Below are 288,358 nucleotides of genomic sequence, written 5' to 3' on the forward strand. Positions count from 1 at the left end.
GTTCTTTTTTGGCCCTCCTATACTTCTTCTCCCATGAGCGCCTTTCTCCAGATTTCACACCAGTTTACAAAACAGGGTGAAAAAAAAAAGACAATATCGTGTGGTGAAAAAAAATAAGGAAGAAACAAAAATGACCGAGTGCAGGTGTGGAGGAGGCTGGTGAAAAATAAAAATCTGGAGGAGAGGAAAGTGGGATGAAGGAGAAAGTGAAGAGAAAGGAGGTCGAGGAGCAACAGGAAGTACAGAAACAAGAAAGAGACCCTGCCAAACTTGGCGATGAGCGATGGATTGGGGGGTAATCTGATCAAATATTTATGTTGCAATGCTTGCTGGGAGGTTTGACTGGTGGTCAGAGCCAGTGCCGTGTATGTGTACCTTTGTGTGTGTGTGTGTGTGTGTAATTTGGTGATGTGGCTCAAAATGAGAACAAGGTTAAATAAATGGCACAGATAGGCTATTATTCTGATGGATTAAATCAGATTATTGCAGCACTCACTCACACAGCAGCTGCCACAATGAACATATATGGATACAGGGTTCTCCCTAAAGGACTGAGGTTCCTCCTAGAGCTATTTGCTTCCAAAGAATCCTTTTTTGAGGAATGGGGTTCAGGGGTTCTCTGTTCTTTTAAGAACCTTTTTCATTCAAAGAACCCCTGTTGGAAGAAAGAGTTCTTCGAGGACTGTTGAAATGCTTGAAGATGTCCTTTCTGTTGAGGGCTCTCTGTACAATAATATAAAGGGATTTTCAGTAGAACCCTGGAACATTAAAGTGGTTCTTTGTAGAAACCACAGGGTGGGTTCTAGATATAAAACCCTTGGATTATAAAAAGGTACTCAGTGGAACCCCCTGGGTGGGTTCTTGTTAGCTCCTTTAGAAGGTGGAAAGATTCATGATAATGACACTTTCTAATTTTGTATCTACTATTGCTGTTCTTTTCTTGCCTTAATCTTTATTTATATTTTTAGTACTTGGTTCTTATGCACCACAGCAAATTCTTTGTATGTGAAAACCTACCTGGTTCCATGGGGACAAGCCATAGAATCCTTTATGGGTCTAGATAGCACATTTATTTCTAAGAGTGTGCCATCTCCAGTGTCCATTCAGTGGTGAGCATTATGTCCAACATGTGAAGGGCCAAAGCTTCATTTTGTTCCCGTTTATGCCTCTCAATGGGAGTAGTTGCATAAATTTGAGTGCGTGAACTCATTCACCTCCATGCATCCATCCATCCACCCGTCGTATGATATAATACCAGCATTTGCCTGCTGCCAGTGCTCCCTGTTCTCCTGGCAGATCCAGTTAAACAAATACAGCATCATCCCAAACAAACACAACCAGTGACATATTGGTTTTCATTTTTTTTTTTTTTTTTAGAAAATGTCTCATTTATTCCTCCTGGCTGTCTTCTCTCCATCTTTCAGTCATGTTCTGTGCTGATGTCTGCAGTGCTGCCTGTCTCTGAGTAGTTAAACTCTGCCCCCTGCTGGCTGCAACAAAGAACTGCACAAATAGTGTGTGTGTGTGTGTGTGTGTGTGTGTGTGTGTGTGTGTGTGTGTGTGTGTGTGAGAGAGAGAGAGCTGGATGCTAACAAGAAGACAGATTTCCTCCAGATGTGCATATTTTCACAGTAACACAATGAACACATTCAGTTGCACTTGAAATAGTTGGTTGACATGGTGCCAGCAGGTACATTGAGTTCATCCGTAACTTACTGGCCTCTATATTGAAGCAATTAAACATGATCAGAAGTGGTGGAAAGTAACTAAGTATTAACATTCACTCAAATACTCAAGTATTCACATTTTATCCTACTTCATACTTCTCCACTACATTTTGGAATGAAATGTGGTTCTTTTTACTGCTCTACATTTGATTAACATAGGTGCAAAGTACACATTAACTACAAATTATGATATATTTTTCTAAATTAAGCCACCCTACACTAATACAAAGCAATTAAAATAAGCCCCACCTGTGCTGGCTGCAATATTAAAGTGATATACACATGAATGCAGTAATAATTGTTATAAAATTCTGAAATTGACCACTCTAATTTTTATAGTAATACTTTTGTACTATACTCAAGGGATATTTTTGTACACAGGACTTTTATTAGTAGCAAAATATTTGCAAACTGTAGTATTGCTGCTCATTGTGAAATAAAAGTTTTCAATACTTCCTCCACCAGTGATTAATGGTGATAAAGCACAGTGATTATGCATTCAGGTGTTTGTAGGGCTGGTGATCAATACCAGTAATGTAGCTCTGCCCTCTGCTGAAATATTCATATGCTCAAACACATGACAACATTACGAGCAGAACAAAAGGAGAATAGGTGTTTTTGTGCATCATGATGCAGGATGTTACATCTTTCCTTTCCATTCATGACACATTTGTGGGTTTGGCTGGAAGGGCTGAGTAGAGTGATACAGGCAGCAGAGGGAGACGAGCAGAATGTTTTTCATTGTATGTTCAATTGTTGCTGACTGTGGCTTTAATATTAAGAATGCGGGAAATACCTCGCCTCAATGTGAAGACCTCAGGAAGTTACTGTTCCCAGCCAAAAAGAAGTCTGGCTCATATAACGGCTGTAAAACATCACCATCATTACACAAATGAGATTTTATGAACAGAGCTAGGCTAGTCGTTTCCCTGTTTCTACTCTTTGCACTAAGCCAAGTTCAACATCCATAGTCAAATATGTACCGGACAGGTACGAGTGTGGCATTGATCTTTTTCATCTAACTGTCTGATGGGGTAACAAGATCCCAACAAACCAGATGTGGAACAAAAGTGTGTTTGTGTGGGATAGTGTGGGACAGCGTGGGACAATGTGGGACAATGTGGGACAATGTGGGACACGTTACCCATGTTGAGACGTAGTCTAAAATTTTGATATTAAAAAAAATTTAAAAATCTACTCTGTCTTTGAGGTTGTAACATTTGCTGTCTGGTTGATTCAGTAGCACAGGATAAACAATAGGTAAGTGGTTTCCCAGACTTTGTTCTTTGTGGTAGTTTCCTTGGTGACTCGCAGTTCTTCCTGCTGGGCAGAGGCAGTTAAGACAGTGACAAGTTAACCTGCACTTATGCGCAGTATGATTGACACTATATAACAACCCTCTCTCCTCAATGCCATTAGATAAAAGCCAGCTTTTAGAGAAGTGTCTGTCCTGCAGTGGTTTGACTTCTGAAAACTAGAACCAATAAGAATGTGGGACATCATCTCAATATGTGGGATGTGGGACAAGGGATAAAAATGCTGTACAGACCCACATAAAGTGGGACACCTGGTCACCCTAAATCTCGACAAGAAAGAAAACAACCATATTTCCAAAAATGTCAAACTATTCCTTGCATCCTGAATACAGACATGTTGCTTGAAGACAGTAGTTTGTGGTCATCATGCTGACAAAAAATACTCCTTGCTACCTGCGGCACAATATGTACTTTCCATCACTTTATCTAAGTGTCTGAGTTCAAAGTGTATGTTTTTGCACTTCGCAGTGCCCTCAGAAAACCCTTAAGTGGAACAGCAACAAACTGTAGTGCTCACAGTCAGTACACTACTTTGTGCAATAAATACTGCAGTGCAGTGCGTCAATCACAGGTAGGAGACAGTACACCTGTCTGCAAAACCACAAAATGATGACGTTTCATACGTATCTGCCTCAATTCAGTGCTCACTTGAGTATGTATGATTTTGGGATAGTGGTGTAAGTGAATACCATCCTTTATAATTCAGTAATATCAGAGCAGTCCCTATCATAACAAGGCATGCAGGTGCATGAATTAAGATATAAGAGACTAGCAAATGTAGTGCCACTTTCAAATAAGGCACCCTTTATGACTAGTTTTAAGATGTTACAACTTACTTAATTAAAGCCAGTAAATCAAATTATTTAGAGATTATTTATACATCATTAATTACAAGAAAAAAATGATTCTGGGTGGTGTTTGTCCTCCTCCAGCACAACACCTGGTTTATCTTTGTAGCTTACAAAAAATAAGTTTTTTTCAATCAGCTCATGAAAGTCTATAGACCTTTTTCACAGCAGCCATCTTGATATCAAATAGTAGATTAAACACAGGTGTTACCAGTGACATTAATTAATGCTCTGTTCCATTCAGGTCCAGAAGAGTCAGGGTGCTGCTAATGTGTATGTTGCCTCACTGGAAAAGCTCTGCTACACTAAATGGGACAAGACCTTAATCAATATAATTGGTAACACCTGTGTTTACACTGCTATTTCATATCAACATGGCTGCTGTGAAGAAGGTTATAGTTTGGCCAGACAGGTGATTTCACTTACTTGATAAAACCTTGTCTAAGGAGGTACGCCTGCGGTGCCTGAGTAGTTGGATTTTCAACCTCCGGGAATAAGCCATGAGTTTGGCAAATGCAGTAGTGCAAATATGTAAATGTGTAAATATGATCACAATATTTATAACCAGATATCGTTGTTGCAACATCATCATATAGTATACTTTCACAAAATATTAGTACAATTAGATTTTTTATAAATAATCAGCAGTAATGTAGATATAATAACATAATGGAAAAAGGCAAATGATAACATGAAATGTTACCACTGATTGATTAAAGCTACTACTATGAGTATTTAACCGGTAAAGAAAATATTCCCATTAATTTTTTTTGTGCCACATTTTGTGGTTATGGATAGTAAACACTGCCACATTTCACCACAGGAGCCTCCAAAGTCAATAAAATATGAAAGTTCCTATTAGGAGCTTAAAGGAAAGTGCTCACAAATAGCTCTCTGTAACTAAAGAAAATGACATAACTTTACTGTAATTCAGTAATTGCTTTAAACCCAAAACCAGACACTTATGCCACAGTTGATAGTTGCAGATCCTCAATCTAAGACAACATCTGTTCTCACAGTATTGATATAATATTGACATATCACCCAGCCATAATTAGAGGTATGAAATTTCTGTTATAACTAAATCAGACCCCAGGGGAGCATGGCATACTGTCAGTGTGTTCAGATCCATTAATTTAAATTACTATGATAAAAATATTATTTTTTAGCAATTTAAATTCAAATTTATCTTCTTCTTATTTATTTATTTATGCATTTATTTATGGAAAGGCTTCATTGTAGCCTGGAGTTATTTTATTATTAGACTCTTAGCAATCATTACCTTTTTCCTTTCCACAAACATTTTTATATAGGCCTATCATGTTCAATTCCCAGGCTAGGCCTATTACTGTGTTTATTAGGCTTATTTTATATTTTATATTATGTATAGTTTCTATTTCTATTTTATATTATTTAAAATAATCTGAATCTGCATTTTATTTTAATGCATCCACAAAGAATGAAACACTCTTTTGTGCTATGTGTGTTATGAGTATTCTGTGTTGATATAGTACACATATTCTAATACATGTAAAATGTTTTTTTTTTAAGAAAAAAAACATTTCTCTTGTGCTTTTATTTCACATAACTAAATAGAAGTGTTAAAAAAATAGGCTACTCATTCCAGGGGACACATATGAGGGGATCCTGGTATATTTTTTTCTTGTAAGGGGTCCTCGGCTGAGAAAAAAAATAGAACCTCTGATACAAATAATCAGTGAATGATAAAATAACATAAAGATCTAAAAAGGATATCTGATTGTTATTGTTCTCGTTAGCATAACTGTAATTGCAGATATCTTTAAGTATTAACCCTCATTTCATATAATATAATTATGAGTATTTACCTTTGTATTTGAATTTGTAGCTAATTAAAATAGAAGTGATCAAGTGAAATACATCGCATGGTAAAACAGCTTGTCCCAGTCGCGTAATACAGACGAGATCTCGTATCTTCCAGCGGACCTCTTCTCGCCGCAGCACCAACTTGTCACCAAAGATGGCGATTTGCTGAGTGCTCATGGATACACACATTTCTCGGCTAGTTGTTATCTTACCAGAAACGCCAACTTTAGAAACAATCTAAGTGCTTTAGCGAGCAACTATTTCTTCATTTGAAGCACACCTGACGCACCGTCAGCCACCGCTACCATGCAGATCACACTTAAAACACTGCAGCAGCAGACTATTCAGATTGAGATAGACCCCGAACAAACGGTGAGTGGCTATTAGCTAACTTGCTAACTTTAGCTAACAGTACTAGCTGCGGGACATATGTTTTAACTTTACGCATAGACGTAACAGTTTTATTTCGTATTTCCACTGAAGGAACGAGTTATGTAGCTTCGGCAGCGTGTGCTCATTAACAAGCACACGTTACCAGTTTGTAAACCCACACGAAACGGGAGCTAAACAACGTGAAACCTCACTAGCAAACGTTAGCCAGTTAGCTAACGTTAGCTGAATAGCCCGTCAACAAAGTAATCGCGACGCAACCGCAAACTAATTTCTCATCATCTGAACTTTGTGTCGTCGTTACTTTGATGCTACCGCTTTTACGTAGTACTCGATGTGATCCAGTATGTAATAATATAACTTCTGTGATGAGCCCAGGCTGACCACTGGGCTATGATTGCTAATGCTAACGCTTATGACACTGCCAATTAGCCTTATTGGTAACGTTGTAAGAAGCTGCTTGCTAAGTTTGTTAGCATGTTAACATTTTTAACATGCACTGAGCAAGGTCAGCATTGAGAAAACAGGAGATTGTGTTACTCAGTTTGCTTTGGTATAATACTTAGATTATTCATAGTTGATATGATTCGGATAACTTTTCCCTATTATGTTATTTTTAGTAAGCACTGTCATGCACTGAATCTGAATGAAACCCCTGCATATACACTCTTCTAACTGTTGTAAGTCAACTGTAATGCTTCCCTGCCTGGTAATGATATTATCATTGTGGTATATTTAAATATTTTAATTAAGGTACTAGGTGCTTGGTAGAATATCTAGGTCCTGTGACTTGAAGGTCAAAGGTTAAAGCGGTGACTTCGATCTAATTGTGTAGAAATAAAAGCATTAGGAGACCATTAGGAAGTGCTTGTATGTCTAGTTATGAGCTATGATACTTCTCTGTTTTGTTTCAGGTGAAGGCCTTGAAAGAGAAGATAGAAGCAGAAAGAGGAAAAGACAACTTTCCTGTATCTGGGCAGAAGCTGATATATGCTGGAAAAATCCTGCAAGATGACACGCCTATCAAGGATTACAAAATTGATGAGAAGAATTTCGTTGTAGTGATGGTGTCCAAGGTGAGACCTTGCAATACTGACAGATGGCTTTTGGTTTTCTAGTGTTGTGTGTTTAAATGTACATTTCTTAGCTAATCTATTGTCAACAATTAGGCTAGTTGATTTTAATGTTTCACTGTTAAGTCGCTAGTCTAACAGCACCCTCTTTTGAACTGATAAAAGGCTAAGCCCGCAGCTGCCGCCTCGCCTCCAGCCTCAGAAGCCCCCAAACCCCCTGTACAGGACTCTGGCTCCACGTCAACAGCTGTCCCAGCTACAACCCCAGCTTCAGCCCCAGCCTCAACCCCAGCAGCTGCCCCTATTCCCTCTGAGGAGGCCAAAGAGGAGCCAAGTGCCGCAGCGACAGAACCGCAACAGCCAGCCAGGTAGAACCCATCTATTATATTGTTATTAAAACAATTTCTGATTCATTATTGTGGCAGACATCCCCTAAAAAACATAATATGTCCTGTCACTTATTTTCTTCCTAAGTTGTAATAAATTAATTTTAATTTGGTAACCTATCCAAATTACATAATAAAATTGTAGGCTGTTATTTGATAAGTATTTATTGCAAGCTGGCACCTTAACACTAGAAAGTCTACTGTGTGTGGTGTTTACATTTAAAAAGATGGTGTGGATGAGTGGATTGTGACTTTTTTGACAGTCAAAAACACAAACAGTGTGATAAGTCTGTCTGTAGGTAAACGATCCATTACTCATGTAATTTTTAAACCTCTTGTTGAAAGGGACTTTTTAAAAGTTTGTCATTAACATGAGTGAAAAACTGCATAGTAGTTGATACTAAATATTTGCCATTGTTTGTTTTGCTTGAGGAAACTCTTATTTCCACATTGACAAAACCACAATTCCCTTATTATGCTTTTATTGAGTCAATTTTGTTGTTATTGTTTTGGAAACCTGTCTTTAAGAACAGAAACTCTCTGAATCAAATTGTTAAATGGTCTAGAAGGCTGACTGGTGAGTCACAGCTTAACCCAGATTCCCTGTACACCAGACGGTTACAGCAAATGGATAACCAGCTCTACTTTTAAATGACAACTCCCATCCTTTGCACAGTGAATTTCAGCTTCTTCTATCTGGATGGAGGTTTGTAGTCCCAAGGTGCAGAACAAAGCGGTATAAAAATAGCTTTGTTCCAGCGGCCATTGCTCGGAGTACCGGTGTAGGAAGCTAAACAATGTGCTGCTGTGGACAGGGTCTGGGGTTGGGTACCGTTCCCACACAGCCAATACCTACTGGACCAAATGGCAACACAGATTATAGTGCCTCATTTTGGGTGCTGTTAACCTGAAATGTCTAAATAGCTGCTTTTTGGTGCGGGCATTACAGAAACATCACCAAATGTGCCTTGTTAACTTTACAGCAACACTCTTTCTACATGGCTCTGGTAGCAGGTAGCATTGTAGTAGTAGTAGTAGTAGTAGTAGTAGCAGTAGCAGTAGCAGCAGCAGCCGTGGTAAACATGGTCAACATGCTGATATAAACGGTCACCTGCATCTTTATTTTACTCTAAACTATTCCAACACTAGTCGAGATGTCAAACAAACAAAAACAGAACAGGAGAAGCATCTGGTGACAAATGAGATGCATTTTTTCCTAGGATGGTGAGGTCATGACCTGCAGGACATGACTTTGCCTTCCTGGGAAAACAAATTGTGCATGGGACACAGTTGTGAGCAGGGAGATGTAGAGCATTGATATAAAACACTACATCGGATTTGCAATGAAAAATAATGTTCCTTCATGTCACTGGCTGTAGAGGGTGACATGGGAGTGGATTTTCACACCTGTCCCATCCCACTCCCACAAAAATACCCCCTTTCCCTCCCAGTCCCATGAGAGAGTAAACAAAAAATTCTTATCCTATCCCAGTCTAAGAAGAATGTCTCCTATACCATCCCACTCCCACCCACACACATCATTATACACTTTTCTTTATATATTATAAAAACTGACCTATTGTTGTTATCAATTACGCTCCTGCCTGCAACTGTTGACTTTTTTCCTTGTCCTGTCCCAGTCACGTGATGAATTATGAAATTGGCTCCCTTTTTCTGGAGGGAACCACATATTGCATACTCCTTTGACAAAATCAGTGATTATACCTCACAGATCACATGAGTTGCTGGTCTACTGCTGCCTCAATCGCTTAGGTTTGTTTGTTTTATTGTTTGACACGTCGTGTTTAAAGGGTTAGTTCAGATTCTCAGAAGTCACATAAGTCAAACAGACTAACTGATCGAGGCAACGGTAGACTAGCAGCTCTCATATTGTTCAAAGTAAAATGTTTTTGCCAAAGAGTTTGGTGGGTTTGGAGAGAGGGATATTTGGATATAACAGCCATTTCCCATCCGATAGGATTGAGTTCCATGTAAAGTATTGATAAAGTACTTGTCAGTGGCACAGGTAAGACCTGGTCAAGTAAAGGGTTGCACTTTTCTGTACTTTGCACTTATGTGACTGAGAAATTCACATTTCTTAAATGTATTTGAAACAGTAGTCTAAAATGTACAGTGTCCATTCTCATATCATTTTATATGATCCTGTAGCACTAAACAGGTGTACAGTATTGTAAATTTTTTGTTCTAATGGAGAGTGGAACAACAACATAAAAAAAATGAATCTGTAGACCTACCTAGTGACCTACCTAACATGAGTTAATCAGTGCCAGTGGTTTGGAGTCGATGAAAGTATCAATTTTCTTTCATATTAAGGACAAGTATTTTCATGTCGACACAGTAAGAAATCTGCAATGTAGTATATTTATTTGATTGCAGGGAATGGACGGAGAATTTCTAAACTTGGTTGTGAACATCATCTGCTGCTTTTGTTTTTTTACTTTGCAATCATAGAAATGTTGAGTAGGTTGACTGATTTTCCTCTTCACCTTTTTGTTTTGCAGCTCTAGTGGTGGGGGTCAGGGCTTGGATGCCTCCTCAGCGCTGGGTAGGTAACAGATGGCTTCATGCCAGACTTGCATGATACGCAGTACAAAAGTAGCTGGAGCCTTGGCTGCTGCAAATGTCTAAATGTAGTAGTTTGGGTATTTATTGACTTTTAAAAGAAAGTTGTACAACTTCAGACAATAAACAATGTTATTAGTAGGCTAATACCACAGCGGTGCATTTCGTGTATAACATGGGTTATACTTGTGGTTAGTGCTGTAAGGCAGGGACTTTACAGGCTGCAGTGCAGTACATACTGCTCCTATATTTAGGCTGTGACAAAAGTAAGCCATCCTTTATTGTGGTACCACAGAGAGTGATGGGAATTCCCATTTGGTCATCTCATAGATCGTCTACATACTGATAGAGAATTTAAGAGTAGGAGTCATACTGCTATTAAAACTCATATTGCCCATGTGTTGTATGAAGTATGTTTGATTTAAATGTTTAGATTCAGTTTTTCTATATTGGCTATTGATCTCTTGAATAGAAAGAGTTGCACCTCATTCTGGATTTAAGTCTGTTTTATTTCTATAGTTAAATAAACCTTGAAATGAAAACTAAGGAGTTGTCTTTGCATGATTAAAGGAATGCTGCCCTAAAAATCAATATTTTGAGTATTAAATTATGTAGAACAACTTGGTCATCTGTGTGCTTGTGTGTGTGTGTGTGTGTGTGTGTGTGTGTTTTTTTTTTTTTTTCCTTTCCAGTGACTGGAGCAGAATATGAGGCCATGCTGACAGAGATCATGTCTATGGGCTATGAAAGGGAGAGAGTGGTGGCTGCACTACGGGCCAGTTTCAACAACCCCCACAGAGCTGTGGAGTACCTCCTCACTGTGAGTCACACACACACACGCACGCACGCACGCGCACACACACACACACACACACACACACACACACACAATGATATCATTCTCGCTATCTGAAAAGCACCTCTGCTCTAAAAAAAAGTAAAGTCAAGTCAAGTATTCATTTTTTACCTAAAATGTGCACGTGGTCTGATCATCATTTGTCCATTATTGACGTCAGACTAACAGGTCTTTCCCTTTTCGGCTTTTTAAGATAGAAATTAGACTCGCATCACTTCATCAAGTACCGGTAGCCAATCATCATTGGTTATTTACAGACACACACGTACTGATGCTGTTAACTCAACATAGGCAGCCAGTGTTGGCTCAGTGACTCACAGGGGAAACTGAAGGAGCATGACAGCTGACTAATCAGTAGAGCTACAACGAATAATTGATCAACTGATTATTAATCAGTTATTAAATTAATCACCAACTATGCTGATAAACAATTAATTGGTATGTTTTTTTAAGAAAAGAAGTCAGAATTCTCTGAGTCCCACTTCTTAAATGTGACTTTTCTGGTTTCTTTACTCCTCTATATGATTCCTGAACTTGGGAAACAACACACACTCAGGCGCTCTGCTTTGGGCTTGAGAAACTGTAGCCTTTATTCACAAACTCAAACCTAAATTATACATTTACTGCCAGACTTAACTGCTCACCTTTCTCTCTGCAGAGCAAGCATTCACCGTCACTCCCTGCCACCATAGACAGTAATTAGATTTCAATACATCTTCTCAATACAGCTGCCCCAATCAGTTTAATAGAATGAGGAGCGTCTATTTATGACGGTATTGAAAATCAGACCGTCTTGATTTCTTAATACCCTGGTATACCGTCACACCTTTATACCGCCTGTAAACTTATCAAAATTCTGATCCAAACATGCATCAAAATAAATTGATATCTACAGGATCATCAGTTTTCTATCCTCTTGAAGGCGACGTGGCTATGACGTCTCATGATGCGAATCAGTGTGAGCCACTCTGCTTCCTGATTTAGTTTTAGTGTAATTAATCATTGGTGACACATGCAGCGTGTGATCTGACATCAGCACAGCCCATTCTACCTGCTGACAAAAGCTTTGCTCTGCACACTGTGTGAAATTCATATCAGGTTTTTCTGATAGTTTAATCTACCCTCACGGATAATAAATTGGGTGGACAAAATATTACACACTTATACAAATATACAGTTATTGATTTGTATTGCACTGCAAACAGCAGCCTCTAAAACGACTCATAAAGGTAACTGAACACTTTCCTAAAAAACAAAAACTGGTAATTTGAACCATTATGAAGGCCTGTTCTATTAACCTGCTTTAGTTTTGCCTTTTTGCATCTAATAGGTAGGCAGCTTGAGTCTATGTTGAGAATTGCCCTTTACCATTCATTATAATGGACAACTAAAATGATACAAATAAAATATATAAGCATATTTTATAGTAAATGTATTGCACTGTAATTATCAGTTGCTAATTACCAAATGATACCTAACTACAATGGTTCTCACACTGTTTTGATCTCTCCATGTTCTTTGGCAGCATGCAAAGAGTGTGTTTGTGTTTGCGTGATTGACAGCTGCATTGTTGTGTTTCCAGGGTATTCCCAGCAGCCCAGTCCAGGAGAGTAATCCCCCAGCGCAGGCCCCTGCATCTGGACCCACAGAATCCCCGGCATCTCTAGCAGAGGGTGAGGCACGCAGTTTATTTTGGTCCAAAAATACAGGCAGTCAACATTTGTGTATCTTCTTGCTGTGTAAGAGATTAAAAAAACAGGACTGGTGCAGTATTAATCATTGTGGATTTTTAAACTGTTTTTAAAAAAATCTTCCATCTGTGTCCATGCGAATAGAGACATTAATTAAAGAACTCAAGACTTCAACTAATATTCATCCATCAAAATAAACACTGGAAAGTGACTCATACTACCTTTGTCAAAGATCTCAGCTGTCCCTTCAGACTATTCCACACAAGATTCAATAAATAAATGCTGTAACTTCACTGGCAGGCAGTGACTCATATATGACTCATTTCTCACCAAGTGTTTTTCTACCATGGCCATGTGTAAACTGTTGTTAGACTCGTTATGCCTCATTTCCACTGCATGATGCGGCTCAACTCAAATCAACTCACTCTTTTCTTGTAGTTCTGTTCTATATGGTTTGTAAGTTGTCTGTAGAACCTGGTTCTTTGATATCAATTTGGTCGAGTCTCCATGCCAGTTGAGCTGACTCTAAAAGGTGGAGTGAAAAGAGCTGGGATGATCCTTATATCCTGATTCAATACTATCATCATACTTGGGTGCTGATGCAATCTGTATTGCAACTCTGCAACTATTGAGATTTGATAGTTTTATATTTATTGCGATTATTGCTTGCTTTTTTAACATCAAGTATAAGTAATAGTTGAAAGTTAAGGCACACAGATGTGAAAATAATCTGCACGTGAGTTGCAGCTCTTATTAGAACCTGCGGTCTGATAATCAAGGACAACCTGGTTGCACATGTATTTACAAGAAATATTTGTTATGTAGTGCATAATCTCTATAAATGAGGGAAATGTTTTAATATCTTGTTTTGGATAAAAGAGACACTCACTAGTATTTAAAAATTTACATCTAAGTGTCCATGTCAGTGGACCATTAGATGAATGTATTTGCTTCAGGGAAATTGGCAGAGAGTGACTGAACTTACACACTGAGGAGGTACGCCATCCCTGCTGACGGTATTTGCTGGTCCGTGATGCCACTGTAAACACAGGCTGTCTGTAATATTTGTATACATATCGCCTGTAAATTTCGGCATGGTATTTTTAGCTATTTTGAGCTTGCTGCTTTGTCTGCTACAGCTGTGGCAGTCAGTTCTGAGAAAGGCATTACAATGTCATTACCTTTACACAAACAAGTAGTGTGAATGATTACCTTTACAAATACCTTTACAAACTTCATTTTGGATGATGGGTAGAGTTTTCTTGAAGAATTTATTTTTAATCCTTCACTGGTCACATTCATGGTTACAAGCTAGAAGACTACTTCTTCCCTGCCTTTGCTGGTGTTTTTGTGCTTGTAGGAGAAACCACGGGCACGACGGTATCGCATCACCAGTGTGCATGTGTTCTCTTGTGTTTGCACAAGACATGCAAAAAGGGGACCCACTCATAAAAAAAACTGTGCCAGTAGGGCTCAAAATCTCCACAGGGAACCTTTGAACTAAATGTCTTATTTTCTACATGTGTAAAATACAGAAGATGAGATGTGTGGGTGAAAAGTTGGACTAAGTAATGTAGCAAGTTATGTAACTACCTACTTGTGCTGTTCCAGTAATGAAGGGTTTGAGGGTATGTTTTTTTTGGGTAAGTTGTCATACATATCACTATTCCAATAACAAGTTAGTCTAGGATGAAGATGAAACACACATTTAGCTCAGCTGGGTCGTGATCCTTAAGCATGACAGAAAATAAGTTTAAGGAAGACATAAAGGCATGACAAAGTATTGATAGTTGAGATATGGTTAAATCGTCTCATTTCATGCTAATGGTTATTACTGTTGTATGTCACTAGGAGAGAACCCACTTGCATTCCTGCGGACCCAGCCCCAGTTTCTGCACATGAGACAGGCCATCCAGCAGAACCCTGCTCTGCTACCAGCTCTCCTCCAGCAACTAGGCAGGGAGAACCCTCAACTTCTACAGGTAACTTTGTCTGTACTCATACGCTGAAACCTATGGAGGCCGCATGAGGGAAAAAAAGTCACAGATGAGTTTTAGTGTTTAATGTTCACTGACAGTCCAACTCTGTTTAATGTCTTTGTAGCCATAAGCTGAGCTGGGCTGCATTTTGGTTTAGTCTTGTTTGCGAGTCTTGTTTTTTCACTGAGACCATTCATTTGGTGGATTTCAGCATTGTTACACACTTACGATCATAAACATGACCTCTTCGTTCATGTGTCTCTTCCCTCAGCAAATCAGTCAGCATCAGGAGCTGTTCATCCAGATGTTGAACGAGCCGGTGGGAGAGGGGGGAGAGGCGCCAGAGGTCGGAGAGATGGGGGCAGCAGGGGACGAGGGCGCACCTGTCAACTACATCCAGGTTACACCTCAGGAGAAGGAAGCCATTGAAAGGGTGAGTGATGAAGAGTCGGGTTGGGGTTTGTTTTTTATGGATGCCCTCATCAGTCAGACGCAGATCATTTTCAGCCTATATTCAGTAAAAATATTTGATTGGGATAAATGCTGTCTAATCACAGACTGTGAAAAATGATAGATGATGCAAAAAAACTTGAGCCAGTTCTCAGCAGAGTTGGTGTCACTGTTGCATGATAACTTACCAAAAGGAGCACTTCATCCCCAACATGATTTGTATATCAGTTACCCACCCCTTGTTACCTCCACATGAACATAGAATGAACCCAACACACACAACCTAGACTTGCTAAAATTAATGTAGCTCATTTTTTTTAAATGGCAAAACTATATCAAAACATGTTTAAAAACTCTTACACACCTTCCACAGTATAATTCAACCTACATTCATCTAGTTGTGTTCAATACTTCCAACAAACCTTGCTAATGAAATCATTTTAGGCAGAAAGCCCTGAAGAAAAGTCAGACTTGCAACTCTTCTCTCAGCCATGGCCTCGTTATGTTTCACTCACGAGTGGCTGAGTCACCAGAAACACTTAGCCGTAAAATTTTGTATTACCTGTCAGGTTTGGCTTAATATCAAACAGACCTACAATACTGCTACACCAGCTGGAACAACTTTTAACTTTTACTCCCTACATTTTAATACAAATATCTGTACTTTCTGCTCTTTAAATTTTCAAAACAGATTTGTTACTTTGTTACTGTTACTGCTACTCTTTAATGCATTTGAGGGGAATTATTGATTATTTTTATTGTGCATCATTATGTGCAGCCTTGCCATGTTACACATGTAACTAGATGAAAACAACGTAAAAGATGTAACAAGACAAAACTGGCGAAAAATGTAATGAAAGACATAAAAAGACAAAACAGACTTAACAAGCCAAAAATGATATAGGTCTATTTTTTTTTACGTTTCATTAGCTTTGCACACAAACAGCTGGCAGTACACTTTTTCACTTAAACTTGACTAAAGAAGTTGAATCAGTACTTTTACTTTTACTTACTTTTACTTTACTTTTTTTTTTTTTTTACACAAGTATGTGATGAGTATGTGATCGGGAGCGGTGGCAAAAAACATGTTTGGGGCATCCCCATGTTTTTTCTGTTGTTAAACTGTTAAGATATAGATCCTGTTGTTTCTAAAGCCTCCTTTTCTATTTCCTTACTCCCTTTTTCTCCCTCCTTTTCATTAATTTGTCTTCACAGTTAAAAGCGTTGGGTTTTCCTGAGGCTCTGGTGATCCAGGCCTACTTTGCCTGCGAGAAGAACGAGAACCTGGCGGCCAACTTTCTCCTCAACCAGGGACTGGAAGATGACTGAACGGCAGAGATCATTGCCTTCCTGCTCCTCCCTCCCACCCCTCCTCTCTTCAGCTCAGCATAAAAGACTGCACCCCCGATTTACTGTACAGTTACCAACCTCAGCTCAACCTGGCAAGAGGGGAGGAGGAGAGGGGAGAGCCAGCAGGGGGGTGCAGGCGGGGGTGGGGGTGGGATTGGGAAAGGGAGACAGGGTGGGTTAGGTTATGGCGGGGTTACACGCTTAAAGTACACAAAGTGGAGGTTGTGTGCAGGAAGGTCAGACTTGGGTTATTGGAGGTCGGTTAGGTGAAAAAGTGTGGAGGAATGATAAAATCCACGTGAATTCCAATGGAATGTGTGGGGTTTGTCTAGGGGAGATCTATAATTGATGATTTTAGACGCGCTTTGTGAACATTAGGGAGGGGGGCAGGGGGGGAGTGGGGACGAAGGGTTTGCGATGAGAGTGAGTGCTTGTGTGTGAGTACATGTCAGTGTGCCTGTGCAGATGAATGCGATACAGTTAAGCTGAAAAAGTAATCAATTTGCATTCTCTAAGTTTGTTAATGCTGTAGCGGGATTGTTTGGAAGCACATTCTCCTCACTGCACTTCAACAACATTATCAGTGTGTGTGTAACTGCTTGTATGTACCTCTGTAAGCCTCATGTACGTACGTCCAAGAACGACATTGGCAGAGATAGACTGGACCATGCTGCCCTTTGTATGTGTCTGACATGATGTTGCCGGGGGTATATAAGTCTGTCTGGGGGGGAAAAAATGGGAACTAAACTGACAAATAAGAACCTGGTTATTCTGTTCACTGTGTATTGCCCTCATCTGTCCTTCGATGATGACTGCACAGACTGCAGCCAATCAAGAGTCCCTGCAAATGCCGTGCCTGCCTGTTTTAAGTTACTCAAATGTGGAACTATTATGTCTATGCTGATGGCTTCTGGTGCTAATTAACACTACCCATGAAAATCTACTGTGCAGCTTCACAAAAACACTTTTTAAAGATCTACGGTTATGATTTAAAAACCAATAGAGGGAGAAACTGGAGCAACTGGTCACTAAGTAGTTTTACAGTCTCATCTAATTCCAATTGTTAGTAGTGGCAACTGATCAGCATGTGCAAGAAAAGGGGATCTTTTTGACCCACAGTATGTGGGAGGACACATTTTACATTCTTTATATACATAACCAAAATGATCCAATGGCCTCATTCTTTCATTCTTAGGTGTTATATGCAAACATATTTGCACATAAATCTGTGTACTGCTGGGAGAGGTTGATACCACCTGCATGAGGTTTTAACAGTGTCACGTGATTCAGTCTTCGGGACCATTTAACAAATTATTCTTCTTTCTTAAGGTCAGTTCTTAACAGCCTCCAGAAGATGTGTTAAGGATAAACAACTTTTTACAGTGAAATGGTTACTACCATCATACGTTGTACTAACATGTCCAGGATGTGTAGAAAAGCCTTTTTTTTGCCTTCTGACAGCTGTCAGACATTCAAAAAACTTCAGGGGAAGAACTGGGAAATGGATCCATCTACATTTTCTTTTAGTGTGAAGATGCAGTTCTTTTATCTTCCCAACCTGGGGAACTCTTAAACCATTCAATTTGATTGAATCTGAGTTCTATTAAAGCTTAGATTAAATTCTGAATAAAAGAAAATTACACTAAATTAACTTCCCTGTTTAAATCTTCTGGCACTCTGTGCTGGCCTGCATTACATGGCCAACGTTACCAGTTAGGCTCAACTTAAAGCTACTAGAAGGAGTTTTTAACTGGTTTCAAAACAGTCTCACTTTAATAGTGGTGCCTCCATATGACCTGTTATTCAAGAAAAGTTTGGCTATTTTTATATAGATTTTCTTAATGTCTGTCCTCGAGTTGGAGATTTTAATTTAGATAATTGTTAATTGTTTTGTGTTTATTATGATGGAAACACTACCACTTTTGTCCATAAGGGCCTCCAAAGTCATCAGAATATAAAAGTTCTTTGTAGTAGCTTTAAAAAGTAACTTACTACACAGGCTGCTATATACAGCAGTCAGGAGGAGTGAGGTATTTGACTTAGTATCATTGATGGATTAATATTTAGGCCCCTGGACCAGAGCCTCCGTATGAAGTAACCGTTAACATATCTTGTTGGAAACTTTTGAACAACTACAAAGGGACACAACACAACACAGATGCTTAACAAGTTGAAAACAGCCTCATAAAGTATCACACATACACAAAATGACCAGTAAGACTAGCAAATCAGCGACATAGAGATGCAAAGTGATGTGGCTGCCTTGTGGTAGTTTTTAAAGGGGCTTTTACAGAGGGGCCTGTAACTTGTAGTTACACATATTTGGAACATATCCTCCAAGTGGACTGAACACATCCATTTGGGAGTATTTTCCAGCCCTAACAATGTTACTATTAATAATGTATGCTCAGTTATTGCCAAGAACCAGAGTTTTTAAACCAGTCCCTGACTGCAAGACCAGCATTTGAATCTTTTAATTACAATAAATACAGGGGAACACACATCATAATGCACGTTAAAGCTTCATTATGCACATCAAGGCTCAACTACACACAGCAGCTAATGAGAAGTTGTGTGTGGAGCAGATGTAATCTATCAACACCATCAGACTGTACGTGCAGATGGGCTGATTGTCCACTACAGATTACTGTATTATGAAGCTTATGATGATGATTGCTGGTCTGGTTGTGGTGTGTGAAGTGGGGATGTGTGTGTGTGTGTATGTGTGGCAATTGTTTTGACTGCAGAGATTCTCAGCTCAGTGTGAGTCAATGAACTGACATCAACTGTAAAAGAAAAAAAAAACAAAATGTCTCCAGTCTCGTTCTGTTTGTGTGAAGGCAGTTTTCACTGATAACTGTCCTACAGCATCAACATGATCTTAGACTATGCTGTGCTATATTAAATATCAACTGTCTTTCAGGCCTTTGACTCTTTGTCCATCATTAGCAGCATCGTGCATCTCACTCCGTTTAAATCTCACTGGCTCAACAGGGGCCCTCTAGTGGATTAATCCAGCCTTGATATTCCACTGTGTAATGAATAAGAAGCAGGTAACACTTCCATCAATCACAAATACATATATATTTTTGGGTGGGGGATCTGTTAATACAATGTATATGTATATAACAATAACTTGAGATGTTCTATGAATAATTGTCTTTCTAATATACATTATGCCACATATCTCTCTTCTTGTCCTACTAATATGTGCAAACCACAGAGTTTAGGTCCAGATTAAGAACTATTAGACTAATTCTGTACATAAAATAGTCAAAACTGGCTACAACTCAACTATAGCAGTAGAATACCAATTGATCCATCAGTATTACCAAGCCAGTCACATAAAATGTTAGCCACAGGGACCGGTTTTCCGTGTTACTTTAGCACTTTAGGTACTTAAAGCTATCTTATGCAACATTTTCTTAAAAAACAATGTATAGACTCATACATCCTGTTCAATCATCAGTTATGACCCACTAGAAGTGTGTGGTGGTGTCTGTATCTGCAGGACGCTGTACCTTCCCAAAACATTGATATCTGACATCCTGGAAATGACACAACAATCCTACCAATTTTGCCTTTAAATGTTTGCACTAATTTTGCTAGACTGGACTGGTAGCTCGGTTGGTAGAGTGCGAGTCTTTGGCAGATTCCGAACAATGGCCCTTTGTGGTGTGCTGTTTTTCTCACCAACTGTAACAGATCACATTTATTTTCTAACTTAATTAAATGGAACTAGTTACTCCCCAACACTGCTAGCAGGAAAGCCTTGTTTCAGCCAAGCAGTTGATGACTTGCAGCCCCTACTGGCTGTTTAAGAGGAGTGAGGGGTTAACAGTCTGTATAGGTTTTACATAGGGTTTTCAAAAATTGTGTAGCACAGCCACCATTAGAGCTCCTTTAGCATATAGTCAACAATGATTGATGGCCCCCAGCGGCAAGTTAACAGTGAGAAGTCAGCTGTCAGTGGCTGTATAAAACAGAGCAGTTGTATGTCTCTACCAACCAGTCAAGTTGTAGTTTACATCCACGTCTCTCCAGATTAAATAATGTATGTAGTGAAAACTGAAGCAGGTTAATATGGAACTTACCACTATATTGATCTGTAACTTTGGATCAGTGAAATAAAAGCGAGAGAGGAGTTGAATGTCACTGAAATTGAACTTTGACCTTTTGGATATAAAATGTCACTACCCCATTTTATCTCATTAGACATTTGTGTGTTATTTTGTCTTAATTAACATATGCATTCTTGAATTATTGCTGAAAATTTGTTCAGCGAGGTCACTGTGACCTTGAGTTTTGACTACTTAAGTCAAGTAGTAGTAGTCTAGTTCATCTTGAGGCATGGCCACAACTACCAGCCACACCACCAACCATGCACACTAAAAGTTTTCACTTCTTTTTGTTCAACATCAAAAAGTTGCGAAAGGACTCCCACACACTGTCTAACTTGCAATATATCATTTATTTGCGACATTTCTGTACTAGACCTTCATCTAGACCTTGCCTGATAAAGGTCTAGTACCGAAACATAGCTAAAACATAGATATATTGCAAGTTAGGCAGTGTGTGGGAGTCCTTTTGCAACTTCTTGGTCTACTTGCCTCTCTCCAACACAGCTGTGTTATCTAACAGATGTGCAAAGTGTTATCTTTTTTATTCAACATCAAAACGCAGGGTACACAGGCACCTTTTACAGGCCCACTTTAGTTTTCTACATTGCGTGCACACAGTCAAGTAAAATTATGTGTTAATGCAAAGTGCTAACAACTTCCCTGTCAGCGTTCTGTTGCCAACCACCCTCCTAGCAATCTGGCAAAAGACTGAGCTGCTGCATCACACCAGCATAAGTAGAGCTGGCTAATTGGACTGTGCCATTCTGCTGCATCCATAGGGGTGTTCTCAAGAGCCACTTAATCAACACCACACATGCTTAAGAAGAGGAATGTCTTCTCTCCCCTGCTTGTTACTATAGACTGGTGAACATAGATGATATAATGCTGGCGTTAGGAGTTGTAGGCTGTGTCTCTTGGTCAAAGGAGCATTCAACATGGTGTTTTAATATTTAGTTAATCTAAGTTTAGACTCTGGATAAGTTCAGTTAAACTGTATACTTATTTTGCTGTAACTTTTGCTTGTTTTTATAAATACTTTGGGTGACTAAAACCCTTATTTTTTCACCTTTGCTTGCTCTCCCAGTTTTTGCTTACTCTGGTCCTTCACGCAACAAGTTTGACAAAGTTCTTGAGATATGTTCACAAGAATGGGATGTCCTGAAAACATAATCCATTGATTACTCAAACATGCACGCAGGCACACATGCAAGCACACGATCTCCACCAGGCTTACGTCTGGCAGAGATAATAATCACAAACAAGATGGGCAGGATACAGTCAAGAACATCCTTTTATTCAATCAAGTAAAGGGGTTGCTCTTTTCAAACTGTTTTTTATTATTATTATGGAAAAGAAACTGTAATTAACACATGCATTTCACCATGGGCTCTGGGGAGTGTGTCTGAGGATGGGACGCTGCTCTGAGGGAGGAGGAGGAGGAGAAGCACTCGTAGCGGGAGGTGTGTGACAGGCCAGAGGCAGGGGGGTTAGGCCGGCCAGGGGGCTCAGTCTACACGTCACTAAACACGGCCCAGCATCCTACAAAACGTGTTAAAAACAAACAAAGGAAAATAAAAAAAAATAATAATAATGGGCGGACGGTCCAGCCACAGAGTCCGACTAGGCTCTTGGAACAGTGCAGGGGCAGACACTGTACACCCTCGCTCAACAATCACACACACAGAAGTACACACACACACACACACACACACACACACACACACACACACACTCTGCTCCCTGCAACCTGTTCTTCTCTGATATGGCTTCTCAACTGTGGCGCTTTCACTTGTCAAGGCTTGGTTGATAATACTGCTGCTGGCTTCATTTGCTTGATGAAGAAAAATAAAAACTTGCATATATGTAAATTTTTTTTCTCTTTTTTTGCAGGACAAAAATCTGTAATCGCTGTTTTTTTTTTTTTTATTTTGCTGGTGGAATTTAAAGGTGCTGCCTCTGAGAGTCACCCAAGTATTCTAGTTTTTGTACAGCTTTTGGAACCATATCACTTTGGTCAACGTGTCGTCTATCAAACGCTGTGATTTAGAATGGTGGTGAATCAATATTGTGAAACAATAATGTGTAACATCTCTTTATGATTGTGCTAAATCTGAGCCGTTCAGTCACCGTGCTGTGGAACCAGTCCGCTTATAAGGTGCTTCGAGTCATTTTCAGTTTCATTTTTTAATTTTTTCCGTTTTTTTTTTTTTAAATAGCTGGTCTCATTCAACCACTAGAAAGGTGCATAATTGAAGTCTCAATGCAGCATCTTCCTGCTGCCTAAGATACGCAGTAACAATGACAAAAGAATCAAAAAGCAAATCCAAATTCAATTATAAAAAAATAAATAGATAGAAACAAGGATTACAAACAAACCTGCCTACACTAGCAGTCCTACTGGTCATCTCCCTCGCCTCAGCCCAAAATCAAAAAAGTTCCCGCGAGTGCTTTTCTCCCTCCACCAGGGGGATTGATTTGTCGCTGACTTCTCCCAAAAGAAGAAGACGAATTTTTTGTCCGCGCCCTGACCCGCCGGCCCCTGTCCTCAGCACAGCCCAGAGCCACGTGGTGTAACTTGTTCACTTACATTAGCTGTTGAATGGAGAAGCTGAAGAAGATGGGTATGGTAATACAATGTGAAGCGTACAGACAAGAATAACATGTGAGCTAACTGCATTCTGCTCAGACAAAAAAATCTTTGCGTATTCTTTTTTTTTTTTTTTTTTTTTTTTTTTTTTTTGAAACCCCGCCGTTCAGAGAAAGGGAGAAAGGAGAAAAGGAGGTGGGTGGGTGGGGAGGGAGGAGGAGGGGAGGAGGAGAAGGAGGAGAGGGTTACGCGGCTACAGACTACTCCAGTGTCCAAGATAGACAGAAGACAAGATACAGAGGAAGAGAAGCAAGACAGAAAATATCTTTTTTTTTTTTTTTTGGGCTTTTTTTATGCTTTTCTTAATTATTCAACAATAAAAAGAGGAACTAAATCACACCAATTTCCTTTAGTACTATGTATACTGCTTTAAAAAGCTCGAAGAAGAGGAAGAGAAAGATATAGAAGTATGAAGGAGGGGACTTTTTTTCTTTTGAGATGGGCACTCAGGATTACAAGATGGAATCTGTGAACAAAAGGCACTTTTTAGGGACAACCTTTAAGATGCTCTGAGTCTATAACACTACATCACCAAACAAATATTTATAATCATTTACAGTGGGAGATGGGGGTATTCGGGTGGGGGGGAGGGAGGGAGGAGGGGGGGTTCACTTGAATTGATGACAGCAGACCAGCTGAGCAGACAGAGGCCACTAATTCCCTCTCGCTGAACCGACTAGACATTTAGACCAAATCAAAATCATCACTCGTGGTTCTTTTTTTTTTTTTTTTTTTTTTTTTTCGCTCTTTGAAAGGGGAATCCATACTTGTGCATCTCCCAAATTGGGGAAGATCTTGTCTTTGTCCCACATTAGGATCACTTGTGTTGGATACAAGATGATACAGTCTGGAAAAGCATGTTTTTTTTAATTTTTTTTTTGTCCTACAACTGTTCCTCCACTATGGTGTAAAGGTTGGGGGGGAAAAATGCCTTTTGTCACGACAACCTTTTCATACAATGAACCCCTCCCCCCTTGGTAAATACAAAAAGAGAAATAGAATAATGCATGTTTTCCTAAAATTTGCTTTTTATGATAACACTTAATTTCGTTTATTATTATTTATGTATAATAGAGATTGAATGTACTTTATTCTTTACGAAAGCACCAGTTTTCATAGTGATATATATTTTATGAGTTGCAAAATTGTTCCTTCAGCCCTCCCACATTCTGAAAACAAATGGTTAGAAATGACTTTTTTTTTTCTTAAAAAAGTGATAAAAGGAAAAAAAAAAACAAAAACAAAAGAAAATTAAAAACAATTTCCCCAAACTTACTTACAAAGACTGGGACTTTTTTTTATCGCCGCCCTCGTGTTTAGAGTCCCAGAGCATGTGGACTTGAAAAAACAAAACAAAAAAAAAAACTTAGAGGGTTTTCCCTCTTTTCTCGTGACACCCTCAAACAATCGCTAACAAACAAACACAATTCCTCTACCAAGGCATTGCACATGGCTCAATCAACATACATCATTTAGTTTCAAGAACAATACTTCCCATCAAAACAAGAAAGAAAACAACAAAACCTAATCTGTTCTTTTTGTTTTTATCCTCAACTACATTATCATCACTGTCTATGTATCTATTGTTGTTTGCCATGGATTTTCTTTAATGTCATTATTTAATGCGAGAGTGGGTTTTAGAGACTGGTACTTTAGCTCCAATCAGCGGTTTTTGAGATGCATCCTATGACTGTGCGATGTACGCCATGCTTCAAAAAATAACTAGACTGCCACAGAGCTTATCTTGCAAATAAAAAAAAATGTATATATCTATAAATATATATGTGTATTATATATAAAGATGCTTGCGATTATCTAGTGAGCTGTCACCGTTTTTTTTTCCTCTCCTGACATAAATTTTTTCACCATTCACTATAGCTTATATGTGAGAAAAAGAACCTGAATTCATGTTTGACAAATTGCATAATGGGAATACAGAGGCACTTCCATAGATTAGAAAAGAAATCACCTTAGCCATCGTTAACGTCTTACTCAGCAGAGCTAGTTTCTCTCTACGAAGCTGATGAGATGGTCGCCAGTCGGTTGGCCAACTATGTTGTGTTTCCCTGCAGTGAAGAACGTGGCCAGGCAGTCCAGTTATTTTGTGAGGTTGGATGGGTGGATTGAATTTTAATAAAAGGAAATAACTGTCAGAATATGCATGGGCTAATGATAGAAAATGATTAAAAGCATAAAGGCCTCCTCAGATTGTCTATTTTTTAAGACTTCCCTTTGAATTCAGTCTGGCACAGGGGATGTGTTTGCGTTAATAGTGAGTCTGTGTGTTTAAGAAGTGGCGATCTGTGCTCTACAAGTGTCTTTCCATCCCAGTGATAACATCCACTGATTTGAAACATGAAGTGGTGGTCGATCTACTGTAACTCTTATCAAAAAGAAACACTCAAGGTTGGCTGGCAGGATTGTTTTAGTGCAGTTTTGTTCATTAAGGGCTCATCGATTCACAATACGTAGAGGGGAGTGCTGGTGTGTGTGTGTGTGTGTGTTGGGGTGGGGGGTGGGGTGTTACCATAGCGACCGATATCCTTTACCTGATCCTGTGCACCAAAGGAAAACTGGGCACATGGGTGATCCTCCTACTGCTGGCCTTGGAGGCCCTCGTTCGCTGTCCGAAACCAGCCGATATGTCACATATTCATTTTGCTCCACAGTGTGGCTCCCTCTGCTCTTGGAGCAGCGGCCCGTCTGGGAGTGTAAACAACAGGGTAAACTTTAGGGAGACAGAAACAAGAGCTACTCTCTCTTTAACTCTGGGTCCCATCTTCAGCAACCTTTCCTCCTTGGTTCTGTTTTGCTATCGCGCATTTATCAACACCAGTCACCAGCTGTACCCGGGTCAAATAGCATATGCGGCTAGTTTTTGTTAGCTTTTTGTTGACCTTTATGGTTCAGCAGGTAAATTCCCAGAAAACAAGCTTCCTGTGATTGTCAAAGTCCTGCATTGTGTGGCGTTTAAGTACAAGTTTGATATTTTGGAAAATACGGAAATAATTTGCTTCCTAGCTGAGAGTTAGAAAAGAAGATTGATCCCACTCTCATGTCTGTACAGTAAATATGGAGCTACAGCCAGCAGCCAATTACTTTAGCTTAGCAAAAAAACAGAAAACAAGGGGGAACAGCTAGCCTGGCTTTGTCAAAAGGTAACAAAACCCCACTCTACCATAGTACAAAAATGTAGCCACTTGTGTTGCTTTAACACAGGGTTGATTTTGGTGTGAACACCAGCTACGCTCACTAATGAACACTTTATTTAATTTGTACAAAAACTAAATAATTAAATAATTCTTGGCAATTTGTCTTTTTTTTTTTCATTTTATTTTTTGTACATATCAAACAAGCAGGATGTAACGTGATTAACATGAGCTTTAGAGGCGCTCGTTTGCAAACTGTGCTACTTTGGACAAACCAGGCAAGTTGTTTCACCTTTTCCGGCCTTTATGCTAAGCTAAGCTAACTGGCTGCTTGTGGTAGCTTAATATTTAAAAGTGCGGTAAATGTTTCTGAAGAAAGATAGTTGATTGTTGAGTCTTGTTCCCAGGTCATTAACTTACTGACATTAAACTAAAATGTTATTATGGAACTTTTGCCCAGTGACACCAAATATAATCTGTCTACCCCAGCTTTAAAGACATATTACATGGCTTTGTTAAATATTCGATTCTGATTGGTCAATTACAACATTCTAAGGTCTATTATTTCTGTATAGCAGCGAGTGGCTATGAAGGACAGACTGCTGCTATGGACGCACTTCTGATCACTGACTCATAAAATAATTTTAAATCCATAAACTCATTTAAATATCAGTACTTTGTGTCAAATTGTTGCTATTTTTTGGTAAGTAACCATGTAATAAGTAGGATAATGTACAGTGAGGACGTCATTATTGTGAAATAAACCCCTTCAGGATGATTCAAGAGTCCTGAAGAAGATCACACTGGGGTCTCTTTCGCAGTAATCACCTGCTCACTGTGCATTATCCCCCACATGTGCATCATTTTCCTTAAAAAACAATGTACAGACTCATAAACATAATGTCTCATCATGACCCAAAAGAAGTGTGGTGTCCAGCTGCTTGTATCAGTCTGTATTTTCTCATTATTTTGCTGCTTGGGATGCTTTAACAACCCAATATGTCTGTATTTAACATCTTGGGAATGAGACTCAGCAATCAACTATCTTTCTAGTGCGTTTAAGAACAGCTTGGACAAATTCTTCTGATTCTGCCTTTAACATACAGACATGAGATTGGTATCTCTCGCTAAGAAAGAAAATAAGCGTCTTTTCCAAAAACGTCAAACTCTTTCTTGAAGTTTTGGCATGTACTATTTGATCCCGGGCAGCTAACCACCCTGTCTACGTCGCTTCGACGTCCCACTTCTTACTGTGTTTCTCTATAAGGTGCTGTCATTCAAATACAAAACAATTATAAAATAGTACAAATCCAAAAGGAATAAATTCAAATAAGAGAACACACAAGAGATAACAAAATCATTCATCTACATTACAAGAGGGCAAAGGGGGGAACCAATAGCTGCTATCTATAGTCATGAAAACCGTGAGTGATGATGTACGCACACACTGTGCGAGTGTGTGTGATGTCTGGATGTCTAATTCAAATAGGTTCACTGGGCTTACTGTGTGCATATAAAATAAAAATATGATAACACAACACCACCACCTATGAATACTACAATCTAAAAGGTCTGACTGGGCAGCTGTGTGTGTTTTCAATCGTACAAACGTGCTGTGGTCATGGCACAGATTGTGTGTGTTGTGCGGGGAGATGTGAGAATGAGCGGAGGCCAATGATTTGTCAAACTGAATGATGGGGGTCGAGGACACATGGAGGCTTCTTGTACCTTGGTTTTTCCTCTTTAAAACTCTTAATAGGCAAGTCTGGTTTACCTCCCATGCCTTGTAGGTAAATAGTGCACATCGTTAAGATTAGTGTTAATTGATTCAGCTTCTAGTGCAACCCTTAATCAAGATATGTTTTGGCATGGTCTCTCTCTAGTTAGTAGTAGGGTAAAAAGGGACTTTATAGAGTCAATGGTCACTCAGAGGGAGAGAAACATTGGTCAATTTGATTCTGTTTTGGGTGACGACAGACACCACAGGAGCATGGACTGCAGCTTTCATTGGAAATCAAGACGGCGTCTTTGCTTTGATCAGGCTGTGGATTCGTTGCGGGTGGAGATTTTGTAGCTAAAATGTTAAATCTGCGTTGTGGAAACCTGATTTTGTTGTTGGACAGTTGATTTTCTTAGCCATTCGTTACACAATGCGTCCTCACGTAATAGGAGAAGTTGACCGCTTTTTCTTCCCCAGGTTCCTCTTGCGTTGCTGCTTTGTTTGTGCTGGTTCGGTGGTTTCAGGAGAGATGCCTGCTCGCTGCTGCTTGTCCCCTCACCCCCCTTCTTTCTCTATCCTGGCATCCTCTTGTCCATCCATTCATCCTTCCATCTATCCATCTTTGCTCAAAAACGGGTCCTCCCTCTGACTGGGTAAATGAGTCCAGAGTTCCTCTAAAAGCATAATGCTGCTGTAATTTCCTGCGTTGCTTGCTTGCTTGGTTATATTTTGTTTCAGGTGAGACATACTGTCAGGGCCGGTCGGTGGGTTGGTTGGAGGACAGTTAATATCCTGCGGGCTGTTTCTCTGTTTTTCTATTTCCGATTGTAAAGAAAGAATTCTAGTTGCTGGTTTGTACACAGATCTTGTCAGAGGAACCAAGACTGTAAAAGAAGAAAGGGAGAAAAGGGGTCAGGGAGGAGATCATGTTAGTGTCAAAACCAGAAATATGTGCAAAAATGTACGTACACAAGCAGTGAACAAAATAACAACAATACAACAAAAACAACACAATTTGTAGTGAAATAATCCCTTACATATATACATACAGTATATATATTCTTATTTTCTATTTACTTTTATGTGGCTAAGTGGAGTGGATTGCTGCCAAACCAAATTTCATTGCGTTCAAAATGACAATAAAAGCATCCATCCGTCCATCCATCATTTGGGCCACCAGCCCAGCTATTACAATCAATTCTGTCCATTTTTGGATTCAAGTACGGTATGTCTTGAATTTGGCCGGGCAGTCAGTGGCTACTAATGGCCAAGCAAGCAGCAGGGGGATAGCAGTCTGGCGCTCCCTGTCACTTACACCATCTTCACGTCGGGTTTCTCCCACTCAGCGTGAGCAGGGAGCAGAAATGGGTCACCGTCGCTGTTGTTGGCTGCCCTGCTTGGCCTGTAGGATCTGGCGCTGCGGGCTAGTGCGCCAACATTCTAGAAGTCAAGCCTTGGAAACTACTCTCAGCCTCCAGGGAAGCAGCCTTTTGTTTTGTTTGACTCTAACAGGTCGCATGAATACCCCCCTCCTGCCCCCTGCACTTCTCAGCTACCCTACTCCCCTGGGCACTGTCCCAGCAGGCCTTGGGCATTGTGACTTCTCCCTTCTTAGTTACTCTCCCTCTCTCTCCTTCTGTGTATGCTCTTACAAACACACACACACACACACACACACAATCCATCTATCTCCCGCGTACCCTCCCACTAAATCCTTGGCAGCAGACAGTGACCACCCTCTTTTCTTTCCTGCCCCCCAAACTCACCCCCTCTCAAGCAACCCCTTCTCAAATTCAAGATCAACTGGCTATGACATCATGTCTGGTTGCCGGGGGTAACGAGACGGCCGGGACGTGACTTCTATAAGGTTCGCTCCGTTCACTCCATCTCCCCTCTTTTCCTGCCCCGTTGGTATCTTGTTTCCCTTCTCCCCTGGCTGCAGTGTCCCAGGTTGGCCACTAGAGGGCACATGGAGCCCACTGATGTCAGCCGGTCCCGCAGTCACTGCATACAAACCTCTTACGTGTTCTTTGTCTTGCAATCTACAGTTTTTTTTAAGCTGATCATTAATCTTTGTGTGTCATTTTCTGAGAGGCAGACGCAAGCAGTTAATGCCGTGTGTTTTGGTTCTGCTGTGAAAAGTAAAACCATACGTCCCACGCAATGAGCTGTTTAAGAAATACATAATGAAGACACACTACTTGGCCAAAAGTATGTAGCTACTTTTGACCATATAGTTTTATTACTTTTTGCGCAGGGCATTCACGGTTTAGTCGAGGCCACTGCGCTTAATCTTAATGCTGCAGCATTCAATGATATTTTAGATGATGACGCGCTTTACACCTATCTCATCTCAGTGTAGGATGACATTAAGGATTTTTGGTATTACAGAAACATGTTTCTTAACTGCATATAGGGGGGAAAAAAGTCATGTCTTGTCTTGATAGGAATTTAGCAATTTCCTAACTTAAGAATTTCCCAAATTAGGAATCCTAATCAAGACGATGACAATGAAGATGAGGAACAACATGAACATCGAAATATTATGAATGAAAATCTACTCAAAATGAATGATGACACTTTAAAGTTCTTGGATCGTGTGTTAATGGGTGTATATCAACTGCCAAGTTGATAATTCTGAATTTGATCAACATGCTGCATCTATTAAAACCTTTATCTTGGGCTGATAATTGCCATGAAAACTTCCCAAAAAGGTGGGGGTTCCTCTCCTCCACGGTAAAATGAAGTCCTCATCAATACTAAAATTGAATGCCGTTCTTTTCTTGTCCATTATAGCAAGCTAGCTAGCCAGTGACAAGTGAAGTGAGACTGCCATCGTCGAGGATACAGGTAGTCTTGTGTACATAGTCAGGCCTTATTGCCTGACCTCACTACAATGCTCCTGTGGCTGAATGGAAGCAAATACCTGCAGCCAGATTCAGAAATCTGATGGAAAGCCAAAAACTATTAATATTATTACTACTTGTTTTGCTTTCTATATTGTCATGTTAAGGAGAGGAATATCAGTATTACAATTAGAGGCTTTACTATAAGCCCCCTGAGTTTCTTACCTCTTCTCCGCAATCCCTGCTATGTTTGTTTTACATACTTTTTGTCACTTCTTGTGTACTAATAAATCCAAATTCAAGTTCAAACCAGAAGAGTGAAGACATGGCCACGACTTTGGAACGAAATGTTCAGCAATCACATATGGATGTAATGTTTGGATGTCCACATACTTTTGGGCACATAGTGTCTTAATTTGTGTAGAACATAGAAGGGTGAAAAGAATAATAATTCAAAGGTTACTCAGAGTAAAGGTAAATAAAATAAGTAACAGAAGGAATTCAGATAAGCTAAAAAAAAAAGACAGATTGGAGTGAGAGAGAGGAATAAGGAGTCGCGTATAATGAGTGGAGAGGCAGAAAGGATCAGGAATGGATGGGGGAAATGGAAAGGGAGGAAAAGTGAGAGAACGGAGGGCAGAGAAACAAGGGAGGGGATCAGCCGAGCAGTTTCAGATGGTTTCCATGTGTTGAGGAGCAGAGCTGAGCTGGCTCCAGGTGGGTGTGGTTGGACACTAATGAGAAAAGTACTGTGGTAATGGAGGAGGCATATGAATGAGGCGCAGAGTGGTGAAGGGAAGGAACGAAGAAGGTGAAAGAGGGAGAAAGTACGAGGCAGAGACAGAGAAAATGAATACGAGGGAGGGAGGAGAGTGAAGTGGGACAAAGCTAAAAAAAAAAAGGGAGAAAGCGAAGCAGAGACGGGGGGTTCAGGGGGTTTTCGGCAAGAAGCGGGAGAGGAGAGGTAGCAAGGAGAGGGAGTGAAAAAGGCAGCGAGGGAGAAGGCCTGCTGCCTGAAGGGTCGGCTCCATATGTGCCAAATAAACAGTTGAGCACATATGGTAAACCACACACGTACTGTAAAATACAGATATACAAATGCACACTGTGGGATGGTGTGAGAGGAAACCCAGCAGCAGCAGGTTTCAGGGAATGAGGGAGTAAGAAATATTTTGGCGTACATCCACACAGTTAATACGTTTCCTGAGTTTGACCGGTAATCACAGTCAAAACAGACGTGTTTCCTCCACAGAAAAACTGTCAGTATGTCCCAGACTCCTACCTGTGTCTGCTGCGGGATGTTCAGAAAGTTGTTGTCCCGTGATCCGATGCCGACAAACCTGTTGGGAGCTGTGGCGCCTGGCGTGGAGTATGCTAAAGAAACAGAAGAAGAACAAAGGGAGACATCAGTGCATGCACAAAGACAGCCGGCACGTCAACATCTTAAAGCAATAGTTACATTCTGTGAAACTTCTTTACCTAAAGTTAGAGTTAAAGTTTGGTACCACCTTCATGTCTTTACAGTAATTATGAGGCTACGACGGGCAGCCTGTTAGTTTAGCTCTGTTCAAAGGTTAAAAAACACCTCAAAAGCTCACTGATTAACCAGTTATATCTTGTTTGTTTTCTAATTTGTACAAAAAATAACAATGAGAACATCAGGGCTTGGGAGAGAGAAAAAAAGGTGATTTTTGGGACCATTTTTGTTAGAATAAGGCTGATGAAAAAACAATACTTTGCTATATCAGAAGGGAAAGAAATTCAGGTTAACGAAATATTAGATTTTGTTTGTTTTTAAAGCTATGTTAAGGCAACTAGTGAGGCAATAATGTTACACTGACATTGTGTGGATCATTCAACCTGTGTTTTTCAGCAGATAACAATAAGATGAACCTTTTCATACCAAAAACGTTTGGAAAATCACCAGCCTAAAAATAGACTAAAATAAGTGTTGTTAGGTGGTTTTTGTTACCTTTGAACAGTGGCAGGCTAGCTGCTCCCAGTCTTTATGCTAAGCTATGCTAGCGGGCTGTTGGTGGTAGCTTCATATTTATCACATACATGAGGCTGGTAACTCTCACCAGGAAAGTAAATAAATGTATTTACAAAAATGTCAAGGTATCTGTATACACATTTTTCATTTCAAAATTCCAAACTTTTCCACCTCAGTAGATTTTTGACATCTGAATACAAATAGCTCTAAGTTTATTATGTAATTAGATGGATTTAAAACCCAGCTGTTAGCATATATGTTACATTCTGTATGGATGTTATTATTATCACTCCTACGCAGACAGTTGGACGTTTCACTGTCAAACATTTCTGCCCTAAGAGAAATAAACTAACCAATGCTCTCTATACTTGTATTACTGTCCCTTAACGTATTAATTTTCCAGTTTCTTTCATAATTAAGCACTGCAAATGAGTTGACAGAAGTTGAATAATCTAATTTTCATGGCATCTGTGCAGCCCATTTAATGTGTCCATGGAAACAACGATGAAAACAGGCAAAAAGAGAGGCTGTTCACTTTTCAAAATTTATGATTCCTTGTATTTGTGCAATTTAAACATATTGTTGCATTCTTGTATTCGGTGCATTTATAAGGCACTTGAGGCAGAGCTGCTTTGCAGGCTGTGATGTACAGGCATAGAGCCATGCATAGGAGTGTGTGTTCAGTCGCATGCCATGCTTTCCACAACATCAAGCTCGCTCTGGCCCGCGCTCTTTCACACAGTGGTAAACATTTTGGCCGTGATGACTTTCCACTCCAAACGGCACAAAAAATACTCTGCTCATATGATCAGTTTAGAAATTCTGAATTTTATATTTTACAAAACAGAATAGGGACGGTAGTGTGGAAAGACAAATATTTTACAATTTGTTAGACCTGGGAATTACTAAAATCAAATTCCATACTTTTCCATACTGTGTGGCAACCATACCATAAACCTACTGGATCACTGGTCTTAAATAACAAAAAAACAAATCAGATAAACTCACTTACTACCACAGAAAGTACTGCTTTAATTCATTGAGGTCACTTAAACTCCACAGAGACATTTTCAAAAATCTGGTATGCAAACTTAGATCTCCCGAGTGATTTAATCACGTTGATAACCTCAGTTGGAAGTGATTGAGCACACCAGAATCCTGACATCGAGGATCAGTCGGGGACAGCTAAAACCCACTGGCATCAAAGTCTCTGACAAATTTAGGGCAGTTTGAGGTACCCTACGGACTCCAGCATTTGAATCTCACTGAGGGATTCAGGATGCAATGTACAGACTTATGTGCGTATGTGAGTGTGTTTGTATGCAGGAGAGGGAGGAAGGACAAGAAGGAGAGAGACAGAGAGGAAGAAAATTTGAAGGTTTATGTGTATGGACATATACAGAATACATCCACGTGTTTCTAAGAATTGGAATAACATACATAAGACATAAAAGACTTTGAGACGCTGACTGGGGGGTAAACGGAAACACTAAATTTGAAGGAAAGCTAAAAAACAAAAACAAAAAAAATTAAAGTGCTCCATCCAGTGCCCCTCCTATCACAGGTGAGGAAGACAAATGTTTTGTGAGAACGGTTGGACTGACATCACCCCTTCACCTTAAAAACACACCCTATTCTGCTTAACAATCGCCAAACAAAAAAAAGTCCCACCAAGAAGCATGAGTTAATTTTTTCCACCAATGTCCCAATTTCTATTGGTTTTGGAGTCCATATAAATTAACTGCCCTAAATTTGTGCTCTTCAAAAGTAAGAATCAATTAATGATCAAAATCTTCTCTCTCTCTCTCTCTTTTTTTTTTTTTTTTTTTGCTAATGAGTCCAGCAGGGAAAGGAAGGAGGATTTAGAAGGAGAAGAACTGGGTTGGTGATGCCGCTTCCACACCAGACAACGCAGAATGGGCTCAACATGTAAAGCACTCAAACTGATGGGGGCCTAATACAGAACCCTGATGAACACCACTGTCCATTCTCACCAGACCTCTGGCGATCTACTCTACTGAGCTCCACAGCACATCCTGCGCTTGCTTCCACAGCCTTCCAAGGAATAAGGGAGGTGAGATGTTGGATACACAGGAACAATGATGGCACGAAGTTGGAAGAAGAACAATGGCAGGGGGGTCTTTTCACTGGAGAGGGTTGGGGTTTTCAGATTTTTTTTGTTGTTGTTGTTGGTTTGGTTTTTTGAGAACGGTCTCTGCGGGGTCACTTACACGGAGATGCGGGCGAGGAGAGTCCGCCGTCAGGGGGCGTGCTGTTGGGTTTAGAGTCGGGCATAGGGAGGGGCACTGGGCGGGCCACTGGGGGAGGTGGAGGCAGCAAGAAGGAGCCTGGCATTTTGCTCTGGCCGCTCCCGTTTGGCTGCAGACAACACAAATAGGGTCAGGAGGGCGACATGCGACAATCCGCAGACACGGAATGAAAAGAGGACGCAGCTCGGGAGGCCAGGTCCAAAAAAATATCCATGACGGAGTGGGGGAGGCGATGGTGGAAGGAGGGAGAGGAGGTGGTGGGAAACAACAACCAAAGGAATGATGTATGTGGACGGCATCTTTTATGGAGGTGTGAAAAATAATAATCACCACAGGGTTTGAGAGGAGTGGGAGCTGGAGCTTGAGGTGAGAGGTTCCACAGGGGTGGTCCGTGGTGGGTGGAGGAGGTGTGGAGGAGGGGAGTGAGCAAATTATTGACTGGGTTCGTCCAGAAGATGGCAAGAAATCAAAAACCATGGGAGAATACTCGTCTACACAAGCACAACACCACCAACGATACCAGCACCAAACAACCAAACTCCAACTAAAATCGTAACAGCTAGAGATGAAAACAGAAACACGATGATACAACACAGGACGGGTATGCTTGACTGAAGTGTGCCGTGACTGATTCACCCTCGTGCTGATGGTTGTAATTTCTGAGGGGTTGGGTGGAGCAAAAAAAGAAAAATAAAGGGGGAGGAGTGGGAACATCAGGGTCTGAAACAGGAAACGGCAAAATGACATTGACAAGACAATACAAAGATTTGTAGACCGACTGAATAAACGAATGTCTAGTGTGTTTACTTGTGTTGCTGTGGTGTGTCCTTCTGTGTGTTTCTCTATGTCATAAAATAAGCATAAAATAACCGTGTACTGTCCAGTCAAAGTAACAACAGTCATATGATTACAAAATATTGCATTGTAGAGCAATGCAAACATGCTCAATAAAGAGCTGGCTTGGCTAATTTTGAAATGTAAGTGTCTAAAGCATTTATACATTTTATTATACTTATTTTTTTTATATATATAAATCCCATCTGTCGGACTTTATGTGTTTTGAATCCCCTTCTTTTAAAATTTCAAAAGGTAATTTTATGTTGTACAAAATGTACAAAAATATCTAAAAAATTTCTTTCAAGTTTTTTTTTTTATAAATTCAGAAAAATAATTACTGAAGTTGCTAAAATTCAAGGGAAGACTATTAAGTTAAAGTCAAAATGTTGGGAATAAAGTTGAAATACCATTTAAAATTTCAACTGCAAATGTACTTTATTCTTATTGTGCAAAAGAAAAATCTTTTTTTCTCACATTTGGCACTAATACTGAAAGGTCAACTTTATTCTCGACATTCTGAATAAAAATTAAATAAAAAAATGTTCCTTTTTCCTTTAATTTGGCTTTACTCCTTCCTCTTATGACTAGAAATTCAATTAAGTCAAATTCAGTTCTGAAAATTCAAACCAGGTCAAAAAAAATCAAGTAGCTTTAAATTAGATTGGTTACATTCACATACCAAAATTTAATTTGGGGATCAATCAAGGAATCGATCAGACTTGGCTGTCGTATGAGGTTACGCCTTATCAAGTCACATAATACAAAAAAAAAACAAAAAACAAAAAAAAAAACAAAAGATGAGTGACCGGAAGGCTGAAAACTTTAAAGAGAAAATCTAACCACATGAAGAGAGACAGATGGATTTCAAAATAAAGTATTTCAATTCTAAATTAACTGGTATTTTAATATCAATATTAAGGTATATAGTTGCATATGAAAAATATTTGTGGCCTTTTCCCACAAATATAGGTCTTTATTTTTCTGTTGTAATTACTAACACTTGATACACTGCTACTACAACAAGAATCTGTCTAACATCTGCAATACTAAAGCAAGCTAGGTGCCAGATGTGGCACACCTGCGGTTTCAGGACGAACGGCACGTTTTTAAGGTAACAGTGTCCTCTCCTCTCTGGCGGCAATCCTTACCTGTCCGGCGGCCTGCCCCGAGCCATCAGCACAGACAAACTGCACAAATTCCTTCAGGGGGTCCTGTCCAGGGTGGTGGTGGTAGCGGATGGTTGGGTGGGTGAAGTAGGGGCTAGACTGCTGGATGATGGAGGGAGACGGGAAGTGCAGGGCCGAGGCTGAAGCACGGGGACTCCCTGCCAACAGAGACATTTATATTAGAGGAGCGCAGGTGGAGACAGACGCAGAAAGCGAGAGGAAGACATGAACCGTAGAGTTCTTACACATTCTTACAGATGGGAGAGATGTGCTGAATGAGTAATGAATGATAGCAAGAGAATCACATCACAACTGGAAACAATAAAGTTGTAATCTGGTTTTAAAATGTAGAACATGAAAGGAATTGTTGTTTCCCAAGAAAAGCTGATTTCGAGTTAATAGCCATTATGGGCATTGCTCATAATGTTTTATGGTCACTCCAGTAAATCTATACAGCTTTATGGAGGAGATTTACACAAACATTGCATTCACATGTGCACGCTCGCATACAGACCACATTTAAGTCAACACCATTTAGTCTTGGAGACAGGCGAACACTGCACACACCTGAGTGCGCACAAATTCAATATATGCAAGCGCTACATTCTCAAAATCAGATCCAACAAGCTTGTAAAAAGAAAAAGCACAAAGAGATCATTGAGTACTGTCTTAAATTAGCCGGTTCTAATGCCTGCACGCCTGTGTGCTGTTTTGAGGGTGTGATTCATTGGCGTTGATGCAATTTGGCATCCACTGACGGCAAAGCTGTTTTTTATCTGACTCATTTTGTTTCTATGACAGACCTAATCTGTACGTTCACACTGTATGTCTAAGTTGATGTTTTTCTGTTAATGGGCTTTGGAGCCTCATATCTGAAAATGTGTGTGTGTGTATGACAGGTGTGGGGATGCAAAATATATCAGCATTCGGCTGCTAATAAGCTTTTAAAAAAAGCATTCCTGTTTTTGTTTTACAAGAGAGGAAAGGAGAGAAACTTGCACCAGAGTTGAATATATGTGAGAATGTATGTGAAAGGGGAGCAGTTGGTTGAGCTGTACCATCGAACACAAAGCCCTCTCTGTCAGACCTATATCCATTACTAAATCTCCTTGATTTGTATTAAAAGCCTGTTCTCCTCTTAGCTGTGCCAGTCTGACACCCACCCCATCCCATCCAGGCCCCCCAGCTGCCCATGTTGGGCTGCCAACACTCTTTGGTGCTTGCATCTTATACATTGTGTGTGTGAGTGTAGTGCATGAGTGTGCCAAACCCGCTGCATTACCCCCCAGACAGGGGCCTATGCCTCTGAGCCCAGCAACACCTTGCTCCCATGCCAGGCTGCCTGCTCCCCAGTGGAGCTGTCTCCCTGCTTCTATTAGTCCCCTACTAATCCCATTAGAGACTGGGTGAAGGCCAAACACTCTGGGGGTATGAAGGCGGATTGGGGTTGGGGATGGGATGGGGTGGGGTAGTGGTGATGGTGGGGGGGGAGACAGAATCAGAGGGAATCCCTACACCCCTTCCCTCTGCCTCTAGAGCAGTGTTTCCCAACCGTTTTTGTCTAAGCATCCTCACAACCCTGTCAAATAAACTCAACTATCTCCTTTATTTCAAATATTATTTCTAAATCACCAACCATATTTCATGTATTTCTTTTAATTGACTTTTTTTTTCAATTGTATGTATGCTTAGGTCAAATTTTAAGGTCTATTTAAACCCTTTTGCCATTACTTGAAGTTAACAATTTCTACCATTTATCCATTACATTTAGCTATTTCAACAACTTCAACCACTTATAAACTGGTTTTAGTTAACCATTTCAACCATTTATCCATTATACTTTTAGCTAACCATTTAAGTCACTTGTCAGTTACTTTTAGCTGTCTATTTAAATTTTTATCCATCTCTTTTAACTGTCAATCATTTATCCATTACATTTACTTATCTCTTCCAGACATTTATCTAAAATATTTACCTAGATGTTTAGACTTCTCTTATGTCTGCCAACTAGTTTTCACACATTTTCAATCACATAAACAAAGTGTCCAGCTGTTATAGCTGACTCACTATCTGTATGTATTTTTCTAATCAAATTGTGATTTCTGGGTGGCAGGTAATAAAAACACTGGCTTCTCCAACAACAACACCACAGCCAGCATGTTCCCCTTTGAAATTTCCATTCCAGTCCAGACTGACTGTTATGATTTGCCTGTTTCATGTTTATTAGAGTTAAAATATATACCAAATGTTCACCAAATTACTAAGTGACTAATCATGAGTTGTAGGAAATCTTTTATCACAAGGGTGCGGATGTTTTTAAGAAGGAAAAGTAGTAAGGCAGTAAGTCACTGAACTCCACCTCCAGAGTGCATATGGTTGGAGCAATGGGCTTTTGTTTTCAGGATATCTGACTTAGCTTTACATCACCAGACAAGTGAGAGCTGTAAACAGCTTTCAGTGTAGGCTTTTTGTCATTGCTTGTCATTGTCAAAGTATAATGTGTATAATGTTGCACTCATCTTGTACTCATGTTCAGTGTCCCTACAGCCTGAAGTCAGCCTGCCTGAACTTTGTGTCTGGGGAGGAGGGGGTGGGAGGGCAACTCATTTCAACCATAGATCGTATATTTAATTGAAATTCAACCTATTTAATATACCATTTATGACTCCATTGCACTATTTGGATTGCAGTACTCATTTTTGAACGTCAGGGTCTTTCATATGCATATGTGGGGTCAGTAGGATCAGCTCCAGCCCCCTGCAACCCTCCAAAGCGTATGCAGGTATAGTGAATGGATGGATGGATGGATGGAAATCGTGTCTTTCCTTTTCTTTTTCAAATTAGTTGCGATACTCCACAATCTTTCATGAAGTTCCCCCTGGCAACTGCAGAAGAACCTGAGGAGGCATGAGTACCTCTGTTTGGGAATCACCACTCTGGAGGGGGGGATGGCTGAATGGGTCAGACCGTACCAAAACCACGACCACTGCACGCGGCTAGCCCTAGAAAGTTTCTCAATCCAACTTCTCCAACCCCTAAATCCCCTTGGATCTTGTCTTCCACACAGAAAAACAACAATGCTGATGATGTGGTAAGTACTTTCACGCCAGGATGGGACCAGCTCCAGCTTGCACATTGTAAGAGTTTGTATAAAAAGAAACAAATCACAACTGTATAAATCACAACTGCTGGCCACAACAAGGATGGGAAATTGTGTACGTGTGCTCATGTTAGCGTGAACATGTATATGTGTGTGTGGGTAGACTGGATTTGCTGTAGCTACATCACAACAGGCATAGGGCTGTCAACGACCACGGAGGAGGGTTTAATGACACAGCGGTCAACCTCACTGCTTCACATCTGCTTGGTGGCTTAAAAAGCCTTTGATGTAGCCTAGCTACAGAAGTAAAGCACATGGGTAATTATCTCCAGTGAGCTCCTTCACTGGGTGAATTCACAGACATGCACTTTCCAAAAAGAAGAGGAAGTCTCTTTTTCAATCTGTGCCATACTGATAAAATTAAGAGACCAGTGATTTATTGTCGGAGCCCCTTTGGCATTGTTTGATATCTGATGTTATCATGAGTTGCTTGTTACAGCTCGGTGGAGGATCAGCTGGTTCATACAGCGACTCCCAGCCTTACTTTCAGCCCTCACCAGTATGAATAAAGCCATGTGCTCACCAACACTGAGATCAATTTGTGGAGTTCCCACACTGTCAAAAAAACGCAATAAGAATTTGGAAGAAGTCAAAAATGACACAGAAGCGTGAAATGGAAAGATCCATTCTGGATCAGCCTGCTGTGGTGTCATGGGGCAAAAATCTTCCCACTCTCTGTGCGATGTATACAGTATTCCCATTCTGGAATATTACAAGGCTCTAGGTTTACTGCATGGTTATTTGATTAAACACACATGAATTTGTGAATATGCAGCATATAAGGATGGTATCAGTATCACCTTAAAACAAGAGTCCCCCTTAAAGATCCTCGAGGCCCATTTTAAGGTCTTGATCATGTCAGTTCATATTGTGCTTCAGTGTTGCACAGTCACATACAAAACTATAAATCTGCCCGATTTGCCTGGTTGGTAATCCAGCCTCATAACAACCAGGGCTGAATGATAAAAAGTATACACATAATTACGATTATTTTGACTGATATTACAATTGTGATATAATTTGCGATATTAGAGGGAGTGATCATTTTGCATAATTATTCTCATTTTAATTTAAAATGATTATGGTGTGATTTTTGCAGAGATCTGTACCAAACAAAGATGTATCTTAATTCTATGGAATAAGGTGGTTCTGATAAAATTTCAGTCAATTGTTCAGCCCTAATAACAACCCATGCCAAGATTTAGTATTTTGTATTTAGTAAAGTATTGTTCTTCTATGAAGATGGGGGATTCACAAGAGAATGATTAAAGAAACTGTCAAATTGAAGCAGCAGAAGCTGCAATATGTTGACTTTTATTCTCTACTTATGGGCCTAGATGGAGATGGATCCTACATTTCCCATAATGCAACTCAGCATTTTTTATTAATCTCCCCCCATCTCCTAAATGCCCACCTTTTTCGATCCTGCTCCTTCAGTTTCTAACACAAGGTTAAGGTTTAAATGTTCAAGTCTCAAGCCCAACCGAGAAAACCCTTTTGACATCTGTATATTCATCGTCAGGGTTATTTTATTCACACTGGAAAGCTCTCCTCGGAGCCACAAAATACATGATAAAGCTGTTTAAACAGACCTTAATTTTGTAAAAAAAAAAACTGAACTTCATGTGTAAAATTGGTGCCCATTTAATTGTAGGTGTTGAGCATTTAAGTCATGTAATTTACATCAGTTGAAATTTGTCCAATTAAAAAATCCACCATAATTATTAATGTAATGATGCTGTTCAGTCATCAATTATTAATCTTTTATCTATGATAAAACAAATATTTACAATCTAATGAAATAAAAAAATACACACTATAACTACTTCTTTCTGATTATAAATGTTGCATCTGAAGGTTGTTTTGTTGCATTTCAGACACTTAATACATGTCTACTTATTTATTTAGTCTCTTATTACCTTATTAGGTCATTTTTGCAAACTTTTTCAGATGTGACAAACTTTCTAAAAAAATGTTAAGTGTAATAAAACATAACAACACACCAGTCAATGATCAAATGACACTTGAGTGTCATTTACATCAATAAAGGTCATTTACATCAAAACCAAAAATATGTGTTTTTCCTCTTAACTGTAGCGCTATTTATCCATGTGGATTTTTTTGGTGTGAGTCACAGATATCGGCCACAGAGATGTCTGCCTTCTCTCCAATATAATGGGGACTAAATGGCACTGGGCCTGTGGTGCTCAAAGTGCCAAAAAACACAACTGAAAAATTGGACAGCAACGTCTCTTTCCATAAATCATGACCCGGTTACTCAAGATAATCCACAGACCTTGTTGTGAGCGTCGTGATTTTCTCTCTATGGTAGAATCTAACTGAACAACTTTGTTTTTACTAGAAAGAAATTTCCCTCATGAAATTGTCCCATCAATGTCTGTGGATCTTCTTGAATAACTGGGTCAAAATTTCTGGAAATAGACATTAGCATCAAATTTTTCAAATGCACTTTTTTTTGCCACCTTGAGCACTACAAGCCGAGTGCCGTTTAGTCCAATTATACTGGAAAGGAGGCAGTCATCTCTAGAGCCAATATCTCTCCAACTCACACCAAAACAATCTTGATGGATAAGTAGCATTAGGTGCAAGAGGAAAAATATTTATTTTTGTCCCTTTAAGAACAAATGCCAAAATAAGAGTATGTAAGCCTTACAATCAAGTGCAAAGATGTGACAGGATAGGCAAGCGGAACCCCCTAGTCTTGCTCTTCCACTCTGAGAAGAAGACAGTGGTCTATACAGATAATATCTAGAGATGTACAACCACCAACCATCCACCAGACAGACCCAGAAAACCACACCACACCCAGACTCCCAAGAAGCTCCATCACCAGACCTGCACCCTACAAGGCCAGAGGAGGAGGCAGAGGTGCCTGCCAGCTTTTAGTTCCCAGCCACTCTCATGTCCCAAAGACAGTGCTCCCAACTGTGTGCCAGAGGGGAAGGGGTGGGGCCCTGAAGAAGTGGGGGGGGGTGGGTGGGTAGGAGGAGATGGTGAGGGGGGGTAGAGGAAGGGGTGGGGGCGATCAGGGGGATCGGGAGCTGTCTCACCTGGTCTCACTCCCGCCAGCATTGGCAGTGGGTGGTGGGTGAACGCCATGCGGGGGGACCTCGTCTGGGAGGACAGGGCGCTGAAATCGAATTTCCCCGGCTTCTTAAGAGAACTAGGCGATGAGAGTCCTGGCAAAAAGGGGATCAACAGAATGGCAGAACAGAGACGAGGTTTTAATCAAACATGGCTGCTTTTTCTTACTTCGATTCTACTCAAAAAAAAAAAAAAGAAACTTATCACTTTTTAATTTGATTACAAGAATCGAATGATTATGATTGACTGAAATCAATGGACTGATCGATTGATTCATTCATTGATTTGTTGATTGGTTTAACATACAGATGGGTTCTCACAATCTGTCTGTCCAGTACTCTATGTTTGTGTACAGTCAGCGGGCTGTACCATGTCGGTCAGATTGAGGGTGGGGGTGGGGGGTTGAGGGCAGGGTCCGGTGAGAGGCCATGTTTTGAAGCAGAAGGGGTTCAGAGCGAAGGGAGGTGACGGGAGAAAGGGGGGTAGTGGTAGGGGAGGTCGGGAGGCTAGGGAGCTAGTGTCAGGAGAGAGGAGAGCTGGGAAATGCAATGGCGGTCCAACTACGGTCACCACTTGAGTGATTGAACAACACGGCAAAGTCCTACTGACTGGTTTTACTCACAGGACGTACCACTGAAATCAATTCATAGATCTAACTGGTCCCAAACCACTGTAATCTCACACCGTGAGTCTGGTGTGGCTACAGTCAACAAAACACGCCAACCAACCTACTTGCTGCACTTGTCAGGATGCCTCTTTAGAATGAATGGGTTCTTGGATGGCCTCATATCTGTGCTTTTCAAGCTAAAGCCAGCATGAGCTGTGCGGCTGCATATAGCTGCAGAAGAGCATGCCAAAACATACATCAAGGGATCCTCTGATGTAGTGCCCTTCTGCATATCTGACGGCCAGGTATTTTATGTTACTGCCTTAAGACGTACAGTATTTCATAAAGAAGTGCTTTCTGAACTCTCTCTCTCTCTCTCTCTCACGCACACACACACACACACACACACACACACACACACACACACACACACACACTCACACATATACACAAGCTGTTCAGGCTGGGTGGCGAGCACCGGGCAATCTGCCAGTGAGAACTGGATGGGAGAGCGGCAGAAAGATGGAAGGAGTTAAGCAGGAGAGAAGCGGTGACGGCATGGCCGACACACATAGACAAACATATTAAAGTGTCCCCCTCTGTCTATAAATGTCGGTTGAGGCTAAAGGCCTGCATGAAATATCCCTCAGTTTGGTAAAAACGGGCACACTAAGTATAGGCCAGGCTCACCAGTGGACCAGAAACATGGCCAAAAGTGTGAGAGCTACAGATAAAAGAGGCTCTCTTCTGTGATCAAGGCCTCGTGTGGTGGGTGCAGAGGGAATTTATTTTGATGTATGGTAATCCAAAGGCACAATTTAGACTTTCAGGGTTTGAGGACGTGCGCCAAATGGTGTATTTGACCTCTGACGGGAACCGCAATGTTGAATATATACTGAAATTAAACTCTGGAAAGAACAATCCATAAAACAGAGAATAATGAGGAAGTAAAAGTATAGAAAAGTACATCAGCGTGGACACACAGACCTCATTACTTTTCTCTGGAACATTCTGGACTTATGTTTTGTTTGTTCCAGATTCGGTTGAGAGAATACAGTGATAAACAATCTTGGCTGAGCAAGAGCCCCATAAACTACTAAACGACACAATATTCACACATATAAAACAAATACACTCAAATAAAGACGTGGGTAATTTCAACATGGCCCAAAGAGATGTGGAAATAGATTTTATGAGCTAAGCATATAAAGTCTAACAGAGCAGATTTCTGAAAAGCTTTTTTTTTTTTTTAATGCTACACTGGGAAATGTTTTATCACTATTTACCCACAATGCTCATAGGCAGCATGGGCACAGCTGTGCTTGTGTGGGCACTGATAAGTATAGAAAAAGGTGGGCGCCGGCACTTATGTTCAGCACGGCACATCATGTGACACATGTAGGTGGGAGGAGCGGATACAATAAGCAGGGTGAGATGAATTTTATTTACTGGTAGAATAATGAAAAAAAAAAAGGCTAAACACAAACATTTTTATTTTATTTTCTTACAACCATTGAGGCCAGTAAGTACACAGAGGTGTGAAGCCAAAAGGGCACAAGATGTTTTTAATTTTATGGAGATAGATGATAATATTGCTTATTTTTGTTGTACAAATGCCTTTACTTTTATGTGTATCTAATAAAGAAAATAACAAGATAATCCTTTTGGCTGTTTGTGTGTTTTCAGGGAAAAAATTATACAATGAGACCAAATTCTTTTCCCAGGGATCCAGAAAAAAGAAAGACAGAGTAAGAAAAGGAGCTGACTATGTATTATTTATGTAATTAAATATATTAATTAAATCTGGAGCACAGAATGGCTAAAATACCAGTGATGTAGCATGGCAGGTCACTGATTTAGAATCATGTTTGGCCAATCATTGAGTAAAAGCCTAGTCAACAAAGAAATAAAAGTGAGTGAAAGCACAGCTGAACACTCTAAAACAAAAAATTTCAAGAAGATAAAAAGTATAAACCATTTGCAGCAGTCAGCAGATGATTATAGTGTAAGCTAGTCATCCATCTGGCACTGATATTTTACTTCCGATGGTGTGTTTGGAATACTGTTTGGTAATATATTACAACCAGTTTAATTTATTGCATAGGGAGTACACCTGCTGCTGCAAAGCTACTAGAGGTGGACGACCTACTCAGATCCTTAACTTAAAGCTGTTACAACCAGTGGATCACATTACTTGTATATGAACAGGCTTGATGGTAGTGATCAACCCACAGATAATTATCACCTGACTCTGGAGTTCCCCTTCGCTCTACAGAGCTTTATAGCTGCGTTTAACTTGTTTTGGTTTTCCGGCCTGTAACTTAACTGTTTTGGTTCACTCTCACTGCGTCATTTCCAGCCACAGGAGGCAGCTGTTTCCGCCGAAAAAAACCTCTAAAAAGGCACTGGATGCTTCCTGTTCTGCACCAAACTGCAGCCAGGCACAATTAGCAGCTAGCTGGTGAACAAATTGGAGTGTTCAGCAGCTTAAGAGCACGATATTTTTTCTCAGACGTTTGTAGAAACCAAAATTAGAGCTAAAAGGAGATGGAATATTGGATATTGATAATAGGTCAGTGTTGTGCTCACAGCTTGTTTCTGCTGCCCCCAAGTGGCAAAAAACAACCTGATATACAGGTGTATATGTTTGGTGTGAACCTCCTCCTAATCAGGATTATAATACATGAAATGATATTGTAGGTTTAAGTAAATGGTAGTAGAGTAATGCCACATTGTAACATACTCAAAAAGTACTGCATTCAAATTTTTACTTAAGTCAAAGTACAACTGGGCAGCTTGCTGGCTCGTTAGCACTGCCATCTCACAGCAAGAAGGTCCTGGGAAATTCAGGGCCTTTCTCTGTGGAGTGTGCAGGTTTTCCCTGCCATGACACAAACATGGACGGTTAGCAAATTCTCCTGTCAGTGCCCTTAAGGCCTTGAACTGGAGTTGGTCCCTGGGTGCTGCACAGTGGCTGCCCACTGCTTCTAACACTTAAGATGAGTTAAATTCATTGAATGAACATTTGGGGATCGACAAAGGATAATTTGTTTTTATGGCTTTGTTGCTAAAACACATATCACTTTTGACAGAAATACACTTGTAGGTGCTGCAAAATGAAGCCTGGGGTTTGGATTAAAAAGTGGCAGACCCTGAGAGGATAAACAATGCAGTTGGCATCTTTCAAACATGCAGTCAGATCAGCTGGACGCACCACCTTGGAGCACCCCAGGAGGAGTGGAGGTGAGCAGGGATAAGAGCCACGCTACAGGAGGGACTTACAGCTGCCCCTGGAAAATGTCCAGTCAGGAAAATGAGATGGATGAAGTAGGACTGAGACTGGCCAAGAAACGAGACATCAGAGGCTGTTTGTGACCACACAGAGAGACCTGCTTCACAAAATCAAGCTATTGGGCAGACTGCACTCTGAGCTGACAGAAAGCAACACACAAGGCTTCAGCAGGACAAGGGGAGGCGGACCCAGTGTTTTTACACTGATGATGCTTCGTGCTCAAACACAGTCACAGTTGACAGCAATGTTTCCCAGATGTTGAACTTTTTAAATGATAATGTTGACCTTATTATCATCACTAAAAACTGCACTACAGAATTATTTCCTGTGTGTATATATTTTTTATTTTATTTAATATTTTATCCTGTTCCATTCTGAATGTTATTAATTATCTGTATATATGTTGTACTTTATGTGTAGCATGAAGAAACTATGATTCAATTTCACTGTACAACCCTGTGTTTTATAATGACAATAAATGACCTTGATTGATAATTTACGTTAAGAATATTATTTGCACTTTCCCAGTATGATATAATATTATTGTATTATAACTGTTGATGCATTTCAAGTTTTATTGTAATGTATGTAATGCATTCTTCTTCTTCCACTTCTACTCCATGTAAAACTTTAAGTACAATATTTTCCTTTGAAATACAGTGTACAAATATAAAGTAGCATTAAATAGAAATACTCAAGAAAAGTACCACACAGCTGTGCTACAATGGGCTACTTGAGTAAATGTACTGTTCACAACTGCAACAGGTGAGTCAGAATCTCAGTCATGAAGCACGTAGTAACAAAACCTGTGATTCATTCGGAAAAACTAACACAATAACCACGTTATGAACTTTAAGAAATCTGTTAAATCTGAGTGAGTCAGGGTAAAATATATTATTTCCACTAGCATTTCGGTTCCTTACTCACACTGTTAAAATCAGACAAATTGAGCTCAAATGTGTTGTGGATTCAATGCATCCCTGCAATAAAGCCTGTTGTGCTCCAGTTCCCCTGTGGTATGTATAGAGATGATTGCGTGCCACTGCAGTACAAGTTCAATTATAACCAGCTTATTATGCATAAACAGCCTTAAATTATACATATTGTTTTTAGTCTCTGTGATATTCCCTAATTAGTCGGTATCTTGCTGAAATATCTGGTACGACGAGGCTTTTCAGTGAGGAGCAGCAAATGAGGCCCAGATGCCCAATGAAAGCTTTGTCTGATAAAGCTAACAGAAGTTACTCTGATCTCTCTCTTAATCTGTGTGTGTGTGTGTGTGTGTGTGTGTGTGTGTGTGTGTGTGTGTGTGTGTGTGTGTGTGTGCAGACTCACACACACACACACAGTTGTTTGTTCTACATTATTTCTGTGTCCTGCTCCTGGCACACTACGCAAGCAGACTGGCAGCCAATTGCTCCCATGACCCTCTAGTCTTGCCACGCTAACAAGCTGGCGACCACACAAACCCCCTAACTGTCAGAGAACTGGTCCACTAGCATGTGCACAAAAAAAATACAGACACAAACATACACACACAAAAGCTCACGCACTCATCATTCAGGTAAGCAAGAAACAATATGCATTAACAGAGTTGTGTCCCTCATTAACTGACGACCTCGCACATCATTAGCACTCATAAACACTGAGGTAATGTGCTTCAGGCAAAGCAAGGACACCTTAACAGCACCACAACCGCATACACATCACAGTTTTAAGCCCATAACACCGCAAAAATAGGTGGAATTCTCTGTCAATATCACAAATACTTGGGAACCCCCCTTTACTGAAGAGTTGGTAGTGGGATTTCCCACCACTGAGCAGCAGGAGCAAGCAGGCAGAAGGAGAGAACGGAGCAGAGCAGAGCGGGAGACAGCAGACTTAATGATGAATTACATGATCACCTGCTATGCCTCAGAGCTTTTCATTCAGGTAGAGGATCACCTCCAGAGCGGGCAGAGGCGGAGGCCCTCCCCTTCCCTCTTCCTCTCTCCTCCTCCGCCCCTCCTCATCTCTCACTCCCAACACCACCACCACCATCACCAGAACAGATGTCTGCTGTAACCCAGTAGCTCCCTTCGCTGTAGACACATGGAGGCGCCATCTGGACCGGAACGCTGCTCCTCTCCAGATTGGGGAGTGCGTGCGTGTGTGTTTATGTGTGTGTGTGTGTGAATGTAAATCAGAGAAAGAGCTTAAATTTAGTTGCGTGTGCGTGTGTGTGTGTGTGGTTTGTAAATGTGCGTGTTAGTGAGTAAGCATGTCTCGGAGACAGAAGGTGCCTTGTGCATTGATGACACACCTGAGTGCCTTTAGTCGTGTTTGTTTGGGTCGTATGTTGTTTTTCCTGCGCCGTCTTTCAGAGACGGTTGAGTCAGGCCTACGGCAGGTGGGACACCACTCAACAGCTCTGTCTAAACAACCGGCTGGATGAAGCGGCTAAGGCTAGCTGCTACTCGACAAACCCTCATTCACACGCACACGCACACACACAAAAACACACACACACACGCACACACCCTCCTCCTCCTCCTCCTCCTCTGTGTCTTTCAACGCTTTCTCTCTCGGGGCTTGACAACAAAATTACAACACCCAAAGCACTTAGCTGGATGTTGCTGACAAATTCACACACTGCCTCGGAAACTCTGTTTGTATGCATGTAGCGTGTCACAACAATGTGGTTCTTGGATATAATAATGTACATAATTACACATTTAAAGGGACAATCCACCCAAAAATCCAAAAATACATATTTTTCCTCTGGCCTATAGTGCTATTTACCCATGTAGATTTTTGGTAGTATTGGTCATTGCGATGTCTGCCCTTTCTTAAATATAATGAGACTAAATGAGACTCGGCTTGTGGTTGTCAAAGCAGCAAAAAATAAATTTGGAAAACTCAGCAGTAGTGTGTCTTTCCAGAAATCATGACCCGGTTACTCAAGATAATCCACAGACTATGTTGTGAGCAGTAGTACACACATACTTTACTCAAGTAAACGCACAGGTACTTGTGTAAAAAAACACTCTGGTATAAGAGAAAGTACTGATTCAACGTCTTTACCCTTGTAGAAGCGAAAAAATGCTGTCTCTGAGATTACTAAAAGTATAAAAGTAAAAATTCACTTTCTGTGGGACGTTTCTAATGGATGTTTGTGTGCAAACCTAACTGCACCTCTCTCTGCAGTTGAGTCTCCCCCTCTGTTTATTTTTTTTTTTTTTTTTTATGTTGTTGTCATCTTGTTATGTTTGCTGTGTGTGATATGCACTGATGGATACACTAATATATAATTTCCCACGAATACGTTAAAACTAAAGTAATGAGCCTGAAAATATACGAGGTAGAAAATATGGATGTTTGTGTTCAAATGTAGAGTGTTAAAGTAAAAAGTTGTCAGAAAAATAAATATTCAGGTAAATTAAAAATTGTGCAGCAACGACTTAGTTACTTCCCATCTGTGGAAAGTAGTTCCTACATGAAACTGCTTTCAATAAGGCCTGTGGATTATCTTGAGTAATCGGGTCATGATTTCTGTTGAGTTTTTCAAATGTAGTTTTTGGTGTTTTGAGCACCACCATCAGTGGAAAGAAAACAACAAATAAATAATAAAATTAAAAATATGTATTTTTGCTTTTGGATTGACCTGTCCCTTTAAAATACAGTGGATTGTTTGTCAGACAGTGTATGTCAGGATAACAGTAATTTGTGTTTTTCAATGCACCAGGGATGTCTTTATTCTCCTAGATGCTGATTTACAACAACATCTTTGAAGCAGACAGGCGGTGGATGTTATGGAGCTACTGGGCTACCAAAAGGCTTTGGTAAACCCCACAATGGACAACAGCAGACATCTGGTAGAAACACAACCCCACCCAGCGGCAGCATAGCCAGAGAACAAGACACAAGAGAGGGATGAAGAGAAGAGAGGAGAGGAGAAGAGGACGAATGGAAAATGCAGAACAGCTCGGAGAGATCACAAGAAGTGCAAACAGACTTGAAAAAAGGACAGAGAGATGTGTATACAAGTTGAGGGTGGTGTGAGCTGAAGGAGAGCATGTATACATGTACACAGTATAATGTTTAATGTTGTTCTAACCATGGTAAGGAAACTGCACTCCATCGCTCTCATGCTTAATCTTCCTCTCCTGCACACTGGCCAAATGGTGCTGCACTGAAAGGCCAAACAGGGGAGAAGGGAAGAGTTAACAATGGAAGAGGGGAGGAGAGAAAAAGACAGAGACAGAGAGAGGTATGGAAAGAATGAGACAGAGAGAGAGAAAGAGGGGTGGTTAAATAATGGGCAACAGGGGATTTTAATGTTATAGAGTGCAGCAAGTGTCTATAAAATAGTTACATCATTACTGCTGGCGGTATTAAAATGGCAGCATGTGAGTGGGAGTGACGGTTATAAATTGGAGAATACATGAAAATTTAGCAATTTAGCAGAATCCCCAAAGCCAAATGCTAAACCCAAGAGATATACATTAAGTCTATTGTAAATGCATTTGACATGGTCCCCATCATGATGGTTAAAAATGCTGTAAGCCAAAGGGTGAGTGGTTATGATTCAAGAGGTAAATGGGTGGTTATACTGGTGCTGCTCTGCTGCAATACTCGAGAAGACGACACACAGGGATTTGGATGGTAAAACTCAGAGGGTGTCTGGGAAATAATGTGAAAGGAATAGTTCAGACATTTTGGGAAGTAAGTCACTTGCTTTCTTGCTGAGAGTTCGCTGAAAAGATTGATACCACTGACTGTATAGTAACGTAATCGTGAAGGTGCAGCCAGCATCATCTACATCTAGTTCAAACCTTACAAAAACTCCAGCATGACGACAGTTACCTGTTTTATGGCTTAAGCTGTTTAGCTTAGCTTAGCACAAAGACAGGAAATGTGGAACCAGCTAGTCTGGCTGTTTCCCAATGTTTCTAAAGCTCACTCATCAAAATGTTACATCTTCTTGTTTTACAAAAATGGCAGCCTAAAAACAACATGCAGGCTAGTTGGTTCTCCTTTCCCAGCCCTGATTATTTATCTGCACTCAACCAAAGCCTGTTCAAACATGATTGGTCAGTACTACTCCAACCTGAGACCAGAACCGATATGCATGTCTTGTTGTCCATTCCTATAGCCTTGCATACTTATATGCAGGTTTCTGCAACTTCATATTTACTGTCAATCTTCTTGTCTAACTCTCAGCAAGGAGGCCAGTAAGTATATTTCCCAAAATGTCTAATTGTATGATACATTCAAGGTGTCAGTACACTAGATTGTTACATTTTTTTTAATGGCCTTACTTAGAAAGTCTTATGAACAAAATAAAACATAAAAGAGACATTTGTGCCAACGAAAGTCTATATGGCTTTGGGAAGTTATTTCTGTTATATCTAATGTAGTGGCTCTGACCAGGGCTGTGACGATAACCACATTACTGGAATACTGCAGTCGTGAGATGCCTACTGAAGGGTTGAACTCATTACTGTCAACACTCAAATTTTACTTTGAAGAGTCACTCTCATGCTATTCCATTGTGTGATGTGTCTGAGAGTAGCGCACTGATCTATTAATACATCTTTGGTTTGGGCATCATGGGATTGCCAGTGGATTTATGGATTCTCCAAAAAGACCCTGCAGTTAAAGGCTGGATTATAAAGCTTCTGACAGGTATATGATCGTACCGGAGCTGGTTCTGTAGAAGTACAATGCTAGCATTAACATTAGCTTTACGTTAACCTTTCCCGCTCAGCTTACTTTGAGGCTAGCACCCGTCACTTTTTCAGCACTTGGAAAACAACAAATGAGACTTTTCTTGGTCTTGAAGCTTTACTGACACACTGTGACCTGTACTGTACGATTACTGCAAGCTTACTGCTAAGTTTAAGCTTCTCCTCTGCTCTGGGCAGAGCATGTCACATGTCTTTTAACCTTCAATAAAGTCCAATAAAAGCTAATTATTTGGGCAGTTGCGGTAAACCACCATCCTGCTAGAATATGTCGCCTTTTCACCTCGGTCAGGAGAAATCCATACCGTCACAGCCCTAGCTCTGACAATCTTGGACATCAAACTCTCACTCTCTCACACACACAATCCAGAAGTTGAACTCAATGGATGTTAGTGCTTACGCCATAAGAACTGAGCGAAATACATCCATCTCTGCCACTCGTCTCACTGACAACTGACAAATAGGTCATTGTGCTCAAGTTTGTGGTCTGAAGGGTCAGTTCAGCCAAAGCCAAAATATACACATATTTTCACTCTTTCGGGGCATAAAGGCAGTTTTTGGTTTTATTTGGAGAGGTTTGGAGATATCTGTAAATGAGACTACTGCCTCCACCCCATCACAAGAGAGGTGCGGTGCTCGTGTAAAAAGTTATACTGGAAAAACTTGACAGTAACGTGTCACTTTACAGACCTCACTAGCACGGAGTTTAGAATATTTTTTTGGGAGGGGTTTGAAAATGGTCCCCAGTGAAAAGTATTCTCAGTTACTGGGACACTGTCTTCAAAAAAGAGTGAGTTTTTCAGATGTCATACACTCAATTCCATGGAACAAGGGTGGTGGCTTCAGCAGAAATCTCAAAACCTCTGCAACAGCTGAAACCATCTGCATGTTGTAACCGCTAGGAGTAACAGAGAAAATATGTTTTTGTTTATTTTGGGTAAACTGGCCCTTTGTGTCCCTGCAGCATGTGAGAAAGCACACTGTAACCTGGCCGCGGCATAATGACGATCTCTCTAACTCAAACGGGCCTGTTCTGCTCAGTGGGGGCGGGGGTTTAGGTTGTAAGTGGAGTAGAAGTTGTGAATGGAAGAGGGTGAGTAAGAGAGTCGGGATGGTGAGGGCGTCAGGTGATGGAGAGAGGGGTCAACACAGTACAGATGCAAAGGTGTGTGTCGGTGGAAGGAGGTGGAAGGAGCTGTGGCTTCTGGTCCATTTCAAATCAGTTAGAAACTGATACCTGAAAATATTTGGATTAAAGCCCCTGAAAACACATTTTCTCCATCATCATTTTACTTTGAGTGATGGACTTTTTTCTCTGGCTCGATTCGCTGCTAAAATAAATAGAATAATCTTTTCTTTTTTTTAATTAAAGACCTGCACACAGTGCTGGTACAGAAAAAGTCACTTAACGCTGTCTTGTTTTGCTGCAAGCCAAACGTCAGTCAAAGACTGAACTGAACTGATGTCAGCCATGAAAAAAAGATCAATGAAAAGTATAATTAATGGATATTGTCTCATTCTAAAATTGGAAAAAGTATCAAAGTCAAGTATCAATCAATACGTTTGACAACCTTACACACCTTTGACACACTTCCGTGCACTTATTGGGATTTGCAATACTACTACTACTATTACTACTACTACTACTACTACTACTACTACTAATAATAATAATAATAATAATAATAATAATAATAATAATAATGATAATAATGATAATAATGATGATGTTTTTCTTGAACTTTAACTGTTGATTATTTAGTTAAGAATATTTAAAGGAATAGACTTTTACTTTTACATAGACTTTTACATTTTCTTGCTGAGAATTACATGAGAAGATTAATACCACTCCGATGTCTCTACAGTAAATATAAAGCTAATACCAGCAGCTGATTAGCTTAGCTTAGCATAAAGACTGGAAACAGCTAGCCTGGCTCTGTCCAAAGGTAACAAAGCCCACATGCCAGCACCCCTAGAGCTCACTAATTAACATGTTATACCTTGTTTGTTTAAGTCATACAAAAACCGAGGAAGTTACTATCCTCAGCCAAGAAATACTCTGGCACATCACCCTTCTCTGAAACCACAATGTATCATTTTACACTTTGTACAGATTAAACACACAAGACATGTAAATTAGTGAGCTTTAGTGATGCTGGTACATGAATTTTTTTCATCTTTCGACAGAGCCATTCTAGATGTTTCTGCCTGTTTCCTTTTTTTTTTTGCTTAATTAAGCTAATCAGCTGCTGGACAGTAGCTTGACAGCGGTATATATATTCTCATTAAACTCTCAGCAAGAAAACAAATAAGTGTATTTCCCAAAATATCAAACTACTCCCTTAATGTCAGAGAGAAAAAAAGTTTCAGGGGCTTTAAAAATGTAACAGCCAGTGCCTTAAGGACAAAATTTGAGGAGCCTTCATTGAAAGCATTATCCATCAAAGTATTATGTTCCTTTATGGGTAACATAAAAATCATTTAGCAGATTTTGTGTCTGAATTGATGTGGACCTCAGCCCAGCTCCGTGACAATCTGATGGGAAGGTTTTAGCGGGACTACCTGCATCCACATCATTAGGCCAACCGCTGGACTGAGAGCTGCTGCCGGCCGCCGGGGAGCGGCCTGAGTAGAAGACATCGTCCACCGGGCTCTCCATCTCACTGTCGTCAATGGATTTGCGCTTGTTGGAGCTGAGAGAAAAAGAAGAGAGGAGGGCGTTATGTCATTGTTGAGGAACGAGAAGAGGAAGGAGTCAGAAGGATGTCTTTTTATTCAGAGAGTTTGTTTTTTTGTTTTTGTTTAACTTGCATGTTAGCCTGGATTCTCTGCCACAACTAATGGATAATTGGAGCTCTAATGAATGCACACATATCATCTGTGGGACATTTGAGGACAAATATAAGTGCTTATTTATGCTGGAGTCAGGCATGTGTCTGCATGGAATCAAGAGTTATAAAAATTCTGAATGTCAAGGTTTCCTTCAATGTTTTGTTTTCTTATTATGTTTTAGCCCGGGGGGGACAATGCAACACAACTGGAGACAGCGAGACAAACATGAGGCCAGAATTTATTCAACATGCTGTATCCATACTGGCCCGAAGCAGCCTCACGCTAGAGATTGAGCGCAGAAAGTGTGCATGGTGATGCTGGAATGCCTGTATGTGTGTTTGCAGATTCTTATAGGCTCATACATCTGTGACCAATAAAATAAAGGGGGTTGTGAACGTACAGTGTTTCACTGCTGGTCCAAAATGTTTAAATATGTGTGCGCTCAAGTGCGTATCTATGTGACAGCATGCGTGTGTGGCTTTTGTGCGAGTGTGATGCAGGGGTCTGTGTTACATTAGTATCAAGGGAGATATTCTGTAATGAGTGTAACTACCTCCGTGGGAGACTTGCATAAAGCTCCATTTCAGTCCTGCAGCGTAAGATGAGCGAGAAGAGGACGACAGAGGGAGCAAGGGGAAATAACGGAGACAAAAGACAAAAACACAGACAGGGTGACGGACAGATCGGTGGGAAAAATGAGAGGGAATGAGAAGGATTAGAAGTGAAGAAGGAAAAAGGGGGGGGGAGAAAGGGGAAAGAAAGACCACAATCAAAAAGCAGAGTAAGCTAAGCATAAAGATACAGCAGCGTTAAGAGGTTATAGAAATAAGAAATGAGGAATATTAGTACAGAAAAAGAACATCTGGAGCATCTGTGTTGGTGTGTGTACCTGGTGGAGGGGGTGGAGGTGATGGAGCGCCGTCCCAGGGTCACCTGGTTGATGTTGTAGTAGCCGGGGCTGTCCAGGTCTGCCAGGGAGAAGTTGGGGCCAGTCGCTGTAGCAACAGGGGCTGAGGAATTCACAAACACACAGAGACACAAACACACAGATAACACAGGAGAATAATATCAGAACATTTGTAAACATGTATTGTAAATAATCATGACTTTATTTTCTAAAAAGATAAGGCTGGTGTTGTTCTATTATGTAATATTTTGCTCTCAGAATGGCAGTATCAGTCTGGTGATCCCCCGACTCTTTGTCTGGCACCGCCATCAGATCAAAAAGTTCGCTTATTCTGGGAAATATCTACTTGATGGCTTCGCATAACATTTAGTACAGACTTTCATTGGGCCTCATGCAAGAATCACTTGTACAAACAGTTTTGTTCCTAAGTGGTGTCACTTGTCATATTCACCATTTTTCTCATATTTTGGTTGTATTTTGAGTGGTCGAGACATGCTATATTAGTATGCTGTTATCTAAACCAAAGTATTTCACTAATGACAGCATATTTCATTGGTTTGAAAACATTCTGAGTTTGGGTATAGTTAAAAAATGATCAATACCGGTATTTGTACATTTTTCAATGCCTGTTTTATAAGATCCATTGAAAGCAAATCTTTAGTTAAATTTTTCAGCTCATATTTAAACACTCAAAGCAGTTTCATACCAGAAAAAGGTAAATTTACCACAACATGGTTAACCTTAAGGTTAGATTTACTCATAAGATATTGAAATTTGGTATTGAATATCAAGGCATTTTTTTGATGCTTGATAGAATTAAAGCAATTCGGTTGGTATCGAAGTATCAATAGTTCCCTATAGAGGAATAAGATATATCCAGCTTTGGTCATACAGATAATAACAATATGAAAAACATCATATCAACCTTGTCCTTTAAACAGTGATCTATCTCTTAAAATCAAATTCTCCCAACAAAAAACGTTGGCTATGAAGTGTGTGAGGGATGCTGTTATGTGTACAGTGTTACAACAAAGAGACTGTATTATAAGTGTCCCACGACTGACAGGGAGTGTGTCGTCTACTGAGAGATTGACAGGGGAAATTATAGCTGTGACTCACTCTGCGACACGCGGACCAGCTCGGCTACGTTCCACACCCCTGAAGTCACAAAGCAGTCCTGAAAACTCAAGTGGCCTGGGTAAAAAAGACAGGAAAAAAGAGTGTGTGTGAGAGCTGACTGCATACACCAAACATGCATAAAATTACACACACACACATTCACAAGACAGACAGACCAGTATGCGCACACACATGCAGAGAGAGCTGAAAAACACATGTATGGAAAAGCTCGACATGCTGCCGGTGTCATCCAGTGAGACCATGTGTTTTCTATAAGATACAACAGGCCTGTTGGTTTGGACATGTTCATTTTTTTTGACTGTTGACAGTCCAACACACACAACCAATCAGCTCCAACAAGTGAGTATAATTTCCACACAGACAGCTGCATAATGCATTGTGTATTATGATATCCATGTATATATCATGCACATGCATATGAAAGCTATATATATATGTTGGGGGTACAATGATGCATAGTAATTGATATTTGAGCAGTAATACAGACACACACACACACACACACACACACACACACACACACACACACACACACACACACACACACTACGGTACTTCTATCCTTTGAGAACCTACCTGTGTTTATTATGGGTCTATTTATATTGTAACCTAACACTTAAAAGTAAAATTCTGGTTTGGGTTTTAATCTCACCTCTTTGGTCAATGACTCTATCAGTTATGACTACATTGTAGGGATGTAACAATATACAGAATATCACGATATCGTAGTAAAAAAAAGTCTCAATACTGTACCAAACTGTACCAGAACATATAGAATATTTTTATTGTATTTTATTAAATTGTAGTATTATTGTCTGGAGAGCTTTTGGTATCATTACATCCCTAATTATGTTGTGTTAATCGAAGTCATTGATGAGATCTGGGAATACAAAGACATGACTACAACAAAGTCATTGTGTTCAGGACGAGAAACATGCATGGTCCAACATTCAAACAGGTTGTAAAGCAAATAGTTGAGCCAGATTATCTAAACTGCTTTTTTTTTTTTTTTTAGAGTTAAACCCAGAGTGAGTGTACCTGAAATGTTGGTTAACAGCATTTATATATACGTGTAGGTCTATAGCTATGGCAAGCAGGATATGTGAAAATTAAGGTTGTAATGATCCAAATTCATGATTTGATTTGATTTGTCATAATTTAATTAAATTCAAACTTTTTTTTTTTTTGGCCAGTGACGGTTTTGCAGATCCTCAGTTTTATACCGTGGCAACTGTCATTTACATTTTCAAATTCTTCTTTAAAAGAGTCTATATGGTCTCAAGTGTGATATAATGACTGGTAAGCAACACTGTGTTATCTGTGAAGTGTTGTTTTTTATTTACAGATACACACCGGATGCTGCAAGAAGGCGGACGTGGAAAGAAAAATATATACTGTTAGAGCTTACAATTTTGTCTTTGATATTGATGATTGAAACTGAAAGCTCTTTTCAAATGATTTTCGATTGAATATTGATTAAACCTATGTGGAAGTCCAATATTTTTCAGTGAAAAATTTGCTAGCGAACTAAAATTTCCCAAAACAAAACATTGTCAGAGTTACCCAGGGTTACCTACGTCTCATCACTGACAGGGTTCTTTGAGCATGTTTGTGCTCCTCCATGACATTTTGTGTATATGCCGCTCTGAAGTTTTGTGTGTCGAGTGTGTGACATTCTGCTCTGTAATGTACAGGTCTATGTGGTCTGTGTATAAAGGACACCCAAAGATCCACACCCTTTCTCCCTTCTTCACTTCTTCCATCTCTCCATCTGTCCATCCATCTTTCCTCCCTGTTCTCTTCACCCCCTCACCTCTCATTTTCTTTTACCCCCCCTTTCACTTTTTTCTCTCGCTCTCCATCTCTCTCGTTCGTTCCATCCCTGTCCGGGGTTAACCACAGCGGGGACAGCGCATGAGGTCAGTGCTCAGCTCGGCAGCGGCCATGTGGTTCCCATCTTCCAATAACGTCAGTGTGATTTATGAGTGGCCCACCACAATCCCAGCACAGCCCCCACAGTACAGTACAGTACCATCAGCTCTCCTTACCATAATAAACTTAGACCCAACTCTGCCGGGACACACACACACACACACACACACACACACACACACACACACACACACACACACACACACACACATACAGAGGCCTGTATGTAGGGACAGTGTGTGCATACAGTACACTCTTAGAAATAAAGGGGCTAACTAGAACAATAAAGGGTTCTTCAGCTTGTCGCCATAGGAGAATTATTTTTGGCTCCTAGTAGATCCTTTTATAAAAGGTTCCACTTGGATCCCTTGCAGAGGGTTCTACCAAGAACCCAACATACAGGGTTATACCCAGAATCATCTGTGAAAGGTTTCACACCAAACCCACTGTGAGAGGTTCTGAAGGAGAACCCATCTATGGTGTAATGGTTCCACACAGAACACTCTCTGGGGGTTCTATCCAGAATCATTCCACCTTCTAAGGGTGCTAACAAGAACCCATGCTGGGGTTCTACTGAGAACTCCTTTATATTATAGTACAAACAACTCTTTACGAAAGAGTTCTTCGAGGATTTCAACAACCCTCCATAAGGGGGTTCTCTTTTATATTACAGCACACAGAACCCTAAGTATAACTCGTTCCTCCAAAAAGGGTTCTTTGGATGTTAAGGGTTCTTCATGGAAACTTTATTCTTATAAGTAACCTTTGATGAATGCTTTGTTCAAAAAAGAATTCCTCAGAAGCAAATGGGTCTGGGTAGAACCTCTGCCCTTCACTAAGAACCCTTTTGGAACCTTTATTTCTAAGAGTGTATGTGCATGTATGTCAGTGTGATTGTAGGTACGTCCAACATTTTTATGCATGCACGAGTGTGTGTGTGTGTGTGTGTGTGTGTGTGTGTGTGTGTGTGTGTGTGTGTGTGTGTGTGTGTGTGTGTGTGTGTGCAAACTGAACGTGCTTGTAAACGTACCATTTGGTGGGGGCTTGACGTCTGTGTCTCCTTGCTGGTTTGAGTTGTCTGATTGTCCTGATTGTTCTGAAAGAAAAAAAGAGAGAGAAAGAGAGACGGTTGGTCAGGTGGACAGATGTCTGGACACTACCCAAGGTGAGGGGGCAGGACAGCATCAGAGGGAAACTCGTCAGAGAGTTGATGGGAAATGGCGCCTTTTTTCATTCTTTCCACTGAAGAGAGACAGACACGGGGCTGAGATTAAAGATGGGAGCATATTTCCGCTCAGGTTGAAGCTCAGTTGAAAGTCGTAAAATGAGCAAAATCAGAAGGTTAATATCCTCACTTCTGGAGTCTGTCACTGTGGGAAAATCACTTCTCGAACTTTGTCAAAAAAGCCTCAAAGAACTATTCTGTTTGGAGTGTCTTAGGAGTACTTGTTCTTTTTGGCATAAAACCCACTTTTCTCTCTTACTATACATCTCTTTCAGGGACTCCCACCCACTCAAATGTACACACAGACTATTTTATTTAAGTCCTTAGACAGAATAGGTTGGGTAAAGTGCTAGAGGTCTTTAGAAATCTCAGCTTTTCAGCCTCTTTCTATACCTTTTTTTTCCGGGGACTTTAAATACACACTGCTTTAGTTAAGGCCTTGTTGGGTAAAGTGTTAAAAGTCCCTAGAAACCTCAGCTTCTCCTCTGCTGAATTGTAACTTAAGGGGTACTTGTAAAAAGTCCACTTTTGGATTCTAGGTATTGTTTGGATTGCATCTCCTATGTGTGTTTACATTAACATCTATAGGGTCAGGCAGGCAGAGAGCTGCCTGCTTCAGCTAGTTTTGTTTGGCACGCTGGCTGCCATTCTTCTTCAGATGCGTAATGCAGCCTCGTGGAGTTTTATGGTTGTATCATATATACCATTCAGGCCAATTACCGCAGAGCACTGAAGCTTTAAGGCCGTCCTGGGCCAAGTCTCCCTAGCCAGAACGTGGCCCCCTTGCAGCCAGTACTAGGCCCCCCAATCTCAACATCTTCTAAACTCAAATCAGCGTCCTAATCTTGGGTGGCATTAGTGGACGACGTGCCAGCAAACTGCTGCACTATTCAACCCGTCTGCGCGTTGCCAAAACCGAGAAAACAAAAAGAGACAAACAAAATCACCTCATCACTCTGGGTCAAAAAAGAAGAGGGAAAAGCACAGAGGGATAGAGTTTCTTTTTTCTCGCAACACTCTTCCCTCATTTCGCGAGAGTCCATCTTCACGTCCTTCTCCCTCAATTCCTCTCACACTCGTTCTGTCTCTGCTTCTCTTTCTCTCTCGTGCTGTCGCTCTGTGGAATCCTGGCAGCCATCTTAGCGCTTGGCAGCCATCTTAGCTTTGGCGGTACCCATGCATTCCTGCTAGCTGACGGCACACCCACACACACACACACACACACTCACACACACACAAACAGACACACATGCTTGCAAAGCACACTCTCTCTCTCACACACAGACCCAGTGGTCTTAAAGATAAAAAGACCTACAGAGGATATGCAATTCAAATGGAGTGAGGATAAAACCACTAGGATGTTTGTCTGCAGTTCCTCGAGCGTCGTTCTGCCCGCCCAGTGGCGTGTTACAGAGCGTATGAGTTTAAGAAAAATGAGAGATGACCGCGGATGTCAGACGCTTTCATAAAGTATAAGTAAAGATGGAAACAGGAAAATAAAGGAATCATTCAAGCCAAATAAAGTGATCGCGTACGATGAACCCAGAATGAATGAAGCCCGAGGCCTTTCTTATCGCGGCAGTGCTCAACCCGACAATCCTGATCACGCGTTTCACTTCAACCGTTAAAAACCTTTTAAACCTGTATGCCTCTGAAAAAAAAAAAAAAAAAATCTCTCTTGCACTATGTGACAGTTTCCAAGCCAAAATTCAGTGCCTAGTTGTCATGACAACAGGGATGGCACACCACAGTTGAAGTCCCTAATGATGAGTGGTTGTTGAAGCCTGTGTGTGCATATGTGTCGCTGTTTGGCCTGGCAATTAGTTCGAATGAAGATAATAATATAGCCCACTGGCATGAGCTCAATGTGTTGTTTTGTTTAAGTATTTCTTGGCACCGAATAAACTGGCGGCCACTGTGATACACTACAACGAGGTGGACTTTTTACTATATCGGTCTCTCTGCATTCTAAGGTGTTAAATCCTCTCCAGTTACATTATCAACCACATTTCCTAACTCGGCTTTCATAACTTTTCAGTCTTCTTTGGCAAAATGTGAGCAGACACCCATCTCTACGAGTTGTCGGTGGAATGCTGGATTCCTGTCTACCAAAACGGCAAAAGATGGATATAATGGCATACTACAAGAGGAGAAGGGGCGTGATAAAGCTTAAGAAAGTAGTTCCATTCAATTATATAGATCCTATCCCTCACTACAATCTGCCATTTAATTCAGATGATCTTTGAGTTCAGTTACTGGTTCCCAGTCTTTTAAGGTTGTGGGCCTTTAAATGAGGTAATGTCTACTTGTGACACTTTTTGACCAAAACGACTGTTTCATTTGAAGATTTTTAGAGCTCTAAAACAATGAAAGTATGCTGTATCTCATAAACAAAATCAAAACACTGACCACTGTCACACAATATGAATGGAGACTGGAAACTGTATAGCAAACCTAAAGGGTCAAAGATTATTCATAATAATTATAATAGTCAACTTGATTTTAAAGGCATTATGTTCAGCCTATAGTTGCCTATAACAACCTGTGGACAATTTCTTTATGAAAAAGACTCCATGACCTTTTTTCCAGAAAAATCCAAAGGATGTGACAGTCACACACAATCCAGAGTGCCTCTTATGGTGCCAAAACACTACCAGAAGTTAGCAGTGAAATGGAGTCCACTAGATCATAAATGGCCGGCACTCACCACCACACAGGCCTAACTTTACTTGTGTCATCTGTCTACATGATGCCAGTCAATCATGTTTAGTCTTGCATCTGCCTCGTCACTGTTTTGGTTGATGGAACTCCAATATTCACTCTTCTTGTAGTCCTATATTTTGTCTTTACCAACTTTTGAAGGAAATCATTAAATGCTCCTCTGTGGTCACCAGCTGGTCGTCAAGTGTCAGTGTTCAACAGCCTGCTGCGGCTGAAAACGGTGCTGATGAGAGCTGTGAGGGCGATACAACAACAACAACAGGCACGTTTTCTGGCCCTCAGCAGCAATGTTGAGGGCCAGAAAACCAAAACAATGAAGTGAAAGATGCTAAAATGTTGCATGGAGCTGAAGGGGGTGCGTTTGTCTCTGTGAATGACACCTGTCAAATTACACATAGTCATTTGATCCATTTTTCACGCAAAAATATTTATAAGTGCTGCTTTAAGGTTGTAAAATTCTCTGAATTCAGCATCTTAAATGGAAATATCTTCTGGTTTCTTTACTCTTCTATGACGGTGAACTGAATATCTTCGGGTTTGACAAAACAACACATTTGAGGACGTCGCCTTGGACTTTGGCAAACATTGATCAACATGTTTCACTATTATTTGGCACTTCATAGACCAAAAAAACTAAGCGATTAATCAAGAAAATAATCATCAGATTAATCAACAATAAAAATAATTGTTAGTTGCAGGCCTACAGTGAATCAAAGCAGCAAAAGAAGCAGTGTTGTCTTCTGCTTTTCTGAATGTGCTTGTAACAGTCTTTTACATGTAGGATGACACTGACAGCTCCGTGTTGACTGGAGATGCTACTGTGATTTTTAAAATCTTTCTCTCCATCTACTGGCGTGGAGCGTACACTGACAAAATAATACAAAATGTACTCTTGGTTATGGATGAAACGATTACAGTTTCACAATAAAATTCCTGATGATTTGTGTTGTCGTTTCAAACTTTAATGATCATTAAAATGGTGTCTGATTTCCAAACTAAATTTAGCAGACGTAGGCAACAACAGGGTTTGTTTTGTGTCAATGAAAACAATAACACTGAAAATCCATTTCTAATTGTTGAGAGGTTTTTAATTCAAAACTTGAAATGAGTTCAGCGTGTATTTTAGTACTTTTCAGAAACTTTAAAAACATTTTAACAATACCATGATAATTTTGGTCACTGTTATTGTATTTCTATTATTATTTCATGCTGTTTCATTTCTACACTGGAGAGACAGAAATATGTGAATGTTAATATGGATGATAACGTCCACTCATCCCCTCACCTATAACACACAGACATGACATTGGCTGAGGTATACAGTATGTAACAACATGAGTATTTATTAACATGCTCACTCAAATGCTTGCATGTGCAAGCACCAAACATGGATACACATGCCTCGGAAGCACAAACATGCTCTTGCACACACACAAACACACACACACACGTTTAAACACCGATGAATCACCCTTATCTCCTGCACACAGTCGCCCCAAGGCCCCCTGCACACGCCCCGCCAGAGATAATACAGCATAGACACACACAGACCATCAAATATACCATGCTATCGCTCGAATCACACACACACGCACACACACACAAAAACATGCACACAGTGAGTTCATTTTGTGTCTTGGACAGTATACAGTGAGTGCTGATATACTCCTGTAGTGTATACACAAAAGTTAACACAGGCTATACAATTATCACACTGCAGATGCAGACAGAGGCTACTAACTCACACCCAGGCTAATGTACACACACTGGATATCACACTTACTTAATCACGCTATTCATCATACACAGACACAAAAACAACACACCACCACACATTCACACCCACACATACACATACACACAAGTGGAAATCATTAAGAGACACTTCAATGTAAAATTGCATACACATGCTCACTCGCTCAGAATGCAGGCGGCCATTGCCAACACTAATGGACTCATTTACTGTGCGCACATTCATATACGAGTGCACATTGCTCACACAGGCACTTTTTCTTTTTTTTTTTTTGCTAATTTACAGAACAGCTTAGAGTGTTTGTTTGTGCATCACAAGCACACATGAGCAAACAGGCCCTCTGTAATCTAATGTGCACTAAGTGAAGGGGATTTTTCAGACTGATGACAGACTATAAAATCAACATCACCCGTCCAACACTGGAGATAAAATATAACAGCTCTGGATGTTAAACCTGATGATGGTTGAAAGGAAAGCATCGACATTTTCATAAACATGTTTTCACATATTCAGTGTCAGCATCTGATGATGTATCAAAATTAAATGTGGAACTGATTCTCACAAAAGAGGGAAAAATCTTCAGCAGAAAAGCAGAAACATTTAGTAATATGCACCAACTTCAGCTTCCTTAAATCAGTAACATCACATCCTTTGTTTAGATTTCCCTCTGTGTCTCCCCAGCTCTTGTTCAATCATTAATGCAAAATCTATTAATTTTCAGAATAAAGAACTTTCTCCTAACCACAGTCAGACACGCAGGCTCATACATTCACATACTGGCCATGTATTTTAAGCCCGGATGAAAGGTGAGTAAGATAATTTTTGCATCAAAATTAGCTTGTATATGCAGGCTTTTTTAAACATAAAAAGTAAACCTGCTAGAAATAGCCAATTGACCCTTTTCCCATAGAATAATCACAACTGTGGTGTCCTCCTTAATAAATATACATATTTTGGGCTGTGACTTGTTATAGTGACTTCCCAATTCACATTGATTAGAATTTTCATTCTGTTCATCTCACTTCAGTCATTTTTATTGCAGCAAAATGGGACCCTGAAACAAACAGACTGACCTGATGTCATAAAAACCTAATTTTTGGAACATGACTTATACTTAAGACTAAAAGTCAGGATATACCAGCCTCTGGCTCATCGGTTAAACTATCCTTTTTAAAATCTGTTTCTAGCAAGTCTTCCAACTCTACACAGGTGCAATATTAAATTTGTGTTTGCCTGTTTCATGTTAATCAGAGTTTATCAATTGTGTGAAATAACCAGCAATCGATGTTTACAGTTACAGTTAAACTGAGAAGCTGTGAATGGAGCCTGGCAGGAAGTCACTGAACTCCATGTCCAGAGTGTGCATTTTCAGAGAAGAGGGCTTTTGTTTTCAGGATAACAGGTTTAACTTCACATTGACAGACAACTGACATTATAAACAGCTGATTAAACTCCAGTGTAGGACTCATCGTCGCTTGTTATCGTCAAATTACAACACTGCACTCATCGTGCGCTCCTGCAGTGTCCCTGCAGCCTACCTGAGTTTCTTCAAGGGGAGGAGGGGGCTGGGGGGAAACAACTTCAACCACAGACTGTATATTCATTAGTATTTAAACCTATTTAATATACAGTCTATGGCTCCATCTTGCTATTTGGACTGCAGTACTCCTTTTTGAACATGCAATTGTTACATATTGCTCATTCAAACCCTCAGATCGACAAGGAAAACAATGCTGGGAAAATGTTCAAGTGACTTTGTCTTCTTACTTAAAACCGCTGTTGGCGTGCCCTTTGGGCAAAGTATTTGCGCTCTTACTGCAGTAAGACTAGACTGCTATAAAATGTGAACATGACCCAGGTCATATATAAATACATGCAACTGCTCAGATTTGACAGTCAATATAGCCGCAGCCTACAGCCCATGACCCCTCTGACTCCGCGTCTCTGTCTCCACCCTCTGCGCGCTGTGTCATTTAAGGATAACTCCCCAGACACGGTTCAGTTCACAGTCAAATGATAGGGGCCTCTTCCGTCGACTGCTCCAGAGCTCTGCGGACAAATCTACCACTGTTCTCTCCCTCCTCTGTCCCGCCTCTGCCTCTCTTTTTCACTCTCTCATGCTGTAACTTCTATATGTCCATATGAGTTGTGGAGTATGTGGGTACCAGCAGCAGCTTAGGCTCTGGGTTACTGTGGGAACGCAGCTGTGGTGTTACGTCCATACATCTCTAGATGTGGTGGGGGGGGGGCAGCCCTGATTATACTGTACTCCATACATATGGACACATATATACAGTATACATGGCCTCATGCTGATGGAAGGTGGATGTAAAGCAGGCGGCGAGCAGGCAAACTGCACTGACTGACTTATATATATATACAAGAGTGTAGTTGAGTTTAAGTATGTGTGGCTGCGCAGTCTCATCCCCTCTCCCCACCCCCACCCCCCATCCACCAGCCTCTGGATCAAGAAACCGAACAGCCTCCCCAATTGGGTTTCGCTTAAGAGGTTTATCGGTATGTTGCTAAACATTCTGACCTTTTTTTTTAATCTTTAATGCGCTTAAAATGTTCCAAACCCTCCTAATCCCCACGGCTATCCCACACAGATGTTCACTCGGCTCTTTTATTGGACTTCATTTCAACCTCTTTTTTTTTCGTCTTCTCCTTCTCCTCCTCCTCCAACACCTCCTTCATCCTCCCCACGTCGCTCTTCTCCCCCCACCATCTTCATTCGCAGATTTGTTTCCGGTTTTTTGAAAACTACTCATCGCCCTCTGATCAACTCCCCCTCCCTCCCAGCCCTTTGCTTCAATCTTCTACAACCAAAGCTCATCCTGACCCTGGTTTATAAGCCAGTGGTTCTTATTGGGCGCTAGTTGATGGTACAGTATATCTGCCCCAGGAATGACCCCGGGCGGCTCATTGTGGCCGCCTTTAGGGTCAGCGAAATTAACACAGTTGCGACTGAAAGACACTTTCTGCAAAGATTTGTCTGATTTTTTACTGGGAGTTAGTTTCATTGTGTACAGTCGAGTGTAACAAGATAATAACAGGGGATGTGATCAGATCACACTGTGGTTACACGGTGATCCTGCTGAGCCATTAGGACATCTGGAACAGCTGCTTTTTTGCTGCTACACAACTGAGTTTACCTTTGCATCACCCACTTATTATTCAATTATCTTTGTTTTTGTCACATTTAGGAGATTCTAACTATGGAGATAAAGATAAGGTCGGCGATCCACTGCAAGATGTGTGGCGGACACAACACAGAACAAAAATGTAAATAAAAATGTAAAAATTCAATCTGTATCTTCAGGTTAAGTTACATTTAAATCAGTCTATCATTGTGTTGAAATCGGTTATCTTTCTTTGCATAACAATTGAAAAATAGAACAAATTAAAATGTAAACATCTGTATTGTCCATGCACAAAGTCTACTTAATATCATGTTTAGTTTCCTTGATAGCAGGGTTGCAAATGTTGTGCAGCTGAAGATGCTGACAGTTGATAAATTATTACCATAATAAGACACAGTTGCACTTTTTTCCTTGCTTTTTTTTCTTTTTTCCTTATTTAATTTTAGCTTTCCTTAGTCAACAAATGGTTTTGCCTGCCAAATAAGGTGCAATTATTACCATTTCTACGGTTTATAGACTTGATTCATCGAGTAATTTAGCAATCGATTAATTATCAATTAACACATTTTAATCGGTTAAATTCTTAATGGTGATTTATTGATTAATGATTAATCATTAACAGCCCTACAGAAAATGTCTCTATTTGCATTGCTCTGTATTTAGATTTTTTATTCATGTCATATGCCCTGAAGTGAACATTAACTGTAACTGGGCTAACTCAAAAGATTTTTTTTTTTTTTTGTCTGAAAAACATGCAGAGAAGGTGAAAGTACTTTTTGCGCTCTAGTGAATAGTGTCATTAGGTGTTCCCCTAAAGCTCCATCCAGTGCCAACAAACTCCACCAAAAAGACAGGGCAGACTGCCTGAGAGGCAAAACACAGGGCAATAAATGTCCTCTGTTAAACATATTGCTCTGGCGCATTGTAATAATTGACAGCGACTCACATGACAGGACTCAACAACATGGATTGCCTGCTTGCTCTGGGCAAGTAAAATGGGTTACCAATCTGGCAACTCACTTGGCAACTATTAAACTATTTTGATAATGGATTAGTCAAAGTAATTTTTATGCAAAATGGACATTAAACTGAATATAACTGTGATTTAGACACATAAAATGAAACATTTAAAGACATCACCTTGGACTATTTTCAGTCCTAGATTAAGCATGGCAATCAACTTAAGTCTTTGTTGTTATTTGATAACTGCAAATAAATAAGACAATTTCTGCAGGGTCAAGTAAAAATAGATTTTGGGCAATTAGATTTCTGCCCAACTTGCCTGGTCATGCCAAAAAAAACTATTATCGTTGAAGCCTGGATGAGTCTATCAACATTTTTATCAACTCTTCACCCTGGATTTTGGCAGCCTGAGATTTTAGTGAGTAAATGAACCTGAAACAATAAAAGTGAGGGGGACAAGAACAGGATTTTATGAAGTGAGGTGGACATTCCCCTCCATCCCCTATGGAAATTTCACCCTTGATCTGCTGACCAAAAACAACAGACCCCGACTTTGTTGAGAGACTTATGTCAGCACATGTTGTCAATGTTCAGGTTCATAATGAAAAACAGCAGCCAGTGTTCTGCGACTGGAACGATGGCCCATTAACTGTCAATGGTGCAGCTCATTTTCGCTTACAAATCAAGACCGAGCTTTCAAAGATTGCAGGAATAACACTCTGGGTTTTCTGTTTTAGGATGGATTTTCCCTTCTGCTATTTTTGGCGCTTTCCTGGGAAGTTTATTTGGCTTCCATATCCACACCCTACCTATTAAACCAGCAGCTTCGAATTCTGGCAATTCCTCTAGCACTACGGTGGTGTCAACAAAACAGCAGTCACAGGCTCTGAGACTCGCAAATTCACATCTTTTTGATGCACTAAAACATCAATCCCAGTCCACATAATCCATCTTTGTTCCCACATTCAGTGTAAAAGTGACAATAGTGCATCTCTGTGTAGTTCACTGAATGTCTGGTATGTAACTCCATGTGACAGCACAGCATGGGGCGATGTGATTAATTGTGAAATGTGTTTCTGTGCTGGTAGTGCTGAAGTGTGAATGTGTGGGCGTGAGACTATAAATACATCAGTTGGTGGCTCTGGATGTGTGATTGTGTCTTCTATATGTTTATGATGGTGTATATGTGCAAAAATTTCTGGAGAGCACATGTTGAGGCACAGTTGGAGATAAGCGTGTAAACATCTGTGACTGACAGGCTGAGCAGCGGAGTGTAGGAGGGAGACGGCGTTCTTTTTTAAAAGACACGTAACATGCGTGTGCATCAGCATGTATAGCAGCCCGTGGGAGTATCCGCACGTGCATGCTCCCTGCATGCAACTCTGTGTCTGTCTGTATGTGGGAAAGTTCAATAAATTGAGAGAGATAATTCTGCGTTAGATGCACATCTGTGTTTTTGTGTGTGTGTGTGTGTGTGTGTGTGTGTGTGTGTGTGTGTGTGTGTGTCTGTGTGTTGTGTGCAATGCGTGGCCGCCTGGCCCGAGCCCTGTGCCAGCAAGGAGCAGGTGTGGGGAGGCAGCCCTGCATTGCCCGTTGCCCATCTGCGTGGCCGTCTGTGTGCCGCCTGCGCCCTCTCTGTGCCAACGCCACACAGAGCCGGGGAGCCAGGGGGTGAGAGGGGGGTGAGAAGGGGTGAGAGGGGCCTAAAGGGAATCAACCATGGGAGAGAGAAGAGGGCAGGGGGTAGAAGGATGGAGGGTTGTGGGGGGCGGCTGGCTGGCTGCCCATGTATACCCCCTCCACCCCTCCTCTCTCCCTCTGCCCTGTTTCTTTTATCTTTTATCTGTGCCTATGCTGATGAGCTGTGATGTACAGGGAGGGAGGATGAGGGAGACACAGACAGAGACTTTTACTATCCCGCTTGTTCTCAGGGTAGTAAAGTGTAGAGCTGCAACAATCAGTCAATTAAATGAATGTCAACTATCAAATTAATTGCCAACCATTTTGATAATCGATCAGTCGTTTTGAGTCGTTGTTTAAGAAGAAAAAACATCCAAATTCTCTGATTTCAGCTTCTCAAATGACAGGATTTTCTGGTTCCTTTAGTTCTCTATCACAGTGGAGTCTGGTGACCAAAAGGAGTCCTTGAAGGGTAGGGGGCGCCTGGCAAAAGGAGGAAGATAACATATTCATTTTTTATTACAATTTTAGGAAATTTGAACAAGAAGGGAAAAAATAGGGTTGGCTTAGTGAAGCTTGATCATTTATTTATTTGATATTATTAAGCAGCAATAAATATTTACTTAATTAACTATTTAGACTTTAGGCTGCAGCTAATGATTATTTTTTATTGTCAGTTAATCTCCATGTTATTTTTTCCTATTAACTGATTGACTGTTTAGCAAACAGAATGTCAAAAAATAGTGAAAAAAGCACATCACTATTTCCCAGGGCTCAAAGTGATGTGCTAAAATATTGCTTCTTTTGTCCAACAAACATTTCAAAACAGAACTAATTTACCGTCATAAATGTCAAAGAAAAACAACATGTCCTTACAATTAAGAAGTTGGAACAAGCAAATGTTTGACATTTTTCCTTGAAAAAATATTGAAGCAATTAATCTATTACAAAAATAGTTCGCAATTAATTTACTGTCAACATCCAACTCATAAATTAATGAACTAATTGTTTCAGCTCTAGAAGACTTTATTTTCAAACTTAAAAAACAAACAAACAAAAAAACCTCAGAGAGCATTTTGTAAGACAAAATCGTCTGAAACACGGGGTCCATGGTCTAATGTGCATTTGTTCTGCAGGTTCTTGGCATAAAAAAGTTTGGAACAGTAAACGAAATATCCTTTGTGCTGTGGACAAAACAAGATATTTGAGGAAGCTGTTTTGGGCTTTGGTAAACATGATCAACATTTTTCACCATTTTATGGAACAAACAACTAATCAATTAATCTAGAAAATGACTGACAGATCAATCATTAATGAAATTACTGATAACCGCAGCAGTTGTAGAGTGCTTTCTGTGCAGCAAGTTTGGAAAAATACTCTCCATTAGGGTGACCAGATGTCCTGAAAAATTCATTACAAGCTGATTCCTGTCCTCTTTGTCCAGAAAAATAATTTATAGTAATAGATAATATGAACAACATATGAATTTGTGAAAATATTCTGATCAAATCAGTTATGCAGGCTATAATTCATCCTTTTAGTTATTAAAAAGTGTTGTGTTTGTTTTTTATGTCAGTATTATTTATGTGTCTTCACATGTACTGCACTGATTAGGCATAAATAATAGATTGTTGATGTCATTTGATAAATTTAAACCAGATGATGGAGAGTGAAGCTGCCACTGCAGGAGTTTTGTGAAAAAAAAAATGCGTTTGCAAGCACCTATAGCTTAATGAGCTACTGAGAAGACGTTTAAAATGACTGTAACACACCTGTCACCTGAGCCAGGACACTGTGCTTCATATCATCCTCAGTATCGGTAACTAATCTTTATAATAATAATAATAATAAATTACCACTACTATAAATTATTCTTCTGATTTCACCCATTCTCATTTGGACACCCTGTCTTTCATTAATACAAGGCGGGAGTTCAGACACCCCTGACTCCCCTCCTCATGTCTGTGCTCCAAACCTCTCTCTCCACAACGTTCACATTAAACTGCAACTGCATATGGAGAGGTGTCGTTGCTCCATTTGGCCAGCAGATGTCACTTGTTGGCAGTGGGGGCTCAACGCAGCAACACATGCTAAAGAAATCTGCCTCTCGCAGGGGGAAGAGAGAGCAGTGGGAAAGATTTCAGCAGGGCTGCCACGGCTTTAGCAAGAAGGGAGGGTGGCTGAAAGCTCTCTGGCATATCTCTCCTCAGTCAATATTCCTACCAACATACAAAATATCTGTGGCAACAAAGAATTAACTCAAAATTTCAACAAAAATCCCTCTCATATTGGATATTTCTGATGTCACTTTTGAACATTTCCATCCCAAACGATCACTTTTTTGTGGGTGTTCCTGATCACATCCGTGAAACACGCTTGGTTATATCATAAAGTCACAGCTGGTCTGACGACATGGACAATAAACACAGAGGAAAAACACTCAAAAAGTCCTACCAGACTTGAGATACAGGCAGGCTTGTTTAAACGGCACTGATGATTTGTGTATATTGAGTTTCATACAAACAGAACTGAGTATAAAATGTATAGCACTGAGGTTCACGGCTCTGAGTGAAAGACATGAGCCACCCTGTGCTACTCCCACATTTCCCATGTTGTGATATATATGTGTGTGTGTGTGTGTGTGTGTGTGTGTGTTTCTGTAGCAAGGTCTGGGCACAAGTGGGAAATGGGATCATGTGATGCCAGTCTTTGCCAGGGAATGGGGGGGAGAGGAGAGACAGAGGCAGAGGAGGGGGCAGGGATGTAGGAAGAAAAGGCAAAAAAAAAAGGAAAGAGAGGCAGACAGAGTAGAGAAGTGGAGACAAGAAAAAGACAAAAAAAAGTGAATGAGAGAGAGGAAGACAGGGAGAGAGGGGGGGGAGGGAAAGAGTGATAGACTGAGAGAGAGAGGGGGAGAGAAGAGAGAGGGGGGCTTGAGGGGGGGATTGTGAGAGCTGTGGGAACGTTTTGCCTCGCCAAGAAAGACGTGAGCAGAGAGAATAAAAGAAGGAATGAGAAAGAAAGAGAGACTTGTTGGCAGAGCAGAGGAGGAGAGGAAGGAGGAGAGGCGGGTACGAGGGGGAGTGGAAGCGGCGTACAGTGGGCACCAGCTAGGGAGCAGACGCGATCAAACCCAGCACTACGGGGGAGACGAAGGAAAAGCAAACACACACACACACACACACACACACACACAACACCACAGCCACCACTGAGAGGCAGCGCTGCCACTTTGCAACAAGTCAAATATTCTGAACTCTTCTCACAGTTTCCCCCCCATTAATAAATCTCACGCACATCACCATGAAAGTAAACGATCCAGGCCTATTGTTGACAGATCATGGCGACCTGCCACTCAAACCATGACTCTGTGTGTGTGTGTTTGTGTGTATTGTGGAGACTGTACAAGGCGCTGAGAGCATGACCTTGTGAACTTTTGGCGAGGCGTTTATCACCATTCCCCACTGCGTCAGTTCCCCCTCTGGACAAATTCTCAGCACCAAACTCACAGTGGACAAGTTCATCTAACTCTGAGAGCAAGTGAGGAGGTTTATTACTACAGTCAAACGGTAGGCAGTGCTGATCAACTATATATCAATATTATGTTACTACATTCCCCATTTCTCGATGTTTTCAGAAACATATTTTAGTGACTGTTTAGCTGTAAAACGAGAAGGATTGTAACCAGGTGGTTCTCATGTGTAGAAGTGATCTTGTGAGAGTGATAATTTTAACTCAAACTATGCTCTAATGGGGCTGAATGTTGTATTTAGCACCTGTAACAGTGAATCAAATGATTAGTGCAATATGAAAAGTGTTGCTCATACCCATGGAGAATTATCATCACCTGCCTGCAGTTCCAACCAGCTCTTTTTTCATCCTTTTCTTCCTATTTTTAAAACAGGTTTTTCAGCTTTTTTGGGACATACAAACTGTTGGTGTTAGTTTCTTAGGGGAGAGGCACTTCTTTATACATTATTTTCAGGGGTGGGAGGGACATATGCAAACCTGATGTATTTAATTTTCATAGTGATAGACATTTACTCCGCTCCAAACTAACTGACATGATGTCAAAGTACCAGCACAAATCACTACATTGGCCCCAGCTCAGAGGACAGACGCAGCCGAGTGGACAAAAGATTTTAAGATTTCAAACTTCACGTTGCTTTTTTTGTGGAAATTTGTAATGCAGCACAAGCTGCATAAGCATTAGCTGCGTTACGATACAGAAGATGGTCTCCTGTTCCACTCTATGATTCTCATCTCTGGTGTGTGTTCTGTTTGTGTTGCTGCTGTATGTAAATTTACTTTGACATGCCCTGGGATGGTGAGGATTAATCATTAACTTTAACCAATTAAAAATCTATTAACCAATAATGTATGTTTTGTCTCCAGAGGTCACAGGTTTTCTCACGGTTTGGTTTGGTCTACGTAGTTAGTCTAGAAATTAGAGTAACTGTGCTGCATTTGACATTGTGTTGCTGCAATTTGTTGAATGGACAACAGCAGCCATTTTGAGTGGGAACCTTATATTTTTGTTACTCTGTTCACTGAAATTGTTTTTGTTGGGCTTAACGAGATACTGTTTCACATAACTAATGTGCCACTAGAACTGTTAAATGAAACTTTGTGTGTATGCATCTTATCAATAATTAATTGATTATTAATGTTTGCAACTATCAGTTAAAGAAAATGTCTACTCTGAAAGAATCAGACAGTACATGTGAAGAGAAACTGTTAAACTGCAAGAATTGTGTAACTCTGAGTAGCACCCATTTAGACTTAGACTTTATTGTCCCCAAGGGGAAATTCAGTTTCACCGCAGCGTGCACATCAGTCAACAAACAAACACATAGTAACAACACATATAGACAGCACAATACACTCAGAGAGGCTTTTAAGGTGGCTCAGACTTTTCCCAAAGTGACCACTTCTGCATCCAGTTATCAGTACCTGAGCCCAGAGGGCAGTAAGGATACCAGACAGAGTGCAATCAGTGCGCAGTGGCCAATTTAGTTCATCTAGAGGTAACACACAGATTTCTTTTCCCTATCAACAAAACAGTTGGTTGAAGAGTACGTAGAATTCTGTTAGGTTAGGTGACCTAAAAACTACAGCCTTAATAATAAATAAATATGATTAAAAAGTGGGGGTGTAAGCTTAGCTCTAATGTAATCCATTAATGTTTTCCAAATTCTTAAAGAGAATTCCTAACAATATTGTGTATCTCAATTTCTCAAGTTTTAGATGCTATATCACGTCTGAGTCTAGCTCAGTGGACAAAGGATCAATCTCTGTGTCAACACAGTGACAAATTCTGTTAACCTATCTAGAGTTTGAGCATCTTTTATTTTGGTTTTACAGCCCGAAACTTTACTGTTTTGGTTGACTTTCACAGCTCTCATCAACTTAATTTACAGCAACAGCTGGCAGCTTTCGGTGGAAAAGCTCTACAAATATGCTGTAACCTACCTGTTCAGCACCAAACATCTGAGCAGAGGTAGCAACTAGCTGGTGAACAAAGTGAAGCATTTAGCATTTAAAGAGACAGATGTTTCCCTCAGGATATGTCAAATATATGTCAAAATAGTGGTGACTCATCTTAAACTTGGGGTTGTACACATATGGACAATACTGAGACCAGACTCTTCATACATTTAAATAAAAAACTTAAAGGTTTTAATTACATCTGGCTTTGATTAACAATTTGAGTGACAGAAATGTTATACTCAAATTAGCATTTTGCTGAAAGTCGTAAACTATTATTATTGAGCTGTGCTCCAGCCCTGAATGGTAGTAATGCTGTGCTACACACAAGGAGGTATAAAGCTAAAGTCTTAATGTTGTGTGACGCTCAAAATGAACTGTGCATTTTAACAGCGTGACAGTTGAAGCCAGTGTAAGCAGTGTAAAGGCAATAGTCACATCATAAATGGATGTCATCATGAGGGAGCATTATGTCACTCCTCTCACATTTTAACATGAAGTCAACAAAATATTATTCAAATTACAAGACAACACTGTTTGCATCACACCCTTCAGTCTGACCCAGCCGGGGCCAGAAAACACTAACGATTTATTTTGGGTTTGTGAACTATGCAAATAAATGCTCCCAAATCTATCTGGGGCTTGGAGGACGTGTTTTATGAGGTTGTAAAACTCCACACAAACACATAAAGCAGGCCTGTAAAAATAATGTGTGCTCTGCATAAATGCTCATTTGGACTAATGAATTAGGGGAGCGATGAATGGCTGTGTAAAGCTCCACATCCTCCCTGGGTGATGCCAGTGGAGGCATGATGTATGATGGGAATGATTTGTGAGCAAGTCTGTATGTCAGATTTTCTGCATATGCATACACGTGTTTGCTTTGTTTATATGTGTGTGTGTGTATTTGTATGCATCTCAGCAAGTCCTTCATGTGCATGCTACTCTTCTTTAGACCTTTCAGATCAAATAATGATACTGAGCACAAAAAAAATCAGATCCGTACACACACACAAGCTGGTTTGCACCAACAGGGATTAATTTTTTAAACTTGATTAATTTAAATGATGTTGCCCCAAACTTTAAAAATAAGCTTAAAATTAAAAGTTTAAATTTAACTTCTCGTTCTCAGTTTAGACTTTACTCTAAACCTACAATAAATTTAATTCTGTCGCACCAAAACTTTAAAGTCCAATTTAAAAAGTGATGCAGTATTAACTTTAAATTTACACTTGAGGAGGTTTAACATTTTAGAAAGCTGCCTTTTTAAGACTTTTTAGCTGCCAAACATTTTTTTCTTTTTAAACCAGCTAGGAAAAAATATAACGTAAAAAAAAAAACTTTTTAGGTAGCTAGCAAACAATATAATGTTTTTTTGCTTGTTTTGTTTTTAGTTTTTGCAAACAATTTAACACTTTCTTAAATTGTTTACAATCATGCAAACATGCATGCAATGTTTTGTTAAGGAAAACAGAGCAGGGGAAAATTAACTATTTCCCTCCTGTTTTATACTTAGTAGGTCCCAACAAGATTCAAATTTATATTTTATGTATTTATGTATTTTAAAATGGGTAAGCAAGGCTGTATATACTAACAGAATTTGGATTTTCTAAACTGAGAGTAGTTTTTAATTGTGCAGCAGAGTTCTGCTTCACTTTAAATCTAGATTCACACACTTTAAACCTAGTTAAAACATAGCTAAACTTTGAATATAATCTTAGATTAAATTAGTTTTTGTTGGTGCAACCCAGTGATCTTGTGCTACACACACAGAAACACTAACGGTGGCTAAATGGGAACCGATCTGCATACATCCTCAGAAAGAGTTTCAAAATCACTGTTTCTGAGAAAGGAACAGCTCGATCTGCATACCTACAGTATTAACTTAAGATTTATTCTGTCAGCTGACAGAAAGAGAGAGAAGAGGAGGGAGGAGGAGGAGGAGACAGACGCACGGAGAGAAAGAGATCGAGAGTAGCAGATGAGGCCTGAGAAAAAACAATCAGCCAAATGAGGGCACAGATAGAAAGGCAACCTTTGACCACCAGCTGTCTGGGAGTCACCGCCCAGCCGCATTTGTCAGTCTGTGTCCCCAGATGAACCCGGCCCAAGGGTCAGCGGCTCCGACAACAGCCGTGTGTTTGTGTGGTTTGTTTCCATGTGTGCACACATGCATTAGAGAGTCTTCCAGTGTTTGTGTGTGTGCCCGTGCGTACGAGCTGTCTGCTATCTGTGTCAAAGCTGGCTTTATCTCTCAGGCAGATAAGGTGAGTAAACAACTGCCCTGGCCTTCCTGTGTCTGACAAGCTAGCTGATAAATGCTCCGGCCTCCTGCCTCCACCAGATGTTCCCCAGTGTCAGGCACAGGGTACTGGGACAAACCATTCAGGCAAGTCCCTGGCTAGAGTTGCAGACACAGGCCTGCAAGTGGAAGGAATCCAGTATGCAGTTCTTATCAGTGATTGCCAGTGGAGAGGAGCTTGCTGCTACAGCCTCAAATATGAGTAACATATAGTTTTCATAGGCTGACACAATCAGATTGACAGCATAAGGAATCAAAAGGCATGTCCATACATGTCCGACATACAGGATTAGCCTAGTTTGGACAGCTTATGGCTCCAATCAGGCTCTCCTCTGGTCAAGCTGATAATTGGAGATTTATTCTTACCATCTATCAATCCATCTATTAACTTATTAACCCAGATAAAAGCTTTAAAACCTTCCTTCCTCCCCCCCCATCAGAATCAACACGGCGAAAAGAGATTAGAGTTGTGCCAATCCACTTAGCGAGTTCAAAAAAACATATTCATCAATAAGCATCACTGAACTCAGCCTTATTATCTCTGAACACAGCCTCTGCGTGCTCAAGTGAAGCACTTTAAAATCTGACCTTGTTTGAAAAGCTGACATGCACTGAAAGTAATGGAGAGAAAAGCAGTAAAAATTCAAACAAAGCAGAAAAGATGCAATAAAATATGAATTAGATAAAATGAGCTCACAACTAACTCTCTGTGATCCTCGATACTTAAAAACAGACATTTTCAAATGTAACACTGGGGTGATTATTTTGTGTTTACTAGTGCAAACATGTGATGAACTACAACATTTGCACAACTTTAAGTATCTACAGCAGTAAAATGCAAAACACAATTGAATGCAGCAGTAATATAAATATTTAGATACTTTTAACTAAGTATGATTTAGAATGCAATGAAGTTTTCCTTTAATGGAGTTAGTCCTTTCGCTTGAGTAATGGCCCCAAATATTTCTTTCACCTCTGTCAAGCAGAAACAGCTTAACTGGGCCTGTGTGTGTTTTTTTGTGTTTCATGGCGTTTGCTCTTGTGATTTCCCAATGACTTGTAGGTTTTCAGTCAGGACCAACTCTGCTGTGAGAAGAATACATGAAGACGCCGTAGTAACGTTCATAAAGAGGGACTTAATTTCTTTCAATGACTATTACCCCTACAGATGTGTTTTGTACTCACACACCTCATGCAGCAGAAATGCTCTCATTTTAATCTATCCAGCTGTCTGCACCAGCTCCATCCATCTTGCATCCCAACTGCATCTGTCAGGTGTAAAAGTGACCTGAAGTGTTTATTTGGACTTCAAGTCCATTTTTTTCTGGCAAAAAAGGCCCAGTAAAAAGGCACTGAAAATGTATTTTATCTGTGTTTTGTAACCCAGGTGCAGCAGAGTGTGCTCCTGAGCCAGAGAGCAGCTGACTCTGCTCTGGTCTGTAATCCAACAGACGCTTCACTTTATCTAAGCAGCTCAGAAACAAGACACAGGTGCTTCATGAACTTTTCAGCAAAGTTCATTCATGGGCAAACTGTACATTGACTGCCACAAGACAACTCCACTGCTAAACTTCAATCCCTCTGATCTGATCGACAACAACTGTCTGCTCTGAACACTCTCTTTTTTCTTCTCTCTCTTTTGCTCAACACACCCACTGCAAACACATACACTGGCGTGCTTCTGCATTGTGTAGATGGAAAAATATTTTAGGAACATTCACACATCGAAGGAAATTGAAGTAAAGTTTGCTGGATACTTTCAAATGCTTGGACCATAAGGAACCGATATAGACACCGATAGATGCTTCATAGTAACATGAACACTGGCCTCCTGCGATTGTGATGCTGACAGGACGTTCGCAGTCGTCGTTGACCTGAGCTTATACACATTCTGTGGCTGACTAAAGTAATGTAACTGCCTCTCACCTGCGATCAGCTGAAACACTGAAAACTCAGACATGATGATGATATGGTCATCTGCTATACTGCACATTAATTGACATTCAAATAAAGTTAGTATATATAGTGAGTATTTAACACAACAAAAGTTGCCCAAGGATGCACCATTATCAGCTTATCGTCTAGAAAACATGAGAGTCCATGCTGCTTTGTTTTGAAACGAAGCACAAGCTAGTGCCCTGTGCTTGTGTAAGAGACTGCAAACAGAGCAGATTCAGATTTTCTTAAGCTTTCTTTTATCTTCGAGTTGGCATCTCTGCTGACTTTGCTCCGTGTGCGTGTGTATGTGGAAGTGATGCAGTGTGGTAATAAGTTATACCAAAACATTAAAAGAACTGGTAACGGCGGAGCTTTGCCAGATTTTTATGAGCCAAACTAAAGTAAACAGTGAGAGTTTATGCAGACAGCTTTGGTTTGTGCCACAGTGCACACAGTGAAGAGGAGGAGTTGGTAAAAAGTCCAGTACATCTTCCTTTATATGAACACGGATCCAGTTTTAAAAATCAGACAACGTGCAGAAAACAATAATCTGAAAATCATGTCAGTTGACAGTGGTTACAAACGGTCGTAAGACTTTATATACTTTATAAAGGTTTTTTTTCCAGTCCAGTCCAGTTTTTGCATTAAATGTTCTTAAAATATCCCTGTACTATGCAAAATATGCCCAAGTAAAAAAGTTAAGACAGTTAAGAGATATGAACCGTTACCGTACGTGCTTCAAATTATACTGTGATATAAATTTTAGGCTGTACTGCCCAGCCCTGCTTTCATGTTCTGCATCCCTGCTACTTTCCATAACATATAAGGGAAAAATCACGATCAAGTATTTTAATTTAAATGGGAACCCCTGTCAGCCTGTTCTGCCTCTGTGAAGGAATGAACTGTCATGTGCAATGGCTGCCCTGCTGCCTATGGCTCTGTGGTATTAAATGGAGAGGATGTTCAAGTCGAGGGGCAGACCAGAGGAGCCTGCATCTGTTTGGCACTCGCTCAGAAATGTCTAGCGTTTCACACTACGCCTCTGGGATCGCTGGTGAAGCTCAGCCAAAAGTTTATGAAAAACAGAGGGGAGAGAAGGAACCAGGAAGGAGAGAACAGAGAGGGGGTGAAGTGATGGAGCGCGAAGGAGAAGAGAAGAATGAGCTGGATGACATGAGAAGACAGAAAGAGAGATAGTTGAGAGGAGGAGGTTGGACAGCTGAAATGAGAAAGGGAACCGGTTTAGATGATGATGTGATGTTTTCCATTCTGCCTGCAGTGTGTGTGCGTGTCTGTGTGCATGTGCAGGGGTTCTCCCGAGGCCCCCGAGGAGCCTGAGGGCCCCTGGTGGGGTCTGTGTGTGGATTCAGGTGAGGAACAGGTGTGGCCACACATCAAAACACATGTCCACGACAGTGCTAATTAAACAGTGTAGACAAAAGACAATGGTATTTGTACATACGTCCATGTGCATGTGTGTGTGTGTGATTCACGCAGGATCTTGAGTTTAAACCATGAGTGTGAGGATGCATGACTGTGTGTGTACATTTCATGTACCGTAAGCATACACAAATGCTTGTGTGTTCCTTGGATTAACATGTGACAGGCGGCCCTGCCTTCAGTCAAGCCCAGTTCTCCACAACAAACCCGCTCCCCAGAGCCCGATCTTTGGTTTGGTCTCCGTCTCAGCTGTCACCACGCCTGCACTGTCTGCCTCCTGTCAGCTTCACTGAGAAAATACTCAGCGATTTATAGTCAAAACATAGGGTATGTGCGTGCACACACACATACACACACATCAACACATACAGCTCTCTCTAACAGCCAGACCAGATGAACATGCTTTGAGTTTTATTGTTCATTGAGTGGTTGTTTTGAAAAAGAGAGAGGACTTAAAGGGGGGTTAAGATGTTTTACACACCCATACAGTTTGTTTAAGTTAAGTTGAAGTGCTTTCAATTATTTATGTTTTTATGTGACTGCCTGGTGGAGTAAATACTGACCGTACTACTACTAAATACACTTTTGATACCACAACAAAAAGAAAAAAGGAAATCCTTGGAACACAAAATAAGATTTTTTTTTTTCTTCTTTTAAAAATAGCAACCTGCACACAGTACTGGTACAGAACATATCTCTTAGTAAGCACTGTGTTATAACTTGGCTCAGTTTGAACTTCAGATAAGCTGGAGAAACTGGCTCCAGGCTCATTGTTTAATACCTTTCTAGCAATGTTTCTCACAAGCTAGTTAGCAACTTTGCTCCGCACCACTGTCTGCTCAGCTGTGATGTGTACTCTGATATACATACTGGAGCGATTGCCCAAATTTCCCATGATGCCTAGCAGTGCTGGAACCATTAACATATATAGAAATGGATCACGTAAGAGCTCACCATAAGTAAGGCCAGAGCATCTTGATCGCCCCCTGATGGCTGGTTACAGCATAGGTCATAAATCCTTCCTACCAAATGTTAATCGATAGGACATTGGCCAGACTAAAACATCTAAGCACATGACAAGTAAATTTCTGTCAGTTTAGGAAGTTCTTATCACTCTGATGTTTGTTTAAGTGTTCATTTTTCCAATCAGTTTGGATATAATTCGTTATTTGATGCTATAAATAGGGGGATTCATGCCATGATTGACAGTTGAACCTTGCCAGCAGTAAGTCGTCCAGCTGTATGGGTGGGAACTCGGCAGCACTGCTCCAACGCCGATCACTACTGTACAAACTCTGGCTCCAAATGACATCACCAGCACAAGATGCCGGTGCTCGTATCCGGGATATTTTGGCATTAGTTCTGTACAGTGGGAGGAAGTTGAGCCATGGCATCCATCTTTATTTATATCAATGGCTGGAACAGATAAGCAAACTTAACAAACTACTCAGTATTTTTTTTTTTTTAAGTTTGTTGTTTTGAGCAAATGTGCAAAATACAAATGTTACTAGTGTTTGTTATGTGTCTGTTCAGAGCATTGTGGTTTATGTTGGTAATTGCCATTTTTTCTGGATTATAGTTTTATGCATTTAAGTCCTTTATAAATGAAAAATGATGAGACTTCTTTTTATTTTTTGTTACTTGTCAGAACATTACATTAAAACAAATGCAATTTTAGTCAGTATAAGTTTATCCACCTTATCACACCGGTAGAACCAAAAACCGACCCAACAGTGTAGAAGAACTCAGTCAATAGAATTTGCAGAAATGTATAGTGTATTGTGTTCATGTACAAATATATGAGTATTAGAATCTTTAGAGCATAAACTACAATACCAGCAAGCTTAGACAATCACTGAAAGAATTAAAAATGTAATTTCCTTTACTCTTCCATGACAGTCAACCTTCTTGACCTAAACGGAACGCAATAATCCCCACCCATCTGGTATCTGAGGCAGGTTAAAGCACATTCTCTTTATTTCTATATATTGCTCTCTTCCAGTCTTAAATGGTCTACATATTCCACACAGCTGTGATTGAAAAAAAAAACAACTGTAGGTCCTATGAGCTTGAGGACTTGACCCCAGAGGCTGCCATCTTTCTGCATGTGGCCAATTAGTTCCACTGTTTTGCGGAGGCACGTTCATCCAATAAAACAATCAGGGCAACATATTTATAAGGACTTGTAGAGGCAATATGAGCCAGACCTCTTCCGCTAAGGTTTGGATCCACTGTCAGACCCTCCTCAGTGAGAATGTGCACTAACTCAGGCCTGCAGGAGGGAGGTGGCAGCGTGTTTATTTTACTGTGGGCTGTATCTGGCCATCATTATCTCACACTGCAGAAGGAGAGCTGTAAACAGATGCTTGTGGCCCACTCAGCTGCAATAGTGCGTCTGGCTGTGGCTGCAGCAGGGGCGGGGAAGGGGATCTAAGGATGCTGAGGTCGGAGGCATGAGAGAGGAGACAGACTGTGGCAAAAGTTAGCTGTGCCGGGGCTGAGGTTGAGATTGAATCTACACTCTTCAAAAAAAAGGCGCCAACTAAAATCATAAAGGGTTCTTTGGCTTGTCCCCATAGGAGAACCCTTTTTGGTTCCTGTTAGAACCTTTTACCTTCTTTACCCCTTGTAACGGTGTCAACAAAACCCATACAGAGGGTTCCACTTTATCTAGAATCCCCCTAGGTGGATTCTGGGTAAAAACCTACCGAGAACCCGTTTATGTTGAGATACATAAAAACCCCTTGATGAACACTTAACGAAACTTCTTCAAGTTTTGAATAACTTTTTCTTCTAAAAAAAGGTTCTTAATGGAACCCTTAGTCTTAAAAAGAATAATTTCTCCAAAAAGAGTTTGTCCTCAGCCTCAGCAAGATCCCTTTTGGAACCCTTACTTGTAAGAGTGTAGTGGTTGAGATTGAATCTACGGGATGGAGATGGAGTTGCGTTTGAGGTTACAAGGGAGCGACTATTATTTCTACAGCTGGCACTGGTGATGGCGAAAGGAGCTGGGACCCTGGGACTGAGGCCGGGCCTGGAGCTTTGGCCTCATTGTGGCCTGCAGTATTATCACACCAAAGGAAAGGTTGTTTTGTAATGGTCATAACACAGAGGGAAGCCATATCACTTCAAGATGCTCGTGCCGGAAAGCTCAACAAACACTGGCAGTGAAGTTTTCACAGAGCCGCGTGGCCTAAACAAACTGCTGTGGAAAGAACAGAGAGGGGGAAGAAAGTTAAGAAAAAAGGGGTGAGAGGGGAGGGGGTGAGGAGAGAAAAATGAAATGGCGTCTCTGTTAGTTACAGTTAGGAGAGAGGGAAGGAGCGAGAGTGGGATCTGCTGCTTTTTTGACTTTAATCAAAAGCAGAGACGCTCTTCAGTGGAAAAAGCATGACGAAAAGCAAAGTTCACATGAGCTAAAGGCGGGGTGGGGGGGGGTGGGGGGGGCATGAGGGGGAAGACGGGCAGAGACAAACAAACAGACAACTACTGACGAACAGCTGCACAGAGCACTTTACTGACAGAGAGGGAGAAAGAGAAGGAAGGGGGGAGAAAGAGAAAGAGAGAGCACCCTCGTTACAAAAATGGAAAGTCCACATTTTAGTGCAGTATGGAAATATGGTCCTCATTTCATGATTCAATTCCCGCTCCCTCCCTTTTTCCCTCCCTCTCTAACTACCCCCTTTCCCCACCAAACTCTCTTGCTCTCTTTTGCAGCTGCAGCCGGGTTATAAAAGCCTGTTAAAACACAGGAAGACCAGTAAAATGGATTGAAAAATAGCAGGAGGGAGGTCTTAGGCTGAGCCAGGGAATGGCGCAAGTATGAGGAGTGAAAACTTGATAGAGGAGAGAAAAATGCAAAATGAAAGTCTAAACAGAAAAGTGGTAAAACCTTCAGTCGTTGTAAACTGATTTGGCTGTTTGTGGATTACTTTGCTTCATTCAACTTTTGCTGTAGTGTAAACCCAAAAAGTAGAATAAATCTCACCAAATTTTAGAGGTTATTTAGAAAATTTAATTGTGCATCTTAGATTGTGTTGGTCAAAGTCTCTAAACATTCATGCAGCTGCAAAACCTCCACAGAAGATACTAAAGGGACGGTTCCCTCCAGTTTCATGTACACTCTTGGAGAAAAGGGTTACAAAAGGGTTCTTCCTGAAGGGCGGATATTCTACTCAGAACCATCTGCTTGTGAAAAGCCGTTTTGTGAAGGAACGGTTCATTATATAGTCTTTGTAATACTAAGGGTTATTGGAAGACAGTTTTTCAAGGATTGTTGAAATCCCTAGGTAAAACTCTTGGAACATAAAGGGGCTGTCCGTAGAATCCCCTGGGTGGGTTCTACATAAAACCCTTGGAATATAATAAAAGGTTCTCAGCAGAACCCCCTGGGTGAGGTCTAAGTAAAACGCTTATAACTCTGCACCTTTAGGGGTGCCTGAGAAAGTTCTAGGTAGAAATCTAAAATTTATTTAGTAAGGGTTCCAGCAAGAACTAAAAAGGGACAAGCCAAAGAGTGTAGGAGCTACTTTCTTTCTACTGTGTGTGGATTATCTTGAGTAACCGGGTCACGATTTTTGGATAGAAATATTGCTTTGAGGTTTTCCAGTGTTTTGAGGTTTTTGGGTTTTTTTTGCACTTTGAGCACCACAAGCCAAGAGCCATCTACTTTCATTATATTAGAGAGAAGGCAGACATCTCTATGGCAATAAATAGTACTATAAGTAAGAGGAAAACTATGTTCTTTTTGTTGTGAACTGTCCCTTTAAGTTGAACTGCTGATTCTCCCCGACTCTCTGAATATAAGAACAGTTTTGTACTTTGCCAAAACACCATCAGCCTCTACGTCCATCCCTCACTTTAATCTCCAACTCATCTTCCCTTCATCTTCTCCTCATCCCTTCCTCATCCCTGCATTGCGTGTGCAGTAAGACACATGCAACATTTCAGGGCTGCTGCAAAGCCCCTTGTTGACTGTCTGAAAAGCAACGAGCAACCCGGTCAGCTGCGGTCTCTGCGACCCTGTCGGGGCTCATCCCAGCCTTGTCTCCCGTGTCTTCCCTTCATACAGGCTTAATCCCAGCGGCTTTACATCTTAAAACTTTCCCCCCTCCGGCTCAGGACCTGCGCCAGGGAGAAATTAAAAATTTGCCCTAAGAAGCTGAAGAAGCAGGCTTTTCCATGGAAACTAACATTAACCCCACTGACATTACACATCCTATAACGCCAAGCAGATCCCTGCGTATCAAAGCCACCATCAGCTCTACCTACACATGCTCTGCTGCTTCTTCCCATGCAAAGCCTTGTCCTCAAATCACACTTTCTACCTTCATATGTTTTTTTTTTTTCACTTCACTATCCCTACAAGTTATTTCTTCACTTTAGACTCTCCTACTCCATCAGGTCGTACCCAGTTCTTCTCCACAATTCACTTCCCTCCCTGCTCAAATCACCAAGTTAGGCCAGGCAGTTCATTATTTCAAATTTACGGCCTGTCCGTTTGGCCTGCCTCAAGGAGGAATAAAATCAGGCTTTGGTTGGCGCGATGATCTGGGGCCAAACCCAAAGCCCCTCCTCCTACCCTTTTACTGTTTAATATAAAGTCATATCAAATTAAATTTAACGAATAAAAAAAGTTCTCCTGTGCGCCAAGACCTCTACTTTACAAAAACACACACACATGCACACACCTCAACTCAGTGCACGCACGCACACACACACACACACACACACACACACACACACACACACACACCCACACACACACACACACACACACAGACTTGCAACTCAACACTAAACTGCCCTCTGCCCTCTTTAGGGGAAATAACTCAATTTGGCAAGTGTGAGTGTGTGTGCATGTAAAAACTTGTGTGTGGGGGGTAAAAAGAGACTGAGGATCATTCATGTAGCGGAAAAAAGCATAAATTTGGACACATAAAAATAACGTGTATGCGCGCTCACTTGCGCTATAAACCTAAAATAGACAGTAACATCATGTAGCTGTGTGTGCATGTGGAGGAGTAGCATGAATATGTCAGTCACCGTGTGTGTCTGTGTGTGTGTGTGCGAGTAGTATGCGTGCATATTGACCCACATCTATTAACCCACCGCCAACACTGCCACTGAATAGAATAGAGAGGGCTGTATTTTAAATGGATCAGGCTCCATGGTAATACAAAATAATGATGGTTGGGCTATATCAAGGCCCTCAAAGCCTTCCTATCCCTACATGCTCATAGGCCCTTTGGGGATTTCAGCCATTTGAAAATATTTTAAAGAGGCCCGATTGCCCCCAGCTCAGCGGCTCAGAGAAGCCTTAAAACCCTGCAGCTAAATCCTAGGGTTATGTAAGGTAAAGCCCTAAATCTCACCGCGCCTGATGTTACATATTACTGTAATTGCAAATGAAAAAAAAAAAAAAAAGAAAAACAGGGTGGGGTGTGGGGGGGGGGGTTGAAGAAATGCAAAGACAAGAGACTCTGGGGGCAAAGGGAGGAAGGAGGAGGAAAGGAAAGGAAATGAGGGAGGTGTGAGAGGATGGATGGAGTTGTGGAAAGAGGAAAGATGGAATCAGGAGCTGATCAGGGGAAAGAATGAGAAGAGCACTTCTTTGACACACCGGGTCCCTGATGGACACTCTCTCTTGCTGTCTTTCTCCTCAGTTCTGCTGTTTGTGTGACACTCTTCCCTCTCACCAGACACAGCACGCTCAGAGGGAAAGTCAAGAGCGCTGGCCAAAACCGTGGACTAAAAAGGAAATCCAATAAAACTTAGTCTGCATTTATCATCTGTCCACCTTACATCGTCTGTCATCGTCCAACCCAAACCTCCAGGGGCAGACAGAAACAGGCCTACACATGTAAACACAAACGCAAGCCTGAGAAGACTGCCATTAAAAGAAACTCACCATGTCCCTTTCAACTCCACTAATTTTTAATGTCTGTACGCAGTTTGTTTTGTGTGTGTGTGTGTGTGTGTGTGAGTGTGTGTGTTTTCCGTTGGTGCGTCTCTGCATGTATGAATCTAAAATGTGTGCAGAGGCGGATAAGGCAGTTAACATTATGATCACGGTGCATGATGCAATGCATCGTCTGAAGATGTAAACAGGCTTTAGAGTCACTCACATGAGGAGTTTCTGTAAAAAGGGAGCCTTTTACAGCGTGCAACGCCTAGAGGCAGACAGGGTTTGAGGCACATGACTGTGATAGAAGCAAATGTTAAACATCTTCTTTAAATCTGCCAACGCAAAATGGAGACTTTCACATCTGCAGCTGCAGAAGTGCTGCTAAATCTTTGGCTTTTTCTTACGTAGTCTACATAGGAGCATTGATGAGAAAACTGATCAGAAAGTAAAATATTGTGAATGAACACTTCATTCTTTTGATTGATAACAAGACTGAAAGTCAGTGCTAACACCTGCATGTTAATATGCTCACAATGACAATGCTAAAATGGGGATATTAAGCAGGTATAACACATTGATTCCACTAGCCCGTCTGCACAATGGTTTTGATCTGTTCTCCACAAAGATGCGTATCTCAACAGCAGCATTTTAGAAGCAGAGCATTTTGCCCGCCTGATTATGTTTACTTGTTCAGATTTTGTTGATTTGGTCCTTCTTTGATTTTTCTGCCACTACCAGGCTACGTAGCTTTTTGTTTTTTGTCTGTTTTAATGATTGCAAGTTTGTGTGGGGTGCCATTTCTGTGTCTGACTACCTGCCCGCTCATTCTGCTCTTTGCAGACTGACATGGCATCCATCACAAATAGACTCGGAGGGGAGAGCTGGTTCTGGGACATGCTGCAGTGCTACTGGTGGAGTTGCAAGCATTGTATTGAATGGACACAATCAGCTCTGGAGGATGCAGCACACCTACAACTACAGCTGTAGTGTAAGGCATGTTCACTATCTTAGTTTAGCAAACTAAGTATTTGCTATCATTAGCACTAAAGCACTATTAGCACTAGTACAGTTGAGACTAATTTAATTGGACCTGATAGTGGTGCTAAATGAAAAGTGAAAGGAATCACCAAAGTGATTACAACTCACCCTGAAAGGAACAGGAGTTTGTGTTCAGACATTTCACTTAAAACCACACGTGTAAACCTTGGTTGATTTCTCATTAGGATTTATGTTCTGGAAACCCTGATTGTCTGAACCAGATCTCATGGCAATCCACCCAGTGGCTGTTAAGACATTTCACTAAAAGCCTACAGGAAAAGTCTGGGGATTCGGGTAGGGTAAATCACCTATATGTGCAAATGTTGGTGTAAAAATGGTATGAGATTCTTCCTCTGAGGACCATGAATGTCTATACAAAATTTCAGGGTAATCCATCTGATAAGTTGATGTTAGTTATTGTATCAAAGTGGTGGACTGACAGACAGACTGGCATTGTCATTCTCAGAGCATTGCTGCAAATATTGCTAAAAATGTGATGTGAAGGCTAAGTTCAGGTCCACAGAGAACAAGTAATAGACTTAAAAAATAAAGAAAAGTAATTGTATGAGAATGCAAATGCCTTTGGGAATCATCCCCAAAGCAGGGCCCACACAGCCTTACAGCCATGTAACCCAGTCTGTTGCTATGCCCATTAAACATCATAATGAAATCAAGCCTGAATTACCACTGGCACCGGGGACTGGATTATACCTCACTGTGGATTAGAGGGCCGTCGGCAGCGCAAACTCAAGAAAGGATAGAGAGAATGAATGAAGAAGAAGAAGGTCGAAGGAGGGGTGGCTAAATGCCGCTCATGTAGATCACTCACACTGCCAGTGTCATTGGCTGCCATCCAAGAGAGGGCCAGTCAACAAAGGGACTGTGAAAAGAGGAGAGACTGTAATGTGCACTTGCTGTGTAATGGCTGGGGATGTCAGGTAAAATGAGCTGCTGGGTTGTGTTGCTGCAGTGTAGAAGTCAGGAGATCAATGGAGGTTTGTGTCAGATGGCACAGGACAAACTGACAACAGACGGACTGCAGTGGCCCAATGGAGGGATAAGCTATGAAAGTTGATCATCTAAGGCTTGTTACTGGTTTAAGTCTCCTGCGAGCTCTCTCAACCTTGAGTAAAGGGTTACATAGGCAAACAAACTAAAAAATGTCTGAAAACACACCACAATGTGTCCTTCCACCCCATCCAAAAGCAAAAGTGGTTGAAGCTGGGGCAAAAAGCCTGCTATCACAGCCTCCAACTGGCTTCCTTACAGATCACTCTAAGAATTCTGTCGTTTACACGTATTTGTCATCTAACACTCGCGGATAGTCTACCCTTGGTTGAGAGGAGAGAATGAAAAGTAATATGTGTCTAAATTTAGAAAAAAAAAGAGCTTGAGAAAAAGTTCAAACATCTACACGCCAAACACTACATAAGGTGGGCCTCATTGTTTGATTGTTTCAACAAGCTGCATCATTTGTCGGAAGAAGTCGCCCCATAGATATTTCCGTCAGTACTAGCAGAAGACAAAAACAGAGCTCAAAAGGGCAGCAATCTTGGAACCCATCGGCTATCATCTGATCAGGATTCGTCTAATGAGGATTCGGCCTCTGGGGGCAAACAGTCAATGTTTCAGGGCTTCCAGCGCAGCCAAGGGATATGTGGATAACGGATATCTGTGCTAACCCCTTGATTCAACCAGGTTCATCACATACAACATGGTTCTGATCCTTCCTCCAAACAGCTTCATGCCCTACCAGCTGCATTTCAAAAGCAGAGTGTTTTGCCAACGTGATAATGCTCACTTGCTCAGATTTTGTTGATTTGGTCAGTGAGAAGGTCATGTAGTTATTTTCTGTCTGTTTTTATGATTTTATGATTCCACCTTGCCTTCTCGGATTGTTTATCTGCATGCAATCATAGCCCACTCAAACATGATTGGTCAATACTACCCTGGATTAAGCGGACTATAATTTTAAACCAGACCACATCCAATACCACAATCTTGAACCCTGCCTGCAGATTCTGCATTCATCTCTCTTTATAGAGATTAAAAGCACTGGACGTCCATCCATTAGGTGGCCTCATCTACGACTTTAAATGAATGCTAATGTTGCTCTGTATCCGATGTAAATAAGCTGTTTGCTAACAAAAAAAAGATTTATAGGCACTCCAGCACCCACCTGGTTACACACTGATTGTTATGTTTTGTTCATTTGTCCACATTAACTAAGTGTGGAATAAAGTGATGCAAAGCAACACTGCCGTTTAAATCACAGTGGATGCACACAGCTGCCTATGTTCAATATTTGACTGAAATGTGAACCAATGCTAATAGCCTTGCACTACGTTTCTCTGTGAGATTACTACCATTACCAAATTAATTTTTAGCAGCCTTATCTGCCCTGCTTTGTTTTTCCTCATCTTGTGCATCATCCATGCATCAAACTCGTCTCTTTTTTTTTTCTTCTGCTCTGTCTTTTCCTCCAAAACTGCTGCCAACATGTGATTTCACTTATCTTCTAGTGAAATTAGAGTGGAGAAGAACAGACTAATGGTCATCTCTCTGTCTCTACCTCTTTCCCTCCTCTCTTTCCTCACCGTGGCAGGGCTTGATGAAAGGACCTGTATATTTTGCTTTAGTTTCAAATTCCGCTGCCCGAAAAAACTGCAGATGTGGGCTGCTCGCCACACCTACACAAAAATGCTGGACTGAAAAAAATAAAAACTAGGCAGCGCAGACAAAGAGAAGAGCACAAAGATCCGTAACTCCTTCGCTCTTCCTGTAAACACAAGATGAGCTCTTGTCTGTTGCATGATCTTTTTTTTGGTCTCTTTTGCAGGAAAGACTGTCTGCTGGAGTTGTTCTCTGGCTGGGTACTGAACACAACAGGCATCATGAGCAAGTTTTTTGTCATCCCCATTCACTCAAAGGTTTGTTCCTGTGAGTCTTTTTGAGCTCAAATACTTCCACTAATGCCTCCTGTCTCGTGTTAACACACCGCCCAAGTGAAAACTGAAGTCATTAGAGGTAATCACCACCTCTGTGGCCGGCACAGATATGGTATTCCCAGATGTGCAAACATGCTGAGCCAGCAGACTCAGGTCACCAGTTGAGAGATAACACTAACATGTCAGTCATCTTCGTCTTAACAACCCCCTCCTCTTTTTTCTATTGGTCCCACTGAGGGTCTGCTGCAGTCTTTAAGGCACAGTAATGGTGATCAGAGAATCCCACTGTGTTCTGCGATCTCTCTGTCATCTCTACTCCCCCCTTCCTCTCATCCCTTTTGGGTGTTTATGAGCCATGGAGACACAGTCCTGCATCTGCGACAGCCATCATCTCTCGAGTCAGAGGTCAAATGATCTCAAGAACTTTGGGAACGATCTGCGAAAGGACCGACTGTGATGTGGGATTTACAAATTGAATGTAATACAATCTATTCTCGAGATGGAATTTCACGTAACAAGCGATCACTGGCGTTTGGGCAAAATGTGTTTTTTTTCCAAATGCATTTAAGTCAAGTGAAATATCAGCAGGGAAGATGATTTTGGCTGAAACAATTCATCCCATGAGAGAGGAGACAGAGAGCCAAACAAGACAGCGCCAAAGATCCATTCACTGGAGCCAGGAGAGTTTCCTAGTCTCAAAATGTAAAGAATTTATACACACAAGTGTATAACAAAGCAAACAGACACTTGCTGAATTGTATTTTCCGAATGTTTTCCTGACTATAAATCACTGTTATAGAAATGAACGGGTGTAGGAAGAAAAAATATGTTTAAAAAAAAGAATATTTGGGCCATCTGGACTCTAGTGAAGTAGTGTGCACGGGGCCCTGGTAAGAGTGATAAATCATATATATAATTTGGTAGCTTTCCTAAACAAGAAGTACAAGAAATACATACAACAAATTGGCTTTTCTGGCTAACTAGCATAATACTTCCAGGAATAACCAAGTATTCCATCCAAGAAACCTATCAGTAACGAATGACAATACTTTGTGGGCTTAAATAAAAAAAAATAAATAAATAAAATCACGACTAGCACATCTACTATGTAGTATTTTCCAACAGTATGGAAGTCAGTCCTGGACACTATCAGAGTTTAAAGTCGTATTAGCAGCTATGCTCTACTTTTTTGGATTTGGGGAAGTTTCCACCTCAGCAACCCAAACCAACGCTACATGAGATAACGTCATGTTTGCCAACCACATGAGAAAGCCCTCATCTGAAAAGCCTCTTCTTTTGTAGGGCTAAAGGTGAAAACATACTGTTGAAAAGAAGAATAATTATGCAAGCAGACGAAAGTATTATGTCAGAATGAAAAAAATAGTCTGATCTTACATTTTTATGCCTCCGTGCTGGCAACAGCCATGGCCATGGCTTTGACTGAATTTTCTCTCATTTGGCACAAATGTCCACTTTGACTCAAGAAACTGATCCTTTTGGCGTTCAAAGGTCAAGGTCACTGTCATCTCACCTCTGGTCAAATTCTAGAGAATCCAATATCTTGAGAACACCTCTGTGAAATTTCTTTAAATTTGGTACAGACATACACTTGGACTCAGGGATGAACTGATTGAAATTTTGAGGTCAAAGGTCAAGGTCACCATGACCTGACAAAACATGTTTTTGGGCATATCTCAGGAATTCATACATTAATTAAGATACAAAGACACAAAGGTCAACTGCACTATGACATCATAATGTTAGCTCTCTATCAGTCTTCTGTACTCATTTTGTAAAAGTAGTTTCCAAGTGACTTCTATTTTGCCCAAAACACACGTAATAGCTTTTATTTAATTTTCTTCAAAGTTGGCAAATAGACGATCACTGAGTAGAAATGAGAAGCCTGCTTTTGTCCATCTTTTTCTGAAATCAAGTACCCACTGTTTCAAATTTGCTCAGAATTTCATGTGGCAATCTGCAGCCTTTATCACTGTAAACTGCTTATGTTCTGAATGAGTACAACAATGATTAAGGAGGGCGTGACTTTGTGAGTGGTCAACTGTTTGGTTTGTTACTCAAGTCGGCTGCAAAGAGTCCTTGGATGCTCCAGAGCATTTGAAGAGAGAATACTCGCATGCTGAAGGAAAACTTAGTGCAGGAAGTAACTCACCAATAGTAACCCCACTGGGATCGTAAGATAAAATGGAAAAAAAAAAGTGGGAGGAGAGATGAAGAGCGAAGGACACAGCCAGCGAGGGAAAAAGGGGAAGAGATTGGGGAACGGCTGCTAATGCTTTCTGCAGAAACTGGCTCCTGAATGTTCCTGTAATTGGTGTGATCTGAGAAGTTGGATCTTTCCATTTCAGTCTTTCTTCTCATCCTCTTTTTCTCTTCATCTTTCCTTCTCCTCTTTCACCTCTTCCTCATCCTTTAACCTGCAGGAAGCATGTTGGCAAGGTTCTTTTCAAATTCTGTCTCCTTCATTTAGCAAAGCCAAGTCAAAGAGGAACCACAGAATGGGAATAGTAACATTGAACGAGAGTGCAAAACAACTTTGCCCTCAAAGGAAGGTCCTGATTATTCCAATCAAAATGTCAAGTCAGCACTCTTCTAAATGAGGGCAGAAAAGCCAAGATCAACTTAAGTGAAGAAACACAGGTGGCAATTTCATGATCACTGCCTATGAGATTTTCCACATGGGTTCTACTTTTAAACTTCCTTAATGTGCTGCTTACATAGCCAATAGTCTGTACTGGTGACCCAGCTGCAGTAGACATCCTCACAGGCCTTGAGCCAGGACTGTAGTACTCAAGGCTAGTCTGTCTCTCTGGCCTTGAGACATTTTTTGTTATCTCTTGTCTAGGTCTCTGACCCCAGTCTTGTCAAGTCTCTGGTCTTGGCCGAGTCCAGTTGTTTTTTTTTTTTTTTCTGTCTGTCTCCCTGTGCATCCAAATATCAAATCACTGCTGAACTGAATTGAACTTATAATTGCACAAACTTATTTGCATTTTTCTATCAAATTATGTACCATGTATTTAGATATGTATCAAAGCATGTGAGACATACATATGTTCTTTATCTCTTAACAAGAGATGTACTGAAGACTAACTACAGCCATGAAGTGACACACTGATGGAGAAATACCAACTCCCTTTATTTAATTTTATTTATAATTAACAACAAGGCCTTTAGAGCTGCTGCTCTTGTCTTTCTGGACTTGTCTTGGACTAAGTTAAGTGGACTATAGCCCTGTGCTGAGCTGCCCTAATCTGTGTGTCGTACATGTGCCTCTCTATATAGTTCTCTGAACAGTTTGCCTTTGCAGCCTGGTGCTGATCTTTAGACACTCTGTCCATTTTAGACTTTAAAAAAATGTATTTCAGATAGTTTTCCCATTACATAAGTCCAAGTTTAGTTAACTGTATACAGTTTGTGTTAATGCAACATCCTCCATTCTTTCTCTGGGGTCAGACTGGGAGGGCCTCCCAGGCATGAGCACCTTTAAGACCTATGGATTTACAGCTGAAACAGAGGAGATAAGCTTGCTTAGCCAAGCGTAAAGACTACCTACACACCACTCTGAGGAGAGGACACACAGACTTAGATGGATTATTCACCAGCTATATGATCCATTCATGACTACGCATGTGTGATAAGCCAAGCAACAACAAGCCACGCTTGCCTTCCTGCATTGGCGGAGCTGCACTGAGGGCAAGAGAGCAGAATTTGTGGAGTTTTTCGAATACTGAGTTTGGGTATGTTTTTTACCGTGTTAGAAATCATCTGTACAACAAATTTGGTTGTTGACATACAGTCTAAAATGAGCAAAAGGAAAAAGAATACCTTTTGATTGAGGACAGTTTTGATAATAAGGGTAATAGACATATTTCAGTTAAAATATCAAGACAGTGCATCCTGGTTGGGTTTGAAGACGGGCATCCATCAATTCAATCAATTTCCTCTCTCTTTCATCCTCTTGGAAAATAATTAAAAGAAGACTGATATCTGTGAGAGTTTTCTATCTCTCTCTAAAGTAAATTAAAATTTCATTTAAACATCTAGTCTCCTCCCCTTCCCTTGTGCTTTCACAGCTAATTTTGATTTATTGCGCTGTTTTTCCTTTCTCCAGTTTGGCCAGTACTGGTCTAAAAGCCCAAAGCATCAAGCATTGGGTTGAGATCTCTTTTTGTTGGACCAAGGTTCAGCTGTTGAGATTAGAGATTTCACACCTGTAATTTTGTTTCAGATCAAACTGAAAAGTCTGAAAGTTCAGACCAAACAAAGTAGGTGCCATACTTTACATATTAAAAGTGGCATTTCAACTCAAGATTCAAAACAAAAAAAGAAATGGAGGGGGCGATCTTTGCAGGCTGGTGTTGATGCAGATTTAAGCCCAGCTGTGGCAGGACGCCCCCCTTTCACTACCCTTATTTCCTATCACCTCTCTTCCGTCTGCATTCAAATTAAGACACAACACATCCCCAACAAAAGTATTGACATTTGATATGCAGCCTTACAGAGGGCACAGTCTGGATTGTGTGAAATGCCAGTGGTAATATTTTAGGTTGCATGCCTGCAACTCTAAGTGGATCTCCTCTTTCCATAAAGGATCATCCAATTCCAGACAAGCTAGCCTGACCTCCGGCTCAGATTCTGTCCCCAATCAAAAAAGCACAACCTCGTCTTTTAATCCAGCTCCATAATCACAAATTCTCCCGTTCACATCAGCCTGGCCATGCTGGCCTTTGGGAGCTCTGTACAGAGTGTACAGAGCTGAGCGGGCACCCGCGTATTACAGCAAATGAATATCTCCGCTGATTAAATCATTAAGGAGCTTTTTTTGACTAGCCCCACTAAAACCCTGTCCTCTAAATTTACCGCCGTTCCTCTCTCTCTGCTGTAGATCTGGAGTTAGCGAAGGGACGGGGGTGGAAGGGGGGTGTTAGTGATGGAGGGGGTGGGGATTAACTTGTTTGGGCTGTCCGCAGGCTCAAACACTAAGCGCTCAATCACTCAATCACCGGGATCCACACGCTCACTGGGACTTAGCCTCACAGATCTCACTGACATTGACCGTGGTTGGACTCCCAAGCTGACCCGCACAGCCGCCGATGATCCCGTATCTCTATCTGTATTGCTGTATTGACCAATTTTCCATCACTATCAGCAGCTTGCCATGAATGATGATATCAAACACAGAGAGGGAGGGTGCAGAGAGGTAGAGCAGGTAGGTACAGGATTAGAGGCTGGCTTTGTTTTTCTGCCCTGTACATCTTTAAAAGCACATTTTTCTAGCACTCAAAAGAGACCAGGAAAAGACAGAGGGGATGTTTGATCCAAACTGGCAGACTGTTCGGACTGAAAGAGGCATTTGGGATTCACTGAGGAGTAATTGTGCAGCATGTCCACAGTCCTCCTTTCCACTAAGGAGACCATCAAACTTCTCAGTTAGCGTCCTGCACTTCTAACAAGACTTTTATACCCCCTTTCCTGTCCTCCCAGCATATTCAGAGTGCACTATACTGCCAGGAGCTTACACACTCGTTTCATTAAAAAGAGGGAATAAAAATATAATAACCTCATTGCTGCCTAATTCCCTCGCCTCTAACTCTTTTTTTTTTCTTTTTTCTCTCTGTTATTCTTACGTTCTCTCGCAGGCACCCAACTAAATGGATAGGGCAAAAAGTGCTTTTTAATGAAGATTGGTGTGTGCGTGAGAGGGAGGGATATAAGAGACAGAGACAGAATAGCAGAAAGTCTTGAAGTTCAACTCTGTGTTAACTTCCTGTCCCTCCATTAATATCACTATCATCACCCATAACATCACTCCTCCTCTCACACACCTCATATACCATTTCTTACTGCACTCTGTGGCCTCACTGGGCCTCATGGAAGAAAATATTTATATTCTTATCCTAAAATCTCTAAAAATGAAACTCATCTAACCTAACTTTGCCTCTGCGAGGCTTGCTCATATGAGTGTTCCAAGATGAATTCACAAAACTCTCTTAAATGCACAGGCTCGTCATAAATTGTCATTTTAGCCTGATGAATGCTACCTGTTCATGAGAAGTGTTTGTGAAATGAGACCAGTGGTTAAACTGGACCTTCCAGGTTCTGTTCCAGAAGAAAGAAAGCCCGTTCAAAATCCCACTGACATTTGTAAGTAAATAACGTGCAAATCCAGAGAAACAGAGCTTTCTGACGGCATAGCGTTCTCACGATACCAAAACTTTTTTTTGACTCTGATAACAATGCCAAGTTCAATACAATACAAAACAAACCCGACCAATACTTGAGACTGAAACGATACTGGTTCAATATTCAATATCTAATAGATAAGACACATAATGTCCACAAGGGTTAACCACAGTATGTTGTTGTGACCCCAGGGACTACACATGAAATCTTTATTTCATATTTATTAGGGCCAATTTTTTATCTATGGTTAAATTTATTATTCAGATGTTAATTTAGTATATATTATAGACCTACCTTGCATCATGCCCATTTATTATTCTATAACTACTTCCAAAATGACAAGCCGTGATTCTACCAAAGGCCATTTCCACTCAAACGTTACTCCAGCAACGTAACCAATTTTTTTTTTTTTTTTTTTAGAGTTGAGAGAACAGTGTAGAGGTTTTTAGACAGCCAACGTTGCAGCTACAAAGTTGGAAAAATAACTTGAGATTGTTCGTGGGTATTATGTTTATGGGCAAAACTATGTTGCAATGATGTGGCCCTGTGACCCAGAGGTTAAGGCTCCGACCACGAACCACAACATCCCTGGCTCACTCATTTCCTGTCATCTCTGTCTATAATAAAGGCTTGAAAATGCCAAGAACAAAATCTGAAATACCAGTAGTCATATTGGAACCCAAAATAATTTTAAAAATATAGCTGCCAATATAGTGTCATCAGAATCCACAGTGACTGAAATAAAGAGTGAATGGATTGACATGAAGCTAGATGTTAAAAAACATCTTTAAAAAGCACAGTGATGAAAGTGATGCGGGCAAGAGGATGTGGCGCTCACATAGATAGACAACAATCAGCATGAAGAACCAAAGGCAGCTGTTGAAGTTACTACTGAACTGTGTTAAAGGGGCAATTCACCCCAAAAATCAAAAATGCATATTCATCCATCTTGATTGTTTTGGCCTAAGTTGCAGAGTTTTGGAGATACTGGCCATAAAGATGTCTGCCTTGACTCAGCTTGTGGGGCTAAAAGTGCCAAAAATACATTTGAAACTCAACAGCAATATCTCTATCCATTTCCATTATATTCAAGAGAACACAATAGAGAAAACAATAGAGATGGATAAATAGCACTACAGATAAGAGGAAAAATATGTATTTTGATTTTGGGGTGAACTGCCCCTTTAAGTTGCCATACCAAAACATAACAACAAGATCATATATTTACATTGGAAAATCAACAGAATATTACAGTTATTTATGCACTTATTAGTATATTTTCTTTTTATATTTTCTTAAATTGGTATCATATTCCAACTCTAAATGTTTTTTTTTTCCTTGTCAAGACAGTGAATGTGTCAAATTCTCTTTTGTAGCCAGTATGTGTCACTAAAGTACAAATCTGTTGATACATGTGGTTCTTGCATTGTTTCCATTAACTAGCCTGTTCCACCATGCTCTAACACCAATCCTTTACCAGAGAGCAGATCCCAACCTAACATTGCTGCCGGGTCACTGCACATACACATACCAACACACACACACACACAGAGTATGGGAAACATCAGGCAATGATTAAGTTAATGTAGCTGTCTAACAAACAGAGAAATACTGAAATCCATTCAACTGTGTGACGGGCCTTTTTATTGTCCAAAAGCTGTATTGTCCAAACGCTGAGGAAAAATTGCCTTGATGAGAGCGAACTGTTGATTCAGGGCTCAGGCCAACCACAGGGAGTAATATAGCCAAGCTCTACAAGTCTGCCTTTATTTATTTGGGGTTATTAAATTTTCATTTTATTAACACTGCCTCGGCGCTGCACTCTTTGTCTTTAAATGTGTATTCATTCTTTTATTTATAAGTGTCATTATCTAAACATCTTATCTTTATTAGCCAATAGAGAATTCCCACTGGGCTTACTTCTGCTGCTGTGGAGTGTTTTATGAAATATTTGTTTCTGGGCCTGATTTTTCTTGTGGCTAATGTCCGTCTTTAAACTGTAAATTAAAGACTGAGGGAATCACAGTTTCTATTATACAAAGAGTCATAAGCTTGTTATGTTGCGAGTTGCTGCTCACTTTGAGCAGTGGAAAGTCAAGACAAACAATGTTGAGAGAGGAAAAAAGACAAAAATAAAGGGGGAACCAGTGCGAGAGATGAGATCTTGGAGAAGCAGAGGTGAGAAAAGATCACGTTGGAGGTTTGGAGGAGAAGGAGAGAGATGGAGCGCAAACGAAGCGGTGCTGGTGTCTGTTTTCCCTCTGGCTGGTGGTGGGCGACTGCAGCCAGCATAAACACATGCCTTCATGGCTCACACATTTCCTGCTTCACTCCACATCCCAGCGCTGGGCCACACAGGCTCAGGACACCACAGCGAGTTGTGTGTGTGTGTATTTGCATGTATGCATGTATGGTATGCATGCTCATTGCTCTTGTGGTTAACATGGAATCACACTGTTTGCGAAGATCTTTCTGTTATCATCACAACTGTGTGTCTGTATGGTTGCAGGAACACACACACAAATCACACTTAAAATCACACATCCCAGCTGAATGCAGAGGAAGGTATATTTCATATTAGGCTTTGAGGGAGGAAAGAACGAGGCTTATTCCCATCAGATTCTAACATATGTGGTTTAACAGGCATTAACACTATTCATCTCCTCACTTGTTGGCGTACCTCTCCTCCCACAGGCGAGATATCTTAACGCGTAGTGCTTCATCTCTCTCTTCATGGTACATATGTGTGTGAGACGGCGTGTTGCATCATTCTGTTACTTTAAGGGGGAGTGTAGCGGCAAGGTTGTCTAATGTGTTGATTCTACACAGCTCCTTTCATCTATAGAGAGCCTCTTTTCATCTATAGCAGGAACCTCCTCTATCACCTTTCAGACAAAATCAGGCGGAAAAGAGAGATTTAAGACACAATGACAATGGGCAGAGAAGAGCAGGGGAGTGTGGGAGATTGAGACGGGGGAGAGAGATAGAGTAGAGGAGAAAAGGAACCAGACAGAGTAAAGAAAGCAGACCAGAAAGGTCCGATGCATCATCCTACGAAAGACACTTCCCAAGAAGTCTCTCTATGGTTTGCCTTACCGGTACTGCCTGCGGTTATTTGGAAAAGACGTTGCTACTGCGTCCTCTCCAAAATACACTCTATTCTTACATTCACAATCTTATTTACATACGCTTCATTTTAAGTGTTAATTTGAAAAACAGTGGAGGAGAAGCTCCTCTCGCCATCTATCCCACCAGCAAAGGCTATATAGATTCTGAGCAAAGGGGTCACTGAGGCAAGTCGTCCCCTCTCTTCTTGGTAAATGGGGTGTAAAACAGGCCTGGTGCTGAGAGTGGCTGTAACCCAGAAGGAGATGATTATCTGGGGCTAATTTCACCCACAGTGGGGCTGTAAGTATCCCTTAAGGATCATATACAGACCTTACAAAGACTATATAGCACCGGATGAGGTGTCCCTTATGTGCTCTAAGAAGACGATCATTTGGACATCAGCCTCCCTCAACGGACAACATGATGTTGTCCATTCATAAATTTGGCTGAGGAGGAACAAGAAGGAGGATGACATACACTTGCGATAAAAACAGCACTAGACCTAAGTCAAGTGTCGTAAACACTGAAAAGACAAAAAATACATTTATGATGTATTCGGAAAAGTGGTCTGTGTGCCGTGTGCAGCGTCAACAGTATCTCTAACAGAGCCTGGACTTGAGGGTAATTACATCACGAGGACAGCTGCCCAAAGTTAACCAAAGCTCTTTACAAATTACTAATTTAAAAAGTAATTACATTCACTGAAGAGAAAAAAAGTGAGCTTTCCAGACCTCTGCAGCCCACTCCTCATCTTAGTTTGGGGATTTTCAGCTTGAGGCTACATAGCTGCTACTAGAATAGCACACTCAAATCTATGACCGAACAGTCAGCAGTCAAGTTGCATTAACAAAGAGGAAGAATGCATGGAATAAAAAAAAGATATTTCTGGTTCTGCTGCTTCAATTTTGTACTATTATTTTTAACTGTCCACTGTCCATGTTTAACATGCAGCTGGCTTTGGATTTGGAGGTATTTACTTACTATCACAAGTTATCTTAGCCACAGCGACTTCACGCTACACTCCCTCCCTTCCTCATAGCTGAAGCCAAGAGGTTTTAGAAACTAGACAAAACTATGTGGTGCCTATAGATGAATAATTATTACTACATGCAGGTTTAACCAGTGGCTAACCATCTAAGAAGACTACAAGTAAATAAGTCAACTTTGGAATAACACCTCCAGCCCCTGTGCCAAGCTAACATGTACCAGACCACCATTTAAACTGAGCACACCTAAGCAAAACTGGTATCAAACCTCCATCAAGCTCCCTCGGTTAATACCAGGGTTGAGTACCAAAACACGATGCCTGTATGGCACCGGGTCCTTTATGACTGGCACCTACCAGACCGAAGAGAACGAGAAGAGCGAAAAAGGTGGCCCCCAAAATATTGAAGTGATGGAACATTAGTGAGATTAGTAACTTACTGTGTTTCAAATTATCATTCCTTACATAAGTCTTTACTAAAAAAGTAGTCATGTTATTGTACCATGTTACTGATTTACGTGTTACCACCGAACACTGCTCAACCAGCAGGTCTTGAATAAAAGGAATAAAATGGAGCCGTACACTCACTCTCTGTCTGTGTCAAACACACGAGCACAAAACGGCCCCGTCTCCCAGCCTGTGTAATCATGTGTAACAACATGTGTTAAGTACGTTTGCTAAGGTCATTAGTGTACACAAGATGAAAGCTGATCATCAGCGGGCCTATCAGCTTACATGAAAATTAATATGCGTCACACAAACTCTCTCATGTGACATTTTGTCTTTCTCTACCTCCGACCCCCCCTCTCTCACTCTCTGTCTGCTTTTCATTCTGCCTCCAGCCTTCTCATGGCTCAAGTGAGGTAATTCTTTTTTTGAGAACGTACCCAATAACCCCTCTCAGTGTGTGTGTGTGTGTGTGTGTCTTTGCATATGTATGTATGCGTACTGTATATGTCTGTGCATGCTTAAAAGTGTGTGAATATGTGTGTGTGTATTTCTCCTGAGGGCCCTGCAGAGCGATTCTGTGCTGCTCTGAGCTGAGCAGTGGGCTGTTTCAGGCTGCGGTCTAAGTTCAATAAGCCAGGTTTGACATATGCTAGCATTCTGTACAAACACTGTCCAGTGGTCGGCCCTGCACTCTAACCCTGCTATTATGACTGCTGTGTGTGTGTGTGTGTGTTCCTGTTGCAGAAAGAGCAAAAGCAAGAACAACAGAACAAGAGATGGCAACTAAGAAAAATACAGAAAAACCAGAGTCCAGTGAGGATAGCATGATCGGGTGTGGAGCCAAGACCTAAAAATGTATGAATGTTCTTCAACAACAACTAAATGAGTTTCTGGGGCTAGGATAGGGCAAGGGTAAGACAAGGTAAATATAAATACATGTCAGGGTAAAGCAAAGTACATTAAAAAAGATGGCCCAGTCCCAAACCAGTAGGTGGCCCCAAACATCAACAATGTTATCACAGGTAGAGAGGCAAAGACAGCCACACCTGAGGAGGGCTATACAGGACTAACTTGAGGTTGTGTCCTCACAATACCCCTGCTTTATTTAGTTTGCTCAGAGTGCATCGTGGGTGAAGCCTGCACCAGACAAGACAGATCAATCCGGACACGATTAGTCAAAAAAAAAAAATAACATGACCATCGTGGATTCTTTGCAAACCGCACTTGACCTATTCTCATATGTACATGCCCTGAGATCACAGCCTTATTTGTTGTTATGGAAAACAGCCTGCGATGTTAAACCTTGGATCTTGATATGCTGTGTAATGAAATTCACCAAATGGAAAATGTGATTTGATTTAGTGGTCTGAGAAACCAGCGATGTTGTTAATCCAGAGAATTACCTGTACTTTGCTGAACTGTGCTCTAATCTAATTGACCAGCGAAGGCCATCAGATAAAGAGCCAGTCCTGTGTGCCTTCCACATCCTGTCAGTTAGTGACTCGTCTGCCTAACATCCTACCTGCGCCTGACTAATATCCTGACTGCCTGCCTCTCTATCCACCCACTGAACTAACTTGCTGCCGTCCTACACTCTTAAAAAATAAGGGTTCTTCCCAAAGGGCATAGGTTCTACCCAGAAGTATCTCCCTCTGAAGAATCCTTTTTGGTAGAAAAAGTTCTTCAAGGATTTATGAAAGCATGAAACCATCATTGTTCCAAGATTTTAAATAAAGTTTTTACTCATGAAAATGTTTCCTCAATTTAATCATTGGGAATCATAACATATTGTTAAAATGATGGCAAAATATTCAATATATTGGATTAATTTCTTGCCCTATCTGTAGAATACAATGTGAACCCTCAGGAGACAAGAGAGTTACAGGAGAAACCACTGGAATACAAAAGGGTTATCCGTAGAACCTCCTGGGTGGGTTCTACATACAACACTTGGAATACAAAGGGGCTCTCAGCAGAACCCCCCCGGCTGGGTTCGAGTTGAAACCCTTGGAGTATAAAAGTGTTGTGGGTAGAACTATGTTCTGGTTAGTACCCTTAAAAGGTGAAAAGGTTCTGAATAAACCCCCAAAGTGGATTTTGAGTGGAACCATTCTCGTAGAAGGAGTCTCTGTAGAACTCCTCACATTTTCCACCAACCTTGTTCCAGTTCAAGCACCTCATTTTGAACCGTTCTGAGCACTTCTACCAAAAACAAATTGGTTCAAACCTGAAAAGTTGGTACCCTGTTAAAACCCGAAAACCTCTGCTCTGTTGACGACAGCCTTGATTGCAATGGTTCCACTTAAAACTGGTGGTTCATTAAACAGAACCAAGGTTAAAAGGACCCTGAAAAGAATCGCTTCAGGAACTAAAGGCTCATTTGGTGAAAAAGTGTCTGTGGGACGTTCTGGATGGAACCGTCACACGTGGTTCTAGATCTCACCCTTTTATCCTCTGAAAGGGTTTCAGGTGGAACATTTATAAAAGGTTCTACCAGGAACCAAAATGTTAAGGACAAGCAGAAGAACTGTATATGGGTCTAGTTAACACCTTTACTTCTAAGAGTGTACCTGCCCACTTAACAGACTGTTTGTCTAACAAGCCTCCAGCTTCCTTCCCTACATTACAGCCTGCCTAACTCTCCACTTGTCTCACTTACTGACTACCAGACATCAGCTCCACTCTGTCTTAGCGGTGGTTCTCCCATAAAGAGCTACAGAGTGTCAGCTTGCTCGCCTGCCAGCTTGCTGCTCCCATAAAGACGTAGGAATGAGGGACCAATCTCATTAGGGGAAGATTAGGCCAAATCTGTTTGCTGTCCTGGTGCCACTGCTGCTGCTGCTGCTGCAGCTGTGGAGCTATGATGAGTGGTAATGCCACTGCCAGGGTATTGTACCAACTAACATGAACACAAACACACCCACTTTCCACACAATCTAAGCTGTTATGAGATGCTAATCACCGCTGTCATTGGCTTGGAGTGGGAGAGTTAGCGGTGGCCTGACCAAGTGTGTGTGTGTGTGTGTGTGTGTGTGTGTGTTGTCTTTGTTCTACTCTATGGTCCAAGCCCACAAACAAGTCCCAAAACACCCAAGAGAGATGAGAAACAGGCCCAAAGACAGAACCCAAACAGCTATAATGTTATGAGAGGGAGAGAGAAAAAGCAACAAGTGAGTAAGAGACAGAACGAGGGAAGGATGGAGGGAGAAAAGGAAACACGTGAGGAGGTTAAATGTAACAGAGGGTTTATTGTTTGTGGTTCTTTGGGGAGGGAGCGAAGCGAGCGAAGGAGGGAAAGGCAGCAGAACGAGGGGAGGAGACGAAGAGGAGGGAGACAGTGGGAACAGTCCGTTGGCAGAGGCCAGAACGTCAGGCAGCCCTGCTCAGTCAGCCTGCAGACCGGAGCCTCCCTGCTTCCAAATAAGCAGCACTCTAATCAGACTAATGCTGCTCAGGAGACGGCCAGCACACTGGAAATCAAACAGCTAGATTAAACACTCTGCAATAAGGAGGTCAACTTTCCACACTTGCACGTTTGACGATTTAGTCCCGCCCCTTTTTGCTCTCTGCTTCAAGAACTGCTGAGCAATTCTGGTACCTTGGTCAACTTTCTTCTCTTCCCGTGGAAGCGACATACAGGGTCACATCTCTATGTTAGCTCATGTTAGCAAAATGCTGGCTAAATAGCTAGCTAATGTTAGCAAAATCCTATCTAACTGACCAAGTAATGATTGATGTAGATTAGCTGGCTAGTTAGCTAGCATTATGCTATTATTAGCTAATTTAACGTGAATATATGTCGCTCTTTCAGTTCCCCCGGCAACATAGTTTAACCAAATGTTTAACTATTCCTTTCAAGTGGAACAAAATTGACATGTTTCATGATTTATTATCAGAGACACAGGGGTATCTTTCTCTTCCGTTAAAGTTAATACAAATCACGAGGAGTGGAAAAAAGTAATAAATTCTCTTTGAGATTCTACAATTCCATTAGCTAAAATATAATGGGGATTACAATTCATTCGCTAACGGAGATTAGAATTGTGATTATGGTAGTATTATCTGAAAGGCTAATTCATTTTACTTAAAATTTAACATAAAATGTCATATGTGCTCATAGGCACATAGACATTTTAGACATTTTAGGTATATATTTCCGCTTCCTGCACTATTATAGATGTGAAAGCTATTTCTAACAGCAGCTCTGGTTTGAGTTGGAAATGTGTGCAAAGTATTATTGTTGTATTTTCTCATACAACAAAAACACTTTGCACACATTTCCAAATAATGCAATAAATTTAACTCAAGGTCTCCTTACTAGCATCTTTCAATCAAAAGGTCTTCAAACACTGACATTTCTTCTTGTGTTACATCCACCAAATGTTTTTTTTTTTTCCACCAAGAAGACTGTGTCCAGGGAATTTATATTTTAGGCACTCTTCCCGTAAAAAAAAAATGTATGAACATCTTTGCGGCTGAAATGTCCTCGTTCGGTATGATGGTCCTGGATCGGGGCTTAGACCCTTCTGCCAACAGCTAATTAGGTTTATGCTCTCTGTCAAGCATCCTACTCTGCTGTGACTCAAGGACCAGTATGTACAGTATACATGGAGAGCCACAACACACACATATGCGCACACTTCCTCGTCAGCAGCAGGAAGACAACCAGCAGATAATGATCTGTGTAGGGGCCAAGTGGTCTGTCTTTCTCTCTGTCTCTCCTTCTAACTCTTGCACTTACTCCTTTTCTCTCTCTGTCTTTGACAGATTTTAAGTAAATACCAGCAAACAAGCAATTATTTCTGGCAGACCGGGCCCCTTCTCTCTTCCAAAAGACATGGAGCAGAGGGAGAGGGGGTGGATGAAATCACCCTAACAGATGTGATTTAAATCAATATTACATTATATGTGCCTTTATTTATTTAAAAAAAGTAACACAGGGAACCAAACCAAAAAGGGCTCAGTGATGACTGCTGCCCTTCACTTGACGGAATAATTGCTTTTAATACATCAGGGTTTTTCATATTTTAATTTCCTTTTACCCCCTGCTTGTCCTTCTTCTGTGTTCCTCCAGGTCTGAGCAATCCCCCGATGTTAAAATAATATCAGGGAAGAAAAAAAAAATCAGCCGAGCTGTCAAACGTAGAGTTTTAACACAAACCATCTGGTGGAACGATGGAGGTAAACAGGCGCAAACAGAACTGGGCCGGGAGGAAGAGGAGGGGTAGAAAGGGAGGCAGCCGAGGGAGGAGAAAAGAAGCAGAGCTCTTGAGAGGGGAGATGGGGTGAGATAAGCTGAATGTTACGGAGGAGGAGTTGGAGTAATGGGAGATAGAGCTGGTAGGAAAAAAATAAATGGAGAATTTGGATGCATGAGAGGGGAAAGGTGGAGGATGAAGAGGAGGAGGCGGAGAGACGGATGATTGGGAGGGGAGGGGGGTGGAGAGGGTGACAAAAATGTAGTCTGGGAACAAATTAAGGTGTTGTAGTCGAGACTTGACAGAAGGAGAGGAGGAGTGGGATCCTCAAACACTCTTCTGTGTTGTATCCATTATAACAGAATATGGGACAATAGGAGGGCTTCCTTCCAAAATGCTATAAAACCTTTCTGAATTTAAAAAGTTAGCTTGCGATAATTAGAACATGGTTCTAATTACTAAATACATCTAATTAAAACCTGCAAACTTCAAGCTGCTTTAAGAGAAGTGTAAAACATCGATGTATGGTAACTTTTTCCTATGTCTAACAAAGTGATTTCTTGCTGATTTAAGCTCATTTATAAGTTCAATTAAACATCAGGACATGTGGAGCTTATTTATTGATTTTCATATCATTTACATTTCAAGCATGTGCCTTAATTTCACTGACTAATCAGCAAAACTTCAGCTTATGTTCGAGTTTTTCATCAATCAGTGTCAGTGTTTTAAGATTTAGTCATTACTACAATATCTGCATATGGCAGAGGATGGTTAAGGTTAGGAAAAGGAAATGTCCTTATGGCAAATGAGCTACGATTAAAGGTACCATGTGGAGTTTTTGGCAACAGGTAGCGCTACAGAGCAATGTTTTTACTAGCGGGCCACCGTTTTGTTTGTACCATACAGGCAATGCAATCTACTGTCCTGCCAGCAGTTTCACACCATTCTGCTCATCATTGGTAGCAGGAACACACAAAGAAAGGTAGCATTGTGCCAACAAAGGTAGTGAAAAAGAAGACTGCTAGCTAGCAAGCATGGATGCTTCCAAACAATGTAGGATTTAAAATAATTTAAAAATCAATTTTGCAAATAGTTTAAATGTCCAGTGTATCAGATTTAGGAGAATCTATTGGCAGAATATGTCAGGAATGTGTATAATCACATGAAAATAAGAATCGCTGTGTTTTCATTATTTTTGAATTAGCCCTTCTCTATCAATCTACAGAGGGCGCTGGTTCTCTCCTACAGAGGCTGCCATGTCGCACCACCATGCTGCCCAGAATGGGCAAACCAGTAATTGTTTTTCCCAAGTTTTGCAGCCACTACAGTTTCTCCTACACACTTGGAAGAGGAGAGTGGGATGAGCAGTGTTCAGCTAATTGCAATCTACAACCTCACTGCAAGATGCCACTAAGTCCTATATACCGGACCTTTAAAAGTAGGTATAGTGCTTTGGTGAGTAACACAAAATGTAAGCATGACTTTGTTTACAAAAAAGCTCTTTAGGACAACTTTAAAGTATGGGTTTAGGTAACTAAAATACTTTAGGGTCACATGTGCTATGCATCCATCAACCACCTCAGCGCAACCCCTTATACTGAGCCTTGTTTAATGAAAACCAGCACACACAACAAGCATTGTAGGTTAATTGTGTGCTGCAGAATCACCCAATATAAACTTAATTCCTAAGGATGCTGTGCTGAATTTTAAGGGGTGCCCAGAGCCATGTGTCTGTCTAAGTACAGTGATGTTGAAAAGTGGCAGGAAAATTGTAGAGGGAAATGCTAAGGAAAGGAAAGACTGGAGGTTTTAGATTGAGCAGAGAGGAAGAATATAGGAGAAAGGACATATGGTTCAGAAGGAACACAAGGTTGAGAAATGAGTTTGGAAACACTGATTCGAACACTTATCAGTATCATGGTATCTTACCTTTTGTTGAGATAACAGCAGGGCAGCAGCAGAAACATTGAGGAAGAAAGAAAAAAGATTTTAATTAGCATCATGGTTTCAGTAAACACTTTGGTACACGAAGAAGACTAAATAGATATAACATAACAGACACAACAAAAAAAAAAACAACATAAAAGAAACAGACTATGAAAACGGCAAAAAGCAGCATAAAATACAAAATAACACAAAGAAAGACAAAAGAGGGGAACTCAGTTCAGTTCACTTTGCACAGAAAAAAGTGGCAGAAGTTCCCTTCAGATGGTCACTTTTTAGTTTTATACTCGGAGTACATTTCAGAACCTCTACCTTTTAACTTTTACTTGAGTGAAGAAGTTGAACCAGTACTTCTACTTTAACCACAGTCTGTTTTTACACAAGTATGTACGTACTTCTACCAGAGTAGAGTCATAGGTGTGCACTACACCTCTGGCAGTGCCTGAGAACAGCCTCACAGACACGCTGCCGTGGCTGTTTTGTTTTGTTAAGCTTTTTTTCTGGAGGAAAAACGTTGGCAGGAAATTGATTGACGTTGAGTGTGTCAACATTATCTGTGTTTGTGCTTTTAATAGACTAGAAACAAGACGTCTACTTGATATCAACCTGCTGTTAGCGAGGATAGATCCAGCAGGTAAAGGATTAAATAAGTAGGGGAAATTAATAAATGAAGGCTCCCAGTTTTCCACAGGTACAAAGAATTCCTTAAGGCAGTCACAGCCCAGTAGCATACTCCCTCCTGATGCCAGTGACTCCTCCCCCCCCCCCCCTCTCTCTTTGTGGTGGCATGGCCCCCGTCAGGTGACACAGGAGCTGATGAGGCCTGACAGAGGGTCAGTGACCCCACTTCCTACTCTAATTGGTCCTGGGTGATAAACCGGCCTCCTGGGACTCGGGGAGATGTGGGCTTGGTGGAGCAGGGAGGAGCTAGGAGTAGTGGAGTGGGGTGAGTAACGGGGGTCTAGCGAGGCCTCTTCTAACTCAAGCATTTGGTAATGCGCTAATTAATTTTAAGAGTTCGACATCCCCCTCTCTGGCCCTTACTAGAAACAGATGTTAAGCTGAGAGGGAGGGGAAAGGGGTGGTGGTGGTGGTGGTGGGTGATACGGCAAACGCTGCTGACTGAAACCCAGATACAGATCTCTAGAAGACGAGAGGAAAAGAGAGCGGAGGGTGTCGGAACAACAGAGGAAGAATGTTCCAAAGGATCTGAGTCACTTTGCCGCCCCCCCTCTCTGACAGGTGAAGCGGATGACAGTGCAATTTCACACCTCACTGAGCGAACGACAGATTCTTCTGTGTTAGCGAGGAGGAGAACAAAACATCCTCCTGAGGAGCCGCACACGTGCCCACATACACAACGCGCACACACACACGGAAACAGAATGTAATAGAATGTATTCTGTTAACACTTGTGGGTTACACCCTGAGAAAAACACAATGGCCTATTCATGAGATATGTGTGTGTATACAATGACACGTGTTGCTTTGAAACAGAGGAAGGGGGGAGTGTTTTCAAGAGGCATTTGTAACTTAATAAAGATACAACGAGGATGGTGTGTCTATGAGAGGGGGAGGGTGTGTGTGTCTGTTCTGGGATAGTCGACATACAACATTCAAATGGTAAGTTGTCAGCAGTGAGCGCAGGATAATAAGGAGCAAGAGTTTAGCCTAATGTGTCAGGGGGATCTGGAAGTGATCTGTTGCCCTGACATGAAAACAGGAGGGTGTGTGTGTCTATGTGTGAGTGTGTGAGTGTGTGTGTGTGTGTGTGTGGGGGGGGTGTTTAAGGGGTAAGAAGGGGTGGGGAGGTCCAGGGAGGCCCAGTTGTTGTAACCTCTGACCTTTCGGCACGCTCCAGGGCCTCCCAGAAGCCACTTCAAATGCACCCTGCATGGGAGCCCCCCGTGCCACAGAGAGAAAGAGGGAACGAGAGGGGAGGGCGAGTCTCAGCTGTCATCGCTGTCACAGCGAGAGACGCACGTCCACTAAAACCTACTCAATAAACAAGCACCCTATTTGTTTGCGCTCTTGTTTCTGTGAGTCTGTTAACTTCGGGCCCAGAGTCCCTGTGGACATGTTGCTGCTCCATACATACATCCTCACATTGGTTTGACAGATGTGTCCCATTGAGCACAGGTCCTCAATCTTTTGTAACCTCGGACTGTTAAAAGATTTCCACCTTCCCAGATAAATGGGTTAGCTAGCTAACAGTGGCAAAAAAGTTTAGCTCTGTCTGATGATGTGTCATGATTGCCATAGTGATATTCATATACAACTGGTCGCTGAAATCATACATTTTAATTTGAGGTTTTTAAAAATTATTAATTATTTTAAAATATTTGCTGATGTCACAAAGTCTATCTCGATTCAATTCAATTCAGTTCATGGTTCTGTGATCAATATCAGATATTGTGTCCATTCAACACCATCAATTACATTTATGTCGACTCAGAAAAAGCAACAGAATTATGACTCAAAAATTTAATGACTTAACGCTTCCAGATATTTGTGACACAGGGAATTTCAAAATAAAATTGGATCTTTAAGATGATTATGTAGATTGATATTGTCACTTTGCACTGATCATATTGGATCACTGAACATCTAACTGATATATTGATGCACACTGATGTATCATTATACCCCTACAGTATATGTAATTTCATATCACAGTCACAGGAAATATTATGATACTGTAATTGATAAGTAAATTCAATACAGAAAATTTTAAATAACCATACTTTACTTTTATGTATTTGATTATTTTCTTCTTTTAGTTGTAACTTAAATACAAACAAAAACATCTGCCTCACAAGAGACAAGAATTGAGTTAAAAAGGTCTTAAGGTTCTAAATGAGAACAATAATTTCAAGTGTTACAGGTTTTATGGTTGACAGGTGCAAATAAATATCTGCCCGGTTGGGATCAAGGAAACTAAAAATGTTTTTTGGTTTCCTTGGTTGGGACGCTTCCTGCACTGCAATTTGCTGCGGCTCAATGGTTGAGAATGACTGCCATAGACGCCACACACTGATATTTGTCAGCGCTTTCATCATTTCAACTTTTTACTCCTTTAGCAGCTTAATCAAACAGTTTTAGCTTTGGAAAAATCATCTTATTCCACACTGTATTAGCTTGATCAGCTTGTTCCAGTTCTGAAGTAAAATGAAATAACCCAAGACCGTGTTGTGTTTTTTTAAATGGCTGCACAGCTGCATCAAGAAAAACTCCAGATTAGCATCATTTCCCCAAAAGTCAGCTTGTCAAAAAGTAGAGTCTGCACACCGTTCCTTGCTCCAACAGTGTTTTAAATTCACTGGTGAAACATCTCAACCAATCAGATCTTCTCTGGGCACAAAATTGTGAAACACCTGCACCTCCCACCTGCGGCTCATTTGCTGCGTGTCTCCCCCTCTCTCTACTCCCTTTCCTGACATATCTTAACCTGTCCAATCACAATAAAGGCAAAAGCCCCAAAAATAATCTTAAAAAAAAAAAAAAAGACTTTGGGCAAGTAGATTTCTGACCCACTTGTGTGACCAGGCAAGTGGAAAAAACAAAACACTAATGCTGAACTGGGTACAATTTAAATAAAATATTAAATAAAAAAGGATGAGAAGAAAAGGAGAAGGGAAAAAATGTTAAAATAAAAGGCAAACAATATAAGAGGTATAAAGAAAAAAAAGAAGGGTTAATATTATTGAAAAAAATACAAATTACTCATAATATTCAGATTTTTCATTTTCCCTTCAGGGTTCTATCTAACTGTTTGACATATTGTTTTGGACATCTGTGATCACTAATGTTTGTTTTCTGATATATATATACTGTATGGCTGCCCAGGGCTTCTTGCCAGTTGCTTCTCACTTCAGTCACCTGTTGCAGAGGATTTTTATTAGTGTTGTTCAGTGCCTGATAAAGATCTGACTGATAATATAAAAAAAAATTCAGTGAATTTAAAAAAACAGCATTGTGGGAGCAGAGAAGAGTGTGTGGACTCTGTATCTCGTGTTTGGTCCAGCATCTGTTGAGGGTTTTTTTTTTTTTTCCTCTCCACAGTTGAGCGTGACACATTAGGTATCTTTGGAAAATCTGTGACCTCAACAAGAGACTTAAATTAAGTTCTGTGACTTTGGAATCAAAGTTTGACTGCATGACATAAGTTTGAAGGCCATAAGTGGTTAATTCCACCTGAAACACTGCTGCGTTGCACTTCTAAGATCATAGGCCTAATCAGAGTTTTCTTTGCTTTACCATCTTTCTCTTTCTTCCTCTCCCTCTGAACTTCTTTTTACCCCTTGCTCTTGCTCTTGTAGAACAATCCCACTCACTCAAAACCTCAGCCCAGCTCCCCTCTCCTCCTAGCTGCCCTGCAGAGCATTAGACGTCAAGCAACACACTCCCGTCTCACCGTCTTTCTCCTCTCCGTTTGCTTTAGTGTGTGTGGTCTGATTAGTCAGGCCCCTGCGGTTTAGCTCTGACCCAGGGAGTATGCGGTGCGGTGGGCGAATGGGTGGGGAGGCAGTTCGATTCGGGTGACGTGCCAGCATGAGGAAACACGATATCATCCATGAGCTGTCAACCTCCAGTGAGAAAGAAGACCCAGAGCGCCGTTGTCATGCCAACCCCAGTTGATCCCCCAATTCTTCTCATAGCCACACGGCTATTTCTGACCTATGTAAAAACCACCTGACAGTTGACGGGAATCTATCATCAATCTTCTTGACTGATTGCAAGAGTGTGCATGCATACACACACACACATACACACACCTTGTACAAACATATACAATAAGGTACAGTCAGTGTGCATGATATTGATCCACCGCACATAAGGGAATTCCTCTCCAACTATAGCCTCCTACAACAGTAGCACACACTTCCAAGAGACTGAGGGCGGATTGCTCATTTACTTTGGCTGTGTCAGCAGGCAGCAGCCACCTTGGCCAGACTGACTCTTCCTGGGTCTCCTCTGGCCCAGAGAGCAGTAACAAAGCAGCAGCAGCTACAGAGAGGAGACGGAGAAAGGGGAAACCAGCGGTGGAAAGTAACCAAGTACATTTACTCAAGTACTGTGCTTAAATGCAATTTAGCTTCCAGAGAGATATTTTGAACTTTTTACTCCTTTACATTTACTTGACAGCTATAGTTACAAGTTACATTGCAGATTAAGATGCTTAACTACTGTATTTACAACAGAAATAACATCTGATACAGATTAAACTACCCATTGATATATAAAGTCCAAAATTAGCTCCACCTCCAGCAGCTGCAACATTAAAACACTGCATACAAGTTAATGCATCACTTCAATAATTAGGAGTGTAACTATCCATTGATCTGGATCGATATATGAATTCAATAATCAGCTGTCCATTATCATTAATGCAAAGTGAAAACATCAATCCATATCATCATCTTTAAGATACAGCTTCATTTTGAAATTCCCATGGCTCGTCCATGTCTACAAACCTTGACATTCATCATTAAGCCCAGTTTTATACGTCTGGTAATTATCCTCGTTGTTACGACTCATTTTATGTGTTAGTGGTTAATGGTTAGTATTTCAAGTACATTTTACAGCACTTAATTATTTATGTGTTGTTGTTTTTTTTCTTTCATAACCAAAAGCAGAAAAGAAGCAGTTTCTTCTGTAATTGATTGTGTTAAATGGGCATATGATATATGAAACCTCTATATTAAATCGAGTCATAACAAAGTAGTTTATTTTTTTCTTCTTTCTTCCCCCATTAATTATCTCACGAGCCCTCAGATTTATCTTGTGACCCTTTAGAGAGGGCCTGGACCTTTGTTCTGGTTACATGTTGATGAATCAGGCCTGATGATCAATTTTGCCATAAATAAGTCAGAGGGGACGTTTTACTGAAGAATTAGTACTTTTACTTTTAAAACTTTAAGCATGTTTAGCTGGTAATACTTCTGTGCGTTTACAAGATTTTGAATGCAGGACTATTACTAAGTAATAAGTACAGTGACTTTTTAACATCTTTTCTTTCACATAAGTAATGGAGTATTTATTGCACCACTGAAGAAAACAGATAAAGAGAAGCAGAGACTGAATAATAGAAAGAGAGGCCTTGCTGCCAACCACCTACTGAGCTGTGTCCCTGCTCATAGTTTCTCTGCACAATTTGAAAAGCACCAGTTCTCCAGCCAAAGAGTAAAAACACATGATGCAGATCATTGCTTTGGACTGACTGATAGGAGAGCCGAGCTAGAAAGGGAAAAGAGGGAGGGGATAAAAGTTGTTCTCGACAATATATTATTGAATATATGAGTGTAATGGTGTTATTGCAATGAGGGTCTGTGGCAGATCAAGCTAAAGGGGACGCAGAAAATAAGCAAGAGTTTGGGGTGGGGTGGGGGGGGATTATTAGCTAGTTAGTCCTTCATTTCCTGTGAAGGCACGCTAAAGAAATCAGCTATGTGCTGCAAATGTCGCACAAACAACTGCTGGCCATATTGGTGATCACAACTGGCAACATTCCCCAACTGGGTTGATTTGGGCTCGACACTCAACAGATTGAGCTGTGTGAGTCTCTGTGTGCTCACCATCGCACATGTTCTAACTGTCATACCAGTCATCTGCTCAGAGCGCTCTGCATACACTGGGCGCACACATACACACACAGAGTGAAATATTGACACAAGCTGCTGGAAGCCTGGCTATTTTGTGCAGCAAAATGCAGGAAAGGCCTCGTCTTTCAATCATTCAAATCTTGGCCTCTCTGGTTCTGTTTTGGTTAATGTCTTGCTGCTTTCTCGGGGCCTGAATGCATAACACATGCTAAACGTGTGCACTCATGATAATGCAAGGCAATCTGGATGGAGGCATGTTGTTATGCATGCATTAAGCTCGTAGGGCCTGGGATCTGCTGATGCAGGCTCTGCGAGGTTTAGAGGAAGCAGGTCTTCAGCTACGACCTCCAGATTATCAGTTTCTCTATGAATACGGGCCCTGGAGAATATCCCAGCGACCTATAATGACAGACACCATGAATTCTGGAGTCAATGAGCCTAACAAATGTTAACAATGAAGCCCCTCTCGCCGTCGCCCCCTTTTCAGCCCCCAACCGCCGGGACCATTGTAGCAATTAGTATAATGAATGTGGTTTTGCTGGTAGGTAATCACATACTGTATGGCGCAGCCCCCTCTCCCCACATACAGGCGCTCGGCTATGAATGCTTTGGTTTCATTACAGCCCTCCCCTCCAAAAAAATCCACTCACTCCCACTTGCTTTCCCTCTCTCTTTCTCTTCCTCGCGAGCTCGCCTCCTAACTCCTACACCCTTCCTTTCCGCTCCGTTCAAATCTAAACAAAAGACACATCTGGTCTGTCTCTTACCCCCCTTTTCTCCCCTCTCGCTTTCTTTCTCTTTAACTCCCTCCTTGTTTCTACTCGGAGTCTTTTTCAACTGTTTCTATCAGCATAAGAGCAGCACTTTGTTGGTGGGAAGAGCTGGGTGAAGGAGCTTTGTTAGAGGGTCAACCACTCGACTTAAGACTGTCGCTGGAGTCCAACTCGCTGTGAAAGACGACCACTGTATCCCACAACCTCATGTATACAAACTCCTAACCGACTGTGTATTAATCTGCCTTTGTAGAGTTCTCAAAGCCGTTTATGTATCCGTCATCAGTAAACTACAACAGTGGTTCCCAAATCTTTTTCTCTGATGTACCCGCACAGCCTGTCAGGTGAAATACCACTTGTATTGTTTGTTTGAATGAAATTTATACTGGATGTTGTTTTCAAAGTGGATATTATAAGAATATTTCATACAAAGTGGATGTTTAGGTAGGTTTGGTCTAGTTTGTGCTTGTAGTTCTTCCATTATTGTAGTTTATCCATTATTTTTAGCAAGCTGCTTTGACTCTTTATATTTTAGTTTTAGCTTTAGGGTAATTATTTCAACACTTACCCATTACTTTTAGCTAACCATTTTAACTGTTTTCTACTACTTTTAGCTATTTAAAACATTTATTTACCTCTTAGCTTTTTCACTGTTTATCCATTGCTTTTAATTATAGTTTTAGCTAACCATTTCAGTCATTTATCCATTATGTCTACCTAGTTATTTAAGCTGTTCATTCATGACTTTTGTAGTTAACAATTCCAACTATTTACCCCAAACTTTTAGGATAACTATTTAAACTTGCTGCTAACTAGTTTTCATGCATTTTCAACAGAGGTGCTGAATACATGGATATACCTTTTAAATCAAATAATAACTTCAGTTTTTTCAAATTATCTGAATTCTCTACAGTCTTTCCTCATACCTCCTGGCATCTGCAGAAATATCCCCTGGGGAATCACTAAACTACAGGATTCTCTAATCCTCTCGCTGCTGAAGCAAACAGTGCAGCAGGCATGTGAAAAGTGGAACTTCAACTCTGGCTACATCTGTTTAAACTGTGTCAGAAGCAGAGCTGGGAACATGTTGCTGCTCAAATTTAGAATTATTGATTATCTTCTCAAAAGATAATCTCTCTCATCCGCTGTGCCTAGTCAGAGCCCTCTGGGAGTCTCCCGTCTCCACCAAGTCCACTGACACCGTCACATACACACAAATGGAACTGCAAGTGTGCAGAGCAAGTTAAAAAAAAAGGCTTTTACATCTGTATGTGGCTGATTGTTGTTTGTTCACAGATGTGCATAAACATGTACATTTTTCAGGTTATTCGAATTCTCCGTGTGTGTGTGTGTGTGTGTGTGTGTGTGTGTGTGTGTGTGTGTGTGTGTGTGTGTGTATGTGCATGCCATCCTCAATCCTTCATTCCCGTGATCACAGGCTGAATATCAGACTCACTTCAGGGATGAATTATAAGACTGTCTATCTGTCCTTCAAACAGGGTCAGACGGGTCACCATGACTCACAAACTGCCTCACTTTTGCCCCATGAGCTGTCAAACTACAGCGGGCAGCTTCACATCTGGAACCAAGGTGCTACTGAAGAGCAATTTTCTTCTTCTACCTTTTTTGTTTGTCTCTCACGTTTTTTTTTTTTTATCCTTTTTCTTAACCTTATATCTTTCTTTTTCTCACTCTCCTTCCAGCCCCATTTCTCTCGATTTCTCCCTCCCTCCCTCGGTTTTATATGGAAAAACATTCCTGGTGTTCTACTCGGCTCCAGTGAAACCTGGTGCTTATTTTCAGTGCCCTAAATTGATAGCAAATGTGAGGACAGATCCCTCCTCTCGTTCACTCTTCCCTCCCACCATTCCTCCACCCCCAACCCCCCACCCCTCCCTTTTTGGCATTAGGAGTGAGGATACGTGGAACATTTTCGTGACCATATTGAACCCTGGGGTTTTATGTTTTTGAAGGTGTTCCCCTTTATATTCAACTGCATGTGTTTTTGTTGAATTTCTGGGGAGAGAAAGTCTACAGCCTGAGAGTCTCCTTGAGAGCAGCACTGAGTCATAGACTTTTTGTTTTTCAATAAGCCCCCCACTGCACCGTGGAAACCAAACCTGGTTAGCCTCAGCTGTCTTTACCCATAATTCAACAATCCCTGTGTGTTTGTTTTCTCTTTTTGCCTTTCTCTCCCCCTTTCGCTCTCTTTCTCTGACTCTGTAAGTGAAACCCTAACTGCTCCCTTCATTTTGATGCAGCCAACTGAGTTCTGCTGGACCAAAATGCCCTCTATTGTTATGGATGTGTGCCGGGGAGAGAAACTGAGCCTTGTGGATCGTCCCTCTGTGGGTGAAGCTTATAATGGTTTTGATTAGAAAATGGGGGAAGAAAACCCAGTCAGCTCCTTGTGAAGTCTGTTTTTGTTTCAAAATGCAAACCTTTGGTCTTTGTGGGTGAAGGTGTAGCCTGTAACTTTCATGCGACCATCTTGTAAACTAAACTTTTAAAATGTTACATTTATAAAATGCACAAATCAAGCAACTAGCCACATGGAAGGCAGTGTAACACCCGATTCAGCTGATTTAAATATTTACCAGTCACTCAATCTGTGACAGTATGGATTTTTTCTGACCGCGCTGACAAAGCAACATATTCCCACAGGATGCCGGTTTACCGCAACTGCCCAAATAATTATGTTTTATTGGACTTTATGAAGCATACTGTCATAAGCATTGCATAGATCCTTTACGGAATAGGGCAATGTCTAAGAGTGTGCAGCACGCAAGTGACGGAGAGTGAGCGACATACTGCCGGTGCTGCTCTTAGCAAAGCAGAAGCTTAAACCTAGCGGTAAGTTGTCCGTCTGGCAGTGAATGTACAGCACAGGTTACAGTGTGTCAGTTAATAAACACGGCACGTCTGTTGTTTCCCAACTGCTGGAAAAGTGAAGAGGAAAGGCTAATGTTAAGCTAATGCTAGCGTTGTACCTTTTAGTTCAAATGTTCTGAAAGGGACACGATTGTCAGAAGCTTTGTAATCCAGCTTTGAAGTGCAGTCTCTTTTTTGGAAATGTGGACACTGAATGTCTTCTGTGGTTATTTATCGTTTTTTTTGGTGCTGAAAACAGTTGTTGTTAGCATGTTGTTAACCATCCACTAGCAATTCCAGGATGCCTTGGGTTGAGCCTGTCGACCACTCAGAGGTCGTGTTCCTGACTTGTGTGTCACAACGCTAATCTATAGATGTATTGAAAGATCAATGCACCGATGTCAGCGTGAGAAGAAGAAATTTGTGGTGCTGAAAAAAATGAGCTCACCCCGCTGTAGGCATGACCACAGTACTGCAGTAATGTGGTTATCGTCACAGCCCTACCAGTCACATTAAGTCATCCATTCATTAGCCGTTAATGTGGCTTTACTAACTCGTGCCCCACTTGCTGCACCATGATCAGTTTACAAGCATCAGCCAGCACAACACAGTGAGAATGAGAAAGTGATAGCTCTCATTAATAGCAAAATATCTCTTTTGATAAATTGAAATGTTGGTAATGCAGTTTGTTATTCCACACAAATTAAATAACTGTTGTCACTGAATATGGAGGAGAAAACTGTTAAACTAGGTCTGCTACCAGGTATGTAGCCTAGCAAGGTATCAACTATCATCTCAGCTTCTGAATAAAATTAAATTCATGTGATTTTGTGAGTTTAAGTTACAGTTAAATCACATCTAATAACTGTAAGAAATATTTTTGGCCACTTGGGAGTGGCAGAAACAAGTCAAAAGAACACTAAAACTGTTGTCGAAATCACATACTTTTTCCTTTTACTTTTAGTATGTTCTGCAGCTGCCTTTACAAAGTACAAACTATTTCATGCAGTATGCATACAATTGGGACATACTACATTGTCACAGCAGTGTACCATCACTCTTGCTCACACATCTTTGGCAGTACGTAGTAAGAGGAAAAAGTATGCAGTTAGGACCTCTGTGAGCTGTCATCTGTCTGTGCTCTCTCTGCAGCTCCGTCAATACGACGCCTTTTCCACTGCACAGAAGATTGTAGGTCAGAACAGAAAGCATGCTGGCTTGCATACTGCAAAATCCAACACTTTTTTTTTTTGGCATACTGCATTTGACATACTGTGTGTAGGGGTCATACTAAATCTTTTTCTGCCATATTAAATAGCATGGCAGTATGGGCGCTGGAACATATGACATGACATATCATCGTCCTCTTAGCTGATATGACGAACTTGCGAGCAATTTACACATCGCCCAGTTATGGAGAAACATCATCACTCATCTCGTCTCGTCACCTAGTCAGTGCAAGCCCAACAGTCACTCTGTTGTAGCTCCCACCAGCTCCTGAGGGAAGTATCTGGCTCTTTAGCTGCTAAATGCTCCAATATGTCCACCAGCTAGTCTTTAATTGTGTTGTTCTGTTGTTTAGTGCTAAACAGGTAGTGTGCAGAGGGTTTCTGTGGTTGGCGCTGTGGCTAAAAAATGACGCTAAAGAGCAGTGACAACCAAAACAGTAGTTGTGGCCTATAAAACAAGAGCAACGAGCTGAAAGAAAAATCCCTGAGACCTGAGAGAAACTGCAGAATCAGGTAATAATTCTCCGCAGCTTGATCAATACAAGCAAGAAGTCATGTTCGCTGTTAGCACTTGATAAGATGACAGTTGCCTATTTCAGATCTGTGTTCTTTTTTTTGTTTGTTTGTTTGTTTGGTTTTTAACTTCATGCACCTTTTCGTTGCTTCTGGGCCTAGCAAGAGGACGGTGGGTAGGCTAGCTGGTGGTTGTTGAGCTCTGCACGGATGGAGAGCCAGGCCTGCCTGTTTGTATTGGCCAACTTTCAGCATTCCACATGTCTTTGTGATTTTCAGCTCCCTGACCTCAGGAGACCCTCCAAGCTACTGTAAGTTATACTCACACCAGGAGCACAGATGGATCAGGATGGAACGATGAAATCCTATTGATGCTTGGCTGGTTTCTAAAGGCACATGTAATGAAAAATACAGGCACACTGCAGCTGCCACAGCAAATCAAGTTTAACTGTGATATACGAGTTGATGATTCCTGTAAATTTTCTAAAATGATGATCACAGGCATTTTTCTGAGCTGTAAATGAGTACAGCAGTTCAAATAGTGAGTTAAATAGGTTAAAATCCTATTTAATATACAATCCATCGTTGAAGCGAGTTGCTTCTTTCCACCTCCTCCTCCCCAGACTCAAGGAAGCTCAGACACTCTGGAGCAGGGCTCGAATCAATCTTTTTCCTTAGTGTCCAAATTTACCAAAATTTACTTTGTACTCTCCTACACTTAACAACCGCTGTCCCAAATCTAAGGGTTTTTTCATTCTACATAAAAAATATAGTTTAATCATTTTGTTTATGTAACTTGCATCATAATCATGATCGTAAGCACAAGCATGATGCAGCGTAGAGTTCAGTACCACCTCACACATACATCAAATCTGAACACCTAACAATTTAAATAAATAAATTCTATGATGCATAAATGTAATAATATTTGTAATTATAAGTTTCTCTGCTGTCCAAGAATTGGCCTTGACACTGTTTCTTTGTGTCCTAGGTGTTACTTTTATTGTCCCCGGGGAGGAACAGGACATCCTTAACTTCAAGCACTGTTCTGGAATATGAATTGAGTGACTGCCTGCCTTCTGCCTGCCAGACTCCATTAATCTGAACTCTGATTAACAGGAAACTGGCAAACAATAACTCAAGTTATTGACTAGAATACAAATTTTAAAGGAGGAAACTGTGGCTGTTGCATTGTTCTCAGAGAAGGTAGTATTTGACATTTTAAGAGTATTTTATGATTTATTAGAGTAAATATATACAGATTTCTCCTTTAAGTATAGCCACTAAGGATCAACTGCTTTGTAATATTAATAAATAAAATCCATCATTCATGTCTACAGCTATGCTCAGCTATCTAAGAAATCAGAATGAGTGCAGCTCAGAATAATCTACAGTTATCAATGCTGCGTGTTGAAATTCCCCACCGGTGCTCCAAGTGAAACAGTAAGTCAGGGGCAGAAGGCTACTGTGTGTCACTGTGTGTGAGTCGGCACTGACCCATGTGGGCTGTGTCCTCCGCTCTAACACATTGTTAGCAGGGTTAGTCATGGGGCTTCCAAAGAAAATGAAATTACAAGCTAACAAAGTTAGAGGTGCTAATTGCAGACTCATGCTAAGTGCCCGGTCAGGAGAAGACCCTGATTTCATCTCGCTCCAACCACACCCATATCCATAGTTTATTTATATATCTGTTAATTTAAAGGAGAAATCTGTAATCTATTTACTGTAATACTGTAATGACCATGATATGTCATCAGAGATTAAGGAAACATGCTAAGTTGAAATGTTCAAGTTGTTGTTGCCTATTTCAAGTTATGTAGAGTTCAAATTAATGCCAAATGTTCACAGAATGAATTTGTGTCTTTCGTCTTTTTTTTTTTAGAAGGAGTAGACATTTGTAACAGCTAAATTGAGCAATATGTTATTGGCATCTGGCAGGCAGTCACTGAACTCAAACTCAAAACAAAAACAGTTTATTTTCAAGAGCAGTGGGCTTTTGTTTTTAGGATAACAGGCTCAGCTTTACAGTGACAGTCAACCGACAGTCAAGAACAGATGATCAACCTGCAGTGATTATTTATAAAGTTGCGCTTGTCTTGAGTTCCTGTAGCAGTCCTGCAGCCTACCTGAGCTTCTCAAGTCTACGGAGGATGGGGTGGGGTGACATAACTTGCTTCAACCAAATATGACACCCTGTCCAACAACTGAACACAGTTCATTGACTATACAAGCAGAATGAGTCATTGTATGTATGTTGGCATAACAGTGTCAGTGTCACCTTGCCCTACTGCTCCACATCCCTCACCTTGACTGCTCAGGCGGGCTGTTTAGCAACATGACGGGGAATAGCAAAGCATGCAGGGTGCATCGAACTGTGTGCGCGATAAGCAGAGTTTAAGGTGAGAGGACAAAGATAAAGAGTGAATGTGGCAAGTTAAGATATTAAGAGACGGTGCGTGCACAAGATTAGGAGGAGGTGTGGAGGTGATTAGGGTGAGAGGAGGGAGGGAGGAGGGTGTTCATAGCCAAATTAAAGAACAAGTAGTGCCTTGGGGCTGATCTAAACAGGATTTACCTGTTGCTGTCCCGAGGTGACTCGCTTCACTCATTTACCCAACGCTGCCGCGGGGCTCAAACTCCCAAAGACCTTGTTAATTAAGGTGCCGTCATGCAAAACATTCTGCGTGTGTGTGTGTGTGTGCGTGCACACCGGCATCCTCGCTCTCCTCTCTCCATTTGGGTTCTTTTATTGAGTTATCTGACACTGTCACCTTAAAATGAGTTTCTCACGAACTCCCATAAACACAAAGTTAATGTTTTTAACATTCTCAAATGTACATGTTGGAGCGCTCCACAAACAGAGTGTTCTCTGTCATAGCAACATAAACCCAATCACCCCATATCCACTTGCCTGAGGGGGAGAGCCTGCTATTCACCCAGCCCAGTTTATTCAGCTTCAGTCAGTAGAATAATAAATTATGACCTTTAATAAACAAATCGTGATGTCATAAATCTTCAAAGCAAAATAGTCAGGTGACAGGTGGAGGAACGAAGGCGAAAAGGGGAATTTCTAGCATATGTCACGTCCGCCGCTGGGTAAACTAGTCTTTTTGAATTGACATGTTACAACACAGGCCTCGACATATAAACATACGCAAAGCACACTCATCAGCGGGTCATGCTGGATGTCACCCTGCAGTTACCAAGCCTATTATTCCAAAAACCAAAAACAATAACTGTCAGCCACAATCGACAAAGCTGGGAACAACGCCTGGACCGGCTCCATCTCCCAGTTCATACCTCTGCAAACAGAGACCAAACTGTCTGCTGCCCCCCTCAACCTCCCTCTCTTACCAAAAAACACTCCTATATCCGCCCTTTGCCCCAGGGATGTGTGTCAGGATGGTTTACACACTAAAAACAAACAGGCGTCCCATTGCGACAGCAAGAGAAATGGATGTGGGTTTGGACGAGGTGGGAGACGGAGGGAGAAGGGATGGAATGGAAAGAAGGGGGGATAGAGGCAGGATCAGGGCACACGAGGGAGAGACAGAGGGAGGGAGGGAGTAGCGCAGAGCAAGAGAGTGAAAGTTGTCATAAAATGACAATAATAAGAGGCCTCAGTGCCACCCAGTGACCACATCAAGGCTTCTGTAATGACAGGCTGTGCAGAACACATGTCCGCCTGAATGAGGGAGTGTGTGTGTGTGCTTGTGCGTGACGCGTGTGCGCCCTTCTGTCAGTGCTAAAAAATGGCTTAGTTAACCGAGTAATATTATTCCCAGCATAAACACATGCATGGTACATCATACATGCCACAAAGCAACACTCTATGGGCACATAGTGTGCACACACGCAGACTTAAATTTAAACTATATACCACACTCTCTACTTGCTCAAGCAATGTAGGTACATGTGTACTTAACTGTTTATAGCACAAACTACAAACACACTTACTTATACTGTGTGTTTAACACAGTGGGTCCCAAACTCTCGTGTTCAAAATGAAGCAATGTGTGTTTATGATCTCTCGTGGCAAGTTATGGCTTCAGTGTGAGCAGTTCAATAAAAGACAGATTTTTCCTTGAAGGGATAAAGGTTTCTAGAATTTCAACAAGTAAAGAAAGATAGAAAGTAATAAGAGTAATAAAGTAATATAAAGTATATAAAAAATTACAAATAATTTAGGAAAAATATAACAAACTGGTTAAATGTTCTTTTTTTCTCTATACTGATGCCTCTTGGGATGACTATTCTCATTGTCAATTAATCTTTACATTCTTTTCTCAGTTAACTGATTAGATGTTTGGTCCATAAAATTTCAAAAAAATGTTGATCACTGTTTCCCAAGATGATGTCGCCAAATTTTTTGTATTGCTACCACCCCAAAGAGATTCAGTTTACTGTCATGGAGGAGTAAAGAAACTAGAAAATATTCACATTTGGGAAGCTGAAATTGAGAAAAATGGGTAATTATGACTTTTTTTCTGATAAAATACTCAAACTAATTAATATATTATCAAAATAATTGGCAATTAATTTAATAATCAATTCATAATCAATTATTCAGTTAATCATTGCAGCTCTAGATGCCTCAGATTTTTCATGGTACTCCTAAGACAACACAACAGATACAACACAAACTTAAAGGCTTTCCACAGGTGGGCCTGATATAGCCCTGTTATAACTGCTTTTAACTATGCAAAATTAACGTATCACCTCCACAAAAATGCATTTCATCACTTGATGTCGATGCTGATTGGAATTTTGAAGAGAAATCTTATCACAAAGAGTTCTGTAACCCTCATGAGGAAGATTATGCCATTTCGTTTAGGCCTGATCTGCACCATGTGTGGATATCATTTGTAATCATCTAAGATGCACACACGGTCTACAGGTAACTGTAGGCATGTGTATAATGCTGCTAGTGTAAAATGGTGGTGAAAAGCTCAGTACATGACGAGCCTACCTTCTTCTTAACAAGACATTACAAGATAAATCACATTGGATAAAAAACTGCTGGTGCAATGCTCTCTCTAGGTTGGTGGCTGCTCATTTGTCCATCTTGTCTGCAGGTTTAGTCAGACAGTTTCTAAATATTTGTTCCTTCTCTCATTCACTTTCACTAAAGGTCGGACCCATTACAGCACACCCTGGTTTGATACTGAGTGTGGGGCACTAGACCCTTTTCGTGGCATCAAACTGACTAATATAACCTGACAATATCTATCTAAAGTTTGCTAACATTAGCCACCATTAGCTACTGGTCATTAGAACAAGTACAGGTACAACAGCAAAGTGAGAGGGTGTTTTTATAATGCTCAAGAATTCAACTTTCTATTTATAATGGTAACAGTGTGTTATTTATTACTTCATTAACTACACAGACTGTGTCCAAAATCACACTCTATTTACTAGGGGTGTCACAATTTCAATACACCTCAAAACACTTCAAAGATGATGCAACATAGTTTACGGGCTCTTATGTCAGAATTGACACCATTATAGATCTTTTTAAAGAAGAATTTGAAAATGTAAATGACAGCTGTCAGCGCATTAAACCAATGTTCTGTTGATCTTTACAAATCAAGACTCAAATGCAGGAAAGAAATGGGTTTTTTTAATCCGAAAATTGAATTGTCACTTTAAAATTGAAAGTCAAATTGAATTTGTGGATTTGTGAAAATCATCCCACCTCTATGATTTACTATGTAGTGTACTATTTTTACTGTCTGCCATTTTAATTGAATGTCTGAATGCCGATTGCAGAGATTTATTCACAACGTAGTGCCCTCGAAAATTCCACTATGGAACGAATGAAGTAGTGTCCTTAGCATTCAGCCAACAATCCTGCAATCAACACGCCAGGAACTGCAGATAAGGATAAATCTGACACATTTACATGATGGACTGAAGTGCTCGTGTTAATTAATGTGCATTGTTCTATAAAAATAATGTTAATTTACTGCTCACTACAGAGTATACTATAAAGTGTTTATTATATAGTCTGCAGTGAATGAGCGAATGAGAGGGAGGTTTGAGACAGTCTCACTTTAATACAAAACTGCAGTCACGGCAGGTGTTTTCTATCATCTCTCAAAGGCAAACATCAGCTGTGACATCACTGATTGGGGTGTGACCCGAAGTTAAACACGCGTGAAAGTTTCTGCCAACATGGCGATATTTTTTTTTACTGTGCTATGTAGTGTGAGCTTAATATTTATAGTGTAAATTTCAAGCAAATATATTTTACATTGTTGCGTGCAGAGGCTGACAGGCTTTTATGATGAATGGAGGTAACTTAATTTTGCTGTCCATAGTGTCTTCATACTGAGGTGGGTACATCATGAGGTTAACATGCTAATTGAAGCAACCGTCATAAAAAGACAAGACACTGGCCTTTGAGCAGATGTCATGTCACATGTAAGTTCAGGGCAAGCAGTTCAGCTACATAAACAAAAAAAAAAAAGAAACAGGAGCTCACAATGCAAGAAGCCAAGGAACAGTTGAAATATATTCCAAGAAAAACCTGGGCAGGTCCAAAATAAAATCAGCAAAGTTTCACCCTCGAGTGTGATAAACAGCGTGTGTAGGACACGGCTGTTTACCAGAGCAGACCAGGATAAAAAAAAAAAAAAAAAAAAAAGCCAGACAGGCAGCAGCGGAGCGATGGAGGGACCTGAGCCCAGGAGAGAAAATCCTGTTCTTTTTCACAAACACCTTGTAGGAAAAAAAAAAAAGGTCTGACCACAAAAGAGGCTCTGTGCTTGGGGCTATTTCAGTTAAGAGTTCTAGCCAGGACAGATCCACAGAGAGCACAAGTGAGATGGAAAGAGAGAAAGAGAAAAGGGAGCTTTATTTGGTTAACAACTTCCACGAATCAGTATGGGGGAAGAATGTGTGTAATTTGGCTCTGTTTGTTTTGCATTAGGATATAAAATATGTCGGGATTACTTCATCACACATCTAAAGCCCAATGAAAAGGAGATGGGCGAGAGTCTAGAAGGGGGGAACCACAATTTTTTTGTGAGTTGAGCTTTGGGGAACATATCAAATGTGTCTCACCGGGACAGCAGAAAAAGCGGCAAAGCACAGTGAAAAAAAATCTGAGCCCACCAAAAAATGCTACGGTGCCAAAAAAGACAGCCTCAATCAACATCAATGAGTTCAGTCAAACAGTTGCAGAAAACTATCTGGCAAGCAGATAAAGATGTATAGCAGAGATTCCCACCCTTTTTTGTCAGATAAACCTAAGTACTCCTTCATCAATTTTACCATTTACTTCATCTATTTATCTTTACTTTTAGCTATTCAGTATTTATCTACTCATAGTTGTGGATAAATTGAAGAAAAAGTTTGCTAACCGTTTCAACAATTCATAATTTCACCATTAATTAATTTCTTTTAACTGACTATTGTGTATCCACTACTTTAAGGAAGAGATTTTCAAAGCCAAATTTTTCCCTGGTGGGCGCTCCGAACAGTTTCAGGGGAGGCTCAGTGATTGGAAGTGGAAAAAATATTACATTAATTAACAAAATTTAATTACTTAGAATAGTCAAAATGCATTTGATTTAAGTTGAAGGGAGTGGTTAAAAGATGGATCAGAGATACAGTGTTGGGGAGTTTAGATGTTTTTGCTTATTTATCAACTAGCCTACTTTAAGCTAAGCTATATTTTAGCTGTTTCAACCATTTATTCATTACTCTAGCTAACTACCTATACTGTTTATCATTACTTTTAGCTATTTCAATCTTTTATGCTATCTTTTTAGTTATTCCATGTATCTATTACTTTTACCTAACTTTTTCAACACTTATTAACCAACTTTATGTGAACTGTAATTTAACTGTTTGTCCATTACTTTTAGCTATTTCAATCATTTATCTGTTCCTTTTTAGCCCACACAACATTTTACTACTACTACTTCAGAGTCCTTCCATGTAAGTACCTCCTGGGGTACAAGCACCCTTGGTTGGGAATCACCAATTTACTGATGTGTATCTTAACTTGCATGTATATATAACTAAACTGAAGGCTGTTTTGTGTCTAAAAGTGACGCTGATGTATTGAATATCGGCCATGCAGGGTAAACGCTCAGTATATCCTGAGAAGATTTTATGCATACTGGCCCTGGAGTTTGCTGAAAGACTGTGAAACAGCAGCTCTCTGTGTAAGCCATCTTTAGTTTACTGGGATAATCATGGCTCTTATCATAAGGATTTTCCCTATGTAGCTGCCAGGATTGTGTAGTTTGAATCCATGCCCAAAGACAAAATCTTTCAGTCGATCAGAGGGGGCAAAAAAAAATCTTAGCATGTATCAAAAACAAAAAACTTGGCCTTGGAGTAATCACATTAGCCTGTGTATTTAGGTCTTGGTGGAGGAAAACCACCCTGGATGGAGGTAGTGGGGATAATGGGACCATTCCTGATGCTTTTTAGTGTGAATAGTATCTCGTTAGGGTCCATTTTACAGCCAGGCCAGAGGGGAAAGTAAACTCAGATGAAAAGAACAGAAACAACAATAAAAGAGCAGGCAGAAAAAAAAAGAAAGCAGGGATCAGAGATGCTCTCAGGGCCAAAACCGCAGATAAAAATCTAACCGCAGAATGAAGGCCAGATTGCTCTAATTCACTGTCATCTCAAGTATTTTTTTTTTCCTGCGTGGAGGGAGAGAGTAGGACGGAGAGCGTGGCAGAGAGAACCCCTATCCTCCCTCCCACCCGCCCCGTCCGCCCACACCCACTCCTCTCCTCCATTCAGATTTACAGCTTTTAAATTGTTTGCCCTCTGCTTTTAATGGCCATCTCTAGATCATCAGCTCTTAAAATAAACACCAAGGCTTGGATTACCTTCTCTATCACCGTTCCGCTGAAGCAGAACACACTTGCTGCGACTGTGCGTCTCTTTCGGTCTTTACATTAATTCTGTGTGTGTGCGTGTGTTCCCCTGTATGTTTGGGTTGCTGGAGGAGAGCCCTGCGTTAAGGCTGAGCAGCAGAAGAATGGAAACTCAAGTAGGGCTCAGAAGCAGGGTGGTCTGTGTCTAATAATACACCAATCAAACGTTACCGCACAAAGGGCAAATAAGAGAGTAGATCAGCTCCATTGCTGCTGTTGAGAGGGATATCAAGGAGAGTGAAAATACCTACTAATAAGTGTAATTGTACTAATCAGCCCCTACAACATCCCAATTTCAAATCATTTGCAGATCACCTCTGAAAGTAAAGATCATATGGTTTTACAAGTTTCTACTTTTGTGGTGACAGATTGCACCCAGTCAAGGACCAGTGAGAGGGACCCAGTTGGGCCTGGTTTCCCTCCTCTCTGAGGCCTGCGCACCCCGCAGTCTAATCCCAGTTCCCATGCCTGCCACAGGACAGCTGGGTCACATCAGTGTGTGTACATTTTTTGTGCGTGTTTGCTTGCAAATGTGGCCGCTTCACTTTGTGTGTACATACAAGGCCCACAGGCATCAGGTGTGAAGGGGGGTTCAGGTGCTGGCTGCGTCCAGAGAGGACACTCATATGCTGCGCTGCAGACAGTGTTTGTTGTTGCTCGGTCTGCTTCTATGGCACACATGAGCATATGCATTGAAGCACACATACTCTCTCTTAGAGAACATACACAAACAACACCTAAAAACATACTTCACACACTTCACTCCTATGGACTTAAAGAGAGCCACTGGGGACGTAGGCTTAATCTTTTCAGAGGAAAAACAGATTGCATTTGAAAAATGAAAGGGGAAGGGATGCAGGCTCATGTTTATGAACGATAACAATTCAGTCGAGCAACTCACATACAATGGCTGTATTAATACGCAGATACACAGTATGTATACTGTACTTATCTGTACTTGTTTGGGGTCTATGCTCTAACCTTGTCACGCACTGCCCTGTAATGAGTAAGGGTGGGTATTGAAAAGCTGTGGCAAAATGGCACCAGTTCCTATATGACCAGTAGCTACAGGACTGAATCACAGTGCAGATTACGGTGCCTCATTTCAGTGCCACATGACCGACCTGTCGATTGAAATAGTTGACACCTGGTGCTGACCTTACCAGACACATCAGTTAGTCAAAGTTTGCAGAATACCAAGATCACAACTCACAATTTGCTTAGGTTTCATTTACCATGTGAATTTGTTATCTAAATTTAAGTGTTGATATTTATTTATTTACCTAAGTAGACCTTTAACTGTTAACAATGAACATATTGTTCGATTTCAAGTTCAAATGTTAATTATCAATGAAAAAAGCAGTTCTTAAATGTCATTTTTTAAGGTAATAGTTTTCCAGCACTGTTGAGGCACTAGAACTGTTTCAAAAGTGTTGTTTTTGCACCGGTATGAGAAAAAAATCCAAACAATACCCAGTCCTTGCAATGAAGGTGATGGGGGGGTGACAAATGCTTAACCTCCTCCTAAGAATCAGAGACTACAGGTGGATGCAGGGGTGAGCAGCATCAGACGATAAAGCAGAACGGGGCTAAAATAGACCACCGTTGTGACTCAATTTGCCAATTTGAACCCTTTTATAACTGTCACTTTCACCCTCCTCCGGTTCGTGAAGACTCCAAATCATCTTCAACAGCTCAAAAACAAACTTAACATTGTTTTATCATGACTTTTCCTCATCAAGAATTGCATATGAAAATTATTTTGAAATGACGGCATGTTTGAGAAGTTACAAAAAAAGAAGCTTTACTTCTGTTTGGGGTCTTCAGCTGTTTAATACAATGGACTGCTGCTTTATGTCTGCAATTGGTGCTGACAGGACTTTTTAAGCAGCTCCACCCATCCATGATCCCAAATGAGTGTGTTTGGATCTCTGTTAGTGGAGGGTCTTTAGAAGAGGTCTAACAAGAAGTTTGACCTCTCTGGGGTGTAACTAGACTGTACACTTCTCTAATGACATGAGTCACTTCATGCAGTGCCAATATAACATTAAAGGGACAGTTCATCCCAATATATTTCCTCTTACCTGTAGTGCTATTCATCCATTTAGGTAGATTTGGTGTGAGTTGCCGAGTTCTGAAGACATTGGCAGTAGACATAGCTGCCCGCTCTCAAATATAAATCCACTAGATGGCACACGCTGGCTTGTGGAGCTCAAAGTGCTAAAAATACATCTGAAAACTCAACAGCACTGTTTCCAGAAATCATGAGTCTGTTATTCAAGATAATCCACAAACCTTGTTGTGAGCAGTTTCGTGGAGTTCCCTCTGTTGAACTACACCCACTAACTGCATCACCCTGCAGAAGGAAGTGTGCATCTACTCATGGACGAGAGGCTCGTGCTTGTGACAGTGCTGGATGTAAACATTAAAGGCATCCTTCTCAGCTGAGCTGTAACGTTAGCACCACTGAGCTAGCTAGCACTGTTAAATGGTTGGCAGTTGGCGTTTTGTAGTAACAAAATAGTTCCTACATTTATAAATTCAAGAAAAGGGAGACATCTTTACAGGGAATACCTCGGAAACTTTGCAACTCACACAAAAACAATCTAGATGGATAAATAGCACTTCAGGTAAGAGGTAAATTTGATTTATTTTTGATTTTGTTGTGAACTGTCCCTTTAAACATGAAAGATTTGCTTTTGCACAATGCATCACAGTCATTTCTGTATTTTGTCTCCTTAATTAAATGTGCAAGCTCAGTTTGTGCCAAATGAACTTGTCTCTGTACTGAGTTTTAATAAGGTCTGAAGAAAAGAAAAAAAAATATCCGAAGGCGAAAAAATGGTTGATTTTGCAAATATTATTTTTACACATGCAGCAATGGGAACACAAATAGCAAGTCAATGTGAACAAACACATTGACACAAGGGTTAAAGCCATTTCTTTTCCCTGCACAGGAGTCTTTTATATCACAGGCTCTTCTGCTTTTTAAATTACCAATCATATCTGAGCTTCCATCTCAACCAGTACTTAGAGCTTCTTAGAGGATCAAACTCACATGTAAGCCCCCTGGACTGAACTAAGCCGAACAAAATGTGTGAATAACATTAAGGGAAAAATCTGCTCTAAAATTACAGTTTGACATTTTCATATGTCTCGCTTGGTCCACAGCCAATGACAAGTGTTTTATATATCCAGAAATAGTATATCATAACGCCAAGAAAATCTAATATCCGTCTTTTTCTCAAAGGAGTACAAATCACTCCTTTGAAGCTAAAATCACGCTCTGACTGTAAAAAACGCTAATGTTGACATACAGTTAGTACAAAGCAGCTACCTGTGATGTTACTTTGTTTATGCAGAGCCCCGCTCAGTTGTACTGTATAGGTATCTGCTTATCCATTTGCATAAGTGTGGGGATGCCCTCTATAGAGTGAAAGTGATCCGAGTGGATTCCTCTGGCAGAGCCGCGCGCTCTGGTTGCCCACACTGTGGGCCGGAGTGCCACGGAAACGGCCCAGCACTGCATGGCTACTCACCGTGCCAACCAGGCCAGTCACTGACACTCCTTGGATATCACCCAGGAAAGGTACAGAAAAAAAAAAGCTACGTGTCCATGGCAACTCTATTCATCTGCCTTTCTGGACAGATATCCAATGCACAGATACAGTAAGGCCATTTACACCCTGAAGAATGATAGAGTAGCATTTTTGCTGTAAGATTTAAGCTGACATGCAACTTTTTTTCAAGACATAAACATAAAATGTGTAAAGCTAAACTATAATATTGGACATGTGTTATTCTGATAAATAAATCCAAACAAACAACGCAATTTCATAAACTCCTTCTCCCCTAATCTCTTCCATATTTCTATTGCTCACCAGGGAGAGAGGAAAAAACTGTGTTGTTTTTCTATCTTTTATGAAATTTATGCGTCGAAGCTGCCAATAAGAATTCAAATGAGTCTGAAATTATAGACGAGAGAGTTGAGCGCTGACAGTTGACGGGTATAATGAGAATGTTACCGTCCAGAATTATGCCTGTGAAACGGAGCTGGCCGTCCATATGAAAAGCAAACAGACGGAGAAAGCGAGCGAACGTGTCAGGTGATTTGGTGATTTTTTTGAGCAGGAGCCCAGAGCTGGACAGAGCCTTGCCCTGGAGAGTGTCCTCAGAGGAAGAATGAAGGAGGGAGACCTGAGTGAAGAAGGATAAACTATTAAATATAAATATGATAGTCAGATAAGTGAAGGTATTTTGCTGAAGAAAGTCCAAATTAACCGTGATAGATATGCGAAAAAAACAAAACAAAAATTGCTTTTATCATAGGAGTCAACACTGCTGAATGCTGAATATAAAATTCTGGACTCACATAAAAGACTCATCTGTTATTAGGACAGCTAAAGGAAACTGTTACAGTCATATTATTGTCAATCTTCCTAATCTAAGAGCAGAGCTGTGAACCACAGTTGCTTAAAAGTGATGTGAGGGGGGAAAAAAAAAAATCACGAAACACAGTCTTCTTTATTCTCTCCAACGGCTTGTTCTAAGTGTAAATCCCTCTCTTCATTTCTTTGTCCCCCGCCTGAGCTGCGTATTTGCTGTTCAGCTGCTCAGAGACACTGCGAGTTTATTTATTTATCTATCCATTTCCCATTAATTAGAACATTTGCACTGACAAACACGGAAGTAGTCACATTAGCGCCTAGTTTACACCCACCCTCCCCTGACTATCGACTCTCAGGATGCAGGAGTTGGAGAAAGTGCTGCAATTTCTAAGCTGTGATAACGGAGAAAAGATACAGGTGCACTTATAGACACAAAAAATCACTTTAAACACATCTTGCCAGGATTTCTGAACTCTGTGACACGGACATATTTAAATACACCAGACAGACAAGTTAATTAGACAAATTAGTCTGATTAAAAATTAAGTAAGGAGAGGCAGAAAATCTAAATATGTCATTGAAATAAGCACAAAATAGAGTAAAAATAAAGGATGGCTAAATATGGAGTATACCTTACAGTCACTAGCTTACACCAAGGTGCACTTGCAGACACAAAAAAGCACTCTGAACACACCCTGCCAGCATTTATGAACTCAGTGACACAGACATAAAATAAATACATCAGACAGACAAGTTTTAAAAAGTACTGAGATTCAGAAAAGCTAAATATGCCACGGAAACAAGTAGGAAATAAAGCTAAAGGATGGCTACATATACAATCAGTAGCTTTATCCTATACCGTGCTTAGCTCTGGGAACGGGACCCCCCACCCCTGCGACCCCATATATTCACTCTGTTATTTCAGGGAACAAAAGCGGGGCTCTCAAGGCCATGGGTGGATCCATGAAAGGAAGAAAGGACTCCTGCTCCTGGTCCTGGCTGAATAGAGGCCTTTCACACTTAGAGAGGCCTGTTTACTCTCCCTCAATAATAGCTCTAATTTTCTGATCATTATTGAGTAATTCCATCCACCCCCACACCCAGCATTTAACGCTTTCTCCAATCACTCACGGCACCATGTTCTTGTCTCCGAAGGGCCCCTGTCCCCAAATGATGTACAATGCATCAGTCCTTAATCCTGACTGCCATTTCCTGCTCTCCCTATGAGGACGAGACGCATGAAGACATTTGGCAAAAGTCAAAAATATGCCAAAGCAAAAAATTATATTCACATAAGAGGAGAAGTCTTTCAGCATTGTTCATTTGCCAGTAATGTTTTTTTTCTCCACATTCTCTCTTCTGATTGGATAGCAGCAGCGCTTTATCCTCCATTTTGTTTTGGACCTGAATCCACAGCAGCACCATCACACCGAGTAACAATGTTCGCTCTGCTAAAAGCCGGTGGAAAATGTTTTAGAGGAAAGGAAAAAAAAAAAAAACCTACGATAGCCATTTTATTCTACATGCGCCGACATCTCCACAAAATAAGCCCAAAGTTTACATGTACGGCTCGCTTTTTCTGGCAACCCGCTGTGAAAAAGCAACCATAGGAGTGGTGGTAGGGGCGTAAGGGGACGCACAGAGGGGAAGACGTGTTAAGCAAAAACAAGGATATGGGGGGAAAAATGTTAAAATGAGAGAGAAAGAAAAGGATCAGAAGAAGAGAAGTTGGCAGAGACTGTGTCGGTTTGAAAAGCTGGCACCTTCTAAACAGAGCTGCAGCTTTGGGTGCCAAATGCTGCCAACCAGCCCCACTAGCCTGAATATCTGCCCTCCCTCTCTCTTTGTTTTCAGCATGGCATTTTGCATCATCTTTATTCTACGCTTTTCTTTTTACTTTATATCAGCGCTCAATATCACCCTAACAGCAGTGACTGACATTTATAAGCATTAAATGAGAGAATAAATAAGGCAAAGTAAAAATCAAAGGAAGATATTTATTTATCTATTCATTATTAGTGTTCATTTCAAGGATCTTATTTGGGTTTCTTTATGTAAGAGGATTTTGTTTGCGTATAATTGCTCATTTTTGCATTTGAGACGGCTTTAAAATCAAAACAAAAATCCACACAGAGACGGGGGATCTGTGCTCGGCGGTGTCGTGGTGTTCCGGTCCCGTTTTCCGTATGGAAAGAGCTGTCCCAATTACAGGGCAGTCTCGCCGCGCTCTGCTCCACTGGACCGAGGGAACAAGGCGCGAGGCGGACCGATCAGAATCTGGCTGCTGGGAAGAAGCCCAGAAAAAAAAGACGCTCTTTTTTTTGCTCTCCTTTCTGCTCCTCTGCTGTCTTCACCTCTCCTCTCCTCCTGCTCTTTGCCCCTCGGCTCAAGCAGCTGAGAAGCCAAGCCACCCCTCCTGTGCAGGGATACGTATGTTTTTAGGGGACAGACAGATTTCAGGCCTGGCGCCTGTACAGAGGAAGAGAGGACTGGTCATGCAAATTCACATACTGAAACGAGACAGTGTTAAAATAATACACAAAGAAACTGGGGGAAAATAAGCGGCTATTTTGTGTTTTTAAAAAGGAGAAAATCCATTCAGAAACACAGTAAAATAAACGCAGTAATTGCTCAACAGATAAATAAATATATTTAATTTAATGCATGTGTTTACTATATTCATTAATATTGTTTTAATGCATATTATTATAATAAATAATTTAATTTCTTGAGAAATGAATACATTTCTCTTTGTTAAATGTCAACTATCATTTGCTAAGCTACTATTTAAAAAAGTGAACCAAGCTGAGCTGCTAAATTGCTAAAAGAGACACCATAACATTTATTTATTAACCTTAATTACACAAATAATTAAAAATCACTGTACAGTGAAATTAGGAAATAAAGCTAATCCATGTTGCCCACAATAGGCACTTTCTGCTACAAGGAATTTTTCTATTTGCAAAGCTAAGACCTGACCTTTGTTTCAAAATTAGACTTAATTCAATCATATACTCAGTCTTTTGTGTATCTGTTCCAGTATTATTCACTAAACTGGATAATTACAGTGAATATGAAGCAGGTTGGCCTGCTACCAAACCCGTAGAGCTGCTCAGCAGTCGGACCTATAGAGTGCTGGAAAGTTGTGTGAGATCGGTTAAAGGAGGTCAGAGGACTGGACTGAGCGTCAACGTAACGGTGTGCGTCTTTTTACCGATTTATTTGGAGGGCCGATCATACTGGAATAATCTGTTTACCAGCAATTCCTTACACTCCGCACACTCCACTCTTCTTTTCCTTCCTTCTATGACACACACACACACGCACACACACTGCAAAAAGCAACTGGAAAAACTGGGGGCTCTGAAAATGGGCCAAGCCGGGGCTGTTGGAGGCCCCTATGCCTCAGTGCATATTAAAACACCGCGGTGTCACTGACGCTGTCCCGTCATGAGAGGGGCTCGCCGAAGCTCAAACTTTATTGGGCACATTATTTCAAATGACAACAAAGCGTAAGAAAGTTTCCGTTGAAAGTGTCGGACCAGCAGTGTTTTTCACACCAGATGAATGCGGCTCCCTCGGCGCCGACACTCTCTGTTTCTCTGTCGGCCCGGGTTACGGACCAGTGCCAGAACGCTGGAGCACAATTCTGCTCTCCATCCAGAAATCTCTGCTCTGCACAGCACGCTCAGCCAAGGAAAAGAAGAGACTGAGGGATTTTTTTCTTCTTCTTTTAATCATTATGATTCCCACTTTTCTTCTTCTGCAAACACTCAGCAACTAACAGGACAACATAACCTGACTGTGCTGGAGGTTTACTGCTGCTATAATATTGTACAGCCTCTATAAACTAGCACACACATATATACTGTATATATGTTGGTGTGTAAAAAAACAAAAAGACTGTCCTGTTTGGTCTCTCCTTCATTATGTAACTGCATCTGATAGTGTTACCTCCTTTTGAAGCTCAGGATATTGGGCACAGTAGATAAGATGTGTTTGATGGATTTGCGTGACGTGCAGGCGTTAAGTCTCTCAGTCTGGCTGTCTGTCTCCCTGTTGATTCCTCTCTTTGTTCGCCTCTATTAAAAGACATTCTCCTGGCCATTTGTAATGCCGGGGACTACGCGCGCAGACACATTGATGGGTGAATGAACATCTTAGGAGCACCGTAGCAGCATGGAGATACGGTGCAGTCTGGCACGCACACGCTGGCTTTCGGACCTGGCCCAGGACACCTCTCTGGTCTGTCTGTCTCCAGCGAGGAGAACAGATATGGAGGCTGCACTCGCAGAAACATCTTTTTATCATAACAGCTCGAGTAATGAAAGCTGTATGAGTCGGCTTGGGCTCCAAACATGAGTAATGCTGGAACTGTGCGACTTCGTCAGACTGACAAATATGGAACACGACGCTCGAAAAACATGACCTGATCTGAGGGTCTCTAGGTGGAGAAAGGGCCTCAGCGCCCAACTGGCGAGCCAGACTTTGGTTTCGACAGACATGTGATCAAAGATGAGATCAGATCCCCTCTCTGTCTCACTTCCTCCACATCCCTGAACCATTATTGTTATCATCATCAGATGCAGCAGAATCAGTGAAAAGAACATCAAGCACTTTCGGGTCGACTCTCATCAGCCCACGACAATTATATCATGATCTGTTTGTGTTGTGCGCAGCCAGGTATTTGTCAAAAGGAAAATGATCAGGCTCTTTCTGTGAGTGGAACCTTCCTCTGCAGCTGCGAAGCAGAAGCGCAGATCAGAGTACAGCGGCTGTGATCTGTCCCAGCTCTCACTGCCCCGCCTGGAAGGGCCCAAGTCTATAATTGGACAAAAGCAGAGACACATACAGGACTGTAGGGAAGCAGAAACAGAGGAGGGGGTTAGTGTGTGTATCTCCTGTTCTGTCAATCACACTGCTTGAAAGCAGAGCCCCCCCGTTCTGCAGCTGGCGACAGTGACATCAGTGGGACAGAGAACTGAAACACTGCGGCGGGGACAGGCGGGTGAGACGGCCGCGGTCCAATCATCAGGCCTGGCAACTGATAGCTTCCGCAAGACACAGACACCCTGGAACGAGGGGCTAAGAATAAAACTGTAACGCTGCCACCCCAAAGGTTAGAATGGAGCCACTGTCTGTCTGTCCTCTGTAAACTCTGCTTCACCCCAGTCGGCCTGCTGGAAAACATAGCAATCCGAGCTGATACAAGTGGATGTTTTTGATTTGAGTTGTTTCCTAATGTTTCTCTCTGTTCCACTCGAGTCGCATGCGCAAGGTGCTGTGCAGGCTGCCTTTGAGGCTGCCGTGGAAAAGCTGAGCAGGACCAGAATAAGAAGCCATCTCTGTCCCACATCAGGGGACTTTGTCAGCAGATGCACTTTTTAAAGTGCACTCGGCTTTTTTAGATGCAAGAACAAAAAAAAGTTACACTTTTAAAAAATGCTTATATTTAATTAACAGATTAGTGTGCTCTCTACTGAAAAAAATATACTTGAAACATTTATATAGGAATGCTCATATATGGACAAAAAGAAACACAAATGTGATGCACAAACACACACAAATCAGTAAGATGAAGGCAGATCTTGTGTATGTATGTATGGGGGATGAGCGACTGCTGGATTCTGGCACGGAGTGAAAAAAAAAGGCTTTACTCCGAGGGGCACCAGGCTGCGCTGGGAGCTAATCTGAGCCGCGGTTCGCCACGGCGCATTGTGGAACAGGAAGAGGCGCTCACGGAGGCCCCGCGAACTCAAGCAGAGTTACACACTGGGCTGAAAGGAGCCTGGCAAGGGGTACTCTGTCACAGAGGAACGCTGCCCCTCCCTGCCAAGGAGAAGAATTAAGGTCCTGTAACTGTATGCCAGTCTGTGGTAAGAGACCCGGGATAATAGTAAAGGGCAGAGAAAAGGTCTGTAACTGCGTGTGTGTGTGTGTGATGAGACAGCCGGAGTTTACACCTGATGCAAACACCTGAATCATGACGCAGACAACTGGACTGTAACTGTGAAGTAGCTTATGACGAAAAGGTAAAAGCTTTATTTACATATTATATCAAATTGTAAATTAATTCTGTTAAATCTGGAGTCACAGAAATTATTAATAATTTGTGGTACAGCTGGGCTTCAACAGTTAATCTGACAGTAAATGACAATATTAACTCACATAATAGACACAGCAAATTTCAAGCATCTACAAATACGAGAGCTCCTGTCTGTCTGACACACAGCTCCACCTGCAACAACCCTGATGCATCAATAGCTGTGGGTTTCTTTCCCTGTTTTTATTGGATTTAATTTTTACATGGAATTATGTCATGCACACCTCAAAAAACATTGCGGTTAATGACTGAAATTTGCAATGACAGCGGATTATTTGCAAATGGTGTTTACTGCAGTAATACCTCAGTAATTAATACAATATTTAACAGCTTAAGCTGACTATAGAGAAATATAATTTTCTTGTTTTGTTTTTTCTTTTGCAAATATAATTTAATATTAAGATATTAATTTAGAGTTAACATTTTAGTATTGCTAATTAATAATGCAATGGAATCATCCTTACTAAAATTCAGTTTAAAATTAAATTAAGTACATCTGCTTCAATAACAGAAAAACTGAACAAACTGCATACTCAGACTATTACATCTGACAGTGTCAAATTGCCTTCAGAGAAGAATGCATGCAGGCTTGTCCACACATAACACTAAAATATTTTCACCACCTCTATTTTAACTTTATGGTCACAGCAAGAAACATGTGCATCGAATATGGAAAAATAAAACATGTTATAAACAAACAGAGGCAGAGCCGCGCTGCCACAAACAAAAACATCTCAACTTGAATGTCTGTGATCAGAACATTCAAGACGAGCAGCGAATGGGGCAGCTTGGGTGAGAAGTGTTTTGAGGGATATTCTCCTGTGTGTGTGTCCACTTCAGAATGTGTGTGTGTGTGTGTGTGTGTGTGTGTGTGTGTGTGTGTGTGTGTGTGTGTGTGTGTGTGTGTGTGTGTGTGTGTGTGTGTGTGTGTGTGCTGAGTGGCGTAAGGCTGAGGCGGCTGAGGCAACTGAGGCTGTAGACAGGCTGACTCTGCCTGCCTCCTAAACTACCTGGGACTGGGCCAGCTGTCACTGCACTCTCCAGACCACCACACACACAAAAGAACCCACACACACACGTACACACTGCTACTGATACACACCAATCTCACAATAACATACACATGGATTACAGACACATGACAAACTGCCTCTCACACACACACACACGTATGCACATGCATGCACACACACAGATAAACAGGTTTGCAGATGCTTTTGTTTACAGATGGCACCGGAAAACATGCACATTTGGATTTAGACAAATTTGCACACAAATACTTGAACAAATGTACCAATGCAAACATATCTCTAGGTAAACACAGGTTTTAAGCCTGGCTGTCAAACTCTCAGAATCTCTTTAAACCAGATAGAAACATCTATCTGAAACACGTTTTTTAAAGATTATACCGCGCAGACTGCCCCTTTAAATGTCAAGCTGTGGTCGTTATCTTCATTCTGACTGTGTTTATCGAAACCCGGCACTGGCTCAGCTGGGTACATAGTGCAGGGAAGGGTCTAATCTGTGACTCAAGTGCCAAAGTTTGTGTGACACATGACATACTGACATGTGTGTGTGAGTGTGTGTGTGTGTGTGTGTGACTACAGTAAATCTGCTCACATACCTGGTGTGTGGACGAAGTAGGCCAGGTAGAGGTCCAGCTCCTTGACCGTCACTCCAATGTGGTGTGGCTGGACGCACAGGCCGTGGTTGGAGCACTGCGGCGACTTGACCAGCCGCTCCCCGTCCGTGCTCTCCAGGGGGCTGCCCTTGAACAGGATGACCATCACCAGGTCCAGCCGCCACACCTTGTCGGCCTGGCGGAGGCAGTCGATGCGGCGGATCTTGCCCTTCTGGTCGGGGTTGGACAGCACGCAGCAGGGGGCCTTCTTCCCCGTGATGGTGAGCACAAAGTCCTCACGGAACTCGGGCCGGATGTCCTTGCGTAGCTTGGCCAGCAGGCGCGAGGCCCACTTCTGCTTGATCTCTGGCTTCTCCCCCAGCAGCTCGTCCTTCACTGCGCGTTCTTCGTCCTTGGTCATCCTCTTTTCGTGCTTCTTGAAGTATTTGCGCTTACGGGCCTGCAGGTTGAACCAGGTGTAGGAGAAGGCACGGACATGGGGGAGGAGGGCCTCAATGAAGGGATGAAATTCATCCTGAGGAGAGAGAGAGAAAGAAAAGACATGGTATTAGGAGACTAAAAAGGCTTTTAATTTGAAAGAGAGCATGCAAATCTTCAAAATAAAGCTGTCAAAAAACATTTAGGTAATTTTAAATGAAAAAAGGGCAATAGAGTATTAGTGAAAATGTAATTAAACATAAAATAATATAGTAATTTTATTGATAATGTTATTAAAATCAAATTATAATTAAAAATTAATTTAAAATCTAATTACATAAATATTTAAATTCCTAAAATGCAATTAAAATAAATATTCTGATCTAAAATGTTGATATTTTTTAACATTATTACATCCAGATAAAATACAAATATATATGCAGCAATTAAAAGGAAAATTAATCTTAACTGTAAGATGCAAAGCCTCCTTTTTCATACATAAACATCCAAACATTCATGACAACATGTGCAAAATGCATGAATTCAAATCAAAAAGCAACTGAAAAGCTGAGCCAAGTTGCGCTCCCGGTGTTCTGCTGGAAAAAGAAAAGTTATTCTGCTGTACCATAATACCTTCACTACATATCTCTGGGCAACAAAGCCCAGATCTCGCCACAGCGCTCCTGTGCCAGGGTTGCCACACACCGGTCGCTCACCACCGCCAAGCTTTGCCGCCACAAGACCACTGTTGAAATGTGCTGCTAAAAGATCAGCCATACCATTTCCTATCTCTGCTACCATGCAAGGGAGCTCCAACCAGACTCACATTTCCACAACAAACTGAAAGCAGACAGAAATCACCACAGAAAACCACACTGCTAGAGGAAGACAGACGGCCTGGTAGTTACCATTTTGCACTCTCATCATAAATTTGGCACAGCGTTTAAAGTGAAAAAAAAAAATCTCCTGCACCAGTTTTTTTTCCTCCCGCGCTCCCCAATGTAAAGCAAGTGCTGGTTTGGCAGGGTGTGGAGAATTAGCAGATGAAAAAAAAAAACTTGGGGGTGTTGTTAAAAAAAAATAATTAGTAGAATATGCTGCTCACTAAAGACAGTGGGCCAAAGTTTAAAACCAAAACAAAAAACCCCAAGATTTTAGAATTCACTGCAGTGGGACCACAGCCAGCAGATCTTTAGACAAAAATGACAAAAAAAGACATAAAAACTTGTAGCAAGAAAAATTATCAAGTAAAAATAGTTAACAGTTAAAAAAAATAACTTCAACAACGCAGATAGATGCACTTAAAATAAACAGTCCTTTGTGCATTCCAAAAAATTAAAAAAAAATGAACCTTGAAAAAAAAAAAATCCTTGGCAAAGTGTAATTGGTAGTGGTGTCTGTTCTGATCCCTGGGCCCGGCGCAAGACTCACACACACAACCTCACACACACTCACTCACACTCACACACACACACACACAGATGGGGGGGCCAGGGAGAGCAGAGCACAGAATAGGGAGAAAAAAAAAAATAGAGAGCCGAATCAATGTTGGACGAGCGCATACGACCGCTGGCAAAGCCGAGTGCTGCTTCTTTTTTCCCCTTTTCTCTCCAACTCTCTCTCTTTCCCTTTCTGTTTCCTGCTCGCCGTCTCTCGTCCTCTCCGCGTTCTTTCCCTAACCATTGCTTGAGCCTTTGCCAACACGAGTAGGGCCCACCTATTTGGCAACAAGATGCCTGTAGCCCAGCCAATGCGTTAGCTTCAAGAGCTGAAAGGGAGGGAAAAGAGAAAGAGGAGAGGGTGGGGAGGGGGGAGGTGGAGAGGAGAGGAGAGGGGTGGGGGGGTGGTGTAGTGGCAATGAGAGAGAGAGCGAGAGCGCGCAGGAGAGAGTGAGAGAGAGCAGGAGGGAGCAGGTGGGAGTGTAAGAGAGCGCGCAGCCTCGTCCGACGCTGCACAATTTGCCAAATCGACAAGTTCCACTCTGACACGGAGGCAAAGTTCAGGGGAGCAAGTCTTCTCCTGCACCAATCGCCAACCGCAGCCCTCAGCCCTGCCTCCATCTTTACTATGGCCGCCATCGCCTCGTCTCCCCCCAACACACAAACCCCCGCCCTCCTCTGCGCTCCTCTCTCTACCCTTCTCTCTGCTTGCATAATGCCACCTTGGCAGAGGATGGCAAAGAGAGGACACACAGCTTCAGAATCCCTCCAGACCCCACCGCCGGCAGCTGCTCATGGGTTTACCACAGCAAACAAAGAGGGAGAAACAAACCCAGGCAGCAGCCACACTCCTCTGACTGCACACACAGAAATCAGATGATTTAGAGGCAAAATGCAGGAATGGTTACAGAATTCAAGAAGAAGGGGGGGAGAGGAAACAGAATCAGCCTCGGCTATATTGAGCAGCACTGTAAGCAGCAGATAAATGGTCAGCGAGTGTGTCCCACGAAATCCCCCCAGTCCCAAATTTCCTCCTGAACCTCCCGGGAGGATCTGGCGTTCGGTCTGTGAGCGGCAACGGCTGCCATGTTGCCTCATCGTGAAGCATGTCATTCAGGGTTGCACCTGCTCTGCAGACAGCCAGTCTGAAGGCACAAGTGCTGCTGAATCACAGAGCGGCAGAACGGAGGCTTGTGACTCCAAACAAACAGACAACAAGAGCAGAATTCAGCGAGTACAGATATTATACGATTCTTTAGTTCATGTTCTGTTAACATCACTCATGACTCTGCCAATGCTGGAATCCAAGGCAGCAAAAACCTATCCAATATCACCTAGAGACTTGCTCCACTTTGAATCACACGCTGGCAACAAATGCAGATGCAAAGAACGTGTGTTGAGCCGACACGATTGATTGATCAACAGAAAATGAACCTGCAAATATTCTGGGAGTCGTTTGTCGTTTTTCTAGCTAAAATACTGAACATTTCATGGTTCTAACCTCACAAAAATGAGGATTTGATACTTTCTTTTGTCATGTATAATACGAAATGGAACATCTTTTGAGTTTTGGACTATGGCTGCAACTAATTATTATTTTCATTATTGATCAATTTGTTGATCATTTTCTCAATTCACCGATGAGTTGTTTGGTCCATAAAATGTCTGAAATGGTGACTGTTGATCACTGTTTCCAAAAGCCCAGTGTAGGCTGAAACTAACAATTATTTTCAATATCAATTAATCTACTGACAATTTTCCCAATTAATCGATTAATGGTTTACTCTACGAAAAGTAAAAATTGTGAAAATGCTCATCACAATTTCCCAAAGTGACGTCTTTAAATTGCTTCTTTTGTCCAACCAACAGTCAAACATATGAGGATGGATTTACAACAATAAATAACAAAGAAAAGCAGCAAGTCTTCATATTTAAGAAGCTGGAAACGAGAGATATTTGACATTTTGGCTTCAAAAATGACTGAACCAACTGATCGATTAACAAAAGAATTGGCAACCCATTTTCATTTGATCAACTAACTGATAAATCGACGAACTGTTGTCGTTCTACAAAGATATTCAGTTTACTGACAAAGGGAAGATTTGAGAGGCTGAATCAGAGAATGTGGATATTTTCTGCTTAAAAATGAATTAAAACAATTAATCCATTGTTAAAATAGTTGGCAAATAATTAAATAGTCTACAATTAATCGAATAATCGTTGTAACTCTATTTTGGACTGTTGGGCAGACAAAACAAGACATTCAAAAATGTCAACTTGAGTTTTGGAAAATTATTACAGGCAAATTTCACAGCTTTCTGGCATTTTTAAGATAAAATGATTAATGATGAGAGTAATCAACAGATTAACCGATAATGAAAATAATTGTTATATGCAGCTGTGAACAAGTATCTGAGCTGTTTTCACAAATTATCTCAATTCATAAATTTCTCCCCTTGTTGAGAGAAAACGACTGGGTGCAGCCACTGTGCGCAGAAAAAGAGAGATTAGACTTTTTAAGGAGGAAGTCTAAATGTGAAAATAATGGCTGAGGTTACTGAAATTCTTATTTAACCAAAGAAAAACTGCAGCATACAAACAAAAGTAGAAGCACTCACACACACGCACACACACACACACAGTGTACTCTGTCACCAATAAACATCCCAGCCTCCAGTCTCACTCTCAACAATGCATTTCAGCTTCATCTTCCAGCCATGAACATCAGCCTAATGAACACAGTGAAGGACAACACACCTCCACATTCATCCCCGCTCGCTCGCTCTGTCATTGACCGATGCAGACATTTGATGTATGGTTAGATAAAGCAACAAAGGAAGCCTAGGGACATACACATGTGGTGTGTGTGCATGTGTGCGATAAAGGTAGCATCAGAGTTAAATATATTTCTGTTCCCCACCTGCAGTACAAAAATCAGCAAACTTAACTGGCACTTGAATGCGACTCCCGTGTGTCTGCTTTTCAGTCAGAAATTAAGCGTTCCTGGGTGACCCTGCCAAAATGCAAATAAACCACCATTCACATGTCAGTGGAATTTGACTACAAGGGGGTTTAAGTCATTTTCCTTAGCTATGCTTTTTTCTGCTGCCTTCCACGGGCTGAAAAAAAAGTCACATATTTATTTTCCAGGAATAACTGTTATGCAGATTCTTGCAAAGTGCCAAATCTGGAGGGAGAGAAACCATCATTCAAAGTCTCCGTGGGTGAGCTGCACTCAAGTCTCTGTGCACTATCTGCTGCCTGCACCACACTGAGTTTAGCCTATATGATGCTCTATAGACCTTTTTCACGGCAGCCACATTGACACGAAACAGTAAACAGAGGTGTTAACATTGATACTAATTAAGGTTCCCTTGCATTTAGTGTAGCATAAGGTGACCAGATTTCTGAAATGAAAACCAGAGATATTTCCAGTTCATTAAAATATAGGGCTGGGCAATTACAACTGCAATTAGCCTATTATGAATCCTTTATTAATTTGATTGCCAACTATTATGATATTTGATTCATCAGTTTGAGTTTTTTTTGTTTTTTTTTTAAGAAAGAAAAGTTCTTAGACATAAATAATTTCTGGTCTCTTTACTCCTTTACGTCAGAAAGCTGAATATATTTGGGTCGTGGACAAAATAAGACATTTGAGGGCACCACCTCGCACTTTCATCTACATTTTCACCATTTTCTGACCTTTTAGAGACCAAACAACTAATCAATTAATCAAGAAAATAAGTGACAGATTAATCAATACTGAAAATAATCATTAGTTGTAGCTCTATGGGCAATACAAATATATTGTTATTGATATTGTTATATCATATGGAATAAGTGTTGTCTTACCAGACTGTTGTAGCTGTTCTATTATATTACATTCATTATATCCACATTACTGATGATTATTTATCAAAAACTGTGTTAATATTTTCTGAAAGTAGTCATAGTAAATAGCCGTACAATATTGTCAAGATATCAAAAAATATTAAGAGTGAGGTCAAAGATGATTTTTGATTTTGTCCATATCACCCAGGAAAATCACATTTACATAGTAAATAATACACTATTAGATATAATACTTGATTTACAGTATCCAATAGCATGTCTGGTTTTTGTATTTTATTTAAAAAAAAACATTATTTGGAATAATAATCAATAATAATTGCCCTTTTCTCCTCTATCTTCCTCTACTCTTCCTCCTGTCCAGTCTTCTTTAACACCGTTAACACTCATTTATAGAGCTTTTCCAGTGAGACAACAGACAACAGACTCTGCTTTACCTGAATGTAACGGAACCTTAATTAGTATCATTGGTAACACCTGTGTTTTCTCTACTGTTTCATGTCAAAACGGTGCCGTGGGGTCTATTGAACGCTTATTTAGGTTATCGAAGAGACATAAACACACCACGGAATTAAGTCGTCTCTCGGTTTATCTCCTTACCTGGAAATTAAATTAAAGCCAAATGCGCTTGGCCTTTAATTCGGGCTTCTTATTAATTAGCAGCAAGAGGTGTCGGTGTTTTCTTCCTGATATTTTTTACAAGTTAGTTTCTCTACATTGCCTTCACCTTCAAGGTCCCAGAAAAAGAACATCACATCTGCAGGTGAGGCATTATTATTATATTAGGTCACATTTCAGGCCCGAAAATAATAATAATAAAAAAAATCACAATAAAACAAACTGCTTCTCTGGACTAATATACCGAAAATCACCCATTAAAGTCATAGATTATCTCCCCAGCATGTTTCTCTGGCTTATTCCCTCAAATATCATCAAGACTCCGTTAATAAGACGAAAAACTCAGCCAAAACAATTAAAAATGCACCATCATTGCTTCCTTTCTTCTCTGTCTGCCTGACTCTGTCTTCTCATAGGGCACTTAAAATATGAATACTTCAAAGAGTGAAGACATCATCGATGGAGTCTGCCAGCAGTAACACGGAAATGAAAAAAAAAAAAAACTGGAATACGTCAAAAAAAAAAAAAAAAAAGACGGGCTGGCATTCCCGCAAGCGACACATAATTTGTGCTCCACCGTTACTAAAACCCAGTGTCAATTAATGCGTAAAAGAGTAGAAACACGTGTAAATATGGACTGGAAATGTTCTCTGTGGATGAATGAGGTGCACCTCCCTGTAAGGCCCTGAATGACCCGGAATAAGCCGGAACATGTCAAATTCAATGGATGGAAATAGGTCTGAAAAACCCAGTTTCACCCATTTTGTCATATTCTTTATATACGATTTGTATTTATTTTTGTACCAAATAAATGAATTTAAAATCTTCAAATATGTGTTGTTATGATATTTTGTGTTTTTAATTTAAAAAAAGACCACATTTCAAGCCCCTAAACCCGCGTTTCCACTGCAAAAGCGTCGATTTCAATTTCAGAATTTGCTGCGTGAACCCCTCAGCTGGATTTAAACAGTCTATGACGGGACAAAAGAAATGATTTTGAAGTCCTTTATTTTTCTATTCTCCGCACGTCTGACCGAGACTGTGGAGTTGGCTGCCAACTTCAGATTAACTCTTTCAGTGAGGAGAGAAAAGGCTCTTTAATGTGGAAAAAAAACCCTCAGAGTTTGATTCATTAGTGCGCCTGTGAAACTCTTTGCATTTTCAGCTCCATTTGTCTGAACAGAGGAGGGTCCATCGTTTAAAATAGTTGATTTTCTTATTTATTAATTTACATGAATAGCCTTTAAAAAAATATTGTTTGCTACTAGGCTATTTAATACCTCTGTTATTTACATTTTTTATAGATAAAACTCAGATTAACAATATTATAATTTAATTTAGGTCTATTAGTGTTGATCAGAATTTTATATTTTTTCAGCCACTTCAATGTGGAACACCCCTGCAGGTCTACATGTCAATCATCAGAAAATATGTTATATACTCATACACACACGCATGCACACACACACACACACACACACACACACACACACACACACACACATTTATATATACATACATATATATGATCATAATGTGCAATACTATTTTACATTAATGTTATCATGGACAATATCATGTTTATTATCATGTGCAATATAACTTTTATCACTTCTCCATATCACTGCCAATATTACTTTAAATGTCATTGTCAATACTACTTTTTCTATTTTAGATTACACTTTTGCTTATAACAGGCACTGTTTTTTTGCATTTCTCTTTATATTTAATACTCTATTGTTGTTTTTCTTATGTTACTGTAATTTTTGGACACAAGAACTTCCTTTGTATGTTATTTGAAAATACCGCAGTAAAATTAATAAAATTAATTAATTAAACTAAGCTCACAGGAGGCCACTCTGTCTGATGGAAAAGTAAATCTCTCTTCATAAATGTGTGTTAAATGCAGGCAAATAAAATGCATACGATTGAAATTACAGAGTGATGAGGAGAATCTGTTTAGTTTATATTCAGGAAACCTTGTTTGACGTTCCAAGAAACGAGGGAGGTGAGCTTTGCTGTAAAGTCCAAATCCTCAAGCCAAATAATCAAAACTCTGGCAAAGTGAAATGCATTATTTTTTGTTATGATAAATCCTTGATTTGAATGTTATGTTTTCCAACCAACATTAAAATGTTTCATCGAAATCATTTCAGCCCTCTGAAAGGCCAGAAGTTGAGATTTCTCCATCACTCGTAAATGTCTTTAACTTAACAAAAGCTCAGCAAACTCAGTGATGAAAGTCTCTTCCTCTTTCTGACCCACAATGCCCAGCAGTAGGCCTCTCCGCCCTGCTTTGTCCTGCTCTGTCCTGCGGTACCTGACCTCACTGAGGATGAGCTGCATCTCATTAGACCAATTAAACCGAGGTCTGCGTAACCTGGGGGCCTCGCGGCCGCCTAGCCCTTCATTAGCGCGGCCCTGTGGCTGATGGGGCTCGGCTGCGTCCTCTCCTGCCCAGCTGAGTGTCCCTGACCCCGGATGGAGCCTGACGCTGGCTCCCTGTGACCCCGACTCAGGCCGCTGACACAGAGCCAGAGCAAGGAGGGAGGGAGGTGGCAGAGGATACAGAGTTAGGAGGTTGAGATGGGCTCAGTCATTGGCTTGAGAGTGCAAAGATGCTCATATGGACATAATCCATTTCAGGTATCAGTTATGTCCCACTAGAAGTGTGTGGTGGTGTCTGTAGCTGCAGAGACCCTTGCCCTCTGTCTGTATGTCCTTATTTTCTCTTCATTTTGCTGTGCTCGGGACACTCTACCAACCCAAGACATCAGTATTTGACATCCTGGTATCTTTCTGGTGCATTTATGAATAGCATGGACAAATTCTACTGACTCTACCTTTAAAAATAAAGCATTTGGATTCATCCAGATGTGGATATTTTATCCAAAACTGGTGTCATATAATCCAAAAACTCAATGAAAATTTTTACTACATCATGAAACTTTGTGAAATTGAAATTAGGAGGTTTATATATCACAAGATGGCAGGTGTGTTTCATTCAGAACAATTTCCTGATGCTACAGGGAACAGCAGGTCATCTTTAACTTGCTGTGGTTTTGTACTGTAATCAGAACAAGCTACAGTTCCTGCTGCATGACCCTCCATTGTTATTATCATTCCTGTTAATCATTACTGGGGGGTGGGTGGGGGCACAGGATTAAATTTTAAAGACATTGAGGGGGGTGTTCCTGAGAAGAGCCCACTCTCTCTGTTATACTAAGTGATGCGTAAAGATCCACGGAGCTCAGCGCCCTGCCTCGGTTGCACTTCTCTGAGTTTACAAACCAGCACGTTACTATGTGTGAAAAATCTGCAAGCAATTTGCGGTGGCTGCGTGCTAACGTGCCCGGGGTGGGCCATGTGGGGGTGGGGGGGTGAGGGGGTGGCCAGCCGAGGAAGAGGCACGCACGGCACATTCCAGTCCCACAAAGGGGCTCCGCTGCCTGGCTGCACTGCAAAACCAACTCCGACCTCTGGCTCAGGAGCTGCTGGTTTATCCCCTTGCAACTATCAAACTACCACCAATATCCACTAATATTAGATTCTTTTTCTAACATGGAGGCAGATACTGATCCATCCCGCACCTCAAATCAAACCATGCAACACAGTCATGAATTCACACAAGAAACACTCAGGGGTTGTGTGCGCTGAAACAGAAAAGAACAGAAACACATTATGCTTTAAATGAGATCAAGGTGAACCAGATTACTCAAGGGTATTTTGTTTTTGCGATTCTCTTTAGAGATTTTATAAAATAATATTTGTTCCTGCTTGAGGAGGTACAACACACGTTGAGACGTGCAGATCTTCTTGGATGAAGATGACTGTATTGATGAGCGGGGTGTGGGAGGAGTGGAGGAACACACTGACATATATTCCTCCGTGATAATCGTGCTGTTTGTTGACATGGATCTGCTGATGTCACACTCGTGCATCGCTGGGCTCACCTGTGAAATCGAGGCTGTGTGCCTCCATGCCTCATGACACACATCACTTTTTATATGTCTGCATGCGCACATGCTCAAAAAACCTCTTCCCTCACCCCCTGAGCCGCCCGCCACTGTCTAGAAAGAATGTGCTTTTGGATGAAGGAACCGCCCTGCGTCTCACTAACGTGTGTGTATGAGTGTGTGTGCACGTGAGTGATTGGCCATGCCTGGGCAGGCCGACTCAGCACCACAACAGCCATGACTGAGTGTTTTCTCACTGTGCCAGCCAACAGAGTACTGCTGCTCACACTGCTGCCAGTGCAGACCGAGTAACGGTGATACTATACTGACTGGACCAAGACCTTATGTCCTTTTTTGTTGCCTCGTCTCTTCAGATTGTAACAGACTGATTTAAAGTCATACATCGAAAAAATGCACCACAATTCCATCGACAAAGATCCAAATAATAATCCTGCCAAAGTGGCTGGTAGAGGAGGCAAACTTACAAACCACAGCCAGCTTTTAGCAGCATTTGGCTGGTGGAGGGTGTTAATTTTCTACCCTGGTAAAAACCAGCTCTGTAATCGGTAAACACGGTGCGCCTGGCCTGCAACAAAGAAATGCATTTAGCAAATTCATTCTCTTTGATCCTGCATTCCGATTTTGGTTTGATGGAAGGTGATGCATTTTTGATGAAGACGTCAGAAACATTTTATCATCGTAAAAGTGAGATATCATATCATTATAAGAGTATATGAGCAGCCGGTGCCTGTTGGCCCTCACCACATTATCTTTGATCTACATAGTCTGGTTGACATGCATCACAGAGAATTACAAGCGCATTGATTTATCAATAGGCTCAAAGCAGAGGGATGTTACACCATCAGCCCTCTTATGAAAAGATCCCTTGGAATTAGAAATTTCAACACGGCCTGAAATGAAAAGGATCTTCAGGTTCATGTGTTAACTTGCCGCCTAACAAAGCTGTAGGGCTTTACTTGTCTTTTCAAAGAGATGAGTGTGAAATGCCAAAGACAGCCTTTCACACACTGTTGGAAGAAGAAAGTGAGCTGAAACAACACGATTGTGCTTTCAAACCCGAGACGAGCAGCGCGCTCAAGCAGAACACTGCTGTTTGTTGCCCGTTTGAAGGTAAACCCGACTGCAAACAGTATCATTGTACCAAAGGAGATTTGAAACATCCTCCTGCTGCTCTGAAAGCGACACCGCCATTAATACAAAATTTGACTCAAGTTTGGAAAATGCATACTTGCTCCTGTAAGGGTTGAGCTTTGTGTAGTTAGTGAGTAATGCTGTTTTCTCTCCACCCTCCACTCAACCAGGTGCATGCCATTTGGATTCTGATTTATGACAGAGCACATACACTTTATTAGCACTCCTTATTAGCACACCTTTTGTTATTATAAGGCATTGCAGTACGTCAACCAAAAGTACATTTCTGCGCTTTCTAATTTCACACAACTACTTGATTAATTACCCTCTTAAAATGTACAATTTAATATATATACTGTATTATCTTTGCCCAGCTCTTCATTGGAACTACATGATGGTTACAGTGGGTGAAATAATCAAACCCAACCAGTAGTGGAGAGAAACTAAGTACATTTACTCAAGCATTGTACTTAAAGGAGCAATATGTAGCAATTATGCATCCAAAAATGAGTACTGCAGTCCAAACAGCGAGTTGGAGCCATAGATGGTATATTAAACTAGTTGAAATCCTGTTTATTGGTTGAAGTTTATGGTTGAAGTGAGTTATATCAGCCCCCTCCGCCCCAGATTTGCAGAAGCTCAGGCAGACTGCAGGAAAGCTGCTGGAGTGCATCCTTCTGATCTTATTAATGGTTTCTTCCGACCAATGTGTAATGGGCAAACAATAACACAATTATGGGCCAAAACAGAAATTATAAAGAAGGACACTGCAGCTGTAGTTGTTGTCAGAGAAATGAGTATTTCATCTTAGCATGTTTCCTTAATTTCTGATGACATGTCATGGTTACTTTATGATTTATTACAGTAAATTTATTACAAATTTGTCCTTTAAAGATACTACACAGGCGTGATTAAAAGCTGCATTTACACTGAAGTTTTAACCATAATCCAAAATATAAGATAATCATAAAATAACACTTTTCAGCTACTAACAACTCAATTGCACTGATTACAATACATCACCCGAGGAAGAGCCACATTAAGTAATTTATCCAATCAGCATCGTCTTCTAGTTAGCAAGTTCAGAAACAGTAGGTGATATTAAATACTGTGAACTCTATGATTTGCCTGAATCCAAAATCATCTGATTGGCCACTGCTAACTTGTGTATCAAAAATTCAAGACTTTTTCCTTCTTTCCTCTCCCATTAATCATCTCATGACCCCTCAGATTTACCTGGTGACCCATTGGAAGTGGCCTGAGCTTTAGGTTGAGAACCACTGGTGTACCTAATTGCATTTAAAGTAGTTAAACACAATTCCACTTTTGATCAGCTACAGCATTTAAATGCTGTTGACTGATTGAATCTGATTAAAAATCTAATAAAGTCATTTAGAGTAATATATATCAAACATAGGGGAACTTCTGCTCAAAGTGCTTTTACTTTTATAGTACATTTTTCTGATAAACACTTCATTCATTCATTCGTTTTTTGAGTGCACTTGTAATACACTATTTTTTACATTACTGTATTCGTACTTTCACTTAACTAAAGGATCTAAGTACTTCCTCCACCAATGGAAATACTCTCTATGTTTTGTGCATCATTTTGTACAAAGAATCCCAAAATTTTGTTTATTTTTGGAAATGTTGTGAGGGCTACTAGAACAATGAACATGATTATTATTATATTTTCATTTATGTATCAATTAAAAACACCAAGAATGTGATTTTCGCTGAAACTAACAATTATTTTCATAATCTGTCTTTTATTTTCTTGATTAATCAATTACTTGTTTGGTCTATAAAATGTCAGAAACGGGTGAAAAATGTTGATCACTGTTTTCACAAGCTTAGGATAATGTTCCTAAATGTCTAACTAAATGAACTGATTATTACAATAGTTGGCAATTTATTTAATAATGATTTATCTTTGCAGTTTTAATGTGATAATATTGTTCTCAATTTTATTTTATTATTACTTGAATAGCTTTAGATGTTTCTGATGAATCTGAAAAACTAGGCTCCAAGTTTATAATTGAAACTGTTCAGTGTGCTTTCCATGTGCTAATATCCCTATAGTAGTATACAGAAATTCAACATCACCACTGTTAATTAGCATCCACAGAGCCCTAAATTAAAAGGGTTATCAAGGCTTGTGGTCGCAATGAGTGTGCACACATCACTCTCTTAGTGGTCATAATGACCGCGGGTGGCCGGCGATGTGGAGAGCACAGCGCCCAGACTCTATATGCAGTGCTTATGGACGCAGGGCCAGAAATAACAGGCCCAAGCTAAATAATCGTCCCTTTCACTCCCTACTACCATGACATCACCACAACCACAGCCGGCATGAGGGGAACAGCAGTGTTGTGGCTCTGCAAGACACACACACACACACACACACACACACACACACACACACACACACACACACACACACACTACAGAAGCCACTGGCTGTTGTCTTCAGGCCTGTATTTGTCTGTGTGTCCCTGTGCAAATTGTAAATTGTTAAGATCTGAACATGGTATCAAGCTAAATCAACACCGTCGTTAACCTTAGCTGGATGCTCAGGGATAAAGGGTGGAGACGAACGCCGACTTGATAAAACACACAGGTCAGAAACTTTCCCCGAGCGGCCTGATGTGCTGATTGCACACAATATAAACTCTGAGACATATGTGCAGCGACAATCACAGAGCAGGCCAAGACGGGAAAACTCCCCTCCTGCATAAAGGCTCCAGGAAAGTAAAGCCTACTACTAATGCAGTGTTGAACGCTTTGCAATCAGACAAATAAAGGGGCAATCTAGCACACAATCAAACTAGAGATTTAGCCTGCTCTCCTGCCAACAGCGAGGGACCTCCTCTTTCTGAACAAGGGATGCACTATTGACTATACCCCCCTCTTTCTCTCTGTCTCTCTCTCCAGTCTTCCCTCTCTGCCAGTCTGAAAGGCGTGATGCCAACCTTTTCCACCATTGGGCATGCTGCCCTGCCCTTTATGCAAATGCTTTGCTGCAATCCCTAACTCACAGCCCCCACTGTCTCACCCTCCACGTCTGTGCACCCCCACACCCCCCGTATGGCCTCCTGTCTATATATTCTTTTTTATCTTTATATGTTTCCATTTAAATTAGCCAAGTAACTGAGCTTAAGCCGTAGCCATAAGTTATTAATTAAACCCTGATGATCGGAGGTCCTGCCGCCTGCCTGTATGGATTCTTGAATGAAGCAAAAAGCTCAGCGCGCAGCCCGCAGGCCTGTACTTTGTTTGGTGCCCTCAGTGGGCAAAAAGCACCGACCAGGGGCGAATATTTGACAGAGGTGTGGTTGTATGTGTCTGTGCGAGCCCTGATAAAGAAGGACATCTCCTGGCAAAAAGAATAGAATAAAGACAAAGAACGGGAGGGAGAGCGGGGACGGGGTGAAAGGAAAAGAAAGTCATAATAAAAGAACAGAGGGGGGACTTTCCTGCAATGTTTTTGCTTTTTGCATTACATTTACATTATTAAAAATGTCTTCAGACACAGAGTTAGTGACGTCTGCTCCCTTTAACTAGCAGGGTCACATAATAGCAAAGAGAAGAGGGAAAAGAAAAAGTCAGTCCCTCTAGGATTTTGCAGGCTTTTTTGGGATTGTTGCAGCCTAAAATGTCTGATTTCATGGCAGCTTTTCTCTAACAAAATGTGATGCATGTTGTGATGTTTTTGTATGTATTTTGCAATGAAATTGTAGGACCAAGTAAAACTTGCAAGAAAAAGTTGTCAAATTGCAGTTTTGTGCAGAAAATGTCAGTCCCACCTGGATTTCACAGCCTTTTTTTGGGATTGTTGCAGCCTAAAATGTCTGATTTCATGACAGCTTTTCAAGCTGAGCAAATGAAAATTGTATTAAAAAAGGTGCTTTCGAAGAAAAACACACTCGCAACATAAACATAAGTAACCTTACCAAAAAGGCTCAGAATTACAAAAGCTCTAACTGAGATGCACCTGGGGGGTATTTCACAAATATATATAATAAATAAATTTTTGTGGAGTTCAAGGTCAAGTAAAAGAGCAAACACAAATTATACTATAAATATGTGCACAGAGCATTGATAAATATCAATAGCAATAACAAAGATTGTGTTCTTTACGATACCCATGGAAAAAAAAAAATACAACATAATAGTAAATAATAAAACACTGAGTCATTTTATTAAGAGATACATGTATGATGTTTGGGTGGGGGACTGCTACGATTGGTAGGATTTGTGTAATGCTATGATGATTGGGCAAATTTGCAGAAAGGTTGGGATGATTGAACAAAATTGCAAGGTTGTGCAGAATTCATAGGGATTGGTTGAATTTGCGTTAACTGTTGCAACATAGCAACTTCCTAGAGGGGCTGCAAAGTACACACAAAAAAAGACCCATCTCTTAGGTCTGTGGAGGCACAGAGCTAAGGCATAATGAGGGGTTAATAAACTTACTGCTAGTTTAAATGACAATGAAGGGGTTAATAATGTCAGGGAAAGTCAATCATGGCTGCCACTGACAGGCAGGTTTCACAAGTTGGCATGAGGGCTGAATAAACAGGAGAGGTTCATAAATTAGCCGTAAACAGGGGCAAGAACAGAAGGACCTAAAGAGTTAACAAAGACTGAGAATTTAGGACAGAAAACACAGAGAACATTTTAATCTGCGAACTGCAAACAGAAGATATGGGGGACAGACAATGCAGGGACAGAAAAGTGGAACATGAGGACAGCGATAGGGTTAACACAGCGGGCCCGAGGCTGAAGGAAGAGCCCTGCTAATGCTGTTAAAGCAGAGCTTCCGCTTCTGCCGTAGGGTGAGCGCCGAGCCGCACAAACAGGGTGCAGGGTCCACACAAGCTGGACACGTTCGAGCCCACACACACCACAGGAAAAGGAGCTCGGCCTAAGACAAACACTGCACGACCAGACACACACACAGACACAAACACTGCTATCTCCTTATATGCCCTGAGTACACCAGGACATGTGGTGTGTTACACTTCCACCTCCAAGTGTGGAACACACTGAACAAAAAATGGCCACAAAGTCAAATCGAACCATCTGAAATGACATATAGAAAACACAAATAAATGCTGTTCAGTAATGTAATGTTTTTGTTGTATATGTGAACAGGTCTCCCCCGCAAAAAGATATCTCAGATCTCAGTGGCAACAAATGGAATTTTCTTTTTTGCAGACAAAGACGTCTAAACCCTAACAGTCTAGACCAACAACGTAGCACCGCAACAATCTCCAAATATAAACTTGGAGCTTTATTTCCCAAGCCTGCACACAATGGCTGCTCTAATCTGCCTGAGAGAGGATAGACAAATAAACAAAACCAAACAGGTTGGTTGAGGGAGAATTAAGACTTTAACACCCAGTGCCACTACACACACACATGCATGCACGCACACACACACATCCCTTTCCCCTCTTCCTATGCGGACTTCCTTGTCTGAAGTTACAGTAATAAAGTTTTTAAAGCCTTACACAGTGCCAGTAAGTGACGGCAGGGCAGTGATGACAGATGAGAGGTTAGGCAGGGTGAGAAAGGCAAAACAAAGGATTGACGTGAAGCTATAAAAGCATCATCCACACAGACGTCTTTAAACAAAGTAGACAGTATATTTTAAATGTTTAAAGTCGCTTCCTGATGCTGATGAATGCACCATCAAGAAATAAGAGTGTTTTTCCATTTTCTGTTTCTATGCATAATTAGATAATAAGATGAAGAGAAAAGCACAAGTCGCATTTGCAGTTGTTTGGGTCAACAACTCAACAGTAAAATTAAAAAGAAATTAAATCAGCTGATCAAAATTGACTCATTTCAGGTCAGTGAACTCCTCTGCTAGCTAACACAGTTTCAGAGTTCAGTTGGTGCTTGTTGTGTCTAACACTGAGTCACATTTTAGTTTTGGTAAAAAACCCTACAATAATCTAAGGAAACACACTGACAATGGGTAGAAACTTAAAATTGGAGAACCTTGACCCAGAACCCATCAGTAGAAAACCACCCAAGATAGGGGTGCAACGTTTATTTTCATTATCACTTTAGTCTGTCAGTTGTTTTCTTGAGTAATTAGTTTTTTATCTATAAAATGTTAGAAAATGGGGAAAAACATTGATAAAAACCCAAGGTGATGTCCTCCAGGGCCTTGTTTTGTCCACAAGAGAAAGATATTCGGTTTATTGTCATAGATGAGTAAAGAAACCAGGAAATATTTGCATGTAAGAAGCTGATATCAGAGAATTTGGACTTTTTTCTTTTAAAAATGACTCAAAAAAGATTTGGTCACTTATCAAAATAGCTAGTGATTAATTTAGGTGACACCTGACTAATTGTTGTAGCTCTGGCCCCAATCAATGGGTGTTCAGAGTTAGTTTTATTTTCTTATATTACTGTTGGGTTATTTATGGCTATTAATATTCAATCAATATTTTCATGACATGATATACGATATACATCTCAATTAGGAATATTTTCATTACCAATTCATTGATTAGTTGTTTGATCCATAAAAAGGGTGAAAAATGTTGTTTATTGTTTCCCCAATCCCAAAATGTCATCCTGAAATGTCTTGTTTTGTCCACAAATCAAATATATTCAGTTTACTGTCATGGAAAAGTAAAGAAACCAAAAAATAGGTCAGATAGAATTTGAACATATTTTATAACTTTATTTTATGACTCACAACAAAATAGTTGGCGATGAATTTTATAATCTGTTAATAATCTATTAATCATTGCAGCTCATGCATGATGTTTTGGACCAAATACCAAAAGTGCTTTCACAAAAACATGATAAAACAATATCCAAGAGACGATATCTAGTCTCATATCAGGATATCAATATAATATTGATATATTGTCCATCCCTAGCTCTTTTAAACAAACATATCACTGTTTGTTACTGATTGGTAATAATATGTTTTTCCTGTACAGTTTTTAATGCCATATGCACATCGTTTGATACAACTAACAATAGATTTGTGACATTTTTAAGGTAAAACTTGAGCTTGTGTCAAATAATGGCAACACTAACACTGCTAGCAAAGTAGTCGAGCTAATTTTATGGTTATGTTATACTGCAGGTGGGTTTAATCTAAATCAATATATCATATTCTATAAGATCATGTGTTTGCATCTTTTGAGAAATTACAGTGTGTTATTTTAAAAAAATGTGTACATCAAGATAGTTTAAGTGCTACAGGTTTATTGACCAAAATTCTTTATATTATAATGAAATTCATTCATTATACTTGGGTTTTGGATATAACTATATCATGATAGAGTAGAAACGTTGTGTGGCTGTTCCACCTGTTCTACTATTTGCATTAGTCATTATATCCACATTACTGATGATTATTTGATTAAATATCAGTGTTTAGGTATTTAGTCAAAAATATTGTGTGATTGTGTCCATATCACCCAGTGGTACTACATTTTACTAAGGTTAGTATTGCATTACCGCAGTACTCATTTCACAGTAAAGTTGTCCCTTTCAGTGTTTTACTATTATATATAATGTTTTTGGATTAACATTACTGCTGGATTAATGTGTGTGTAGCATTTTCCTGCTGTAGACAGTTAAGGTCGAGCTAATTTTAACTACTTTATACACTGCTGGGTGGTTTAATCTACATCAATGCATCATATTCCTTAATATCATCATATGTTGGCGCCTTTTGAGCATTTACAATATGTTTTTTTTAGAAAAAATGGGTATGTCATCTATCTCGGTATAGCCGAAAAATAGCAATATTATTTGTAAGCTTTATTGTCCAGCCCTGAAACTGGGTCCATTTTTTCAGTGCATACATGCATGAGTGTTTTTAACACTGAAGTCATGTGAAAATGACATTAGTCAACCTTCAGATGCAATTACGGCCTCAGCATTAATACATTTACAGCAATAATAAAACGTTACGATGACAAGAAAAACAGATAACAAGAGAAATGTCAGGATATATTAGAGCATAATTAGCATCTATCAGACCAAACCCAATCGCAGTGAAAAATAGAAAGTGTGTGTGTGTGAGTGTGTGAGTGTGTGTGTCTGTGCATGCGTGGTGAAGGAGGGAGCGAAATGAATGAGGCCTTTTCTTACAGCAGAGCCCAGATCAGAGCTCCTAACTATGGGATTTGGTGCTGTTGCCTTTCTCCCCCGGGAGGGAGTAATTAGGTTAGGGAGGACAACTGCCGCATTGTTTTAACAGAGGAGGGATTGTGCAGGCCAAGGTCCCACCAGCAACATGCTTCCCTCACAACAAAAATGCCAAACGGATTCTGCGGCGCTTGGACCCACATACACACACACAGAGAAAGAGACAGAGACAGAGAAAGAGAGAAAACTTTTTTGGGGGTTTCCTCCTTTAGGTTTTAGAGAGAAACCTGACTTTTTATGCAGCGCCGGCTTCTTCGGGACAGTGTGTATCCTCTGAAATGTCAAATATAGTCCAACAGTGTCAGATATCCTCTCGTGTTGTTGCAGTTGTGGGATTCTGGCTCTTTGTGGGACTCGGTTCCCTTTAGTGTAACTGCTTCTACTCTCTCCTGTATCCAGAGGCTTGGCAACACGCACCGCTCCTAACTAGTATAATATGGTTATGATGCATTTGCATTCCTTCCAATCCCCTAGGAAATACAATACGCCTATATCGTCTGTTTTAATCACGGTCTGCTTCCAAGGAAAGTAAAAGGAGAATACAAACAGCCACAGCTATAAAGAGGCTTTCTCAAATATACTTCAAGTTCGTTTAAATACATCCTCCGCTGATTGATAGAGAGTAAATCAAACAAATCATGCTGCTAGAAAAAATAAAAGGACATGGAGTGCTCCCCATTCTACTGTATTTACAATACACAGACTATGGCCTCTTTCATTCCCGCCCATTTCCCTCTCTTCTTCCCCATCTCCGTCTTTTTCTTTCTATAATCTTTCTGTCTTTCTGAACCGAACCAAAAGAAGGAAATAATTCTGCTGTTGTTTCACTCCTCTACACCGTTCTCAAGGCCTTCAGCTCCTCCAAGTATTAAAAAAAACAAAAATGCACCCATAATGTGCACCTCTGCATACCCGCCCACACCATCCCTATTCACTTTCATCATAAATCTCCACAGCCTGGCTGCAATATACAGTCAATTTGTGGTCCCCATATGAGTCCTAACTCTAGCTTGGAAATACTTCTATTCAGGTGTGCAGATGGAGAGGAAAAACAAGGCAGGGGGATAAAAAAAAAAATAACACGATGAATAGAATGAATGTGTGTGAATTGATATGTGACGCTAACAGACAGGTCCATAAGGCCTACAAGAGTCTTTTGCTTGCCACAGGTGGCAGAGATGATTGCGCTATATTCCAGATGATGACCATAATGAGCTCGGTTTGAGTTTCACAAGGCTTTTCTCAAGACGTCGTGCACACTGAAGAGACTGACAGCAGCCTGACACGTCAGACAGCCGACCGCTCTCGGGTCCGTTCCCTCCGCGTCCCGTTTTCGACGAGAGCTGCAGCCAGAAATGAGTAGCGGCGCGCGATGTTTCTCCATCACGGTTGCAGGCGATCACATCAAAACAAGGACTCCTATAAGATTGTGACTCAGAAACGAGCAGCTAGACGTCTTAATAACAGGAGAGCAGGGAGTTGAGTGATGGAAGCGAATTTATAAACTGTCATAAAGAGTTTTTGAGGAGCAGAGATTGTCCTGCTCTGTGAACTTGCGGGGTGAAGCTAAATCTGGACCATCTGCGTTTTATATTTTAGCAGTGACATGAAATCCTCATCCTGCACTGAATTTTCCAGTCAAATATACAACTTTCCATGTAACACACACTAATCCTGCAGCTATTTCTCTGAGCCTAAACAGAGCAGAAAGTTTATATCTGAATTCCCTTGCAGAGTACGCTGCAGCTGTAGTCGGGATAGTAATTGCTGGGCCAAAACTAGAAGCCACAGAGTTGTGTTTGAGTCTAACCCTGAGCCCTGCTTGGCCTCGGCCTCCTCCACTCAACTACTCTGATCCTAGCTTTTTATTTCAACAAGGGCCTATTTCACTCTACTGTACTCTGCTCGACTGTCAAGAGGGTCTCAAACAGCCTCGGGCCTGCAGCAGGAGCCAGCAAACACAGCGAAGTCACAAGAAGCATAGAGCGTGCACTCATACACGGACACTTCCACACAAACAGAGTCAGTTAATAACACACAAACTCCCGCCCTCCAGCTCTGTTTGCTCACAGCTGCCAGGCCTCCTCAGAGTTCATCTGAGGTAAAGATATGTTATATTATGCAACCGAGTATAGATTTTCCACCCTTGGCCCTGTGCCAACTTCCTGCTCCAAAGAGCAAGATCTAGCGCTTTGTTCCCCGGGGTGACAGCTATTCCTTGCCGGACAGGGTGGCCGAATTAGATACACAGACAGAAACAGACGGGAAAGGTAATGAAAGGGAACACAAGCAAGTAAGAACGCAAGTGAGAAAAGAAAAAAAAAAAAAAAAAAAAGAAGTGCATGCAGCTTTTGCTGTCCCAGGATGTTGCTGTCTGCGTTTCTTTGTCTGTAACTTAAAGTCCTCCTTTCCCATCTACTCTACATCTTTTTCCCCGGCTCTTGAAATCAGGTCACAACTGTTTTCATTACTGTTTGACTTGCGGGTTCATAAGCCTCCAAGCGTCAACGTTCCTCCACCCACCCCCAAGACAGGAAAAGATTTTTTTCCTCCAACATTAACCCCATAAATGCCTATTAAACCCAATCACAAGCTTTAAAGCTACGTTGCCGGCGAATGAGAATAAAAAGCAGATCTCAAGAGTTGATGCTTAATTTAAGTCATGAATACAATCATAGCTGGGCTCATAATCTTATCTGCTAAATAGCCGGTGTGGATTACACTCCTGCATGGTCACTGTGTTCATCTCCTGTGCAGGATCGACATATCCAGGACTCTACTTGAAACTGTTTTGCCTCTGCTGCAGCATGAGGTAATGTAGCGTGATGATGAAAGAAAGCCTCGGGAAATTTGAGGTACAATCAACGAGCCAATCAATGCCTCTTTATGCCTCCTCTACTTAAAGGAAAGCCAAAGAAGCGGTGAAAAGATAATGAATGCTATAACATCATCGAGTGGCGTCACTGTGTGATGTCATCCCTTGACAACACAACAATTCCGACACCGCCGTCACTTCACAATTAAGTGTGGCTCGATTGAGTCTTTTGACTGTAATTGCTTCTCCAGGCTTCACCAGGAGTGCAGTGATGTTTGTTTGTTTTTTGGTAATTAAAGGATGGATAGATGGATGGAAGACAAGGGGGCCATAGATGGCTAATCTGAAAAAACGCAATTTACAATTTGAAGTTTAAAAAAAATCTACGTTGAGTAAACTAAGTGCTGGAAAATGCATAAATTATTAACTCATTTGCCAAAAGCAGCCCAATGAAATAACAGTTCAAATAAAGCAAACAGGTAAATGTTTGAAATAGTTAGCTGAAAGTATAGTTACATGGCTGAAATAGTTAGCTAAAGATAACTATTCAAATAGTTAACTAAGGTAATGGTTAAAAGGTTGACAAAGTTAGCTAACAGTAATTACTAAACATCTGAAATAGTTAGCTCAAGAAGCCTAATGGTAAAATGACTGAAATAGTTAGGTGAATTAATGATTAAAAAGTTAAAAAATAGCTCACTTAAAGTACTGGCTAAAAGTTTGAAATAGTTAAAGTAGAAATGTTTAAATAGTTAAAAAAAAGTTAGCTTAAGTAATAGTTGGCTAAAACTAATGGTTAAAATAGCTAAATTGTACTAGAAATAGCTAAAAGTAAATCATTCAGTGGTTGAATGGTTGAAACTATCAGCTGAAGCTAATGGTGAAATGGTTAAAATACTTAGCTGAGGTACTAGTTAAATAAACAGTTAACTGAAGTAATGGTTAAATGGTTGAAACAGCTAAAAGAAACGGGTAAATGGCTGAAGTAGTTGGCTGAAGTAGCCTAATGGTTTAATAAATGAAGTAAAAAGGATGGATCAGCATTTCAGTTAGTTAGTTAGCTAAAAGTAATGGATTGGTTGAAACACTCAGAGTGGTAGTAATACAAATGCAAACTTGACCAAACCAGCCTAATCATTAACAGTTCACTTGTATGAAAATAATATTGTAATGATCAACTTTTACAAAATCAATAGTGGTGAGTAACATCCAATTTACAGTCAAGGCAAATGAACTAAATGAATCCATCTGTAAGGGCTGGGTGTGTACATCAAACAAAAAAGAAAAGAAAAAAAAAAACACCATCCTACAACATATATACACTACTGCTACTGTTGTAACACACAGTCATACTGTGTGTGATTTTTTTAAAAGAATGCACACCTGTGCCTCATGTGATTAAGTGCATGCAGGTGTTTTATGTGTAAATCACCGTAAAATATAGCTTGTAGTTAAGCTTGAATTCAAACAGACACACTAAATGTAAAGAGAGTTTGTTTCTGATTGGGTAGACCTATTATGGCTACAGTTTCTGCCTTATTCATAAGATGATAATATGTACACGTGTGCCATGTTTGTGTGAATTCCTGCATCTGCCAGTTTTTCTTTCTTTTGGGATAGTGAGAGCATGTGTGACAGACTGACCGAGGTAGAAAGTTTAGCCTGGGGAAGCTCGTGAAGAGAAGGCTGCAGTCACACAGAGTGAAACGGTGCTCAGATTTCATCCAGATTAATCTGGAAGCTTTGTAATGAGGGGTCTACTGTATATATTTAGCCATTGCAGTGAGATGTAGGTCAGACAGACAGGCAGGACAGGCCAAACAACATGCCCAGATTGCCCACACTGAAGTGACCTTGAGTGGGCCGTCAATGATCCGCAACAACAACTCTCTATCTATTCCTGTTGACCTGTGGCGGGCTGATACAATGGCTTTGCACGTTCCTTGTTTTGCCCGGCCACAAGTTCGAGCCCTCCCGTTTCTCTTTGAGGAACACAACAGATCTTGGGAAGTCAATATCGTGCAGCTTGTCTTTACGGAAACGTTACTTGTTGATTAAAAAGAAAGAACAGAGAATGAATTATTGTCAACGTTCGCTCCGTGTGTTGATACTGGCATTAGTTCAAATTTATTCAATGCAAGAACAAAGCACACTCAGACACATTTCTCAGTCTGTCTTCTGGAGCACTAGACACAGAACAAAATTAACTAAACACTGCGAAATGTACAACAATTATTCACTTTGCAATCCGCAACATGACTTTATTGACTGAAATCCTTTATAGCAATGACAGTTTTGTGCCGCTGGCCTCACACTAGTAGCTTTGGTGCAAATAAATAACGGATTCTCACATTAATTTTGCAACAGATAATATCAGACTGTAGAGCTTCCTCTATGGATCCATTGTTTTATGTCTTTTGTTCGGGGCTGCACGATATGGTAAAACAAAATCATATTGTGATTATTTTGACAGATTTGTGATTGCAATATGATTCAAAATTAGTGGGATTGATCGTTTTTGTGTCACAATTTCATTTTCACTGTTAAATCATAATGATGTGACATTCTTTGGGGTCTATACCAAACATATATGTTTCCTTACATCTAGAGAATAAGACTTGCAGCACTACAGGACTTCATTATGATGCTGTTTTGTCACGTTTTTCTTTAATTAAAAAAAACACTATATGATATTTCAATTAATTATACTACTCTTGTTGTTGCTTTTTATGCCCCTACACCAAAACCATGTTTTGCTTTTTTTCATTTCTGGAGGTTTGACCTTCATCTGCTGCAGGTGGAAAGTTTCCCTGCTCGCCCTGACCACCAGTTTAAAGTGTGTATGTATGAGCAGGACTTTGTGACATCACAATGAGTCTGGGAGCCAATCACTGGGCCTCACGCAGGAGACTTTGCATATTCTCAGCTGAACTTTCTCTTCCTTTTTTTCCATACGGTGAATTCGTATGAACATGCCGTGTCAGACAAAGAGTAAAAAAAGAACTTTACGAGTTTGAAGACTAAAGTTGTACTTTCATAGATTGATAAAGAGAAGTCTAATTTTGACAGTGTTTTAACAATGGAATTAAAAGACCTGCTGAAGCCAAGAAATGGGAATAACTAGTGCTGTTCTTGTGTTCACCTGAGGTTTGCACTGTCACTGAAATAAAGAGGAAATGGTTCGATGTGAAAACATGCCATAATAGGTGATGCTGCTGTCAGGCATTGCAACAGAGGATGTCTCTTTGGATAGTGACTTCATAATCCTACATGTGAAGATCCTAGATGTGAGATCCAATACGCTTGACATTAGTTAATTTAAATGACGAATGATGGCCTTTATGTGTAAGTTTAGAATTATATCCTCATTTGAAATAAATGCTCGTAAACTGTGTTTGTATCTTTGAGAAAATTTAAAGTATGAGAAAACTGAATGTGACAAGTTCACTCGTACAAACCACTTTGTTCATGCGAGCTGTTCTTTCATAAGGCTCAGTGTTGAATATGCAACTTTGGGGGGGAGGGAGTAGATGTCATTAAGAATTTTTAACAATATAATTGATTTTTTTTTGTGGAAGAGAAACATACCAGGCACAAATTATTACTGAAAGCAGAGGAACTGTATATGTCTGGAGGGGGTCTTTAAATTACTCTAATAGAGTCATCAATGCAAAATGATACGCCACTTTGCAGTTCAAAGGTTTTGCCCTTGAAGCCTTCTCCAGTAAAAGCCAAGCGTGACAGAAATGGTGCCTGAAATCTGACATATCGCTGATACTCTCACAGATACAAGATCTATTCAAAACAAACTGAAGCCAAGCGGGAGGGGGAGGAGGGTGAAATAAGAAATATGTGTGTGCCTCATGGTGTATCTGTGTAAACCTAAGGTGCCACACCCTCTCTCATATACAAACACTGTAAATTTCTCCCTTCTCTCGGTGTCTCATTCTTTCACACACACAAGCACCACTTGTGTGTCACCACAGACACCTTATCCTCAATCGCCCCGTCAGATTGGTTGTCACAACGTTCCAAATAGCCGCATAATGGCGGCGCTGTTATTTAGATTTATGACTCAAAATCTGAGGAAAGAACACGCTGTACTGATGTCTAAAGCTCAGCTATGACGAAGCTCTCAAATATTCACTAATGTATTTCTGTTTGCTGCTCAGGCTTCATTCTGGTAAAGGCACACTTTGTCTTGGTGGTTTCTAAATTGAGACCCCCCCCCACCCCCACCACCCCTTCTTACACACTACACTCTGCCCCCCCCGCCCTCTTCCCTTTCTCTGCTTTCATATTGTACACAAGTATTTTGTGTTCCTCTGTATATTCTAGCTCAATTATGTAATTTAGCACCCGTGTGTTTGTGCGAGTGTGTGTGCGAGTGTGTGTGTGTGTGTTCAGTAGTCATGGCAACAGCACAACATATCGGCGACCACAGAACCGCGCTGGGGCCACGGGCACCGCCAGAGTTGTGCCAAAGACTAATCCATGCCAGAGGTGACATGAGCGAAGGAAAAGTGAGGCGGGTGGAGACAACATGACACACACATGCAAAATCACACACACACACACACACACACACACACACAGAGAGAGACACAGACACACCAGCGTATTACTCTCTCCTCTCACTCCTCGCCTTCCTTTTAAAACACAAGCACACACACTGGATATCCTCCCATTCTTCTTGGCTGGAGCCTCCCATGGCAGTAGCAGTAGGAATCCATTCTCCACGGATGCTGGGACAGCTGTGCTGATATTGAATGAGACACAGTTGGTCCTGCCTCTCTCTGCATGCAGCGCGAGATAAAAACTACATGCTACTTAATTCAAATCTATATTGCCTGCTGCCAAATTGCACCCGGCTCATCTTGTCTTTGTCTTTGCCACCAAAGAGAGAGCTCCTGAATGTCTTTTTTGCAAAAAAAAAAAATCTACCGTAAATTCGCTCCTGCTGACGCATGGTGGCCCCCAGTCACCAGCTGACAATACAGGCAGAAAATTTATCACTGACAAAGACATTAATCACAGGAACCTTCATAACCTTCTCAGTTGTATGCTTAGAAATATGGCACGTAAACAGAATGCAGATCATCTGCAACATGCTACCAATTGTGAGGCTGCAAAGATAAGAAAAAGCTCATATTTGAAGTCCTGGGTGTCTAATTCCTTGTTTTAGGAAGGAGGTCTTCAACGTTTTCCCGGCCATGGACCCATTAGCAGATATATTAGCTTGAATAGTTTCGGGTCTTCCTTCGTTTGCACTTCGTTTGCGTTAGGGTTGCCCCCTACTACACTTTCACAGTGGTTTTTGCAGTGGAGTTGTGAAATTACAAAATGATTCACTGTGGCTCACAAGAGTGTCTGTGCACTTGTGATAGTAATACAGCTAACCAATATGTGTCAATAACTCATAGCTAACTAGTCTGAAATACTCACTTCTATGACCACAACACAACAGCCATGGTGTCCTCTGAAATCTCTATTCTGGCCCTTAACTTATGTTATTGTTTGTCCATTTCATGGTCATTAGAATTCAAATTCTGAATGTTTGCCAAATGAGCAAGTGTCCTTATAAGTCCTCATCTTTCAAAAGCAGTAGATGTTTATAATAGTTAAACTGAGAAATATGTTAATGGAGTCTTGCAGGCAGAAAGGAAGTCAGTTACTGAAATCAAACTCAATATTGTGTATTTTTGGTGCAGTGGGCTTTTGTTTTCGAGATAACTAACTTAACTTTACATTGACAGACAACAGACAGTTATAACCAGCTGATCAACTTACAGTGTAGGACTCGTCTCGCTTGTTATTGTCCATTTACAGTGTTGCACTGTCTTGCACTCCTGCAGTGTTCCTGCAGTGTTCCTGCAGCCTGCCTGAGCTTCATTGAGTCTGGGTAGGAGGAAGCATAGGCAACTCGCTTCAACCATAGATTGTATATTTAATAGGGATTCAACCTATTTAATATACAATCTATGGCTCCAACTCACTATCTGGACTGCAGTACTCATTTCTGCACACAAAACTGCTACATAATGCTCTTTTAAATGTTTTGCTTTTTTAAACGAATAGGCAGACTCATCTTTGCTAATAATTAGTTGAATAAATATTAATTAATTACGTATTTTAGCAAAAACAAATGATTAAACAATAACTTGGCAGCCCCTCTGTAATTCTGAGGACCTCCTAGGGGTCACAGAACCCCACAGAACTTTTTGACAATGGCAGGAAGCCTCAAATGCATAAAAAATGCCACACTGGACGAGCCAAACAGTTAGAGAGCGATGCGTAAAACATTTAAGATCTATTAATAATGTGGCTTTTGCAGTAGATCAGCCTGTGACTGGCTGTGTGGTATGAATGAATAAGTAAAAGGAACACGCTGTCCCAGGCAAGCGTCTGGCGTTATGACCTCCTGGTGTCCCGTGATGAGGGGAAAAGATCCGGCGTAGCCTGCACAGCACAAAACAGCAGCACGGCCAATCAGGGACTCCGATTTCACCCCTTCTACTCCCTGCCTGTCTTTCCCCTCTTACACGTGTGCGCACACAACTCAGTTACAAGTGAGCACAATAGATCAGCCCTACCTGTCAATCAAACACACTATGAGTTCATTCTTCTGTCTGCTGGCCAAAAGTGGAGTGCTTTACTGGCTGCCGGGTCACTTCTCTGCACAAATATCCACACAAACTAAACTTCTCTTCACTGTCTGGCATCAGCGAGTTACACTGCAGCTGTATATATAGAGAATTAAGACAATTAAACTTGTGTGCAACTGAACCAAAACCCACAGTGATACCATAATTCAATATACCTATCTGAGAAATGTGATACAGGCAGTGAGACCAATTCTGAACTCCTCGCAATGTGACTTTGGTGCTTGTTTTTCAAATTAAAACTGCAGCGATTGGCTTGAACAAAGGATAAAGGTGAGACACAGTCGCCTGGAAACTGGCAACCCGGTTAATCCAGCAATAACCACTCACGGGCCTAATTGGCATGAAGACATGGCACCAGAGGTTTTAGGTGCATGTTCCACGCATGTCTGTGTGCACGTGTGTGTGTGTGTGTGTCTTTAATTCTGAAAAATCCAACATTTTCTGTTTATTCAGACTGCGGTTCCATCAGATTTTTAATCCTCTGAACAGCTGTTCCAACTCATTCTGCAGGCCTTGGGAAGAGACAGAGAGGAAGCAGAGTGGAAGGGAGGGGAGGAGTGGGAGCAGCGTAAGGGCCACCTCACCAAAATATGTGTAAATGTAAAATTAATGCTTGAAAGCCCGGATATTGATTACACTAATTTAATCAGATTTTTAGATAAAACAAACCAGCTCATGCTTTCCCTCCTCTATATCTTGCTTTGATATTTTCAGTGAAAACACTGCTCTGTGATAAGGAGTGATAAGGGTTAGTGGTGACGTAAGAAAAATATAATACATCCTCTTGGAGCAACATATAGAGCTGATAAAGAAAACCGCTGCTTCAGACTGGGAGGACAAAGCAATGCGTCATACGAGTGGAGACGGTGACCTGAAGGCAGAGGTGATTCCAGAGTATTAGAGACGGACAAAGTAAACAGACAGTGTTGGGAGAGTTACTGTTAAAACGTATTCCACTACAGATTGTCGCACGCATGTCCTGAAATATGATTTGTAACACATCCCATTAGTTCACTCAAGTTAGGGAACATATTCTAATACTTCTGGACTGCTTCAAAATCATCTTGCTGAGCTCATTCGTCTGGGTCATTCTGAATGTAGCTCGCTTTTGGAGATCCATCTACTGTTCTCACTGTGTACGGGTCACACCGAGAAACTCATGCTCGCCACACACGTCCAAATATTAAAACATATATTATGTGTTAAATAAATGTGCCATATTTGTGGCAAATTAGCGATACATATCAGCAGTTTGGCAGACAGAAACAAAGTTATCCATTCAACTAATCTATTTTTAAAGATGTAACTGATTTCAGAATACCACAAATTTAAAATGTAATTGTAATGGAATATAATGACTCATATTTTATGCTTTAAATACTGTATTCTGTTACTTGTATTCCGTTACTCTCCAACCCTGGAAACAGATCACACACAAACATTAGTCATAGTGTTTAGAGCCAGACCAATGTACTGATTGGGCGATATGCAGATTTTTCTTGGTTTTGATTTGTTTTATAGGCAGCATTCCTTTTCTAAATTCAAGTTGTCTGTTTGTGTGGGTTTTTTTTTTTATAATTCTTCATTATTTATAAACATTAAAAATACCAGTAAAGATTTACTGTTTCATTGCGAAAGATGTAATTTGGGATTTTGCATGTGTATAAATAAAGACTAAAAGCCCGACAGATATATACCGGTATCTGCCTTTATGTTTACAGGTATTCATCAATATGAAAACTTTTTTTTAGAGAACATACAATGATTGGAAACTGGTGATTTAGATTTAGCACAGTCTGGGACATTTATGAGGACACAAGAAGCTCCCTGGCAGGTGTAAATACTGAGAGGCTACTTCCTGTTCTACAACCCTCCCCTAATTCACTGACAGTATTAAAATATTCATCAGTTGACTGATACAGAACACTACTGATATTTATTTAGCTATTTATTTATTATTATTTTACTGGAATACATAGATTATTTTTAGAAAACTGCCTTCTGGGTACCTTTACAGATGATACAGGTGCAAATCAGTGTGCAATCCACATAGAAAAGGTGCATTTTGTTCCAGTTCATAAAATCCCTACATCAACCATCATATCAGTAATCTTTGATATACACATATCACAATATTTTGTTTCCTAAATTATTGGTAAAGTACCTAAAGTATTGGCCCAAAAAATCCAGTATTGGTCGGGCTGTTCTAGAGTTCTTTAAAATGATCGGAAAATAAAGCCGATAATCAGCCTACACCCAGGCACAAAGGAACTTGCAGCTGCAGGAGAAAGACGAAAAGCCTGAAGGAAAAGTCTGCATGATGTAATTTCAATTGATATAAAAGGGAAACATTTCCAAATGGAGGCTGGTATACAACTTAAAAAAAAAAAAATCAAATAGGAAAGCATCTCGCTATCTGTGTTCCAAACCTACAATCTGATGTTTTCCTTTTGCACACATAAAAACACAAAGTGGTCGGAGCTGCAGCCAGTTTTTGGTCTGTTTGCACTGCAACGACAAAAAAAAAAAAAAAAAAAAAAAAAAAAAAACACGTGTCGTCCGCTCAGACCATGTTGCCAATAACTGCAAAAGGCTGCAAAAACACACACACAGACACACACACACACGCACACACACACACACACACACACACAGAAAATGCAACTTTTCATGGTGTGTGTGTGTGTGTGTGTGTGTGTGAATTAAGAACTCCAGCTGCAGGTCGGTCAGCGTGAGCGGTCCTGCAGGAGTGTATCACAAAAAAAAAAAGACATGTTCTCAAGATGGAATATATGCAAACACACACACCTAATGCGGAATAAATAGGGACTAAATAATAGGACTTACCACTAAGGCATTGTTTAGAAGGTGAGTAGGGTAATACTTTAGTGTTGAGAGGGTGTTAAGAGGCGAGGAGAGCAGGGGTCAGCGTCCAGGCGGGCAGAGGGGGGCAGAGGGAAGGAATAAGTTAAAATGTCGCACCAGTGAAAACAGTCTGAGATGACAACATTACGAGCTGCAGAACAGTAACCACTGAACACACTGAGAAATGCAATGTAACCAAAAAAGTATGTTCTGAAGTTGTTGTTTTTTTAAGGTGCAGATTTGTGCTGCGTCATTGTGGCCTGAACGGACTCTGAAACAAATAACAGTATCACCAATTTTTAAAAAAAATACAAGAGAAAATCATGTGAAACACAATTTGAGCTTCAATTCGTAATTTTAACTGTAAATTACAGGCTTTCACATGTACTTGAGGAATGAAGAGGGAATTAAAAACTGACGTATAATATCTGTTTTACTTTTTTTTTTAAATCCCTAATTTAAAATGTGATTTTTTTTATCCCTAAATTAAATCAACATGAAAAACACACTAGAAGTTCACACAGAGCACACACACTCTTTCTCCTCTCAGGGCAAGATCTGCCCGTAATTTGCTTCCATTACGCACCGTCCGTCCGTCATGCAGCACGCTGCTTCTCTCCAGCGAGGCTTTTATCATAGTTAATAATTCATTCGATTGTTTACAATTGTTGCCATATCCGAGGTCCAAGCTCGAATTTTTAATTATTAACAGCAATTAAATAAACAAAATGTGCCTTTCCGTCTGCAGACGGGGCTGCAAGGGAATGCTGTGTATGTGTGTGTGTGTGTGAGAGAGAGAGAGTGTGTGTGTGTGAGGGTGTGTGTTTGTGGAGAGAGGGCTGCTGGTGCTGTTTGCACGGAGAGGGAAGTTGTTTCTTCTCAACACACACATATGGGTAGAAAATTTTAATAAAAATGACAAGAAACACAGAGTGTGAGGGGGGTTTTCCCGTGCTGCAGCCAATGACACACTGCAAGTTAGCACTGTGTGCAACATGTGCACTACATTACACTGTATGAGCTTCTGTTGCCAATTAGTGTTGATTAAGGGAAATTTATGTAGCTAAATAAAAGCTTCTTTTGTGTGAGGAGTATCTGCTGTGAAAGAATTTTTATCAATTACAGATAAAGTCATCATTTCTGAAGGCCTGTGTGGAAATGCAGGCCGGACAACAGCAGAGCTGAGAGCCATTAAAAAGTGTGTGCAGGTAAAACATCTCACACACACAGATTATTCTCATCTATAGGCAATATGTTTGATGCTTGTGATGATAGTTTGTTGGCTTTAAAAGGTGAATAATACCAATTTGAAATATGAAAAATATTGAATATTTTAAGGTTTATTGAAAAGCTGAAACCAAACTGAATTGCTGGCTTTAATTTGTGTGACAAAGCAGGTGAAGGAGTATAATTGTAGGAAAAGTGGGTAAGGGTCAAATTAGAATGAATGAGATTTAAATACAACACATTTAAAAAGTCAGATGAAGTCAGTTTCACACAGATATACACAGATTCTATTCTTCTAATTCAGGCAATATGTGTGATGCTCGTGATCACAGTTTGCTGGCTTTAAAAGCTGAATAACACCAATGATGTATGAAAAATGTTTAATACCTTACAGTTTGTCGAAAAGCTGACACCAAACAAGTTGCTGGCTTTAATTTGTATCAACCAGCAGGTGAAGGAGTATAATACTGGCAAGAGTGTGAAGTCGAGTAAAACTCATTTTAAAAAGTTAGATTCAGTCAGTTTCCCCTCTGAAACCATCTCATACACACAGATTATTCTGATCTACTCAATATTTCTTATGCTCATCATAATATGCTGACTTTCAAAGTCGAAAAAATTCCAGTGATGTTTGAAAAATGTTAAATATTTTAAGGTTTGTTGAAAAGCTGACACTAAACCAAAATGCTGGCTTTTTATTTTTATATGAAGCAGGTGAAGGATTATAATAGCTGGAAAAGTGGGAACGGGTCAAATTAGTGTGAATGAGATTTAAAAGGTGAACAAAACTCATAAAAACTTTAAATTAATCAGTGCCACCTTGTGAGTTTTACGTCAACTAATAGTCTAAAAAGGAATAGGAAAGGAAAATAATGATGTTGAATATTTTAAGGTTGTGTTGAAAAGCTGACCTGTATGTATGTTGAAGCAGGTGAAGGAGTATAATAGTTAGAAAAGTGGGAAAGTCTCATAAATAGTACAAATGAGATTTAAAAGTTGAATAAAACTAGAAATTAAAAAAAGACTTAGACTCAGTCTGTCTCACCCTCTAAATCTTAAGTCAACACACTAAAGTGGCCTCTAATAGTTTCCTCAATAAAATGAGGAATTAAGGCAAAATGATAATTTAAAAAAATCTCCTTTTCCCTTTCTGGTGTCAGTGCATTATGGTCGGAGTTGCTAAATGTTTTCTGAAATAGAAAACCAGACATGACATGTGCCCACACGAGAGAGAGAGAGAGAGAGGAGCCGAGAACATCCTCTCTCTCAGCCTCTGGTAGGAAAGTCGTCAGAGGCAGATGATGGGAGGAAAAAGTCTTTTAATAAAACCACTGTAAAAATCAGGAATGAATTACACATCAAACGCGCCCTGGCAGTCCACTGTCAGACGAAGCCAATGAGGGATAAACAAGTCTGCTTTATAAGAGTAAAGACTTCCAGCAGCTGTATAACATGGGCAGGTTGGTTGGCTGAAATGAAGGAAATACCTTCAAAAACCTTATCAAGCTGGAAAAAAAAGCTGCTTTGCCTGCTGGAAGGAAACATTTAAGTTTTTTTTTTTAATTTAGGATTTTATTTTGCTGGTCTTATAGTTCCACTTACAGTTTATGAAATATGTAGCTTAAGACTGTGAAAGAGAAGAAAACTGAACATTTTTATACGGCTGTGGCATTGAAAAAGTTCTGCAAGCAGCCTTTTAGATTATTTCTGTTCACTCTCTCTTGCTGTTGCCAAAGTCGTATTTTTAGGCTGAGATGAATTATTAAAACAACTGAGGTTTTGATATTGTGAATCATTACTAGAAAACAGTTAGAATACGACAGAAAAATAATTAAATATTGGTCAAACGGCGACATTTATTATAAATGCTTCACACCTGAACAGACTCATTTCACCACATTGCATCACACTATAAAAACAAATTCAAACAGCTAGTATGTAATCAGTTTGGAAAATTTCCTGACATTCATCGTTTCCCTGACAACAACAGCAAATAACAATATAAATAACCTTCTTTAAATATGATGTTGCAGCAATACTTTTTTAAAACAAGCAGTGCTTTGTTTTTATCATATGAATAGCGTGGAAAAGAGGAAACCACTGATCAACTAGACACTCGAGAATTTAGAAGAACCGACTTTACGCTAAAAGTTGCTGTGACATGAAAAGCAACTCAGCACACTGCTTCTACACTCAGGAAAACAGGAATATGAGAAGACAGGCTGAGGTATATTATGTGGATTTGGGATGCAGCTAATGATTATTTTCATCATCGATTAATTACTTTTTTGATTAATTGATGTGTTGTTTGGTCTATAAAATGTCAGAAAATAGTGAAAAATGACCAGCATCACATCCTAAAATGTCTTGTTTTATCCACAATCCAAATATATTCAGTTTACTATCACAGAGGAGTAAAGAAACCAGAAAATATTTACATTTGAGAAACTGAAATCAGAGAACTTTGACTTTTTTCTATGAAAAAAAGCACTCTAGCGATTAATCGATTATCAAAATAGTTTGCAATTAATTTGATAATCGATTAATAATCGATTAATTCTTGTAGCTCTAACAGAGATCTAGAAAATCAGTGTAGTTCCTGTTAACCTGCAGCTACACATGTCAGCACGTGTTGCATTCAAGTGCAAAAAAAAACTTGTCAACTAGTCAACTGGTGTAGCAGAGCTCCAGAAAAACACCCATGTCGGAGGATGCAGAACGCTCTTCAAAGTATATCACACACACACACACACACACACACACACACGCACACACACACACACACAAGCTTCTCCCGGTCTCAGCTCCACATGAAAGCAGCCCTAAAGGCGGCGGTGTGCTCTCCCCTCCTGCCTCTCCTGTGCTCTCCTCTCAGCGGCCAAAAACTCTTGCGAGCCTCGACACTTGGAAAAATCTTGCAGCAGTAATATTAAACTCCGCTCCACACACAGCCCGTCTATCTGTCCCTGCGCTCTGCTTTCTCCCCTCCTCCTGCGGGGCTCCCCTCCTTCTTTTTTTTATATGAAATACATTTCAGGAGAAGCGCCATTTTCTCTCCAAAACCATGTGCGATGGAAACGCGCAAGAAAGTTTCCTGCGGCACAGACGCGCTCCGCGGCGGGACGAGAGTCGCGGGACTGAGGCGAAGTTTCAGAGTGAGCCAGAGAGCAGAAAGACGCTCAAACACAACAAACACACACATGTAAAATAACAGACAGAGGCAGCGCAATAAAACACCCGGCGTCCCAACTAACAGCCTACCCCAACAACGAAAGAAGAGAAGATAATTTACCTGTGTCAAGCAGTACGGGGAGTACATGGTTATTTTTAGAGAGGAGAATTGGAGAGCTTATTTAAGTTGGATGGAAGCTCGGTATAGTGCTGCATTGCAATCGCTCGCCGTCCTGTTTCTCTCACTCCATGCTGCTGCAGCTTACAGTAACCCCGCCTAGAAAGTGAAAGCTTGCACAAACTTTCAGGGAAAAAACTTCTGCCTCCCTCCCCTCTCCTCCTGCAGGACTTTTATCGTTCTCCTCTTTGCTACGAATTCTCCCGAAAGGCGGTATTTTTTTTTTTTTTTTTTTCATTTATGCGCAGATTCATCAAGGTGTCGCTGGCAGAACTTTTGACTTTTCAAACGAGATAAATCTTTTGATTCAGCTTTGAAGGCTGCCTGACACGCTGCGCACAGCCTACAGGCGAAATCTTCTTTTACATGGTAATGTTGCGTTTAGTGACCCGTCCATCCCATGTTATGGAAATGCAAATAATAATCAGTCGTTCGGTGTGTGTGTGATGAAATGTCATTTGTAGTTACGCTGTTGTTACATTTTGACTCGAAGGAGCGACGAAAACGCATCATCAGAAGTGATCAGAGTGGTGGAGCCGCTGCAAGGCAAAAAAATGTATTTTGTGCAAACTTTTGCAGCTTCTGTTGTGAGAAACGGTCACATACATCTCTAGAGCAGGGGCTTCCCAAACTTTTTCATGACCAAGACCCCTACAATACATGCACATTAAAACACTGACCCCCAATTTGAGGAGTTTGTCTTAAGGAATCCCCTCTGACTATTTTTTTTTAATTTTACTTTTAGCTAGATAAAAGTCTTCACAGTGAACTGGGGTGTGGAGATGTACTGGTACTGGTGATAATCATGACATTGCAAAAATGAAATATTAATATCATGTTAATAATACAGATATGATAACAAATACAATAACCCTTTGTCAGTTTATCTGGTTGCCTTTTCAGTATCTATCCAGTGAGTGTGACTGCACAGACACTCTCCACCTCCCTACACTTACATTTTTAGTTTAAGTCATTTGCCAAAAAAGAGACATAACACACAATAAACAAAGTTTAAAAAAATAATTCCACAGATAGCATTTTTTCTGACAAATTAATTATCGTTAATTCTTTTGGTCATATAATAATAATAATTGTGTATTTAAAGGAGCAATATGTAACAATTCTGCAAAAGTCAGTACTGCAGTCAAACAGTTAGAGCCACAGACTGTATGTTAAATAAGTTGAAATCCTATTTAATATACAGTCTATGGTTGAAGTGAATTTTTCCCCCTGCCCCCTCTTACCTAGACACAATGAAGCTCAGGCACGCTGCAGGAGCGCAAGACGAGCACAACATTATAACTTGACAATAACAAGCGGCAGCGAGTCCTACACTGTTTGGTGATCAGCTGCTTATCAGTTTTCTGTTCAGGTAAAAGTTAAGCCTGTTATCCTGAAAACAAAACCCCACTGCTCTGAAAATAGACATTCTGCAGTTTAAAATCCATGTCTGCCTACCAGACTTCATTAACATATTAGTCATTTGGCGAATATTTGGCATTAATTTGAACTCTAATAGAAAATTTCATAGAAATTTCGGTGGCTTTTGTGTCGTTGTCAGAGAAGTGAGTATTTCAATTTAGCATCTTTCCATAATCTCTCTAGTATGATATCAGGACAGCCCTTTTGCCAACGATCAATAGCTCTTTAGAGATGACAATCAATCAAAACAGCCAACCGTATTTCTTCCCTGGTTGTTCCAACTTCCAAAAAATGTGATAAGAGTTAATATATTCTTTTCCTCCCTTTGCTGGAGCTCCTCTACAACCTACTCAAGGACCCCTCTTGGTCCCCAGATCCCAGTTTGGAAACCATTGCTGTAGAGAGATGAGCATCTCTGATCTGACTCACAAAAAAAGCTTTGTTAATAATGTATATATAATGTATAAGCCAGGGTTATGAAGCTAAGTACCGCTCATGAATAAAATATTCTGTTACAGCTCCTAATGTGAGGATTTCTGCTCTTAAGTCTCGTGCATTAAAAGCTAAAATTTGCACTGGATTATATACTTAAATTCATTTGCAGGCATTTGAATCAACGCATTATCTCATCAGGGCTGTGAAGTTAAGACTATTTATTTACTGAACCATATTTGACCCAGTCTGGAACCCACAACTGTAGTTTAAAAACCCAGTGAAGTGAGTCCAAGCCAAACAGTCGCTGCAGTATGAAGTAAAAAACTAGCAAACAGTGAAGACAGACATATAATCACAGCCTCTGAGCAGCATCAAAATACTAAATTGTGCTAAATTGGGGTGTGTGAGGAAAGAGAGAGTCTCTGTCACACACACAGACAGTAGTGAGTGATACACATATCACATAAAAGTCATAAAATGAAGTTTCTTGGACCGGGTCCTGAGTGCGGTACAGTGGGAATTTTGGGTGGGAGTGAAGTCATTGTAGAGAAGCGGAGCTGCAACGTTGGGCCTGACACTGGAGTCCCACAGATTTACGAGGCCTACTGCTTGTACATGTCTACCGCAAGCCTCTGCAGGGCGAAAACAAAGAGATCTGGGCTCTGTGTGGCCAATTACTGCACACGGCCAGATACGCGAGCCAGAGACGCAGGCGGGGAGGGAGAAACTGTGTGGTCAGGAGTGTATGTACGCCACAAAACTCTAACCTCCTGTCCTCTCACTGCCACACAGGGTTCGAATACCAGCATTCCTTTCTGTGAATATGATACATGACTAATATGAAACACACACACATATACAGACACGCCCTATAACACACACACACACACACACACACACGTTTTGGTTCCCCTTTAGGCAGGTGTATTGATTTATAAGCAGAGGTAACAAAAGTACACAGACTTGAGTAGAAGCACAAATACTTGTGGAAAAAAGAGACTCCAGTAGAAGCAGAAGAACTAATTTAATTTCTTTACTCAAGTAAAAGCGAAAAATTACACGATCTGAAATGTACTCAAAGTATAAAAATCAAAAGTAGCACATCTCTACCGGCTGTTTCTGTGCAAAGCTAATTGAAACTCTGTGCAGTCGAGTCTCCCTCTCTCTGTTTCATCTCCTTACGTCTTTTATCTCATTCGTCTTTTCACATCGCTTTTGTCATTTACATCTTTTATGTTGTTTTCGGTGTGTTACGTCATTTTTGTCTCGTTTTGTTATCTTTGTCTTGCTGAGTCATTTGCAGCATTTTAATTTTGATATGTCTTGTTAAATCTTGTCACGGCTATTACATTGTCTTTGGCTTGATACCTTGTTTCTGTCTTGTTATATCACTAATTGCGTTTTGCGTCTTGTTGCATCATTTTTATTTTGTTCAGTCATTTTCGTCTTATTAGGTTGTTTACTGCTTTTTCATCTTTTTGTGGCTTTTACATTGTTTTCATCTTGTTATGTCGTTTTTGTCTTGTTGCGTCATTTCCATCATTTTTGTCTCGCTACATCTTGTTACATTTTTGACATTTTTGTTCGTTGTTGTCATCAATCGTCTCGCTATGTTGTTTTTGTCTTAAGTTCTTTACTGTGTTTTTGTCTTTTTACATTACATTTGTCTTGCTACATCTTTAATGTAGTTTTCGTGTTGTTGCTTCATGTACAGCTTTCTTGTTACATATTTGACATTGTTTGTCTTCTTACATCATTTTTGACTTGTTATGTCTGTCGTGTGTGATATGCATTGACTGATGGATGCACCATGGAATCATCTTTTCTATGTGTTAATGTCTTATGTGTTAACGTCTCATCCATTTAGGTTGAATAAATAAATCAGTCTTGGTGTTGGGAGGAGGCGCGCGTTGATATAAAATAAAAAATAATCAACAATTCTGCTCAAATGCATTAAAAGTAAAGTAACAAGCCTGTTTTGAAAATCTAAGAAGTAGAAATGACAGCGATTTGTGTTAAAAATACAAAGTTTCAGAAAATAAATACTCAAGTAAAGCACAGATACCTGAAAACTCTGCTTAAGTACAATAATAAAGTATTTGTACTTAGGTACTTCCCACCTCTGTTCATAAGCTCTGCCTGCTTCGTTTAAAGGATATTCTCTCTTTTTCTACTTTTCTGCAGTGGAGTCATTAAAAGCACCACAAGTGCAAAAGGTTACAGCGAGCGGTTAGATGGGGATCAAACCCCCCCTCTTTATAGAGTCGACTTGCATGCAACACACGCAAACACTCCTCTGCCGAGGCTCCTTAAATGAGCCACACATTTAGTGGTCTGTGTGAGTAAATCTCTCATTAAGTAACACATGGTAGAGCCATATGCTATGGTTGGTGGGTCTGCTGCGGCTCTGCTTTTTCACACGCTTCGAATATACATATTTACCACTGCTCCAGAGTGGCCGGCGCTGTAATGACTTCACCCATCAGCTCAGAGATGGAGATGTAGCACAAGTTGTATTTAAAGAAAAGCCAAGGCGCTCACTAAGAAACAATCAGAGAAACTGATGTGTAATTTATTCCCGTGAGGACGTCTTCAGGGGAACAGGTTGTTCAAGGATGACAGTAACCACAAGTTTGCTTGCAAACGATCACAGCCAGTGATGATACCACACCTGTCTGTCTGTCTGCTGTAAGAGGAGACACAGCACATGGGAGATAAGCAAAAGTGTGGTTATGCTGTTGAGCTCAGCAGATGTCAGCTGTAGTGCGCCACAGTTTACATGCGGTACACATGCAGGAATTAAAGAAGTGCTTCCCACCCTCAGGGGTCAAGACAAAGTGAATTAGACAGGTCACTACAAAAGGCTCCTTCTCACCAAGACATGTAATTTGAGTATTTAAAGTCTTATGTTCTTATGCTCTTTTCCAGTGTGAAACAATTACTTGAAAGTGTTTTCTGGTCACAGCTTCTTGTTTTTTCCTCATTGGTGAATGATTTTTAAGTATTGTGACTTTTCTTTCCATTTTTATACTGACTTCAGTGTATTTTTCTACCTTTTGAAGACTAAAGGTGCCTTAAAAAATGCTAAATGGGACAGATGAAGCATTTTGTGATGTGATCCTTCTTTCGATAATACTAGTAAATTCACAATGTCTGTTTGCAATTGAAAGAACTCAGTATCATGTTTATTTTATATTTAAAGAGCTCATTGACCTTAATAGAGAGCCAAAGTCCCTCCCCCTGCAGTGGCCCACAATGGAACCTAACTTAAGAAAAATTATGAACAGTAGGCAGTGGTGAGAGATAAAACTTTTTTTTATTATTACATTTAAATTGTGCCATGAATTACACATATGATGTGTGTCATTGTAAAAGATACATTTATATTATATTTATCAAAAAACTTGTTGAAGTATGAGACTACACATCCAACTGCCACGTAAGTGATGCCATGACTTTCTCTCTCGTCAGCTGCTGAAGCTACAATGTGTGTTTTTGTACTGGGATGTAGTCACGCAGTAACAGTGTGATTGTAAGGACAGTGACGTTGGTGTTGATGACATATATTGTGCAAGACGAGAGATGTAGTTCTCTGAGTGGTGTCACATTAAAATAAACTACGACAAACCTACCGCAAGATGCGACTTTCTTGACATGTATTCATGACACGGTTCAAACAGAACCAAACATTATATGTCTCTCACTCTTCACTGCATTCATATTTTTTCTGATGTAAGGTCCCATGGGGCACACTGGAAGGGGAGGGACTTCACCCCTCTTGAGGGCTGCATGTGTTATACTCCAGGCCTGCGGGCCGAATCTGGCCTGGTACTGTATTTGCCCGATGGGCTGCACAATGCAGAAGCATATGCGGCAGCTTCAACACCAAAGCTGGCTTCATGTGTAAGTGAGCAGCTCTCATAGGAATGAATGGAGACCTGCCTCCATCCACGAGTGGCAGTGTCAAAAAGGAATAAGATATATACAACATGTATGCAGCACTTAGGGCTCAACACTGAGCTGATAATGCTAACGTTAGCCACCAAGAAAAGGAAAAAAGTAGTGCAAGAATTAAAAGGGCAGCCTGCATTCTCAACAGAATATGTTTGCAAAAATGACTGCGATAGTGATGCGGCACTGAAAGCCAGTTTCACTGTGGCTGAAGAAATCATCTGATTATCAAAGTGTGTTTTAGTACAGTGATTCTCAATCTGGGTGTCGGCATCCCCAATGGGGCTGCAAGAAAATTTCTGGGGGTCCACAGACAGTTGTTGAGAATAAAAACAATATTGTGGCCAGCAGCTGTCAGCGACATCAGCCCCTTAATGACATTCAATATGGACGCATTCAAAAATAGAAGCAGAAACGTAAACGTAGCCACCTCACTAATAGTTAAAACTACAAACCAGCACAAAAATGACAATTACTAACTTAAACCGCCGTGTTCCCAACAGGCACAAACACTAACAAAAAAGTAACAGCAAACTTAACAAACTACGCAATCCAGCACCAAGCATGCTGGGAAATGAGGGCAGTATTTAAGACTGGGGAATGTCTTTTGTAGCTGTGATATAATTTGCGTTCAGATATATTTTATTTATTGTGTTTATGAGAATCCAAGTGTGTGTGCACATGCGGCCTGATTCGTCACACACAAACTCATTTTGGCTCTTTTGTGTCACAGTATCGTGCTTAGCCAAGCAGATATAGCTGGTTTTGGTAGCTATTATACGCAACCAATGCCACAGAACAAACCTGTGCTCCCACCAAGCTTCAGAAATATTACTGTCGCTCTCTGCTGTATGCATTTTTTGTGGGGGCTGATTATTAAATTATTACTAAAACGAGTAATATTTGAATGCAGAGGCAGTGATAACAAGTAGATACAGTTTATCTCATCTTTAATTAATCTAATCTTTGTCTAATCTTACAACTGGCCCTTTAATGCTGATGTGGTCTGGGACGAAACTGAGTTTGACACCCTATAGTAGACAACATGTATGGTGTTTGTCTAACGTTGCCTGGTGAGGATCTGAAGACCAAGACTGAAAAGGCATCCATAAAGTGAGAACAAGTGATGGCACAGTGTGTGGGATTCTTCCTTTTCTCCAAATTTTGAGTATTTTCTAAAATCACACTTCATGTTTCTTTATTCTGGAACAGTGACCTGTCTTATTCTGTCTTGTTTCAAGACACAGACGCTGGATTTCTGACTGGAAACAGATCGAAACTCTCAGCTTTTTTCACTTATTTTAAGAAAATGTGTTTTTAAAGATTCAATTAAAGACATGACTGTATAAAGATGGAGTTTTTTTATATTGTGAAATACTGGCCTCTTTAAATCCTGCTTATTACTTATATTCACACTACAGCCACACACAAGTAGGAATTTATTCTTTTAAAAGGGTCACTGTACAAAAAGTTTGGGGCTCAAAGAACTGAACAATGGCTCTGCAAAACATCATTTAGAATCGTATCGCTTCCAAAACTGCACTGTAAAATAAATTATTTGCTTTAATTTAAAGTTAGTGTCTAGGCTGCCTTAAAATTTTAGGTTGACTGAATGTGAAAAGACAAGCTGAGCTAATTTTGTAGTGATTGAGATCAAATAAACTTGTCTAGTCAAATAAAATTAAAACCAATTCCGTTGTACTTGAGAAAACATATTCACTTAGCTTAAGATATTAAGTTTAACCAACAACCATTCAATCACACTGAAGAACATTACTAACAAATTTGATTTCTCTTTCCTGAAAAGTTGCATGTTGGGAATTTAATGAGTTGATTGAAATCTGTGTAGTACTTTCATTCAACTCATCAATTAAAGTCAAAAGACTTCAAGCTAGAAGAACTCATGTTTTTTGCAGTTTGAAAAAAATAAACACTAGAAATGTATATCTTCAATCAGTCGTAAAATACTTTTTTGAAAGTGACTGCACTTGAAAAAGGAAGAACCCTGCATGAGAGCCAAGAACATACACACAGACACACACACACGCGCACATAAAGACAGAGAAAGAAGGGAGCCGTGATGCACTTCATACAAGACTAAGCCACAACAGCAGACCTCCTGGTGAGAAGTTGGAGGTGGACACCCTCCTGTGGATGTTCTTGAACTCGCTGCCCCTGGAATCCAATACAGCTCCACTGACGCTCCTCCCCCTCTCCAAAACTCTCCTCTAGCAGCCGTGCTACTCAATTACAGCCATAATGGTTCATTTCTGTACCCCGAGACACACGATACACTGTAGCAACCCAGATTCTCCGGGAGACTTGGCGTAAGTCTTAACTCTGGGAAACAAAGACTGTAGCCTAGAAAACTGGCTCCCACCTCATTAACAATCACATTTTCAGTCATCCACAGACCCCCTCACCCCCACACCACTCTCCCCATCCCCACTCCTCTGTTTTTATTACCATTTTATATCACGTCGATCGTTGTAAATCCACTGCGCTCGCTGGGTGGATTTTCATTTTTTTCCTTGCCTTTTTTTTTTTTTTTTTTTTTTTTTAGAAAAGCTGCTCACTTTTCTTTAAACTTTCTATTCCTTTGGTTTTTATACAACTAGGCATGCTGCACATTATCGTCATCATTTTCACTCCCATGAGGCGAGGAGGGTGCTTCGGTGGAGTTGCGAAGGCCCCCTTTTTTCTTAAATGTGCGTGTGGAAATAATGATTGTAATGGTTTGCAGCTGAGTAGAGGGAGCTGTGAATGACATTATGATTGCAGTGCAATTACCAAGAGCATGAAAACAGACTGTCAGTCAGAGTAATGAGTAATGACTTAAATAACACATTTAATACCAACACATGTAATAATAATAATAATAAAAATAATAATAATAATAATAATAATAATAATAATAGATGCATACCCTGTATGAATCTGATACTACAAAGCATTCAGGCATCCCAGGACCTCTGGAGGGTTCTTCGTTCAACAGAAAGGTTTCGGTTGCCTGAAATGTAACACAACAGTCATTTAATAATTAGTTGACACTGTCTTTATGTTCAGGAAATGTCAAAACACACATAAAAAGCTGCCTGAAAAGCTCTAAATGTGGAATCATCTTCTTGCACTGGCCTATTTATTAAATGGATAGCTCTTATCTTTTTTAAGTGGGGTTGTATGAGGTACATACTGAGAGTCTGTATTACTCGCAGTAGACGGTCAACACGACCTCAGTTTGGAGAAGCAGAAAGAGTAGCAGCTAGAAGCTAAGCAATGTGCTACTGAGGACAGGGTGGGCAACAAAATGTATTTTAGCCACCTAACCAAAGTCCTCCTTTAAAAAAAGAAAATCAACATTGGTGTAAGTGTATGCTATATTTACAGTATTTTCTCAGTTTTATCTTGCTGTCAGACAGCCTTTGTGGACAGGAAGCTGCTGTTGTATAAGCCAAATATCACTGTCCATCGCTCAGCCAGACTCCATTGGTGAAATCAGTCATTTTACCTCACAAAACAGAATTCGCAAAAGTTGTCTAACGTTGCCTGAATGGGTTAGTTTGTTTGTATGATTGTATGACTTCAGTGTATCCAAACTATCCTTTCAAAACACCAAAGTCACACAATGTCACAAACAAACTAACCAATCGAGGCAGTGATAGACCAGCAACTCTCATGCTCTGTGAGATAAAACTACCAATTTCACCAACGGGGTTTGGTTGAGTGAGCGATATTTGGCTTATATAACGACTGTTTCCCGTCAGTTTAGCTTCCATACTGCTACTCTTGTCAGCATGTCGACCAGCATCTACTGCAGGTAATACACAGACTATTGATAAGTACCTCATGCAACCCTACTTCAAATAACCCAAACTATCTATTTAATGATCCTCAAGTCCCACCACCAAGATACCTACAAGAGAAACGTCTTTCATCTTTACATTCCCAACACTTGTGTGTGCTGTCTGTCTGAACCCATATGCTGTGCAGGCCTGAGGCCCGGCCCTGCCAGTCACCACCACTTGAATGGGGGAGCAAAGTGTTTAGCTGCCGTTACCCGCACACAATACACCAACACAATGGCATTTCCTGTCCCTGCTGTTTCACCTGCATGGTCACTTTTCAGTCAGTGCGTGCACTGATTCAGCACAAATCATTCACACACACGCCGCGCAGTCACATACTACACACATTTGACACAGACTCGCACATACATACGTCCGCCCACATAAACACATGCACACACATATATACACACAAGCCCTTGGCTGCACAACAGGCCCGACATTGCATTCACTGATAGATGCAGCTAAAGTATTTATTCTGAGTATTTGTTTCTATTCAGCGCAGTTCATTTGTATGCTGTGGGATGCGCCAGCAAAGACTTGGGCTCTGAATGAGCATCCATTGCAGTTCTGCTGTCAATTGAAGCAGCCGGGCCAGACAACACGGATGGGAGGGGAACCACAGACTGAGGATCTGGATCAGGGATGGAGGTTCTGCCTGGTTAGCTAGCCCCGTGGCTATTACTTTTAAGTCCAAAATGGTACAAATTGGTTTTTGCCAGGCTAAATTTGAATGTCTGTTTTGGAAATCAACTAAACCTGTTAGGCGAGGGCTAAAAACGGCAAGGTTATTAAAAATAACTCTGGTTCCGCGAGTTAAGGGAAGGAAGTTTTTTCTCACAATGAAACCAGGAGCTTTAAGTTCAGTTGCTGGATAAGAGGCAAAGAGGGGAAATAATCCTATTTTCCAGAACTTTTACGTTCTCATATCTCAACATACCGTAAGCAGAAACAAACACGGACCCAAAACAGGAACAAACATTGCTTGTAGCCAGTAACAAAATGTAAAGTTATACTATTTAAATTGGCATGTGTGGTAAACAATTTTTTAGGGAATTCAAACAGACATTAGGTTACTTAAGCATTTACATATGCACACAAATACACACACGCACACAGTGACACGGGATTGCACTTGAGCAAATACATGCGCAGACACATGCATAAACACACAGCGCTATAATAAGTCCCAGACTTGGGCTAACCAAGCTGCGGCTGGAGACACAGGCTATTCATATCCTTCAGAATGAGAGGTTACAGCTCGAGTCTTTTCCCTTTCCCTTTTTACTGTAACACAGGAAGGGCATCTGTGTGTGTGTGATTTCACCCCATCGCTGAGGCGAAAGGTCTAGCAAGGCGAGCCGTATTGATTAACATAAGATTAACACGGGTTTTGTTTAGAATATCCATTCTGACTTGCAGTAAGTTTAGCGAGGGCCACGTGAAGCGTTCACTCGGTTAAACAAAGTTGGAATTCAAGTCATCCAAGTGACTAAGAAAACACAACTCGCGGCGTTCAGCCTCAGCATCCAACCTCTGGCCTGTCATCATTAATATGTGGGGAAACACTGGAGGGAAACCATTTGAAACCATTTGTCCCACTAAATGGTGCCCTTGTCAAGCTGCCTGGGCTTTCTGTTAAGCTCTTAAACTGCCCGGACCAGCTGAAGGATATATTTTACTCTGTTGATAATCACAGAGTAGCACAGAACAAGTCGCGCTGGTACTTCTTCTGGTTGCCGCTTTCTGACAGGTTTTAGTCATTTTAAGCTGAAAAATGATTTGTGCTGCACAGATAATGGAGTTCAGGCTCAAGACGGCTAAACAATGATAAATGAAAGGATAAAAACATGGGTCAGTTCATGAATGAAGCATCTATCCGTCATATCTCTCTACCTCTCTCCATCTCCAGCCCTCAGAGACGGGCATCGTTTGTTTGAGACTGATTGTTTGATGTAGCTCCCTGCAGCACTGGCCCCTTTTTCCCCCTTTTTATGGAGCATGGTATCAATTATATATATGTGTTTTTCTATATATATGCAGCATATGCCTAATCCATATGGCCGGCCTAGAGCTAGAATAGATGCAGAGCCTCGTGTAATTAACACTTGAAAAGGTCTAGAAATCATTTGATGTATAGGATGTTGACTTTTTTGGTGACTGAGATGGAGTGTAATACAACACTGAAATGGCTGTCAGATTTTATCGGTAGAGAGAGAAGAAAATGTCTGTATGACTGCAAACCATCACAAAGTGGCCAAGGAACAGGAGAGAACTTTGGTTTTCTTAGTCGATGCACCAGTTCAAGTCTCCATATTATTTGTGTATGATGTCTTATAGAACCAATATGTAACAATGGCACACACAGTCCAAATAGTGAGTTGAATAGGTTGGATTTGTACTTAATATATGTTCTATGATTAAAGCAAGTTGTTTCCCTGCGCCTCCTAACATTACACTTTGACACTGACAAGTGACGACGAGTCCTCCACTGTTAGTTGATCAGCTGTTTATAGCTATTAGTTGTCTGTCAATGTAAAGTTAAGCCTGTTATCCTGAAAACAAAACCTGAAAATACACACCAGAGTCAGAGTTCAGCGACTGCCTGTTTTGCTGCCTGCCAGCCATTAACATACTGTTCAGTTTAACCATTATAAACATCTAGTCGTTCTAAAAGATTATTGATATTATTATTATTATTATTACTATTATCATTTGTTACAGCTCATAAACAGTACTCATACGGTGAACATTCAGCCTTAATTTGAACTCTAATTAAATTGAAACAGGCAAACAAACATCAGACAAAGTTAGCAAGTAGCTGCTGAGTACAGTGGAGCATTTAGCAGCTTAAGAGCCAGATGTTTGCCTCTGGAATTAGCACATTCAGTTACATTGCTGTCAACTCACAAAAAGCAACTAAATTATAATCTGACAATTTATGACTGAACTTCTCCAGACGTTTGTGACACAGACATGTCATGGGAATTTCAAAATAAAGGTGTATCTTAAAGATGATGATACAGATCAATATTTTCACTTTGCATCGATTATATTGGATCGTTATATCCCCCCCATTTCCACTCTTTATGCTAAGCAAGGCTAAGCTCACTCATAGAAATAAAGCAAACATGGGAAAGGGTTAAGATATTTTCTAAACACTGTAGGTTGTTAAACTTACTCAATCGACCGGTGCACTTTCACAGACATGTTAAGACAATACGGCGTGTCAACATGAATCTTGATCTCAGTACCTCAGTTGCACTCTGCCTGCTCTCTCCTCTTCTCTGTACACACAGTAAGTCACATCTGAAGGGGAGTGATTAAAGGTAGAAACAATAGGACATGTCCAAGCTGTTTGCAAACACGCAAGAAATATAGTTTATTGTTTGTGCCAAAATTTGGGGTTGGTAAAGCTTCGCGAGCAGAGCAAAATAATAAGAAATATAGGCGGAGGGCAGGATCTCTGCAGACATGGCCATCACACACGTCTAGTGGGTTATAAGTGACGACTTGATGTGATTATATTTTTGAGTCTATACATTGTTTTTGTGCCTATAAGTTGGCTGTCTTTCATGGCATTGGATTTAACAGAGCACATATACATATGGCCCACCTCCCCTGACTCTCTCATTCTCTTGATCATACACAGACACACACCAGCACAGAAACCACCTGGGTTTCCATATTTATGGATACACAACAATCCACAAGAGGCAGGTATCCTCACAATCACTGATTAACAACCTTCTGATCCTTCCTCCTTCCACTGTACCATCCTAATCATTTGCAGCATTTGAGCTCAACAGTTTTCTGGAGCATCAGAGGCTGCTCTTCTACTGCAAAACACAACCGACATCCTACCCAGTCCCACTTCATTCAGCCTTAATTGTATCCTCATTCTTCACCTGGTAACAAGCTAACAAACCTGTGCAGATGTGGCAAGCACATCAAAGAGAGGGAGGGATGGGAGGGGGAACTTGTTTGTAGAAAAAAATGTGTGGGGGGATATGAAAGGGGAAATTTTTACGTTGTGTGAGTCCAAGCCAGCGCCACCTCAGGGAGAAATGCTGGAAAAATGTGATATTTTACACCTGCATCTCAGGAGGTGAGGAATGAGACAGGGAGCAGGGGAGGCGGTAATTAGAGGAGTGTGCGCGCATGTGTGTGTGTGTGTGTGTGCGTGTGTGTGTGTGTTTATAAAGGATTTTTAGTATGTTTCTGGGGCTTGCCACTGGTTCTTTTTCAGCATTCAATTTGGTACGATGCATTCGATGCCAGATTATTAAAAATGCTAAACCTGGTTACGAATGCTAAAAAAAGTGTTGAAAATTTAAACAAATATGCTAATATTGTTACAGTGATAAATAGCTGGCAAGCTCTGTTTAATGAATAATGCTATTGGCTCTAATTCCTCATTAAGGCCCTAAAGAGGAGAGTGAAGAGAGAAAATACATGTATTGTTGTTGTGATTTTTTTTTTTCCAAATTAAACTCGGAAGGCAGAAGATACCAACACCTTCCCAAATTAAGTAGATTCAAATTACTCGGTTACACAGCTGGTGTGCAGTCTGGGGTGTCTTGTGAAACCAATTAATGTGAGGGTTAAGTCTTGATAAAGTAATTGAGGCAGGGTTAGAAATGAGATGGAAGAGTTAGGAGTGTTATGTGATCAGCCTGAGCTTGATGAGACAAAGTAAGACATCCTTTACACTGCAAAAAAAACATAGCCACATCCAAAGAATTCTTGTTAAAATAAGTTTTACGAAATCTGTCGGTGTTGTCGGACATATCGTAGTGTTTACAAAGCAAAAACGATCCAATTTCATCTGCCATTTTACCTCAAATAATCCTCATACCTCTGTTTTATTTCAAGATTACAAATAAAACTATAAAACTAAACTCACTTAAAGTCATAAAGGCAGGCAGTAAAAGACACCCTGCTTCTTACACCTGGTTCAAAGTGCTCTCTACTAAGTTAATCACAGTACATTTGATATTTTCGAGGAGTAAATGCTCCAAAACAAGAGTTAACATGAACAAAAACAGCTTTGTGCACCTGTGGTAAGGTCTGTTTTAATTGACATGCATGTAAAAATAGACTTAGTGTTATAATACTTTATTACCGCCACCAAGAAGGTTATGTTTTCAGTTCAGTTTGTTTGTTTGTTTGTGTCTTTGTGTGCAGGATTATGGTAAAACTACCGGCCAGACTTTCATGAAACTCCGTGGAAGGGTGAAGCCTGTGCTGAGGGAGAACATTTTTGAAGAAAATTATAGAGCAGATCCAAATCACAGGGCAGGTGCACAAATTATTTTTCACTTTTGTTAACACTGCATGATAGCTTAGTTTTAACACAGATGTTAATCATCATCATGTTCGATATAGCTTTTCATTATCTTTATCATCTCTAATATTATGTTTAATATCGTGCAATTTTTACGTTCATTATCTGGTGCAAAATAACTTTTTATTACTTCTAAGTATCACTGCCAATATTACTTTCTTTCTATTTTATCTCACTTAACTTATCTTACTTCTATTGTTATTCTATTAGGCCCTGATGTATTACATTTACTCCTTATACAATTTATATTTTATTATTCACTTCATATTTAAAACTCTGTTGTTGATATTATCATGTTACTGTAATTTTTGGAGCAATCTGGCACAAGAATTTCCTTCAGGATCAATTAAGTTCTATCTTATCTTATCTTATCTTGCTAGCTTGTTGCACATGTGGGAACCTACTGTAATTAAAATGAACAGTATGTCAAAACTACTAACATACCTCAAACATCATTGTACAAACAAGTGCAGCAGGTTTTTAAGAAGAGAGCAGTGTCTAAATAATCATTTTTTCCAACCAAAATAAAAGGTTATTGTGGGCTAGGATAAACCACATTTTGTTAGAAGACTACACTATCAGCCTTGGCGGAGGTCAGCCCTCCTTGAGTGCCCTTCGAGTTTTACAAATGTGACCCCGAAGAGGGCTGGCCTGTAATATCGACAAATAAAAACCAGACGAGTATTTAGCTGCCAATATACTTAAATGTTTTTGTAGGCCTGTACCTTTGAAATCACCAGTGTTTGTCTTTGTTTTCGGGTGTACTCATTATGATTAAAAAATAGTCATTATAGACACCCTATGCTCTTTAATCTGAAAATTAAAAGGACACTACACTGTTGTTACACATATAGGTAAATTTATCCACCATGGAGAGTAGAGCTGCAATTATCAGTCAATTAGTTGTCCTCTATCAAATTAAACAACTATTTTGATAACCGAGTAATTGTTTTGAGTCTTTTTTTTTTCAGCCTCTCAGATGTGAATATTTTCAGGGTTTTTTAGTCCTCTATGTCAGCAGTTGTTGAAAAATCTGGGTTACAAACTGGGGATATGGAGTGTGAAAGATGAGGCTACTCAACAGCCAGAGAAGGTTTAATGAACAATGCTGCCAAGTTGCATTATGGGAATTGTAGTATCTCGCTTTTGTGAAGCTTGACACGTCAGAGTGGCTGAAAGTCAGGATACCTCTGATATCTCAGCTTCTGCTGCGTCAATTTTGACCATTCTTTTTAAAAATCTCACTCTCATAAGTCCCCTAATTTTATACAAGAAAAAAATAATTCACTAGAGTGCCCCATGAAGGTTTTGTTCTTCTGCTTCTTACAGTTGCTTGGATTTTAAAAAGATACTTTTAAACAATTTAGATCCATGACTCTTTTACTGTCACAGGTAACTCTTCTTTCTTTTTCTTTTGATGAATTAAGTGCAACATGAATGTCACGTCAAAGAACGTGTCACAAGATTACGTCTCGCGTTGTGACCTCGCTAGCCACTCTGCTAAACCCTACTACAACAGTTACAGCAGCTTAAAAACTAATCAACCTGACAAACCCATCTGAGCTCACTCTCCTAATATTTACGCTGTTTGAGCGCATTATCAGAGTTTCCATCTTCAAACTACGGCAAAAGCTTACACGCCACATAAGCTATCATAGCCTGCTCGAAGCCTTATTTATTTTTCCAGGGAAGAGTCGAGGCCAGGACAAACATAATAGCATAATATTCTGTATACAGTGAGGGATGACATCACTGGCAGCAACAGCCAAGAAGGAGATCACACAAGACTGGAAAACCGCTTGTCTGATCATCATGAGGCGGGCTGCTCTCACACACACACACACACACACACACACACACACACACACACACACACATTCACTCAGTGTGTGATACAATTACCCCAACTATTTACACAGCTATTTACACTCCATGATTACTGTATTTGTTTTTTATGCTCCTATACTGCACATCACACATATGCCGACAATGAGAGAGCAGCTGAGACTTTTAATGCACATGACTGATATTGCTTATTATAGAGGTGTAATATCTATATAAACTATCATTTGGAACCAAACATGTGACTTGTTTACAGTTTCATGAGGATGGGTCATATTTCCTTTTTACTTTCCAACTAGATATGGCTCATAGTATCTCAATATTTTTAGGCTGTTCTGGCTATATCTCGACATACATGTCTCTCTAAAATAACATACTGTTAGGGCTAGGTGACATGGACAAAATCAAATGTAACAATATTTTTAAGCAAATACCTGTATCAATGTTTATGAACAAACTATGACTATTGGTGCTTTCACAGAATATTAACACAATGAGATTTTTGATAAATAATCATGAGTAATGTGGATACTGAAATGTAGGTTTTACAACAAGAAAAAAGCCTAAACTTACGCCATATGATGATATGACACCTAAAATCGGAGATGATGTCTCATATCACAAAGTAGATAAAATATCGATATATAGCCCAACCCTTTATCCAACATATCTGGAAAAATCAATAACCTGATACAGATCATCTCTAAAGAAAAGTGGAGTTTAAGTGTGTATGTGTGTGTCAGACACAGAGCATCAGCCTCGGGGGGAAAGTAATGAAATCCTGACACTGATTGACAGATGCCTCCAGTGCACTCTGACTAAACTAACATGCAACTGAAATATTTGGCAGCAATTCACAATATATTTCCTTAAAAAAAAAAAAAGAGGTGTGTTGCTGCTATAAGTAGGAGAATAACAAGTCGAGATAATCCCATGTGAGGCCTGTCCTGAATTCTGTATCATTTTTACTGATGAGCTTCTTGGGCAGCTGCCATGTCAGCTAGGATGCTCGTAAACAAATAATTATTCATACTAATAATCTTCCATATTCATGTGCAAATAAGATCCCCTTCCTGGTATCTAAGCAGCTTCAAGGTTGTATGTGGGAGGTTCCCCTAACTATTGCCTGAGTTGACTCATTTCATGCCAAAAGGAGAATATCTAAGGGGTCAAGGATGTATAAGCTATATATAAGAATTCTGTATAAAACAGACTTTTCATGACTTATTTTAAAATGTATGAGCACTACATTCAAATGCATGTTTTCTCAACCTCACAGGAAATGCATTTGACTATTTAAAGACATATCCTCTTAGGGTCAAATGGGGATAAAACAAGAGTTTTTTGTTTTTTTTTTCAAATAGGCCTACATATTATAAAGAAACCTCAAATAAAACCAGAAATGTTGTATCCTAAAAGAATGCTAAAAGTGAGTTCAAGCTTTACAAACATTTTCTTTGTGATGTCACAGGATTTCTCTGAATTGCACATATAAATCACCTGCGTAAAGCAGGAATTGGTCTAAACCGCTGTGCGTAATTACGCACAAATCAAATAGGCACATAATTGAATGTTGGCGCAAAAAAAGTTCCATCCACTCATGGCCAAATTTCCAAACTCTCTTTAACTGTGCTTTTAGGTGGGACTCGGGCTGTGGGAGCTCCACACATGCCACCATGTCACCTATAACGCCTCTTGATTAGCTACTTACACTGTATGACATGCGATAGTGCGTTATCATATGTGGCTATAAATAGTCTACAGACAGGCCCGCATCAGAGACCACTGCAATGAGAGGAGTCACAAACGGCAGAAGGCGGTGGGCATCGGGCGGTGAACTGAGAGGGCTGGACACTGATTTGGACAGGAGGTTGGAAAGACATTCTGGCAACATGTTGTTAACTTAAAACAAGGTGCATTACGTTTCCCTAACAGTAACATCATTTTAAATCATGCAATATTCTAACAAGGCAGACTCTCCTAGTTTAAAAAAATAACCACCATAATGAGTGGAACTGTGACAGCTAACACACACAGGTAGGTGGAAGGACTTGGCACACTCTTTAGTGACTGTTACCCATTAAAGTAAATAGTAACACACACAAGAATTATAAGTGGGTAACTCAGCCCACTAAACTTTACTTTCAACTTCTCTCTGTGTATCATTAAATCTATGAACAACTACAATGAATCTGACTGCATAAATGAGCAAATTATTGGTTTACATAGCACGTACCATTGTGGTGCAGGGAAATGTGCCAACACTCTCAAAGACCCATTTTCCACTCTGAAAAGTTCGGCTTCCAAAAAAAAGTGTGTGGGAGAGAAAAGTGCTCGGTTTCTTCTTCTGCTGGGCCTTATACCGGAAGCAAAAGAGCCCTAATACACGGCCTGCTGCCCGGTAAACATTTTTTTTTTCCTAATTTTTAGTCAACTCTTCTTAGTCAAGGCAAAGGAGGACAGTGCCGTATAATCCAAGTCGTCTGCTCCCCGATTTCTTCACGCAAGGTGTTTATCGCTTTAAACTCGTGGTATTTCCATGAAAACCGTCCTCTCTCTCTCTCCAGTCTGTCTGTCCGGTACCGTAATGTCCACCGAGTGGCCGCGCTCTGCGCCACCGACACAGTCACCGTGTGAGCCCGAGTGGCAGAGCAGGAGTCTGGCTGTGCACCGACAGTAAGTAGCTTGCACTCTCTGCTTACGCGCTCACCAGATCAGCTGTTGCTCCTGCAGAGGGGACGCCGCCGCGCACTTTCGCTTGTGCATGCTCCTCTCCGGCTTTCCGCTGATGTAAAAAAAAACGTGGAGGTCCGACTCCTCACTCCTGCTCCTCAGTGACCGGAGAAAGTTGCGGAGGAGAGAGCGGCGTCTGAAACCAAACTCACCATGTGGCAGCGCGACATCAGGCTTGATGAGACGAGCGGGACTTGGTGGTGGGCAATGCCAGCCGGGACTGCCTACAGGCTGAACACAGTTAACAAGGAGATGAAATGTGCCTGCGTGAGACACCGAGCCGCCAAAATTAAGTAAACAAACGCTCGAAGTGAAAACACAGCGTGGCTGCACGCACACACGCACCAGTGAGGACGTGTGGACGGTGTCCTGTCCTGTCCTGTCCTGTCCTGCGGCCGCGGCCGGAGAAGCGGAGCGGAGGGCTGGTGAATTATTAATAACCAGAGCGGTTCACAGTCTGTCGTGTTCAGTGAGTAACCAGGGCGGCAGCTGGGGGTTTAGAGGAATTAAATACGGGCTCAGAGTAAACCATGGACGCAGGGGATTAGTAGCTCTCACCGGCAAAAGTGTAGGGGCAGCTCGGGGCCGACAGAGAGGGCGGGAGGGAGCGGAGCGGAGGTTAGGGAGCGGTGGGGGAAGCAGCCGCCGCGGCAGGTTATCATAAACCCAAATATTTTTTTCTCAACGTGCGAAATACACGCTGTAAACATCGATCTGCCAAGTTTACATTTAGTCTAAATCCGTTAAAAGGTTGGTAAAAATGTGACATCTAACCTCTCAACAACAAAAACATTTTTTAAATGGTATTTTATTTTTAAAGAGGTTATATTGATCTTAGGTGTGTAAAAGTTGTGCAACCAAGGGTTGATTTAATTAACTCTCGTGGTAACTTATCCTACTTAACAGATATATAGAATATTATGTCATGGTTGTGGGGGGAATAATATAAATTTCAGGAGTTAATGTGTTCAACTTTATTTTAGACATGTGCAACACCTTTGTATTAGCCATATTTTTCCACATTTTGCTCACGCACACCACTTTCAAGCTGATCTGCAGGCCTTAGAGCTCACAATCAGTCAAGCTATTAACTGTTTTCTTCTGTTCAGGTGACCATCTGTTTATTTTGTCATGCGTTTAGGCAGGTACGTTGCAAAGAGCAGGTGCATGACTCCTGGAAACAATATTTATTCATCATAAATATCAGATTATCGTGGATATCGAGACGCTATTTCAGCAGACACACCTTCAAGAAGAGACTTTAGTCATGAATAAATTAGGAAAGTAGGGTTTTGACCTTTTATGGGAAACGAAGCATCACGGAAGTGCGCAACTGCAGACGTCACGCAATAAAAAGATGAGCACTGTCAAAATGGATCCCACCTGCCACCAATTTAGTCTGTATTGGTTCAACTTTATCACTCTACAAACAGACAAATAAAAGGCTTATGGACTCAGAGTTGGTCCTTACAGAGAGAGAGACATGATGGGATATTTCAGAGAGACAAGCAGCTTGAATCTCTAAATGTTTTAAATAACTGGAGCCTCAGATTTCTCCACCAAGAAGACAAAATAAAGCTTAAAGAAAATCACACGTACATTTAGAGTTAGTAAAAAATAAAACACATCGGATTCAGATTGCAATATTAAAGCGGGATCTACTGATTGAAAACAGGAATATTTCAAGTTGTAATGGCTTAATAATTTTACCAACAGAACGACAAACAGATGCATTTTCCAGGTTTTCCATTTAGCATTTCTTAATTCAGTATATGACCTGAATTTTTAACAGGCAAGTAACTTTATTTTGTGAGTCTGTTGTCAATCAAGTCGTAATGAAATATATCAGAGTTGTCACAGTCTTTTAATTTAACAAATCAGGTTCTATTTTATATTTCATCGTCGTTTCTTTATATTAATTTAAAAGAAACAAAAAAATATGCGACTATTCTTTTTTTAAAAAAACAGTTTACAGAGCACAATAAAACACAAAAACAATTACAGGTCAAATAATTAGTCTAGGCCTCAAATCTTTAATTTGTATCTTAAAATACATTAATTTAAATGTAAAAAAAAAAAAACATTGTGGGGATAAATGTATTGATGCATATTTTTGGGGACTTTAAAGATCTGAAACGAATGTAAAAAGGCTATAAAAGCAGCAGGAAGAAGAAACTGCTAAAATGTTCAATTTATTTGATTTTATTATACTTTTTAGTTACAGCCAATATATTTAAGGGTCAAATTCTATCAGATTTCAGTAAGTGCTCAACTGAAGCGTTTTAAAACAGGTCCGATTATATGAAATTTTAATGTGTGTAAGTGTGTGTGGCCTTTTCAAGCGAGCGGCCTGCAGGAGAGCCACTGAAAGTCTGCACCATAAATTGTCTTTGGGCCTGTATGAGCACAGTTCCTTGTTAAAGTGCGTTTTATTCTTTTTTTTTTTTTTTTTAAATTGTGAGCGTGTTTGCACCATGAACATCAGATTTTTTTTTTTTTTTATTAATACGTAGCTTATTCAACCTGCATCTGCATCGTATAGTAACTGCCGTGCGATTTGTATCTCAACACGAGGGCTGGTTAGGTTGTGTATAGCAAGAAAAAACATTATAATGCGCAATAAAACTTGTGTAACATATACACACGTCCTATGAATTTAATACCAGTTGGTCTCAGACAGTTGGTTCATTTTAGTTTTGATTTGACCTGATATTTGACCTTTTAACTGCATTTATTGGAGTCTCACCTTACTTGGAAAAAACGGCCTGTTTGGGACCTAAATGCATCATTGTAAAAGGGTTCATCTACTTAGAGATATTTAAATGCTCGAAATTTTGATTTCCCTTTATTTTATTGAAAACATGTGAAAAACTTGGATTTATTTTAAAGCTACCACAATCAGTTTCTTTGCTTGTTATGAAACAGTCCCAATTTATTACTGATGCCTCTATATGACCTACGTAACTTAACAAGACTTCCTGCGAGAATAATTGGCTATTCCTACATTGTTGTTGCCTGCCACCGGTCCGATTCTCAGTGAAATCAGATGAAACAAGCCTGTTTTCATTTTTCAAGGCAAAGTTATAGTGAGTCCTATGTTAGAGAGTTAAAATGAAGCAGGAGGAGATTTTCCTTTAGATGCTTTTATTTTTTACGGTATATTTTGGGGGTGTTATGGTGTAAACACTACCGCTTTTGTCAAAAGGGGCCTCCAAAAGCAACAAAATATTAAAGTTCCTAGTAGTAGCTTTAACTTGGGATCAATTTAGACTAAATGTGTCTGACGGAGCAATAATCTTTGTTTGAACAGACGCATTGGATGCAGTGACTGAATGAGGATCAAAGTGTTAAATTACTGACCCGAAACTAGGCCATGGTGTCTAATAGCATCTCCAAAACCTTTAACGCGCTTATGTCGACGGATTCACGGGCACAAGGTGAACAATCACCGGTCAGTGATATAATTAGGCTTTTTATTAGGCTATTAACGGTCACCAAACTGTCAACTGGATTTATATGCTCTTGATGTGTGACTTTATATTTTAAATTGGTAGTGGATTCCAGTCTCGGGACCTCCTCACAGGCTAAAATGTGTCCGTACCTTTCCATACATCCTGCCTGCACCATGCAGTTTATTCTCTCCAGCCTGCGCCCATTCTTTTGGTCTCTCCTCTCCCGCTCCTATATATACCGTCTCTCCCTGGAGGTTTACACAAACTGTGAAACAAAAGTTCCACTAGGCAACGGCCTGTCGAGGAATGCTGACCTTGGCACGGCCAGTGGAACCGGCCCGACTCACGGCCATTCTCTCATTTCTTTTTGGTTTGAATTAAGACGCATTTGACCTGCGCCAACTTCCAAAGAGGAGCCACGGAGGTCGTTAGAGGAGAGCTGGAGCCCTGTACGTAGCTATAGGCTGCTGCTGCTGCTGCTGGCCTGCACTGACTGATTGCAAAGACCTGCTTTAATCCTGACATGAAGTTTAAAACATGGGAAGTTAGAGAAATTGACCAGTTAAGGCTCAGTTTAGGAGATCCTGTTACCAGATGATCCACCTCGTCTCTAGAGTATATGAATGAGTAAAAAACTAAACAGCAAACAAGAAATACCACCCAGTGCATTAAGATTAAGGCTACAACTAACAATTATTTTCATTGTCGATTAATCTTTTGATATTTTCTCCATTAATCATCTAGTTGTTTGGACTATAAAATGTCAGAAAATGTTTTCCAAAGCCTAAGGCAACATCCTCAAATGTCCTGTTTTGTCAACACCCCAAAGTAATTCAGTTTACTGTCATAGAGGAGTAAAGAAACCAGAAAATATTCACATTTAAGAGGCTGGAATCAGAGAATTTTGACTTGAAAATATACTCAAACTCATTAATTGATTATCAAAATACTTAGTGATTAATAATCAGTTCATATTCATTAATCATTGCAAGTCTTATTATGATGAGCATTAACTGCTTTTAGAAAGACTCTACATTCCCCTGATATTGTAGACTATTATAATGATAATTGAGAGGATAAGAATCTAGTTTCAAAAACAGAGATAAAGTAAAATAAGTAGTGATGAAAGAAGTATTGATAAAGTAGCATTACCACACTGTAAAAAATCAGAGAATCACAATTTTACTTGAGTAAAATACAAAAGTAGAAGCAGCAAATTGTATTTGTAGTATCAAAAGTAAAAGTACTCATTATGCAACAGGATGGTCCCTATATCACTTATGACCTTAATCCTACCAACTGGGCTAACTGCAGAGTCCACAGGTACACTCACTGTTAGATCTCACAGACACTTTATTCTATCATTCAAATTTTTCATGACCTTGTCAGTTTGTTTCTAATGACTTCATATCATTGTTTTCTATTTCTGATTTAATTAGTGATTTTTAAAACTAACAATATGTTGGAGTTCTCAATCAAAATCACACAATTCTGCCTGCATTTTGCCTTGTGAAGGAGACAGAAAACCGATGCAGCAGACACAGATTTCAACAAACCTAATATATTTTCATTTTACATAGTATTCACTTTAACTGTAACTTCCCTAAAATTATAATAATCAGTTTTTCCAGGTGGCATTAATTACATAAATAATAATGTTGTGAGAAGAAATAAGTTAACATTTGTTTTGTTGTTTCTTACAGTAGCTTATTCTGAGGTCCCCAAGGACCCCACTCAGCAGTCCTTGTTAAATATATTGTTAGGATGAGGGTTAATAATGCATTATCATGCATTTGAATATTTCTTTTAATATTTTACCTTTAAATACAACTGTAAAAGTACAATATTTACCTGTAAAATACAGTGAAGTAAAAGTATGAAATGGAAGCACAAAGTACCTCAAAATTGCATTAAAGTTCAGTACTTAAATAAACATATTTAGTTACAAATCACCTTTAAAAATGAGGTCAGTATGGACAAAACAAGTTTGCATTACTGCAGAAGTAACATACTGAAATAGTAAGGTAAAAGAGACCACAATACATTTCAGTAACAATCTTTTTTTCCTTTTCTAATTAAATTGATTAGTTGTTTGGTCTATAAAATGTTAAAAAATGTTGATCACTGAAATGACATCCTCACTTTACTGTCATAGAGGACTAAAGAAACCAGAAAACATTCACATGTAAGAACCTGGAATCAGAGAATTTTGACTTTTTTCTTTTAAAAAATTACTCAAACCAATTACTCAATTATTAATATAATTCACAATTAATTCAAGAGCTAACAAGTAATCAATTAATTGTTGCAGCTTTGCACTGCAGTCCTACAGAATTTAACATTGATTTGAGGGATGGTGGGTGGCCCCGCCCGTCACTTCATCACGACACTCACGATGAAAAGAAAAAAAAAAAAAAAAAGGAAAGTCTAGAGAATGAAAGCTTTGAACTGTAGCCTATAAAATTTACAACAGGAACTGCATGATCGGCTTATTTTAACAGACACAATTATTAAAGAAAAAACAAATACACAAAACCTCACAGTAAAATTTCATAAAACAAAATGATTGTTTTTTAATCACAGTCAAAGTCTGTTAAACCTTACAGTATGCAAGACTTGGAGAGAGTCAAATAAGGACATTAACTAGAATCTAGTTCTATATGTTTTATGGTTTGTTGGTTATAGGATCAATTATATATTTAATGATATATTTATCTCACTCTGTCTACATCTGTTTCAGAAAGCTCTGGAGAGAATTTGAGCCTTTCAGATTAAAATAGATCATTCTATAGGCTCCTTTGCCAACCTGACTTTTTAAATCACTTCTGATGTTGAAATGTAGAGTTTCCATATTTCACAGCGTATAGACTGATTCATCTGTGAAAGTAACTGAACCCCAGAGGGCCTTTGAAATACAGGTCGAGTATAGATTAGAAACGCTCCTTAATTACCAAAAGACCCTTGAGAAAGTGTGTCGGCCCTTTGTACATCAAGGTAGGAAAACGCTGTTAAGCAGGATTAGACTTAAAGTCACTTACTTCAAATATAAAGTGTTTTTTTTACTGACTTGAGAACAAAGGTTTTTTTTTTAATTGATTGGGTTTTTGATAATAGATCTTGTAGGTTGGAGGAACAGCCATTTTCTGAATTTCGTCCCTTCACAGCAGATTTTATTTTGTTGTTGGGCAGAAAAAAACTAGATCCTGCTACTCTGATCACTTTTTGATTGCATTAGCATGAGATATAGTCTGGTTGCTAAACACAAACACACAGTAAATACATCCACCTGCAGGCTGAGCGGTGAGATTAACAACACCTGATGGAGAGGGATGATTGGTGGAGCCCCAGGCCTTGCGAACCTGTGATTGGCTCTGCAGAGGACCTGGTTAACTGATGCCGAGCAGAGTGTGTGAGTGTGTGAGTGTGTGTGTGTGTGTGTGTGTGTGTGTGTGTGTGCCTGGATCTCTTAGGGTATCCCACACTCCCCTGCCTTATCAGGCAGCTCCACGGCATCGCTAGAGGAGTGCTGCTCTCAGGAGGGCAGGGCTACCAGCACACCGCTTATCTTCTACCGGCAAGGAGGGTTTATAGGTCTGATTAACTCACTGTTTGTATGTGCTGTGTGTATGAGAAAATAAGAGAGTGTAGTATTGTGTATTGTGTGTGTGTGTGTGTGTGTGTGTGGTGGTGGCTGGGTAAGTGGAATGTGAGAAAGGTGTTTACTCAAGTGCAGTAAGCTCTTGGTGAACCACACAGTGAAGGATGACACACACAATCTCTTGATTCCCTCAGCTCTTCAGAGGCACCCAGGAAGTAGCACAAAGGCTCCGTCGCGAGCCGGTGGTCGAGTGTTGAGCGTAAAAACAACCTTCAAAAGCAAACTCGCTGCTGTCATGCATTACAAAGCTGTAAACTTCCAAAAAACAAACAAAAAAAAACCCTCCGTCCTTTGTAAAATCTATATCAAATTGCACCATTTGTCATCGTGACGACTGCAGCGCACACTCCTCCCATAGCAGAGTGGAGCTCAGTGATATGATTTGCTCTGGTTTGGGTCCAGCCGGTACCACCAGAGAGTGTCATCGTCTGAGGGGGGGGAGGAGGGAAACGAGGGGGAAGAGTATGGTCGCCCACCCCCTTCTCTTCCTCCCCCCCCACAGGAGAAAACAGGGCTGCTATAATCTCTTTTCCTGGCTCTCCATGAAAGCGAGAGGAAGAGCCACCAGAGCCTCGGTCCGCTTAGATCTGCTGCCCCTCACCCCAACTGTCTATCTTCTATCTGCTATCTCCTCTCCGCTCCCCGCTTTTTCTCCTCTGCCTCTCTGTCCCTCTCTTGTTCCTGCTCTTCATCCTTCGCTTTTCTTGCTCATCCAGGATTTCCCTACTGTCACACTTCATCATTCATGCATTTACTTTGTTCATTGTGTCTCATATCTCTCTCCTTCACTATTTGCTTTTCAGATCTACAGTGTGTGACTGCACTTCTCTTTTGTGCTCCTGTCTTTAGTCATTTTTAACCATGATGCTCACAGTGAGGCCCTTGAGATGATGGCAGTGTCTCTCTGTCTGTCTCTGTCTTTTAGTCAGTCCACCGATTGACTGAGATAAGCTTGATAAAGCTCAAGTCAAGCAGCTGTATAATGCTGAAAAGATGTATTTCCTATAAATTTTTCACAATGAAAGTCCTGTGTTATTTCGTTATTCAAAGGCTTTTATTATGAAGCAGTTAAACCAAGAAATGTAATGCTGTCATTAGTGGTAACATGATTCCTATAAAGCTGGAAGTGAACATGAAACAGTAAAATAAAGCAGATACCTGAATGTAAAAACAGTGACGCAAGGGGAGGTTGTCACGGATTGGCTGTGGCAGGCGGGATGTCGCCACAGCCAGCTTGGAGGCGGGTCGGGCTCCCTCTGGCCTGAGAAAGGTCCAACTTGGGCGTGACTCATCTCAGCTCAGTGCCTTAAAAGTTGCAATCGAAATGCAGATTAGCACGGCATGGTTTGGGTTTGCGCAGCCAAAAGTGACAATGGAAAAGACCCACAAGATCGAAAGATCAGGGTTTGGGTTGAATGAAGTTTGTTACACTTGTCATGGGATAGAAGTGATGTTACTCACAAATTTCACCATTTATCATCATGGCATGATGCCTTACAATAAACTTCAATGTGAGCTGTAATAAGTTGCTTGCACCGATGACCTAGGGACTTATTTGGGCTTTTTCTGTGGCACCATAATAAGGTCTTATTTGTGACGTATTTCATCAGTGGTGGATAGTTTTCCATGAAACACACATTCAAACCTCATGCAGGATAAATTTCACCACCTCTGAATAACAGCTGGCTTCTTCTCCAGCACCACCACCAGGTCAAAATTTAAAATTGTAAATTTGTTTTGTGATCAAATACCTGCAAATATGATGACACGTCCATCCGTCTCAGCTGTGTGTTTAAGGATGGGCGAAACTTGGTAGCAATTCCTTTAAAAAATAATTGATAACACAATATAAAGACAAAACATGGATGGCAGCATTACTTTCAAACGCTTTCAGTGCTTATGTATAATGTTTGTGTCAATAAACAGCCCTGACATTTTTACAAAAATAAAAAAGATGCACTATTTGTGACAAGAAAGCGCCACACAGCAGTGACACCAGTAACTTCTTCAAGCATTTAAAAACAACACACCCTGAAAGGAGTAAAGGAGGCTGAACAAATCAAATTTAATTTATCATCTTATCAAAGTATTTATTTAAAATAGATTTTTTTTTTTTACACTTATAAGTACATTTTATATAACTGTACTCATATTTGCTTTTCCAATCTTTTTTTTTTTCTAAAAATATCTGTCATTATTCTAACAAATTACACATCCATTTAAATAATGATCAGTATGGGTGAAATTATGACAAAAAGTAATAAGTAATCAAATTTAAAAAGGTTGTGTGTTGCCCATTCCTAATGTTTATTGCTATTTAGGATGCAAAACTAAGATGGTGAACAACATTATAAGCATTATAGCAGGGGAGACTGGGGACATTTACAACATTTTTGGCATTTCCCTCATTTACTTAGAGACTATTTGGACTAGATCAGTCAAATCTTTGTATATTAAACTTAAATCTGTCTGCTAATTAACATCCTATTTAAATATTATTTCATATGACATGAATGAAAGGAGAAAGATTGTTGCATCTGACCCCAACCCTAGGGGACAGGTGCAACATGGTCAGGGGATGAGTGTACATGTTTAAAATATATAAAATTTCACTTGCTGATGTTTTGTGTCAATAAGCATAGTATTCTAAAAATGTGCTGTTTTACAATGATATTATAGTATTTTTATTTACTAATAATTATCAAATAACAGTTAGAACATAGGCCTTCACTGAGTCAGTGTACAGATGTTACAGTTACTAGTCAATCTCTCTATTTTTAAGCGTGACACAGGAAGAATAGAAGAATTTGTAATGCAACAAACTTTAATTAAATGGACAACATGGACGGTTTGTTGCTAAGGGTCTCGCTCACATTAAAACAATAACAAATAGTTGATGAATTCATGAGGAGGTATGGAATCATTTCTTTTTTTTTCACCTTGTGATGTATTCGCCACAGGAAATGAACCATTGCCTTGAATAAAAATATATTCCATAAGTCTAGTGTTTTTAGACTTCTTAATGTGGAAATGTCACATCAACTTATTTATTGAACAAAACTGCAACTGGTTTAAAAACTGATTTTTGTCACCTGCCAGTGTATGAACTATCCCTACATTTACCTGACAATGACTTCTGTATGTTTAAAAGAGCAATACCCTTCCTGCTAATCATCAGCATGTCAGCACTGTCATGGTGAGTCTGTTACACAAGTTATTCAGGAGACCTATTTCTGCTACTTACATTAAATTAAAACAGAAAATTCTGATTTTGATAAACCTTTCAAGTTTTAAACATTATTTTAATTAATTGTACTGACTTAATATTGGTGTAATATTAGTGTTAATTGATTTAGAACTACATTGACATTGTTGTAACTTAATGAAATTGGCTTGACAACTTATTTTTTTCTCCACCTTGAGTTCAGGATTTCATGGTCTCTCTCTCACTCAATAAGCATGCTTCATACAGTTAAGACTGCATGTTAGAAAACCTGAAGATAATCTAAGTTGAGCAACTTCATTTTTTAAATTGTTGTCAGTTTAAATACTTGTGTTCACAATTATGGTATTTAGGTACACTTTAAATATCCTTTTAAACAGATGGAACTACTTTACAAATTAATCAGCTTAAAAAATAATGTTTATGTTACCAATTATTACGGAAAAAAGCTCAGTGTAGGTCTTTGGTTGAACTTTATTAGAAATTGTCATAATTCAAAATAGATTGATGCAAACTGTTGCATTATTTCTTTCTATTTTATTTTATTTTTTGAGCCAAAACATTTGTTTTTAGATTGCAGTATGTAGCTTAGCCTCACACAGCTGCTAGCATGGCTGTGGACTCTACGTGTTGTTCATCAATAAACTGGCATTGTTCACAAGCCTGTTTCCAGCTTCTTCATTGATATTTAATCACAGCAAGGACAAAATGTTCCCGTCTTGTTTCCTAAATTTCCAGTCCCCGCTCCCATGCCCTCCTCTCTCTGCGCTCCCTCTTTCACACCTCTGAGGGGGGCTATCATTTTATGGATCCCTGCCACTCAGTCTGGTCCCCCCCACCACCCCTCTCTCTCCGTCTGCCTCCACTTCCCATACTCTTCCATCACTTTTCCCTGACTCGCACTATTCTTCCTTCTTGCTGTTTCCTCCTTCCTTTCTTCCTTTCCTCCCTCTATCCATCCTCAACCCCCCCCCCCCCCACCCCCGACCCCTCCTTTTTTTTTTTGGATGGGTGGAGTCTCCTGTGTGGTGCCATTTTCTGTTTGGTAGTACATACAAGAGAACATGAATATTCATGACTAATCCACTCTGCACCCTCCACCCCCAAACCACCACCACCACCACCACCCCCCCAACACGGCCCTGCAGTCGAAGGCAACACTTGGTAGTGGCACATGGTGAGACAGCTGTTGCAAACCAAGCCAGGCATCTGTGCAGTGGGGAGAGTACAAGGAACAGAGAGACCGAGGGAGAAGACAAGCATGAGACACTGTTATACAGAGAACAGATAAAGAGGACAGAGACGAGGAGATGGAGGGGGGACAGAGAGAGAGAGAGGGACAGATATATGTAGGGATAGAGTGGGGATGGTATGGAATGGGCAGTGGTTGGGGGGCATCTGGGTAAAGGAGAGCCAGACAGACAGAAGGAACGGGGCGGTGGCAGGGTCATCTGGGTGAAAAGGAAGGGGACGAGCCAGACGGAGGGAAATGGGCACTGATGGGAGGGTCTGTCTGGGGATGGAGAGGGAGACAGATTGAAAGAGGATGGGAGAGAGGGAGACAGGGAGGGAGGGAGGCAAAAGTGAGCATCTCAACATAAGAGACAAAAACCTGTAAAGAGACGAGAGGATGGAGGGATGTCAAACACCTGACTTTAATGCTTGTGCAGAAAAAAAAAAAGAAGAGATTCTTCCAAACAGGGTCGCAGGCAGGAATTTAGAAATACAGCAACAGTGAGTCCAACATACAACTTACAGATAAAATCTCTGCAGCACTGGACAATAATATATTTGTAATTGACATATTCTTGGATTTACTGAAGCTGTTTGATACTGTAGACCACAAGATTCTCGTATTCAAACTTCACCATAATGACTTTGGAGACATTATCAGTTGTCTTAGTGACTACCTTATCAATATGTATCTATAAATTATTACAAACAGAATTAAACTATACTGCGGAGCGCCACATGGATCTATTCTTGGGCCTCTTTTATTTCTCACCAATATAAATTACTTTGCTTCGCTCATGATACTAACATTGTCATATCACAAGCAAACTCTGGTTCCTTGATCAGAGAAACCAATGATATTCTATCATGTCCTGAAAAGTTGCTCTGAATGAACAAACATTCCCTAAATGTCAAAAAATCAAATTTTCTCATTTTCAGAAATACAAAACTGTCAAACTGTTCAATAATAATATTGAAATCAACCAACTCACTTCTGCAAAATTCTTAGGGATATTAGTAGACGAAAAACTGTCCAGGAAAGACCACACTGAATATGTGTATAAAAAAAAGTTTGTCCCATTTTGTTCACCAGTAAATCCATTCTGTCTTTTAACACTCTTTTATAGTTTTACATATCATGCCGTAACACTGTTTGGACCGGCGCATATCCTTCTTCCTGCAAAAAATATTTTAATCCAAAACAAATTTGTCTGATTGGCCGCTGCATCAAACCACTGTGAATCATCAGCTTCACAGTTAAAAGAATTAAATCTGCTGTCCATTTCCAACATCAACATTTATCAAACATTTATATTTATTTATAAATGTATGTTCCAAAAGCACAGCTTACCAAATGTATTTCATAAATTCTTTTTAATTAACTCTGATGTCCATTCATATTCAACCAGACAAGCAGGATATTCATCTTCCCTACTATCACACAGCTGGACAATATGTCTGAAAATACAAAGGTCCATTACTCTGGAACACTAGTCCCCATTAGCATCTGTCCAACATTATCTGTAATTAAGTCAAATATATATATATATATATATATATATATATATATATAAAAAACACCTGTGCTATAATATGCTCAGTATATGTGTTATGTATAATTACCACATATTTTGTTTTCTATATTGTCATTTAAGGGGAAAATGTCCATAGTTTTAGAATAAATTGTAAATCTTAGAGAGGAGGTTTTACCATAAGCCCTCTTCTGCCCAGTTCTTGTTGTTTGTTTGATGTTATCACTTCTTGTGTGCTAATAAATTCAAATTCATGTATCAAACAACATCCCACCCACCTGAGAAGCTTTTGACAAGCTACTAACCAAACTCAATTCAGTTTTCTAGGTATTTAAACTGTTCACAAAATTCTGTTTATTAATTTAACTACAAGATTTTATTTTCTATAAAACTTTATGTTGCTCTAAATGTTGTTTCAAAGCTTTCTTCACACTGCCAGTTAGAATTTATTGTTGTGTAAAACAGCTAAAGATATTTTGTCTGAAAAAATATCAGAATCGGCTTTAAAAATCGAGACTCCCAGAAATACCACCAAGGACATGACCGCGGCGTCCTCAGCGGCAGCTACAGCACTGCTCACAAGATGATTACAGGGAAGAAAGAAAAAAAACATCTGTTACACAAAATGTCTTCATGTCTTTTTTGACTTTTTTTTTTTTCACTTTTTATCTCGTGAAAAGCCGAATGCTGTCATCTCACCAGGCTTGTTGATCCTTCAAATGAAACAAACTCTTTAGTTCAGCTGCTCACACTCTGTGTTCACCCTATAAGACCTATGATGAGGAGTCACAGGCAGCAGCTGCTGCCAAAAAAATGTGAAAACTGCTGATGTGGAGGAAAATGAACAGAGGCGGGTTCACAGTCACCTCTGTTTGGTGATCATCGTAAGGAAATTATACACCAATACAACTACAACAAAATTAGTTATTCTCAGAAACCGACATTAATACATATTCATTTTCATCGGCATCTGCACCTTAAAGGGGCACTCCACCAATTTTACACATGCAGTTCAGATTAGCCTTCTTCTTACTAACCCTGATGATGTCATAATGTCATCATGGTTATCTCAGCTTTTTTTTTTTTGGACTTCAACATTTTAACAGAAAGTCTACATTATAAACCAGAGGTGTGGGATGTGAAAGAAGTGAACATTTAGGAAGCAGTAATGGTTGAATCGAACACTATGTGGTGATGTGGGAGAGACTGAAATCATACCAGAGACTTAAAGGACCAGTTTGGATTTTTTGAGGTGAGTCTTACTTCTTCCTAGTCATGGTCAATGCATTACCTATGGCGGTTGGCACATCCCCAATTTGTGACTTAATACTAACTAATAACACTAACTAACTGTTCTGAGAGGTAAAATGACTGATTTTGCCAAAGAAGCCTGCTGGCTTTGGATTGAACAATATTTGTCTTATATAACTGCATTTCCCATTGGAAACTTCTGTCTGGTGGCAAGGTGAAAGAGTGAAAATATTCTAAATTTATACTGATTTTTTTTAAGTGGCTAAAATACATTTTGCTGCTGACCCTGTCCATGGCAGCACATTGCTGAGCTAAACTGGTACTCCTGCTGCTGCTGCTTCTCCAAACTGAGGGCGTGTTGACCGCCATCCACTGTATGTAATACACTGACTATAAGTATCTACAACCTAAATTCATGAAATCCAAACTATCCCTTTAAACTCTGGACATCTGGACCTCTGCTGCCTCAATTTTAACTATTCTTTATCCAACTTATGGAACAGAAAGCTCTTATTGTCATTGTACAGAATACAAAGAAATTAGGAGCACTGCTCCTGTTGTGCAATAAAAAGGACACATACAAAAATACACAGGAATGAAAACTGCAGTAAGCAAACAACCCAGATGAATAATATGTTAAGAAAACCCTAGAATAATAACATAGAATAACAGATAGAATACTAGAGTAAAGCTTGTAATCTAGAATAGAAGAATAAATAATAAGTAAAATGAAATATGCATTAGAATATTGCACAAGAACAGTTGCAGTGGTAGTGGTATGGATGTAATATTGCACAGTATGAATGTAATTATTGCAACAGAATACCTGAATTATTGCACAAAAATAAAAGTAAAGTAATGAAAATGCAATGCTTAACTGCAGGAGAGACCCTTTAAATCTTGGCAACCTTAAAATACAGATAATCTCAACTATACAACCAGATTAAATGAGTCCCACTTCATCCTTGCCTTTGTCTCAGAACAAATTCAAGAATAAAAAAGGAATATCTTCATAAATTTAATGAACTGTATGTCTCTAAAACTAAAATTCTGAAAATAATAATCCCATTGAACACCTCCCGGCTTTGCATCACAGAACTGAGACTCTGCATGTCCACAGACGGAGGGAATGCTCCTTTGCCAGCCATGCCCAGCCTGTGCCCCCTGTAGCACCCTATAACCCCTCCACCCCCTCCTCCCTGCTCTCCATCTCCTGCATCCCTACATGGGGCCCCAATGCTGGCTGCCATCCCTCCGTTTCCTCCCCCATCCCTCTATCTCTCTTCCTCCCCCACCACCACCACCACCACCACCATCCACCCCCCCCCCATTCCCACCCAGGCAGAGGGTCTAGCTCTGCCCTACATAGCAGTGAGGAGCGCAGCAGGCTGGCGCTGAGAGGAACCCTCGGGTTTACAAACTGTGTCAGGCCTCGAGACACCTCTGTGATCAACACCAACCGCCACATGAGGGGAAATAATAACGCAACTGCTACCAAGAGATCGGAGTGATTGATGTTGTCAATATGTGAAATCTGGAATAAATTATCTCTCTGATCTGATCCAAACTGTGGATGTTTGTATCGCAGAAAAGCTGAAGGTCAAAAGAGCAGAAGACAGCAGCGACAGAAACAATTAAAACAACTTGAACTCAGATTGATTCATTTACAGTTATACTTTAAATTCAAGTCAAAAAGCCATTGCAATATAAGTCTTATAAAAATGTATTAAAAATGACAACAATGTCCACACAGCAGGTAAGGATCCATAGTAGAAAAACACAAGGTTTAAAATAGTGCTGGTCATGTGGAAAAAACTCAGAAATGTATCATGGCCTTAATAAAATTCTGAATCATTTCCTCTGGTGGCAAAAACAGGTTTTAATTAAAAGCCTCTATCCATTGGGATAAGCCCCAGATATCTTTGATGGAGTCAATCACCCAAATTAACTTGTAATTAGAATTTAGGAAGAAAACTAAATACATTTCTGCACTATAGAGAGGCAAAAGTCCCTCCCCTTCCTGTGGACCACCGTGGGACCCTAAAAATATGAACTGCAGTTGACAGCAAGAGACAAATAATTTTTTGATCCCGTTTGATTTGTGCCACAAACTGCACATATGATGTTTGCCAAGGTGAAAAATAATTTTACAAGTCAATAAAGTTACAATGTGTTGTGACACTGTTGAAGTTTAAGACTGTAAGGATACGTAATTAGAAAGAATACACATCCAAGGGTCGTGTAAGTGACGTCATGACTGTCTCTCTCCACAAGCTAACATTAACTGCTGAAGATGATGAGTGTTTTTGGGATGTAGTCACACGATAATGTGGGCAATATTCTAGTCAAATGTTATGTAGGCTATAATTACTGCTTTTAGTTCTTAAAAATGACTGGTTTGCTTTTGTTAAATATGTCAGAGTATTATTGATGTTCATTTGCCCATTGCAGTGATTAGGCATAAATAACGGATTGTTGATATCATTTGACCTGTTTTAAGCAGATGACGGAGAGCGCAGCTGCCACCGTGGGAGGAAATGTGATAAAAATATCTTTTTAAAAATGTGTTTTTAAGCTCATACAGCTTAATGACAATCTTATCTACTGAAAAGACATTTAATATGACTGTAATGTAATGTGTCATGGCACGTGTGACAGGTGTGTGGCTTCAAATCATCCTCAGAATCTATAACTGATCTTCATAATATTAATAACAACAAATGACACGACACACCCACTCACAACATCCTGTCCTGAAATTCACTCACTCTCATCTGGTCACCCTAATGGTGGACATTGTGCCAGATGAGAGATGTAGTTCACAGAGTGGTTTCACATGAAACTAAACTACAACCAGTTGTTAAATTGACAGACCTCAGATGAATTTATCATGTAATTCAAACAGAGTAAAAACAATTATTTGTCTCTTGCTATTGCCTGCCATTCATAATTTTTCCAAAGTAAGTTCCCATGAGGCACACCGGAAGAGGAGGGACTCTCTCATACAGCTTGAAGGAATATGACAGACAGACAAATATTTTGTAATATATATCACCATCATCATTTCATTCAGATTTAGAGCAACTGACAAGGCATGTGGACAATATGATCTCAACAAGGAGGCTTAACTACCTCTTCTAATAAAAGCAGACAGCTGACTGTTGGCCTTCCCTTGGCCTCAAGCACCAAACACCTTGTACACACACTTAGCAAGTGACTGAACGCAGTCATTTCAGATGCACAGTGTGGAAAACATGCAGCGTGCACAACATGTCAACATTATGTCACATTCTGCAGCAGAGGGATATTTCACCCAAAACAAGATGGGGGTGTAAAGTGAGTGCAAACGAGAGCAGGAGAATGGAACAAAAACAGAACAGAGACAGACGGACGGACGGATCGATTGATACAGAATGAGGGAGCGACAGGGAGCATCCATCCTACCATCCACCATGACCTGGCAGAGAAGTCATAACACAGCTGCCACCTGAGCCCGGGGTCACTCTGCCTCTCCCACGCCATTCCACACACTGCCACGCCGCCTCTCCCACGCCAGAATCCTCTTCCTGGGACTGCTGATAAATATATAAATATATAAAACAACAGTCAATGAGGGGAGAAACACGGATGGAGTCACCAATCAGGAGCTATCTGTTACCAGGATGCTGCTCCGGTGTGAGTGATGGAGAGGGTGTGTGTATGTGTGGGTATATACTGTATGTATGCTCTGGTGTGTGTGTGTGTGTGTGTGTGTGTTTGGAGGGAAAGGGGACACAGACACAGAAATGCCATGGAGCCCTCTCCAAGCAGCTGTGCCTCTCGCTTCGCCAGTCCAACTGCTCCTGCTGCCATGTGCAGGCTTACCGAGCCACCAACTCTGCACCAAAGACTGAGGTACATGTGAGCGTTCGCACACATGTAGTGGCTTTGCTCACGGGCTGGTGTGGGCATATCCTCTCAGTATGTATGTACTTTCTAACAACTTAATGAGTTGCAATGTCAATCAAAAACAAATCATTTTGGTCAGCTGTGCTTTGTGCTGATATACATTCTCCAGGAGGCCCCGGGCCAAGCTCAGATGTCTGAGCCAGGTTAGTGAAGAGCTTCCATTGGACGCTCGACACGGCAAACTGAAAACAAAGCCGGTTATGCGTACCCTTTTATCAACCTATCATTGATAGTACTCAGTTACAACACTTCAATCCAATAACCTTTCGATGCATAAGTCACTGGAGCCTGCACTCTTCCATAAATGGGTCGAAAATGACCACATTAGAATCAGTAGTTTTTTTCTTCATAATTTTTTAACACATTAAGTTGAATTCTACACTATAATCTAGGAAGCCAATTACCTGAAAGGGATATTTCAAATTATCTGAGGCGGGGCTGCATGAGCTACTCAGCAATGGTCAGTTTATTACCTACAGTAGATCCTGGTCGATAGTCTGGAAAAGTAGTTTGTGAGCTAAGATCATCACAAAAAGTCACTCCACTTCTCAGATCTTTACAATGGCTTGCTGTTTGTCAGAGAACTGACTTTATAATACCACTGTTGTTGGTTAATAAAGCTCTGAATGGTTTTGATCCTCTGCTCTGTTATGAAGCGTCCAGACGTCTAAGATGATCTGTTACAGGTCTGCTGTGCTTACCGTCCCCAGAGTCAAAGCTAAAAACGGAGAAACAGCGTTCAGTTTTTAGGCTTCATATATCTGGAAAAAAACTCTTGAGGTCTGCTCCAACTCTGTTTGAATCAAACCTTAAGACTTATTGGATTTGGCCACAAGAGGCTCAATTTTATCTCTACCACAATGTTTAAATAGGAGCATCAAGGTTCATGTTTTACTCCAGATGATTCTGGATTTCTCCATGCTCTCTAAACACAAGCTACAGCAAGTTATGTACATTACTGTCATGTCATTTTTAGGCCGACAATTTTTGGTGCTGATTAAAATTTCTAGCTAAAAGAAATACGCTTCAGCATCTTGTGGCCAAAATGAGTATTACAACAACACTTAAAAAAAATTTCATCACCATCACCAAATTTTTTCCCCACCTGAAAACAACACTGGGTAACTTAGAAAGATTGTCCAAAACATTTTTTTTTCACGAGTTCACTAAAACTCAGTTTATCCACCTCTTTGAAATGGGGCTGAGAGCTTACTCATCTACTGTCAGATCAACTGTATCAATCAATGAAGGTAAACAACAACAACAACAACAACAACAACAACAACAACAACAACAACAACAACAACAAATGAAAAAGTTGTGAAATCACAAAAAAATTCACAAAAATCAACTTTAACAGATTCTGGAGTTTTGAGTCAACTCGATATTCAATTAAGTTTCACCAACTAACAATGTTTTGTTGAGATAATTTACTTTTCCTCTTTGGATAAAATTAAATCTTTGAGTTTTAGAAACTCCAGAAATTTGCTTTCAAAAATTGACTAACCTCATTGAAGTGAAAGTGAATAATGATTTCTAATTTAATATTTTCAGCTGCAACCATTTAATTTTCCAGCGCCCAAATAATGACGAATCAGATTCAGAACTCAGTGTGAACCGTTTTAAAATATCAACATTTTGGATTTCCACAACTTAAGGATTAAAGTTTATCTAAAGAAGAAGAAGTAAATTATCTCAACAATAGATTATAGGTTGACAAAACCTGTTTTATTTATTTTTTTTTTTTACTTATTAGTTTGAATCAAGATTCTAAAATTGCTTTTTTTTTTTTTTTTTTTACAGTGAAGCAGGGTTAAGTACAGTACTACCTCTGTATTTCACAACTACAGCAGAATGATGTTAGTTAGCAAAGGGCTAACATGACTACAATGATACTAAGACCACCTGTGTTAAAAATGGACTGTTTACACTGAGTTTGATAAAAAAAAAAAATAAAAAAAAAAAACCCTCTACCAAATAGTTTTCAGTGCCGCTCACGTCACTGGGTACCATGTTTCTTTTCTGCTTATTGTGTGCATGCAAACCAGAGGGAAATCTGTTGCTGATGAACATAATAAAAACAAACGAAAGTCATTTTCTTCTGTGGTATAAACAGTTAGTCATTTCACATGAGGACAGCATTATTGTGGATTTTATTTAGTCATGCTTATTATAGAAAATAAAAAGAAACGTCTGAGAGGAAGATTGAGTTTGCCCTTTTGTTTGAGTTCTGTGCTCAATCCAATGGAACGGCACATTTTATCTGATGCATTGTATCTATTTGATCAGCCCGCCTGTCTCTGTCTGTCCACTCGCCAACACATGATGCTGTCTTTATTTATCTGTCTCCCTGCTTTTATTTCCCTCTCTCTCTGACTGTCTGTCTGCACACACGTCCTCACTGTCTGTCTACCTGCCAGCCTGCAGACAGACAACACAGACCTGTATGTTTATGTATGGGTTCATTAACAGGCATTGACAGCTTGTGAAGGAGAGTACCATTAACATCGCATGTATTCCCAAGTGGCGATCCTGCCGTGAGTGTTGCGCTCTGTCTCTGTGTTTTACATGCGTAGTGGGTGACCGTAGTGAAGGAGGAGCTGGGGGGGGGGAGGTGTGGGACGAGTGGCAATTACAGGGCCAGTTATAGTGTGTTAGCCTGCTCGACGGGCCATGCTTGGCATGGATCCCTATTTTAAGGGAATTTAAAAGCACTAGACTCGACTCTATTGTGTGACCCCATCTCTCTGTCTCCTCCTCCTCCATCCATCGCTACCTTCCAGTCATGATTCAGTCCTGTTTTTAATCTCACCAGGCCTCAGTGGGGCCTGAAAGCACAGGGACTGGGCATCATGCCTAGATGACCCTAGGTAATATGGAAATGGATAGAGCAAGCCCACTCACAGCCCCTCACGGACCCACTCAGTCACATACACCGAGGTGCCCGCCGTATAGCTTGCATTTGCAGACCGTTGACTCTTAACTTTCCATCAGAGCCGTTTCACCTGAAATATTGTTTTTTGCCAAAAGAGCAACATTCTCCCCTCTTCGGAGCCCTTTTGTCCCCTGCTCCCTCTACCTCTGCAGAAAGGCCGGTGTTATGTAACTGCACCAGATTCCCTCCCGCGTGCTCACACCACAGGTCAGAGAGCTCACACTGAAGAGCCGCTGATCGCGTCGAGTGAAGTGCGCCACTTAGAAAAGTTTCTGATAGGAGAGTCTGGTCGGTGCATCGCACAGAGGTGGCAAAAGTACACACAGTCTTTACTCAAGTAGATGTGCAAATACGTGTGTCTGGTAAAAGTACTTGTTCAACTTCTTTACTGAGGTAAAAGTGAAAAAGTACAGACTCTAAAATGTAAAATAAAGTCACCCTCTGAAGGACATTTTTATCCTCTGTCTGTTTCGTCCTGTTACTTCTTTTATGTCATGTTACACCTTGTTACATCTTTTTCCGTCTTGTTCCGTCTTTTATGTCTTCTTACATCTTGTTATTCCTACGTCTTGTTGAATCTTTTACGTCTTTAATGTTGTTTTTTGTCTCATGTCTTCCTTGTCTTATTCCATATTTTTGTCTCATGTCACATCCTATTATGTCTTTTACAATTTTCTAGGTCTTTTATGTCTTGTTATGTCCAGTGCATTTTTTGTCTTGTTACATCTTTTACAACTTTTTACATCTTTTGTGCATCTTTTATGTCTTGTTATGACTTTTTTCTTTTAAGGCCTACACCTTGTTACATCTTCTACACCTTTTTACATCTTGTTACTTCTTTTGTTATAATTGTTCTTCATTCTGTTACGTTTTTTGTCTTGTTACGTCATGTTACGTCTTCCTACGTCTTTCATGTCTTGTTACGACTTCTTTGTCTTGTAAGGCCTAAATTATCAATGTTTCCCTTCAAATGCATTAAAACTTAAGTAACAAGCCTGTTTTGAAAATGTAGGGAGCAAAAGTTAAGTGTTGTCAGAAAAAGAATTGCTCAATTAAAGTAAAGATACCTGAAGAGTTTGCTTAGTACAGTAACAAAGTATTTGTACTTTGTTACTTCACAGCTCTGGCATCACACCTATACACACTCCCAGTTTTTACGCTCTAGTTCTGTTGTAGTGAAGTTATGTGGCCTTCTGGAGTCAGAGCCTGCTGTGTATTTCTCATCACCCAGCATCATTTTTCCACTCAAGAATAAATTTATGCTTGAGAGACAGGATACACTAAAACTCCAAAGTTGACCCTCTCCCCCGCTCTCCCTCACACACTCCCGTCGTAATTTGTCTGCCCACTGGTTTCACTTATTAAGTTTCAAAAGGTTTCTGGGCAACGTGGTTTGAGAAAGGGAAAAAAAGGAACCATGGCATTTTTTTGGCACACCACTCTGCCCGTCTTGCCCAGAACGAGGAGGTTACCATGGCATCAGTGGGCACCTCATAAAGCAGACCATTGTTGGTGCTTGTGTGTGTGTGCATGTGTGTGTGTGTGCATGTGTGTGTGTGTGTGTGCCACATTGAATTGCATGGCAACAACCTCTGGGCACCACTAGCGCTAGCAAGAAGCTCAAATCTTGCACGGGGCAGTGCCAGCCTGCGATACAACATAAACATGAACTTTCCAGAATCTCTTCAGTCTGTTTTATTCTGATTTCTTCTCTACCTGCTTCTCTCATTTCCTCACTCACACACTAACATTTTTCCACCAAACCTATAAGTCCGTCAGCAAAGAAAGCGAAAGCTCCCATAATTGTTCCTCAGATCATGATTTATAATTCCCAAACACAAAAATAATGTGCTGTCAAAGGTTAGCAAATCAGGAAGGATCTGGAGTGTATTTTTTGTGCAGTGGCGTGTGCAGATTTTCATTAAAGCTAGAAAATGACTGAGAAACATGCACTGCATGCTTAAAGAATGGCCACCTTAATTAGAAAATGAGCCCGCAATCTAAAATAACCTGAGGGGGAAAACAGAAACGCTTTATTTTCTTGTCTTCTCGAGTCAGATCCATTAGCGGTGAAGGGGTATAATACAGGTTTGTTTGTAATTGTTTCAGTTCCAAATAGCCCAAAACACTAAGTTACTATGTGTGAAAATCTGGACACAATTTGTGGTTGGAAAAAAAAAAAGAAAAGCGAGAGCAGGGAAGGAAAGGAGCTATTTTCAGTTTATAAAAGTTTTGGTGGGAGTTGAAAGGCGTGGGTGACAACAACCTTTGACAGGTGTACGCTCTCTGGCTCACTGCAACCTTTGTGTTGGAGTTAAGGCCTGAATGTGTTTGGAGTTGTGAGCTGCAGATTAAGTATGGAATAAGGACGAGACAGTCCGAGGTGAGACGTGGGTCCTCTGGCTCACTCTGCTGGTGCGTTTGGAGAACTACAGACAGTGATGCTAATGCAGCTCTCAACACGTCTCAAAGAAAGGGTTTAAAGCATGTGTGGAAACACTTTAAAACACATGTTTAACTAACTAATGTATAATTAATGCATGACTCATGATGACTTAATGCATGAATGAATGCAGGGAGTATCCTTGAAGTCCTGTTGCTCACCATTAACAAATGATCACATCACTATGAATTTATGTGATTATTTAACGATTAATGGATGTTGATTCACGCTTCGTACAGTAATTCATGCCACCAAATTAGCTGGAAATGGGAATTACACACAAAAAAAACCCCACACCCTACAGCTCATAGACTCAGCTGACCAGTATTACACCAGTATATTCACCACTGAATCATCATAAGTCACCTAAGACTCTGCTTAGTGTTAAGACTAAGAAATGTGATCATTGTTCTGTTGTATATGCCACTGTTTACCATCTGATGTGAGTTTTGTCATGTCATGTTTCATCAGACCCCACTTTATTTTAAGATGTAGCAGGCTGTACTTTACATCAGTTTAGACCAAAACATTTTAGAAATAATATATTCTTCATTAGACAGTATCAAATCGTTTAGTAGACTTTATTAGAGGCTAATTAGGGACACAGTACAACAGAACTGTAAACTAAAGTGTATTATTTACAGTTAGAGCTTTCTTATGGTATTATGGTATCTTATCATCAATTATTTGTTTTACTCAAAAGTAAAACACTTCTCTTTAGCAATCTAATTGTATGGTTTCAGGAAAAGTAGTTTTTTTATGGTAACCTCAGTGTGTTATTTTAGTTTGTGTTTATAGTTTATTTATAGTTTAGAATATAAAGTGTATAGTGGTATGTAGTTTTTAAAATATAGATAGTTTGTTAAGTATAATGACTTTCTCATGTTTTTAACCTGACTTAATGTTGTCTTGCATTACCTTTAACCTTGTCTCTACGTCTCCAGGCGAAAAAAACACAGCTCAAATGCAGGGAGGAAAATCTGGAAGAGACACGGACATCATGATGTCAGACGCACAAAGAGTAACCTAACTGGCACGCTCTTACTGAAATAACAATAGCAGGTTAAGGGAACAGGGTGTAATTTCAGCCTGTTATAGTCCACAAAGGTAGACTGAAGCAGAACACTGAATGAAAAACATTACATTACTTCAACTACTGCTGAAACACACTTTTATAGTGTGTATCTGAAATAATCTTTTCTGTTTTGGAGCATATGATCCAATTCATGTAGTCAGTACGGGTTGAAAATCTCACCTGCACACTTTGCTTTCCTTCTTTTTTTTGTTGTTGTGTTTCTGTCGCTCTGTTCTAATTAAAAGAAATTAAATTAATTAATTCATGCATCATGTATTAGGTATGTGTTAGTGAAGGATATGTTTTGTACCCTTGATTAATTGTTCCTAAACTTAATTCTTGAGAGAAGACATGAGTGAACTGTAGTTTCTTAGAATACGATCTGACAGAGAGTCACACTGGAAAAGCTTTGTATAAAACCCTGCACTGCAAAAAAATAATAATAAAAAATCATACAGGACTTTAGTGGAATCAACTAATTGTTTCTCATTAACTTAACACAAATATTCAAGTTTTCTTTGCTCAAGTTAATCAAATAAGTTCTTCTAACTTGAAGTCTTTTGACTTGAAATGAGTTGAATGAATGTGCTGTGCAGAGTTCAATCAACTCATTAAAAACATTATCAGCATAGCAGTCTTCCCAGCATGCATTGTGTGAGTGTGAAGACTCTCCTGAGACCCTTTTTTATAGTTTGAAGAAAACTTATATGATGAAAACCTACTATGTGTTTAATGTGTCTATTTTTTTTACATTAAACAATGAGGTTGTTTTAGCAGTGGTTTTGATTGGAAAAGGAACCATATTTGGTTTGACAGTAATAGGTTTAACTCATTGATACAATAACAATAAATCTAATAGCATTACTGTTGGTTAATGTTTTAGCCTCTCACACTACAAAACATGCACTGTTTTTGTTAGATTTCTAAATGTTTATTTTCTGTATCGCAAGCCACAACTGGCTTTCATTCATTCATCTGGTTTGAAAATCATCAACTTGCGAACTTTAAAATTGCTTGAGATCGGCGAATCAACTGTGAATATTTAAAGTCAAGGTTACTTTATTATCACATAACACAGTCGCAGACTTTTCTAAACAGTCTCAGCATTATAACAACACAACTTTGACAGAAACAGAATTTTGCAGCATGTGGGTTTGAAGCCTTCGCGGGCCGCTTTTCGGTTTGGAATGAAAGAAAAACTTATTTAAAAATGTCATAAACTATGATATGCATTTTGACACTAATGTAAAATACTTGTGATCAGCAATAAAAGAGCTCAAACATGTAAAAGTACCAGCGCGGTGTTGTGAAGAGCGACCTAAGAGGGTTCAAACTGATCGCAACTTATATATATGCAGCCACCTGGAACAGACTTCCACTCTTGCCAAATACATGCCATGTTTAGCCTGGCTGCTATGTGTGTCTCTGTGTGTGTGTATGTGTGTGTTGTCAGGTCTGTTACTGTGGTGCTAGTTTGCAGCATGTGGCCCACAGATTAACGCTTTAAATGAGACTCTCTCCTGTTCTCAATGCCCCCTCTGTTTGCTTACAAGGCCCGGGTGAGACAGAGTGGAAGGATTTGAGAGGGTTTTTGTATCTCCTCCTGTTCAGAGGGGGGCATCCTATTATGAGTGGAAAAGCTAAGGGAGGGCATGGTCACAAAGGGTTAAAACCTGAGAGTGTCTTTTTTTTGGCATAATATGCAGAATTGGCTTTTTTTTTTTTTTTTTTTTTAAAGACATGTGGAAAACGGCTCCAAACAGATTTTAGTGTAAGACAGGTGCCAGCTCCGCCATCTGCTTTCAGTTTTACCTCCCTGCCTGTCTGCTCTCAGCCGATCCCCTCCTCTCTCCACAATCCCGATTCATCCATCTCTCTCCTTTTCCCTCGTCCACCAATCAGATCAGTTTGACACTCTCCCCATCATGTGCTGGCACACACCCTCTAATTTCTTCCAGGTACCTGGAAGAAATTAAAAATGGGGAGAAATCAAATCAAAAGGGAAATTTATTAACCTCAGGTATGACATCTTTGGAAAATATTGGGTATTACATTTGCAAGTGTATGTGTATACTCACATGGATGGATTAGGGACTGTGTGAAAATTATTAGGCAGGGAATTGGGGTTAAAAAAAGAGGGAGGGTTATATATTTTTTTGTGGTTGAAGTGAGGGTAGTCAGGCATTTTTGGGAGAGCACAGGAGGGTCTTTTAACTTTTTCTCATTCCCTGATTTATTTTATGCTTCTCCCGTCACTTGTGAGGTTTATTGTAAAAAGAAACACACACAGACACACACATATAATAATTTGAAGGAGAAATCTGTTATATATTTACTGTCATAAATCATAAAATGACCATATGTCATCAGATACCAAGGAAACATGCTAAACTGAAATACTCTCTGACAACAACACTACAGCCAGTGTCCTTTCAAATTTCTATCCTGAGCCTTAACTTGCATCATTTTCTGCCTGTTTCACATCAGTTAGAGTTCCAGTTAATACTGGATGTTTGCTTCGTACTCATTTTTCTATGCATTGTTGTTACACATTGCTCCTCTAATTTAAACATTTTAAAGTAATTCTAACATAATTTTATTTTCCCCATCCCACAAATGTATCAATATCCTAAATTTAGCTCTTTTTTTCCAGAAATCATTAGCAGCTATTTATTATTTTATGGTAAGACTTTCTCATGTTTGCCCTAAATATATCGTCTTCAGATATTTAGGGGATGGTATTGATAAATCAATGGTGTACAGAAAACAATATTAATGCAAAAGAGGGCTTTGCTTTTTTGTCAAATGAAATACACAACACATCTTCATACCTACACAACAGAATAGGTTAATTGCCACTGACTTCCAAAACAATGTCTATCGATGTATATTATTGGTTTGGGCAGGTTTAGGCACAGAAACGGCTTGGTTAGGTTTAGAAAAAGACTGTGCTGGGTTAAAATAAGTGTGTTACGTTATGTATGTCATGTATCTATCCATCAGTGTCACCTTTATGTGTGCTGAAGCGTCACTTCCTCATTTATTTAGGCTTTGTCCTGTCTTGGTTTCAAGCATTCTGATGATTTTAGGGTTTAAAAATACACAACAAACTCAGACTCAACCAGATCTGATCTCAGAAATCTTTGGTTATTCTAAGATGAAAAAAATGTATTTTTTTATATAGCCATCAACAAGCATCAGAAGCCAAAACAAAATACACTCCTACATTGTAAATCATCAGACTCAAGATGCTTTTTACCATTCAAATGGCTACAGCTATGCACCCTTTAACTTTGACACACAGAAAAGTGTTTTTATCCGTTCACTTAATTAATTCTGTTTGTTCTGATGGGTACAGTTCACCTTCCTCCCTTTTCGAAACTTCATGTATTTTGTTTTTCTTTTAGTAACATATATCTTCTTTTTTTCTCAGTGTTATTGGACGGGACATGGAGGATTAGCTAACATGGTGATTTAGAAACTTGAATTTAATTCTGAAAATTTAAATTTTATTGTGCAATTTTATCAGAATCAGCTTTATTTGCCAGGTATGTGCACACAGTAAGGAATTTGACCCTATTTTCATTCCATTGCTTTCAATATCCTTGCATAGAAATAGACATAACAGCTAAGAACAGGGGCAGAACAAGAAGAGACAGGACTATAGGAGGTCCAAGGAGAGACATCAGAAGCCAGGTGTGTTTTTAAAAGGACAAACAAACCCCAAGATCAAAAATACACATTTTCCTCTTAGTGCTATTTATCCATCTAGACTGTTCAGTGTGAGGTAAGGAGTTTATCAGTCGAGATGTCTGTCTTTTCTCCAATATAATGGGACTAAATGACAGTAGGGAGTGCCAAAAAAAGGGTCATGAGTTCAGGATCGAGACACTGGTGGTGAATTTTTTGATTTTCCAAAACTCTGGACCTTACAACAAAACAATACTGATGAATTAACAGCACTACAGGTGAGAGGAAAAATATGTATCTTTGATTTTTTTTGGGTGAACTGCCCTTTAAAATGATGTTCCATAGTACAAACCTACTCCTGCATGAAATGTGCTGTGAGTGTGTTGCTCAAACTCTTATGTGCAACAGTCTACCCCAGAGAGAGGGAATTTAATTTTAGCGCAAGCATGTTTCTTTTTTGGAAAAGATGCAATTTCTTGTGAAAAATATCAACTTTAATGGCCAGCTAGATGACTTATGAAAATACATAAAAGTGAAAACACATTGTTGGCTCCTCTCTCTGCAGCTTCCCCAGGAGAAATGGGGCCAAGCCTCATTTAAAGTGCGGCGCCTGAGCCGTGTCGCTCGGTTCACAAATCTGGGGCTTTAACCTGGTGGTTTCTTCCTGGAATGAGGCCGCTGCTAATGAGCCCGTCAGGACAAAGGTGAGATCTAAATGAGCGGGAAGAAAAGTAAACAAGCCAGGTGACAAATTGCAAATAAGCGAACATCAAGTAGCCTAGATGGAGATTCTGTCCGTGCATACAAACCAGTGACTGTCAGTGTTGTAAAGAGTTGTTGAGGCCAGACTTTTTGTTTTGGAGACTCTTATAGCGTGCAGGTGCTCTTTTCAAAGGAAGCCCTCTCCGTCGGGCACTTCTTGGCCCGTGTTGAATGTTGGGCTCCCAGGGTGTTTGTTTGGGTTCTGTTTTGTATGCTTAGTGTCTATGCCTGCTTGATACCTATTCCTCTTTTCTTCTGTTATTTAAGCACACATTTTCTCAGGGAACGCTTGCAAGGCTTTCCAAAACATATAACCTGCTCACAAAGACTGTAGGTCACTTTTTCCATTTACAAAAAGAAAAAGAAAAGAAGCAACAGGAGTCTTAGTTACAAGTTCACAGGCCTTATATAGTCATGTAACACATTTGAGCCTGAACTACTAATCATTTATTGAGATACTTTACTTTTCTTCTTTAAACTTAAATCCTAAATTGCATTTTTTTTTTAAATATTGAGAAAATTGACTGAAATGAAAGTGAATAATGGTTAATATTTTGATGTTTTCAATTAAAACCATTTAATTTTCAGTCCACAGCTCTCTGTGACCAATTTTTGAAAGATATTTTTTTTTGGTTTTTATAACTATTCAAGTATATTTAAAGAAGAAAAGTAAAATTATCTCAACTAAAGATTATAGATCGGCAAGAGCTTATTTAGTTTATTGCAAAACCTAAGAGTTTGAGTTAGGCTCAAAACTAAAAAAATCTATTGCTGCCTTAAAATATTGAGTTTTCTCAGCTACATTATTATAACTCTGTATGTTACCGATTTTTTACAACAAAAGGGCAGAACCTCTGCAGATACAGACATCACCACACACTTCTACTGGGTCATAAGTGATGATTGAAAGGGATTGTTTCTAAATCTGTTTTATAGAAAAATGTAGCATATTATGCCTTTAAGATCTCAATGAAAAATAGGTCTTCAGTTTCACGCTACATTTAAATCCCGTCCATGATTTTGGCCCACAGTCTCTCATCGTTTGTGTGTGTGTGTGAATCATCAGTGTGTCAGATGGAGCCTGTTGTGCCAGGCAGCCGGGCAGCGGCGGTGCCACTCTGTGTGGTCAGGGCACAGTGTGTCCTCTCAGCTGCTGTTTCGAATTCACAACTAACTTGACAGCAGCATCCTCACTCATTCACTGCAGCAGATGGTGGCGAGCTTGCTGTTCGCGTGTGCGCGTGTTTGCCCATTTCTTTTGGAGAGGCAGCTGTGGGAAGCAAAGCTTTGCCCACTGCTGCGTCCAGCTTCATGTGCAGGCAACAAAGAAGAGGACAATTGAAATGAAACTCTGGAGTCTGAAAGATCAGAGAATCTCAAAAAAAAAAAAAGGACGCTCACAGACAAGGCTTGAGCGAAATCTCCCATATCACTTTGTTATCATCCAGAGAGGCCGCAGCCAGTTTCATCAGAGAGTAATCCTTGAGATTATATCCCTGCATGGTGGACAATGAGCATATTGTTGTGATCTTGTTGCCGTAATCCAGCTCAGCACCATATGCAATAGACAGCAACACTCTCTAGAGAGCTGCAGTGGTGAATAATACGCTGTCCAGTCTTAGCACAGCAATCCATCTGCCACCGGCTCTCCACGTCTGAAAATATCTCCACTGGAATCAACTCTGAGGCAGCATATTAGAGTGTACTCTCAATCTGTGTTTGTTCAGTTTTTAGTCGGGACGATGCCAAAATGCAGCTAGAAATTTCGCTCAAAAAAGGACCACAATGTGCTACATCCATTCAAGCCTCCTGCAGCCTGATATGAACATGATTTCAATTTTGGTCATCACCTCGAGTGCACAGAGAGGAGATAGAGTCGAAATGAGGATGGGGTGAGGCCATCTGTTTTGTGGTAGAATCAGGGAGACAGAGGAAGAAATCTGGAGGAGCCGAGCAGGGACGCTGGAAGTCGGTCAAAGTTGGGGGGTGCAGAGTGGAAGTCAGTCTGTATGATGATATCATATTAAATGCTGCACAACGTTTTTTGGATTAATTTGAATGGCAGGATATTTTATATGTAATAGTTATTCAAACAACCTGGACCAATTTTTACAATATTTTACACTGCAACACACAGCAGACTTCATTGTAAAAAATAAACAATTAGTTTTAATTTGAAGAAGTACGTGTCTTAAAGTTTTAAGCTTATTGAATTTGAAAATATAAGTTGCCTAATTTTGTAACAATTCAAAACAAATACAATTTTCCAGTCAAATAAACTTGGTATTTATTCAGTTGTACTTGAGAAAACATGTTCAGTACGTTTAACATATTAAGGTCAACCATGAACACTTCAATACTAAACTGCATTGTGGTTTGAAGTGTTTTTATTATTGTGGAAACAAACAACCATGACTTATCTTTAAAATGTCTCAGGAGAGTTGTAACCATCAATGCATGCTGGGAAGTCTGCCAAATATGCTGATGTTGTGTCTTTAGAAACTTAATATGTGTTAAGTGAACTCTTTACAGTACACTGATTCAACTTAAGTCAAAAGACTTTGAGTCACATTTATTCTGATGTTCTGACAATATAGTATCTGACTGTTACATACAGACAAATGCATACAAATTTTAAGTTCAATCAACTGGAATGAATCTGTCTATTTAGAGCTACTATAAGGAGTTTCTAGCTGGTTATAAAACAGTCTCAATTCATTACTGATGCCTCCATAAGACCGACATAATCAAACAAGACAATCGATGACAACAGGCTATTTCTGTATTCTTGTTTTCAATGTCTGCCACCGAGTTTGTTCACCTTGAAATCAGATGAAATGAACACGTTTACATTTATCTTGGTAAAGTTACAGTGAGTGGTACATTAGTCAGTTAAAATTAAGCAGGAGAACATTTTTCTTTAGATTACATCCTTAGTTAATAAGAAAAGAGAAAGTGTCTGAAATTGTAAAATATAAACTCCTGTATGATTTTTTACAGTGTTGAATACCAACATACTGTATGTCAGAGCAGCCACAGCAACAACACATGAAACAACACTGAAGCCAAACATGAAAACTGCAAGGAGATGACAAGTGGCCTACAGATGTCACTGTACCAGCAGCAGTAATTACAGTTAATTCACATACTATAGCTGTAGCTGACTGTACTGAACTCTCTCCAGCGGTTTTGTCTGACAGGACGATCAATCAACACCCTGACGTCTTTACTTCGACCGAGTGGGAAACTTGAAAAACTCGAGACAGGCAGTCGCTAAGCTCAAACTCCGGAGTGTGTACTTTCATAGCAGTGGGCTTTTGTTTTCGGGATAACAGGCATGGCCTCACGCTGACAGATAATTGGCAGTTATAAACAGCTGATCAACTTAAAATGTGGGACTGGTCTTGACTTGTTATTGTCAGATTACAATGGTGCACTCTTGCAGCGTTCCTGCAGCCTGTCTGAGTTGTCTCGAGTCTGTGGAGGAGGAGGACAGGGGAAACAACTCACTTCAAACATAGATGATATATTAAATAGGATTTCAACCTATTTAATATACGTCTCTGGCTCCAACTCACTATTTGGACTGCTGTACTCAATTGTTACATATTGCTCCTTTAACAAATATAAAAGAAAGTAAAACATCTTTCCTGCCACAAATACTGGTGGAATACACACATAACAGTAAAAACTGATGGTTTTTATTATGCTTGATTTTAGGGGGTTCTTCAGCCTCCTCAGCGTCCCTACGTCCCGAGCCCATGGAGCCGAGGCTCATAAAGAAATGACAGACTCAGGCCAAATTGTTAGTCAGTTAGTAGATGAGATGTCATGCTAGTCAGACATGGTAGACAGGCGGGCAGTGTTGCCTGAGGAGGAATCCTACTATTTTATGTTCCTCTGCAACCCAGCTGATTCACCACTACACCATCCAGTCTAATAGGTTTTATTCTGGTGAATCACTCCAGGTTTCCTTAATGGAAAAGCCAAACACACTGCTCTAACATTGGGTGACAAGGGCACCTTGGGTTTGCAGATGTTCACGCAGATGACAGATGGCGCCGGCGTAGCTAAGGGAGCAACGGGAACGATGTCTGCGCCAGGCTGGTGCCACATGCAACCCCCCCCTCCCTTTTTCATCTCCCCTCTATAATGCAGAGTCCCGATTCCAAAATCTCCAAAATGAGGGGCGTAGGCTATAGCTGTGTGTAGGCCTGTGTGTCTGTACATGTGTGTGAACATCTATCTGAATGTGAATGTGCATATTCAGTGAGTCAGCACCCAGCGGTCAGAACACAAGAGATTGCACAGTTATAATCTAATGTCTGTCCAGTATGTCTGAATCATCATGTTTGGGTTAAATCAGGTAGCAGCTTGGACTTTATTCTATTCAGTAACTCAACTCTCTCACATGAGGAGGTTGCAGAAAGCCCCTAATTACACAAGTTTTCAATTGGTGGCAGATTTACCGTCAAAATTATTAGTTATTTTTGAAACAAGAGGTCCTTGACTTCAGACAGAGGCGGGTTAAAATTAGACTTCTGATTTCTAGAACCTGCTTGTTAAAGTTCTCCAAACATCCAATATCTACAGTTGCACTCACAGTCAGTCAGAGCACAGTAGCTGTAGCCAGCCACAGAGCAGTAAGGTGGGACTAGGTGGAACAGTCTTGGGGTTGGGGGGCGGGGGTAACCCTACCAACTAAGCAGTTCTGGAGAAATACAGTTAATTGCTGAGCCTCATTCCCAGATCATCAAGTTTACACTGACAGACAACTGATCAAACTGATCAACTCACAGTGTAGGACTTGTCGTCACTCATCTTGCATCCTGCAGTGTTCCAATAGAGAAAAGTTGCACCTAGCCCTCAGCAGTAATGTTGGTTACTACCGCTCTCAATACAGACTCATGCACACCACTTCAACATGTATAAAAATCCAAAGCTTGGCAGGTTCGCCTATGTGTGACAAGTTACAGTTACTAAGCAATGAGTGTACAGTTGTCGTTATGGTAAGGGGTTTGGTGAACGGTCAATTTGTTGTATTCCAGGGAATCTGGAGGAAAGCATCTCTCTTTCACTCACCGAGGTGGAAATCTCTAAAGGTAGCTCTGTCTGTGCCAACAAGGAAATGAAACTCCAGCACTGTAAAAGTTTCTGTCACATTATCCCCTAACTGCTCTATCAGTGGTCACTACTCTGGTAATTTGGCAGCAAGAAAGCATATTCAGTGCTTCTGGCTGGAGATTTCATAGACACCAATGACATTTCACAACAATGCCAACTGGAAGTGCAAACAGTAATAGCTCTGTCGACCAAGTGATAGCAGTAGCACTTATAGTCTGACTGTATCGGTGGAGAAAGCCTGGTGATTAGATCGTTCAGCGCCAATGTGCAGAATGAGACATTCAGTGTGGCACTCGGGCATTTTGTGTCAGATGAGAGCAACAATGCTGGTGCATTAGTATAATGTGGAATAATCTCTCGCTTCAGACTCAATTGAGATCTATCAGTAAAAGAGGAGTTTGATTTAAGCATCGGCTCATCATGCAGACAGATTACGAGCCCTGGAACCCCAGGAAGCCGCAGAGAAGGGGAGGATGGCTGTGAACAGGTAGAGCTGATAATTACCTCCATTCATCTTCACTGGACCCCGGCACTGTTTTATGAAGGTGCATGTGAGTGCAGGCCCGCGTTTGATGAATCTCCCCTTAAAATTAGCAGCCACTGGTGGATCGAGAGCCTCCATCAGTCCGTATGCTCCCATTCATCATCTCATTAGGACCCTGGGCTGGGCTGCGCGGGCCTGAGGACTCCCAAAGAGAAGGGAGAAACCATGAGCTCCATCATAACTAAACATTTTGTTGTCGTTGTTTACAAATCTGTCATTTTTTATAAACCACAATCTGTTCAATTCCCAAGACCATTTAATCATTTGTAGGAAAAAAAATCTTAATGTATCAGGGGCAGACAGTGGCACAGTTGTTTACTACCGCGGGAATCCGGAGCCATTACAGACTGGGAACAAATGCCAAATCTTTATGTAAACCCAGTGCGCGTGTATGTTTATAGGAATGTGTTTCTCTTCAGGTGTTTACATGAATGCGAGATATAAAGATTTGTGATGCAAGATAATTTCGTTAAAACGTTACGGCCATTATGTGACAGGAAATGCAGTGGGAGTCCAGGAAGTCCCACTGCACTCTTTGCTGCAAAGCGAGCAGAAATAAAAGCTCTCTGGTGGTTACGCTGCTCGTCTCTCCATCACCCCTCCACCCAGGTGGATGAATCTTTCAGAAAGCCACAGCTGACCCCTGTGCTTTTTCCACAAACTCAGTGGAGAATGCAGCAGGGCACTAAGATACCCCCCACCTCACTCAAAGCCCCCCGTCGTGCTCCAAACGCATCACTAACTGGATTTCCATGTGGTACATCCATTACCGTAAAATACTCCACTGCTCCCCACTGAAAGCTCACCATCCTCCTCTGCCCTCCGCTTCTTTCCCTCGCACACACATCAGTCCCTCCACCCCAAACTCCACCACCACCACCACCCCCAGCCCCCTTCATAAGACCGCTTACGCTGGCAGTTCTGAATTGGGCTAAGTCCAAGTTTAACATTAGCGGGGTGGGGGCGGTTGGGGTGTTTAAAAAGCAGCCTGCAGAGAGCTGCAAGAGTGATCACAGCCGTGACTTACGCTCCAGTAACAAAAAAAATCTGTACATGACTGCACTCCTTTCTGCTTTGTTGTGAGCATGATGGCCTTTTTGGAATCACAAACTGAAAAATCAGAAATGTGCAGAGTTGACATGTTAGAGGAGGAAGCTTAAGTTATCTATGGGAAATTTATATGCATGTCGCCAAGGATAAGTTACCTTTGTTTTTTTTTCATTTATGTGTGATTTCTACAGAAAGCTGTAATTTCTCATCAGTGCTGCAGGGACTCGTCTTACCAGGCCCGTTTTTCTCTTACTCTGTGCAGTAAAGCCACAGTCTGATGTCATTACCAGGAAATGGAGATATTTTGGGGCTCAGCTCTCTTTTATTTGGATTTTGTCCTCATCCCTTGTTCTGAGGAAATGCTGACAAATCTAATTCTTGGTGCCAAGATTCTGAGTAAAACCCTGTCATTGTTGAAGGCCAACAAAAGAGTGGTTCATTTAGACTCAATTTATTATGATTTTTTTTCTTTGTGTCAACAAATAGTAACGCTGGCTTGGCAAATTGCTTCATAGGAAAGACAACACCAAACCTTGGCTCTGAGTGTGTTTGTGTGTGGGTGTGTGAGTGTGTGTGTGTATGTGTGGGGGGGTACTCTTCAAAATAAAGATGCTTATTAGAACCATAAAGGGTTTTTCGACTCGTCCCAACTTTTCTACCTTTTTTCTTTCTGTGAAAGGTTTCAACCAGAACCCGCTATGAGTGATTCTACGGTGTCATGGTTTAATATTTCCACCCATAACCCTCTCTGGAGGTTCTTTCCAGAACCTTTTCAGTCTCTAAGGGTTGTAACAAGAACCCTCTCAAGGGGTTCTACCTAGAACCCTTTAATATTCTTGTGTTTTATCAAGAACCCACACACGCGGTTCTAACAATACAGTACAAAAAACCCTTGATAAATCCTTAAAGAAAGAGGATTCAATGATATCAACAATCCTTGAAGAATTTTTTCTTCAAAAAGGGTTCCTCAGAGGCAAATGGTTCTGAGTGGAACCTCAGCCCTTCAAGAACCCTACGTTCTGAGAGTGTGCGAGAGACAGAGGGAGAGGGAGAGAGAATTTGGGTGGAAAAAAGTAACATAATTAAAATATGAGAAATAAGTATTAATTACTGTTTCTGCATGGCATCCTACTGTAGTACCTAAAGCACAGCTGCGTGGGGGCACCACTTATAAAATCATGAACTGTAATAACAGGATTAAATGGGTGCAATGAGACAAAGGTCACTGACATGAGACTAGCTCCTAAGCATGAATTTTGAATGTGTTTATAAGAATGTGCAGGCCATTAAAATTTAACTATATGCCCCATTGATGTCCACTGACGGTGCTTTTATTTAAGGTGTCTTTAGTTTATTATGAGGAAGTGTGCATTAATGTACACACAGCTACAAAAAACAGTCAAGGAAAGTACAATAGGCTGAGACTAGCCATTACTTTCACTGTCTGCTCATCATTTCCTCTGCTGATGGATAATTCAAGTGGTCCATAAAATGTCAGAAAGTGTGTGATTTGAAGTGTGTTTTGTTTGACTAATAGTTTGAAATTTAAGATACTGTAAAAGTCTAGTGTGTAAGACTTATGACGATCTACTGGCAGAATACAGCAGATAAAGAATATAATATTCATAAATATGTTTTCATTAGTGTATAATCACCTGCAAATAAGAATCACTGCTTTTGTTACATTTGTTACAGTTGCTGTCATCCTGTGGGCCACAGCCCTTAGTGGGTCTCAGAGTACCATCTAGTGGGCTTGCCAAGCAGTTAGATTGTATTTTCTGGGGGAAATTTACAAATGTAGCCATTTTTTATTTCTAAATGCGCTCAAGAATTCCCATGAATAAAAATGTCAAATTAACATGCTTAATTTCAGTGACCGATTCTGTTTGATTATCACTAAGCCAATCACATTACATCAGCAGACTGAGACACACATGTTTTGCCACACTTGGCCAACTAACATTCCCTTGGACGTCCCCAGTGACACAAAACGAATTTTTGAAATGAAAAAGTGATGTGTGAGACAACCCTGCTCAAGCAAAAGCTCCAAAGTGTGTAGGGAGGAAATATGATCCCTCTAGGCAGCCTTTCACGTTTTGCATGAACTTCACAGCAATGGTAGGTTCTCCTATACACTTGGAAGGGGAGGGTGAGAAGGGGTAGGCAAGTTTACTGCTGGATACCACTAAATCCTACGCATTGGTCCTTTAATTTACTGGAGATAAAAAAAAGAGAGAGAAAAGCATCACATCCTTCTTGGGATGCACTCATATACTCATGAAACTACTCCGATACCCCACACCCGATACCACGTCACGAAAAGTAGCCGCTCATACAAGTAAACATAAAGAACCGCCATGTTTACTGAAGCTTACCCTCTTTTTTGGACGCGCCGTCATCATCAGAGAAAGACTCGCCGTCCTCAACATCATCCATTAATGACCGCAGAGACTTTGGAAACTGATCGAAAAATTCCATGTAAGTCCACGTAAAACTGAAATAAATGCAGAGTCCACCTGTAGGCCGCAGCAGGCCGCTGGTCAGTAAATCCTGGCGGGTGTAAACTAGTTGACTGCGTCGACAAATTAATCCAAAGACGAAGAAAAAACGCCGCCCCTTTCTTAGTAATAAACTGCTACTTCTTCTCTTTGTGTACGTATTTTTCACCAAAACAGACTGACAGCACAGGACACACAACTTCACTCTTCGGGGTTCACAGCAGGGAAAACAAAAGTGTTGCACACATGGCACCACACTCATACCTGTCCCCCACAAACAATGACAGGTAGGAACTAATTAGCTCTTAGACAAGAGGGACGTGAAGAAAAAACTTAAATACTACACACGTTAATGTTAAATTAAAATGCTAGTTAAAATGCTATAAATGATAATGCATAATTATCATATATAACACCATTTATAATAGTAAATTTAAATTCTGCAAGTCCATAATAAAGTTGGGAAATTATTATACTGAAATATACACAGTAAACGGCACACTTTAACAAGGAACAGAAAATCAGTAAATGAAAATAAAACATGTTTTAAAAGTTATTGTAAAAACTTTTAATGACATTATTTTGTACTTGTACTCAGCCTGAAAGAAGTGGTATCAATGCATCCCTACATCTTCCCATTTAAAAAGCTTGCACAAATAAGTGCTTTGGCATTTTTGTTTAGAAAATAATTTGGTTATCAACAGTTTTCAAATTAATTTTCTGTTGAACAAATATTTCAGCTCTAGATGACACAATAAAGTCTAAGACATATTTCCAAACATGCAGGAGTCCATGTGATGTACTGGTACCAACAAATGTGATAAATATTTGTATAATCATCAATAAAAACCACTCCAGGTCATACAAATAAAAAATGAATTATACAAATTTAACTAGAATAATCAGCGTAAACTTCCAAATTTCCCCCTAAAAACAGCTTTTGATCTGTGGTGTTATTTTACTTATTTTAGCCCTCTTTGTAATCACCAATATTTTCATCAACTTCATTATAATTAGCATTTGAATTCTTGAGTTATGGCCAAACGTGCATTTTGTGAGGTCACAGTGACCTTTGACATTCCACCACCAAAGTATAGGCAGTTCATCCTCAAGTCCAACTGGACATTTTAGCCAAGTTAGAAGAAACTCCTTCAAGGCGTTCTTGGGACAATGCCTTCACAAGACTGGGACGGGCATGAAGTCAGAGTGACCTTTGATGACAAAAATATAAGATGTTAATTCTTAAAACCAAGTGGACATTTGTACCAAATTTGAAGGCATTCTATCAACACATGCCTTTGCCACTGCGTTCACAAGTGTGGGCTGCACGAGTGGACACAGTGACCTTTGATGACCAAAGTCTAATCAGTTCATCACTGTGTCCAAGTGGACATTTGTGCCAAGTTTGAAGAAATTCCGTTAAGGCTTCTTGGGATACCCCACTCATAAGAATGGGAAGACCCAAAAAGATAATGCCTGTAGCCACGGATGTCACCAACGGGGAGCCATAAAAAAGGGTTTTTCAAGGTTTGTCAAAAATTGTGATTCACAGAGGTTCTTTAGCATAAAGTCACGACTGTGCAAAAAAATGAGTCCAGTAACATGTGAGATTAGCTGTGGAGAAGCTCCAGGTCCAAAGCGCCTTAACTGTCGGAGTTGCTGTTTGACAACATGTGTTACATGTCTGTCAAAGCCTGACGAACCCCTGACTGACCTCTGAGAGATCGGTCTTTCAGTGACCATCTGACCAAAAATGGAGGCCAGAGTGTTGTTTTGTGCCTGTTCCACTTACAGAATACCAAAAACACCCAGGAGAACTACTCATTACAGTCAGTACAAATGTACTACTCTACACAAATTAAATGCATCTGTAAAAACAGATGGCATTTCAAGAGGTAATTCAGGTGAGCATGTTGTGTATAACTTCCCTAAACATGTATTAATACACCATCCTTCCCTCCTACTCACATACTCACTCAGAAATAGACCTGTCATCTTGCCACCATCCCCTTATCGTCTAACTGCTAACAAGCCTATTTGCCTGTGACTGACGTTGATGTGATCCCTAAAGCCCCGGGCTTGGCACCAGATCGCTCCTAAGCCAAATTAAGCCTCTGTCATGCCCACCCCCACCTCCAGCCTAGTGCTACCCCTGCCATGGGAACCCTAAATCTTTAATGACGATGGAGAGCTCTGCGCGCTCCCACGACACAAAAGCGATGACATCTGTGTCTGTAAGTGCTGCACTCCAGAGCAACCCCATTTGTTCTATCTCCGCTTCTTGAAAAGAAATCAAATATAAACGTTGAGGGAGGGTGGAGGAAGGAGGAGGTGGAGCTAAGGAGGTTAAAACAAAAGATCCTCTCTTTCAAAGAAGGTTTATTTCCCTGCCCAGTGGTCCTTAAATGTTCAAAGAAGGTGTTAAAAGAGTCTCAGCTCCCCTTCTTGCTCTGGTGCCCTGGCTACAGCCCACCTGCTCACAACTACGTCCAAGTCAACAGGGATTTAGTGAAAAACATCCACATTGAACTTAACTCCTGAAAGTCAATGAGAGCGCCTCAGAGAGTGATCATGGACCGCTTGACTTTTGGCCATCACAATCCCCCGGGTTCACAGTACAGTATAACACAGTACAGTGAGCCTAAGAAAAATTATTTCTTATGGAATACTTAAAAATGAAAACTGATGTGATATAGCAAACCACAAGAAGAAAGAGCATTTGTTTAGTTGTACTAAACAAAAAGAACTTATAAGATGTAATACTTATAATCTTTGTTGCAATAATTTACTTTAGATAAACTTGAATCTTTGAGTAAAAATGTATTTTAAAAAACGGTGAGGTATGAACCTCATTATTGTCGTTATTTGTTTGTTTGAAAATTAAATGGTTGCAGGGTCTAGAAGAAAAAAGTAATTAAAAGTATTATCTCAACAAAACATTACTATTTGGCAAAACCTTTTCAAAACTTAAGAGTCTGAGTTGGCCTCGAAACTCAAAAATCTATTGAAGTAAGTTGCCTTGAAATTTTGTTTTTCATCTTTTTCATTTTTACAGCGTTCCCCACATCTGACCACTTCAAACCTTTAAAAACTTTAAAGTCCTCCAGCACCATTACTCGAGCATGCAGCCTTACTTATTTCTGTCTTCATATCATTTCCTTCATTTAGAGCTGCAACTAACAAAAATGTACCAGTTTCGTCTGTCAGTTACCTTTGCAATGAGCTGTTAGTCAATGAGAAAACACTGAAAATTGTTCATCACAGTTCTGCACACAGCAAAGCAAAGTCTTCAGATATCTTGTTTCTTTGAACATCTGATAAGCTGGAAATAGAGAATGTTTGGAATTTTTTCTTATTAAAAAAAGGTAATATATTAATTATGAACATTTTCAGCAAATTATTTTCTGTCTATCAACTAACTGATCAATAAATCAATTAATTTTTTTCAGGACTAGTTTCATCCTTTTGACTTTGTTTTTAAATAGTTATTTTCTAACGTACAATGTCTTCTGTGCTGTAATTAAAGGACCAGTATTTAGGACAGAGTGGTATCTAGTGGTGAGCCTGCAAATTGCAAATGCGTCACATCACTGTCCTCCAAGTGTGTCAAGGAATCTATGATGGCTGCAAAACTCAAGAACATGACAGGCCATAGCAAATGAAGAAGTTATGGACAAAACTCAGTAAATTAGAGGCAAAAGCAATAGTTAAAAGAAACATCAATAAAGAATGGCAGCACACATGGGATACAAGAAAAAACAGGATGCCATCTTTATTCAAAAGAACAAGAAATGGGCACACTGAGGACAGCAAAAAGGAGCACCAGAGAGGTGAACATCATAACAAGGTTGTGGGTTGGATACACAAGACTCAATAAAAACACTTTCTTTAATCAGCAAATATCCTTCAGGTCTGTGTGAATACTGTCAAACAGGAATCACTTTAACATGTAATTCTTCAGTGCCAAAAGTACTCGAGAGAACAAGAAACACTAAAGCCCCCATAAAACAAAAAAAAAGAAGAGGAGGAAAAGATGAGCTCATGAAAGACCTGTCTGTGATGATCAGGCACTGCCGTGGTCACCTCTGGGTCCTTCTTGAAGAACAAGAAAGATGGCGGCGTCCATGCTGTGCAGGAGGACGGCAGCGTTATGTAGGACGTTACAGGGGATTTCAGCTTCAAAAACTGTACTTTCTGTGAACTGTCAGAGCGGGCTGCTGTTGCAAACGGCATCTTATAACCCCAGACCTTTAAAGCTGAACCTTCGAGAGCCGTATGTGCCAGACAAGGACAGCGAGAAGACGCCGGAGTGGCAGAAGACGGTCCGGTATGACAGGAAGCTGTTCGGTCGGTACGGCTCAGCGTCGGGCATCGACCCTGCGACCCTGTGGCCCAGCTATGAGGAGCTGGACAAGATCATCGCGGAGGAAAAGGAGTGGCACCCTCCGTTAGAGGTTAGGCTGAAGAACATCGAGGCCAAGGAGAAGGAGGAAACAGAAAAACGGCTGGCAAAGTAAGTAATGCTACTGTGGCTAACGCTAACGCGTCTATTATCGGACAGGTAGGAGAGACTGTGCATGTTGATCTGTTTACTGTCATTTCAGTTCTGTGCTAGCAGGAATATTACATGCAAGACACATTACCCATCTCGTGTATTACTTTTATGTAATGATGAATATGCGGGAAGCATTAACTGGAGGAAGAGAACACAGGAGAACATACCCAACAGCAAATACAGGTACAAAATTCATTTACAACATTGAACTCATTAAGAACACCTGTTGTCAGGTGCATAAACTCAAAGGAAATTTCCACTGAATAATCATAAAGTTTAAGGCACCCACAACTAAAGTGATTATTCAAATGAATGCTATTTTAAGAAGGTTAAAGAAACAATTCAAGTCCAACCTGGAGCAGCAGAGGCAGAGATATCCTAAATATTCAAAATACTGTATCCTGCATTTCCATAATTCCGTCTGGTTAGTGGATAGTATCTTGAGTATGATTGATTGTCTGTCAGTATGGGTGCATTGGTATATGAAAATGTGTGTGTATGTGGGGCTGCATCTATCTATATTTTATCTGTTAGGGTTGCACAAAATGGTAGGAAAAAACACAATATTGACAGACAATTAAAATTTTTACTGGAAAAAAATAATAAAACTTTGTAAGTACTGGTATTTGTTGTGGTCTGTACCAAACAGACATGTTTTCTTACATCTGGAGAACACGATTTGAAGGTCAGGGCATCCCTGCAGCACTACAGCACCTCATTATAATGCCATTGTGTCAGACACTTTTTCTTTATCAGAAAATAGCAGCTTCTGCGATTTGGATGTGCAGTCTGATTATCGATCAATCTGATTAATGGTTTAGTCTGGAAAATATCAGAAAATGGTGTATTCAAATGCCTTGTGTGCAGTCCAAGGCCCAAAGATACTGAACAGTTATAGATAGATAGATATTGAACAATTAGGTGTCGACCTAATCCTTTTACATTTACACTGGTGTTGATGTCAGTGCTGATTAAAGTACACTGTTAAATAAATAAACAGTGTGTGTATAGAGGCATTTGTGTATGTGTGCCATATTTTATTTTTGACGTTACGTTTTGACGTTTTTATTGTAATTTTAATATGGAGTGTGAGACTTGACTTGAGCTACGAGATCCACATAAACACACAAACAAGAAGATGAGTCGGAAGAGCAAAGTGTTTACAGTTGATCCTGTGAGGAATATGAACTGTACCACTTGTCATGACAATCAGTATTTGCCATAGTAATAGAGATAATGTGAACCAAACAGCTATTGTACAACTATGCACAACATTATACTAATCTTTTCCTTTTCCATTGCAGAGAGAAGCTCATTGCGGCAAACATGGCCAAAATGCCCAAGATGATCGCTGACTGGCGCAGAGAAAAGCATGAAGCCAAACGCAAGGTAAAGGAGGAGAAAGCCCGACGTGCAAAGTTGCTGGCAGAGGCCAGAGAGCGTTTTGGCTACGCAGTGGACCCCCGTTCACCCAAGTTCTTGGAAATGGTTGCTGAAATAGAAAAGGAAGAGAAGAAGAAGAAGAAACTAATGAAACGCAGACTGAAAGAGGAGCAGGTGACGGCTCCTGTCACACCTCCCAGTGCTGCCTCCTCATAGTCTTGGACTGAATCATTTCAGACATGAATAACTGTTTGTTAATAACTGAAATAAACTGTATTTAATGAGATGGGAGGACGTTATAGATGACACACATCAGTAGGGCAGTTGTTTAAGAGCTTCTCAATAACATTTGAGTCCTTGTTTTGTGTTACCTGTCTGCATCTGAAATGACCTGGATTAAAGAAAGTTCCATCTATGTTTTTTCTTCTTTTTATCCAGAGTTGTTTGCCATATTTGTTAAGCATAATATTCATTTGTCATGATCTCTTTATATTTAACTGCTGCTGAAATAAATTCCTTTCTGTACAAACTGCATTCTGTCTAAAATATTTATAAAGAAAGAAAAGAAATGCATCTGCAATTCCCCCAAAATTGTGACATTGTTAAACGTAAATAAAAACATAATACAACGACTTGCAAAAATGTTTTGATCTATTTCCAGTTGAATGTAGTACAAAGATAAGATATGAAATGTTCAGACTGATTAACTTGTTTTTTGTAAATATATACTCATTCTGAATTTGATGTCTGCAGTATGTTCCAAAAAAGTTGGGACAGTGGCTTGTTTACCACTGTGTTGCATAAAAGAAAAGCTTAACAACACTGAGTCAGCGTTTGTAAACTGAGGACACAAATTGTTGAAGGCAGCAGCATTTCAGGATGTTGTTGATGGCTTTCACTTTGAATGGTTAAGTTTTAACCTGTGTGATAAACTGTTTACTGACCAATTTTCTAAAAATTTTCTAAAATGTTGCTGAGCCAACGTAGTATCCTTTATACAGATATGTGGGTTTTTGGTGTAGGCCCGCCTGAGGGGTCAAAGGTCACAGGCATTCCTTGTTGTTTTTGGCCTTGGCCCTTATGTGCAGCGATTTCTCTGGGTATGAGTCTTTTAATGATATCATGGATTGTAGATGGTGAAATCCCTAAATTCCTTGCAGTTTTTTGAGAAATGTTCTTAAACTGTTGGACTATTGGGCACAGTATTTCAAAAACTGCTGAACCTCACCCCATCCATGCTTGTGACTGAGCCTTATAATACACAGTCATGATACTATGACATGTTAACAGTTTACATGTTAACATGTTAAATGTTTACCTTTTGATTGTTCCAAACAGTTGTATTTTGAGCATTCAACAACTTTCTCAGTTTTTTGTTGCCCCTTCCAAACTGTTTTGAAACATGTTGTAGGCATCAAATTAATGTGTATATTTATATAAAACAATGTTTAATGAGTTTGAACAATCAATATATATAATATTCAATATTATCTTTGTGCAGTTTTCAATTGGATACAAGTCAAAAATGATTTGTAAATCACTGCATTCTGTTTTTGTTTTACAAAACATCCCATTTTGGGGGGGGATTGGGGTTGTATTACAAGATGACAAACTACAGAAGGATGAAAATTTGTGTCAAATTTAAGACAAAACACATACTTTATGTAGAGTTTATTTATGCAAAAATAGTTTCTATACATTCAAAAGTTTTTGGAAGGTGCACACAATGAAACAGATCTGCCCAAACACTGAATCTGATTCATTCAAACACACCAAGGTTGGTAAAAATTTAGTTTAGAACAGCAGTAAACAGTTGTTTCACCTCGTAAGAATCCTGTAGTGGTGCAACCATACAGAAAGGGACCGATGCATGACTCCGTGCACAGAATACTGGCTGCTGACAGTGAGTCATACATTTCTTCAAGACAGTTTGCCATCGTCTGAATTAGTTTTTTAAATGCATGTAAAACACGCTGAACATCTTCAAACACCTTAAAATGTCATCTTTCTAAAACAGCACGGTATGCTGAACTTACCTAATTATGTAATAATCATGTAAAACTGTTTCAATGCAGTAAAATCCAGTAATTACTATACATTTCATTAAGACATTAAATTTATTATATTCAATATTTATAGTGGTTATCAATCACTTGTTAATTAAAACTGTGTTCTTTCATTTTCAGTGTAAACAATAAAAACATTGTCCATAAAATAAAATGTCCCTCAGCTCAAAATGTCAAACTCCACTTGACATTTTAATGCTCTCAGAAACCCGCTGGGGAAAGATGTGCTCTTGTAAATATTCGAACAGCTTAATACGTCTCTTATGTTGGTGCTGACTGTGAAACAAAAACACCTGAAAAGGTAAACCTGAACACAGTGATACAATACTCAGTATTCACTTGCTGGAAATGGATATAGGTTCAAAACCGTCAAGCTACAACAGCCATTTCCAGTCATGAAGAATCGTCTTCCTACAGGTGAGTGTCGTCCTCTTCACCGGGGTCAGCCTTGAGTTTAGCCAGAGCAGCGTGTATCCTGAACTGTGTACGAGACTCCATGGAGTACTCTTTGTAGTTGTGTCTACAGTCAAAAACAGCAGAGACGGTTTAAGTGTGACAGAAAAGGGGAACTACACCTTTACCCAAAGTCTTAGATGAAATGGACAAGCACTGCCAAGATGGTGCTTTGTCAACACCACCAACATATTAACTGTCAAGAACATCTGCAATTATTTTTTTCCTACACATTCCAAGGTATTGTTCAAATTTTGTTTATTTGTGATTAATTCTTGACATATATATACAATGAGAGGACAGGGTTGATGTGTTCTAACAATAAAGGACAACCTTTCAGTTCTATATATAGTAGGCAGGGAGTGACTGTGCTGGTTTAGTTTAAAGTGCTGCATTTATTAAATGCAAATATTCAATGGGCACAAGAATGACTTGTCTTGATCTATGCAGCAGGAATAAACTGCGCCTCTGACATTGAATGCAACAATGAAGCTGTTATAAAAGAGTAACTTACTTGGCCTTGTGCAGCAGTTTAATAGCCTCGTCCCTTCTGCCAAGGTCTATGTAGAGTAGACTGAGCTCCACCAGACAGTTGGGCACCAGGTAGTGGTCGAACTTGATCTTCTTCTCACTGAGCACAAACAGAAAGAAGGTGAATTAACTGTTGCTGGCACACACAGTAACATCTTACACATACATTTGATCTTCAGTAAACCGCATCAGTTTTATTTTTCCATGCGCAGAAGTGACTAATTTTGAAATGAATAAAGATACACATGTTCCTCGTAAGACCTGCTGGGCATAAGCAGCTGATGTCAGAGTGATTTCAAATAATGTCATTCTTGATATGTAAATGTTCACAGTGACCCGATGGATGAGTTGAGTGTTTTTTATTGCTGCTGAGCAAACATGACATTGTCAGTGCTTCCAGTTCAGAGCTGTCCTTAGACAATTATTTAAATGACAGACAGAAGGAAAAGCTCCAGTTTGGATATAAGAAAAGCAAAGCAAACGTCTTTTCAATGATGTTTGAACCTGTTGTATTTTAGTATTTCTTATTATTTCTATGTCATTCTTATCCAGTGAATAGCACAGACCTCACAAAAAGGAATGCCAATGCACAATTGCCTGGGGCAAGTAAAATGCCATGACAGACTATATTGATCACTAGTTAATGGTCAAAGTAATGGAAAATGCTGTTTTCAGCCCGACTTTTCAATTGAATATCTTAGGGTTTCGGACTGACAAACATTTAAAGAACATTTTAAATCATCAACTTGGACTGAAAAACTGTGATGGACATTTTTCACTGTTTTTTTGCAGCCCTAGATTAAACATGACAATTGAATTTAACCATTTTTGGAAAAGGAAGTTGCACTTCAACAACAGGGTTTGGAACATTTAGGAACCTATCACATTTGGTGCCATAGTGTTGCCACACTAGACCTGAAGACTTGAGATGTGCTGCCTTCTCATTTTTTGGGGATATGCTATCTTTTGTTATTTGATAACCACTAAAAAAATACTAAAATTGACTTTGGGCATGTAGATTTCTGACCCACTTCCCAAACTGGACAAGTTTAAAAAAAGACACAATCTTTGAGCCCTGTAGCATAGTCAAATTTGAAAGTTAACTGGTCTCCCGACTCTAAGTCACCATGACACATGCTCGGTTTCTGTTTATTCCTGTTGCCAAAAACTGCATCCAGGTTTCTCGCTGCTCACAGAAAATAAGTGGTTTTCTAGAAAATGGTTTCTTGAGTTGAATAGCTGGCCCACGTGTAACATGAGTCCACTGGAGCTCACCTGGAAAAGACTTTGTTGAAGCATTCCTCAGCAGCCTGGAGGAAACCCTGGTTCTTCAAACACAGACCCTTCAGCAGGTGGATCAAACAGCGGTCATCCACCAAATACTCGTTTTCTGTAGAGGAGGGAGCAGATGTCATCGGCACAGCAGACACACAGATGTATTTTAGATAAGGAGGGTTTGTCCTGGCACGGGTTATGTTAGAACTTGCATTACCTGAAGACTCCAGCAGGGCGCGCTCCGCCTCCGCCAAAGTCTGCATCATGCCCTCAGTCAGCTCTGGTCGTTTGCTGATCATACTGAAACCGTTCCACATGTACATCATCTCCTGCAATGAAACAGTGGATGCTGTTGGAAGGCTCTGTGACTCAAACATACCCTTTGTCGTCTGAGTTTGTTTTTGTGTGTGAGTCTTTACCAGCACTGGCACTGGCAGCTTGACTGGGCAGGGAGCCTTGTAGCGCCTGGCTTTGCGGATAGCAAACTTCTCAGTTGGGGGAGACTTCCCTGCTATCTTCTGCTTGAAGGTGGGTACTTTTCTAAAGACACAGGAAATTAAAAAAAAAGCCAAATTAGGGGAGAAGACATAGGGTCTGAAGTAGTGAGGCATGCCTAACACTTCTGATGTACTTGTATTTAAACCTGCCTTTATTATTTTTTGATGGGACAGAGTTACAAGGTGCAAACACAAAAGAGATATTGCACAAAGTTACAAGTTAGTTTTATTAAGGAGCATTATGTAGCAACTGTGGCTCAAAAATAATGAGTACTGCAGTCCAAATATTGAGTTGGAGCAAGACAATTAATTAAATATGTTGAAATCCTATTTAACATACAGTCTCAGGTTGAAGCCAGTTGTTTCCACACATCCCCTCCTCCTCAGGAGCGCCACGAGTCCAACATTGTAATTGGACAATTGAGTCCTAAACTCTAAGTTGATCAGCTGTCAGTTGTCTGTCAGCGTAAAGCTAAGCCTGTTATCCTAAAAACAAAAGCTCACTGCACTGAAAATACACACTCTTAAAACATTACTCTATTTAACCGTTATAATATCTACTCCTAAAAGATTAATAATGATTTCTTAACAGACACAACCTCACTCTGCGAATATTAAGCATGAACTTGAACTCTAATTAACGTGAAACAGGAAAACAATGACAGAAGTCACAGGCTGGAATAAAAAATTCAAAAGAGGAAACTGCAGCTGCAGTGTTTCTGACAGAGAAGTTAGAATTTCAACTTTGCATGTTTCCTCCATCTGCAGTAACACGGTCATGGTCATATTATTATTTAGTACAGTAAATATATTACAGATTTCTCCTATAAGAACTGTTGCCCATATGGCGCTTTTATGCCTAATGCCCTGTTTAGGTATCTGTTTATTTAGTGCCGGTGATGTTATCTGGGGAGACACTCCCACCTGCTGGTCATATACTGTAACTGACATCAGTTCAGTGATCTCTGCATGCATAAAGGAGAGAGAGTATTTATTTCTTGCATTGCTTGTCGTGTTGTTTTTCTTTACATTGATGCAACTATAGATGATAATTCACTTCAATATGCTAATTATACTCTGTTTCATGCACGTCTGACTGAGCCAGCATGTCAGAAATATATCATGTCGAGTTCTGTATCTGTTGTTGCTGTTCAGAGCTTTATATTTGAGCTAAAATACCTGTTGCCAGGTTTGTTACTTGTACTGCTAATTTAGGGTTTGCTAATCCTGTGACAGGACATAGCGTGCCTGTAGGTTTTTCACAATAATAGCATCCTGCCAGTTTGGCAGTGGGAGGATACAACAGAAATCATAAATAACAAGTGTTATGTCAAAATCAACAGTAATATGCATGAGAATCCCATGTAATGAGTGTTACAATGATGTGACAGCTTGAAAGGAAGAGAAATGTAATTGTAGCCACTTAATTTCCTCACAATTATTAGAGTTTAAGTTTAAGAGAACTCCTAATTATTGTTTATATTAGGTTTGGTTAATACTATGCATTTTCCTGCATATGGGTAAAATTAATACATAAATGTTATCGTTCATTCAGTTGTATTTGTATTTTTATTTTTTTCTCTATATAGAAACCAAAACCAGACAAATAAACACCCAGTGACCTTAGCAAACCCACTGTAGCTCCACTCCAGACATTTTTCACCTTACACCAAACTTAGTATTGATTTGGAGTTGTATCTCTTTTCATCTGATGACCATGTCTGTGAAATTTGTCAAAATCAGCATATGAATTATCAGAGTTATGACTAAAAATGTATTTTGTGAGGTCACAAAACGAAGTGCCACGTGTCCATGTTGTCTTATGTTGTTGCAAAATTGAAAGCTCTTCCAGACGACATTGCAGCTTTGGCCAGAGAGTTTGAGCTCTGATCTACACCTCAGCAGATACACTTTTTAATCTTCCAGGATCCCACAAAGTACACAGAGCAGTCTGTGAACACTGCTACTCGCCTTAGGACAACATCAGTGTATTTCTGTGCTAAAACACAGTGTGTTTGTTTACCTGAAGAGCTCGACCTCATCTTCCCCAAAAGGCCTGGCCTCATCTTTAGGCAGCATGCTGAGGTAAGCAGCTTTCATGTAAACATACATGGCCTAACAGAGAGAAACATAAAGACAAGAGTCACTCATTCGCTACTAGATCATCACATGCTCTCACACTGAGAGATCATCCAGCTCAGTGCGTTCTGATCTTCTCTGGCCTGTGTTGTGTCCTGTACCTTGGACCAACGGCTCTCCTGGCTCAGCAGGTCTGCGTAGAAGTACGCCATCTTCCACGCTCGCTTATAGGTGAAGCACCACATCAGCTCCCAGTAGCACATGTGGTGGAACTGCTTCCACGCCTGCTGGGCCTTGCAGCCATCTTCAAAGAGTGCCACTGCCTAGTAGGACAGTGACATTACATTAGATAGGACATAAATAAGGACAAGTGCAGAGCAAGCAAAGCAAGCCGAGTATCCCTGGCCTCTGCTGTCTTGCTGCTTTCTTGAGACCTGCTCATCCAAACACTTACGAGAATTAGTCTTTTTACTGAAGTGCTTGACTTAAAATGAATCCACATCATAACCATTTATCACTGGAGTGATATGCAGTTAGATGCAGTGCATCTTGTCTTTTTGCATGTAGGGCAATGGGACTGTAACAACAGTCTGTACTGTTGCTTTAAGCAAATTTTTTAATGTAAACAGGAGATGATAAGACAGATGAGGCATGGTGTAAAGTTAACAGCTAATAGAAACCTCCTGTAATATTATGCTTCGGTGAAGACAAACAACAAACAGGACTCTGCTGTCTGTCCATCACTGTTGTCTTGGCAAAGTGGTTGACTTTAAAGTGTTCGTACAGTAGTTTTCCTGCTGTGATAAGACATTTTCGATTTGTGGATCTTACAAAGAGCTACATTATTTAGTCTCTGTCTAAAATACACTTGAGGTGCAAGGTTTTAATGACTCCTCAGGCAGCTAAATATGTATCTTCCTGTCACAGCCTGAGGGACTCACAACCATTATCAGTTATCATACTACAATATATATATACACCTATGTAATTAATTTGTATATATGTAATATGTAATTTTCTGTAAACTGCTTTGGCAACAACATATTTTTTTCATGCTAATAAAACTATTTAATTGAAAATTTAATTTGACTTGGAGTTACATAAATACACACATACATACATACATACATACATGCGAACAGAGAGATTCATTGCTTTATAGTTAGATATGTAACAGTATTAAATATTAATATTGACACTGGTCTTCGTGGATAAAACATGGCATTAATATTACCACAGTAACAGAAGTATTCATGCTTCACTCACTCCAAAGAAGATATGCAATCACTCACAATTATGTGAAGTTTGTGATAGTGTTATGCTCTATTAAAAGCATGAAATGTGCAGGAAATAAAACATAAGTCGCCATTCTGTTAAGTCACACATTTTATGAAACACACCTCATCAATGTTTCCCTTGATCTCTTCGGTCCTGCCTGCAAAGAAGAGGAATATCGCTCCCTAGACAGAGGAGAAAAAATGACTTCAGCCTACAGTGTTGGTCAATATTACATATCAATCTACTGTGTGTTAAATTGTCATCAGGCCTAAGAGTGATTACTCTTGGCGGTGTTTGACCAAGACATTTCTACTTGGGGCTTGGTACACATTGTGTCAGAGCTTTGAGTTTGTTCTGTGGGATGGGCAGGCATGTGGGCAAAAGGTGGAGTGGAAGCAGGGATTGTGAATTTACAAGAATGTGAGTCAGGTGGAGCGGTGTGATAGCTCGAAGATGAAACGGTGTGAGCGGAAGGAGGGATTTGTAAGAAAGCACTGACGTACAGCGAGAAGTGTAAAAAAAAAATTAAAAGAACAATGACGTGAAGACATTTAGGTGGTCGTCAGAGAAAAGAGAACCTAAGTTTGAATGAGGAACTGGCCAGAGATGAGGAGGGATCTGCTCATTTTCTTATTTATGTTAGAGGTAATGAGTAGCTATGCTTATGACCTCCATCTGTGAGACCATAGCTGAATAGCACACATTAACAGCTTCATTACCAGAGACAACGTCACTATATAGTGATTTATTCTGGAAACAGATGATCCTTATTGCCACTCACCCTTGGGTAGCGGAGCCGGAAAGGTTTCAGCAGGCTTTCAGCTTCAGCCACATCTGCCTCACCCGTCCCTGAGAGGATCAAACAGATATGATATGATATGATATATGACTGATCATACAGAAATCATCCTAGGAGTCAACAGTGTGTGGAATTCAGTGACACTTTATTACATAATCAGAATCTCAGACGTATATAATGCCTGGACGGGGTACAGCACTACCTAGTATGAACGTGAGAAAGGTGTAGTAGCAGAGCAGTAGCAGAACACACAGCATGGAGCGCAGATTCATCCCCGTCGCACCATCACGTAGCAGGGACAGACCATATTCCTAAAACAGTTCAAAATCAGTTTAAAAAAAAGTTCTAAAGCAGTTATGAGTGAATGCATAATTATATATCACACCTTGTCTCCAGAGAAGCCTGCAAACTCCAAAACTTTGAGTATCCGTGGTGGAAATAGAGAGAGCGTCTGTAAATAAAGAAGACCTGATGAACTGTAGGGTACAAACACACAACATTTAGTCGGCTGATGGTGTTTGAAGATTCTTTTGTGACGTACCAGATTAAACGCTCCTATTCCAAATGATATTCCTCCTTCTAAGTGAACGTGGCTGGGTCCTTTGAGACAGCTGGGAGATTTTATGAGGGAATGCAGTTCTCTGGATGAAAAAGCAACTATGTTAATTGCTTAAAAACACAGCTCAGCATAATAAAGTGACAATGTAAAACTTAACCAACACTGTATTACCACAAAGTCAGGAAACTTGTAAGATACAGATTTAAGATATCCTGATTTTAGTCCCCTGTATAGGTTAAGCTCCACTTGATCCTACATATCTCTTAATGCAACCCAACAGCATCTTTTTTACCACCTTCTTCAACTTTGTAAAAGAGACTTTCTGTTATAAAATTTAGACTACATCTGAACTTCCATACTAACATGCTATTTAGTGCAGTAAAACAGAGTGTGAGATGTTTAAGTGTATCCGAAAACCAATAATAAACAAGGGGTATCCTCCTTCCAGGTAATTATTTCAGTATGCAAGCAGTGGACACTACACCGACATGACTATCCCACAATGCAATGCAGTAATGATGACAACAGCAACAACATTAACAGACAAAGGCAGACAGCAAACAAAGCAACTCTTGCATAATGTCAAAAACTCAATTTCAGGGTTAAACAAGGTCTCACTTTGCTATGTGAAATATATATTTTTAAATTAGTTCCTTGATGGCATGGGTTACCATGGTTACATGTCTGCAAGTGGCTAGGAGGCTCACAGGAAGTCGCGCTTCACGCTGAGCAGTGAATCATACTACAACTACAAAAAGAATCATACTACTGTTTACTTATACAATTTTTTTGTTTGAACAATAGTACAAGTTTTGGGTATGTAGTGCATCATCAGGATTATTTATTTTAGAAAGTTGGCTCCAAAAATACAGAAGATATACATTTCACAGGCTTGGTGGTTCTCTTCTTGATGAGTGAACTGAACTTAATTTGTAAAAAATGGTGTAGTGCCCCTTTAATATTAACCATAGTTAAACAACTACTACAAGTTTGAACATTAAATAGTCAGATAACATACAGATCTTACTGCTCATTAACATTACACAGCACTGACAATCACTGAAAATCCACTCTGTTTTTTTTCTAATTACTTACTTGTAAATTAGGTAACTGTTCCGTACTTTGATCCCTCCTTTGATAAAACTCACCATGTTCTCATCCTGTAAAAAGATAACAAATAAAAAATAAGTAAGGGAGAATAAATGAAAAAATGAAAACATTTAACCCAGTCATTTGAATTAGAGTAATTATATTAGATTCAACTTAGGGCTGGGCGATATAAAGATTGCAATTGCAACATCAGACAAGACATCGTTTGAGATTCTGGATATTGTTATATCGTGATATGGCAAAAGTGTTGTCTTTTCCTGGCTTTAAAGACTGCATTACAATAAAATGATGTACTTTTCTGAATTTACCATAATTTTATTTGTCTTTACCCACTTAGTTATTATATATCCACATTACTGATGATTAATTATCAAAAAATGATCAACATATTGTATATCATAGAAGAGATTAAAAATATTAAGATATTAACTGTAAGCCATATCGCCCAGCCTGACTTCAAGTATCATAAATTTATGATGACATAAGTGAAACTTTCCAGCTACATAGTCACTGAACACTTTCTATATTATACCCTGTCCCGACAACCTGAATAAATGTGGAAACTTTGCTGTTGTGTTACTTAGATATATCATAGGATTGTTTCTGTGTCTTAAAAAAAAAAAGCACATAAGCCCACTGCACCTGTAGGAAGGTGAGAGCGGCTCTTTGGAGTTGGCACTCTGCATAACACGCTTCAGCATGAAGCTGCACTGCAAAAACACATCCATACACACACACATTAAGTAATAAGTAACATACAGTGATCACAATCAACAAGCAGCACATACACACATTTGCAAAGACTGAACTAGATCTTGTATCTGCTGAATTTGGCATTACTTGTTAAAGTGTGGAATTGATTCAGTGTTACCTCATCATACCAAATAATATTGAAATTAGTCTCTGCACTAATCTCTGGTGACACACAAGGATTGGTGTGGGACCACCTCTCTTCATTCTCTCTTCTCTTCTCTATCTTTCTGTACCATCACTAATGTGCTGACAAAGTTTAAGCATTTTCAGTCACACTAGTTGCATGGTTCTAGGCCAAGACTAAAATATCTCAACCACCGCTGGATGGTTTGCTAAGAAATTTTGTGCTGAAATTCATTCAACATAAAGTGTAAATCTTTGGTGATCCCCTGACTCTTGATTAAGGGACATCCGTTTAAAGATGTCACTTTGTCCAGTATGCAAAACATTACCAGTGAGCTTCCCATCAGCCTCAGCTGTACTTTGAGTTACGTGCTAATTGATGAAGATTAAGATGTAGTAAACTAAAGATGGTGAACATGGTAAACATTATACCTGCCTAACATTAGGACTGCCATTGTGAGCATCTTAGCATGTTGATGCTAGCATTTATCTTAAAGCACAGACACGCTTAAACATACAATATATGAGCTCTGCCACTAAGCGTCTCTCTCTCAAATTAAAACAACAACATATGAAGTTTGATAACGTGAACTAGCATGGGATTGTGTTTTTATTGTCAAACAACCACCACTGTGATGAAAATGTATCTGAAATGATTCAGGCAGAAATGATTTTAATGTTCACGAGCAAGATAACGTATTAAGTTTTATTCATGTTCATTTTAGTCACCTTCACCAGCTTCCTTCCTCACTCTCTGAAGTATCTGACATATTCTGGGTTTTCTCCGAAGTGATAGCAACTAGTGGATCGTAGGAAACACTGCTACCTTGAGAAACTGAACATTGTTGGAAACATTGTATGTATATATGTCTACCGTTTTTAGACATTTTAATGCAGAAATGTTGCATATTACAGCCTCAAGTACAGCTTCACAGAGCTGTTTTCTGTATGGATGTTGAAGGTTAGTGGAAAACTGTAAATCTGTTGACAAAAACAAAATAATTACCACTAACATTTTTACAGACTGTTGGTGAAACAAATTTGCTATCAAAATCCCTTGCAAATGTGCTGGACGGACAATATGTTATGCCTCTTAAAATAAGGAAATGCAATGCAAATTGCACATATTTCCATCACATTAGCCCTTTTGAAAATGTAGTGAGACATCCAAGCCCTTTACCTTCAGTTAGTGACTCTCCTACTGATTTGTTAGTCAAACCTGGGGATTTTCGTCGAAACCTGAAAACACCAAACAATGTTTTAGTGTCAGCGAGACATGGTGTTACTATTTCTGCTTGCCACATCTTCTCTGACACAGCAATCATCCACCAACTGCATGCGTCCCTTTTTGCTATCTTAGCAGCTGCTTTAATGGCTTCTCCCATGCAAATACAGTCAAAGTGGTGGTATGATCAGAAACAGGCAATGTACATACACTCATGTAAATTTATGGCTCATAGACTGTGGAAGAAGAGTCAGAGGGTATAGTAAGGTGTTTCAAAATATGTTATATGTTTGTTTGTTTATTTGTTTTTTTCAATTCCAGTCTATGAGTAAAATACTAAGGCTGGGTTGCACCAGAATAATTTTAAACCTGATTAAATCATGGTTTTAACTTTAAATTACCTTGCACCAAACCTTAAAACTAGCTTAAAATTAAGAAAGATTCCATTTAAACCTGAATTTAGTTTTTAGATTAAATTTCTTTCTGTTTTAACAGTGATGACTTAAAACTTAAACTTACACTCTTACACTTACAGGTTTAACTGGCTAAATGGCTGCTTTTTTAAATGGACTGAGCAAAATAATCAAGTCCTCAAAGACAGTAAAGGGACTCAACCGTGCTACTGTCTGTACTGTCTGTGTTTCTCAATCTTCTTTTATTTGGACATATTGTTCCATTAATTCATCCCACAAATGTTCTCAACAGAGGAGGAATTAGAGCTTCTGTGCCAAGCCATGACATAGGATAACTAGTAGCTTTTGGTAGCTCGCAAACAGGGTAGCTTTCTTTCTTTTTTTTTTTTTTTTAGCTAACTAGCTGGCAAACAATATATGCAAACATTTTGTTGAAGAATACATTATTATATTTTAAAGCCAGTTTTGCACTGGTTAGAACCAATCTTAGATTAAATGTATCTTTGTTGGTGCAAACCAGCCTAAATCTGGTTTAAAAAACAACTATATTCTCGAGACATCCTGACCTCTGGCAGACCTCCTGGGCACTTTTCATGGTATTTCCTGCATTGCTGATGTCATCCGGCTGGAAAGTCATCATGGCCTGCATTTCCAGCACTGTGGCGTAGATAAGAGCATGGTACATACTCTCATTCACTCTACATAGGAAACATGGAGTTACAGGATCAACATCACATATAGCATGCAGTTAACAAACAGAGGTAATTTTAGGAGAGCTGCTCTATGGCCTATGCATTTTCCTGTTGAGAGAAGATAAGGGGTAAATATTCTCATTATTCTTCCTATCTCCTCTACCGTCCCAGCCTGTCTTGTGCTCGAGTGTTTATTTTGCAGGGCTGCCTCTCTGTTGGCTGTTGAGTCAGTCACACGTTGGGCGTCAGCTTCAGCAAACACCTCATATCCTGGAGAAGTTAAGTCTACCAGGGCCACCCTCACAGACAGCCCACTACTTCACAGCTCACGCCACAGAAGTTTCACCCTGAGGCCAAATACTGCTGAGCATGTGTACAGTACACTACAAACTGAAACTCAGACAGCTGGTTCACACCTCGGTGACAAGGGATTTTTCTGTTACCTTGGCCGCAGCCTCTCCAGGCTTTCGTTGAAGTGGTTGTTAAGGAAGAGATCCAAGGCCTCCATACACTCATCCAGGCTCTCTTTCAGGGTCATCTGTGAGGAGCTGCTACACAAACATGGGTAAACACATGCACACAGCAAATGTAAATGCACTAAAGTGTAACTGAGCGGTGTGCTCTGGAGGTAGAGGGGGATGCAAAGTCAACAGCAGCGCAGTGCGTGCTGATACACAAATCATACGTGGTCCAGGTGGGAGGTTCACAGCAAACATTCGCTTCAATTAGCCTAAAGTTTAAAGGCTGTACCATAAACACAGGGTTTCCCCCTGCAAAGTTGTTAAGCCCAGTGGCAATTATCTTTTTAAAAGGGCCCGGCATAGGCCTGTGATGATGGCAGCATTAAGGCAGGGCCCTACAGCTTCTGTGATATAATCACAGCTGGAGTTGCAGAATTGACCATTTTAAAAAGCTCGAATACAGATTTCAAAGGGTCCTACATAAAGTCAGTGCAAAAACATGGATATATGAAAATATAACTACATAATGTCTTGTCATAAATAAATCATTTATTCAAGTTTAAAAAATTAACAACTATAGCAGAGTTTTACAAAAAATCTGACAATGCTCGGAGTGCTCTGTTTTCAACAACAACAAAAGAAATTAAATTGCAACTTTCTCGACTTGTTAAATTATCTTTTGAGTTTACAAAGATCACATGTGAAATTCATCACAATTCAAACCAAAACACTGGACATTTTTTTGCCAAAATAAAGTCACATGGGGGACGCTAGAAGGGGAGGGACTCTGCCCTTTCATAGTGCATTCAGGGTTTAACCAACAGATGTCACTGGTGAGCCAGGTTTCCGACCGAGCAGCGCCACTGTGACTAATGTTTAAAAGTACACCTTAAATACATACTGAAATTAAAGTTTGCCAATATTAAGCCCAGTAATACACCGAGACAAACCCTAAAACATTGCACTGATGCAACTGATCCTTAGTCTTGCCTCTTTTTGCTCTGTGCTCCAGTAACAGTTGAGCTAGCTTGGTAACTCAGTCAACTTTCTCCTTTCTTGTTTCCTGTAGGCCACGTAGATCTGCTATATGTTAGGCTCGTCTGTGTCAAAAAGAAAGCCAGATTTTGAAGACAATTAAAAGATATTGCTGTGGGACCTGTATAAGTGACATACATCCACTTCTTAAATTAGCTAACTAGCCAGCTAATACGTCAATCATTAGTGAGATATAATATGACTTTATGTTGCTTCTGCAGGAAAGGAGAAAGATGACCAAGTTTAATCAACTGCTATTGGAGCACAGAGCAAAATAAAAAAAAGGGTGAGACAATTGGAGGGGTCAATTATTGCAGAGGTGGAAAGCTGGTCTCCCCAGGGGGCTCCAATCAGTTCCAGGGAAGGAAATGAATGGAAATGAAAAAAATATTACATAAGCTATAAAAAGAAGATCAACATGGAATAGCCTAAAAGGGTGTGATTTGGTTAAAAAGACAGCTCACAGTAGTTTTGGGGAATTTAATGGCTTTTCCCACAGTCAGAAAATAATAAATGCCTTTGGACAGACATTTAATATGTATCTGATGTGATCTGAAGTTATGTCAAACAGCAATATTATGGCTATCTTGGCTCATGGTCCCATAGACATCCGGGAATTTAACTAAACAAAGCAAGTAAAGTAGGTGGTTATCTCCTCAATATAATAATCGTAAATAAAGTGCTGCCAGTAAATTATCAGCTGTTTTGTTTAACAAGATCCTGACTTGTCTTGAGTTACTGTCAGTAAAATATGCAAAACTATACTGGATTGGAGCAGCGATCCCCACCACCAGCGACCTGAAGTCATCTGGCACGATGTTATGACAACTACTAGACAAAGACTGAAGGAAACGAGGACTAAAATGGTTTAAAAGCGTTTCCTGGTGCACGTGAGGGGGTATTACCAGTATTTTTAGGTGCAGGTTTGTGAACATAATCTCGCCAGTTTATCAAGAAAGCGCAGCTTTTAGCGCGTCAACGAATTTCCAGTTGTCTGTACTCACTTTTGTGCAGCATTTGCGCCTTTCCCATTGGACATGTTCTCTCTCCGGGCGGCGTGCCCCAACACCTGTTAGGAGCTCGGCGGTACTCGCGGAAAATCAAGACGCATTCGCCGCTTACAGCCGCGAGACCAAGCTGTCAAACAACAAGGACGAGTCGGCGTCGAGCTACAAAAACTTTCCTGTTGGTTAAATTCGCCAGGTGAAGGCATGCGTCCATCTGTGAGGATCCAGCAGTTTGAGCGCAGCGGAGACGCACCTGACTCCTCCTCTGTGACATCACTGCCACGCACACATTACACACTGTGTGTGAATCACAGGGTCAGGTGCAGCTCCCAGTCAGGTCCTCATCTGGACAGATTACACTAATATGTGGTGAAATTAGGGTGTACAATTTAACGACTTCTTAACTTCAAGACTGAAAATTATTCAGTAAATTATAATTTACGCAATTTAAGTTTGGTAGGATGAAGCTTAACTTGATTTTTGCTTTATACTTTGGTGACTTATCTGATTCAAAACTATGCAAGAGATCCAGGGGCGTGGATACAGACAGTGCAGGCAACCCTGTGGGGGTTGGGGGGCGCAGAGAGAGTAGGTCCTCCAAGCATGGCTCAAAATTAACTTTCTGTCCTGAATTCTGCTCTCAGCTGTCCCAGACTTAACCACCATTGTCCCAAACTGAAGTTCTTTTTTCATTTTAGCTAATAAATATAATAAATATAGATCAATAACTTTGTTTCAGTAACATCACTTCATGTACTCACTCTGGTCCACCATGGAAGCTCTGCCAGATGTTTCCTGCACTTAAAAAAATTCAATGAACCCACAATCAGTTCTCATTATTCTTTCAGTCACTGACTGAGTTACTGTTCCTTGTTTATTTCTGTTTGCTTTATCTATTTATTTATTTATTAGATACAGTCCAAACACAAGATGTTTCAAAATTAAATACACAAACTTACCAGGGTTATGACACACTGATATCGCAGCAAGCCTCTGCCTGTCAGAGGTGATGACAACAGCCGGTCCGTGAGGCCTTTCATTGCTCAGCTGTATACGAATCCTTAAGATGAGAGTGTGGACAGACTATTATTTGCTGGAGTGCAGCAGTGTAATGTCTTGTAATAGAAGGGCAACTAACATTACTGTGCCACATAGTTTTAATAGGAAATGTTCACACCGATGACCGGTGCTGGAGGGAGTCACTCAAGTCAAAGCCACAATACTAACTAGTACTCTGTTACAAGTTTAAGTGATGTTGTTTATAAATGATGGCAAATGCTAACAGAAAATCAGGAGGATATACAGACACGGACACGGTGGCTGATGGTCATTTGAAGATGCAGTGGGCAAATGTTCCCACAACAGTATTATACACAGGTATTACTGTACACCAGTTAACTGTAACTTCAAGAAATGGGATGAAACCATTACTTGTATCATTTTGTGATGTATTTATTTGTGTATTTTTGTGTATTTTTGTATTCTTGATGACTTTATGAAGGTTTTATTGGGTTAGAAGCTTCAAATAATCCCTTTTAGTGTTTTGCCTCTCTCTGCACCATGTCACTATGTCCCTCCCTCTTGTAGTGAACAGCTTGGTCGGGCTAATTTGGCGTTTTCCCCCATTCCATAGATAATCCCTAACCACCTCCCTGACATAGCTATTTTTTAAATCTCTAACTGCAAAAACTAATAATAATCAAGGGAAATTTTATGAAGCTCGCTCTCAGTTTAATATTTCAGCTAGTTGCTGAAATGTGCTCTCTCACCTGTGTTTTATTGTATGGTATTTTATTTCTATTTGTACTATTGTGTTTATTGCCCCCCTGAGTCTGTCTTGTATTTATGCCATCTGTGTGCTGTTCTGTTATTATTATTATTATTATTATTATTATTATTATTATTATTATTTTATTTTTTTGTTTTGCTGTTTGTTCTGCTCTAATATACTGTATTAACATTCAGAACAGCAGATGACTTACTGAGAATGAAACTTGTGAGCATTCACTGTGGCTTTACAGACAGAACAAGAGAAACATGTAACCCTTTTCTATAAGAATGATCATTTTGATTTTCTATTAATGACTCACACAGATCAGGCTGACTTGATTGTGATTTGATACACAGTTAAGTAAATCTGTGTAACATTTTCTTGGTAACTTACTATATATGAATGCATACTAAAACTGTTATTTAGTGTAGTGTGCTGTAGGTTTGTACAGAAAACTGTAAAGTGTACGAGCAAGAAGAAATAAAGTGAAAAAAAGCTCAAGAAATGAACTATCTGAGTTCATTCAGTCATCTCTGAATTGGAGTCATAGTCTGACATCTTGTGGAAAAAACCTGTAATTACAGCCTTTGAGATGACAAAAAATGCTGTAAAACAGATCATTGAACCACAAAGGAATCCACAAACAAAAACACCCACTGGTCCAAAGGGTCACATGATAAATCTGTGAAATGGCATGGAAGATAAATGAGTCTGTGGCTGACTGTTCAGTCTGTAAACAACAAACAACGTCCAATATTTTAATTCAGTACGTTGGCTCTTCAAAAACATTGAATGAATGAGCAAAACCCAAATGCTCTACAATTAATATAGCCCATTATTATTAACAATATTTTATTTACATTGTGATCATTTTGCCTATGCATCACTTTACTGTATTTATTTACTCATTAGTTGTTGTTTTTTTCCCCATGGTCTCCCTGGTGCTCTGGTATCTGGTTTAAAACATCAAATAGACTAATAAGTACTTGCTAATTTTATTGAAACTTGGCTGTCTTAGTTTTTCTCCAACTAAAGGTAGAAGATGCAGAATTTATTAGTTGCTTAGTTGCTTAATTCTTCCCATAGTCCATCCTGGTGCCATGTGTTCCCCAGGTAAGTGACGTGATGTAAAAGAAAACGTGATTCATCAGACCAGGCCACCTTCTTCCATTGCTCCGTTCTGATCCCATTGTTGGTGCTTTCGGTGGTGCACAGGGGTCAGCATGGGCACCCTGACTGGTCTGCGACTATGCAGCCTCATACACAACAAAGTACGATGCACCGTGTATCCTGACACCTTTCTATCAGAGCCAGCATTACCTTCTTCAGCAGCAGTAGCTCGTCTGTTGGACCGGACCACGCAGGCCAGCCTTCGCTCCCCACATGCATCAGTGAACCTTGGCCACCCATGACCCTGTCGCCTGTTCACCACTGTTCCTTCCTTGCACCACTTTTGATAGATACGGACCACTGCAGACCGGCGACACCCCACAAGAGCTGCAGTTTTGGAGATGCTCTGACTCAGTCGTCTAGCTAACACAATTTGGCCCTTGTCAAAATTGCTCAATGAATGAAGAATGCATGAAGAAGTTTCTCTCCAGTGCGTAAAGTAGCGAACGAGTCTTTCCCAGCTGACTCATGTTGACAGACTGCAGGATTTGGACACACAGCTTTCTTAATGGTGGCTGCTCCTTAATAAATACATGGTGCAGATACAAAAGCCTGCTTATCTTAAACAGAGGGTAAATAGCATTTGCTCTAAGTTACACATTAACACTTACTATTTTACTTTTATTGGCCTAAATAAACCATGACAACTGGCTTACTCCTATTTCAGATTATTATGTTGTATGTTATCTTGTTTAAACAGTCCTGAATCTCTCCTGATGGGAAATCAGAGTCCGTGTTTCCACTCTAACAGTTTCAGTCAAATGTCACCTAGTGGCACTAATATTCAGCTCATTTAATTTAAACTCAGTAGTTAGAGACATACTTTTAGCTGTCGTGTGCTTGTAGACAAAAGTGTTTGTTGTCAGTCTTTTAAAGCGCGATAAAGTCAGAAATATAACATGATTTTAATTACAGTTGTACCTGCAGTTTGTAGATTCTCCTCACGCTTCAGAAAAAAAACCATCACAAGGGTATACAAATACTTCGCACTTTATTTCAAAATTGAATGCCTTACAACATACATACAAATAAAATGTATAATTACTGCTGCTATTTTACAAGCTACTTCATGGCAACAACGTTCAAAATAGTGGTTCCTGTGTCCAACACACCAGCCTTCGTTTCATTATCAAAATGAACACAGTTATCATGTAATTCCTCATTAAGTGGCCATGTGTTATAGGTAGCAGGCCAGCTTGACATTTAAAATAATCTCTGAAGTAGACGGTGTGTGTAAGAATAGATAATGTACATTCATATACGCCATCTAGTAGATTTAAATGTAGTAAAAAATAGATTTGTTATGCCATTCAGGAATTTGGATTGCACAAGATCTGACATTTTCTAAACGATGAGGCATTTTTTGCAAGCCCTTCACTCCTCTAGAGGCCAAATAAGAAGCAGAGAGGTTCCAGTGATTAAAATGATCCCTCTAGAGCCTTCGTCCTTTGCAGTTAGTCACTCCTGGATTTTATTCTGCAGAAAAGGATCAAGGAGACAGCCATGGCACATATCTGGGGAGAATATTTATGTTAGTAAAACATGCAAATAAAAGCAAAGTAAGTAAGTCTGCAAAGGATGCAGAGTAATTATATGGTATGAAATTCAAAGCATGTTTGTCATGACTAATCAAATGTTTAACTTATTATGTCACCTTCATGCGTGACAAAAGTTATTTGTCACACCATGTTTCTGAAACAAATAACTGTGACTGAAACAAATACCAATCATGGTATTTTCTGGTAAATATAATATAGTATATGTATACATACAACACTTTGTTCTAAAAAGTGAAGACTTTCAGTTTTAGTTTTTCTTTAACCTCTTGCTACAGAGTGATGTAGTGTCCATAAATGTCCTTTTAAGTCTAGAACTTGCCTGAGTTTAATCAGGATTTAAGTTTTCTTCAGCACCAAAGTAATTCAAAGATAGTTGTCTGTACATCCACGTGTGCTACTACATTGTGTAATATTACTACCCAGGTCTAATGTCTGATGTGCTTGGATGCATGATTATGACTATAGTCAATGTTTTTACTTTACGATCTACTGATATTTACAATAAATCAGCACAAATGTTATGATAGATATGTTATCAGAGTTATCAAACTATGGGGTGAAACATTTTCCCCCCAAATAATGAAAAGGGTGAATCCAAGTGAGTCCTTTAAATGAAGAGGACGACAGATAAAGTTATACCTCCAGTGCTGCAATTCCCAGGGCCACTCCCACAATGACCACTGTGTTGTCGTCAATCAGCTGCTTGATCTTTGGGAAGCAACCAGTGATTGTCTGAGGGAAAAAAAGAATAGCAATAAAGAGGCAAAATAAACATGAATTAATTGAAGATGGTTTTGGATCATGCACGCGGATGTTTTTGTTGCCCATACCGTGACACTCTCAGCCACTGACTGATTACACGGGGTATCAAAGCCTGGACAGCACTGAGAAGGGAAGTGCTGGTTGTTCTCCACGTAATATGGGGAGCCAATGAAGTCTGAGGAGTTGTAGAATCCACAACATTTTAACTAATGGGGACACAAAGAGAGTACATGTTACCCAAAGCATCAGTGAAATCATGTTTTGTCATTCATACAGTAGAATTACATACTGTGTCCATTGTAGTGTTCCACAGGCCTGTGACATCAGAATTTTTCCCATAGTCCTTCTTGATGTTCTGAACTGCCGCGATACCAAACTTGGCGAACAACTCGTCTGCCTAAAATGCGAGCATACAAAAGCATTTGCAATCAAATACCAAAAGGCAGCAGCTGTCATCCTAATCCAACAGCCAGCATTCTCTGTGTGAGAATGAGTTTACTTACCAAAGGTCTGAACACCAAGATCACCACGGCTCCTGCAACCTCTGCTATGAAGACCAGCAGGACTATTGCAAAAAACTGGGAAAAACATCAGAATGTTAAACATTTAATTGGAATCAGATTTTTAAAATAAATACTGTCATTTTTTTTTCACTGTATGACTTCTTCAGCAGTCTAAAACCACATTTAGCGTAGCTCCTTCCACCTGTTTCTATGCATTTTCAATTTGCACATAAAAACTTAGTAAGAGGGTAGTAAGAGGTAGCACCCAAAAATGAAAATTCAGTCATTATCTTTTGTTGTTTGGGGGATCCTGCAATGCCGTTTTTCTGTGAAACTCCAGCAGTGTTTTGTGGACTACAAAACCAAACTCGACCTTCAATCGGCGTGATGGTGAGTAGATAATGACTGAAGTTTTTGGATGACCTATCCTTAAGTCCAGTGGAAACAGACTTAAACACTAACTTAAATCACAACGTACATGAAGCTTGTGACTTTGTCACTCAAGAGACAAAAAGTGATGGCAGAAAACATCAGATCTGTTTGGAGACCTATGATGATGTCTGGTGAAGTGGAAACACCAAAGTCTCATATCTGACTGTAGGTATAGAAGGCTCACCTTAAACAATACTGTTTTCTTATTTTCAGGCAATTGCACACAAATGGAAATATGCTTAAGTATATTATATTATATTTCTGCCATATTCTGACAATAAACCCCTGAAAATCTTACACACTGGAACTTTAATACAGGAAACAAAGATAAATGCTGCATCCTATCACATTTCCCGTTCTTTGAAATTTGAGTACACTTTAAATTACTTTGTCTTCATGTGGCCTCTTCAGTTTTGTGGTTTATGTGCCAGCTTAGTCCTGAAAAACCTTCGCAAGGACGGTTATGTAGTTTAGACTTTATTCCTTAGTTTACAACAACATCTAACTCTCTGCAGGAAAGAAATAAATGACATATCAAACTTTTCCTTGTACCCTCTTTAGAGCAGCAGACATCAACTTACCAGCAGCAGCATGCACTTGCTTTCTTTTACGGCTCCGCAGCAGCCTAGAAAGCCGATGATGAGCAGCAGAGCTCCTAGTGCAATCAGCAGGTAGCCCACATTGAGCACCTGACTGAGTTCTGATGGTGCATTTTCAATTTTCCCCAGAAAACTGAGAATGGAGCCGCTGTCCACCTTCACCCAGATCCCAACAGCCAGGATGGCAGCACCCGCCAACTGAGGGAGAGTGATGGGGACAAGAGGAAACAGGCTGAGAGGAGAAGTGGGGAAAAGCTTAAGGATTAAAGGGAAATTCCATTAATTTTACACATAAAGGTTGTTTTACTAGCTTGTCATACAGAGCACTACTCAGTCTAATAAAATAAATGTGGACATTACCAAGCAGGGAGGTTATAATGCTCTCTGTGGTCTTACAAGTCCAACAACTTCATGGAAATGCAATACTAAGAGACTTTTAAAATAATGTTCTTCCACTGATGTATTTCTTTCAAGTAAAGTGAATAACATCAAAGTCTAAAGTATTTCTAAACAGACATTAAAACTTACAAAGATAACGCCATTGAAAACGAACATCGTGGCTTTGAGGAACCCAAAACATCCCATTTTTGCTGCTGATTGTTCTGCCTATAGAGAAAAAAAGGAAAAAAAAAAGACATGCAAAATCAGTCAACCAATACTGTCAACAGAAACAGAAACAATATTGTTGTTAAGTTCTAGGTCATTCTTCAGTGTTTCCCCTACCACTGCCAGTTGATCTTATTTTACAGCCTTTAAATGCTTTTGGTGAATTCAGACTGCAACAACAAATATGGGAAGACTTGTAAAATATGAATACTTTAACTATTTGTTTGTTCAGGTCCAAATGTTAAGTAATTAGGTCAGCAACCCCACCTCACCCACCCCTCTAAAGCAGACAGGCTAGAGGAAACACTGACCATGATTTTCACACAGTGTGTCTAATGAGAAAGTCTTTATTTTACAGCACACTAATAAGATATAGCAAGGCACACTTTGTATTAAATTAGACAAAAACTAGAAGTAAAACTATCTTTATTAGACATTATTAGACCATTTATTTGACTTTGTTAGAGCCTAATTAGGGAAACATTACAACAGAACTTTACTGTAAACTAAAGTTTATTATTTCACACTTAGACCTTTATTAGACATATCAAATTAGGGTATAACTACTGTCTAATAAAGAACATATTATTTCTAGTTTTTTTCTAATTTAAAACAAAGTACAGCTTGTTACATTGTATTACTGTACTGTGTGATAAAGTGAGACCAAAGCTTTATCTATAAATACATTTATTCAGCATTATAATACCATTATAATACTACTTTAACAACAACATCACAGTCATTTGTGTACACAGCATTAGTCATCTTGATGATGTGTTTTACTATATGACTATGGCCCTGCAAATTACCAGTGGGATTGTGCTGGAAAGGAAAGAGCAGGGGAGGGGAAAACACCTGCCTCTTTCCCAACTCCTCACCTTTTACCCTTTGTTGGCTTAATAACTTATCTTTCTCAAACACTCGGAGTGCCCTGAGCCTTTCATTTCCAACTCTAAGGACATTCACTGTGCACATATCGCCTCTCACAGAACTTAAGTAAGGGCTTTGTTTGGTTTAGAATGAATGGAAGTAGAGAGGTGACGACTGAGGAAGTATAACTCTGGAAAAGTGTTTGATGAAGTCACTGGAATGCAAATGAGGAGAGGAACCAAACGCAGGAGTCACATATCTACTTTACTGACATTGAAATGTTTCCCCTCTTTGCATTTTATCCCTTTTTGTGTTCAAATTTACAACCTTTTCCTAAAATACTTGAAAACTGTGAACTTCAAGATGATACGGTTGAAACAACATGGGGACAAATGCAGCACATTTAAGTATCAAAGGTTCTCATGTGTGTATTTGCATTGAAAACTCTGTGGCCAGCCAGTCACACCCACTACCTGAGGATGAGTTACACTATGATGTTAATCCTAAGGACCAATGGTGGTACATCATGTCAGTTATTCTCAACCTTTTTAAATCATATATTGGTAATTGTCATTTTTGTGCTGGTTTTTAGTTTGCCACAATATTTAATTTTAGTCTCCAGAAATTATCTTGCGACCTGTTTTGGGGGTCCCGACCACCAGGTTGAGAACCCCTGCATTACAACATAACGGCCCATTAACTACCCCTATAGCTGTTGACACATGGATGCATACACAACACACACTCTTTTGAGGCTTACAAGTGTATTCACGCAAACACATAACATGTATCTTTTTCATTATGTTGACTCATCAAACACACACACACACACACACACACACACACACACACACACACACACACACACACACACACTTCAAAAAAAAGGTGAGAAAACTCATAATTGTAAAGTAACTACCTTCACTATATGTTAAAATAAACTAAGTTTTGCCTACCTATAATGTTTTGTTGAGATGATTTACTTTTTCTCTTTAGATAAACTCAAATCTTTAAGTCTTAGAATCAGCAAAAACTTGAATTTCAGAAATTGTTGAGTCAACTCATTGAAGTGAAAGTGAATAATGGTTAATAATTCAATGTTTTCAGTTGCAACCACTTCATTTTCAAGCACAAAAATAATAACAAATCAGGTTCACAGTTTACCGCGAACAATATTTGCAGTACAATTTTTGTACAAAGTACAATTTAGTCTCTAAAAGTCAAAGATTCAAGTTCATCTAAAGAGGAGAAGTAAATTATCTCAACAAAAGATTATAAGCATGAAAACTTTGTTTCGTTTGTTTCAAAACTTCAGAGATTGAGTTTTATTCAAAAATCTGATGAAGGCAGATGCCTTGAATTTTTTTTCAAACAATATTTTGAAATATGCATTATTGGGGTTTCTTAAATTAAAATATTCAAGTCTATCTAAAGAAGAAAAGTAAATTCTTTCTACAACACATTACCAAACTTTTCCAAAACAAAAGAGTTAATCTAACTAAATCTATCAGCGTAAGTGGGCTTGAAATTTTGAGTTTTCTTAACTTTTTCGTTTTTACAGTGCACACAACCAACGCTCTATCTCCAAATCTTCTCCTCCCACCTCCTTTTATAACCTCAACTGTTCTAGGGACCCTTCAAGATTGTCAATTCCAAGTGTGTGTGTGTGTGTGTCGACCTCCCAGATGGGGAACAGAGCCCTTTGTATTGCGTGACAAAACAGACAAATTGTTATCCCCAACAACAATGACTGAGCAGATCCCCACTGTGTATAGCAACAGGCTGCTTTCTGAGGATTGGGATATCCCTCACGGCCTCTTCTTCATGTTCATTCATACCTACTTTTCCACAGACTTCACATTTATTCTTTACTCCCTGACACCTTCCGTAAATATTTGTTCGCATATCATATAAACCCAAAACAGGAAGTGGACTGCAAGCTCATTTAGCCTGTTAGAGCAAAGCTGGTTGTCATCAAGTTAATCATACATTCAGGAATCAGTTTGCCCTCAGAAACATGACGAGCGGTTTCCTTGACTCCCCCAAACTCCCTCTATCATTCACTCCTCCGAGTTTTTCCCACTTCCTTATGGTCAGTGATTGCACTCTGACACCCAGGAGTCGGCCTGGTGATGTATTAACAAGCTGGAGTCACATGCAAGTCTCAAAATGGCCCAGTGGTGACAGAAAAAGGATGGCGTGTGCACATACGTGATGTCTTTGAAAACAGCTTAACAGAAAGGAGAAGTTCTTGTTTGGTTTTTAACACTCTTCTGAATGTGTTAGGCATATCAGCAGACACATGGTCTAAATTTGCTTGTCTTAGATCAACAACCTCTGAATCGTGTCTGGTTGACCGACTTCCATCAAAAACACAGACAGAAAGATCTCAAAGGGCTCCATTGAGCGGAATAATAGCAGGCAGGTCTCAGGAGACAAAGGATCATTGTTGGATGGATCCCTCTCTATGTTGGTACGGCACTTGAAAAATAACCCAAACTCTCCAAACTCACATGGAGAAGCAACATTTTTACTTTAAGCCACTGTCAGTCTGAGTTAAGTCATTCTTACCTTTCACAGGAAGTATCCAAGGACGTGCTCTGAGCCCGGGTCACTGCTGGGAGCCCTTCACTCTGGTGATGGAGGCTGTTGCTGTGGGAGCAGACTGATAACAGGAGCACAGGAGTGTATTATTCTACTGCCGCCTGAAAATGGCCCACAATATACTCTCTGTCCCTGGCTCGCCCTGACTCTCTGTCAGATATGAAGAGCCTCTGAGTGACTTTTTCAACTTTCTGCTTTTATTTTCAGGCTGCCGGCTGGTTATAAGCACTGGGAAGGGAGGGGGGGAGCAGGTGGGTGTGACCAAAGCAGCTGAGTAATAACACACATCACCATGGAGTTGGGCTGGCCACCCCTGAGGGAGGGAGGGGAGGAGAGAGAGAGAGAGAGAGAGAGAGAACACCTGTATATTGTCACACCAGCCTTTAAACACATGTATAGTATGTGCCTCTGTTTTGAAGTGCTAATTTGAACACAGTTTGTAAATATGACAAGGTAATGTGAGCATTTATGATTGTAACTATCTGTAATTAGTAAGTAGAGCTCATTCTCAAACCTTTCTGCCCTTGAGAAATTACTTAAGTTTAGTATAAATAACAGGACTGTTATCTTTCCATTCACACAGTATACAGTCTGGTTCCAGATCTAAAAAGCTCTTATCTGAGTAGTCATTGACCTTAAGATCAACAGTGATTCAAAAAGAATTTCTTTTGTGGTTTTACTTGACCGCTGCTTTTGATACACAGTCTTATAATTATTCAGTTGTTAGTATTATTCAGTCTTCAGGCCCTGTTTTTTGCTGTTTTTCTCAGCTGGAGCTTTTATAAGTTTCCTTTGGTAGTTTTAAATCTATTGAGACGTTGACAGAAATAAAGTTGGACACCACGGCTCCACTTCCTCCCACTGTACAAAACTGAAGTCAAAACATCCCAGATGCGAGCGCTTCCATCTTGTGTTTGTGACGTCATTTGGCGCCTGTGAAATTGGGAGAAATATATAGAATTGTGATCCTAGGGGGAACTAGGGAGAGGGCAACAAAAACCAGGACGCTCCTGGGAAAATCGGGTGGATTGGCAAGTACGGCGCTGGAGCTGCTGCTTTGAGTTCTCGCTCATACAGCCGTCTGACTCAACCAGGAACAGAGCTTAGCTGTCAATTATGGAATGAAACCCCCTCTCTATAGCACTGAATAACTAATTAGAGCCAAACTGATCAGAAAAGTTAACAGTTGAACACACATCAGCACAATGAGATCTACCTAAAATGACAGAAACTATCCTTGGGAAGAAGTTATTTGACATGTACTTCAATGTTTTAGTTTGGCCCTAGTCCTATCTAGTAACACTGGAGAGGCAGGATGTATAATCTATACTGCAGCCAGCCACCAGGAGGCAGTCAAGATGCTTCAGCTTCAATTTTGGGGAGCTCTAATATTCACAATTTCTGATATATGTCAATGGCTGAAACACACATTTTCTCAGGGGGTCCACAGGGGTCATTTTCAGGGTCATTGCTTTTTAGCTGCGACTGTCAGCTTTCACCCTTGTAGGTGAAAAAAGTGCATACATTTCAAATAGATTCAAAAACTTAGGATTTTGTGGCAATAACGCTGTGTGGCACTGAGTGTGGCCTATAACAAGAAGGCGCATAACTTCAATGGACTCGCATATCATGGCCAAACTTGAACTGGCCACAACATCAATTTTGTGGACTGTTGTTGAAGGCATCGTTTCAAGAGGAGAGTGATGACATGCAGTCTTGACTCACTGTTTTAGTTTTATGTCCTGAAACTCAAAATCAATTAATGCAGATCTAACAAACTGTTGAAAATAGCTGCATGCTCATTAGGCGTTGGCCTCATATTTCTTATACTGTACAATGTGACATTTGCTTTATGTGAAATTCAAAATACTTTTAAACAGAGATAAAAGAACAAAGACAGAGTGACGGGTGGAAATTAGTGACTAGTGATGATTTACAGCAGCAGAATGCTGATGATCAATCACAGCATGTTATGGCAACATGACAGTTTTGAGTAGCTGATCAGAGTAGGTGTGGAACAGGCTTATATGTAGTAAATGGATAATTGATCGCTTATTCAAATTAACAAAATTCAGTTTATATAAATTAATATTTCACTCTTGAAATTAAACTCCTAATTGTGACTTGATGATCTTTGTTCTCTTGTGACCTGAGGACAAACTTCTGTTCCCCCATGCTGAACGTCATATTTACACAAACGTCAAGAAACAACACATGTCGAACATTCAGCTGACTGAAAGGGTCCAGTATCTGTTGAGTAATTTTATGACTAGGTGTCGTGACACTTAAGCTTTTCATGCCTTCTCTCACCATTTATGCACACCCACACTTCATGTCACACACATACACGCGTACACTTTTGAGCACATTATGCAAGAATCAAGAACACTCGGCTGAATATTGTTAAACATTTGCGTCAAACAAATGTCTTTCAGAAAAAGATACAAATACGAGTCATGGTTACATATTTTAGTGATTTATCAGTTGACAAAACTCACAGGAGAGAAAAAAGTGCATTTGCTTAGAAACTAAAACACAGACACGAGAAAGTAATACAAGTGGACTGAGGTGAACTTTCCTGAGAAATTGTCACATTAAACTCACAGGATTTCTCATTGGTTCCCGTGAGTCAGGACACTGGGTTGGTGAAAACAGACTTTATGTGAGATCAAGGCTGCTAGCTCACACAACAAATGCTGAATTTTAGAACGGCTGAGATGGAAGAACCTGCACGTGCATCAGTACAAGCAGTGTAGTCTGACACACAGCACTCAAACCTCAATGATGACGGCTCCACAGCCTTCATTTCAAGTCTATCCGATACACATATTTAGTGATAAATTAATAGATACCCACCAGACTGGTCTGTCATCAACAACTTTTCATGGCGGTATATTAAAAGGACGAAGCAATCGTATTTAAATCATTCTTAATCTTTAATAGACCAGCAATGCTTTGTGATATCTTAACCCATTTAAATATTTTCTATCAAACTTTTAATTGACCATTCGCCAAGCCCCCCTTAGACAGCCTACTCTTGCTGCATCTGTGTCTACTTGCACAACACAAATGCACAATACACTGGTGATGGTGACAGATTTACCACTTTAAATTCTCAGTAACTTTGTAAACAATGGGTTGATGATTTCAGATTGAGGTAGAAATAGGTACACCTCTCATTTCTAGCTGGCAACAGTTGATTTTGGCAGCTGAAATGACAACTGGAACTAGCCAGCTAAGCTAACATATGCTACATGGACTCATTTTAAAAAGAAAACCCAGTAAAACGGTCATATGAACTTGATGGCTGCTTTCAAGAAAAGAATGAAGCTACATGTCCAGGGTAAAAAAAACCCCTTACCCTCACCAGCTGATGATCTATGCAGAAGACACGGAAACAAAGACACATTTTTCTTGGATTGCAGTGCAGTCCTATTATTTTAAGTATGATATGGAAAAATGTACAGTTATACTGTTATTTTGTTCTGCTTAATGTTAGCTGCATAGCTTACACACACAGACATAGTTAAGATTTATGCTTTATTCATACTTTCTAACAGTATGTTTTACTTTTTAACCTTACGAGAGACAAGACTTTTAGGATGAGAACTAAGTTTGGTGAACACAATCTCCAATAACAACTGAGACAGAAGCAACCCACACGGTGGGCAAATACTAAACAGTGGATGTGCCGTCACGAACAGAAACTGTAACAACATCAAATAACGCAGTATGAAATGCAGTTGCCACTGGAAGTAATAACAGGTTACTATGGTGGGGCGTAGGCTAGTTAGCTGGTCATGCTAATGTTTGCTTAGTTGTTTGTTTGTTACATTAGAGAGGATAAACACACTGTTTAATCCATCCCTTCCACTTTTGCTCTTGTGATTTTGGTTGTGGAACAAGGAATCAAGCAGCCAAAATCTTAACACAGACAGAATCTCTCTTATTGCAACCACGCACAACACACTGCTTTAACACAAAGAAAGGTCCACAGTTGGACTGAGCTGCTGTGCTGCGCCTAGTTGTGGTTGTTAGATGGTGAGCTGTTTCAGGGAGGGGATTAGCGAACAGTCAACTGGTCATCATTTATCAGTGGAAAAAAAGTGGATTAAAGGGAAAAGACGTCACCCCAAAGTCCAAAATACATATTTCCCTCTTTAACTTCAGTGCTGTTTATCCATCTAGATTGTTTTGATTTGAGTAACAGAGTTCTGGAGACATCAGCCATATCTGCCTTCTCTCATGTAAGGGAACTAGATGGCACTTGGTGCTCAAAGAACAAAAAATATATATTCGAAAAACTCAACACTAATGTCTCTTGTCTTCAACGCATCATGATTCACAAGAGTGGCTGAACATTTGGGATAATAATATACCTAAATGGCAAATATGTTTAAAAAAAAAGTAATTTGCTATTAGATAGGTGATTTAGTAGGTTAACTAGCTCTGATTGCACAAGGTTTCATGGGTAGCCTTTTGTCAATGTTGTGCAAGTTAAATGCTTTTGGCGTGTTTTTACAAATAGGCTAAATTATCTTTGCGATATTAGACTGACAATAATTTGGCTGCCCCCTGCAGTAACTCTGAGGATCTCCAAGAGAATGAAGGCCTATGATGTAGATGGACAAACAGCACTACAGCCCAAAGGAAAAACCTGTATGTTTTGGGTCTGGGGTGAACTGTTCCTTGCAGCTTTTTCCACGTGCTACCAAATATGCTCAAAACCCTCATTTGGGCCCTGTAAGCTACTCTGAAACAGCTTGTGTCCTGCACGGCTGTTAGACTGGCCCACTTTTACCTTTATCCACTGCTTGTGTGTTCACAGGCTCAAATCATCCTGGACATGAGCGGCAAGACAAACACAGCAAAGGAAAGTCCATCTTTTCGCTGGAAGCCTTCTTTTGGTTGTTCAGGCCCAACCTGTACTTCTCGAGCTCTTACGACCAGTGTCTGAACACTTCACGTTGCCTGCTTGTCCGGGTGGCTCTTCAACTTGTGGAATTTGACACTGTCCAGCTTCTCAAACCTCTTGTCGCAGAACTCGCACGTGAAGTTGTAGTGAGCCTCTGGAGTGTGTTTCTTCATGTGCCAGTTCAGAGAGGCGCGCTGGCGACACTGGTAACCACAGATTTCACATCTGACAGGTGACGAAAGCGAGAAGACAAGAAGGAAGGAGCAGAGAAGAAAAGAGGAGAGTGACACAGAGTTTATTATGAATTTTTATCCTCCAAGATCCTCATTCAATTTTAATTTCTGCATGAAATAAATCCAGGTCCTAAAGTGTCACAGATTGGATCTTCAGTCTAAAATGCTCAGCGCAAAAAGAACAATAGGATAACAATAAGATCTGAAGTGGGGTTGTAAAAGGTGTTTTGGAGAGGCAGAGAGGAGTACCACCATGATATTTAAAATATTTTCACTTCTTTAACTTGCCGCCTTTTCCAGTGGAAAACCACCGTTACGTTTGACAAATATCACTTTTTCCACAGTCAGAACATGGCAGTAGCTTATCTACCACTGCCTTGATCTGTTAGTTTGTTTGTGTTATTGTGTGACTTCAGTGTTTTAAAAGCTTCGTACACATTCACTTTTAGCTGCCGGATAGCTGTCCTCCATCTACTGTAGGTAATACATTGATAATCGAGAAGCACCTCATACCACCCCACTTCCAATTATCCAAACTATCACTTCAGTAACTTACTGGAGCGGCGTCTCTCCTGTGTGTGTCCGGCGGTGAACCTCAAGGTGATTTTTACGCTTGAACGATTTTCCACACGTCTCACAGATGAAATCTCTGACCCCTGTGGAAAGATTTTATTACATTTGGAGGTCTATGACGATGAGATTCAGGCATGACAGTTGTGTCTTTGTGAGCCCACCTGAGTGAATGATCATGTGGCGATGCAGGTGGTTTGACAGGTAGAACTTTTTCCCACAGCCTGGATGCGGGCAAACCTTGGTTCGCCCTTTCCTGTGAACGAGGTTGACATGATTCTACAGAGAAGAGGGAAGACGGTTATTTTAGCCTTCAGCTGGGCAAACTGAAATGCAAAATACGAATGAAAAAAAGGTGTTGTTTTACCTGAAAGCTGCTAATAGCTACATATACTTGACTGCAGCCCTCATACGGACAGTGAAACATCTTGAGCATCCCATCTGCCTCAATGACAGGGCCTCGCCTGTTTCTCTTCGACCTGACGGCACAAAAACAGACGCTGTACACTTAGTTCACAATAACAAGAGGACAATAAGTGGAAAAGATCTCAACTGAGATCAAACACTTCAAATCCTTCTCAATACGTCTGAATGTCACCCACACTAGAATTCAACATGCAGTCTGTGGGCCACTAACCTGCTCAGACTGCGCTGAAGCTGCCTGTCACTGTCCAGGTCCAGAGCGTCGACAGTGGGCTGCAGCAGCTGTTTGTCACTCAAACCTGGAGAGAAAAAAAAAGTATAAAGTGTATAGGAAGTAAATGCAAAGAACCTATGATAGAATAATTGATAAACTGACAAGAAAATGAATTGTGCATATGCTCTATAATACAGATTTTTATTGGAAGCTTGAGTGATGTTGAAGTCACATGATGTACGTATCTCATGATTTATTCATAAAGTCTATTTCCAATACATTTTCATTTCATTGATACTCCAACTTTTCTACCTCTGTCAAGTGTAAAAACTTTTTGGGGGATATTTTGACTGTTTTCCTAACTTCCAGCGTTTCTATTCAATTTATTTTAAGATGCAAATTAAAAATGTGCACAGGTGAATGGAAAGGCAATTTGTCTGCAACATATATATAGTTTAGTATTAGGGCTGTCATGATTCTCCACATCCACAATTCAGTTTGAATTTCGATCTTAAAGATTTTTTTTTGCACTGACTGGCCATTGTTCAACGAGTGTTGATTTGTTAAGATCAACAGATAATTGGGTTTTATGCCCTGACAACTGTAAAAAAAAAAAAAAAAAAAAAGTCTATATGGCATCCAGTCTGATATAACAGCGAGTAAGCCACACAGTGTCATCTCTGTCTTATTTTTTTCCTTGGGACACACACTGAATGCCGCAAGTAGGTGGGTCGGTAAGCTTAAGTGCGGTGATATTATCACTGATATTGTGGCACCTCTGGTGATTCCTACCCCTATCTAGAATCTAAACCTAAAACAGGAGATGTTTTTAGTGGCCTAGGCCAGACACAGAGCGGGTTGATCTTTACTTGGCCAAAACATATGATTATATCTTAATTTAATTTAACTTAATTCACCTTCTTGTCTCACCGATTTCTTGTTGTTATGAACTCATTTAGTACCTTTACATGCACACTCGTGTCCCTGATGTGATGAATATTGTTTTAAATCATGTTCAGGACATGATATGAAACAAAAAAACACCCGGTTATTCAAATGCCTGTGTGAAGATTATCAAGGTTTCTGATGGCATGTAATGGATCATCTCCTCCACATCAAAGATACATCAGTTATTTCTTTACTGAGGTGCAGGATATTAAGAGCCTAACATCCTATATTAATGGTCCAATGTTTCTTTTAATTTTATTTACATTACACGGCTTACAGTGCCTACAATGTATATTTATTTAAATATACTGATAAAATTATTAAAGCAATTTAGGTAACTCTAACAGCATCGCTGACTATCCCGTGGATGTCACTGTGAATGTGCTTTTAGCAGGAAGTTGTGGACGGGACTGCCACAGACTCCTGAAACCAACAACATCACTGAGTCATGTTATGGTTCACCTGCAAAATATGACCAAAATAGATGCAAAGCAGCTTCAGAGAATCCAGTCCCTCACTGAACTCCTGACTGTGGCTTTGTTTTGTGGCTCAGCAGCTCACATACAACACTGTGCAGAGCATGAGTTGACAGTTGTCATTCAAGCATTAAACACCCGGAAAAAAACAAGACATTGACTATGGAAATCAGAAATTCCTAAAATGGCACTGTACATGATTGTTACATGGTGGAGTAAGCAAAATAAGTTGCAGACAGTAGCCAAATTATTGATACAACAGCTTGTAGAGTCAGCCTGCAGACTGTAGAGTGAGCAGTAAGCATGAAATACAACAACCCAAACAAACCAAACAGATAAAGACTTTTAAAGATAACACTGATGTTTAAAATGAATAACAAACTTCTTTGGCACCCACTGCTGAACCACTGCTGAACTTGCCTCCACCAAAGCCAAAACTCCCTGGATTCTCTGGACTTGATTAAATGTGCAGTTGGACGGCCCTGTGCACTCTGGACTTCACAGACACCCATAAATTCTGCTAATCAACAAGTACAGGAAGTTCCACATTTGGAATCAGCCACCTTGTACGTATTTTGAGGGTGCTTTACAGGGATGAAACAGTAATTGGTCTATCAATAGACTGCAATACAATTTCCAGTGATCACTGTTTTAATTATCGTGATAACATTGCATGATTACCATGCTTTGAAAAACTCACAGTAAATACTGCTCAGCATCAACAAAAGTTAGTCAAAGTCTCCCTGATGCAGGTGCAGCAGCAACATGGGTTTGTTTTGTATCAATGAAAACACTGAAACCACAAAGGACATGATGTCATTTAAAATTATTGAAAAGTTTCAATATAAAACTTGCTGAAATTATTTCAGCATGTGTATCAGCATGTGTGGATATTTTGGTCACTATAATTGTGATACTGAATTTTCATGCAGTTTTATCTTTAGTGCACTTACATCTATAGTTTGATTCATTCAGTTCAGGTCAATACAAATGATCAATGATTGCATTTTAGTTCTGGCCTGGTTCACGCTAACGCTGACTTTTTACAAACAAACTAAGAGGAGAAAACATGAAGTTGTTCAGACTGACAGGTGACATGATTGGACAGTTTTGATCCTTCATCGTCTGGACTCACAAATCTGACACAAGTTTTTGCCGCATTTTAATGCTTTTGATGAGAATATTTATGTTCTTTGGTGTCAAAAGGAGATCATGAATAAATAATGATTATTAGTGTTATCAGACTGCAAATCGACCACGTATTATGAACAATGACGAACAGGTAGAGGAAGGACTTAAAGAGGCTTCTTTTAGACTACACAATAATGAACTGTGGCTTATTACTGTGGGATCGCTGTCACACACTTTTTAATGGACTTAATGAACTGACAAAGCACTCAAAGTTTAAAAACAGCTTTTAAACTATCTATGGGGGAAAATACCCTTGCCGGCATGCCCATATTTTCCGATTGTTATTAAACGATTTGCATAAATATACAGAGCCTATACATGGCTGATAATATAAGATTACGCCTGGAATAGATTTCTCGATCAGCAGATGGATTTATCTGTAGTTTAGCTTTTGAAATCATGTTAAAATCACATATTTGTTCATCATAAAGTGTGGATCCCTATACTTGAATTTCAGGGTGTAGAAAATCTAAACTTTTACCATTATATCTCTTGTACACATACAGTATTCTGAGTCTTATCGTGACCAAGATCAAAGGATAGGATGTTTGCATGGAACAAAAATAACCACCTGAACATTCATTTCCGTGTACAAGGAAGATGATTGTTACACAGTGGGGTAAGCAAAATAAGAGGCAGCCAGTAGTCAAATTGATGTTAGAACAGCTTAGAGTCAACCTGCAGACTCCTGTCAGCAGTGTAGTGCAGGGTGAGCAGTGGGTTTATTACAGCATGAAATGCAAAACAAACCAAACAGTTACACTCTTGCAAAGATAGACTTGATGTTTAAAATGAGTAATAAAATTCTTCCACTTCTTTGGCACCCTTGGCCACATCCTCATTCAGTCCAGTGTTTGCCTGGACCACACACTCTCTGGTGTCTCTAGAATTGATTTAATGTGCATTTAGACGGCCCTGTGCCTTCAACCTCAGCAGTTTTAACAGCTTTTAAACTATTAATGAAGAAAAATACCCACGCTGATGTGCATATGTTTTCTGCTGGTTATTAAATGATTTGCATAAATATACAGAGCCTATACATGGCTGATGATATAAGATTGCTTCCTGGACAGCAGGTGGATTTATCTGTTGTTTAGCTTTTGAAATAAATAAACTCCTGTGGTTGATTTATTTACTGTTACACCACAAATTGCACCAGAGAGAACCAGACCAGAGTTTCACCTTTTCAAGCCTTCTCGGCCTGGTTGTCAGAGTTCAACTGACATATTTCACACCAGACCAAATGAAGTAACTGACAAACACACTGGGGTCCAGTGGGGGCCAAAAAAAACATGCAGAGCCAGTTCTGAATGTACTTCACCTGTCATGGAGTCTTCATCCTCTGCCGCTCTGATTTTCGAGTCAGACGCACAGATCTGGTTGTAGGTCACACCCCCAATGACAGTGCAGGTGACCTCCTCCACGTTTCCGCCACCCATGTTGAGCTGGATGCCCTCTGATGCCAGGGCCTCATAGCTGGGCCCAGTGATGATAATTAACTGGGGATGGAAAAAGATGGTAAAACAATGTGAACTTTTGAGAAAAGAAACATTACACTGTGTTCCAGCATCACTGTGAGGTACTCGATCACCCACCTGTGATCCTTCCAAAGTGGTCCTCTGGTCAGGAATCTCACAGCTTGTCACCACCGTCTGCAGAGTCTGAGGGTCAAACAGCTCGCTCTGCCCTTGTACCTGCATGGGTGGTGGGACCGACAGCTCTGGCTGAGCTCCAAGTGCGACTGAGCCACTCAGGCTCTGTGACAGCACCGAGTTCTCGTCCGTCTTCTCCAGTTTTTCAGCTAAGGACGCTGTCACGGTCACACACTCGTAACCATGTGGCATAGTCCTCATGTCTTCCTCCGCTCCTCCGTCTCTGCCTTGTCTCAGATCCTCAGCCTCCTCGGCCTCCTCCTCTGAGGGGATGGAGTGAAATTCTGCAGCGGGTGAGCTCTGCTGTCGGTCCATGACCATCTCCATGTCCCAGACAGACTGTCCGCTCAGTGGAACATCCTTGGAAGAGGCGTCTATACTGGGCTGGCGGTTCAGGGCTGCAGCCTGTTCGGTCGGGCTCATGGTGGTGTGTTGCACCTCAGAAACATCCACATGTTCTTCCACATCTACAGCAAAGAAGATAAATATAAAGACCTTGTTGATGATCAAGGAATTCCACCTCTTCTGAAAAGTTAAGATGATGTGGCTACCAAAACTTAATAACATATTTCAAACTATACCCATGATGCCACCAAAATCCTTTCAAACATAAGTGAACTCACTTCTTTCTTCCTTTATCTGCTTCAGTATAGCTCACCAATTAAGAAGAAAATTATTGTATCACCCTCAAGAGGAGGCAGGCTAAAACCTCCCCAACTTGGAGCTCTGATGTTTTATATCGATCATACAATTAACAATGTAAATCAGGAATTTTGAATAGATATTGGAAATAATTAGTTACAGCCTACCAGCTTACTTCTGTCTCTTTTCTCAAAGCAAAACAATACATTAAATGTTTGCAAGAAAATGAAATATACTAGGTCAAGAAATATAAGTATCCAAACATATACAAATGTGGAACAACAATAACTATCAAAACTCGAATCGGCTCAAACCATGAAATTGGAGTTTTTGGAAGTGTGACATGATTTATGGTCTTCACACCCTTACTCACTCAATTAAAAAAATATACATTAAATAACATCATCTAGGAATTCAGGATGTACTACCTACTGATAAACATTTAACTACTCATATAATCAACAATGAAAGTGAAAGAACAAAGTCATCATTCTGCACCTTTGAACTGTTTGTGAGCTTCCTTCCTCCTCCTCCTGCTCACTGCACCTTTAGCCCCGGACACATCTGTTTTTGCTGTGTTCTCTCCATCACCCTCTCCATTCACTTCCGCTTCATGCTCAGAGTCACTCGCCTCCCTCGATGGTGAGAAAAGGTATTGCACAAATGAGTGGTTTGAGTCACATTGCCAAATGGCAGCAGTGGAGAAATTGGGCTGCGGCTCCAGGGCTCTGAGCTGGGGCTCATGAGGGCAGGACCGAGAGTGCTCCTGATACCAACACACCAGGCTCTGGAGGCTGGACACACGCTCCTTCCTGCCTGGAAAACAACAGATGTCAACCAAAGAGCCAAGAGCAGATGAGTGAGGAAGAGGACTCTGAGAGGATTTTGGTCATTTTGAATCTACATGTGACAACACTTATCAGATTTAAATCTCTTATTGAATTTTATTGGATCAACATTCAACAAAACAAAACCAGAACAACAACTCTTTGTGCAAAAAGCACACAATGTACATGGCAAGTTTTTTCTAGAGAAACCCATTTCTACTAAGAAAAATGTAAACATGAATAGAAAGTTTGGACTGAAAATGACTGAATACTAATGTTCATAATTATGAGATAAGTCAAATGTTTGGCTTTTAAAGTAAAATTAGGACATATTCATTCTGAATTGTGAGTCAAAATATTACAATATTACTCAAGATACTGAGTTATACCTCCAGGTGCTACAACTCAAAGAAAATGCATTTTAAAAAAGTTCTAAAGCCCAGAAAAGCCCAAAATCGAACATTACTTTAAGTCAAATTTCTTCAGTAAGATAAAAATATTACTTATTTACAGTGTACAGACTCGTAAAATAATCCCTGCCAAGCATCATTTATGATCAATTAGACATATGTGGTGGTGTCTATATCTGCAGAAATGCTGCCCTCTGTCTGTATTTTCTCATATTTTGCTGTGTTCAGGCTAGTGTGCTTCTGGGCATCAGCCTGTTTGGCAGTGGTGTGTAGCCCCCAGTCATTGCAGCGTGCAGGTTTTAGGTTCAGGACTCTATAGAAACTTAGCAATCAATGGTTGCATCACATTCACCATGTCTTTCCTCTGCTGTCTGTCTGTGAGAGCTGCAGAGGGAGACACACATATAGACATACAGGCAGGGCAGACTGACAGGACACAGGACGAGAGTTCCCTTCAACTGTATTCACACAAAGTCCTGTGCAGTATGAAGGTACAAGCATTTTATTTGTGCTTCAGAACATAACTGCTGGGAGAAAATAAGAAAATAATATATATAATTTTTTTTTATCTGATTCACTGCTTTGTTCTTGCCTGCTCTTCCTCTCTCTCGTTCATTGAGCTGGGGGGATGGTCCAACTTTGACTGGTGCATTGGCAATTCCAATCCTGCATATTCTACCTTTAATTTGTACCCAGGTTTACATTTTTACTGTTGAGACAATAGGTGCAGTGCACTCGCATTACAACAGTTGGCTGCTTGCATTCAGTGTTCTTTCACAAATCATTGAGCAGTTATCACAGAAAAGATTCAGTCACAGTCATACAAACAACCTGGCGATTTAAAACAGATTCTTAAAACTGAACTAGCTGTCACACACCTCCCAAACCTATGTGATTAATTTAAGAAATATGCCACCACTCACTTTTTTTCGGTTTTACTGAGACTTCTGGAGCAATCTTCTTCCTGGAATGCAAAACACGTTAAGTTGGACAAAGACTGCTCATGTTAAGCAAAGTAAAACATCTACTAAATAATGCTAATAAAAAATATTACAGACAGTTAGCACGGTCTAGTGATGTGAAAAATAAATAGGACATTGTTTAGACTGGGCTCACCCGCAGTATTTCTGCTGATATTTTTCTCCATAGGTGGAGTTGAGCAGGATCAGGTACTCTGCCAGCCCAGCATCACTCAGACTGGTCCGCCTGCGGAGCTCACTCCACAGCTTGTGCGACTCTCCCAGGTACACCCTCCTCACATCGTACTTCTTTCGGGACTCAAGACGCCTCTGAGCTCGGTCGGAGTCTGTGAGCCTGGGTCGTCCTCTGCAACGCCTCAAAACACCTTTCCCTTGGTCCCCGGCTTGCTCGGCATCCAGGGGAACTTCCAACTCTGCCAGGCTGTGCGCCATCTTGGCTCAGCAGCTGATGTTGTGATTACCCGACCTCACGGAAGTTGTCGGACCTGACCGGAAGCACTGATGCAAATGCTTATTTCTGCCTCTCTTTCCACAGCATGGGGGTATAAAATGTACCGAAACAGTACTGAACACCACATGGGTGCGTATGTGTTAAAAATACTGAGAGAAATGCCCACCGTATACGCCGAGAGACGCAGCGGAACCATACAGCACACTAAGTGTTCCACACGGACTGCAGCAGCACGAACACCAGAGTGCAACATGTAAACAGACGCGGGAAACTGCAGCGTGAACATCATTAGACGGAAAAATTATAGAAAATGTGTGTAGTATCATGGTGTGAGTCATGACAGACATTTTAACTCTTGTGTTTAGGACTTTTATGTCACAGACGGACGTAAAGAAGGAGCTCACGGTCGCTCCTCCTTCACCGACGACCTGCAGCTCTCTGGTGGTCGGAGATCACCGCATTAGCCGCTCTGTGCTGCTGCTGGCTGCCGTCACAGCTGCCTCAGAGATGGGCATGAGAGTGATCTTCTTCACCCAAACACAAATTCAAAGCCTTCCTGTGTCTCTGCAGAAGTGTTTTCCCGGCCTGAGCCCGGAGACTCTAAAGGTATTTTACTTCTTTATATGATATACAGTATAAAGGGCTTATACCTAAGTGATTTGTTTGTGGTTAATACGTCATTTGTGTATTACATGTCATGGTTGTGAAAAAAAGTCTGACTGGTGTTTAATCTCTAGCAGCTTGTTGGACATATTTGGACCACAGTTGATTGATTTAGTAACTTTTCGTGATCATTAGAATGAGAAAACTTTTAACAATGACTTTAACAGGTGTAACTCTTGTACGAATTTGTAACGTGATGGCTTATTAGAGATAAATGTTGACTTGATATTTGATTGGTATTGTGACAGTATTGTAGGGCTATTTGTACTGTCACAAATTTTAACATCAGTAATAATCATCACTAATGTGGATATGAGGACTAAATGTGTAATTACAAATAATAGAACAACTAGAATAGTCTAGTAAGCTGATAAAATTACATCACTTTATTGTAATGCAGCTTTTAAAACCAGGAAAACACAGCACTTGTATGCCATATCACAATATAACAATATCCAAAATCTAAGATCATTTCAATATAATATTAATATATTACTTAGACCTATTTAGACCCTGTAGAAATAGTGCCTTAGGAGAAAGTGGCACTGACCTTTTGCTTTAAATGTATTTCACTAATACACGTGAGAGCATTGTGTAAATTGTTTTGTACGTATTATTATGTAGTGGTGTCACGATTCTCCAATCCCACGATTCTGTAAAGAGATGGTACCAAGTTTGATATAACAGCTGATAAGCTACACTCTTTTGTCTTTTACTTGTTGTTTTCTTCAGACAGTGAAATGATGATTCTGATGTTGATTTTGTTTATTGAAATGGAGATCTCAATTTTGATTCATTATACATATACACATTATACACATTTTTTCCGCTATTCTTTCACATTTCATAGACAAAACAATTAATTGAAGTTCTGACCAACTACCTTGACTCATTCAGCTTCTCTCTGTCAGTTAATTTTTGTCTTTCTTTCTTTCGTCTTTATAAAGAAAATCAAGTTTTCCTATCCCAGGACAGTGGAGGAGCTGCTGCAGCAGGTGGCCAGCCTTCATGAGTCCACCAACACGTTTCCCACACCTCCGTCACTGATCGTAGTAGACAGGCTGGAGGGCTATCTGTGTGGTCCTGGAAGTGGCAGCCGCAGTGGGTTTCATGCAGGAGAACAGTCCTGCGCTGCACACCTGTCTGCGCTGCTGTGCGACAGCGCTGCCTTTCTCACACAACTCCTGAAACAACGCTCCTCTGGCTCAGGCCCCTGTCGTCTCATCGCCTCTTTCCAGTCAGAAGTGGGCAGTGGACAGGCGAGCCTGGATGCCTTTGCCACTGATCCCATCCTTGATGTTCTTGATCGCTATTTCCAGGTACGCTGTACTCTGGATCAAGACAGCAGCTCTGAAGCTGCAGCAGCTGGGCTGCAGGAGGTGTGGCACATTTATCTTTCTGGGAAAGGCATCACAGAGGCCTCTAATACCACCAAGTGTGAGGACAGGACAGGTGCAGCCCAAGAGTGGCAACTGGAAGTTTATCCCGATGGTTTAATGGAGTTCAAGGTGGTTTGAAAATGTCTGTATCCAAGACTGGGGGAGTTATTTTTGGTTAATTTGTTAACTCAGGAACTCAGAAATTGAAGCACTTTCCAGTGACAGTGAGTTTTTCTACAGTATACACGCATTGGCCACTCTTATATTTCATCTTCTA

At 40.2% G+C, this 288,358-nt stretch overlaps 7 protein-coding genes and 1 long non-coding RNA gene across 27 annotated transcripts in view; 3 read left to right on the forward strand and 5 right to left on the reverse strand.

Annotated features, from left to right (window-relative positions):
* Positions 1-5,851: 5,851 nt before the first annotated feature.
* Positions 5,852-17,255, forward strand: rad23aa (RAD23 homolog A, nucleotide excision repair protein a). The gene is made up of 9 exons (XM_084743787.1): positions 5,852-6,108; positions 7,041-7,202; positions 7,365-7,567; positions 10,108-10,151; positions 10,861-10,988; positions 12,607-12,697; positions 14,567-14,697; positions 14,966-15,127; positions 16,360-17,255. The coding sequence occupies exons 1-9, from the start codon at positions 6,043-6,045 to the stop codon at positions 16,471-16,473; spliced, it is 1,101 nt and encodes a 366-aa protein (XP_084599913.1). The 5' UTR covers positions 5,852-6,042; the 3' UTR covers positions 16,474-17,255.
* An 11,319-nt stretch (positions 17,256-28,574) lies between these two features.
* Positions 28,575-201,005, reverse strand: nfixb (nuclear factor I/Xb). Of its 15 annotated transcripts, XM_084744828.1 has the most exons (13): positions 200,023-200,999; positions 189,679-189,762; positions 144,382-144,913; positions 60,975-61,040; positions 57,992-58,066; positions 56,855-56,975; positions 56,519-56,554; positions 55,696-55,826; positions 51,504-51,578; positions 43,475-43,603; positions 37,226-37,401; positions 32,260-32,351; positions 28,575-29,015 (listed from the first exon to the last, which is right to left on the reverse strand). In XM_084744828.1, exons 1-12 carry the CDS (start codon positions 200,023-200,025, stop codon positions 32,280-32,282), a joined length of 1,500 nt encoding a protein of 499 aa, XP_084600954.1. In that variant the 5' UTR covers positions 200,026-200,999; the 3' UTR covers positions 28,575-29,015; positions 32,260-32,279. The 15 variants fall into 15 exon arrangements, with proteins under 15 accessions (XP_084600954.1, XP_084600957.1, XP_084600959.1 ...); XM_084744831.1 differs by lacking the exon at positions 56,519-56,554 and having other exon boundaries at positions 200,023-200,995; XM_084744822.1 differs by lacking the exons at positions 28,575-29,015; positions 32,260-32,351 and adding an exon at positions 33,903-35,349 and having other exon boundaries at positions 200,023-201,005.
* A 28,426-nt stretch (positions 201,006-229,431) lies between these two features.
* LOC146309681 (uncharacterized) lies at positions 229,432-235,622 on the reverse strand. The gene is made up of 2 exons (XR_014772484.1): positions 235,350-235,622; positions 229,432-229,670 (listed from the first exon to the last, which is right to left on the reverse strand). It is a non-coding gene; the product is annotated as an uncharacterized LOC146309681 (long non-coding RNA).
* A 7,393-nt stretch (positions 235,623-243,015) lies between these two features.
* On the forward strand, positions 243,016-245,290 carry gadd45gip1 (growth arrest and DNA-damage-inducible, gamma interacting protein 1). The gene is made up of 2 exons (XM_084744237.1): positions 243,016-243,450; positions 244,797-245,290. The coding sequence occupies exons 1-2, from the start codon at positions 243,050-243,052 to the stop codon at positions 245,089-245,091; spliced, it is 696 nt and encodes a 231-aa protein (XP_084600363.1). The 5' UTR covers positions 243,016-243,049; the 3' UTR covers positions 245,092-245,290.
* Positions 245,291-246,531: 1,241 nt separating this feature from the next.
* On the reverse strand, positions 246,532-261,499 carry LOC146309683 (tetratricopeptide repeat protein 39A). Of its 4 annotated transcripts, none has more exons than XM_084744710.1 (18): positions 261,229-261,499; positions 259,172-259,276; positions 258,603-258,734; positions 257,579-257,637; positions 256,165-256,232; positions 255,508-255,572; positions 254,395-254,494; positions 254,239-254,304; positions 254,056-254,164; positions 253,836-253,903; positions 253,177-253,236; positions 251,938-252,099; positions 251,721-251,812; positions 249,620-249,740; positions 249,418-249,529; positions 249,201-249,315; positions 247,909-248,025; positions 246,532-247,461 (listed from the first exon to the last, which is right to left on the reverse strand). In XM_084744710.1, exons 1-18 carry the CDS (start codon positions 261,261-261,263, stop codon positions 247,353-247,355), a joined length of 1,695 nt encoding a protein of 564 aa, XP_084600836.1. In that variant the 5' UTR covers positions 261,264-261,499; the 3' UTR covers positions 246,532-247,352. The 4 variants fall into 4 exon arrangements, with proteins under 4 accessions (XP_084600836.1, XP_084600835.1, XP_084600833.1 ...); XM_084744709.1 differs by having other exon boundaries at positions 254,053-254,164; XM_084744707.1 differs by having other exon boundaries at positions 254,053-254,164; positions 259,172-259,279.
* Positions 261,500-265,146: 3,647 nt separating this feature from the next.
* On the reverse strand, positions 265,147-268,624 carry tspan34b (tetraspanin 34b). Its single transcript, XM_084743994.1, has 7 exons — positions 268,556-268,624; positions 268,010-268,225; positions 266,997-267,071; positions 266,783-266,890; positions 266,562-266,699; positions 266,371-266,463; positions 265,147-265,686 (listed from the first exon to the last, which is right to left on the reverse strand). The coding sequence occupies exons 1-7, from the start codon at positions 268,610-268,612 to the stop codon at positions 265,627-265,629; spliced, it is 747 nt and encodes a 248-aa protein (XP_084600120.1). The 5' UTR covers positions 268,613-268,624; the 3' UTR covers positions 265,147-265,626.
* A 7,824-nt stretch (positions 268,625-276,448) lies between these two features.
* znf653 (zinc finger protein 653) lies at positions 276,449-286,045 on the reverse strand. The gene is made up of 10 exons (XM_084743468.1): positions 285,725-286,045; positions 285,531-285,572; positions 283,870-284,207; positions 282,673-283,196; positions 282,399-282,576; positions 278,463-278,547; positions 278,193-278,304; positions 277,990-278,104; positions 277,812-277,911; positions 276,449-277,247 (listed from the first exon to the last, which is right to left on the reverse strand). Exons 1-10 carry the CDS (start codon positions 286,018-286,020, stop codon positions 277,070-277,072), a joined length of 1,968 nt encoding a protein of 655 aa, XP_084599594.1. The 5' UTR covers positions 286,021-286,045; the 3' UTR covers positions 276,449-277,069.
* Positions 286,046-286,054: 9 nt separating this feature from the next.
* swsap1 (SWIM-type zinc finger 7 associated protein 1) overlaps positions 286,055-288,358 on the forward strand; it is a 2,316-nt gene continuing 12 nt past the window's right edge. The window contains exons 1-3 of one of the 3 annotated variants that reach the window (XM_084743465.1): positions 286,055-286,292; positions 286,405-286,645; positions 287,650-288,358. The exon at positions 287,650-288,358 is cut by the window's right edge and continues 12 nt beyond it. In XM_084743465.1, the coding sequence (XP_084599591.1) occupies positions 286,090-286,292; positions 286,405-286,645; positions 287,650-288,219 (1,014 nt within the window). In that variant the 5' untranslated portion in view covers positions 286,055-286,089 and the 3' untranslated portion in view covers positions 288,220-288,358. Of the gene's footprint in view, positions 286,646-287,649 lie in introns of all 3 variants that reach the window. The other 2 variants (XM_084743467.1, XM_084743466.1) reach the window with 2 other exon arrangements.

The sequence above is a fragment of the Lutjanus erythropterus genome, chromosome 19 (assembly GCF_056507025.1).
Source record: "Lutjanus erythropterus isolate fLutEry1 chromosome 19, fLutEry1.hap2, whole genome shotgun sequence".
NCBI classification, from domain to species: Eukaryota; Metazoa; Chordata; class Actinopteri; order Lutjaniformes; family Lutjanidae; genus Lutjanus; species Lutjanus erythropterus.

Excerpts from the sequence above, each read along its gene's own strand:
- rad23aa (XM_084743787.1), top strand. The coding sequence starts at position 6,043 with ATGCAGATCACACTTAAAACACTGCAGCAGCAGACTATTCAGATTGAG. Across the intron at positions 6,109-7,040 it reads AGATAGACCCCGAACAAACG|GTGAAGGCCTTGAAAGAGAA; the intron begins GTGAGTGGCTAT and ends GTTTTGTTTCAG. Across the intron at positions 10,989-12,606 it reads CTGTGGAGTACCTCCTCACT|GGTATTCCCAGCAGCCCAGT; the intron begins GTGAGTCACACA and ends TTGTGTTTCCAG.
- nfixb (XM_084744822.1), bottom strand. Across the intron at positions 61,041-144,381 it reads CTACTTCGTCCACACACCAG|AACAATCAGGACAATCAGAC; the intron begins GTATGTGAGCAG and ends TTTTTCTTTCAG. Across the intron at positions 56,555-56,854 it reads ACCTCCACCCCCTCCACCAG|GACTGAAATGGAGCTTTATG; the intron begins GTACACACACCA and ends CTTACGCTGCAG.
- gadd45gip1 (XM_084744237.1), top strand. The coding sequence starts at position 243,050 with ATGGCGGCGTCCATGCTGTGCAGGAGGACGGCAGCGTTATGTAGGACG. Across the intron at positions 243,451-244,796 it reads ACAGAAAAACGGCTGGCAAA|AGAGAAGCTCATTGCGGCAA; the intron begins GTAAGTAATGCT and ends TTTCCATTGCAG.
- LOC146309683 (XM_084744707.1), bottom strand. The coding sequence starts at position 261,263 with ATGTCCAATGGGAAAGGCGCAAATGCTGCACAAAA. Across the intron at positions 253,237-253,835 it reads TCCGGCTCCGCTACCCAAGG|GGAGCGATATTCCTCTTCTT; the intron begins GTGAGTGGCAAT and ends TCCTCTGTCTAG. Across the intron at positions 251,813-251,937 it reads AGGAGAGCCGTTGGTCCAAG|GCCATGTATGTTTACATGAA; the intron begins GTACAGGACACA and ends TCTCTCTGTTAG.
- tspan34b (XM_084743994.1), bottom strand. The coding sequence starts at position 268,612 with ATGGGATGTTTTGGGTTCCTCAAAGCCACGATGTTCGTTTTCAATGGC. Across the intron at positions 268,226-268,555 it reads TTTTCAATGGCGTTATCTTT|TTGGCGGGTGCTGCCATCCT; the intron begins GTAAGTTTTAAT and ends ACTCTCCCTCAG. Across the intron at positions 267,072-268,009 it reads GCAAGTGCATGCTGCTGCTG|TTTTTTGCAATAGTCCTGCT; the intron begins GTAAGTTGATGT and ends TGTTTTTCCCAG.
- znf653 (XM_084743468.1), bottom strand. The coding sequence starts at position 286,020 with ATGGCGCACAGCCTGGCAGAGTTGGAAGTTCCCCTGGATGCCGAGCAA. Across the intron at positions 278,548-282,398 it reads GGATGAAGACTCCATGACAG|GTTTGAGTGACAAACAGCTG; the intron begins GTGAAGTACATT and ends TTTTCTCTCCAG. Across the intron at positions 278,105-278,192 it reads TAGCTATTAGCAGCTTTCAG|AATCATGTCAACCTCGTTCA; the intron begins GTAAAACAACAC and ends TCTTCTCTGTAG.